Source organism: Trachurus trachurus (genome assembly GCF_905171665.1).
Source record: "Trachurus trachurus genome assembly, chromosome: 14".
Taxonomy (NCBI): domain Eukaryota; kingdom Metazoa; phylum Chordata; class Actinopteri; order Carangiformes; family Carangidae; genus Trachurus; species Trachurus trachurus.
The window spans coordinates 12,884,929-13,135,892 of record NC_139903.1 but is presented as its reverse complement, the minus strand read 5'-3'; the positions used below and the strand labels follow the sequence as shown (position 1 = coordinate 13,135,892).

Sequence of the window (250,964 nt, the reverse complement as noted above, 5' to 3'; positions counted from 1 at the left end):
TTGTGGTGCTGTATTATAATTTATTTCTCTTCACATTACAATCAGTAGAAATCTTCAAATCAAATGTAGCCTATTATTTCAGCAATGAGGGGTTTGAATTCAGGTTATCTGAGATTGGTTGGTTTTGTGGTGGGAATAGTTAATTGACGTGCATAAGAATAGTTATCAAAACACTTTGTTTCACAAATTCTTCACAGCACAGCATTGTGAGCATTTAATTGATGTTTTACAAAGCCTAATTATGTGTTGGGCAACTATATGTTTTCTATGTGTATTTTATTATAAGAAACAGACAATCTCTGAATCTCCTTGGTCTTTTGGTCAATATGGTGTAAAGAAATGTTTTTATTTGAAATACTGACTGCAATCTAGTGTATCTGTTCAATTTTATCCCTTATACAGTATATGATATGTGATTAAATTGAAACCAAAGGATTCCTCTAATGTGCTTACTACTGTACTCTGAGGCCAGAAGCATCCAACCAGCACTGAACTATAGCGTTCACTACATTTCCTTCTAATACTTTTCTCAGTCAAGGTTATTCTCAACCCTTACTCTATTTTCTGATGGTTAATGTATAAAATGTTGCTACAACAACTCTTGAGTCTTGTCTCTTGAGTTGGTCCCCTGACTGAAGCTCAGTACAGTACATTACATAGGATTTTAACATATTGCTGGATTAGCAACATCTGTATGCACATGGCTGAAGGCCAGGTCCATCTCAAGGGATCTTATCATTTTAAAAATAAATCTTGTCATAAAATGAGCCTGTCATATGAATATTTCATTTAAATGGTAGCTGTCACATGCATATATACATAGGTAGAACAAGGCTGCATACATGCAAGTCTGAGATGAGCCCTCAATATTGCAGTAAAGGGATTTTTATGTTGTGTGCTTGATTTCTCCTTAGAATTGTTAAAATTTGGTGAATTATTATAAATGAGTAAGGAAATAGTCATAAAATGTATATGTAATAAATGTATCTTAAGAAATATATATATTTTATCTTTATCTTAAACAGTTGCTCTCGCTCTACATTAAGCCTGTCTTCCATAATCACACAACTGGAGATGACAAACAAGAATCAATCCAAGAATTTAATACAGTTTGTTATATCTATACAACAGAGCCACAACCGATCTGCTCTACAGTAAAAGTCTGCATCTCTCGCCACAAGAGGGAGCAGTTGGTTCTTTTATGTCCCTTGTGGGCAACGTTGCAGTTTATCATACCTCCCCACACAGTCCAGATTTTATACAGGACTGTATGAGAGTTTCCTTTGCATCCAGTCTGATATGCCAGTTTTTGTGGTTAATACACATAAAATTATTAAATAACATGTTAATTTGGTATTCTTATTTATGGTGTATATTACTTTCCCCAAAAAATATTATTGATTACTTGCACAAGATTTAAATGTTAAATGCGCAATATAATAACTGCTCTTGCTTATTCATTCCTTTATTTTAATTTCTGAGTGAGGCTTCAAATTGCTATGTGCTCAGCAAATGTCACCCAACACTGTTTGCCACCCAAAGTGAGTTGATGCTCAAATCCCACCCAGCATCTAATAGCAAGCAACCTGTTTACCATTTGTTTGACCTGACAAACACAAGCAATTAGGCAGGGATCAAAATGTTATATAACGGGGTGATGTATCAAAGGACAGAAAATGACTCTGCCTGCTCGTCACTGAGGATAAGTGCTAAAATCTTGACACATTAGATACATTCACTGTCTATTTATGTTTTGTGATGGTGGAATACTTTCCAAGTGAGACTCTCCATGTTGTTTGGATGCAGGAGGAGGTGGATCAAGAACCCGAGGAACTTCTTGATATTGATTAACAAATGTGCACAGCAAATATTATCTATTGTACAATACAGGAATATAACTACATAAGTATGCAAAATCATCATGCATATTGTGTTATGCATACTACTTTTTAATTGCACATCCTTACTGCTGACTTTTTTCCCAACCTTAATTTTAGCACCAACGAAAAAAATCTTTTTTTTGTTCAAGATATTGTAATATACTTGGGAATGTATGACATTTTGCATTAAGTTGGTTTTCCGTTTTGGGAGTGTGGGGCTTGTCTCCCCCCTGGACCACTCAAACAAAGTGTCCACCGGCTGGAGACGTGGCAGAGCCTCCGGTCATATGATTTTTACTTCGCACATGAACCCCACCCCGTTACTGCCCAACCCCTGGATATAAGATTTCTTATTCATACAGCGTGTCCCGTTATTCCGGCTGAAATGCCCGTTTAAAAAAAACAAAAAAACAAACACTCATCTGCTCCTAAGTGTTTAAAAAAAAAAAAAAAAAAAAAGTCCTGCCTGCACAACAACATCCATTCCCTGCATGTCTCGGGTGTAAAAGACTGGACCTGGATTTAGTGGCGGTGACCACCCAAAACAGTGCCATTTTTAGACGTTTACTGCTGACGTTTACAGAGGCTTCAAATAGCTTCCGTTTTACACTGGTAGTGATTGGGCTGCTGCTCTCTACTTACCCACTGAGCTAACACAGTGGCTGAGCAAGTCCGACCGACACTCTACACTTCAATGGAGGAACAGCCCAAAGATCGGGCACAAGACAGACAATATCACCACCAACAACAACAACAACACCACCACCACCACCACGGAGAGGACAGAAACTCTATCCAACATACAACTTGTATAAAAAAAAATGATCAGAGCCACTTCCAGCGCCAGCATCAGGAAACGCAGACGAAGAAAACAGGTTGGGCCATCCGGGGGAAAAAGTTAGCTAACCACTCTGCTAGCCTTACTCAGCTAATGTCAACGAGCAGCACACCAGCTAGCTTCTTTTTTCTTTTTCTTTTTTGCTAACTAATATGAGCACAATGGTGATTTATATAGGGGAGGGGGGGTCATAGCCTGTTAATTCATTACTATGCGTTGTCTTGTTGGCCGTGATAGATTTAGAAGAAACGTTACAACTGGTTTATAATCATGATAAAGCTTAGTGGTCACTGTCGGACGAAGAGAAACCAACCGTCAAGTTAGCTTGGTTAGCTCGTCGGCTAGCTGACGTTGCGTGACAGTTGTCGCTGCTGCTCCTGCTGCTGCTGCTGCTGCTAGTGGAGGTGGTTTGACATATCGGGGATTGACCTTGTCTGTCGGTTTCACCACCACCCTTTTTTCTTTCTTTCCTTTTTTTTTTTTTGCAAACGTAACTACATCGTTTGAAAAAAAAAATCCCGCTGGGGCTCCGTGTGTGTGTGTGTGTTGTTGTAAAACGTATTACCTGTTTAATGCACATGGTGCACATTGGTCTCCAGCAGCAGCAGCAGTAGCAGTCAAAGCTTTCTCCTGGTCATTATTACAGCATTGCCTGCCTGCCTGTGTCCAGTTTAGGAAATCGAGCCGGCTCCACTGGAATGTTCCGAGCTGCCATTTCCTGTCGGCCATGTTAGAATATCACTTCTAGCTAATGCTATTATCTGCTACTGGCTTGTAAGGGTTGGTTTTTTTTAAATGTCAAACCATGGTGCTTTGATGTGCTGCTGGCATGTCATGGTTGTAGCATGTCGTCCTCGCTGGTTTCATGTCGGCTATCTCGAGTCATAACTTAGTACTGGCACTAGTAGGGCGTGATAATGCAGAGCGAGCCGAGCCGGGCCAGGCCGAGCCGCTGGGTAGTTGACATTAGCTTACCGCTAGCTATCTCTATCTCTGACAGCAGGCCTGTTGCATGTTGACCAGTAAACGTGAAGCCACGCAGCGCCTTAATTTTGACCACTTTGCACGGGCATGTTTTTTCCCTGCTGCTCAACACACGTTACATCGTTTTTGCTCGCAAGCGTTACAACATATTCGCGCTGCTAACAAGCGAGAAACTACCTCTGCTCTGTGTATTAAAACGAGGCTGCATGCAGAGGCTTGTGTGTGTGAGCTGTGGCCCACAGACATGAGGGGCAGCAACACTAAATGGGAAAATCCCACGTTGACACAGCAGTTCCCATGACTGTGTGCAATGCACAGATCTATTTATGGTTCACTGTCAGTCAAAATGTATTTATAAATGCGGCTCTGAGGTCTCTTTTTTCACACCTGGCAACAACTGGTCTTTGATGTCATATCAGGTATTCTCAAGAAAGCTAATCAACTAACCGCCCTCTTTACAGTTGGCAGTTATTATAATAAAACACAGCACATCTCCATGACTTGCTCTTCCTAACTCATACCTTCATAACTTTGAGTTACACCGGTACATTTTAAGGCAACATTTTATGCATTAGCTGACAATGGAGTATTTTATTCTCTTGTCTGACAGTGAAAATATCCTTGTCTCTCTCTCACATGTGATTGTTTCTGAACCACACTGATAACTTTTAAGTCCTCAGGGGGAAAAAAAACAAACTGTGACCAATGATTGAAATTATATCAATCTTAGACTGCATGTTTCTGGTTTGCGTAACGACTAGTTATTGTAAAAAGTGAAAAACATGTGAATAATTAACACTTACTTGATTACTTTTTTGATATGACTTGCACATGTGCTAGGCATCAAACATTCCTCAGGTCTTGTGACTCCTAGGTCCTTTACGGCTCATTATTGCATTATAACTATTTAATCAGACGGTGGGTGCAGTACAGTACAAAGTAATTTAATAAAAATCCTTCCATACATTTTAGTTAAGTGAGAAAGGGAAAATTATAGCTTTTTTTTTGGTTATTTCAAGCTGTTTTAAGTTTAAAAGAAAGGTTGCGATGTTCTGTCATGTAAGTATACACTAATTTTGTTTCCCATTGCAGGCAATAAAAAAGTAAGCATCAGTGACGAGGAGGGGGAGAAGAATACACATCTGTCTGATACTGTTGGTATGTCGCATCCCCCCAACAGCAATGGTAACCGACACACAAGCAACACAAATGTGAAGCAGAAGTCAACACAAAAGCTGTACCCGACTGTTCCAAAAGTGAGCAGCAAAGGATTGGACCATAAGAAGAATATGGACCTTAAGAATGACAAGGAAAAGGCCCTGGATTTGAATCATCATGAGGGCCAACCTATGGATAAGAAAGACTCTGTGTTGCTTCAAAATGGCGTTGTAAACTGTGGCTTAATTACAAATGGCTATTCTAGCAAGGACAATGATGGAAGCGGTTCTGAAGGTGGATATACTACTCCGAAGAAACGCAAAGCCAGATGTAACAATGCCAAGAACGCTGATAATGTGATGAGAGACAAGGAGAAAGACATGCAGCAGGGTAACACTACACAGGAGCCTGGGGCTTTTAATCTTGAGGCAACTGAAAAGGGGGTGACTTCCAGACTCGATGGCTTTAGAGCCACCCATAAAGTAGAAGCTCAGTCAGCAGCTAGACGGGCTGTTGCGTCAGAGGCTACAATGGGTGAATCTCAGAGGAAAAGCTCTGATGGCAAAACAGTTGGCACCTTTGGTAAAAAGACTGAGGAAAGGCACAAAGCCAAGCTTTCCTCACCTTCAAAAGAGGACTCCTGGACTTTATTCAAGCCCCCTCCAGTATTTCCTGTGGACAATAGCAGTGCTAAAATTGTTCCCAAGATCAGTTATGCAAGTAAAGTAAAAGAGAACCTCAACAAAGTAGCTCAAGGTGGAGGAGAGGCACTGCCTCCTCCTGTTAGACTGTCACAGGTCCCTATGTCTGCTATGAAAACTATCACCTCAGCTAGCTTTACTAATGGTCCTGTTTCTGGAAATGGAAACGGCTGCCCATCAGTGGGTACCTTCTTTGCTCCTGCTGCTAGTAATATTCCACCAGCCCCGTCTATCCCAAGTGGCGAGAATGTAGCATCTCCTTTGGAAAGTAACTGTAGCTCTACAACCAGTCCTGTAGATGGAGAAGCATATGAGCTTAGGAAGTGTACTCTCTTAATTTACCCTTTAAATATGCAACCTGTGCTCCCTAGTGCTCGTCACCTTGACCCACCGGCTGCTCAGACAAATCAGAAAGCCTTGGGAGACATCTTCCAGAATCAGTGGGGGCTTTCCTTCATCAATGAGCCCAACTTGGGGCCGGACGGAGGAAGTGGGCAGGTGCCTGCAGAGGACAAAACTACTGTGGTCACACCTCAAAGCAAGTGTCAGGATGCTGCGGCCAAGGCTGCCCAGCCCTGCTTTGATGTTAGCCCGTCGTTCTTAGAGCCTGGCACTTTGGCTCAAGACCCTGAGAAAAGGACTTGTGCCCCTTGTAATGCGTCTAATGCTTGTTCTCCTGCTTGTGTGATGAGTGAGGAGGAGAACAAGCTGCAGCCATGTGGCCAGGAAAAGACAAAAGTTGAGGCCAAGGCTGCAGGTTCTGCTTCGCCGGCCCCCAGTAAAGACAACGGTGCTAAGCCTGCACAGGGCCAGCTAACCACTTTGCTGTTTGGCTCATCTAAAGACTCGAAAGACATTGGCAGAAGGTGTAGCTGGGGGTCCTTTGACATTAAAGCTGCTGTCACTTATCACACTAAAGGTAACTTTAACTTTGTCTTACTATTAAAAGTTATAATCTCTGTGTTTCATTCAAACTGTCACATTTGTCGGTAGTAATGGCAAGAAACATGTAGTCAGAAATGCAACAGAAGAACAACCTTTTAGTGACGAGGTTAGTCAATCATTACAGCTGCAGTCTGTCAGTCATGCTGAGCAAAGCACAAGTTGGTTTGTCACATGCCAGCAGAAGACTGTGACAGGAGTTGGTTACCTTTGAGGGTGTGAAGTCTGTTACTCAAACAGTTCATTGTGACAGTCACCTTTTATTGTTGTGGTTTTTTTTGGTCATTATTCAGTATTTAGTGATTTTTCTCAAGCAGTCACAGTTCATCAACATAACACAGGAACAGCCAATCGCTCGCCTCCCCCAACCTGAACATGACCCATGAACAGTCATGCATTAGTGTTAACCTTGATGATAAATATATTACACTTTTTGTGAGTGCTCCACAATAACAGCCACCCAGTATTTCAGCAGCTGACTGCTTTTAATGTGAAACATTAGGAATGCATTAGCACGAGCTATTAGTATTTACAGCTCTGATTTGACAGTTGGACAGTAAAAAGGATTTCACCATTAATGTAAATACATTAAATATTGCAGGAAAAATGTAGCAGTATCAAAAAGGTTTATTTTTACATGGAAATCTTATGGACTATAACTTTAACCCCCTATGGCTCAGTTGATTTACAGAAAAGAGTACATTCAGAAATTACGTGAAAATACAGTGTTTCCCATTTGGGATGGATCAGTATCGGGAAATGATTGTTTGTGACCAATTAATGCAGATGTTGAAATAACGTGCCTTTTGTTTTTCTTCACAGAAATGGAATACATTTTCAACTTACAAAAACAAGGTAATAAAACTTGTTTTTACTTTTCTTTTCATCCATCTTTAGAAATGTCAACAGCTAATTTTTGTCAACAAAAACTTAATCCAGATGTGGCCTATCATTATTTAAAATTGAACACTTTTTCTAGCATTAAGGTGGTGGTCACTAACAATCACTATGTTATGCTTAGTCATAAAGGTTGTATGCAGGTCGACAGCCTGATAACCCTGTGCCTATTGCAGAATCATACTGTTTTATGTGGTTACAATTGAATTAGCATTTGTGTTTACTGTATAAATGATTGACTTAAGTTCATTAACATTGGTAACCTGTTTAAAGACAACCTGAACATCTTGTTATACACTATTAGGTACATGGACAAATTGTGTTAATGACTTTGACATGCCTCTGGAGCAGTGTGGGAAAGTGAGCCTCGCCTCAGAGAACATAAAAACAGCTGTGGACAAATTTAGGTGATAAATGGGGAACGCTGGCAGATATACCAGGTCATTCCACAGAGTGTCATGCATCTCTGTAACGTACAGGCAGAAAATGACAACAGCGTTGATCTGAGATTAGCAAAGACTATAGTGTAGAATATGGCCCTGCTTCTCTGATGCACGTATGTGGTTGATGTGAGCGTGTACTGTGGAAGAAACATAGATTGTACTTCCATTTTTTTGCTTGCCCCAGACTCTGTCTCCTTAAAATTGATCAATTTTGTCACAGTTGAGCTGGATGTTGACAGCTTTTGTTTTTCAAGTTTTATTTTTTCTGTCCCTGCTCCTCCCCTAAAGTTCTCTAGCGCTCCTTTAAAACAGCTGCTCTCGACAACAGACAGCTGTATAAGGTTCAGTAAATCCCGGAAAGGACACATTATTTTTATTATTAGGCAGAAAATTGAGGCGACCCAGTCTGTGACACTGACATGCTGCTGAGTGTGACACGCTGCTGGTGAATGGTCCTCAAAACTATCAACACGAACACGAGTTGGATGATATTTTACATTTGGTTGGCTGAAGCCAGTGTTTTGTTTTTGTGTTGAACAGTAAGTTTCTGGGATAACAAGAGAAAGCAAAAAAGTTTTCCTAAATACTAGAAAAAATGTGATGAAATTGATAAATTCACTCATTGTCACTAACCAAACCTTTTGCTTACTGTCTTTTCTTCTCCTCTAGATCCAAAAAGAGTAGTGGTTTATGATGAAACCAAGGATGGACCTGATCAGTGAGGTAGATGGTCTACAGTACTTACCTTCTTCTCTTCTGGGTGCTGCAGTTATCTACCTTGGAAATCATAAATCCTGTTGGATAGATAAAGTGACAACTGTGAAAACATTGATAGTTTAGCATGACAGATTTTCCTTGGAGTCTCAAGTGGAATAACAGACTTCTTTGGGGGCATCAGACAAACACACAACCACACATACACACCCACCCACACACACACTCTGGAGGGACGTTAAAGGAGCTGATCGGTGCCTCTCCAACATGATGAATGGACACTTTAAGCTGTTTGTCTCATGGCTCTTTGAGGATGATGTTCGGGAGTTCAACAAAGGAAGGTGTCAAGGACTGCGCCTCCCTAAGCCTTTATCCTGTTGAACTGCGGCAGCCGTCAGTCTGACTATGGGATGCCTCAGTCATCGTCGTTCTTCACGCATTCAAATGAGTTCATTGTAGATACGTTAGACGTTATACATACACATCTGTGTGCAAGCTTGAATTCATCGTGAGCGAAAAGGAGAACACACTTTGCAAAAGAATGCCTTGAAGTCGTGGAATAAAGATCTTTGGAGTCCTGTTAAACTGCAAGTTAAGCGGAAGCTCATAGGTGAGGCCCCATCCAGGAAGGGAGAACCTTGTCTTAAAATCCTTTATGGGAAATCACAGCCCAGAAATGAAATGCTTGCTTTTTCTTTTGATACTGTTTCGTCTGACCTAACATGAGTGTTATCTGCACTGCAGTGTGACCCCAGAGCACAGGTACAGAAGTGCCCAATTTGAGGGAAAGTGTTGCCCCCTTCATCATTTCATTGTCTATTGCAGGTTTTTGCTAAAGATTTCAAAATCAGGTCTCCGTTGCAAACAAAACCTTTTCATCTTTGAGCTTTTCATACATTTCATGTAGATCGTCTTCAGGTCAGTGCACACCGTTCTTGAATTCAGATTCATATACCTACTGATATATGAAGTCGGACTTTAGGGATAAACTGAGTGACAAACTGTAAAGTAAGAGACATTTCTTCCAGTAAGGTCTTCTGTGTTTTGTGCTGTTTGTTCAGCAGCAAGACTCAGGACGTCCATACAGATTATTTTGCCTGCATTTCTGTCTTGTTCTACTCCTCTTGTCAAAGGAACATGTGTTGCATTTTATGACTTAAGATTCTTTTCTTCTTTTTCTTTTTTTTTTCCCTCAGCGTTGTGTCCTTACTTTTCAATCTTATGGCATTGTATTTCTTGCATGTTTACTGGTGGAAATGAATGAGTCAGAGGTCACTGTTCATCGCCACACAAAGATTACAGTAACACAACAACCATTGCAATACTAATCTAGGTCCCCCGCCCCCCCCTGACTAGCCACTCTGTCAAACTATGTTGAAATGTGAAGATGAGTACTATTATGTTTTACTGTGGATAACCTTTTGCAAACCAGTGTGCAATAACACCATGTGATCCATACAAAGTGTGAAATGGGTTATATGGCACTACAAATCATCACCCAGATTCTGGTGTGGCCTGCAGTTTGTTTGTTTGTTTGTTCAAAATGTTTAAGGTGCATTTTCAGTTTGTTGCACGAGTGAATTTTTTTTTTTTTTTTTTTTTTTCTTTTTACAAAAGAGCTCATGTTGAAAAATCTAATTAAGTCCACGGAGCCCAAATTTGCTAACTGCTAACTGGCCAGCTGTGACATCACGTTCATCACCATCTCCAAATCAGGATTAGTTTATTCAACGTAACAAAGGAACTGTCCAGGTTTCTTTGCTCTAGAAGATATGATTTGGTTAATGTGTGGATTAATAGCACTTTATGTAAACTAATTGCTTTTATCTTTTAATTACTAGAGAGATCTATATGTACTGACAAGAAATACTCCTTGAAAGAATGGCTTTGGGCTGTTACTTTTCAGAAAAAAAAATAAGTTGATAAATACAGAATTATTAAATGTAACTCAGGTAGTGTTGATAAAGCCATGACTATGTTAAATATTGTTTTTGCCAAATGGCCCCTGTCATGTAATGTTCTTCAAAATTGGAAATGTTGAATTGGAGTCCTCTTATTATATAGAGTCTCATATGATGTTATGACAAAACACCAAATAATTACTTTTTTTGAGGAAAAAACGCTCATGCAAGGTGCTGTCATTGATCATCATGGGCTCTAAAAAAAAAAAAAAGTTTATTTCCCCTTCCCAAAAAAAAAAAAAAAGCAAAAAAACAAACATACAAAAAACACATTGCTCCATGCGCTGTTTTAAATGTATACTAGACTGTAATCTTGCAATCTTTGGTGGTTCATTTTCTTCCTCATGTGTTCATAGTGAAGCACCTCTCGATTTTATTATTGCTGAACATCAGTGGTGTTTTTATGGGGTAGCCACAATCTGGGAATAAGCTTTCAAGTACACTTCTTTCCACTGTGTCCTGATTAGGCTGCGCTCGCTGCAGCTTGTACCTGTGTGCAGAGAGAGAGGGAGTCGTCGTAACTGCGGCCGTGCGTTTTTTCTACAAGTTGACATTTAACTTCCACATCTAATCACCCTCAGCTCTCTGGTATTTAAATGCTTTGTTTTTTTGGTTCCACTGTATAACGCATGATGGATGAGTGTATTATCAGATGTTGCCCTCTGAATAAGGACAAATGTGTCAGATCTGGTTGATGAGGACGCAAGGGTATTTGAGGAGATAGTTCCCATTAGCATTTGGACTTTTATGTTTTTTCCTGTGCTTGGTGGAAATTGACATTTAATCTGGCATAAAGTTGCACAAAAGCCGCAATTTAATTTCTTCTGATTACCTATAATCCATATACAAAGTGAATATAATCAGGTTTACCATACAGTTGATGCCAAATTGTTCAGGCTAAAAGCATTATCAGTGGACTGTGATGCATCTGTAGGCTTCTAAATGTAAAACAGGGTGATCAAAATGAGTCGTATGTGATGTTACTGTAGTCTTATGATGAATACCTTTTTGATTTTTAAAATAATTTTGTTGTTTTTCAAGAGGATGGTCCTGATACAGGGAAATCAGAGAATCCCCCGTCCTCCCACCCCAAGGCTCCTCCTTTACAAGCACTTAAAACAGCAAAAAGGCTATATGAATATGCATTTGTAAAGATAGAACTATTAGCATTGTAGCCTGCAAACCAAAAACAGGTTTTTGAAGCTGAGTAGATGTTTTAATCAGCGACAGGGGGAGGGGGCTGAGTGACTGACTGTTGGTGTGTGGACAAAGAAAAGCCTGGTCATGTGGAGTTTATACTCTTCACCCCCTCAGGATGTGCAATCACCTCAAGGATGCTGAAGCAGGCTTCCATGTTGAGTGGCAAGTTTGGCCTCTTTTTCTTTTTTTCTTTTTCTTTTTTGTGGGTGTGTGCATAGTGAGTTCTTCCTATTATATGCAAGTTCCTCATATATTTTGACCCCCCTGCCCTCTGCCCCCAGCCCCAATCCTCCCCTCTCCTGTTGTTTCATGTTCAGGTGCCTGTGTGGAAAAGAAAAAAAAAAGAAAGAAAAAAAAAAAAAAACTTTTACAGCAATTTTGATTGTTTAAAATCTGCTTCCAGCATATATCCGTGCCATTTTTTTTTCTTTTTGTAACATTTGCAATGCTGTTTAAGTTTGTCTCACAGCTAATCCTAATTTCTTCTTCTAAGTGACATGGCTGAAAGCGATGAGCGTTTTGTGTTTTTTTTTTTTGTAGGTTTTGAAATTTTCATGGCTTGTGTTCAGAACTATGTGACCTAAAGCCAAAATCAGTTTGAATGGGACGGATGACAGCCGCTCGCTGGCCTATACTCATGCCAGTCCATTGTCAAGTTCATGTCTGAAGTAGCACATAATTAATTTGAATTGATTTAACAAATTAATGTTTTAACATATGTTTAAAAAAAAACGTTTTATTTTTGAGTTATAACCTAATTTATCCATAGATGCACAAGTAGGATGAGTCTAAAAGGAATAAATGATACAGAAAATCATGATGTCTCATTTTTGATGAGTTGTAGATGTTTAGTTATTGATTAAGGCTGATGTAGACCTATTTTTCCCCAATAGCACCAGTGTTAATATATTTGAAGTTACTCTTTTCCAGCAGATTTTATACAAATTACTTTAATGCATTTCTTCGGATAGTTGTGATGGAGTGATGAGCATTGAAATACACTGCATCCCAGAGTTCCTCTTAATATATTTTTTATTTGTCGTGGTGTTGTTGATCATGTTGTGAGGGGGGAGAGTGAGGTATTAACGTGCAGTTCAACAACTCTGAATCTGCTTTTCGCCAAAGGTACACTACTCAGATATTCAGCTACTGAATGGCAAACGCACAGACGGGCGGGGGTTGGGGTGGGGTGGGGGGACGTTGTTGATGATGTCATAACCAGCTTCCTGACATCGCGCTGGGTTCGGAAGAGTCTTTAGTGAAGAGAAGTCACTACTGTAGCAGCTGAATGTCACCTAGAGCGTGGTGTTATACGGTGTAAGAGAGGAGAAATCTAAAAAGATAAAAACAAATACCGAAAGTGCTGCTTCTTCATCCAGTAATCAGTCGTCTGTAATGGGAAATGCTGGACTTGGTGTTTGTGCTCGACTTAAAAAAAAAAAAAAAAAAAAAAAACCTAACTAAAAAACAAACTGTCCCTCCTTTAAACTGTCATTGCCTCTTGTGGAAAACGTTTTAATTTAGGGGGCTTTTTATTTGTTGTTGTGTTCAATGACACCCGAGAGGTACAGTGTTCGTAATTCTACACACGGGGAGAAAACTTGGGCAACATGTCTTTAGAGAGAGGAGATAATGTGCCGAGTCATCTTTTTGTTTTGTTTCTGTCATCTCAAATGGCTGTTGTGAGTTTTATTTTATTTTATTTTTTAAAGTCTGCTCCTCCTTTAATCACTTTTACACCTCTTTACCCCCCCCTAAAATAAGAGGCAATAGCATTTGTTTTCTCAGATGTCTTACAGGTTGACTTTTTAAGTGAGCAGTCTGATTATTTAATTTTTTTTGTTTTGAATTTAACAGAAGTGTCACATTACAATGTTCTTTTTTTTAAGCATGATAATAACCCTCAAATTCCAAACAATGTAATAGAGTCAATAAAAAAAAGAAGAAAACTCCAGTGTTCACAATTTTAGTTTCCATTAAAATGTCAAATTTTCATGAAGAACTTGTGTGTGTGTGTTTTCATTGTGTGTGTTACATGGAAAACTAACTTGGTTTGTTTACTATGACATAACATCTTGTTCTCTAGTAGGAATAAATCAGAGAACTTTAAAATAACTTACATTTTCATTTTTACCTGGTGTTAAATGAGAATGTGACACTTTATTAATTGAAACTGAAAATATTCATACTACACATTAGTTGCACTTAACTATATAACCCAGTATATTCCCTATAAAGCACTCTTAAACAGACTGTTATAATGCTGTACACCCGAGCCTGTGTGGACTTTTGGTGCTTTATTTAGCCGAAAAGACTCAGATCATATACTTGGACCATGATTTTTCCTTCACCACTGTGTTTAAGTTAGTTTAGTCTATAATTCAGAGTGAACCTCTTATTTACTGAAGCACACAAAAAATGCCCACCAGTGATGTAAAAATATCTCAACCATTTTTGCCCCAATGCAAATCAATTTGTTTCAAATACTTTATAAAGTTGAGTTTTATTTTGAAGTGTTGAGGGGGGCTGCAATGTCTCTTACTTCAAATGAAATAAGCACAAACCAGCTGAAACACAGAAAATGTGGGGGGCTTTCGAGGCTCCTGGATTTCACCCCGTTTCTAATGATCCATAATAAATATAAACTGTGAAATATGAAGGATGAAAAAATGAGCTTGTTACATATTGATTTCTCTGATGTCTTCATGTTTCTTTGGCTGGAAGATCAGTCTCTCTGGGGAAAATATGAGTAGGCCTACTCAGACTGGTGCAGGGATGCCATTGCTTTGTTGATTCATGATAATCTAGAGTAAAATATCTGCTGGAAAATCTCAGTGACAGTAAAATGAAATCAAAATTTCCTCTATTTACTATTATTAGTAGAAAAAAAGAAAAGAAAAAAAACGAGATTCAGTTTTTCCAGACTGGCCTGACCTCTCGTCTCCTCTTTGTTTTTGATGGCGTACGTTGAGGATACGAGAATGCTGCTGCTGCTCAGTGAGTGATGAGTTCACAGTCACTCTGCATTAGTAGAAACCATGTGGTCATGATGAGCTCAGTTTTTAACCAAAGGCCTTGAAGAGCTGCTGCATCATCAGAGAGCAGACTGTTGTCCAAAGACGCCCCCTTGTGGATGAAGCATCAGCACACATGAGCTGAGAGTTGGTTGTTAAATCACAGCACAGCTCTCTCTGCTCCACTGCTGCAGGTGAAACGTTACAAGCCCCATAGTTCACTGTCATTTCTCCTGTTGCTTTGGAAAAGAGTAGAAATCATTTAATATTCACCTTTAGCTTTGGCCTGCAATAAATACTTATTTGTAAATTATATCCAAATGAATCTTAAAATGATTTGCTTAGTATTTATCTTATTAGTATATTTTATTAAGGATTGTCTTGTGTTAATATTCACTAAACAATTCAAATATAATCACTGGTTATCTAAAATAACCCCACATATATATTTATATTTACAGATATATTTTTGAAATATTTTCTGTGACCAGAATAAATCCTATATTGATTCTGTGATGACACTGGCTGCCATTGACACTGCAGGTGGCGTATTTACCACACATGCAGACACATGTTCACACACACACACACACACACTTTTCCACTCCGTGGAATTGAACCAGTGTTTACTGCCACCCCCTCAATTTTACCTTGATTACTGTGTACTTCATGGAGGCCACATGGAGCTCGATGGTTAGTGCACTGGTGAGAGATTGTCCACTGTGATGGAAGGTCACTAAAAGGTTTGATCTTTGTATCAACAATTCATCTCTGCTGAGGTGTTTCTGAACGAGACGCCGAACTCCTTCTCACTTCGACGCAAAAGGATGAGCACTCGTTGACCCTTCTGCCAAAGACAAGACATGGTGACAAGCAAAGAAAACAAAGGAGGGGAAACATGCTGCAGGATTAAAATGGAGAAAACGTAACAGTCATTAAAATACAGGCGTGTTTCAGTTCTTGACTATAAACCTAACCCAAGGTTATTAACCTTGGGTTAGTACCCGAGGATTAGGGTTGGGGGTTAGGGTGCTTAACAATGTAGGGCATAGTTTATATTTATTTAACATAAATGATGAAAAGGTGCAAGTAATAGTTCAAGTGAGGTAAAATCTCAGTCTACTTTCGGTATGAATTAAATATTTGAAGGGCAGTTTCTCTGTGTAACAGTGCATCTGGTATCAGGCCTGGTACTCGTGCTGGGCTGCTCTCCAGTCCCTGCTCTTCTCCCTCTGTTGCTTTTGGTCTGGTTTCATAAGTTCCAGTGGCACAAACGTGATATATGACATTTCTCAGTTGTGCGGGTCAAGAACAGTTTTATGGAGCAGTTTTTCTATTGAAAGCTCTCACACATTTTGATGAGTCCTTACATGATGTTCGGTCTTGACAGAAACCCAGAGCAGTGTATCATCTGAGTGCATCTCCTGCTTTCTGGGATGAATACATCAGCTCTGACCAGACAGGCCCTGACATTTAGTGATCTGTGATGATCACCATAAACCTTAAATCATCAAATGTCAGACTGAAGCACTTGCCAGAGTTTGCAACTGATCTGATGGACCGGGGGGCTGAATAAAGTAAAGTTCATGGCTCATATATCAGCATTAATAGCGCTCTCTTTATAAATTTATATTTTAGAAACATACGTTATTCCCATGACTTTATTTTGTATGCTTGAGAGTTACATCATTTAAATGACTTAAATCACACCACCAACCATTAGGGCGACCAAATCCTCTGTGGGAGAACTACACAGATAAATGAATTTTATTTTTGAACAAAGGGTAACAGTTTCCCAGAGGTGAGCTTGATGTGCAACACAGACTTGTCCCTCAGGCTGACATGTGTACTGGTTTCAAAGGTTGACGCCAACTAGGACACCACCTAGAGTATAAACACTGCCATGACCTCTCCAGGCCACTAATTTGGTGAATAGCTACCTGGAGGTTAAATGACTTATACTGCATGTGTAATAAAAATAAAAATAATAAAAACCTAGCCTACTGCATAATCCTATTCTTCACTGGTGGTAATGTCTGTTTTCTGGTCAACAAATGGGTGGATTTCCAGGGAATTTGGTGCCGATATACAAATCACTTAAAGGACAAACCCGAAAAACTGATGATTGATTTAATTTGGTTCACCTGTTCATGTCTCATTCAGGACAAACTGTAATAATGACAAAAATTATACCCCCAAAGATGTTGTACTCACATGTAACAGTAGAAAAGGTAAAAAAAGAATCAGCAGAATTGCAGCAATATTGTGCCAAATTATTTCCTTTATTCTCTTCCTGTCGAGACAGGGTGCCTACATTGCCCATAGTGCAAATGTGACTTCTGAGTGGTGTGTAGTAAATTACAGTCATCACAGGCCTCTTATCCGAAACAGAATTTCTCCATTTTCAGACATAGTGTTCAACGCAGCGCACACTGACCCCGGTATGGTGAGTGCAGATGGTGGACTTGAATTTTAACTTTTCATCCAAGTCCATCGTATGTTAAATTCTTTTTTTTTTTAATCATTTGATTAATGTCCTAACACCAACAACAACATCAACATAGGCCTACTGATCTTCACGGACACAGTTTGCCTGTGAAGGAGCTTGAGAAGACTCCTATTGTAAGATGTAAAGCAGGAGGTTGATACATTCACATCCTTATTAGGACTGTGTTGAAATCCTTTGATAATACACTGGCTGCCATCATCCATCACAAATGCTGCCAATATATTAAAGCTCAGTTGTCTCCGCATCATACACACTATGTCTGCTCATCAGTTACCCTGGCCTCTGCATGTAATCCCACAAGACATGTGCATTTCCTGTTTACTCACCAATAAGTGAGTTATAAAAGACTAGAAATCCATATGCACAGACACAGGTCTGTCCTCAGCTCTGCACTGCACCGATCCAGATTTAAATGATTGAAATCAGACATGAGAAAATCCAGCTGCAACATCATACAGAACAGGCAGATGATAGGACAGCGGGCCCAGCGGTGCATCCGCACGATCTGAGCGACAGGGCGCCGCTGCTGCCTCAAGACTGTGGCCGGCGACTTCCTTTTGGTCATCAGTAATATTCTCTCAGCAAACTGATGCATATTGTTTGCTGCTAGGTGGAATTAAGCTTTGTGTGTGCTGGTGGGCTGTTATGGAGGGAGGGAAGGAGGGGGAGGGTGTGTGTGTGTGTGTGTGTGTGTGTGTGTGTGTGTGTGTGTGTGTGTGTGTGTGTGTGTGTGTGTGGTTGGGGGGGTGGTGGGCATTTTGTGTGATATGGGCCATTGACTGCTTTTTCCATAGCTCAGGAACAATAATGAGATTTTTTTTTTTCCAGAATATCAGTGCCGCCATTCAGTGCACTGATTGTGTTTATGAAATTGTGCATACATCTCTCAATGCTGGAGCAGGGGATGGGAAAGCTATTTTCAAAACATTAGCAAATTGTTTTCTGTTATTGTGCAGAATGATAAGAGTATGTGTTTTCTAAACACACACACACACACAAACAAACACACACAAAAACACAAAAAAATAAAAAGCATGCTGTTGTGGTTTGGAGTTGCCGACTGCTCTTACAATCCACAAAATGGGGGGAAAAACCTACTTAAAAAACTATAAACCGTATTACCTTTCCTTTCATACTGCTATTAAGATGTAACCACAGTAAATCTAATTGTGTCCTTGCACAGGTTTAGCTGTATGTCTACCACAACAATAGCTTTTGTGGATAGTACAATGTAATTTACTATTATGCAGTTTATGTGCTCTGTGATTATTAGTATCATTTATTACTTCATTTACGCATACACGTCATGCATTTGATGTATTACTGCATTACCGAGCTGCTTATCAAATCTTTCTGGTGAGATGTAGAAATGACCTTGAGCGTGACCTTGCCTGGGAAATCTGCGGTGTATCTATCATGAGCAGATATTGAGACAAATTACCTGAGATTTCACACAAATCACCTTTTATCTGACAGAGGCCTCTGTGTGGCAGCGTTAACCAATGGAAAAGCTTTCTTTTCCGCCTCCTGACGCCACATCACACCTGAATTACAGCGAGACGTGATGTGGCTCTTTGTCTGGAGAGAACCTGCAGCCAATTCGTCGTGCTTTTATTTTGAAATTGACCACAAATCCTACAAATACTGGATAAAAGCTGCTGAACTCATCTTCTCAAATAGAATTTATTTTAATTTGTGTGTTTTTCTTTTTTTTGTACAGCTAATTAATGTCGCTCAAGTGGAGGTCTGAACCATGAAGACAAGAAAATGAATGTATTGTGATGGAAAATAATCAGCATGAAGATGTTGTGTATCAGCTTTGTATTACATTAAATGTTCTGCTGTAAAATATTATGAAAAATGTCAGAATGTGTTCCACTAAAACAATATTAGATTTACCAGGCCTCTGGACCTGTCAGTAGTAAACAGTCTTTCCACCTACACATGAACTAAATCATCTCTCGTTAATTTAATTGCTGTCATAATAGTTTTGGGATGCCTCTGCACAGGAAGGTCTGGAGATGTACTGAAACCTCACCGGGCTCATGTGTTTTTCCAAAGCAGACATTACAGGCTGTAAAGTGAGCTTTAAAGAACCAGGAATTTACAGCACCCGGCCCAGTAATCATTAATCTATCGGTAATGATGCTATCAACACCAATACTTCCCCCCTTTGGCATTTGCTTTGTGTTTCTGCTCTGTCCTCCAGTGATAATTGACACTCATACCTGCGTCTACAGTCTGTTGCTCGCTAGTTTGCTCTGAGGCAGCTATCGATTGTGGAGCATCGGATCCATGAAGACAGGGAACAGACAGCTGCATCTGCCGTGATCCAGGGCAAAACTGATGGCCTTTGTAAACATGCAATGCCTCATCTGGTGGATGATATGAGAGAGAAAAGAGGGGACGCAATATGAGAAATTTCACACAGCTCACGGCCTTGGCTGCTTCTCATGCTGGTGACCTCATGCAATTCACAAATAATAGAGATTATTATCAGTTTCATTTAAGGAAGATGTTTCTCTTTTTTTTTTTTTCTTTTACACAAAAAATACAAAGTACTGTCTTTTTTTTAATTGTTTGATTGAATAATATAAAAATGTGTAGATACTGGTCACACAAATCTAAACTTTACAGCTCATTAACTTAATCTATGATGCATCAAAAGGCTGTTTCTGATTCTAATGTCATCCAGACATGACCCCAGCCGAAGGTTACGTGAACTCAAGAATACTTTCTAAAAAAAAAAAAAAAAAAGAATCTAATGAAGATTAGGATACAATAAAAGTCATTCTTGAAAGAAACTCAATAGCCTGACGCCACAGCACACTCCTGTTTGTTTCTTATCTCCACCTTCTCAAAAACAATCCAGGGACCAATTTCACATAGGAAGCTGTCTGCGTTCTTGGCTGCAGACTATTTGCCATTCCCAGAAGGTCATTTGGTTAATGCACATTTGAGTTTTCATGGACTCTTAACTAGTTTTTAATCAGCAATTATTAGTGAATTGGAAGGCTGTGCAGGCGCATGACTCTGTGCTGGCGGGAGAGTGCCCATCAATGTCACGTCAATTTCCATGCCAAGGGCTACATTAGGCCTGGAGTCTGGGAGGAAACAGCCACCTGAGTGCCTCATCTCCCCATCCACCGCAGTGTTCCCATCAACTATTGACTCTATTACACAGCTCTGTCAAAAAAATTTTCCGCTTCAAAAGAAGGGCAACCATTACATGGCTGTGCAGGGAGATAATTTAGTGATGCACATAAAATTAAGGGCATATCCATTGAACATTGCTCATTATTGCACTTGAATTCCTACAATGTCAGGCTTGTGTGAGGATCCTGGAAGCTTCCCAACCTTTCATTCCATTCCCATTTTCAAGGTATAAACACAGCTTGATTATTTAGGCTTATGAACTATATAAATAGCTGTCATTTTCATCTATATCTAACCTAACCTGTAATTGGCAATTAAACATGCCAGCATCTCAGACTAGCTCTTAATTACCGTTAATAAATGCAGAGGGGCCCTGAGGTGTCCTCGCAGCCTGATGATAGAGGATGTGAGTTTCCTGCAGCACCACATCGCAGCATGAATATGCATGGCGAGCCAGGTATTCTTCAGCTCTCTCCTCGGCTTTCTCAGGCTGACGCACACGGAGGTGGCAGGAGTCCGCCTCTTGAACTACACACTTCTTCATTACACCTCCACAGCGGCCGCAAACCAGTCGTTGCCATGCTGCATCCTCGCAGTGGCATTTCCACACACTGGGGCTTGTTTGTGTTTGCCAGGAGCTGTCACATTCAGCCTGTTAGCACCGGCCCATGGGAAATTTACACAGTGCCACTGGTATGAGGTGAAGCCGTCAAATGAGCCCGTGACATGTTGCTCTACGCACACATATCCTGTAAAGTTTAAGTGCATGTGTGTGTCAAAGTATGTGTGTGCACGTGTTGCCAGTCAAAAGTTAGCTGGGTTGGGATTGGCTTTGCTTTTGAGATTTACAGGTCAAATGTCAAGATATTATAGAAGCAAAAATTCCTGTGAGCCTGCAGGAAATATAGACAAATGTAAGAAATCAACAGGTTTAAGTGAAGTGTTGGATATTAGTTATGGAACTGAAGCAGCTCTGATGGTTATATATGAAGATCATTTACAGGTGACACATTTTCTAGCCTGGCTCCATATTATTTCTCACACTATTTCAACTTTAAAACAAACTTTCATTCCACAGATTAATAACAGCTTCCTTTTCTCTGCTGTGATCTGACATTTAACTCCCATAATGACTGCTGATTGTCTCATGGTGTTCCACCAAAGACCTGAATCCTCGTATTTAAGGGCCAGTGAGTGCCGAGCTCTCTGATCATAATGGCACTTTTAATTAGCACTTAATTAAAGGCAGGTGGACTGGAAAGGTCAGCCAGTTAGGCCTGGAAGTTCAAAACACCGACACCGGCAGGATCAGCTGTTTGATGAATTTGTCTGCTAATTACAGTGACCAGGATCTGGACAAACCCCGGTCAGTTCTGCTGGAAACGACTCAGAATATCACAGACGTGTTTCAATCCTTTTGTTATTTGTATGTTTTTATATTCAAAGCCATCTCACAATCACTTTACACAGAGTAACTGAATAGTTTATATTTTCCAATTGTTGTGCCATTTCAAAAAAAATTTAACTTAACAAAGAATACACAATAAAACCATTTAAGTGACAGTACAAACACATTAGCTGTATTTATATCACGGCCTGTATGTGTGTGTGTGTTTGTGTGTTAAGTATGCACATACCTTATCACTGGAGCTCATTACACAAACATGGAATAGGCAAAAAAAAAAAAAAAACTCCACTGTGATGTGATCTAAACTTGTAGTGTCTCAGTTGTGAAAAACAGAGCTGGGAATAGTATCGATCTCAGTCTGCGTTATAGATCACCTTGTCTGAATGAGTGATGAAGCTGCTGGACTGTTAGTCTCACCTGACAAGCACCCGCATTAGAAACCCTGATCCCTGAATGTCAGTGTAACAGTAACATTATGTTTAACAGTCATAATCTATCACAGTTAACATGCACAAAAACACTTTGACTCATTACATATGTATAAGATTACACTTAAGTTGGTCAGGGCAAGGAACAGTCCAGGTAGAAAGCGACAGTCGTAAACTGAAAATAGTAGCTTTTAGGCCAACAATCAGATCTTTGTTTTTTGGCACCTGAAATCAAATCCTCCATCTCCATCCATCAGGTAAAAGCAGAAATAATCACACTGTGACAAACACATCAAAGCCAGACCTTAATATTTTCTGATTGTGTCTCTCTACTTTTGTAATCCTGCCATGCAGCAGCCTGTTTGCTCATCTACTCATCACATCCTCAGCCGTTTACTCACTGAGCCTCAGCTAATATTGATGCTCTCCATGTGAAACTGCTGATGGAAAATAAAGCACTGGTGGGATACCGTGGCTTTTTTTTTTTTTTTTTTGCCTGAAAGCGCTGCATCTTTCTCAGGCACTGAGAGAGACCACTGAGGGGCAGCAGAATTACACGCCAGCGCTTGTTTGTTCACTGCATTCCCCGAATGCATCTTAGTAGTCAGACTCTATTAATCCTGCTGACTTAAGAGTGACCTCGAAGGATCCCGGGGCCGACATGCTGAGTGTGTGGTCGAGTGAAAATGTGCGATGAAAAAAAAAGTCTTGTTTGTACTAAACAGAAAATCCACACAACGGCCCTGCTCTGCACAGCCGAGTGTCCAGTTATGGGATGTCAGCAGAGATGCTATAAACAGTATGGGGAGTGAATGTCTCTTTGATGTGATGGTTCACTAAATAATCACACGTGTGATCTTGACATGTAGAGATAAATATATTAGAAAAAAGGAAAAATAAAAATACAGTGAAACACTGAAAACAAGTAATATAACAATTCAGTTTATTTTATTTATTTTCCAGACAGACACATCAATTTCTGGACCACAGTAGAGGATGGAAACCTTTCACAGACATTTTTTTGTCAATATTATTATTTGAAAATACAAATATAAAATTAGACTTTCCACATTTGATATGTGAGAGACCCCCATCCATTATTATTATTATCATTATTATTTTTTTTTAGTATATTTTACAACAGGGCTTAAGCAAGCCATATGATAACCTGAAAGATGCTTTCAGATGTCAGTCAAGTCTGTCTGTCTCTCGCCATAAAAAGTCGGTTAACATAAAAAAAAGGGGCAAGTGTTAGGAATGGGCAGACAGCAGTGAAGAGAGCTCTGTGCTCAGCCTGCAGAAACATGGAGGCACAGCAGAGCCTCACACTGCCGTCCATGCAGTCTGAAGAGCTTCCAGGCTCCCCTCTAGGCCATGCAGTCTGCTCCAAACTCGACAACACGCCAGGGGTGAACTCTCGTGTTGGTGAGCAAGCTAATCATGACGATTTGACTATAATGAACCTGGGTGTAGCTGTGTGAGGGATATTCTGTATACAGCTGAGGTCTCCAGTCTAATATTGTTCAAATGAGCAAAAAGAAAATTGCAAATATATATTCATCTATACACACATATATATATATTGCAATTGTATGTATATATTACGTTAATGAGCATGGATGAGATGGCAATGGTTTGGACTGAGGGGAAAATTCACCCTAAAACGCAACAGTACAGTTGAACTTGTGCTATTTCTGTCACCTGGAAGAGCTCAGTCTACATTTGCGAACATGAACATGATCTTTGTCTGAACTAGAAACAAGAGAGGCGACGCTAGAAATGGTGGAGTTAGTGGGAGTCACTTTGCGGACTGGGAGACTAACTTTGTGGTCACTGTGACAGTATCCAGTATCTCTCGGAGATAAGGGCACATTGTCTGGTTCAAAAACCATTAGCACCACTATGAATAAGCCTCTTTCGGGTATAAATACTCAGTAACATTCAATGAGCCTTCAAAGTCAGTCTAATTCATTAGAAATGGAGCAGAGCCTGAAAACAGGCCTTTTCTGATGTCCCAGCTTTTGGGAGACAGTTGTTCATATTCAAAATGATAGACAGATGTGGATCCAAGACGACAGAAATCTCAGAAGTATGTGTGTGTAAGTATGTGTGTGTGTGTGTGTAAGTGTGTGTGTGCGTGGTTTCAGGGTGGGATTCTCCCACAGCGGATGGGATCAATTGTTTGGCCATTGCCTAGCACTTGCCTCAAGATTCAAGTTTAAATGGATACGGTAGTACACTACAAATGTCAACACCTTCCAGGTTGACTTTTTTTCTTTTTTGATTATTTTTTTTTCTTAAACCAAGACCCCTCCCCTCTCCCCAAATGGATACACTAGTCTACTAAGATGTGTAACATTCATCAGCTGTAAACTGCTGTCAGTTTGAGATAAAATGAAATTACAGCAACAGAGCCATGCTACCTTAAAGTCCAAGCTACAGGATCACAAAACAAGAGAATGGTCAATTCTTTCTACTGTTTTTTAGGGAAACTGAGCCAGTTTAAGCTACATTTTGTTTCCCAGGCCAAAGGGATTCATTAAAGGTCCAATTACACCCACCAGGGACTGCAAGAGTGACAACGATATATTTGATACTTGTTGCACTGTTGTTTGTATTTCAGATGAAATGCCAATATAACGGGTCCTGGTGAGTGTCTATACTGGTCGAGATGGTTCCAGTTTATTTTCTATTACAAATTTCAGATATAAAAACTAAGGGACAATGCTGCAAATGAACAGGAGGAACACATTTTTTTGATCCTGTCAGATCAAAGGTTTACTAGTTAGTACATTTAAATGACTGATTACTATTGTATTTGTTGTTTTTATACTATTTTGATATAATTATTATAGATGTTTTACACCATTATCATTATTATTATTATATACTGTAATGTGCAATTAATAACAACAGAAAACATTCACGTTTGAAACATGGTATCTTAAATAAATTACTTTTATCTTTCCTTTGTTTTTCTATGGTTTGGGGCATATACTGTAAAAAGGTCAATATCATTTAGCTTGTGGAACATGAGGACTTTTATCATTTTAAGATGGTTCATCTTTAATAACACAGTGTCTTGTATACTTGCTGGATTCATTGGAATAATTTGTCTATTAATGTTGAAGCTAATGAAGCTGCCATTCCTGTTCTTAGTGTATGTCATTTGTCTGTATTAGATGAGAAGAGTTAATAGACACTACACTGTTATTTATTAATGTAATGTGTGTAGTATTCAATTGAAAATTTCATGCGGTGAATTAAATAACTGATATAAAACTTAAATTATGTTTAATTGAAACTGTACTCAAAAAATAACTCAACCTGCGGATGTGGAGTGTGCACACAGCTTGAGCTCCAACAAACTGAATTGGCTTTATAATTGGTTTGTTTTTGCTTGAAACACAGCGGCTTGTGTAAATCTATCAGGTCTAATTCTGAACAGAAACTTTTATATTCAAGTTTATAACTGATATTCTTCTGCTTAGTAATAAATCACAGCTTCAGGGTGCTGGTCCTGTCAGGACATGGATTTAACCACCTATTGATCAGCTTTGATAAACACCCCGTCCTTTAACACCGGCACCTTTTGAGGTTCTCTGTTTAACAGAGTCTTTTGCAGTAGGTCTTTTTCTTTTTTTAACAGTAATGCCTCTATAAAGTCAATATGTGTGAACAACATCGATAACGGATTCTAACAAAAAACTAGCTCCCAGAATCTGAGATCAAAGTAATTAGAATAGTTAATAAAGGTTTTGAGAGAAATAAGAGATCAAAAACAGTATTATCTAAAAAATAACTGTGCCAGAGGCAACTGGGATATTTCCAAAGTGTACAAACATTAAAAGATATAACAGGTCATTTAAACAGCACTATGACTGGTATCATGACTATTGTGGTAATCATTGGTATGTTTCTTAAAAAAATATGAAATATTTTTTTTTCTTTTTACATAAAATGTTTTTCCATGATTATAGCTTGTGTCCCTCTTAAAAAATAATCAAAAATAAAAGTTTTGCATATCTAGCGTTAGCATTTAAGGTAGTATGGCACACCCCTTTTAAAACATTCAAGGGTGGGGATCCAAATAATGCCTTGTGTACAATTCCATCTTACAGCAACTGTTTCTCTATTGTTCATCCATGAGAGCTTTGGTTAGCTGAAACCATGTGAGAGTGGCAAAACCAAAACCAAAAAGAAAACATACAGGGAATAAATTACAATGAACCTCTATCAAAATAACTGTCTGCAAATATCAGAATAACATGATCATTTAGAGAAAGGTCTATCTCAACTGGTCCTAAATCCACTATTCACTACAAGTATTATATTAATGAGTCCTATATAACATCTACTTTGTAATTACAGGAGATAGAAAAAGAGCGCGAGAGGGAGAGGGATAAATATGAGAGAAAGGAGAGGTAGAGCAAGGGAGAACAACAAAGAGCACTACACTGGTATCAAAGACAGCACTCTGTTTACAAGTTAACTGTGATTTCTTTACACACTAATGAAATACATGAATGATCAACAAAAGATAGTAGGATCTCTGAGGATGGGGAATGGAAAGAGAGAAAGCAATGGATGCACAGTACATTTTAATAGTATATTACAATTATTAATATATAAACCACAAAGTATCAATAAAACTCTGATTAAACTTGAAATCAGCAAAGAAGCATCTTTCATTTTTTTTTTTTTTTTTTTATAGTTTTGTATTTCTTATTTTCTTTTACATTTGAACATTACAAGGGTTTTTTTTTCTCGTTACTCTTTATATTATTACTTGATCAACACCTCCATTATCATTTACTTTAGAAGTATCCAGCATATTTCTTTACCTGGTTGTTTTGAAATAAAAGAAATGAGACAGGAAGTGGGTAAAATGAAAACAACAAATACATCTGCAGCAGGTAAAGTTTTTCAGAATACACACCATTCATTCCATCAATGACGTTAAAAACTGGACTGCACTCCGGAGCATATTATTACTAAACGTTTGTCATGAGTAAAATCATTAACCACACACACTGTGTAAAACCTGGTGCAGCGACAGATAGTGAATAATTCAGTGTCATCTTTTGACCCTGTATAAATATCTTTCGATGAGGCATGGGTCTAATATATAAAGAAATCCAAGTGTACACTGCAACACATCACTTACTATTTCCCAAGCTGTTAACTCACCACAAAACTCTGAAGTGTTTGTCGCGTCAAGAGCACATTAACCCAAAAATCCTTCATACTATCCCAAAGCACAGGGCCGTTTTTAAAAAGCCAACATATACATGTGCAAATAGGAAAATGGCCTGTACTTTACTACTCACAGTGCAATGATTACTCGCTTTATTACCTTTCAGTGTTTTCGTTTGTTTTGCCACTATAGAATAAATTAAACCTGCCAATGATTCCACAATAGAACTCACAAAGGCTGAGGTATGGTATCAAAATGTTTACTTTCCTAATTCATTCAAAAAGAACTGATTCAGAGAACAAGCATTACATAAAGGCTCGAGCACCGAGCCCAGATATTGTGTTCCAAAAAATGAATCAGGAACAAGCAGGATGAAACAAACAATAACATACATCTAACAAGTTCCTCTCAAGAGTATAAAAGTGTCAGGATGCACAGAGAACTGGAAAATGCCTGGTTCAAGTTCTAATCATCACATCTAAGTACAGTGTGCTTTGGATTAAATCGTCTTTTTTTCTTCTTCTTCTGCTTCTCTCTCTCTCTTTGAATTGATACTGATATCTTAACAGTTAGACAAAAGATACCAATCAGGCTCTTTTTCTTTTTATTTCTTAAAACTGTGTTGACTTAACTCACCGTTTGTAAATTTGCTGGTATGACACTTGTAAAATTATTCAGCTTCAGTATTTACAGAGCAAGTGTGTTCTGTTTGTCTCTGGGGTCGTTATACCGTCTTCCAGCAGAAAAAGTAGAATAATAACTGTTTACAGCTTTTTCTTCTATTCACACGCTATAACATGTTCTTTTGACACACCATCACAAAAATATGCTATTCTCTCACTGAGTTGGTTATATGCAGTGACTGGAATAATATGTACAGCTACATTTCTTTTTCTCAAGTTTGAATTCACAATGTAGTTATATGAAATTTGTTATAGCATATATATATATTTCTAAACAACAAAAACAACACTTATAAAAAAGGACCATAAAAATATTGGAGTCCTCTTTGTATTGCCCAAAAATAGGTAATTATGGTTAACAATGAGACATCACGAGAAATAAAACAGCTACTAAGATTTATTACTTAGATACCTTCTTTAAATTTTTCCTTAAAATTGATTTTTTTTTCTCCGAGTCTTTCTCTGAGCTTCTTTTTTTGCGGAAAGACCGAATGGAACATCCCATCGTTTTTCCTTTACACTAACCCATACAAAGATGAAGACATGACTTGCAGATATTCTTGGCTATGACCCCCGCACTTCAAACAAAATCCATTTACACAAATATACTAGAAGAAGATAAAATAAAATGACATAAAATTAAGGTCAAACTAAAAAGACTCTCTAAAAACTAATCAAAAACAAAAGCTAACAGAGGAAGGAGATAGGTGAATGAGATCGACGTGAAACATCATACCAAACCAGGTTGTAAAGTTATAGGAGGTTTGGATTATAGTACAGCAGTTGTTATTTTTCTGAGATGACTAACGTTTTCTTTTCTTCTTCATATGGTTCCGACTTTCTTTCTTTTTGCCTGGGTGACACTGTAGTGCTTGAAGTTGGATTAGCATCACCTGCACACAAAGCCAATTAGAAACTTCGTCCTGTCTTTCCTGGGCCACCAGATATACTCTGCTGGATAATAAAAAAAGGAACAGCAACAGCGTTAGAAACAGTTCAGTTAGTGAGTTTCATGAATACTGTGCTCTGTCAGATTTGCTGTGACATTTAATGATAGAAATCTGTGGTCATTCGTATGAATATTTTGGATGCCTACTGAGATGCATGAAACAAGTGTGAAGGAGATGTTCATAAACCACAGCAGGTCAAAACTTACTGTGGCTGCAGGCACAACACACATCCTCATAACTTTATCATATAAACAATCCTGTATGTTCACATTTTAAAAAGTCTGTACTTCTCGGTTACACCACATATTAATTTAGGAATCCTGTTCATAGATGTGCTGCAACGCTAGTCTGAAAAAGAGCTGTGATGCTAAGCTGGTTTAATTTCTGGAAATAAGCTATTATACAATAATCAAACACGTGTGCACAGGTGAATTCAACACACATCACACATCGTCCTACAAAAAGAGCTGGAAGCAGATAAAAAGCTCAAGACATCCTGAAAAGCCTCCACAGATGACAGTGCTTCTACCACACACCAGGGATAATGTTAGTGGTGAAGATGTACTGCAGAGACAACAGAAACATCACTGAGCCAAATATAGATATAACAATAATGTTGGTGAGACATTTGGAGTTTCTATGTTTTTCTACATAATTTTGATTTTATTTTTGAGTGTGATCATAGTTTTGACCTTGGGCATTAGAGCTGAGGTCAAAAATATGATCTGGTCTGCAAAATACTATGTGACATATCGTTTTTAGACCAATTTAAAATGGAAAATCTCCACATGTTAATAAGAAACAAGAAAAATTAACCGCAGAACTGGTAGGATGTGTGCGTGTGTGACGAACGTATCCTTTGGCAAGTCACAAAAACAAACTTACCAAGGGTAAAATTTTTGTAATGAACGATAATCTTCTCGCCTTTGTGTGTGTGTGTTTTTTTTTTCTTTGGTCGTTAAGACATCAAACAAACCCTCCGTCACACTCGCACTTTACTACCAGCTCCTTAATGTTGAGGGAGGTGAATACACAATGAATAATGTGATGAACATAGGAAAGGGAGGGAGAGACAGAGACTGAGAGAAAAGCACAGTAAATAAAATGCAATACCTCTGATGAGATGGCAACCGGCCACCTGTTCAATGGTATCCATTTGTAAAAGCTGTTGCAATCAACGGGCCCTAAAAGTGTACAGTTAGTGCTTGTGTCAGTATGCATTTCAAGGAGAGAAAAGTGAGTATCATATCAACTTTATTCCAGCTAGCATGAATATGAACGTTTTGATTCAGTTGGATCACGTTGAGCAACAGAGGTGGAGACTATTTGCATGTATTTATATATTCTTGTAATGGAGAACCAGAGCCTGCAGCGATATACACAGACCTTAATTTTCTGTGACTCTCGGGTTACAAAATCCTCAGCGGAAAGTGTTTAAAATAAAAAGAAGTGAAGGAGATAATAATAACAATAATATGATAATAAAAAAAACGCAATCCCCATTCATGCTAACATACACACCTGATTTAATCTGAAAGCATGCAGAGGATAGGATCATAAACACCTCTCACAGAGATCAGTGTGGTTTTTGTTATCGTTGTTACTGTGAGCTTTGCTGCAGAAATCCTTGGATTTAAAAAACATCAGAAAAAGAAGAAGCACTTTCAACAGTGATTATCTGTCTTTATCACCTCAATCAACTAATTGCTCTCTAATTGTCTGGTATAAAAAGACAGTTAAGTTCATTACTGTTTCTTCACAGTGGCTGTTTTGATATTGGCTAAAGGGATTAATAAAATCACTGGAGCGTAAGACTGAGGGACAGATCAGTGAATCAGTGAAGTCATCCATGAGGTTGTGGCGTATGATGAGCTTACATGTATTCAGTTCAACAGCATCCTCGGTAAAGAAATGAATTATTAAGCACATTTTAGTTCTGAATCATTTCCTATTTTAATGTTCTGAATTGAGAGATCATCTCGCCGAGAGCAGGAAGTCAGAGGGCTGCAGCATCACCTCTCCGCTTTGCTGCACTCTGTTTGATTCACTGGGTAAATCTGAAGTGGGATTTTAGTACACAGTGGTATCTCAGGCACATTTCCATTCTGTAAGTGAGGTACAGTCTCTGTACTTACAGATGCTATGTGTAGGCTACGTTTGCCCTGCTGCTGAATGTAGCAGCACCGGACAGGACTAGGGCTAGCTGGTTAGCATGCTAACTCCAGGAGAAGAAAGGAAGTGACAGACACAGAAGCAGCACTTGATGAATGAAAATCGAGGTTTTCTTCTACACCTGTAACTTAAAAGCTGTTAACGCTAGTGCTGGCTTTGCATTTATAGCAAAACCTTACATAGGCTATAGCACCTTTAATTATCTGGTTAAAAAACATTATGTTCCTCTGCTATCTGTTTCATTAATTAAATCTGTCTAACACTTCAAGGTAAACATAACAAAAGGTCACAATCTTCTTATGTAATTTGCTGTATTGAAAGGCTTGTTGTTACATTCCCTAACTCAGCACTAAACCTTATAAACTGGTGCAACAAATGGAAAATAATGGAAACAAATCGCCTCATTTCCATCTGTAAACTATCTGCTGGTAAATCTGCTTTGAAAATGAGCCAGACTGGTCTTTCATAACAAATATTTTGCTTCGTACACTGAGACCAACAGATTATGGCAGATAGCCAGTGGACCTAAAACAATTAATAAGAGAGGCTTTGCTTAGGAAGCAAAAAGCCAATAAAAATTTATTTTTTCTGTTAAGCTCTGTGTTTGTTTGGATATCATAAATCAATTACACACTCTTACTAAAATTAAAGTGAGCTGTTTTGCCTTTCCATGAGCTTTTTGCTCCCAGTGACAACATCCCATATCAAAAATGCATGACAATATTGACTTAATATTTGCTTAACTGTTATTTTTCCCATAAATTCAGTGCACTGCAAAAATAAAAACATTAAATCTCTTGTATCATGTCCTCTCAGAAAACTGCAAAAATGTTATGGCAACACCCACAATGACACAAAGTTATAATTTTTCACAAAAGCACAATAAACGGTAAAATACCATGCCCAGTCAAAATAATAAACATAGCTTAGGTTTCACAAAATACCACATATAACTGTAAGAATAATTTTTCTTGTATTCCTGATTATTTTAGCAGGAAACTCAAGTTAATGATGTGGACTGTAAAGTTTGGGGAGTCTTCACCCTGTTGTCTTGCAGTGCTCACTCGCAGCACTAATGGGCTTGTCGTTATTCCACCTCAGTTAAACCATGCATTAATTAGCTTCTTTCAGAAAGCAGGTGTTATTTTCATAACCTATACTGTGTCACTCAGTTCAGTCATGTAAGACATTTACAAACATGCTTCAACAAGCCTCGCAGTGAATCCAGGAGCTTAGGCCCTGCTGCTGCTTTCTAGGAGCCATAAAATTCAGATGGTAAAGTTTAGATTAATTATCATGTGAGGTCCAGGGTGGACGAACAGACAAGCAATATAGTTTGATTGTGTCTTCCTTTGGGGGAGTTTGAGCCTCGTCCCTTCATTACACACAAGCTCCTAAACAAATTTCAGTCTTTAGGTCACTTGCTAAATCAGCCAGATTGGATTTGGTCAGATTGAGATGTTTATATCTGAAAGTCTGAGCTCTCCAGCAGAAAGTCTTGGCAGCTACTGCAACTGAGCAATACTTGAACATTTCATGCTTCTTAATTAATGCTGTTGTGCTAATGCTAATGCTATCGGAATAAAGAAGGGGCCACCTGACTTCTTCACCTGCTGCAATGCTGGAAAAGCATTCTGGGCCAGCTGAGCAGCCATGTTTGATTATCCTATTGGTTTAAAAACGAATTGAATTTATTTTCTCCTCAGGACAACTTGTGGCAGATAAGACATTTTACTGGCTTTAAGATGATCTCTCAATAAAAAGCACAATACTACCTTTGGATTGAGGCCGTCAAAGTATTTTTTTTTGTGTGTGTGTGTGTGTGTGTGTCTTCTTTGTGTGTTTCATACAGTGCGAGCAGGAAGAGGGATTCTTAGCAGACTGCTGCCTCACCACAAAAAGCAACACTGTCAGACTGAGAACACCTCTGTCCTGCTGTCACCTCCACTAGCCCTGATAGCCTTACACTTATGAGTTGACATGGCAACCGGCAGCTAACTGATCAGCAGGAGGAAAAGTGCAACAGCACCTGGCTGAGCAACTAAACAAGGACAGTGGGAGAGACGAGAGCTGCTCGTATAAGCATTGTCCTAGTGACGGATCAAACTCAAGCTCTGGGACAGCTGGGTTTCTAAAAATAAAGGAAATTCGTTCTGGGAAGGTGACACAACGTCTGAGGTGAGGTGATATGTGCAACATCTGAGGGGAATGGATATTTGCATGTGACACAGATAACTTTCACAGCTAAGCCTGGGTTTAACCAGTGCTAATGGGACCTCTGAACTCACAGACAGTGAGAGAAATTAACCAAATTTAGACCTGGCTAAATGGTTGCTTTGGACTTTGGATACTTGCTAAGCAGCAGGTGGTGGTTATTTTGACAAATTCAGCGGCAGAGTGTAACGACCTGTAATTAGTAAGCTCAACTCTTTGTAATAAAAACTGGTGTTGGATTGTTTTACACAACGTCACAATGCATTGGCTTAGTGTCTAATTTTAGTGGTGGTATTCTGACACAGAGGAGGCAACTGAGCTCAAAAGCGCGGTCAGACATGACAGGAAGTTTGCATTTGAGTACTCACTGTGATGCTGGGGCCAAACCCAGAGCCAGGCTGAGGGCTAGCAGCACTGATGTAGTTGCCCACAGCTGAATCCTGGCTGCTAGGTCCATACAGGTCAGCCACAGGCCCTGGACTGTTAGCACCGGGAAAACCTCCGGGCCTTGACGGGTTGGTGCCTGCATACAAACACAGCAAGGGAGCGGAGCTGCTGAGAAACACCCAACAATGATCGGCATTATCCTTACTCGCTATGACTCAAATGGACACATTTAAATCAAAAGAACACATTACTGGATTCATGTTTCTGTCTCAAAGGACTTTGTTGTTGTTGTTTTTTTATTACAGGTTAAAGCACGTATTCAATTTCATCTGCAAATTGACTGACAAAATAGTGCAGGATTTAGGTTTAACATGACTTTAAACAAAACAAAAATTAAGGGTGAATCCAGTATGATATTCTAAATATAATCTACATGCTGAGTGTATTATGCACAGGAGTAACATTCACTTTGTATAATCATGCACAACACAAAACAAGCACATTGCTAGAAATACTGTCACCATGCTAAGAAACTAGTAAGGTTGCAGCGTAAATGTTGTCATGCATAATGTGAAGGAGTATTTGTAAAACAACATTGGCTGTTGAATAAGAAGAGTAACACAGGATTATTAAGGATTTTGGATTTTCCCTTTAGCATTTTGAACCCAGACATTTGAAATACTTTATGCTACTTTTATGCTTTCCTATATGAGCTGATTCGGAGACACCAGCCGGATCTTACTGAGATCGCCTCGATACTTTTATCTTTTCAGCCTGCCAAAGTGACACTGGCATAAAGCAAAAGAGGTGAGCAAGACAAGAGGAGGCATAAGGGAGAAATATAAAAGCTTGACCCGGGGTCATCTGCAGGCCCAAACTCAGGGGAGTGGGGGTGGGGGGATAAAAAAGAAATACTGCACATGACTTACCACCTTTGCCCTGTGAGTAAGAGAAAACTCTGCCTAATAAAATGTCTTTTGAAAATCCAGATGCCAACTAAAGGCCAATAACACAGGAAAAAAACACTCGGGGAAAAAGAAAAATGCAATGATCTCTTAACAGCAATCTCCTCCGCTGTCAGCTCCACATAACCTTCCATTTCACCCTTATTCACAGACAGACTGTGAGAAAAAAAACTGTACAGCTGCATTAAAAAGAAAAATGTTTCGACTGCAGAAAATACTCGATCTTGCATGTATGAGCTCATGAACCCTACGATGCCTGAGAGGAAGCCTTTGTTGGACATGTGAAGACAATACAGTAGAATTGCAGCACATCCACACGAGCAGTAAACGCATTATCGTTGTCACCGTGTTTAACATATCACTGCTCCATTTATCAACACTACACTGGACAGGGGGGAAGGTCTATGAGAAGCACCTGAAAAACATACTTTAAAATATCCATGTGTAGCACTCTAGCAAACAGAAGCCATCTCACTAAACACACATCAAGTGGAGTTGACACTGCTGTTTAACTGTAAGGACTTTAAACACTGAGCAGCTACTGCTCTTATCTTGCCTGCACAGCCCCCAGTAGGCCGGCTTATTATATAATTAAGGATCTTTTCAGTTGAAATGGCACTCCTCATTTCCTATGACTGGTGATTTTTATTAGAGTGTGGCTTGCTCCCTGTTCCTGTGAAACTGATGTTTTCTCCCTCATTTAAATCTTGGGGCTGCACTGGTCCTTCATTTAGCTTTGGGACCAAAACAATCCCAAATGCAAGTAAGGGTCCACTGGAACACAGGCTAATGTGTTAGTATTCATTTTTAGACATTATTTAATTATTAATTCATACATAATTTCTGTCTTTCACATGTTTAAGCTTTTTAGTACTTAGTGCAAAGGAACTCAATCGAAAATTTAAACTGCTAAAACAGACTTATATTTGTGAGAGAAAACAAAGAGAACCTGAATTAATAAATATCTTATGTCTCATTCTTTACACAATATTGTGTTCTACTACACTGCCCTGTGTCTTGCTTCACTTTAATGTGGTGCACTGTGTGCAGGAGAAGCATTAATCCATGAGATTTGCCATCACACTGCATAAGGACACTGTCCTGTTCTCCCTTTAGGGAACCATCATCTGTGGACTGAGCTTGTGTTTGTGCAGGCTCAGTTTGTGCTCACCACAGCATTTAAACAATAATGAAGTGATAAATGAAATATGGATAATCTATGACCTCCAGTTCAACATCATCATAAGACCGCTAATGTAGCCTACACCAAAATCAATTATGTGTCCTCAAAATCATTCATATTTGCTTTTATCTACTTAAAGCAAAAACAAAAAAACAACATCCAAATAAGTGGTATCATTGTCTCCGAATTTGATCTCATTAGGGTCAAGGATGGCTACAAATATAAAGTCTGTTCCACAAACAACAAGCATGTAAATTGTGTTACGATGCAATCAAGCTGTGTTGACTTTGGATTTGAACGTGTCCTCTCAGGCGAGACAAACCTGCGCTCTATCAAACAAACAAAACTTAAAAGAAAAAAGCAGCCGTGCAGCGACAGAGTCCAACAGTGTGACTTACTACTGTAGCTACCGATAAAAAAAGAAAAACAGGATAAGAAAATAAAACCACTGGGGTGATTTGACTTGCGACAGAGAATCCTTTCTACTCTTATGTCAGATATAAACTCTATAAATCACCTTGAGATTCACAGACAAAGACCTTGGTGTGTGTGTGTGTGTGTATTCGCATTCATGGTGATGTAAATAAACAAAAAATAAAAACCTTAACAGATCCACGGGAAGAAAAGAGTGCAGTGAAATACTTTATGTTTGCAGTGTGACCACACTCACACAAATGGTCCCACAAACGTAGAAAAGAAACAGGCCTGCTTCAAAGCTCCAGACAATCTGTGTATTTGTATAGTTGATGTATTTAAACAGTCTGCCTTTGTGTGTTTTACTGTTTGCTGAGCTAAAGTTCACAGAGAGTGTCTGTAGGAAATGCCAACATTTCTCCTGTGCGGCTGGCCAACACTTCGAACCATTAGGGGGGGAGAGTTGGACCTGCACTTATCCTCTTACTTTATTTGTCCAAATTTTAGTTTCATTTTTTTCTTTCCTTCAGCTTTTATTGTGAAGTGGAGATGGATAAACAAGACTAGAGGCTTAGACCCACATATTCACCTCAAACTCTCTGCTAAACTCAAGCTTTACTTAAAACTTTATAATTAACACTGGTGGAACGTCATGTCAGTCCAAATGTGGTCATGTAATATTCAAAATAATAAAGAAAAAGTATAAATTCTGTAGGATGTCACAAAAGGTTGATAATTGTGTGGCTCTCACATAAGTAGCCTGCATTTAGAACATCATATATGCACTACATGCAGTCACTGAAATGTCAGTGTAAAATATATTTTATTTGTCAGTGGAATCTCATCCTTGGCTTTTGAAAGCTATGATTACATAAGGTAGATAAGAGAACATTAGAAAAAAAAAGCACAGGAGAAGAAAATGTGCTTGTGTTGTAGAGTAATGGCTGTATTAGGCAAAAAAAAAGAAAAAAAGTTGTCTGTTAAGTGTTCAACATCGTGGAGCATTTCTACTGATTTCACACACTAGTAACGCAAGCAATCATTCTTACACTTCAAATGCTTAAAGGGCTCGACTATAAAAAGACTCTCACACTTACTCGCTGCTTTGCTGTTCAAAATCCACGTGAACCTGAGCTCTGATGGAGAGGCCAGTGTACTCTCCAGTATCATCAGTAGTTATTTTGTTCACATGCAAATGAAGGATTACATTCTGTAGTGTGTGTGTGTGTTGGCCCCCTATGTGCAAGCAGGGGCTGGAACAAAACTTCACAAAGAAACAGAAAATCTACGTTAGAAATTGAAAAAAAATGAGGAAAAACATGCAATGCTATTTTGTCAGCAAGACGTTTTTATCTTTTTTTTTTCAAAGGGGGGGATTTTTTTTCCTTAACAAAAGCAAGAGAAAATGTTAAAAAGAAAAAAAAAAGAAAAAAAGAAAAAAAATATTCTGCATGGAAAAATGTCATGAGTCAAACTGAAAAGTCCAAAACGTGGATGAGATAGATGCGCATATACAAACCTGGGTTCTTAAACTGATCCGGGCTGTGTAGGTGCTGGAGGGGGGAGTTGCAGGCGGAGGTGGCATGCTCACTGTGCAGCATCTGAGCCGCTTGGGGCCCCAGGGAGCCATAGTCAGCAAAGGAGCAGGGCCCCCCCCTCTGGTCACTGGGCGCAGAGTAAAACCCATAATCGGGGAGGCCTGGGAGATACAGTATAGGGTGGGGAGGGGGAGGGGAGGGGACTCCATCATTGTGGAAATCAACTTTTTGTCACTGTCAAAGTCAATGTCCAGATTGTTGAGCACAGCTTGGTGGTAAGTTACACCGTTTTTTTTTTTTTTTTTTAAGGTTACACCCTTGGCGTTTTGTCTGCTTTAAGTGGCCCTCCCTGCCCTCCCTCCCCAGCAGCTCCTGCCATGTGGCCAGGCCCCCCTGGCATATGGTCTGTGTTTGATATGTTCATCTGTATGTTATATACACTAGCTCTGCAGTTATGGATACATATGATCTCTCCCTGAAAGCACACAATTAAATCCTCTTCAGTACACCTTTTTTTTCTCTTGACTTGATTCAAATGGACCAAAACATCAATAGACAGTGAAATTTACATAAACATAAAAGAAAGCCACAGCTTCGATACTTTGCAGGACTGACCTGTGTGCCCCATGTTTTCTTGCCATCACTAAGGAGTGAGATAAAACTAAAGCATCATTAAAACACAGGTCAATACATTTCTCATTTCAAACGGACAATTCTCTGTCAAAATACCTGAAGGAAGCTTTTGTCATTTAAATCAAAAGAAACACAAAGCGGCACCAATCGATAATTAATTTAAAGCCTTTTTGACCAATAGCGATAGATAATAAGGTTTTTATGTGAATGAGATACAGAAACATTCATGTTTATTGATGATCGGCAGTCTGAAATCCAAGCACGTCTCAGATTGGCCTCCTCCAACGGTCCTCTCTTTGACACAGATGGTGGATTATCAACAGTTTAGAAAATGTCATTTAGCAATAAGTCGTGCTGACATTTATTGCTTGTCCTCTTAATCTGAGACAAGCTGCTCATATAAAGAGTGCAATTAAAAGAAACTGCTCCTTCTCACACCTCTTTGATAACAGAGTTAATCTACTCAGGAGGGACTGAGATTGGTGACACCGGCTTTTCCATGCTGGGTTTCCCCTGCTGTGTGTTTGTAATTTTTTTTTCTTTATTTGGGTCCTGGAGCGAATAGCCATTCAAAGCCACTTCACCTCTACCCATTCAGAGTGAGACAGTCCACTTCTGCCAAATGGAATGTAAGCACCAGCCATGTTTCTCCTCGCCAATGCTTTTTAGCACTCTGATCTCACCACTTGTGGGCTGTCTGCCCACTCATCAAATTATAGGCTCCAAATATGGCAGGCTTCCCACGTACGTCACATAATGCCTGACACATTGAACAAAGCTCAAGAAGCAATCATTCCATTTACTTCACTTAGACAAATGTCACTGAAAATTGATTGGCCTTGCTAATGAGGAAAACTGGATCAATGGAATAATTATAATGGGGGGAAAAAACATTTGACAATAGCACAAACCGTGTTATTGGGAATTCATAAGGAAGCTATTCTAAATCTGTCACAAATATAGAACGGTGTAAAACTGGAACCATTTCAGAATATTTTGACGATGCCTCACCGGTGAATTGCACTTCAACATATTTCAGCTTCGTACAACATAAAACTAACACAAAAACAACAGGAAATGAACCAGGTTGTCATCAGTATAATTTGAGTGAAAGTGCTGCAGCATTATTGAAGCGGTTAGACGACATGCATCAGGCATGCTGCAGTCTGAATTACATTATTACTGATATTATTACCATTATTAACACTAAATGTTGAGTATTATATGTATTCAATATAAATATTGGTAGCAGCAGATGATTTAAGTGGATGCAGCTTCAAAATAAGGGACAGGGGAGATTTCTTCTTTTGTGATCATGTATGTGTGAGCAACTGAACCATATTAAGCTGTGTTTATTTTTTTTATTGCACATTAAAATTGCTAAAGGGCCTTTCTTCTCAGCTCAAACCTACAGCTTTTATTCTCACACTTCAAGTGATCTGACCGGCCACAATGCCCAGCTAAACAGGAACATGGAACCGCTCTGATTGGTTTAATGTATTGCCAATTCTAATAAAGTTTGAACAAGGAAGACGACCACTCCCCAGCAATGTTTACCAAACGAGACAAAGGCAGCTTAACTTTGCAATTCTATTATGAAGGGAAAGAGAGAAGCCAAAGAAAAAAAAAGAAAAGAAAAGAAAAAGGACCTGCAGATGGTTGGAAGATGCAGACAATATGGACTGTCTGCTCTGTGGCGGAGATCAGTTTCATATCACAGCTGACTACAGTCTCAGCCACGACATGTAAAATACCAGCCCATTAATATTAAAACAAACTCACTGGAGTTTGTTTTGACAGAAGCAATATGGGGAATCGGACTGTGGAACTGCTCAGACTGCAAGACAGCCGACCAAAATTTCTGACAACCAATCTCACAGAAGCACGATTCAAAAATTAGTCAGCAGCAACCAATTTGTGGTTGAAATCGGGCTGAATCCATACGGTGCCTGCCCGGATTTATGAAAAAGTTCAAGTCTCATGAAGTGACATTCAAAACAACAACCGCAAACAAAGTACCGACCTTACTCAGTTTCCCCCCTTCAAATCTACATCAACTACCGAGCGGTCCTCGTCGATTCTATGTAACGTTTGGCCGAGTGATGAAACCCGAGACATTTCCAGACACTGCATGCCGCTGCATTGTCTGCAGGTGTGGCGGGGCTCAGGTGAGAAAGCGCCTTTGTTTACCAGAGAGAGGCAGCTGGACGGGAGCACGACTCAGACGCTCGTGCACAAACTGCAGGCACATATTCTCAAAGCCATATATTTTCATCAGTGGCTATCTGATCTGTTATGCAGGATGAGACTGGACAGAGTGTGCCCACAGCTGCATTAGTATCACCGATCATATCACTGTGCCTCAGACCGTCCCACTATTAATATTCACACAATCTATCCAGAACAATGGGCCTTTCTTGGACTCCTTTTTTTTCCACTGGCCACTAATTGGATGTAATTACTCATCTACAAAACAAATGAGCGTGGTGAGGTTGCCTTGGAGACTAGATCAGGGGACCCAGCAGTGCGGATCGTTCGCAGGGCTTCATTTATACTGATAATTATCTCCCCTACCCCCATCCTCTTTCCCTTCTGCCCTCAGTGACCAAAGCTGGCTGTGAGGCGATGGGAGAGGGGAGTGTCTTGCAATCATCTGTTACTGACATCATCGGGGTGGCTCTCTTTAAGTGGATAAATGCTCTGCTCTCGTTCTCACTTTGCCAGGTGACTGCCTTTAAGGAGGAATCACAAACCTTGAAAGCACTGCTGCTCTTCTTCTCACCAGTCAGAAAATAAAACTAATCACGCTGATGATAAAAAGTAGCGTCATGCTCCCTGAGCCTGCTGTGACTTTGGGATGTTGAAAAATATTGTCATAAGTTTGCCAGCAGTCTGCACCAAGTTTGTCGTTACCCTTATTTATATTCGCGCGCACACACACACAAAACACCTGACCTCTCTGGCACAAAAAAAAAAAAAAAATGCTTTTACACTCAAACTGATTGACACGTCTTGTAATACAAAAACAAAACCTTCACTGCTGGTCACAATTTACAGACCACCCACAGTTTTTGTTGAAATCCAAGCAGTGCAGGTCCAGGGGAATAACCTTAATGCTATAAAGCTAGGTAAACTGCCTAAATACATATAAAAAAAGAAGTTAGGTCACCAAAAACTGAAAAAAATACATGTAAATGTCATAGAAAAGATTTAAGAAATTGGATAACCTACAGTTCCCCTGCAGCAATGGCAGCAGGTAAAGCCCTGAGATAGCTACAATGTAAACAGCTGCTACAGGTTTATGACTTTCAAACTGTCTTGTCGGTACAAACTGTGTTACTGCACCCTCTGATGTATTATTGGGACAAAACTGCACAACAGGAAGCAGTTCAGTATCCTTCTATCTGAATGGTGAGAAAGCAACAAAGGAAGTCAGACTAGGGGGGGGGGGGGGACAAAGGTTCACCCTACTGCAAAATAATGGCCAGAAACATTAAAAGAAAAGAAGCAGACGGTGGCTTCACACTATGAGGAGCAGCACAGTCTCCACACTTAAACCCAATGGAGCTGCTTTGGGATGAACTGGAGAGAAAAGCAACTTCTGCAACAGTGTTGGGGAAAAAAACTATGTTTGATTTTCACTGCAGAAAGAATGAAAAAGAGTGTGTTCAGCTGCTGAATGAGTCAAAACTTTAGATTAAATTCTGTTGTTTATTTGTTTTTAATTCAACATACACTGATGTACTAGAAAAAAAGCACTGCCCTGAGACCTCTGGCCAGTGGTGTAATAGTTTTATTGCTGCTAAAATCAGTAATGTCTGAAAATGTGTCATTTAAAAAGGCCTGTGATAATCAACATGTTGGTTTTTAATCTGTACGGAAACTATTTGAATATACATGAATACACCGTGTCTTTCTACAGCCAACAAACAGGGCTTCTTGGGAATTGGGGAATATAAAAATCTATTAGCAGAAGTTATTTTCATTTCTACAAGTAGCGATTTTTCATGCAGTCACTCCTCCATTCCCTCGTGGTGCCAGCGAGATTCCTTGGTGGCCATCAAACCACATCACTCTACAGAAGATGTCAATAAACCTGACATGCTGCTTCTCAAATTAGCTTTGAATTTTAGAGCTACCATAATTAGCTTTTCCATTTTCACCAATGTCATTTAAAAATAGCGTGAAAGAAACTAACAGCTCTTTTGCTGTCTAGCCTTGCTTTCACTTTCCATTTGAAATAATCTTTTCTGAATGAATGGCTGAGTAATTAACAGCACTAGACACCCTTTTCAGAGAGCACAGACATTTCATAAATAATACATATTTAATGTCTTGTCATTTTGTGTTCAGAGAAGCTTGGCTAATGAATTTTAACAGATGATTTCTTCTTGCATTTACTCACCCATACTCAGGCCTCTGTTTTATTTCATTTTTTTTACTTTTCATTTTATGCCTGCTTTTCCCTTTTCTTGCTGTTCTTTCCAGTAATGGACAAACTTAACAGAACTACTGATTTATATTTACCTTCAGCCTTGGTTGGGAAATTATTGTGGAAAGTTAGAGAGAAAGAGAGAATTTCAACACTGGCTCGTCGTGGGTAAAGCAATATTCAACAGTGAAGTGAATGGGTTCACACTAATTTGCCGCAGGGAAGCCCACACAGACCACACTAAATGATTTTAATGCAGATTTTAACCTGTGTGGGATCTGGTCAAGTTGGGACTGAGAAAGGGCACTCAGTTATCGACAGTCGGCACAGATTATCCTATCGTGAGGAGGCTCTGAGCTGACAGCCGTGGCCTTTTGGCTCAACACATTTTTTCAGACATGTCTGGTCAGGCTTATGTGGTATAAAGAAATCTAAGACTTACTATGACTGAAAACTGAGAGTGACACTGGCTACCTCTAATGGTCATTTAAATACACAGGGAAGAGGAATTACTATTTCTAATGCAGTGCTACTAAAATATCATTATGTTAATAATAATCCTCTTACATCCTACAAATGTTATTTTGAATCACAAGACTTTAACATGTCTTTTTAGGATTTAGGTTTATAGGAAGTGATGCAATCTATTATGCAATCTGTTTGTAATTACGAATAAATAAAAAAGGAATAATGTCTCCTGATTTCACAGAATTTCCAGAAGTGAAGACAGAATACCTTACTCCCCTTAAGCCTCGAGTAAGTTTTCTTTGGAGAGTGTGTTATGTATGCAGCCCCTGGAGGGCAGAGTGGTGATGTCCCTGAAGGCCTGTGGCTGTAACCTCAGAGCATCTGCTACCCACAGCTGTGAGAGCCGCCGCTTCGTGGTGGAGGCACAAAGGGACACTTTGCCCTCCCCAATGTGTCACATCTTTCCCTGGGCCTTAGACAAAAACCCAGGGAGGACGGGCTTGGCATGCCCGCTCATGTTATTTTGCACCAAATACATGTAGAGCACTTCTGGCCTCGGAGCTGAGCGCTGCAGATTAGCATCTGGGACAAATGGACCTGAGCTCATGAGGAGCCAGATTGATAAGTCCAGTGCACACAGCCAGCCCTGGTCTCCTCCCAGGCACTGCAGAAGATCACAGAGCTTGTTGGGAGGATATTGATAATGATCTTAATCTGGAAATGTCAAATGAGTTTCCATCTTTTCATTGGTGAAAAAAAAAAGAAAAACGAGTGGGAGAAAAAGTGAGATGAGTAAAAGAGAGAACAAAACAAAGAACAACAACTAACTGTAGGGGTTGATGGGGTTTAAGAATATGAAGACCATCTTGAGTCCCAATAAACAACTCTGCAGTCCACACAGGAGTCCGGTTTCTACACAACACTGACCACAGCCAACTCTATTTCAGTTCAACACCTGAGTCAATTCAAGTATACTGTACATAGCAAGTACCCAGACCGCTAAAAGCAGCTGAATGGGGATTTGTGCACTCTCCAGGTAAAGCCGAGATCTGAGACTGACATTTGAGCTTCCCAGAAAGCTCAGAGGACTCAGGAAAACACTCAACCAGGGTAGACAGGGGCCTGTGAAGTTCCCTGGACTGTCAGAACCATCTGCATCACTTGCATTTTTCACTGTTTTTATCTGACAACGCTAGAGCACAGGAGATTTCAGATAAGTCTACTTTAAAACGGAGAAAACTGGATGATAACCAGCATTCTTTAAAAGGCCTTCTCTTTCTGTTTCCTTACCTAGACATCCATTATTTGTCATATAGAAAAATGCAGTTTGTGTATCAATAAACAAGCTGTTGGTATAAATGTTATGCATTCAGTTCACCAATAAACTACCTCAGTTAAAGTGACGACTGTGGGTTATTTGTGCACATTTATCTGTCACATCAACAGCAGAAGGGGAGCACAGTTAAACTGCTGTGGTACAATAGCACAGTGCAGAGTTGTACTTGTAGTAAAATGCAGCCCAGGTGCTGTGCACATTTGTCATCTTCAAATTAGCAATTTCCTCCTTGCTGACCCGACTGTGTATGTTCAGCCCTTTCAACTGATATTATGTGCCTGCCCTTTGCATCCTCCTGTGGCACTCGCCACGTTCAAAACTCTTGATTTCAACCTACAAAGCCGAGTATGAGTCGACACCACTTTACCTCCAGGCAAAGGTAAACTCTGTCCACTAGTCAGATCTCTCTGATCTGCTTCTTGCCTGGAGCCACAGTCTCTCAAACGTCCTCACAAACATGCATCAAGATTAGCTCTTCTTCTAGCACTGTAGAGGTGCAACAAGCTCCCTGCTTGACACCATGGAAGTGAAATACCACCTCACCGTACTTTTTATATAAGACCCACCTCTATAATATAATCTGATCCGACGTCGCCTTTGTTTCAGCTTTTACTTCATAAAACCCTGGCTGAGTAATTACCACTAACGCTTTGTTCTTCCTGTGATAATGATGCAATTTCTGCCTAAAGATAGGAATCTTATTCACTACGCTCCATTTGTTGGTATGATGAGCTCTACAGAAATAAGCCATAATCTTCTCTAGTAGCTAAAGGTAAACATTAACATATACACGCAGAATATACAGTGTCTTAGCAAACTCTGAAAGATGGTCCAGAGACTCCAACTTTTCACTATGATACAGAACTGCCGCTGCATCTGTGGTGGGGCTGTAGTTTGCCCAAAGTGCCAGGCCACAGTGAGAAGTCTAAAATACACCTTGTCATCAGCAGTGGTCTGTCATAGAGAGGGAAGTCAGCATGCTGTCATTTTGTCTGTTGAGCACTGGGAGTAGGGTGAAAGTGCCCTCTGTCAGGGCTGGAAAATGTCTTCCACATTCTCACGACACTCACTGTGTGCATCGCTGGTGATCTGCAAACAAGCGTCCCAGCTCACACAAAGGCAAAAAAAAAGGTTTCTTATAGAGAGAGACCTTATGAATGTGGCTCAAGTGCCCAATTTGAATTTTATTTTGAGTATTCATAATGATGTTTTGTTTTTGTTTATTCTAAATTGACTTCAGTGGTTTCTGAGGCGGCTCCTTGCTTCCCTATTTCCGTCCTACAGGGTCAAAGTAGACATAGTATACAGTCTGTGGTGCTCTATGGGAACTGTAGGTGGAGTCAAAGCACAAAGAATCCACACTTACATCATACATGGAGCTTTTTCTTTTTTAACAACAAAAGCCCTCATCTGCACTAAGATTTGAGAATTTAGTACGAAAAATGAAACCACTAGACTCGCTGTCCCCGCTTTGATTTTGGGCTGCGGTTGCTGCAAATTAAACTGAGATGGGCCGGAGATGCAGCAGCATCCCCAGATGATACACAGGGAGAGGGAAGGTCACGACTAAACAGTCAATGTCCTCTGTTCTATCTGTGTCTGCACAGAGACAGGAGAGACCGCTGGACGGATTAATCCACACAGCATCTTATAAGAATCACCTCAAACGCTAAATAAATCATCAATTGATTTGTCAGCCATTTTGACTCCTTTTGTCCAAAAGCCACATAAGAAGGGCTGCACTTGTTGTATCACCCACAGGCATCTGTGCAGCTTTTCTCTAGAGAACGGAGCAGTTCATAAACGGTAACAATAAAACAGAATACAGCTGATTGAGGTAACAAGCTACAGATATTTTACGACTCCAGTCAATTCTCATTTTTCACCCAGACTTTGTTGCTGTTGTTGTGATAATGTTCTTGCTCAGCAGACAGATTTGCCCCATACTGAGGACGCATAGCTATTTCTCTGAGTGATATTTCCCTTAAAGCTGCTTCATGGCTGTTTAAGCACTCGAAAACAGGCCCATGATGTCACTGTTTACCACTCTAACCCTCCATCTCCCTCCCCTCCTCCCTTCGCCCCCCACCCCCCCCCTGTTCATAATCATTCACTTGTCTCCATTCCTTTTGCAGCTGTCAGAATTAAACTGTACATAATAGTTGCCATCATGTCTCCTGCTCCCTGGCTGCTGCTAACCACAAATCAACATTCCTGCTTCTTAGTGATGTTCATTGCAATTGTTCGGGAAATTGTTTGTTTTGAAAATGCAAAATCAAACAGACCGGTGTGAAAGAAAAGAGCATCTGACTGGCTTCCAGTGTTCCCTCTGTCGATTTGAATTAAGTTCGAATGAGGACAGGTGGGTTAATTTGTTTGTCTGTATGTGTGTGCATATGCAGGTGGTCTGCATACAAGCCACACAATGTCTCTGTGCTCCTGTGCATCTTTGGGTATCGCAGCACGTGGGCAAGTCTTTGCATTTTCTGTCTTTGAGTGGCTGCACAGACCAGACAACATCTGAATCACAATTAAAACAGATTTTCTCCAACAAGCGTCTAATAGTATGTCTGATTAGGAAAGACACACTTCCCTAAAGCCCGGAGGCTGTGTGTTCAGTCAGGGGAACTATTATTGACATATATTGAATGATCTACAGTTGTAAGCGAGGAAAAAGCAGGATGTCTAAATGAAGCCCACAAGAAAATCAATGCTGTGTTTAAGTCAGACAGAAACTTGTATCCTGTTTAAGGTTAAACTCTCTGGACAGATATTTTCCTGCATTTTAATAAAGTGTGGATTATACTTTATTGGAGTGTGTGCATTTTACGCTAATCTCTACAGACACAGATGTACTGACTTATCTTTCATTTGAAATATTATGACTACTGGTGCTGCAAATGATTAGGTATATCTTTCTACTTCATATTATTGTAAACTATTGCCGGAAAATATAAAATATCAAATCAGATGACAAAAGGAAAATGAGTTATTATATGGCAAAATAAAATATAAAATTTGAAGAGAAATAGAGAGTAGATAATAATCATCCTCTATTTTTGAGCTCTTTTTGCCAAATTATTTGATGCAAGGACATTTTGAGTAAAAACTCATTCAACTGCTGTAACGTACTCGAGGATTCCTGCAGTACATAGCTATTTTAAGGTCAACAACACTTAAAAGCTTCAAGTACCGATGCTCTAGACCACAGATAATTTGATTAAAGTTTTGTTCAATGAATCATCCGTGAGAGAAATCTATCTATCAGTGGCCTAATGTTGCTTTGATGCTATGAGCCCTTGTCAAGTACGCTTTCAAAAGACCATGGTCCATTGTAAGAGAAGCACTGGCATAAGAGTGGTCGTGTTGTGGCTGAGAAACATCCTGTTTGTTTGATCCAGAGGGGCTGAGATGAGTTCATGAGTGGGCCATATGTTTGGAGCCCAAAGAGCAGATTGTACCTTTAAGCAACTTCTCTTCAAATCGGTATAAGTACCATGTATACTGTATATGTTAAAGGGTCTCTCTTGTATGTGTGTGTATGTTGCTGTAAATCTAAACCTATAGTGTTGCTGGGTGTGTGCGTGGGGGTTTGGGGGACTATGTCTATGGGGGGAAGCAGAGCAGGAGAAGTTGGAGAGAGCAGCAGCCACACAGAACATGGACAGAGCGTTTACCTGGCCCTGTGCTCTGTGGGTACGCCAAGTAGCCGCCTCTTCCACGGGCCCCCCTACCTGAGCCACGCGCTGCTGCTACCGCCGCCGCCGCCACCGGTCCGTATGCTGTCGCTGGGAAGCCTGCAGGCACATACACACACACATACACACACGTACATCACTTCCTGCACATGGATGAGTACGTCCCAGAGCTACAGGAGAATGTTGATACCTGCTCTGAGCTACGGGATAAAACTATAGCTGTCAGAGACGGGGGCTCATGTCGGAGCAACATCTATCAGCAGACTCTTACAGAACCCACTGTGATATTCAAAACCCTGCAGATCCACTGATCCACACAGAAACGGAAAAGGGAGCCATGAGCAACTCACTGAACAGCAGATAGAAAAAGATGTTTAAAATAACTAAAGTGCAGCTTGGAGGTAATGTATCTCCAGAGATGTTAAATAAAGGTTAAATTAAATGTAATAAATGGTCATGTTTGGAGTAAATGATTAACTACGCACACATACATCATTTTAAATTGTTCTGCTTTGTATACTGTATGTGTTAAAACTACTACTTAATACTGGATCATGTATTCAGGTATGAGAAACTCCTACAGTCCTTGGCCCTAAGACAAATACATATGTGTGAATATTTATCCTCTGAAAGCCTTAATAATGATCCACCTTCCCTTTTCATTGATTACTACAGCCAATGATGGATTGTTTACAAAGATACATATGTAGATTTTGCAATTACTGTCATGAGACCAATATAAAAACGATGGTAAACAACAGCAACAAGACCATACACTCATGGTTTGAAAACTTATAAATGTGATAATATTTAGTAGGACGTATACTACAAATTAATACCCCCCACCCACCTTCTTTCTCGTAGTAGATTTCTGTTGCGTGGAGAAGGAGCAAATTTGCATTTGTAAACTGACTTTGGGTGTGTTTGCAATTCACCAAGTCCCTGATTATATTAGTGTAAGAATTTGGCTCTGGGGGGTGTTTATGTCACATGCTTTGGATGAAAGATTATAGCCACTTCTGAGCAGCATAGACATGGGCATAATAGCACTACCTCTGGGGACCATCCCTGCATTTGTTCGGGAGTGCTCCCAATTACAGCGAGCTTCTATGGAATCAGAAACAGCCACTGTAATGCAAGAGGCAGAGTATTCCACTGTTTTTTTTTTTGTTCGCTATTCAGCTGGAAGATATACAGTAGAAAAAAAACATCTTCCACAATCAGATGGAGACATCTGTTGGATGATTTGTCACTCAGAAGAGATTTCAATCTGTTAGTTTATATGAAGGCTGAACAAGTCTTGTTCCTTTCTTCTTATGTAAACATTTATAGTTTTCCCAGCGCTGATGAGATTTAAAGCTTCACATTTTAAAAGTATATCCACATACACGTGTAGAAACCTCTCCACACTACCAGTTTAAGATTCACTAATAAAATAAAGACCTTAATAACATGCAAATATAAATCTACTTCTTTAGGGTCTGATTATTTCAACAAATATCAGCCTAATAATCAGTCAGTAATTAAGCCAATGCAGTATCTGTGAATTGTAATTACACTGCTGGCCTTAATGAACACACTAGTTAGAGGTGGCTGACAGAGGCTAGTCCATGCCCAGGGCCTGGGCTCTTCTCTCAGCACAGGAATGGCATGTCATTAGTGCTGGTGATGAGATTCCTCACTCTGGGCTCAACACCGTCTTTGCCTAATCAGCCTCCTAAAATTATCTCTACAGGAAATGCTTTCCTCACTAGCAAAAATGATCTCAAAATGCCCTCAACTGGAGTTTTTCTTGATTTATTCCTCTTCTTCTTCTTTTTTTTATCTGAATGTGTGTGCATGTGTGTGTTTCCTTTATGTTTGGACCATATTCTGAGAGACTGTGGTTTAGACATTACAAAATGGCACAGGACACCTTAGAGGATTATTTTTTGAATGCTGTGGAGGTGAGAGGAGCACCAGCGGGTGACCTATTTTCCGAGCCAGCCTTGTACTGCTATTCCACGAAGAGGGGCTCACACAAAAGACTGATTGGGGGGGGTGGAGTGTGTGTGTGTGTGTGTGTGTGTGTGTGTGTGTGTGTGTGTGTGTGTGTGTGTGTGTGTGTGTGTGTGTGCGCGGGGGGTTTGGGGGGGGGGGTGGGTCAGATGAGCTGCAGCCACAGAGAAAAACACATAGCTTTTCATCAGCCGGCTGAGAAGGAGGTAATTCACAACTCTGTCGACACAATATGACCATGAATGTGCGTGTTGGGTGTGAGGTGCCATCACGCTGTGACGGGCAGGCAGGTGAAGAAGAGAAAGAAATACCACTTTTCCCCCAACTATCTAACAGCTCAGGAGAGAATAAGGGACTAAGGCGGCATGGTGACGGGGGAAAAAGAATGCAAAAAAAAAAAAAAAAACGACAACAAGAAGCCAACTGAAATCAGCCGCATTTATGCCACTGCGGCCACGGTGGACCAGGATCTGATTCCAGCAGCTCAAATGATATTCCCCGCCTCTTTTCACAAAAACACAAATCAACTCTGATACTATGCTAATGATGGCCATGCACCCCTGCATTTCCACTTAGAGTGTCCCCATGGTTGCTGAGCCGAACACTGTTTCATGCGGCATCTCTCCACCTCTTTTTCCCTCTCTCCTCTCTCCTTTCCTAAGTGCTGAATCTATCTTCCCCTCGCTGCCATTGTCATGACACCCCCAATAGACCCACTGGCTTGGAAGTTAGTTGCGGGCAAAGTTGTGGTGAGAGATTAACTTTGCAGGATTAGGTGGGTTAATTAATAGATGGCTGCTGCTCATTGTTTTGTGCTCACGCTGTAAGAAGCCACCCAAGAGAAGCGCTGCAGCATTAAATCAATTTCATGGCCCTTTTATTACTGAGGAGATAAAGCCAATATTTAGCTTTCAATTCTTCACAATTATTGGGCCCCTGCTTTGCCACTTGAGTGGCTGTGCTTGGCTGGGGACAAGGACACATCTGTTTATGAGCTGTGGAGGCCTGGGGGCCTTGGTGTCCGGACTCCGGGGAACTGTCCTCAGCTTTCTCTCCTCAAGCCGCACAACACAAAAATTCTGTCGTCTTTAGGAGTGCACACGGAGAGGAAGGAAGATTAAAACCAAAGAATGATGCAGCAAGTCACAAATTTTGACGGGCATTTCTTCCTCTCTCCGAGCAAAAAAAACACTTCACACAAAAACATCATAAAATATATTAGAATCATAACAAGATTTCTACAGGAGTTTTCTCTATGTAGTAACTCTTCATACAGTACAGCCTACAAATAGCTTCAGATGACTTTATATTCTATTTCCTCACAGCTTGCTCTTGGACTGTATTTTTTTTGTTGCTAAAAATCCACTCCAGCTATTTACACTTACTGCCCACCATTCAGAAAGTGATATCTATCCTAAAATAAACTTTAAGCTGGAGTAACCTGCCAAACAGAGTGCCGTGTCCAAGTCGCAGTGTTGTGAGTTGTGAGCACAGTGTGCATCCAGAGCACATGAGGTTTGCTTCTGATGACAGTGCATGGCACACGCTGGCACTTTATGCCATTAAAGTGGAGTTTTTCTTGGGTGGACACCAGTTCTTTTCTAAGAACAGACCTGTATTTCCTGGGTCTCTGTGAGCTTGATTGTACTTTAGTCGGAGGAAAGACTTAATGTGCCATTTCGATGTCAAGGGTTCCTGGGATCTGTGCGTGCCAACGACTGGGCCTGACGCGATTTGTCAAAATATCAATGACCGCTGATGTAGGCTACTCCTGATACCAGCCTGCTTTACTCATCACTTCATGTTTTGTAGCCCCAGTTCAAGCACACATGATCTACCAACTTGCACTATATCCTGTTATTTTGTTATATCATGATCTTGTCTTCACACTATGTCTAATTTTTCTCCTAATGCATTATTTCTGATACATTCCTGCAGATCTATTTTGGCGTACTGCCTTTCTACACCACAGACTCACTTTCTGATCCTATTACTCAGAAAACCTCACAATGAAAAGTTGTTGCATTATGCATCAATAAGGTCCTATTTATGTCCTACCAGTCTGACAACAGCTTGACTGATGTTAATGTAATCTGTACTGTTCTTTGGCCCAAAACTGCCAGCAGCAGCTCCCCCGTCACTGACAAAGGAGCTCCATCAGTCACAGAGCACTCCACTTATTTCTGCTATAAGAAGACTGTCAACTATCTAATGCACAGGAGGAGCCCAGGGACAGCTGATACTTCTATGGAGGCCACATGGATCAAATATGCCCACATTTTAATATCACTATGAAATTGAAAACTAATAGAGCCTGGGACTACATTAATACTTAATTATCTGTAGTCAACTGGTGTAAAGTTAGCGATGATTTATCATGCATACAAAGCTTGGACAATGTAGATAATGTAAATAATGTGCAGCATCGACATTTCTGGTTTAGCATCATCTTCATCCAGCAGCTACAGTGGATTTTTGGGGGGCAGACGGAGGGAGTGAGACAGATGAACAATAAAGAGCGGAGATGAGTGAGACAGATGAACAGAAAATGACATTAGCCACATGAGTAGAAGAGTAAGACAAAGAGAAGGAAGGACACAGCGGATGAGAAATCGAGGGAGGAAATAAGGCCAGGACACGGGCGTCCAATTCATTCTCACCAAATTCTGTAAGGTGTTTGGGACAAGAAAAATGTGTCAGGAAACAGAGCGTCTATTACACTCAGGTAAAACATAATAGCCACACCTACAATGAAGTGTTATTTTTCTACACCACTAAATCAGTGAAAGTATTATGAGGTGTTACTATCGAAAAATCTCTTCTGTGTCAACAAGGGATGAGGTGGAAAAAAATAATGTCATGTTAGACAAATAAGAAAATCTACTCCCCTAAAACTGTTGCATTAACTAGTGAATTTCATCATTAAGTGAAAGTGAAAATTAACAGGGAAATGGTAATTAAAAACAAGTCAAAGTATTTATTTTTGAGAAATGGTCTCTCTCAGAGCATTGAATTATTGATCAGTTCTATTTTAATTTCATACAGTAGCGGGCCTGGAGGAAGTGCACTGGTTTAAATCGCGCAGATGCATCAAATCCAGTAATGTACATGTACATGTACGGTCTTACATGTCATGCAAAGTATCTAACACAGTTGTCACAGTGAAAATATGTGAAAATACTCAAGACTTGGATTTTGTTACTTGCTGACTTTGCTGCTACAATCTGACCAAAATCTGTCATACCATGACTTAATTTGAGTTAATTTCTATTTAACCTGGTTTCCATTAAAACTGGGGTAATTTTAGCAATAAGGAGATAATTGCACACAAACGGAAATAAAATAAAAACTCATTTTGCTTAAAAAAAAAAAAATCTTCTTCCATTTTGAATTTGCATTATAAGAGTGTTTATGAATTATTCATATAGATTTCACTACATGAAAGTTTTGCAAACTAGAATAGCAAACATATCAAAGCACTGATGCTCATCACCTTCAAGCTGCTCTCTCTGTGAGCTTTGAACCAGGTGGCCCCGTTCATCACATGTGGTGATTATATATAAATATTTATATATTTAAAAAAAAAAGGTTGTAACAGGGTAAATTTAATGTATACTGTATGTATAAATGTGACAGAACAGAACAAATCACAGAGGATGTGCTTGTTTTTTCCGGTCACTGACAGGGAGAAGGACAAGCCAGCGGAAATAAGTCAGTTGATAAGTCATAGCCGAGGCAGCGAAGCTCACTGCCTCCTTCTAACAGGAGGTGGGAGGCACTCTGTCAGAGACGGAAAAGTGACTCCACTTCACATTTTGCCTCATCAATAACCCTTCATAAGATATCCAGAAACGTATAGAGACAAATAAACAAAAGAAAATATATATATCAAAGTTACAAAAGACACAGCCACCTAGCAAGACATCTTTTCATCTCCAGACTGACAAGTGTCCCATTGTTGTCATCCTTCAGCACGACTTTGTTGTTGTTGAAAGCATCTCTGGGTCGTCGTTATCAAAGGCATAAATCACCGAGCTTGAGAGCGCCAGGTGGCTTTCATATGAACTGCTGCACACATGCTCATGTCTCACCTCTCCTCTGATCAGCGGAGACCTACAGTACACACAGAGACTTCCCCTCACATAAAATACACAGACTGCTGTCTGGGAATGAGCCAGAGAGAAAGAGTATTTACATGCACACCAATAATTCAATTATAACCAGACTAATGCAATACGCATATTATTGCAACTCCTGTGTAAACACCTTAACCGGGTTATCTTACTCACATTAAGGTCCTAATCAGAGTAAGCATAACTTGATTAACTGAGCTGGGTTGCTTGTCAATCACTCAAATTAATCTCACCATGTGTAGATCTGGGTTCTCTCACTGTTTGGATTCTGTACACGCATCGCAAAGGTCACACAGAGGGACCGGATGCCAACACGTACGTTTGAAACCGTGGTTTAAATGAAAACCAAACAGGTAAATGACACACAATCCTACAACAATTCAAACATTTACACAAAGACGTTGTGCAAATCCATCCACACCAACGCTTCATTCCTTTGCTCTATCGGTCTTCATTGTGCTTTTGTACATCATCTTAACTATCGCATACTACATTTAAACTTGGGATACCGGCAAAGTGTTATTGCTTCACTTAACTACCCTATTAAAAAGGGGAAAGCCACTGATTTCAGGGGTATAAGAACAGTATCAATAATTTAACTTGGCATACTGTTATTCTGCTACTGCTATATGTCACTACACAAGCCTATACTACATAATAAAGGACGATTTATCTTGTGATAATCTGACCATAGGTGCATACATGGTGAATGCTATTAGTTGTGCCTCACACAGGCTACAGCATTAGCACTTCACACACCATGACCCTCAAACCTCTGTACAGTATGATAAGACCAGTTCATTTTCTGTTGCTCTGAGGTTTCTGTATATAATGAAACCATCATCCTCTGCCATCGAGGTTTTGTGGCTTCTGATTGAGGAGAGAAAAAGTCAATTACGGAGGTGGAGTGAGCCCAGAGCTCAGAAAAGCCCGGATTTATGGTAGTAATTGCACCTGTATCTTATACTGTCCCTTTGAACAACATGATGAGGAAGGAGAAGGAGAAGGAGATTCAGCGTCGTCCAAAAGTCCGAGGCCACTCATTTCAACTGGGAAAACCTTCAGAGGGAAAAATCTACCGGAGGTTCAAGGTCCCTTTACAAGACATAATCATGGATGAAAATTAGCTTGACACATCATGTCACAACATCTTATCCACTCTAACCATTACACCTTGAAGAGGTTGGATAGATACGCGTGTATAAATTACACCGCATACACTTCCATGTGCCTACTACAGGGAGCAGTGTTCTGCAAAGCCACCAAACTGCAGATTGTAAACATACGATCTGACTCTTGTGGAGAAATCCACAAGAAGGTCAGAGGTGAGTTAAGATTGAGCTACCAGGCAGCCACGGCGGAGCTGGTACGGACTGAGTGATTTGCTCAAGGATGCTTCAGAGGGGGGGATTTTTGCTGCCGAGGGGGCTCGACCCAGAGCCCTTCAGCTGAAGAGCTCCAGTCTCCATACTTGCTACATAATCTGTGAAATGTGGCGTAACGAATTGCAGATTGCCTTACCAGTTTCTATTTTAGATGAATGTATACTTCACAACTTCAATCCTGAATAAATCAATCATAAATTACAATTCATAAAAAAATATCTCACAGGTTTTTTATTACAAGGTTACAATACCCTCAACTTTGAAATAACTCCAGCCTCTGAAAAGTGCGAACCTTGAACTGGCATCACAGAGATATTTGCTGTGTGTAAGTGACTGTGATGTTGTGATGTGGTGTGTTGAGCTCAGGAAAAGCTCAGTGTCTTTTTACTTCAGTTCTCAGTGACAAGAGCGCCAGTTCTTTGTAGCTCAAGTGCATGGCAGCATAGCATCAAAGAGGACAAACTCGACTCTTTATTGAAGTGTAGCCACACTTTTAACCTCTTCTTTGTACTCCTTCCCATGCACTTCAGTAAAAAGGAAACTACTCCCATGCCACAGCGCTGATCATATTCGGCTCCCACACACAAGCCTCAATACACCTCTCAGTCACTCACGGTCAGACAGTAGTTAAAGATAGTGAAACAGAAACAATGAGGCACAGGAATGAAAAAATATCTAGCAGATTAAATAGGAAACAAAACATTTTTAATAAATCTGGCAGTGTGTGAAACGGTAGCGCTCAGTCTGTGGATGTGGTAGGGGCTCGGTTCACAACCTTAATACCGAGGCAGTCTATGATGGTGACTTAAATAGAGACACAGACAGGGAGGACACAGATGTCTGACCTTGCAGTGGTGCTTATGTAATGGTCTGCTTCAGTGCATTTAACTGCAGTGCTCCTTTCCAACCTGGGATCAGTAAAGGCAACATGTCTCTGCAGTCCAATCTCCTCTGACATCAGTCCTGACACTCAGAGAGTATGAAAAGGTCCTGCGAGCTCTGAGTGAATCAGTTGTTATGGCCCTGCCTGTGTGGTCCCCATGGAGCCAATCATACTAATTAAAGTAGACTACTTAAGCCTCCTCTCATTAGTGTCCAAGTAAACAGCCTTAATTTTTTATGCATTTTAATGCCCATCTCCAGTTCTGAGGGTGGCAAGTGCAGCGGACAGATGAATGACGAATGGGGGTAATTTCAGGGTTCCTCAAATAAAAGTCAGTGCATTAGGCGTCATTTCACCATTCGTGTTAAATTGGATGTGTTTTGTGTATTCGCACCCATCAGTGTGGGAGTCGCAGCTGCCTTTGCAGATGATTAATTTACAGTAGAAATAAAATAAGATCTATTCATGTTTGTAATGATAATGATTACAAGAAGCAGCAGCTTTGTACACACTGTTTCCTGACTGTGTTTTTAAAGCCAAGCACTTACAGCCAGCTCCATGCACTGCAGTTACACAATCTAGCACTGCTCTAGATACCAGGGGCAAGTAGGGTAAAATGTGGCATGACCCAAAAATAGCACTGCAACACTGGCTTCCACTTGATTAGTGGGGCTGTAAACAATGTTTCCACATAGAGCGGAGGTATGCACAAGGCTGTGCGCTGCGATTATGAATGTATGCATCCGTGTTTATATATATATGTTTCCATGCGTCCCTGCACCGGGGAAAGAGGGGATGAGAGCAACTAGAGAGCTATTAGCACAGTCAGCAGGAGGGAGGGATGGAGGGATAAAGAGAAAGGAGGGGGGAGCTGGGTAAAGACGTAGCAACTACCCGACTATCTGAGCCTGGAGCTCTCGAACAGTGGGTGGCATCAAAACAACAGGCAGTAGACACAAGAGCATGGTCTCGCAGACACACATATTGAACTCCTCTGCCTGCGTCTGTGTCTGTGCTCCTGTTCTGTGCTGCTGCTGGTCTCCAGCAGTGTCCAAAGGTGGCAGACATGTACGAGGCAGGGCAGCTCAAGTTTCATTTCTCGACCAGCGGCTCAACCGTCGAGACATAATGAGCTTTAGCGTTGCCACTCTGCCTCTTACAGCAGCTCATCTTCCCCGCCACAGGAACCCAGACTGTGGGTCTCCATGGTCTCAGTGTTTGCCTGCTTCAGGCAAGACACTAAAGGTGAATGGGGTAAAAAAAAAAAAAAAAAAATCCACTAATAGAAATTAGCATACAGCTCCCCCCACTTCACTACTTACATCAAGATAATTATTTTTTTGTATTATAAGTTTTCAAAGATTTTACAAGCAAATATGCTAATTAGACATTTGCCAATGAAATGCATTCATTATCATTTTCATTTCTGGATACACTGGATAAGAATCAAACTCAGTTTCATTTTGTTGACATAAGAGTCAAAGGTTCTTACTAATGGATATCTTTTGTTTTATCACTCAGTAAATGCTGTCAACTGAATCCATTTCACCATGTTTTTAGGCAAAGGATGTTACATAATAGACATGTGAATGATATATGTACAAACCCCTCAGTAAAATGCTTCAGTATATAGACAGGAATAAATCTGGACGGTTTGGTGTATGTAAGCGCTACTGAAATGGAGATGTCTGGCTCACAGTGTGAGAAAAAACTCATTCTGAGAAAAAAACAGCCTTTAAAGGTAGAATTGTAAAATTCCATACATTTTTATAGGGAACCGGGGTTTTTAGACAAGTGTCTGTAAAGTGGAAAAGACCATGTCTGGATGGGATGGCACTGCAGGAGAGAGAGCTTTACCATGAGACGGCACAATGTCAGTGCTGCATGTTGTGTTAGACTGTTAACATTTGGTGAATTTGGTTGGAAATCTACAGATGCAAATACAAAGTAAAAGAAACACCTAAATGTGCATTCTGTCCACTTGTCTGAGAGAAGAAGACATGTTATGGAAGAAAAATAGCCCAGAACCTCAAAACTAAGCAGCAGTTTATGCTTTTGCTTGCTGTGCCTCACCTTCAGTGCAGTGTGTGTCTGCTGTCCTGGGGTGAGTTAAGACCGGGGCAAATGAGGTGAACCTTCTCTTCCACTTTCAGGGAATAGCCAGCCTTTCAGCACTGCCTGTGTCAGAATGGGTTTGCAGAAACAGGTGCACACGCATCCACTGAGGTACACGCTCATGTGCATGTGACCTGACCTGTGTTCTTGTGAGCATGTGGACAAATCTGTAAAACTGCATCCACAACAGACCACAAAACAGCAATAAAGAAAAGCACTTTCTGTAAAGTGCTGTAGAGTTCTACCACACCTGTTGAATCTATCAGGTTCTTCCACAAACACACAAAAGTGCACTGGCGCCTTATATCGTGCGCCAGTGCTTTGCCATAAAGCACGTGTACATGGAGCCAATTTGATGGTGCTTAATAGAGAACAAAACTGATCTGGGAACAGTCTAGCCCGATGACTGCACATGCAGAAGTAGACAGGGCGTGACATACTGTGGTGTCCGCTGACGTCAGAGCAGCGCACGCACTGCTGTCACCGGGAACGAAGTCATGGCCTGGGGAGGTCAGAGAGATGTGTGATGGTGCGTGCAAGTCTGTGTGATAGTGTGCGTGTGATAATGTGTGCGTGTGTGTGTGTGTGCAGTCAGCATTGCTGTGGAGACAGTGAGTCAGAGAGGCAGACAGGAAGCCGGAGAGAGGCCCCTGGTATAGTCTCCCCACCTCTTTTGCCTTCATAGGCAGCCTTGAAGAGTCTTTGATTTTGTCAGTTTTATGCCCGTGTGTGTGTGTGCGAGTGTCTGAGTGTGTGAGAGAAAGATGTGCTGTGCATGGTCATTCAAGTGTATGAAATCACAACGCTCCTCGTCAGGCCCTATTTTAAGGCCTGCGACTCATGGAGTGCCCTGGCCTCCGCAGACTCATTGGGCAAATGATCAGCCTTGGCAATTAAAGCCAATCTGTGAGTCAGTGTGGCATCAGGAGGGCCATCTGCTTCCAGCCCTGTAGCACTCATTCTGGCCTGTGGGACCACTTGCTGGGGTCACAGCTCACCCAGCTTATAGAGAGATGGTCACAGGATCTGAGGGACAATCTGCTGTGCAACTCCAGTTCAATAGAAACCTGTTCTACCCACAGCACTGCTGTGTACGTCTCACGGGGGCAGTAAAAACACAAACAGTGGGATCGTCTCGTGGAGGACAATGTTGCATGAACCGACGGCACAGGTAAGTTGCTCATCAGCCTCAGGCCAGTGGTTTTTTTCCCACCTGCTCCAGTCCTGCAGCCAAGAAGTGTACTGACACGGGAAATATTAAAGATCTGAATACTTGATAATGACTGTGCATAGTGTCCCGAAATACATTATCCTCCACACGGGAGGTAATGAACTATATCCAGCAAGAAGAGAGTTTCATTGGACAGAAAGTTTGAAAAGGCGTCTTCCACACTTTTAATTAGCGCTTGATTCAACGTTGATACAATGGATCTACATGAAGCTACAGTCTGCAGTCAATTATGTTGACATGAATGGAGCAGAGCTCTAATAGTTTGACGTAAATACAGCTTTAGTTTGTCTTTGATTTCAACGCTGTGATGAACTGTCACAGTCAAAGTCTTCTATGCCTGAGGGCTTTTACTATGACAAGGAGCGACTGGAGGCCACGAGTTACATTAACACCATGTTATAACAGTCATGCTCATTCATTCTTGTGATCGCTTTTACTTTTTATCTGAGATTCTATGCTCTTGTTGCTTATCAGAAGCTTTGTTTGCAATTGTTTAACTTGACTAAAAACCAAGAGAAAAAGAAAAGCAATCAAGACATTGCTCGGCTCGAGTACCCTGGACGTGATTTTCTCTATCAAAACATCAACATATCCTCTAACTGCATAACTGCATAACATTGCAAAATAAATTCTATTTTACAGAGCAATGTGACTTTGGATGAGAATTAAACACAAACCCCAGGGACTACACGTCAGCCCACTGTCAACCAGGACCTGATCTGTTGTATACACTGGATGCGACAGCGCAGCCACCAGAGCTTCTTTGTCCTGAGCCACCAACCCTGCAGAATCCATCTGTGTTTGAAGCTCTCTATAGTCCATGTCAACACATTTCCATCTCCCAACAGCAGACAGTTGCTAAACCCTGGAAGGCTAAACGATGGTTCAGGTCAATGCCCTGGTGTGACCTCTGGTGCATTTATCATATGCTTGGTTGGCTCTGCCCCAGTTTCTTGGGGCATGCAGCCCCCAGGAGCAGCGACTATCATACCAGTTGCACAGGTCAGCAGCTCTCTTTCTCTGCATGCCACCTGCTGAGAGGACAGCACACTTCACCTACAGTAAAAAGGGAAGGGGGTGGGGCGGCGGGGGTGTCAAAAGGTCAGCAGCCTCATTTCCACCGTTACTCACAGTTGTATAGAGCGACAGTGGTGTTTCTTTAGCCGACACAAACCGTGTTTCTGACTTTACTTTTTCAGGAACCGGCAGACCCAGACTTGTTGCTTTGCCGTGTGTGTTCCTTGTACAGTATATGCCTTTAAATTGTACATAAATATATATTATGCACTTCAGCCAGATGTGTTAGCCCCTAAGCGAGCAGATGCATCAGCTGCATGCTCTGGCAGAATGTTTTTTTATATAGACAGAGAAATGAGAATGTGCAGCTCATGCATTCCTGTGACCATGGAAGTTACTGTAGTTACAGCGAAGTGAAAACGCAAACAGGCCAGAAACTTAATATTGAATAAAAGTGGCCATGAATTTATGGCCACAAAAACAACATTTTTACTATTCACTAATTGAAGTAATTGTGTATTCATACAGTATATATTCTTTTTTTTTGCCAGTTAAGCTGGGCATAACATTTGGATTGAATATACTAAAGTAAACTGATGTGTGGTTTTGCCTCCTATTGAGAAAACCTCATTTTCACAATTCGTAAAATTGTGCTTATCAGCTTTCTTTTCTGGGTGTGATAACTTGTGGCATTTTTATGCAATTTGATGATTAAGGGAGGGTATTCATTCATTTATGGCTAATTGTGGGAGTGGAAATAAGGCCTGTGCACATGCAACCATTTTCTTAATGAGTTGGATTTATAAAGCGGAACGGTGTCTTGGCACTGCTTTATAATGGAAGTATACACATGTATATTTGTGGTTTTAGTTTTAGTCATGAATCTACACAGAGTTTCATGCATCTGGCCTCAGGAGTAAAATAACTTGAATCAAAAAACAACGTCACAAGGACAGAAACGTGAGGGGATATGGCAGCCAAACTCCTCATCCTCTGCAGATTCTCCTGCTTAGTAAGAGAAAAGAGAAATCTCCTCATGCCCGTTTAAGGCTTTGGAAATGTCACTTTGTTGTCACTTAGGTATGATGGAGTGTGCTGTTGTGTCTCGGGCATGCTTGGTTGGTGGAGTTGGAGATACAGAGGGACGGAGGCTACCATAGTGCCATCCCACACGTCATATCTTCCGGGGAAACGGATCTGACACAGATGAAGTGTGTGACAAGGAGAGGATTTGGCAACAAGACAAGACAAACAGTTGGAAAAACCAATCAAAACACCACGCAGACACACATACACAAACACCGGCTCTTTCTCACAGTGCGTTGTGAGAAAGCGACACAAGAAGCGAGATTTTCTTAGACACAGCCTGGATAGTTTATCTCTTTAGTGTTAAGATAACTGGTAACCTAAAATTACCCAGCCCTCTGTCCTCATTGCATCCTTGCTGCACTTACCGCTGCCCTCTCCCCTCCTTAATCATCCTTTTCCTCTGTTCTTTTACTACTTAAGAGTCTGACTCACTGGACCTGAACTGCTGTTTGTCTGTCATGACATCTGGAGTAGCTTGGATGACTGAGTGTTATGTCTTTCTCTCACTCAGTCTGTGTCTCTCCCCTGATGGGACCCCACTAACATCTTCATCCCTGGTTTTTCAGTGTAGCATAATGACCTCCTAGTAGCAGCCCTAATGGAGCCATAATGGTCATTTATGCCAGGGGAGGCTCTGAGGGCACGGCTGTGGAGGCTGCAAGTCGCACAAGAATACGGGAGAGTGGAGAGAAGCTCTCTACAGTCCCTTCATACACAGCTCCTGAATCTCAGTCTCTTTCTATGAATACAGCGTTTTCTGTGTGTGTTGTGTGTGTGCGCTCGACTGTGCATTCATGTGCGCGTAATGAAAGGAACTGATACAAGGCTGGTTAACAATGGAAAGTACAATATGAATGTATGAGGGGTGTATCCCTGCTTTTGATGTTCACTTCTGCAGCTTATTCACATGCATTATGCACACATGCATACACCATTTTCTTTTTTTAATTACATTTTTCTCATACGGACAAGCTTCTTATTCATGCATACATCATGCACACAATAGAATATACTACCATTCTTAAACCTATTCATATTTCGCCCCCCACATTTTCTGCCACCATTAGCAGAAACTATGCTGTACATAAACTACAGCGCATAAACTTGCACTTATTGCTAAAAACTATTTCCTTCCTCGCCATTTGCATTTTAATATCCACAGTAAACAAAGGAATCTTTCCCTGTATACAGTCTTAGCCGGAGGTTATCTAAGACAAGTGAGACAATAGTTCAGTGCACACATAGGATACTTCTTTGAATGTGGCTTTCAGTGCCTTAATCACGTTAGGTCCTCCAGACGAGACACCTCACTCTTTGAATGTAGCACATCTTGGGATGTTCCCCTGGGCGCTACAAGTTGAATAATACAATAGCGCATTTATCAGCTAGCTAATGCTAATTAGACTGCTGCATAAAAACGAGAATAATGTACAGTAATGTTCCTTGCTCCACGTTAGCTCCTGGTCCTCACAGCTTCCTCAGCTAGCCAAACTCACGGCTGCATATTTGGGTTAAAGTAAGAAGAAAACACCAGACTCTCTAATCCATTAGGTGTCTACTTATAAAAGTGTAAAGAAAAACATGTTTTTATCCCGTGGGTTTGATCTCCTTGTGTAATGATGTACTCTGTAACCTCTACTCAGATGGAATGAAAAGAAAAACAGACTAGTACAAAATGTATGGAGGAGTGAGAAGGATGCACAGCTTCTCTCTTGGTGGCTAATATTGTGGTTAATTAAATAAATGCACCAGATGCAGCACAGCGAATGTGAGTCAGCATAGAACAGGACAGATAAACCCTTCACTCCTACTACCGCATGAGAATCTTAATTTCCACCAAACGCAAAATGTCTCTCTCCTATTGAAGCTATCTGGAAATCTGTGCTGTCTGCTAACTGCTTTTAACTGAGGTACCGAGGGAATGGTGTGCTCTTTAATGTCTGATAGAGTCAAAGCGAGGTCCTTCTGTAGCTCATTTTAATTCAAAGATCATTTCAATTTTAGTTTGCTCTTTGTAGCCTGATAAATGTTAGCTCTGAAGTCTGATCGTTTAAGACCGGCTCTGTAATGCTGCATTTTCATACTTTGATTCTTGCCTCATCTGCCGTATAGAGAACACTATTATTTCCTTCATCCGTGGGCCGAGTGATAAAGTAGGCATGCATGATTATGTATGTGATTGAAGAATGAAACTTTGTCAGTTTAAATCATATAAACAACCAGTCCCTATTGAGGCGCACTTAGATTCGACACCTGGGAGTTCATAGACAGTTGGCTGTGGATTCAATACTTGAGGATAAACTGAGGCTACATGACTGACATGACAACTACCTACCTTAGCTGAGCCTAAGTGATACTGATACCTACACTCGCAGATATGCACCACCCTGACATCACTCTAAAGCCAAGTGACAGTGTTACAGAGGATACTTGCCAATGTTATGTTCTCACTATAACAGTGTATTTATTATTGCATCCAGCTGAAGGTAGTAAAAGCGGAGAAGCTGTCAAGGTTGAAACTGCGGACAAACTGCCAATAAACATTTTTTTTCTCAAGTGGTAAATGGCTAAATTCTCTAATTACAACTTTATTTTAAGTGTATGCTGTGACAGCACACATCTCAGATATTTATTATTATTTAGACCCAAATAAAACCAAAATTATCCTCATGACTAAATACCAGAAGATGTACGTTTGAAAGTGTTTCTGTGTGTCATGGTTACACAGTTGTTATTCGTAATTTGGAATCGTTTTCTATCTTGGCAGTGCAGGTGTTACCTACAATGAGCCAGCCTGGGGGCGAAAGCTGTGTGAGAGAGAGGAAGAAGAGAAGCAGAGTGGACTTCCGCAGGAAAGTGCAAGTCATTTGTTGAGACCATGAAGGAGAATAAATGATAACCCTCATGTCTGAAGTATTTTTGGTTTAGTTACTGTCTGAGTCTACTTGTTGCAATAAAATAAAAAAAATAAAAACTGAAACCAAGTGAGCTCGTGCATGGTTGTTAGCACAAGGACTGGAGCGGATATGGATGAGCAGGTTGTACACTGATGATGATAAGTGGGGAAACGGCGGGGTGCTTAGGACTGCATCCTACTGTACCTTATTTCTCCAACCAAGGTCTTAGCTGGTAAAAACGTAACTATTTAATACTGAGACCCATATTTTATCAAGTTAACCTCAAGTAGGAGGATATTACAGTCAGATCAATTAGCACCTCTTTCAGAAATAGGGGTTATTAGAGCTGCAGGCATTTATTTTTTTGTGGTAGTCGTCCTGGAGCATGTCCTTGGTGTTTGCAAAGGTAAAAAGCGTATTCTCAGCTTGAAGTGGGGTTAGTTCAGGGGCTGAAAAATAAACATGGAAATGCAGCTACAACTCCAGTTTCAAAGTGTCAGAAATATTAGCATTATTTCCCTTTGAAGTCACGTGATGACAGCAGCACAATGTCACCAGTTTGAGGGGGGCTGTTGTTATTTGAAGGTAAAGGCAGCAACAACCACCACAGCACGCGTCTGGGGCTCTTCATCTTAAACAGCTGGGATGTTTACAGTACCTCCACACAGACACGACAACATGAAAACATATCGCATGTCACATTTGCATGCGTATGTTACCGTCCTCACGACTTTCACTCGACACTGACAATACCACTGCCTGTCATCAAAGTCATGTATGTGCATTAGCAGTCTGAGAAAATGTTCTGAGGTTGTTGTTTTTTTTGTTGCCGTGGGATCAGACAGGAAAGACTGCCACATGTCAGGGTGTATCAGCGTGTTTCAAGATGACAAACAAGCTGAGGAAAATATGTTATTTAAAAGAAGTAAATAATCAAGTAGTTGTAGCTATTATCACTAAGAAAAGCCCTGATTAATAGAAACAAACAAAAAAGACTTGTTGTCTTCAGGAGGCTGCTGATCACGTGTTACACCTCCTCACTATTTGAAATTCTGAGGTAATGGTAAAAAAGGCGTCGTTTAGCTCAATGGGTTGAGCAGGCGCTATGACCCCGGTCCGATTCCCCCCGGCAGCCCTTTGCTGCATGTTGTTCCCTCCTCTCTGCCTCCCCGTTTCCTGTCCTTCTCTCCGACTGTCCTTGTCAATACAGGTGTAAAAGCTGCAAAAAATACTTGGAAAGAAACAACAACAAAAAAACGCTGTCCTCTTGATTGTCACCACATATGCAGGACACAGCATCGTCTCTGAAATTCAATTAAACTGGAGTTTAAGCATAATGCAGAAACCACGCTGCAGTGAGGTAAACAGCGTGTGATTACAGCATATTAAACACAGCTCGGGATTTCAAAACAGCAAAACTCAGAGCGGGCGTCTTTATCAAGCACATCCCTGCCACAATCCTCTTTCTGTTCAGTATCAATGCCTTCTGAAAGCCTTAAAATGACTATTTAACACATGTGCAAAGATGAATTATATGCACTGGTGATAAACCAGATTTCTGTCTTTAACATGCAGCAGAAACTTTGTAGATTTAATCATTTCATAGCTGAAATAGTGGAAATAAATCAGGGAATGAAGCCAGCGACTGTGTCACTGCTCTCTGCAGTCAGTCATCATGGGTTAGCTCCAACCACTGACATAAGCAATACAACAGACTGTATGTTCGCATATATACATCTATCTGTGCCAGAGAAACATATGTTGACAGTGTTATGTGTAGTTTTATGTGACTCAGCCATTTCTGAGCAGTTGTTCTCCTCACTGCCGCAATGATTTAACAGCAACTACTAGTTCTAATAGACAATCTGAGTTTCCTCTTTGGGGCTTAGCTGTGATGATGCTCAGTTGGACGGACAAGTTTGTGACAAATAGAGGATGATTTGATTTACATCAGTACGTGAAGGTCTCTAAGTGCATTAAATTTTAACGATACCCCGTCTCTGATGGAATAATTCTGTAAGCAACTCACGGCATTACAAATACCGACACAGAAAAATACTGCATGTGTGATCAATATCAAACACATGTTGAAATTAATTGGGAGTGCCACAAGGACCAGAGTGCTAAATTGTCAGATTCTGTTTAACAGCTGTTGAGCTGGTGTCAGCTTTGAGTCAAAGTGGCTGCACTTTTTTATTTTTTTAAACTCAGGTTCTGTGTATTTCACATCTCTCCTCAATTCTGTTTTCTACTTGAACTCTGTTTCAGCTGCGGGGATGTCAGCTCTGGTTTCTCTTTTTCTGTGTATGTCTTATTGAGTTTTTGTACTTAATTCAGTGTTTCATCACTGATCAATGCTTTATCACTGTTTTATCTTGACAATTGAGCAATTGCCTAACCACTTTTTTTCTGTTAACAGTGGACCCCTGAGGTTTACTGGGAATAAAAAAAAAAAAAGCCTTGAAATGCTGCCCACAATTTACACCTCTTGGATCCAGCCGGCCTGGTCCCAGCTCCATTTATTTATAGGAGTGTTTCGGCGAGGTTGTGTACAGTGGGAAAAAAAAGCCTTTGATCTGAAATTGAAGATGCCTTCCTCATCTTGGTAAGGAAGGACACTAGTCAATATTTGGCCTGAGGTTATTTAATTTGGACAGGGAGTTTGATTCATACATTAAAAATTCCAATTACCCTGTCAAGAGTTGAGCGAGCCCAGAGGAGACTGTTTTAATCATACAGCTTTATCAAACTCTTTAAATTGAGTTTAACATGGACAGGATCATACATTCTGCCTCGGGGAAGGTGATATCCCTTAATTTGTTGTAAATAGTAAACATTTTGAAAATCCATGTTTAACTAGAGTTACTTATACAGACAAAATACTGATAACTTCTTTTCCTCTTATCTCCTCGCTCTGTCTTTTTTTTTTTGTAGAACCAAGTTTACAAAATGTTTTCTGACACTTTGACAGAGCATGAGGAATTGATGAATACTCAATCTGGTTAATTCTGAATGTCATCTCAGATGTATTCTGCACACAAAAACAAGGCTTTACATTCCCTTTCTTCTGATTCTCATTTGTATCCATCAGTAAAACAAAAACAAAAATTCCCCCAAATTTGTATGCTTTTGATGTTCACCCACATCGATGAGGTGCTATTCCCCTTTCTTCTGTCAAATAATGTTGTAGTCAAGTATAAATCTAGCATATGTCTGATCTGCAGGTGGTCACAGCTGGACCCCCTGTCTTACCATTCCTGAATCTATTTCACAAAGATATTACAGAGATCTGAGCGGCTGTCAGATATTTCCCATTCCGTCTTATCAGTGGAAGGAATGATGTCTGGCATGGCAAACAAAGTATGTATAAAGTCCCTAAATAAAGCATGAAATTGACGGGATGCCTGTCTAAGTGAGGCCCCGTTGAAGCCACAGGCCCCCTCTCGCAGCAGACAGGTGCAGCTGCTCACCTCCAGACTGCACGCCTCCCATTTGGACTCCCATTAACGTGGCTGGCACTCTGAGTCAACACTTTTAATGCAGAAAATGACTTCATTCATTTTCCATTATAAGAACTACCATTTTAAAAATCTGCCTACACAAAGCGCTGCTTATTTTTCCGCTTCTCCACAGATGAATTTGCATACATTGGGCCACGGAAGACGGAAGAACTTTCCACATTTTAGACATGTGGTCATGGTCGTGTTCAAGTATGGGATAAAAAGGAGTAAGCAATTTACTTCCCTACGCGTCAGCTTTCAAAAGCTGGTTTAGAAATCCACACACGTAACATACTTATAACCCTGAAGATTACTTGATGACTGACGTGTATATTGATGAGCGTCTCTCTGAGTGTGTGTTGGCGGCTCGGGCATGTGTGTCTGATTGTGCTGCTTGAGGGTGCATAACAGAAATCAGCTGCAACACTGATATTTTAAGAAAGCCTTTAACTCACCAGGGAACTGGTAGCTGTAGCTTGGTGCGAATCCAGTGTATCCGCGGCCATATGTTGCCACAATATTAGGGTAACCTTTGATAGAGAAGAAAGAGATTAAAAAGAGATGAGAACGACACATTATGTATAAATAATACATACAAATGTGATATCAATATTGCATATTGCAACACAACAGAGGCAAACATTGAAATATATATAAAGTATATACAATACATACTTGGAGTAGAAACATTGAAACACTAAAGCTAGAATGCTAAAACCCCTTTTTCCTCTAAAATGAATGGGTTCTTTCAAACGTGGGTAAACCTGCTAATAAAAGCGATTGACCCCTTTCAACTGCCAGTTTGTCTTTCTGTTTGGACCGACGCACTTACAGAGACACACATGAGCTGGAGAGAGAGAGAGAGAGAGAGAGAGAGAGAGAGAGAGAGAGAGAGAGAGAGAGAGAGAGAGAGAGAGAGAGAGAGAGAGAGAGAGAGAGACCTGCTAGCTGCTGTGCAAACTGGTGAAACCGATCTCTCACATCTCATCCCATGCGTTGGTGCTCCTGTGAAAGTGTTGGGGCTCAGCTTGAGAAGCTTTGAATGGTGATTGTGTGTTTCTGAAAACTTATCCCTGCTCACTTTTTCATCCCCGTGTGCAGTGTAGCCGCAGCGTTTCTGGTTTAACGGCACCGCTGGACAGGTGACAGGCCTGTCTACCATGCCTGTGCTCTGAAAGATGTTACAGCAGGAAAAGGGTGTAAATTTGCGGGTTCGCTCGGGCATTGTGTTTACATCAATGCCGATCACAGCCAGAACCGATAAATATCCCCCCTCTACTGCAGAGTCATTTGACACGGGTGTAACTGCCAACTTAACCCTCCGCTGCCCACAAAAGCCTGATGTTAGCGAGTCTAAGAGGGGTTTTTTGACCAGCGGAGAAAAGGTTTGTAATGTGGTTACATTTTGTCATGAAAAACCTAATGGTATTTAAAAGATACAATTTCAGTAATCCAACGAAACATGAATACAGACCTTAAAATAGTTAACTAGTAACTATCACGCCCTAGATTAATACTTGCATATAAAAAGTATTGGTTGTTTTATGTGTAGTCTCAGCACGACATGTTTGAAAACCTGCAATAAGCAAGAAGAGATGTATTTTTATGCTTCAAGCCTAATAAAAAGGTGGCATGTATTTACAGCTCATAATGTTGATGGTAGATTGTCAACTGAAAATCATTTGCGGTGTGTGCAGTTTGACAACAAACAATTACACTCAATTACAGGAGCCTCTAATCTTGATCATGCTGCTCTTGCTGCTTGTTTTAAGGGTGCTGCTGTATTGTGATATATCAGCCAATTAATTTAGTGAGTAAAATGTTCTTATAACCTACGAGAGTCAAGGCCACAACTATAAAAATTGCGCCAGAATGATAAAATAATTTCCTCTCAAGACAGGCAGACGTAGTGATTTAGTATTGTGAGTCTTGCACGGCTGCCAATATTGCACACAAACTCCATTTGAAACAAGCAATTTAAGCCACATGGATCAATAAGCTGTGTCATTATATTTAAACACATTTAAAGGATGTCAACATGAGCCTAAGAGCACTTAATTGACAGGGGTTTTACCATTTCCATCTCCATGTATGGTTAAGCATCAAGATCTGGTAAATACTTGGAAACCAAAGCATTAGGCTCCTGAACAAATAGTAGGCTGCTGCTCGCAGTTCTTTACTGTCTAATTCATTCCCATTTTTTATGCAACCATAAGCTCTCAGGCATTTTTATAGCCCTGTGTAATAGCACTTTATAGCAGGTGCCTTGAAATGACGTTGGCGTCTGTTTATGTTCTGTGTGTCTTCGGCATAGCAGAAAGGTTCATGTGTTAATATGACTACATGCAGTTTGTTAAGAAGAAGCCACGGGCAAAGAAGTGAGAGCTGCTCCATATTTGCACCTCCAGCATTGCACTCACTCCCAGCTAGCTGGTTTTTTCTCACTGGCTTAACAAGGTTTGACCAGTAATTAACGTGTTATCTATAGTAGTTATCTGAAGAGTAACCAGGGCAACCGCTGCTTTGTGGGAACTAAATGTGTTTAAATAATCAGGCTGCACAAAGAGGAACCACCTCAGTCTAAGTGAGGACGGCAACATCAAGAGAGTTTTAAACACCTTGTTTCTACTAATCTCAGTTATTACTATTCCACTAATGTTTTATTTTGAATCATTTCATTATCATTCAAATTAATTTAGTCCAGTTTTTTAAAATGTAAATGAATTTATTGTGTTTTTCAAAACCCCCATTTCATTATCTTTTTTTCTTTATATCTGCATGTGCACATGTTTTAGATTTCCAACAGCAAGCAGTTTTGTTGTCTGCGTTATGTAATTATTTGTCTCTTAAAAAGCCCAAATCGGTAATATTTTATAATTTTAGATTATTTAAATGAGTGGTATATTAGCATGAAGCTTTTAATGATTTTATAAATTAGATTTTTTTTGTGTGTTTTCCATAAATGAAAATATAGTTTTGTTTTGCTGTTGTGTTTACACACTATCAGAGGTTTGGCCTTTAAAGTTGTGTGTATATATGTATACACAGACACAAAACACACACCACACATATATAAAATGAGTGTGTTTTTAAGGTGCTATATTCAGTACATAACCTTTAAGATCAGTTATATGAATATTTTAATGAGCCACCACACATTTCCTCATCCGAATCTGTAACATCTCTGATAAAACAGAAAACTGTGATCAGTTGGTAAAGCTTGCTTTTTACATTTTATATTTCAAACATGCACAAATAAGGCAAAATTAAACCACAGCCACAAAATTGTAAAACTTGCCATGGAGTGAAAATGTAATCACACTTTGTCATCTGTAAACCAAAATCAAAGTAAAAGGTTACTGCCTTGTTTAGAAAGTCTACAGTCCCCGGGAGGATGGAGAGTTGCAATGAGGCCCAGAGAGGGCCCAGTGTCATTAGAAAAATTTAAGAGTAGCAGATGTATTGTTCATCTGCTGTCATGATTCTTATTACGACCACAGACCCACCAGTTAATTAGCTGGACAGTTTTCAGACAGAAGCAGCTGTGGGCAACATATTGAGGAACGGGATGTGTGGGAGCAGGCAGATAGGAAGTGGGATACAGACAAAACAAGAAATTTGAGTAGAACGGGTGGGTGAGCGAGTGAGGCTCGGTGTAAGTCGGTGAGAATTTGAGCACCATCAGAAGGTAATATAAACATAATTAACCCTCTAATTATGGTATATGTCTCAGTCTTTATCTGTTTTCCTCAAGCTATTATCACCTTCAACCATAAGTCTGGACTAAATTACCTAATAAGAGGAAGTCCTTTAGGCCAGGAATGAATCACAGGAGCCTTGATAACTCTTTCTTCCTGGTGTGTCGAGCTACACTTCAGAAACTGACCTTGGAAACCTCTTTCAGGCTCCTGTGTCCTCGCTTCTCGTTAGCTACATACCAGCCTGATAAATTACCCCCTGAATGTCTACATTGTAAATTTGGGGCTACAAATTCCTACAGACACTGTGGACTAATAGTTTACAGCAGATGAGACATTTTATACAGAGCAACTAGAAAAATTAACAGTACAATATATATTACTGCATTGCCTTGCAGTTTTGGAGCAATTACACAGAAAGATATTATTTATACATTTTGTCCAGAGGTGCTGTATGTGCACATGTGCGCTTGTGTCTACAGAATGAAGGTGTCAAAACATATTTTGCATGCGAGCATATTTGTGAGGGTGAGAATGTGCACGAGTGTATGTAGGCTATGTGCATGTGCATGTGCGTGTGTGTGTGTGAGCATGTGTGTAGATGCTCTGTTCTGTATGCCTCAGAGCCTGTGCCAGCTGGAATCAGAAAGGTTGACCTTGGTCATAAATATCTAATCAGTGTTTGCTGTCCATGAAAAAGTTCAATTTATTCCTGACCCAATGGGAAAATGCCTCTCCCAGACCCTCTCCACTCTCGCAGACAAAAAGAAATGCAACTAAGATAGGCGGCGAGGGGTCTGGTCTGGATGAAGTAGGACAGAGGCTATACCAGAGAGAGAAAAAAAAAGAAATCCTCATTAGGTGCTGATGAGAAGTCATCACCAGGAAGCTACAGATGGATAGCTTTCACAAAAGCCCTCTCTGTTTGTTCGGTCTGAAAAGAACTGTGATATGATACAATGAAAAGCTATCACGCACCGAAAAATATTGGATATTATGTGTTTGAGACTGTCTTACTTTCAACCTGAATAAATACCAAAACCGAAATAGTTGGCTTAGACACAGCAGCTCCTTATACTGCCTTATTTCAACATCTTCTGAAATGGCAAAAACCGTTTTCCTGCTCTGATGTACTGCATTACAATTGGTTATACATGGCGACTATAAATGAGGAATTTGCAGCCAGATATGTACAGCAAGTCTGTGAGGACAGAGCCATCGAGAGGAATATAAAAGTGTTGGGAAAGTGGATTAAGGTGAGTTAAGCCACTGTTTCGTGAAATCTTAGCACATCTACAAATATTTCGAAACAGGAGCGAAGGAGAAAGTAGCAGAAAGGAGAGAGAGAGAGAGAGAGAACCTGCTGTTGTTCGGAGCATTTCACTAAATAAAGCCTGCCATTGTGTCTGGCCTGGTGGTGGCCTCTTAGTGCTCTTATTTGCCTTATTAATATGCATGCTAATGTATCTATTTTATGGCTCAACAGTTCTGATTCACTTTAAAATCAATTATCCATCTGGTACACCCATACCTCGCCCCGGCTCAAATGTGTATTAATTTCAGCAAACATACATCGGGCACAACACAATAAAGATAAATGCCTCGATTAGAGGCAGTAAACAAAGGAGCTAGGGATGGCTTTAATGAGATTTGGCACAAAAGGAGCTTACACTTTCTTAAATAATGAGCCTAGGGTCCCTTTTTCCAAATGCAAATTATAGAAAGGAATGTTTCGCCGTCCTTGTTCCAATTTCATTTAGATAAGAGTGTCTCCAAACAAGTTGGCTGTTAATATTCTCACATGAGCACATCACTGCCTTCCTGGCTGCCATCTCCCAATGGAGGGGAAGAGTGCTCTCCTCTTTGCAGACACATTAGACTGTAATAAGTTCTGAAAAGTTCACTGTGCTTGTTAAATACTTCTCTACAGATGAGATGGAACCGGGAGCGACTTAGATAGAGCCGACACAAGCACTTGGCCAGTCTTATCAACACTTTTACCACAAACAACTGCATAATCAGTCTCATGAAAAGGTCAAGCCTGCAATAACCCTGACAGTTTATAAAACTGTATATAGAGAGATGAACAGATACATATACGCACAGACAGATATATACATAAACAGCAGCTACTGATGGATCATTTGTTGTCTGCTTGTTTCAGAATAGCTCGACATCACAATAATTGTTTTAAATCCAATGGATCTAAACTTGTTTATTTTTTTTCCAAGCGAAATAACAGCACTTGATACTGACTTTCAAAGCTGCTTTAAACATTACGTTAGCCCATACAGATAAAAATGCATGACTGTGGCTCTGCCCGCACCTGCTACATGGGGAGGGGGAGGGGCCACTTGCACGGCAAAATGAGTCTCTTACAATCAGCTGCATGTCTCTTTTGCTTTTGAAGGAAAATATAAATCTTTCATGTGGGGGCAAATACATTTGGTTGGGGTCACACATATAAATTATATGCATACGAAATGCAGATAGATAGACAGATAGACAGATAGATAGATAGATAGATAGATAGATAGATAGATAGATAGATAGATAGATAGATAGATAGATAGATAGATAGATAGATAGATAGATAGATAGATAGATAGATAGATAGATAGATAGATAGAACAGAGGGCAGGTAGGGAGAGTGTGCAATATTGTTAAATAAAAAGGGCCATGGGCATGGGGCTGGATGGTAATGAAGGGGGGTGGGCCAGCAGCTGAGGTCCCTGTAGATGAGATCTCTCCCTGACATGTGTGTCCCCTTCATTACCCATTAAGGGGGGCACAGTGATGAATCCTTAATATGACATTACACCAATTTTCCTCTTCATTTAGTCTGCTAATGTGCTGGTCTGCTCCTATATGCCCAGGGGCTGCCTGTACCAGACTCAACCAGAAATAGACCACAGTGGCCACTGGTGGCACACCTTGAAGCAGCCTAATTAGGGGCAGCGCCCACCTAATGGGGTTATCTAGACGAGAGTTTGCATAAGTTGATTTTTTTAGCAGGTAGAAACTGATGACGGAATGGTGTGCGTGTCTGGCATACCCCTAAAAAAAAGCTGACAATTAATGTTTTCATTTGCCAGCTGGTAGAAAAATATGACTCGTTTAAAACAGAATTTAATCCCTGCTTTTTGTTTTATAGCCAAATTGTTGCTCAAGTGACGTTTTCAGCATCATTCCAGATTTATGTATGACATAAAGGTGTCAAAAATTAGCTCATTTGTTTGTGTGTGTGCATGAGTGTGTGAATGTATCTTGTGTGTATGACTCACTCAGCATGCCCATCCCCAGCATGAAGGCATCCATGGTGTAGGGCAGACCCCTGGCTCGCCCCCGTGTACCTGGTGGGAACATCACCTCCTTGGGCTGGGCCTTCTTACATTCTACCTATGTAGACAGACAAACACACACATATGCACATGTACACACACACACACAAAAACACACAAACACAAAAACACACACACACACACACAGAGACAAACCATTAGACTGTGTAGGTACACAACCAGACAGTTCTGACAGGCCTGTCTCAGCTCTTTAAGGTGGTTTTCTATTTGAGTTGCACAGCTAGATGTTTTCCATAGAGAAAAACAAGACTGAGTCTATCTGAGCACCTCGCATTTTAGAGGAAAGTCTCTAAGGAAAACTTACAATCATGCTCCTCCTGCATTAAAGCAAAGGTTATTGCTCCAGTGAGCATGTGTCCAAAGCCTCGGGGAAATACAAGCTAAATACTTTCCAAGAGTTTGTGAGACATCAAGGTAGGAGAAGCTCTGTTCTCCAACGCCATTATCAAAGTCCTGCTGTGTGGCAGTATGTCCAGTCTCTTTGTGAAAAGCAGTTTTATTGTTCAATCTAAACACAGAATAATCTCAAAGGCAATAATCTCTCCTGACAGAATGTCTATTTGTTCAGTCTTGTTTCTTTCATTTAACTTAAGTCGTGCCAGAGCAGAGTGTTTAAAATCTGGCACAGGCAGAAAATGTGTTTCATAACTGAATATGGCTCTTTTCTTTTTCTCTTTTTATGTGTATTGTGCATTTGTGTACGTCTGCCCGTCCTAAGTCCCATTCCACCTGCAGCATTCATCTCTCTCCTGCATTTCTTTCTCTCACTCCACTTTTCACACATGCAGGTTTGTTCATTTCCCATCTTGCAAGACTGACATCTCCTCCTCCTACATAACACATATCAAATGAGGGATGTGACAGGGGCAGATGAGGAGAAGGAGGAAGATGAGAGTCCTATTTACAACATATCTATCCTATCTCGATGAATTATAGAGAAGCACAAGCGGCTGACAAGGGTGGCATGGTCTTGCGTCTGTTGGTTGTTCTTTGCTAGGCTGAGTCTGTTCACCATGCTGCACAATCTATTTGCTCCACTGCCTGCTTGGCATCAGCCTGTCCATCTGTTTGTCTGTTTGCCTCCTGGCTCTCGCCTGCTTCTCCCTACTGCCTCCACTTAAGCAGGGTTTTCTCGGCTGCTGCGATTCACATGTCATCCTGGCCTGCTGCACAAGACAGGCTACTGCTCCAGTGCTGTGTACACCTCAACCAAGGTACAACCCTGCATCCATACAAAAAGGCTCGCAACTCTGACAGGCCAGAGGTGCGTATTACTATTCACGCACAACTCAAAACACACACAAATACATAAACAGTGGCAGACACAATGTGCTACTGCGAGTTGCCAAACTGGAATAAAACTTCACATCTGCAAGAAGTCGTTGTGCTAAATGAATAGTGTAACAAGCTCCGTGTATCCAGCAGAGAGGTGGAAATGTAAAAAGGTAACACTAATGAAAAAGGTTTCTATCACAGAGGGAAAGTTGCTGCGTTGCAGAGCTGTGATTTGTTGCTGTTAGCAGCCCTTTCATTTGAAGCAGACCAACTAAAGTACACAGTTCCCTCAGCCACTTTGTAGCTGTCACAGCTACTCTGCCCTCCTCGCTCGCCTAGCATGGTTTGACATTGTACTGAAGAGACCACAGGCACTCGCGGCATTATTGTCAGAGAATGACCCCCGGCATGGAGTCAGGAACCAGGTGGGACAAATGGGTCTGTTAGAAATCTCAGCACACTGCTGGGATCTTTGCGTTCACATAGCTGGGTGACAAATACCGCCGAGCTCTGCCCACACCACAGACATGACGACGTCTGATCGGCGTCCTCCAGCAGCCCCTGCCACATCCAGCGAGTTGAATGCTCAGGTAGCCTGCTGGGAGACAGAGCCAGGTGTGAGTCATGCCTACATGCTCTCAGATGTGGGTCTTTGATATTCAGAGAGAAGGCTCTTTGTCATGGATTTAAAACCAGCCAGGAGCCAGGATCTGTGGTGGTGTGAGTGTGTGGGTGTTCACCTGCTTCAAACAACGCAGGACTGTTTGAGGGAGGGAGGCAGGAGCTTTCAAGAGTGAACTCAGTCAAAAAACAAGAAAAAGAGAGGAGAACAGAGAGGACTGCAAGACAATTCGAAGTCAGACAATGACGCACTGCAAAGATTTTGCAGTTGCGAGTGCGGAGATTCAAAATTTCCCCATGTGGAGGGATTTCACCAACTCCACCTACTGCTGTGTGAACTGTGAGGAACAGTATATTTACAGGCTCTCGTTCAACTCCAGCTTTCTTCCTGAATTACTGCTTGTGCAACTGGTCTCGGCCTCTTGTTGCTACAAAGGCGACACAATATTGTGTTATGAAAAGTATCCTGACTCAGAATTCAGAGGTCAAGAATGGAGGGGATCGAGCACCATTGTACCTCGCTGAGAAAAGGCACACCCTATTAACCTTCCCTGCCTTCACTGCTTTGTGCAGGAATAGCAACCACTAGATCTGAGAGCGTCAAACACACACACACACACACACACACACACATACAGATCGCAAGACAGGTGTCTGTTGAAGTGAACCCCTGCCACACAGCATTGACAAGGTATGGTTACCTCATCCTGCGTGCTTTGAACATACATCGAGATGTTTTCCCCTCTGCTGCACGGATATACTTCAGTTGATAGCTTATCATTGGAAACTGTGTCACTCTGTAACCCAAGATAAAGTCAGGGTGGGCGGGAAACAGAGACAGCCTATATACGGTGTTAAATAAATCTTTTTAGTAACTTATTTGAAATACTGTTTGTGATTGCTACAAGGGCTAAATTGCCAGGCGGGAGATTTATTACAACAACTGGGGGCTCTTTGCTTGTGTTAGTCTGAGCGATCAGGGCAATCACTCAGACTCCAGCGTGCAACGTACAGCTGTTTTAAAAAAAAAGTGGGCCTTGGATCACATCCAAGCAACCTGCAGCCCAGTTTGTCAGGAGTAAACAGTAATCCAAACCAACATCAGGAAATGACCCCAAAACGCTGTGTGCTATAAGGAGACAGATGTTGACATAAAGTAGCAAGTGCTTAGAAGGTCCAGGGCGATAAGATGAAAAAAAGAAAAAAGAGAAAAGATGTGATGTTAATAGGACACAAGCCAATTCTGTCCACATAGCATTAATGGTTTAATATGTTGTTCTGCTCATGAAATCATGATTGTCTTGTTTTCTTTTTTTAACAAGCGACTAAACCTGATGTAGATGCACACAAACACATGACAACATGCACTTGTAGGAGCTCGAAAGCGCTACTTAATCAGTGTAGCCAAACAGCTCACTGATGGAGAATAAACAAACAACTGCCTCCCTCATGTACGAGCCCTATGATACAGAGCGGTGAGATGCACCAGTTATGACCTTTCCAATATGTCTCCCATACATATTAACCTTGTAGGTATAACAGGAAGATGTGGGCGGGATGGACTGGCAATGACTGTCCTTCAGGGACGAGTGTTGTGGGTGAAGTGTGTGTGTGTACGCGCGCAAATGTGTGTGTGTGTGTGTGTCGCGTGGGAGGTGTACGTCTACTATTAGCTTCACTAGTGAATGGATTCTATCCGTAGACTGACAGACTGAAGAAAAGAAACAGTGTGATTCATTTACTCCAGCTCCCACTCCCAGCTGAATAGTCAAAACACATAGACCGAAAAGTTAGGAAATGTCACGGCTCTGAATGCACAGTGTCAGGCATGGTGGGGTGGGATTATTCACTTAGGAAAAAAGGCTTCTTACCGCCATTTAACAAAGGGTTTATTAAAAGATCAGTAAAAACAAGTTAAACCAATATCTCGGAGTATTGAATAAAACCGATTCTACTATTTTCTAAACTCTATTTAAAGAAAATCTAGCTGGTAGAAAGGACAGATGGAAAAGTGGATTTTGAAACATTTTCCATTCACAGCTGTTAAATTTCATCCCTATTGAGATCTATTATAATTTCTGTGAATCCAAAACGTTCCTCTTCCCCAGTATTGGTCCACATACCTATAAATGTTGCAGGCCTCTAAAGGATCAGTGTTTGATACAAACAACATAACCTTGGTTTGGAGGATGTGAACCACTGAAAACAAAAGCTGTATGTCATGTGTTTTATAAAGTGGGTAGTTACAGCAGACTTCCCATTCAATAAGAAGTTTTGGATAAAGCAAAACGATGCCTTCAATGGCCAGCAATCTTGCAGGCGTCATTATGTCTGATGACATCTCAGCATGGTTATATAAAAGCTAAGGAATATGAGGTCATTTTAAGGACCTGGTGTTCCCTGTGGTGCAAACACTGTTTCCTCACCCTGTGTCTACGTTACGAGATGATATTGTCACCATACCACCACACTGAGGGATACATTCAGAAGTGAGGCCATGATCATCAGGTTGACATCAAATGGCTTCCATCACTTCCTCAATCAGCAGATCTGAACATCATTAAGCTTTTATGGGACATCCTGTGGTGCAGAGTGTGGAGTGGATTTCCACCTCCTTCATCCCTCAAAGCTTTCCTTCTTCAATGAAGGGTAAACATCCAATTACTTACAGTCCAGAACTTGTAAGGCAGCACTCCACAAGGGACTGAAACTCTGCTGAAGGGTGGTCCTACACCCTTATTAGGCACTTGGTGTTCAAACAGTCTTAAAGATCTCCAGTCTTTTAGAAAATATTTTCAGAGATTTTTTCAAGAACCCACAGATTGAAGCTGCTCTCTGTAGAAATACCCTTTAAATAGTAACTACACCCTTAAATTCTGCTGGAGCTCTCCCTCGCAGCATGTCCAAAAACTACAACAGAGGAGGAACAACTGTAGGAGGTGCGGCCTTGTGGCTATGTGGTGTGTGACGTGGAGGGCCAGGGAACTGACTGCCGCTCAGTGCAGCATGGACAGAGATGTAAACTAACCAGCCATGAGAAGCTTCTGTCGGTCAATGCACACAAAAGACCTCCCAGTCTTTCCTTTTATGTCACCATTAGGGATGGGCCACAGGTTTTGCTCAGATTCAAGAACACACAGACTACCTACGTTTGAACAGAAAGATCTACCTGCATCAACATCATATGCCAACAACAACAACAGCTACATAGGCAGAAATAAGTGAATTTAGGGTCAAGTTTCTCTGTAATGTTTAATGGCAGGTCAACTGAACATAGGACAGCAGAACCAGCACAGGTGGCACTAACTGACTCAGCAGGTGGGTCCAATTAAAGGTAATTACGCTTAGTTAGCCGATCACAGATTACCTGCAGCTTATCGCCATATAGCTAGCGCAGCAGCCTAAAGGCTACCACCATCATAAACCTTTACCATGGCTACATGTACGTGTTTTAGATAGGCAGGCACAGCTGCGGGGCTTTCTCAGACGATGTCGATGTTGTGATGATGACTGAGAGGAAATCTACTTTCAAAAGGCATGTCTCCTAGAAATGTCCGAGCTGCAGTCAAGTGATCTGATCAAGCTACAGTACGGTCGTAAGCAGGCCACAGAGCTATATTTTCAACTCCATTTCCTGTAATTTTAAATATTTAAATTCACAAAGTGAGTTTGACAGTTCTCTCCAAAAGAAATTAGACAATGGAACAAGAAAAACTTATTAAAATGATCATTATTAATATCATTTAATATTATCCCTTCAGAGAGAGAGATGAATTAACTGTTAAAAAGGAAATCAAAAACTACTAAATTATGTTCTGTGCCCCTTTTTAGAGTTCGAAGTTACACTCCATTAAGGAATAAAGTTAACAAAAAACGTCAAGGAAAATTGCATTTTCGTCCTGCTCCTTCATTAAGGGCATTATTAAAAACAAAATAAAACATGCCATACAAAATAAGGTTGCATGATACTGTTTAGGTTTTTATTTTCCTTTTTACCTATACAATGTGCAGAGTGCTGTAGATGAGTGTCCCAATATTAAAGGCTAATGTATAAACGCCTTCCTGTACTTGTCTCTTCCCTCAGTGACTGGAAGAGTCAGAGCCGATTCTCCTCGGCGCAGTAATTGGTTGGTCATGTCAAGAAGACACAGTGAGAAATTGACGACTAACAGAAAATTCCTCCCTCCTGTTGTGATCATTTGCTGCTGTTGAATATTAAAAATGACACATTAAAGAACGTTACCTTGAAGCACCAATGTGAGTCCATTTTAATGGCACATTGTTCACTCATCAGAGCCAGTGCTTGATAGGTATTATTATGAATTAGCTGTGCAGGCAGAACAGTGGGATGAGGAGTGATGGGCAGTATCCTGCCTTAGAAGACGGAGCTCACCACTTTTCCTTCACTGGATTAAGCTACTGGCTTGCTAGTGTATGGAATAGATCTTATATGTACATATGAGGAAACCAGAGGGTGTGATAAACTGTTGGTAGTATTTGAAAACCATCAAGCCATCTTCTGTTTATTGATTTTTACTCCACAGTATTTACTGGTTTTAATACAAGGTGCTGTGGTGAGAGGATGTTTCTGCAATCATGTGGAGTCCTGGAGAGGATAATCCATACTTTTATCACAGCCTGCGTTTGCTAAAGCAGGGCGGCCGAGAGAGGTGAAAGCTGATGTGGAAGCCAGTGCTGCTGCTGGTGGGGCAGGTTGAGAGCTTCTTGCTGAGCAGCACCCTGTTTTTAATTATATATGAGGCAGAACTCACAGTGACAGAGAGGAAGTGCTCCTGAGAGTGAGGCCTCGGTGGCACATGAACACAGGGTGACTGACCAAGTCACTAAAAGGTCCCGTCACTCACATCTGAGTGGGCACTGACCCACTACACTGCCACAGCCCTTGAGAGGACGGGCAAGGAGAAGGTGGGGTGCCCTGTACATCCACAGCCCTCCCATGTGGGGTGGAATTTCTGTCTGCATCAATTATTCAAGAACCATCTTAGATAACACTCACGGGGAGGATGGATGAGGTCTATTTCTGTATGGTACTTCATAAGGATGAAGACAGGAGGCATTTTTTATTTTGTGTGCTGGTGCTTCAGACACTGGATAACCAGTACGCTCGTCTGTGCGGAGGAGAGTAAAGGTAAAACCTGAAGTGTCTTTGAAAAATGCTCTTAACACACTCTTCATTCTTTTCTCTTTGCCGACATACTCAGATGTCAGCACTTTGTGGGAAGATCTGAGACACACTTATATCCTGCATCTTAGGAAGTTTGATAAACAGTGGGTGTTGCCAACAGGGACCCGTACAAAGGTGACAAAAGCCTCACAAAACTGGCCTTTGCTCTGTGTTTTCACACTGCGCTGCCCCCCAAATGATCCTCCTCATCTCTTTGGTTAAGGTTTCTGAGGCTCCCAGACGGGCTGCATAGTTTCCATATGTGTCATTTTCTTTTATGAGTATCTACAGCATTCCTGCAGTGGTGGTTGATGCTTTCTGTGGCCACATCCTGTGAAGAACAACATGTCACAATGCACAAGAGTGCAGCACATCACAGCGGTGTGTGGTCACAAGTCTGAGAGATTTGACACTTCCAGCACACACAGGTCTCCTCTCATTTTAAACTTCATATAACCCTGCAGTAGTGAAGGTTTACTGAATGCTGATCATAATAACTGACTGTTTGATGATGTACAGTATCAGAGAGGATTGAAAACTAAAATCTAACATTTCTTCACTTTCTCTCCCACTGTTTCTATAGTTTATCTCTCCCTAATGACAATAACTCCAGTTGCATTCACGCAGTTATGGTGATTATGGTGTTGTTCATTTACAGCCAAAAAGACTTGCTTTTTACTTCTGGTAATATTTAGGCTTCAAATATCTAAATCGCATTCATTTTGTGAAGATAATCATGCTTTGCAAAATGTGAAAGTATCATAACATTTTGTTTACTGTGGAAATGAATCCTAAAACCTAAGAATTAGTTTCCTCATGGCAGTCTTTGAGATTTGTGAGTGGCTTTTAAGGTCGGTGGTTAAACAAGACATTTTCATGTTTCATTCTACGACATAAAATGCATCACTAAACACACCAGTCATGATTTCTTTAAGTGCGTATGTCTTTTAAAAACAGCCTTCAGAAGTCGCTAATACGACTACAGAGGTTTTGGGGGATGTTAACAACATCATCACATGAAATTTGATTTACTCACCAGTCAGCTTTAACAGTTCTCCTTGTGTTATTGCTTGTTTTTTTTTGCAAACTGTCACTATTTCTGCAAGAAGAAGGTCTTTTATAAGAGAGGTAAGCACGACATCTAATTAAAGGCTGAATGTTTTGTAGTGGTGATATTGAAGTCATGTGATCATGGTGTTGTTCATTTACAGCCGATAGATAAGCTTTGTACTCGTGGTGATATTTAGATTTCAAAATGTATAATAGCTGTATTCAAGTCTAAGTATCATAAAATTGTGTTTGTCAAAGAGTTTCTTTTTGCAGTAACCCAAGAGCAAATGTAAAAATCCCTCTGACTTTCTGTTGAGGGAACCAGGGTGATGCTTATATCGGTGTTATCAACAAAAAATTGTTACCCGTACACGAAAAGGTGCAGTGCAAGTGTCTAATTCCAAATAATTCACAACCTGAATGTTTAATCTTTGTGTTATTGCTTCACCGTCCAGAATAGCTACTCTCAATTCATTTAGCTTTATAATGAGGTCTGTAAATCTGTAAAAATTAAATTTGGTGTTTTATTTTGAGCAAAAATTTTGAGAGAGATAACATTATTTTCATTTTTAATTCCCCGTTTAAACATTTGTCATTTTTATTCTCGGTAAAACGTCTTTTAAAAGATGTGCTGTGAAAACAACGGCTATATTTGTTTGGGGAAAAAAATCAGTATTAATAATTTAATAATGATTACGACAATATTAAACTATCAAGCAAATTTGCATTCATAATTAGCACCACTGTTTACAATCCAATTATTATCTAATTAGAAGTTCGTACAAACCGGCTGTGAGTTGAACTTAAATGAAGACCATTTTTCTAAATGGTAAAAACTGGGGAGGCGTACTTGATAACAGATTTGCTGGTGAACGAACGTGTTATTAACTATTTTTCTAACAGAAATTGTGCAGAAATAGGTTTGGTATCTGTTTGAAAGCATTGACAGCAATTGTTTTGCTATGTGTGCGTAAAAAAAAAAGATGCTCCGGCCTGTGCACCCATGCTTGAGGTTGATGTGTGATTTTTTTTTGTGTTCACACAGTGCTATGCCTACATGTCAAAGGATCTGAGACATTTGATTGTGACAGAATATCCTCCACACGCATACACTTATTTCTGTCACACTCTGGAGTTTTTCGGTTGCAGTCCTGAGCACCAACTGTGATGCAGCGCAGAGACACGGGGGGATGTATACTGGGGTCATATGTGACCTGGGCCGGTCCCTGGTGAACATGGTTCTACTACACTGGTCCTGTCAGTCAGACGGCCAGTCGGTCAGTCAGTTTCGGGGAAAAACCGGGGGAGAGCGGAGACACGCAGCGAGAGAAGGAGCCCCACCGCAAGGCAGCAAGACAAGTATTCCCTCCAGTCAATCACAATCCACAGAAGCGCTCAAATGATGCAGGATCTTTCAACAGGCCTGCAGGGTGGAACCAGGTGAGAGAGGACCTAATGTCACACTCCATACACTAAGGTCGGTTCCTGTCAATTATCATAGGTGACATGGTGACTTAGAAAGCTGATACTGAACTCTGCAGCGCTCGGAGATGACCATATTACTGGTGTAAGTAAAACAAGCATCACTGGGACTCTGTGGAGGGTGTTAATCCCTGACTAATGAACTCTGCCTCTGCCAGTAGCTTCCCTGTTGCATCCCTGGACATCTCCACCTGTGTTTGTGTGTGTTCTTGTGTGTGGGGGGGTGGGGGGTGTGTGTGCGTGCACAAGTGTGTGTGTGTATGTGTGTGTGTGTGTTAGGGGATTCAGAAAGAGAGGGACAGGCTCCAGTCTCCCGTCCCTCAGCCTGACAGGCAGAACTCAGCCACACAATTTCACGGTTTGTGGGCAGTACACACCACTGCCTTCCCATCCCTGAGACCCAGAGACCCACAGAGTGTGTGTGAGTGTGTGTGTGTGTACGTGTATGTGTGTGTTAGCCTGTGCATATGAACATGAACACACACACACATGCACACACACAAACCAGCTCCCCTATTAATACTAGGGGAAAGAAGAAATCAAATATTAATCCTTCAACGCCCACCTGGAATTGAAAAAAAAAATGAGTGGACTTACCATTTTGTTATTGATTTCATGAAAATGAATTTCACAGACTTTCTCTACGATGTCTTCACTCTCAAAAGTTATGAAACCAAATCCTATGCAGGGAGAAACAGAGAAGAGGGGGGGGGGGGGGGGGCAAAGGAGGGAGAGAATGAGGTACACGTTAGTGGAGAACCTTAACAAAACTTTAGTAAGTAAAAAGAAAATGCACCAGATGGAATATCATCATGAGCCAGATCCAGAAACTCAAACTACATCTGTGGGGATTGGCTTGGGCATGGAAAAGAACAAGTGAACAAGACAGACATTGTCCTCTTTAAATCAAGAATATGATGAAATCTGCCACATTATTAAGGGCACTCGAGGACCTCTTCTACAAAGAGAAGATGGAAAACAGCACAAAGCTCATTTAATGAGATTCAGGGAGCTAGGGCCCAGCATCTGAATTTCATTAAATGCATTTTGTGTTCTTTTTATTGAAATCTCACTGTATAACAAGCCCTCGTTTTTATGTTAATGCAGGCCTTAGAATGAACGTGTCGTTGACAGTGGGATTTTCATGCCATATTTATAGGATAAAAGCTTAACCCCTCTTTTAATACAAAGACAGAGAAACAAGATGGTTTCAGACTTCTGAACACAAGTGGATTGCAATGCTCTCCTCTGTGTTTTGATGGTGATGCACAAAGCAATCTAGCTTCTGTATGGCTGCGGTTGAAAGGAAAACTGATATTCTATTACTTTTGCAAAAGGGGAAACTGCACAAAAGAGAAACAGTTAGTGAATAAAGCAGCAAGTGGGACTGAAAGGAGATGAGTTTCTTTTCAAAATGGCAAACACCCGTTGATGAAATAAATTCACATCAGACCCGAGCTTAAACAGCGGTCACTCGGAGCAACAAGCCATATGACCGACACACACTCCGCGGAGAGCAACCGTCAATTTGTTTCCACGGAGCGTGAGACGATACAGTACCAACAGTCACCTGCTAAATGCGGAAAGGTACTGATGTTGTCGAATATTGTCCCATTTCTACAAGTTAAGACGAGGGAGGGGAAAAAAGCACTCATTCAGCCATCAGCTTCCAGTCATCACCCACTTCACAGGACGAATCTCAAGGTCACAGAAGCTTTTTAGAGCCTCGCCATCCTGCACATGTGCACATATTCACACACCGACACGTTCTGTGCAGCAGCTTATGGGAGAAATTTCTCAGCTCTCAGAGATTTTTCTGTGGTAATTTATCCCTTTAATATATCTGGTTGGATCGGGCAACTGCTATGTGACAAATCAATGGACAGGGCTGCTTCATGTTAGTGTTAGATTAGATTTTGTAATCAATCTGATCAAATATCTTTCTTATTTTTCATGTAAGGCATATAACTTCCAGGATAAGCCGATTCCCATCTGTTTGAATACAAACTGTGTATCATATTGATCAAATGATACTGATAAAACATTATAAAATCACACGTGTCATGTACACCTTACCATATATCTCATCCATATCATTTACCACAAACGTTATGGTGAATATTATATTATCTCCACATTCACATCCATGCAGAAGAAGCTAAATGAAGTGTATTATACATTAGTCTCTTAAGCGGCTTATTTTATTAATTCATCAGATCATCCAGAAAAATACAGATTTCTTTGTCAGTATCAGTTTGTGCTGCTTACCAGGCAGCCTGTCACAAACAGTGACATTTATACTTCTGTTATACTGTCTTTATCTCTCACTCGCATTTTTCTTCTCTGCTCCTCCTCCAGCTCCTCCACCATAAATAACAAAACACTCGCTCTCCTCAAGCCGCTGCTGCTACTGACACAAGCCAGAACATATCAAAAACCGTCTTGTCAAGGGAAGGGTTGGAAACCTAACGTGCGAGCTAATTAAACACGGGCACACATCTAATCTAATGAGATCTTATGAGACAGAATATCAATTTCCATTGAGACGTCTCAACGCTGAGTCGTGGCGCGAGCACGTCGCACATGTGTGAGGGCTGGGCGGGGAGATGAGGGACCGGCGGTGACGACATGCAGCAACGGGAGGCGGGGGGAGGATGCACCGTCTTCTCCTGCTCACCCTACCTTCATGCCAGCGCAAGGAACACTTTTGACAACCAACAAATCAACCGCCAAGAGTAATTTGTCACAGTGGAGTGTGGGTAGAGGGAGTGGAATCTGGGGGGGAATGAGGGCGTAAAAGGAAAGAGAAAAAGGTGGAGATGAAAGGAGAGGGGGGTGGAGAGAAAGACAGAAAAAGTGACAAGGAAAGAGGTTAACACACATGGCCCCTGTCGCCACACTCCTTCCTGCTGCCACAGGCAGCTCCTCCATCAACTGACAGGACATTTTCCAGTGCGCCATTATATCCACCGGGGTCAGGGCCAAGCCACACCACCGCATATACCACCAGCAGGGCCCTTCCACCCATGACTGGATCTGTTTAAATGAACAAAAAGACATTTTGTGGTAGTGTAAACTGCTGCTGGAACATGTCTGGTACACAAACACAAAACCCTCACAACAACCAGTCCTATTTTTCTGTCTCCTTGGCTCAGCTCACTCCTCCTTGGTCAGTCCCCTGTGGGCTGACTGAACCTCTGGCCCTGCCACTGCAGTCCTTTCCACTACTATCCTATTTTACAGACCTTACAGACAATTACAGGCCACAAAATAGCACCAACAGAAGCATTTCTGTCTCCCAGCCTCCTTCTGCAGGATGTCAGCGAAGCGAGATTATCCTCATGTATCCTGGCCCTTCTCCTCCAACCATCCACACATGGCAAGAGGATGACCTCCACAAGACTATTAAATACTGACAGCACTGACAGACACAAGGAGAGAGGTGTCAACATGCTCACACTGAAGAAGCTTCCCACAGCTTGAACAATACCTCGTAAATGGAAACACACGGATGTCTGATATGAAGGCTGATAATAGGTGTTGTGTGGCCAGTGGTTGAGGCCTCGTGGCTGCACTTGCTCACACTTATTAGCCAGAGCCGGGCTTGGCCTCATCTCATCGCTCCACAGAATCGGCAGGGAGCCCAGTTTCACGGCCTTTTACCAGCTTCATCATACTCGCTCTTTATTTCACACTCATTCCAGCTTCTCTGCTTCTGTTGCTCCAGAGGAAAAAAGCTGATTCTGCCAGCCACAGATAATCATAATCCTTTATTAATAAACTTGCAAAAAAAAAAAATTCTAAAAATACTAAAATTTGCCTTATGTCCTTATGATGTATTTATCATAGATTTATGAGGGACTTCAAAATATACCTATTAACATTTGTTCATTCATAACAGGTGGAGGTAGTATAGTACACCTGGTGCTGCCTTCACAGGTCAATGTTAAGCATTTTTTCTATAAAAAAAGAAAGAAAGAAAAAAGAAAAGATTTTTGTTGTTCACACCAATTGGATAAAACCACACACACACACACACACACACACACACACACACACACACACACACACACACACACACACACACACACACACACACACACACACACACACACACACACACACACACACACACACACACACACACACACACACACATCCCCCAAAATTCAACAAATAATCATAAAGATATCTTAGCATTTGGCTCAATTATGCCAGCATATGCAAAGATGAGGGAGTTTCAGTCGGTGGATGAATGTTCATTGTTATTTGAATTGCTCCAGCCTCTTAGACATACAGAAGCATAACCGTGTATTTCTAATGCTTCGACAATAACAACTGCATTGCTCCTAATTAAAACTGCATCTAATGAGAGGCGCCTGCTGCTCTACCAGCTCTGTCAATACAGGATAAGGAAGTGGGGCGACCTGGAGAAAGTGTCACTTGTGTCCTCTGGTACACAGTGTGAAGGTAATGGAGCCCCCCTGCTTTGCACTGCACAGGCAGATACACACATGTACAGACATATAATACACATATACACACACATACTGTAAACACAAACGCACAGACAAGCACTTATATTTATATGGGTTTGCGACGCGTCCTAGGCTGCAACTTATCCGCCTTTACAACTGCTCCTCCTATACTTCCCTTTGCTGAATTGGTTATCCTGCCCTAATTATGCATGATCAAACCTTCATCTGTCCAGTCAGGAATAAGTCTACAGAAAGTTCCTGCTCTGCATGTCTGTCTGTGTGCCCCCAGCTTCCAGGCACCAGCTTCTTATAATGCAGAGAAGCAGACAGAGGCAGTCCGAACACCCACGGCACAGTTAGAGGCCTTTGATCAGTATTTCCGTCAGCTATTACTAGAGATCCAGAGCCCTGGGCGTTAATCCCCTGTTGAATAAAGTTAACACCGGGAACTTTCAAACAGCACGGGGCACATACAGCACAGAGAAAAGACAATTGAGGGAGAGCCAAATTGAGGAAATAGCGAATAAGAAAAGATCAGATGGAAGAATCAGTGTTAATGTTACGAAAGGTTGACTGTTGAAATCAAGAAAAGGTTTGAAAATATCTGATGTTTGATATGAAGTGTTTGTGGATGGTTGATAATGAATGAAAGGCTCAATCAATCACTTATAGGCCCCGGCTGCCAGGGGAGCTCCCATGATGTCATGGGAGGCCATCATTATAACAAGCAGCATGATGGTGCTTTAATACAACATGATATACTCTCCTCCATTTCTCTCCTCTATCCCATTTTGTCCAAGGTTTCTTCCTCACAGGGGGACCGGCTGGGTTTCTCTCTATCGTAAGATCTTGACCTTACTTTGTAAAGTGAGAGCACAGCACATATGTTCTGATTTGGCCCCGCTTCATAAATAAAATTAAACCGAGGGCACAAGTAGGCTTGTTTTCTACATGTGCTCAACAACACTCACATCTCATGACTAAAAAGTACATATAGTGTGCACCAATGCATATTTGATCAACCTTTCCTCAGTGCAAATGCAGCCTCCCTCTGGTAACCAGATCTGACACTGAATTATCCAGAAGCAAAAACAAATACAGATTTGGTTTATTAGTGGTTAATATAGAGACAAACACAAAGAGAGAGGCAGAGAGACAGACTAGGTCCCTTAGCCATGCCCAGATTCCCTAATCACAAATCAAGACAGCAGTTGATAAAAGTCCAAAATAAATAAATGTGACTGCTGTGATGCATGTGAGTCCGAGGGGAAAAGTGAAGATGGACGACGTAAAATGAATCCCTGAAGTGTAAAGTACAGTGAGCCGTGAGCATTAAAGATAACAGACAGAAGAGTTTACTGTAGCTGCAAGTTTAAGTTCTTTCTTGAGGTATCTGTCCTTCTTGCAATGTATTGTGCTGCGAGATCCAGTTTTGAGATTTGGAGTTGCTTCCAATTGTTTTAATCAAAAAGATCATAGAATATCTCATTATTATGAGAAATGGCTTCTTCCAGGAAATGAAACCGTTTCACCCTGCTTTTTCCGACATATTTTGTTTTTGTTCCTTTTCAAATATTCTACTAAGAATCACAAACATAAAACAGATTACACCCAGAATTCGCAGAACCCAAATAAGACTCAATGATGTCAAATTACAGCCCACACTTTTTTATCAATCTGGAACATACCATTTTTGTGGAGGTGACAAGTCCAATATGAATATAACATTAAGTAATTGAAGTAGAGCCGGCCTAGACTCAAGTGTTGTTTGATCAAAAACAATTCAAGAGAAATAAACAAATATGTTTTTTTGTGGCTTATTAAAAATAATTAAGACGCAGCATGACACAAATTTCCATTTGAATAGTGCAGCACAGAATGCATTAAGGCCATATTCAATAATGCTGTTTATGTGTTGTGTATTCTATTTTATTTACCAGGTAGTAGCTTAAGTGTCTGACTCATCTACTGAGCTCAAAGCTTAATGTTAATCGAATGGGCCACCAGCCTTATAGTGCTGTGCTCTCACCACTGTGATGCCGTTGCAGCAGCCAGAGTGCTCATGATGATGATGCCGTTGATGTAACAAGGACAATTACTAATGGGAAGTACAAAGGTTTAGTCTGTTGAACCGAACATATTTGATCTGGGCTCTGAGGCTCTGTTTGCAAAATGATAATGAAAGAAAACACGTGACAAATACAAGAAAACACATGATGTAGGTATGTATACAGTATATGGTAGCCAACCTTCTGCAACATGTCAACATGAAGGTGAACATTACGTATGAGCGGTATGAGCAAGTGCCAGGTGGTTGAAGAGATGGTTTAGAATTGGTCCACAGGTACCACATATGGTGTTTTGTTTGTTGAGCAGCAGCTCTAGGGCTTTTAGATGCTGGAACTTATTGGTTTAGACGGCTTCGAAAGGACATCTCATTATTGATCACTGAGAAATGTCTCACAGGATTTTTTTCATAACACAATGAAATCAAGTATTAGGCCAGAGAACAATTAGACAGAAACAGTGATTGTAAATTGATGTAATTTGATTTCAGTGTGATTGTTGTTTTCTGCATGTTTGGCCTTTTATCATTTCATGATGCCACAGTGAGTTTGTACTTCTCACATCAGAATCACTTGACAATCTTTTCTTAAAGGGACAACGAGGAGTTTTGGAAAAGCGAAGCGTTTTCACACTACATTTATGAGCCTCCGCGCGCACCGTAAAATTCTTTTGACCAGCGCAAGACGGACTCATGTTTTCATTCATCAAGAATTAAAGTCAGAGGTTCAAAGAGGTTCACATACAGTCGCAGTTCCGACCATAAACGGCGATTCAGCTGCGTTATTCTCATGACTCGTTGCGAAACCGAAAGTAAAAAACGCTGGTCGGCTCGACCAGCATCTCCGCCACCACTAATAATAACAAAATGACGATAGAGACAGAACGATATATTTATCGAAAATGGGCCCATTAACAAGTGTGGGTAGCGGAGATTCATCCACATTAACGTGAGACTTTTTTATAACCGAATAGAAACTCCTCGTTGTCCCTTTAAATTCGAATCAACCAATATTACTTCCAAATTATAATTATTAACTATTACCAAAGATTTCTGAAAGCTGAAGATAGAAAATGGGAGCTATACAGTAACTGGAAAATACAGCTTTTCCTTTAAATTAAAAACATACCAAGGACAACATAGTGCTCCATTTGAAGTATATACGGTGTGATATATGGGTCAATATTTTCTACTATCCCAACCAATAGAGACCCGCAAATGGATGGAAGTGCTGTATATGTTTATTAAATGTTTACAGTACAACGTGCCTGCTTCCTCTGCATTTTCTGCAGAGCCACTGTGCTCAGCATGCATGCTGAGGGAACTAGTTTGTCTGTGCCTCTATGTAGGTCAGCTTTCAGAGTTGGCCATCAATTTCTACTGTCCTACTTAAAGAGACACCCCGTCTCCATACACAAACACACAAACAGGAAAACACACAATTACGGCATTTGTATTACATATGAAGACTGTAACTCGGACTCATAACCTGGACTCGCGCAGTCATTGATTGCATTCATGTTCTAATCAAAGACATTTATTTGAGCCATAACTCCGAAACACGTTGCTCGACAAAGCCGGGCTGTCAGCTCATGTCTTGCCGAGTGTGGTCAGCAGTAACAGGCATCTCAATAAAAACACAGCGCCCGTACTTGTGAAATGAATGCTGCTCTCTCCACCTCTTCGCTGCACTTTCAAACACTCTAACTCAAGAAAGACCCTCATTACTGCTAAACAATGTACCCCTAAGTGTGAATTTCTCTCCTCCTATATGATCATAAAGGCTCCTCTAGCAACAACTGAATGGAAGCAATTATCTGCAGAGAAGGTGACTAACTACCCCTTTGCTCACTAGCACCCAGCAGTAAGCCATAGAGCTAAAAAAGAGCACTTGATGATTAAGACAAAGAAACCTAGGCAATATTTGAGAATATTCTAAAATTCACAAAGACTCACTGAGACACATTTCCTCTGTGAGGAAACGGATAGCACAGTGAATGTGAAGAAGAAGTGACTGTGACTGTGAGGAGAGGAAGCCGTTCATGTTCACAAGAGCCTTTCTGTGTCAAGAGATTCAGGTTAAATCTGAGAAAGATCCTCTTTCCATTTGAGAAGCAGCTCAGGAATTCACCTGGAGAGACTGGGTGACCTCCTGAAAAGATGTCAGGATCTTTATGGAGCAGAATGAGAAATATACTGTGCCTTTATAAATATATCTTTTATAAATTCATATTATAATTACTGGAAAAGTATCAGTGCAACAAAGCGCAATAGATAGATGGTGCCACCGAACTAAAGCGGCATGTCGGCTGTGTGGAGCTTTTATAAAGTGTGTGAGACTGTCATAACTCACACCAGCCATAATGCATGCTAAAAATGATGGGTATCAGTCGTGGATCAGCCGATCTCACTCATGGATGATCTGTATCGTTGGCAGAAAAACATGATTGCTGCATCTCTATCTAACGAGCGTTGCACTCCGTGGATTTCTGGCACTTGTAACTACAATCACATTGATTCGGTGGCACTGTGTCATAATATGCACAGAGCACTGCAGAAGAAGAAAAGAGTCATAGCTTTCCTCAAGGAATTTCCTCCAGAGAGTGTCTGTTTATTTGGTTGGAGCTATACACTTGTTAAATAACAAATAAAAAAAGAGACACAAGTCAGACAAATTACACCTGGCAACCTAGACAATATGGGGCAATTTAAAACTGAGCTTCAACACTGACAATTGCTAAGTTCTAGGTCTTGAGCACATGGGCTGTGTGGACATCATGGAGCTCACCTGCTGTTTTGTTTCACATGGAGGATGTGCAGCGACGTAAAAGTGCAAAAGGGCGTTAGGGTGATGTGGAATGTAGATTGAAGAGCGAATGTGCTATACTCTCAGTCGCATCACTGATCTCATCACTGTGACACAGCTGTGCCAGTCACAGGGAAGCGTGGCAACAATAGCTCAACAAATGGAAAGATGCCTCTTCTGGAAAACACACGGACGGTGCCGAGCTGCAGACAAGACGTGGTGTTGCTTTTTACTCAATTTGTGCAATAACATTAAAATAATGATTTAAAAAAAAGTTGATGATGATTTATGTCATTACATCAGTCCCACTCTTCTTTGATTTCACATCTATTGTATCTCATCTTGCATTTGCAGCATTGTGTATTCCAATAATAAAACATGAATCACTGCTTTTGGTTATAAGTGACAATTACGTGCTGGATTAATCAGACGCTGTAAATCATTGAGTCTTGCAGAAAAACAACAGAATACTGAGATAGCACAGCCTGGCGTGTGGAGGTGTGTGGTTATTCCTTTAGCAGCCTGGTGTCATTTGCACGTGATTTAATCAAAGTAAACACGGTGGACAGCTGTGCTTAATGGCACAGTACTCTGGCACAGCACTTCTCAAATCAGACGCTGCAGATTTATCAGCATATCTGTCCTGCTGCCTTCAGACAATTGCTGCCGCAGCCATTTAATGAACTCACTGACTGCGAAGGTTTTCATATAACATCAGCTATGGATAACAGACAGTCCAAGAGTCACTCCTCTGCACTTATTGATAAATGCATGGGGACTTACACAGTCACTTCAGCTTTGCTTTTAACCTAGAAATGTTTCTTTTTAATACGGATTTTGACACATCTTCTGGTGTTTGATTAATAGTTTATTTACATTTAGAATTAAACTTCCACACGTTTGCTCTGTACCGGCCACGTTTCAATTTAAAACTGTAAAAAAAGTGAAGCTAGCACTGGTTGTTGCATGCAATGAAATTAAAGCCAAATAATGTAATGCAATTGATCATTCAAAAAAAACAAAAAAACAAAACAAAAGGTCAGCTGTAAGTAATGCACCTGAAAATGAAGCAAACAAGACAACTAAGTAATAATGAGGTCAAGTATACAGCCACGAGCTAGTAAGTTTGGGGTGAGGTTCCAATCTACATATCTGGGGTTACAAATGTATTTCAAGCCAGTTGTTCATGCACAATCATGTGAGAGCAGCAGCATCACTGGCTTATTTCAATGATTAATCACAATAGGCTATATTCTGATTCATGCTCCACTTGATCCTACTCTCCTTGCACTTTGCATTAGAGAGCCAAATGAATTGATATCTGTGTGGTTTTCACACCTATAAAAACCCACTGACGTACTGTATTCCATGTAACCAGACACATCAAGTAATAGTACCTGCGCTTCACGGTCTGAGCGGTGAGAGGGGCTCTAGAAACACATATTGGTAAAGCAGGGCTCAATGCTCGCACTTTACTGGGACAAATACAGTAACTATTTTTGTAGGCTGTGGCAATTAGGTCATGAAAATACTTGGGCAGTTTCCCAATAAGCTCAGTCCATTTGAGAAAGAGAAACTGCTCTCTTTGTGTTCTTATTTCTCTTTCTCTCACCATGCGTAATATCCTGAAACCTTCTCTTCGCAGTAAAAGTGTATGATGGCACAAAAATAACTTTTTTCAATCTGATACCCCGTAACACAGGCCATTGATATCAGTGAATGATTCAACATCATTTGAAATAATTTATAGAATCTATACCTGTTAACTGTGAGACCTGGATTTGATTCCCAACTATGAAGGTGTCACTGCATTTCTTTTTTCAAAGTTATTTTTTGGGGGCATTTCTGACATTTTTTAAAAAAAAGCGATACTGCCAGTGAGAGAAAGAGAAGCTGAGAGATATGGGGAGGCATGATCTGAAAATCAGCATTAGCTGGAGTCCAACCTGTATTGAACTTCAATGGTGTGTGCTGGACCAGGTGAGCCACTGAGGTGCTCCGCTTTGTGTCAGGATAGCAGGGGCGCATTGAAGGTGTGCTGCATGTTGGTTGAGTGCGCACAACACCAGCAGTGGCAAATAGTACTGTAAGTGCAGGTCTGTGTGTTCACGACAACAGAACATTGTTTGCACGGACAGTTCTACTATAAAAAGGGAAAGAATCGAAACCATCATAATAATCTAATATGCCCGACACTATCTGCATGGATGAATCAACCCAAGTGGACATTACAGCAAATCCACTGTTTTAATGGAACTACAATATCCCAAACAGACCAAGTTGGCAGGAACCAATCAACAATCAGCAGTGGTAAAAAAAAAGCAGCGAAACGGGTGCTTGTAGTAACAAAACAGAAACTTTTTAGACTTGATGAAATTTCAACCTGGATAGTCACAGGCCATGAGGTCTCAGTTAGCAGGCACCACGTGGTTCCTTGAAGGCATCTTGCCTACAGTAGATGCTGGAAGGGCTCTATGCTCAGACATTATTAAAAAAAATAAATAAATAAAAAAAAAGTTAATGTGAGCCACAAACATAATCGATGAAGAGACCTCTATCCATGATAAGGTGATGGAAAAATTAATGTTCTCTCTTCTGGCGTAATCCAATTCTGCTGGCTAATATCCATAGCACAAATGCACATCCCCCCCCACACACATACCGTACACACACAAATACACACTCACACACACACACACACACACACATAGAGAAACAGAGGCAATAACCAAGAGAGGTCAAAACAGACATAACCACCGAGCTCCTCTGCTTGAGCCAGAGTTATCCCTCCATCTCTTCATGGTGCCACTGTATCTTGCCTGAAGACGTATTGTATTTGTGTGCAATACTATAGAGGCTCATCTCATATGCTGACACACACACTCACACACACACACAGCGTAAGCAGCTACAGATGCAGAGGCCAAAGACAAATACAAGCAAGGTTGGGTAAACACTGCTGTGGGTGAGACGAGCCAGGCAGCGAAGACAAGTGTTTCGAATATATGACTTATAAAATTGTGCAAAACTAAACCTGAACATAATTGCTCACACTGATAGAAATTCTTTAGCACAAATGGAGTATGGGTGTAATGAGATCCAAAGGTCTGAACCACAAGGGGATTCTTCATTCAAGAATGTCAGACTCTTTTGTGCCGAGCAATAGGCTGAGCTTAATAGATGTCTCAATTTCTATCACATATAGTAACAACCGATGCAGGGAGGAGGCGGGGGGCGGGGGTGGGGGCTAGGAGTCCTTCCAAAAGCCTTTGAGTCACCGTGATGAATTTCTTTTGAGGGTTTTGAAGCAACGTGGGCCTGGGAATGAATGAAACAGATATGCACCTTTTGTGTTTGCTGACCTATTGATATAGATATCAATTTCATTCAAGTTAATTAGCATTTCTCATTCCTGATGAAAGTGGGGAATCAGGAAGGGGAATAATGTGCGGCAGGTGAACGCAGAGAGATGGAGAGGATGATCACTTGGAAGTTTGTACATGGGGGACAGCATTTGGTGTGAACAGAATAGAAAGGCAGGATGCTGTTGATGCCAACACCTCCCACCAGAGCCTCTACAAGGGGAATTCACTCACTCAGGGACTCAAAAGCATTTAATCAAAATAATCTTCTGCAAACAACAAGGCTTTACAGGACTGAATTACGTGCAAGGAGGGTGCAAAGTAAAATTGATTTAAGTGAATTAGGCCTCTCGCTGCCAGTATGGCCAGATTGTTATTAATATTTAAGCATGGGGGTATATTTAAAGGCATGACACAGTAGCAGTTCATCTGAAATGAAGAACACTGATGATGCCACTTTGCAGAGCCCCATTACCATTTAGCAGAGATTGCTTTCATTGAGTGAGCCAAATGCTTAGAGGCAGAATTGCCACTTGTGTTTACTTTACAGATGCTGTTATGGTGTTACGGTGAGGAAGAGTACTGTTCCCACAGAAAGCCTTTCTCCACATGTGCACGTTCACAAACACACACACACACACACACACACACACACACACACACACACACACACACACACACACACACACACACACACACACATGGGTTCTCCAACCATGACATCATGGTCTCATCAAGCGATGCACAATGATGTCATTCTGATACTATTGACCCTTGCAATCAAGACAGGCTTCGCTGATTCACCAACACCCCTCTTTCATCAAATGTCTCTCTCTCTTTCTCACACACACACACATTTGCACACACACACGCACACACCAGCACAATTTAAGAGCTGCTGGGTTCTCAAAGTCTCGCAGCATAGTTCAATTGCAGACAGAATCTGTTCACAACATCCAGGCTTCGCTTAATTGCTTACTTGCACTATAATTGGGTATATAATCAAAGGATAAACCGAACACAGTGCAGCGTCTTCGTAAATTCGGAATATCCTTTCATCAATGCCTTTGGGCAGTGATTAGTATAGATGAGAAAGCTCCACGGACAGCCGTAACTGCTGCTTATTTTATGTCTTTGTTGAAGTTATTCATCTCGTTTATTTGTGTTTGTCTTTAATGTTTGCTCCTGCAAAGGGACACCTGAAGAAGGATAAAGAGAGGTCAGAATCTCATACTAGCACTAACAGATGCCAACTAAAGGGCCGACCAGAAGACACTGTGGCACGTCTACTGTCCCACAAGACTCTTTGAGGTGTTCTACAGAAAAAAGTTAAGTGCTCACTGCTCAGGCCTTAAAAGAGGTTTACCACCCAGACTACAGCTGCTTCATTCTTCTACCAGATTCGGATTTAATCCTAAAAAAACAATCAATCAATGAAACAAACTGGATTTCATCACTGTAAAAACATTTTTATTCCATATGAAGTGTTTTCAAACCAAATAACTGATGAGACAACATGTGGTCAGTGATCGTCAGAAGTCCCATGAGCCTTCAGTCAGCCACCCTCATGTTAAGTCACACTCTTGCTGCACTTACAGAACTGAAAAGACTTTGCGTCTCTGTTTAGTTTCTCTTCCTCTCTCTGAATTTTAACTTTTAACTCAGCCCTATTTTGCAGAGGGGGAGCTCATTTCAATCTCAAAGCTGACATCTGTGGAGGCAATGCAAGCTCTAAATGAGTGGATTTAATCCTGTGCAACAACGCAGGAGCACAGGAAGTATTCACGCGAGAAGCTGAAAGAGAGCGAGCAAGCTGCAAAAAAAAGATGGAGAAGAGGAAGAGTGAAAAGGTGACAAAAAAAACGAGGAGATAGGATTTTTTGCAACCTCCGCTCATATCTTTCTATCTGCAGCAGCTGCACTGTTCGCTCATCCAGGAGAGGAGAGGACCTAAGAAGGAAGGGACCGACGAGCAGCTTTAACAGATATTTATTCATGCAGTGAAGCAGATGAGGTATTGGAAGGGGCTTCAAAGCAGAGGATGGCTCCACGTCCTGCATGGCCTTCTCCTCTGGCTAGGCTTTCTGTATTTGGCCTTTGAGTAAGGGGCTGATCAATCCCCCAGCATGTTGCCAGGCTCTAGACCCCCCATTACCAAGAGGCTGCTCTTTGAACAAATCCTGCCAGGGGTCACTCTCCCTACGCTTCATCATCTTAAAGGTCAGACACAACAAATGGCATGGAAGACAGTTCTGTCCCTGGCACTAAGCCCATAGCTGACCGCTAAAAGCGTCTGCAGGCAGGACAGCTTGCAAACTGGCCTGCCACTGTCAGAGCTGACTGGACGACTGGTCATTTCCACCCAAAAGTTGCATACATTTCAAACAAATTTACAAAATTTGGAAAAAGAAAATGCAAATTGGAGCATGACTCCATCAAAAAGTGTTATGCAAATATTCCCAAGAGAGCGTAAAAAGATTACCATAATACTCAAATAAAAGCTGATATTTAAATAATGTCGGCGTTTCAGATGACAGCCCGGGGTGCAGTCTGTACAAACAAATAAAGGCCAGAGGAATAAAGCACAAAAAGTCAGAAAATACTGGTATTTTTTAAAGTACTGAACAGAAATAATGGTCAGATTCATTGATCGAGTGATAAAATGTTGTATCTTGATGTTGGAAAAACTATAATTAACAAAGGTAATACTTCCTTGCTTCAGAGTAAGAGCCTTCTAGCGGAGGTACAGTAAAGGACTGTGGTCCTCCAAATGCCCGATTAAAATGGGGAAACAGTTGAATACAGCAATAATCTAACACAGCAAAGAGAGGATCAGACAACGGGGTGGCCTCTTTGAAAAATTTTGTGAAACGCACACTTATCAAGCAGCGGAAATTACAAATAAAAGCCTGTCTCCTCTAATAATAGCCTATCCTCTCTGCAGTTGAGCTAAATCAGCCACCATTTGAACATTTATGATACATAATTAAAGGAGGACCAGTCACTGCATTGGCTTTTTATTGTTGCTTCCCACCTAAAATGAAATGTTGTATAAATTAATTAGTTTCTCTGTACACACATACACACGCACACACACGTGCACACACACACACGCACAGACACACACACACGCACACACACACACGCACACACACACACACACACATGCACACACACTTTTAGCTAGTTGCCTTTTTGAAAGGAAATTTGTGTAATTTAAATGAGAAGCGGCAGATGCAAATTTCATAATGTCATTAACTATGCAAAAACAAAACAAAAACAACACACGACAGTTCAATCAGCCTTTTACAAGATTTTCTTTGTTGATACTCAAAGTTTTTAAAACATATTCCTTATATTTGTATTTCTAATTGCAGAACAAATTTAAAACCAAGAAGGAGAAAGGATTAAAATGTTATAAATGTAATGAAGGAGAGTGAATGCCAGCCAGGACAGACACAAAGACAGAGTAGCATGAGCAGTGATCGAATAACTGGACATTACTGACGTTACATTACATTTACCTCCGCGCAGCCACACACATCATGCACTAATAAAATAAAGGCAGCCATTTCTAAGGCAACACACAAAGAAGGCGAGCGAGGCAGCAGAGAAACAGGAAAAAATTACGAGACTCTTCATCTGGACTTGCACCTGCACCTTTTCAGTGAAGGCTGTTTGCTTAAAATGACAGCTTTTCAATTTGATGAAACGAGTGTGCACACCTGATATCTGCCACTTAACACAGAGATCAGGTGCGCACATGTAGATACTTAAGCCATGAAGTTGCTCCCTTGAAAAACAAGATGCACCAAATGGGACCTCAGTGTGGTAAAAAAAAAAGAAAAAGAAAAAAGAAAGAAAGCCTGAGCCATACTCCACAGTTGATCCTTTGGGGGAACAAACTGATAGATAGTCACATCAACAGCATACACTACTACTATTACCCTGCACAATATACTATTGTTTTCAATACAGGTAATACTAGAAGATACTGTATTCTAATCAACGAATAAACTTAAAATGTCACTGCAGTAAATGTTGACCTGTACTGAATTAGGAGGGGTCACATTTAGTTAACTTAATCAAAAAAAGTGTTAAATGTTTCAAACAGTCGAGGTGATGTCACTCAATCGCAGTGAATATATGTCCACATTGATCAGCGGCTCAATTAAGCAAATTAGCCGAATACGGTCCTCTCACAGGTGTTTTCAGTTCTTCTGGCTGATTAGACCTCAGATAAGAAGATACTGAAGATATGTGGAGCCGTGCTGTGAATTAAGTGAGGTCACAAACTACTTCTGCTAATTAGAAACCTAAATGTGTATGTCGCAGCAACAGGTGCAATAAAACCAGCAGGGTGGTTCAATAGCAGTCAATCACGGTCTGGTCTCGAGGTCTAATCAAGCAAAAATGCCTGAAAACCAAATGCACAGGTGGATGGTGAGTGTTTTTTTTTTTTTTTCTCGCAGCGCACGTTTCGACTTGTCGTAGTACTGTAGGAAGGGGCACAGGTGCTGCTAATAACATTAACGATACAGTCAACTAGTGTCTCTGTGAACAGTCAGTTAGTTAGTAACACACAGGTCTGGATGGGGAACAGCTAAGTGGAATGCAGCAACTATTAATCAGTGTTATTAATTACACCTGTGCATTTTCTGCCATGACTAGTCAAAACGACTGCTGTGGAAAAAAATAATAAAAGGTTCGACCAGTGCATTGACAATAAGTGAGTGGCCAAACAAACAAGCAGGTGGACAGAGCTGATAGTGAAGGAGAAGTAGTTTAGAAAAGAAAAGGCCTTTGGAGGATTTACTGAAATACCCATGTACGCTGTAGCTTTATACCAAACAAAGACTGAAGACATACAAGCACCTGGTTTCCCCCTGTACGTTGCTGTGCTGCAATGCCATTAAGTTGCAATTACACATGGTGACACCTGGGCCAGGTGAGGGGGTGGGGGTTGGGGAAGGGGGCAGAGAAAAAGAGGGAGATAAAAGTAGCTTTAACTTGCTTTTGTTACATTTTTGTTAGCTTTTGATATAGAAAAACTTCACAGTCAAACTGGCCACTGGGTATAACAGGACAAATCCCTGTTGGGTTCAGTGTGTGTGTGTGTGTGTGTGATCGAGGACAGCCCTCCATCACTTTTTCACTCCAAATGAGAAAATGAAATATTTACAGACCCAATAATGCCATTGAAATACATTTTTAAGTGCGAATCTAATGTCTATGAGAATCTAATCATCATGAAAACGTGTGTCATGTAACACGGACACTAATAATAAATGAATTTGGTCAAAGTTGTAATTCTGATAATTCAGGTGTATTGATTAATTCATAATGTCTAATGCATCGATTCACATTGCAAGAAGAGATTGAAACCGCTTCATGTAGGTTATACAGAGGCCACATGCAATCATGCATAAGGAGATCCCTGAATACCTTAGCCACTGACAGAAGAAAAAAAGAAGATGCACAATTGATGAGAATATTGCCACTTCATGCGCTATATGATATCATAAGAATACATGCTTTGTGCAGTGTAAAATACCATAAAATCCTCTGTTTTTTCAGCTGCCAAGAATGAAAATCTATTGGCAGTGTGCTGCGTGAGCTTTGACAAGTTTGGCCATCTAGAAGAGATGTGTGGTGATTATCTGGATGGGGCTACTCTGTCTGTCTCGCTGCCCCAATAAAGCCATGATGCCAGAATATTCGCCTTTGGCTCCCAGGTCTGAAATTGCCACTAAAACTGACTTCTGTAACTGCTGCTGCACAGTTGTGACATTAGACAACTTCTAGCGCGCTGACCATAAATTATTTAAACCATCCTCTAAAAAAGGAACCAGTCTCGGTTTTCCGTATTTTCAAATACGCAGGAAACTACAATCGTCTCGGTGTGGACGGCGGCGGCATGTGTTTGTGTTTCTTGGTGTCTGTGGGAGTGTGTGCCTGTGAAATGGGCATGCATACAAGCGAACGAGACATCTCGAGATATGTAATATGACATAATGTCTCCCCTGCTCGAACCCCCAGCTGCTCGCCCACATGCCACAGATCCTGCACCATGTCTAAACAGATGCTCTATCAATAATGCTTGCTCCAGTGCCACACACCTCCCTGGTGGCCAAATTGGGAAGAGGAGAGTGGATGAGAGCGCGGGAGTGGGAGAGAGAGAGGGAATGAGTGAATGAGTCAGTGTTTGGAGGGAGGACAAGAGGGAAGGAGAATGGGCAAGAAACCAGAAAGTAGAGTGACTACTGGGAGATGGATTGGCCACGCCAGGAGAAGCCAAAGGACCAGTGAACCTGGGGATGAAGTGTTCTCCTTGTCCCATCTGCTCCCAAGAAGGGCAGGAGAAAGAAAATTCTACACCATTTGAGTGCGTAGACTTATTGTGACCCATTGTGAAAAGACAAATAGATAAAAAGAAAAAAAAACATAAGCAAAGTGTGAAAGAAAAAAAAGAAGTGAGACCGTAAGTGCCACTAATTCCCATATTGTGCCCATTCCTGTGTCTCTGCCTCCAGAACTTCACAAGTTAGAGCTGTGGATTCAGATTCAGTACTTTAATACACATTCAGCCTATATACACTTAGACACACAGAACAGCAAAGACAATGTGGTGTAAGCTAAAACTGGAGACAACATGTGGTGGTCAGCAGTCTTGTGCAGCTGCTCAGTTTTCACTAAGAAAAACAAGCATTTTTTTTGTTGTTGCTTTGATATTTTCTTTGATAATATCACATGGCCTGTTTTTATATTGAGGATAAATGGAGACTGATGAAAGCCCTTTGAAAGAGTGCAATAAACCTTTTTTTTATCAATAAACTAATTAAACTTTCACTGTTCATGTTAAATAAAATTGTATGGGAAAACAAGAAAGCAATGGAAATAATTGTTTGGATTTAGATAGGTCTGCCCAACCGATAAAGATGATGTAATGGTACACATTTGGAGAATAACAACAAGAGAGAGCAAAGTCTGTTTAGGGACAAGGGAACTTTTGGGGCTTTTGACGACAGGGTCCTGAATGAATAATGCAGGTATGAAAAATTGCAACATTATTTTGAAAAACATTTTAACATACCCATCAGCCATCTCCATTTCTGTGTGTATTTGCACACCATCACCAAAACTGTCCCACATTAGGTCTGTGTATTAGTTCTTGCATGAGCAACAAAACACATCAATGCTCCTTCTGCACCACGCCTGTTGTCATCATCCATCATAATCTAGCCCTGCCTTCCACTAGCTGTCAAAACTGCTCTGGACAATTCACTTAGACAGCATCAGCTGAACTGTAATATTTTACCAGCCACCATAATGAGGACTGGCCTCCAGACTCATGGTAACAAACACATGGCTCCCTGCTCACGCCCTGGTTGTTGTATCCATGACTTTGCCACAGTCATTCCAATTTTCCTCTTGCTGGAGGCGATACTACTATCCTAGTATGGTCAGCCTTTGCCAGCTGGGAACCCAACCTGTCAGCACATGCAATATTGTTCTTTGTCTGAGCTCTAACATTATCTCCACTGTTACTGTGAGCTTTCCCAAGGAAAGAATAATCCTTCCGTGGTTATCTCTGGTAGCTTTCATCAGATAGGTTATAACATGGAGCCCAAGATGCCAAAGTTACAACCAAGTAGCTGAAAAATGAAGCCGGTAGGGAAGCACCAAAAACTGCAACTCTTCAAATGGCCACTTGAGGCTGGCTCCAAAAGGTCCAGAGACTCCATAGACGGACTTTACAGGAGAAATAAACATGTTTACTGCCTGCTACAAAACCTGTTTTGATCTCTATGGCCAGTTTTATCCTTCATGACGACTGTGCTGTGGATTTCTATATCATATAACTCACTTGTTTAAATTGTAAGGCTTAAAGTTCTGCATAATTGAGACAGAGTTTGAGTGACAGGCATATTGAGTGTATGCTTGTCACAAGCCTTTCGTTGCCCCTCCGCTGCCCATTTCTCTATAGCATCAGGTACTGGCAGAATGGCTCACTCTGAGCTTCAGCTCTGTTTCTTAGAAACCTACTGCTGACGCCATAAGCTGCGTCCATGTTTACTTACAGTTGATGGTAACAACCACAATAATGCAACAATGTTGCTTTTAGGCTGCAACTATAATGTTAGAAGATATAAAACCGGGAAACGCAACAAGACCTCACTATCAATCTATCAAGTCATGCCTAGCCCAAATATATCTAAACCTGGAATAACATTAGACTTTATAACTGCTGTATCTGCTTGGGTAGATAAGTCCTCCCATAACCGTGTATGTGGGAGTGCTGATGTGTGTGTGTGTGTGTGTGTGTGTTTGTCAGAAAATCTGTGTCCTCGGTAAGTGCCACCATCAACAACATTATCTTGGAGGACAAAGGAGGGCACAGAGACACACTGAGCCACACACGTCAAGACAGTAACAGAAAATAGATGGAGTGGCAACACACTATTTTAATTATCCTCATGTCTAACCTGCCCTCCAATTACAAATAGGGATGTATAATAATCCATCTATTGATGCATGAAAGACAGGACAATAACAGAGCTGAACATGAGCGGGATGAGAAGTGGTTTGAAAAATGAGCTCAGAACGGCTAAAAACTGAGGTTAAGCTGACTAAAATAAATACAATATCTCTGTTCCGATTCAATGAGACACACAATCATCTCATAACAGTTTACTAGCATTTTTGATACGGACTATGATATAGTTGAGAGACAGTGTTTATCACCATCAGAGACTTGAAGATAGAATACATGATTACATTTATGATAGCGCAGTTAAACAATAAAGACACTGCAGTGTGTGCTGTATTCCGCCGAGAGAGAGGCATAATGAATATACTCTGGCTAATTTATGCCGGCTAATTTGTTTAAATTTGGTAAATCTTTTCAGGATTGATTTCTTCTCTGCAAATACAAACTCAGCTCAACATTAAGTAAACAGGAGCGAGGAGCTTTGCTTTTAGATTTCGCTACTTTAAATTCAATGTTCTGCGACAGTTCCTCTCTCCGCTCATTCCAGCCAGACTTTATGTGTGAGAATTAACAGGCTGTGCTGCAGACACCTGCCATTTGTCTTCCTCCAGCTCATGAGAACGCTAATTTAACCCGAGCAGCAGATGATTTTGTGCTTTACTAGAAGTGGCTCCATGAAAGATGTCCATATGAAGAAGAAAATATGGGAAAAATGCCACATGCTAGAAACATAGCGTGATGAAGACAGAAAACTGAATAGCTGGTTTGGGAGTTTGGGGTACAGTAATCTCTGCTGGGTGTGCACAAACAAATAAACACACATCTGAGTTTTGGACCACAACACAACACTTTGTTCAGGCGCCTTGGGTATTTTTCTGTTCACATGTCATGTTGCTTACTGTATCTGTGCCAATCCTATTCTCTGTACATACAACATCATGGCCCTGACAACAGCTTACACAAAGCAAAAGTGCAGCATGAAAGCTTCCACTTAGTGCAGGAAACTGGGAGATGGAGAGCTAGCAGCATGTAATATCCACTGGTCAGCTTGGCCCCAGAGGCACTGAGGACAACTCATGTACTTCCATCCTTACACTCTTTTCTTCTCGGCTGTTAGTGGTATGTCTGCAGGTGCACCAGCTACATGTCCATATGTCCACTTAAATTATCAATAAAATCTCACTGACAGCCTCTCTGTGTGGAGACAGCTATGGATGACCCTGGGACTCTGAATATATTCTGTTCTGTTGGTCCGACGCCTGTTATACTGAGCTCACAAATGGGATCAGTATCTGCACTGATACTGACCTTATTAAGCGTATCGGGTTGCTGGCAATGACGCGACTGCCTCACATTCAATAAAGTTTCTCTGTCAATGTCATCGTAAATTTAGGGTTTCCAATATCAGGTGCATTCGCTCAGTCATGATGACAGGTTGACAACTCAGTTTTTAGTATCACAACAATCCCCGGCCTCATGTTAATAACAGTGAAGTCGACTGAATTTAATGTAGGAGACTGAAATGTGTGGCGTTGGACCTGTAACCCTATACTCACCTGCCTTCCCTCTTTAATTCTACATCAGAAATGGTATGTATCCAAACAGCTTGACTGCAGGTATGATCCACCATAAACACTGAGTGAATATTTCTAATAATCGTCTCTGAACTGTTCTCTTCCCCGTGTTGATATGCTAGGTCACACACCCACCCTTATGTGAATACAAAGAAACACAGTGAGAGGTAAATGTTTGGGACAGAAGAAGACAGCGTAGGACTTAGTGGTCATTCTCCATCCCTGCAGGCAGTAAAGCAGGCTGCATGGCAGCCCCGTCTCCCAAGACAAGTTAATAAGATGGAGCAGTCCCCGGGGGCAACAGCCGGCGAGCATTATCACTTTGAAGGCAGCCAGAAAAACTGAGACATACTAGGAGAGAACTCAGAAAAAGAAGCCATTAATTACCCCCTCTCACTAGCCACTGCTGCAGAAAAAGTTAATTTGACAATTTGGAAGACAGGGATTGTTTCGAAATAAGGGATTTTCCCTCTCACTTGGTTCAACGAATCTTCTGCAATTATTTTTTTTTGTGCTACTCTATTCATACATACTTCTCGATTTGCATTTTTCCTCACTCTGCTTCCCGTCTCTCCTTCTCACACATGTATGACGAAGCAATGTTCTCGACTGTGAAACCACAAGGAGGTGTGGGGCAACACAGCACATATCTGCACAACTGCCCAAAGACCACTTCTACAGACATGTGGCGTGATGAATAAATCATGCGGCATAAAACCAAGGGGGAAAAGAAGTTCCTCTCCTGAGGGCCCGCATTCACTTAGTGCAGCTCGACTCAAAACACAAGTATCTCCCTACCATCTAAATGAGCCACACATGGCTGTGCTAAAGCAAATAAGAGCAAAACTGTCACCTCACTGAAGAAACATTGATCATTACACAATTTGTTCCCTTTTATTACAGCCATTGTAATTAAAAATAATTGAGTAGTGGGTGGGCAGGTGGTCCTGTCAACAATTTTTTTCACCAATTAGCACTACAATAATATTGCCCTGGATATTGCAGAGGATATTATTAGCATTTTGATGGAACACAAGTGCCTGCATGCCTGCACGCCAGAGAACTGTTCTCAAGTGGAATCTTTTCGCTGAGATCCACCAGGGAAGAGTCACTTCTGGTTTGACAAAAACAGGCTGAGACACTGAAAGATGAGGCATTATATTATGGTGGTGCCTATTATCTTCTGTGGGACCATGTTTAAAATCCCCAAAAAAAAGTCCTCTGTCACCGCTTGCAGAGTAAAATTAGACTGTTTTCCAATGACCACTTATGCTAAATTCTGAATCCACATCAAGTGAATCTGTGATCAAATGTTTTTTTTTCTCATTTGGTCCCAACTCACCACATTTTAACATTTACCAAAAATCAAAACCAGAAACAGCATCATAATGAAGTTGTGAACCAAAAACAAAACCAAAACGAGGAAGGAAAAAAAAAAAAGTCAACCGAACATAAATAAATTTGGTCAACACAGATCTGACAAATGTATTTTAACATCAAGGCTAAGACCTGTGTGTTCTCATCTAGCCAAGCTCGTCTGTTGTCAGAGGCCTAACAAATTGGTTCTCCAACCACTTGGGAGCAAGAGTGCAGCATGTGATGGTTTACCCTGCACAGAAGAATCAGAATCAAATTTGAAGCATTGAATTTCTGTGATACATCTTACCAATTTTCTCCAAAGCATCCAAGCTAGATCTGAGCGTCTGTCTGTGACAAGGATTATCTTACAAATACCAGAGGGGAGAGATAACTGACAATTGTTCTGAGTCTAAATGACTTTTTTTTCTCCCTGTGTTTGCTGGCTATGTAAAGTAGATGAGGACGCAAATTAGCGGTGGTTACCAGTGATATCAAATCCTGAACTAGTTTTCAAGTGTTAGCGATACAGTGATTTTCTTTTTCATACAGACTGTTACATCACCTCACAGTCTCACTCCGACACCGAAAAACTACTTTATCCTATTTAGACTAAAACATAAATACTACCACAGCAATGTTTATCCCATATAGACACGGATTACCTGAAGAAGATTTAAAAAAGAAAAAAAATAGGTGGTTATAGGCAAATGGATCAATTGACAATACTCTCCAGTGATTATCATGCAAATTTACAGCCAAAAGTCTGATTGAACCGTAAAGATACTGTACATGGCTTGCAGACATATGCAGTATTGACAGATATTTGGACAGACAATTACTGCATTCTCCTGATTTGTCTCATTTTGTGTTCATATTAATACTATGATTTGGCAAAAATTCCTCACCTATCATCCATGCCAATATGGCATTTCAGGATTGCGATGAAATAACTGAGCGCATGTGAGCGAGGGATAGGGAGAGAAATGGAGCAGCGGAGTGTCAGAGACAAAGACAGAGAGACAGACATAGAGAGGGAGACTGAGACAGAGAGATCAGAGAGCTGGGGACAGAAGAACAGCGAACGATAAATGAATTCCCAAGAGAAAAGGAGGGACAGGGAGAAATTACAGAACAAAAGGAGAAGACAGAAATGACATTTCTTAAGGGACTGCTGTGTGGCATTTGTAGAGGGAAAAATGAAATGTGAGGACCAGAGAGAGATGGAAGGCGGGAGAGGGCATGGGGAGAATGGAATGAGTAAGAGCAAGAAACAAAAGAGAAAGTGTGTGAAAGGTAAGACTAATTTATGAGAAATGAGGCAGGAGTCGGTGAGGCTGGCTGCTGCTGTCTGATGGATTGGGTGGGGGTGGGACAGGGTGTTGCAGGTTGGTGGACGGAGGAGAACCTGTGATATGGATCCTTTGAGGCGACATTTCACAAAGAAAAAAAAAAAAAAGAGAGAGAGAGATAGAAGAAGTGAACTCTCCAGAAATAGAGGATGAATATAAAACAAAAAAACATGACTTCTCTTTGGAGGAGAATCTCCCTAGCAGGTAGGTAGAGCAGGCAGAGGTAAAGGTGAGAAAGAGACTGGGTAGGAAACAAAGGAAGGAAAGCACAAGGGAACGAGCCAAAGGGAAAAAAAAAATGTGTGAAGTGACAGAGGCGAGAAAGAGTAAGCGAGGAAAAGATGACGGAGATAAAGTGAGATGAGAGAAAGCTGCCTTTGATGCAACTGCTCCTCAAGTGTGGCAGTTGGAAAGAGGGGTGCACGTGCCGGTGTGCCTATGTGCATATGTACGTGTGTGTGTGTGTAGATGCACATGCATACACTTGTGCGACACCCAAAGTGTATGCAAGTATCTGTTATAATAAAGTTCACATAAGCGTGAAAGGTGGGATTGATGATAAGGCAGCTGCTCATTTGTAGTGCGTAAGGAGTTGGTTCCCACATGCTCCAGATACACAAACACACACACACACACAGACACAATCGCTCGCACACAGGCAGACGGAAAAGCTGCCTCTGAAGGTATCGAGAAACACTTGGGGCCTACAAAATATTCAAGGCTCTCCTCTAGACAGAATCCCCTCCCAAAGCTTGCTGACAGAGGAGCAACGTGAACCTCCTCTTTCAAACGGGGCACTGTCTTTATTCGCCCTAGTCTTACAGCATGCTCGTACTGTATCAAAGCCAGAACACACGGCGCCGTGTGAAGTGCCATCAATGTACACGGCGACGCACACCTTCTCCTCCTCCTCACACAACGCTTCATGCCTCTCTGTCGCACACGCACGCACAACTTTTGAGAGAACAGAGAGGGGAGCGGAGAGAGAGAGAGAGAGAGGGGCTGGCGGCGGCGATGAAAGGCGGTGATGAAGGTGCGGCAGTAAAATACACTGTAGATGTCATCTATCTACTGATGGAGAGAACACATCACACGGAAACACGGCCTTTTAAGTTCACTCGCTTTGAGCCCAATATAGACGTGGGCCAAAAGCACACATTTTGCGCAAACACGTGGTTCACGCATACACAAACTGACACATATAAACAAACACATAGTAAAACCCCCATCTCTCTTCAATTATATCGCCAATTCCATGGAGTTTAAACCCAAAAGAAGGCAACTGGACACAAGGCGTATTAATCATATCATCACCCCACAGCCATTCCTTTGTAACCTCATGAACTATCGATGTGCTGCCATGTCAAGGGTCCCTTACAGCTTTGCTATGGAAAGCTGCATCAGCCTGAACAGCAACAACAAAAAAAGGCCTAATGATGTCAGATGTCGTCCCTGACCCTTGTAATTTCACAAACTTAGATTTATTGCAGATCATTATTCATTGTGCCTGTGTGCATCCACTGAGATGTGGTGTTGCTTGTTTGTGTACAAAAAAAAAAAAAATCTGTGTGTGGTGTCTGGTCAAAGTCGTATAAAGAGGTTGGCTGGCTGAGGGTTTGTTATCTGTGGGACTCTACAATGGGGCACGGCACATAATACAGAGCATGAACCCCCTAGGCAGCCACCCATTTTATATGGCGTTGTACAACACACACTTACACACACACGCGCACACACCGCCTTGTATAAATAAACACACACAGCACACCTACACAGAGGCGCACAGTTAAACACACAAAGACCGACTTGGAACCTGTCAAGTGCGAACAAACTGATGACAAGACGGCGACAGATGGATTCACTGAGGAGAGACGAGCTACGCATTCAACTCAATTAGCAACGTGCTGCTGCATGACGCCGATGGGATATGGAATCTTACCATGACTGGCAACCTGTCAATCGAGCAACAGAGCCGCAAAACAAGCATCATGCACGACGCAATGAATTAAATTTAATAAACCAATAAATAAATTAATTTATGAATAAATGGTATAAACCCATGGAACGGCAGCTCTGCATCAAAAAACAGGGCATAATGTGACCAGGGAGCCTAAATATCCCCAGGCGTGCACACACAAAGAAGGAAACTGGCAGCGGGGAAAGAAGAGGAGGAGGAGGAGGAGGCAATGGAGGAGAGACAGAGAGGAGAGAAGAGAAAGAACAATGGCTGCTTCCCTCTTCCCCTCTTGCTCACACACGGTACCTGTGTGAACATTCGCAGACCCTGTTCATACATTATCCTGCCATGGTACCTAATGAGCCAGGCATCTCCACCCTGACACTTACGCTTGGCTAGGCAACCCTTATTACAGTGTGGAAGTGCACACACACACACAGACACATGCACATACACACACACACACACGCACATACACGCGCACATACACACACAATACCCTGAACTGACCACCGCAAGTCAACGTAGAGGATGTGTGAGTGGGGAGCAGAGCAGCATCTCTTTCGCTGGTTGAGATGTAAAGCAGCTCGCCATATTCAAATGCATCTTTATTGTCTGTCAGAGGAAATCCTCGCGTAATGGTTTACGTGTGTTTGTGTGTCAGTTTCACACACGTCAAGTTCTTAGTCGCTACAAATACATGAGGCAGCGTGAAGGCTGCTGGCGAATATAAGGACAGACACCATGTGCCCCCTCTGACTCGTGGGTTATTACCGATGCTTCATTGTTCATGACGGCAGACAAAATTGCTCTTTTTGCTGCTTTTTTACAACTGCGTACTTAAAGAAGAAGAAAAAAAACAAAACAAAACACAAAAGCAAGTCTATCTTGTCTGGCAACATCCCAGTCAGTGCCAGGATGTACCCTGCAGTGCTCTGATTGTTTTGGCTGCTTCAACATTAAACGCCCCTCTATTTCAAAACAGCCTCCTACAACTGTTTAAGTGGTAAACCAGCAGGATCGTGGGAGGCCAATCAGCTGCAAGGAAGACCAACATGGTAAAAGTTGGTCGAATAAACATCAAACGTCACAACAGCTTCCCAGTATGGAGTGCAGGTGGGAGAACGGCTTTGAAATAGAGGGGTGAATGGCATGTTGGTTAAACAAATGGGATACTCAGTTTGACCCTCAAAGTTCAAAGAATAAGAACAAAAAGAAAATGTAAGAGAGAAAAGAGAGATTGTTCTTTTTTTTTTTTTTTTTTTTACTTTAATCTAAGATTAGATGCCTGGACTGGAGGTGATGTAATCTAATTCAGCTTGCAATCTTTCTGTGAGAAGTGATTGCTGTGGCTCAGCAGCTGATTGTGATTTTCAGCAGTGGGGGCTGGTGTATTCTGACCATCATTACACTTAAGAGGGACAGAAAAAAACACCAACTTCAAAGCAGTTGCACTGAGCACTTGATAGCCAGTCTTCTGTTGTCCTCTTTTATTGGAACTTGGTAGTCTAAACTGAAATTATGCTGAAGCTCTTTTTTCTGAAAAAAAAGAAAGAAAAGAAGTATGAAGAGTGGGATGGTATTGTATTAAAATACCAAGATGTATCACTCAACGGAAAAAGCCACAACTCTGTTTTCATAAAAAAGGAGCAGGAAACATAATTGCATTTCAGTGAAACTACAGTAACGGGTTTTAAATATGATCTTTGCGATTTGAGATGATGAATAATAATGTGTCAGATTCTTGTATATTAGCAGTAGAAACAGGTGGCAAACATTGTAGAAGCTCTGTAAATATATATCCAGAAAGTGTCAGCTAACTCTCACTATTCACTTTTACACATCTGAAAAACTGATGTAATTCATCTTTTCAAAATAATTTGGGACAACGGCGGGGAGTGCAGATGCTCCTGCAGTACATCTGTGGGCGTGATGGCTATCACAAACACACCCATGAGATCAGCATGTTTAAAAATGTTACATAGACAAGAGGCAACATATTTTACTAACTCTGCACAGCAGACACTTAGCTAATTCCCTCATGTGCTGTGCTCAGCTGTAAGACGCCTGGGTAGGCACCAATCAGGCTGTAAATACAGGGGACAATGCAGAGGAAAGCTACCACTTCCCTTGTCTGTCTCTGTTACAGTCTCATGCACATGAGATGCAGTTATAATATTCCTGCAGTAATATGAACATCTTTCCGTGCCTTTTTTTAATGTCTTGACTTTGACATTTTGTAATAGCCACACATTATCCAGATTAAGGTGAGCTTGTAGAATTCAATTTTAAAAAAACGAAAAAAAAAACTTGTGTGTCTTCTATGTAGGGTCGGAGCGTGTGCATATTTGCCCGAGTGGATGCAAACTCAGTATTCCAGGTCACAGTCGCTGCATCTCACAGGAGGTTTAACCTTGGTAAATCCACTATTAGGTGTTCAGAGAATGATGATGTGAGCAGTAGATCCTCCCCGATGGTTTCACTTTCTATGAGCATCCAGCAGGTCACAAATAGAGGAGCTACGGGGGTATTACAAGGTCAAAGGTTGGCTAACTCTCAATATGATGACAATTCCAAGCTGGCATTTTCATTTCCTGAAGAGACTGATTCCCCCGTGGCAGCTGAGGCCAAAGATGTTTGCTTATTTTTTGTTCAAATAAGTTTGCTTTTAAGACGGAGAATTCATCCTGCAAACACACAGTGTGTGGACTCTGCTGCGCACATGAGAAACTCTTTGCATTCACATACACTGCATACAGGAAAATTCCAATAAATAAGGCTTTCCAATGCGTACAAATGCATAAAATCAGACCGGGCCTATCTTACACAAATGCGCTTTTCTGCTCTTTTTTTTTGTCCCTTTAATTTTGTCCTTCAAATGTCTTCAGAGGTGCGGCCGTGCAGCCGACCAGCGGGAGTAGCTGATGTTTTTAATGGCACATGGTTTGTCTCCTGGTGGCGAGATAAACATGGGGAAGAGATTAAAACCCCAGGCTTTCTTCCACAATCTCCAGCCTTCATCCTCCTTCCCCTTGCAGTGGTCATGCAGGGCCAGCACAGCAGACGCTAATTCAAAACCAAACCCATCCGGCTTATGGTGCATACTAGAGCCTGAAAACATACGAGTACGGAAACATTGATAGGGGGGGTCAGATGACAGACAGGTGACAAGAAGAGGAGGCTTCTGTACCGTTTAATCACCAACCTGTCAAGTGTGTCTCACCGGGCTTGTTGCAGTGGTGGTGGGGGGTGGGGGTGCGCCTACTGTAATGCTGACGGTGTTGGGTCACCGATGTCAGGACACGGACAACAACAAACACCCTGAAGAGGAGGAAGCAGGGGTCGAAGGCCAGGCTTCTCCGCTTCAACGTTATGCCTCCCTAGTGAGGCTCAGGTTGGCCACAGAGCCAGCTCACCTCGGAGCTGATGAGCTGGAGCAGTTATTAAATGTGGCTAAACACATCATTTCCTTTGTCGCTGTGATTAGGCCAAGGCGAGGGGCCCTCAGGTGGAGGTAGACCCGGAGTGTATGATTAGCTCTGCCATTTAAATGACATTCACACTAATCGCTAATATCAGGTCTGTCACGGTGAGAGAATACAATGAGGAATCTGTCAGCTCATGTTGGAAGGGCTGGAGCAGCGCGGGGGAAAAACGCGCAGGAATATCTGATTCCACTTGATGCGAAATGCTGTGTCAATCAGTTAAGTCAGGCACAGCGGCTGATTGTTTTACTCTGCATCGGTTGCTGCCATACAGTAGTCGCAGAGCGCCGAGGAGCTGCGATCTGTAAACACTACAACTCCCGTGGAACCAACAGGGATTCGGTTGTTTAAAAAGGGATTTGTGTGGAGGATATTAACCACCAAGAAGACTTGGCTCTTGAAAAAAAACAACCACAACAAACCCCCCGCCCCCAAACCAAAAAAACAAAAAACAAAACAAGTGCTGGTAAAATGACGCAGTATTTAAGTTCTCTTCAAACTGATTTTATTTTCCTGTAAAACAGCACCAGACATTTGCTTGAAGAACTATTTGGATGAGAATTTAAAGAACTGGTTAACTTTTCTTCTCCGGCTGGAAATTCTAGTCTGAAGTCAAGCCATCTTTAAAACTCAAATGACCCTGCTCTCTCTCTCTTGCCTGAACAAAAGAAGGCATTATCAAACCTCACTCTCAGCAGTGCTAGATCCATTTGGTAAACAGCCTGTGTCCTACAGTAGTAATCAGAGGGTATTTTTGAGGGATTTGCAGGCTGGCCAGGAGGCATCCGCTGGAGTGATCTCTAATTGCTAGAAGCGGAGGCCTAGACTGCCTGGCGCTCTTTTGAAGCCATCGGCAGCAGCTTCCAGCCAGAGAAGCCAGCAGGGGGAGGCTTCCTACTGAGCCACTCTCCTTTTTCTTTATTTCCCTCTCTTTCTCTCCCTCACCATGCCTTCATTCTACTTTTCCTGCTTTTCTCGGGGCCCGGTACACCTTCTTTCCATCCCCTTGTTTTCCTTCCCATTTCTTCTCTAACTGTACTAGTTCCCTTTCCCCCCCCTCCCCCGCTCCCTTTTTCCCCTCCTCTCCTACTCAGTCAATGAGCCAGCAATCACTTTGCAGACAGACATCCTCTGCTCAGTCGGCCATGTTCAATCCCCAGCACCGGTGGCTGATGAGGCATTGTGGTGACGTCAAACACCAGGGCTTTTCAGGGAGCAAGTTAACCTGTGGAGGCGCAGCACTGCTTCCCAGGTTACAGGACTCATACTGGCAGTCTTTGTATAAAATAATGAATGTAATATGCCAAAGAGATGAAAGATAATGAGGCCAATTATTTTTTTCTTCTCACCCAATGAAGTGGGAGAGGCGAATTTATGTCAAATAGTTGGTGTATAATGGCACCTAATACCACTCAGGCCTTTGTTACTGTATAAGCTTTTGTATCATGGGGCAAAGACTTTTGTTCTCTAAAGCATAGTTTTTGAAATTGTGACAAACACACAAACACGCCACAGCGACTAAATAATCATATGATATTGTTAGACAGTTGGGCAGTGTTGCATTTTTGTAGGCTTGGGCATACACTGGCAAAAAAGAAAAAAGAAAGGGAAAAAAACCTGCATCCGCGCACACACACAGCCGCACAGAGACACAACCAGTTTTTTGGTTGTTTGGAAGGCAGCTCGCTCAGTGTGACATTGACTCCTCAGTGCCAATTCCACACTGGGAGCTGCACTTGCTAGCTTTGCTGCCAATCCAGGTAAAGAGATTACAGACACACACAATGCAGCCTTCTGTTCGTCTGCCAAGAAGAAAACCAGCCCTTTAAGCCCATAGAAAAAAAGGCCTATACACAAATTCACACAGCATTGGCCCCGACCTTGCACAAAAACCAAGAATCCCCTTCTTCTCCAGGAACATGGTTTCTAATATGTGCCTCGCTCAGTGGCTCTCTTGCACAAAAGCAGCCTTGTGACTGAAACAATTCAGCCCCCATTTCTTTATCCTGGTCCCTAACACTGTTGCACATTACTATTACTTGCATCATTCAAATAAAGAAGGAATTTGGCTTACAATCAGTCACACACAGTCTTTAAAGCTACACTAATGGGCGCTGTCTGGTTACAAACTATTATAAAACAATATGAAAGAAAGTTACACTGTGATTTCATCATCTTTCTTAATGGCGTAATTAAAAAGGTGAGAGAGGACCTGTGTATCCCCCAAAAATGGAGACAGGTGCCACCTTCAATATTGTTACTCCAATTAATTTACTAAAAACTTGTCGGAAAATAAGAGCTTGATGGAAACTGCAGGACAAACACTGTGTTTTTTTTTTTTTTTAGGAAGTAAAGCTTTTTGCAGAGCATGAATCAAACAATCACTGTGGCGTGCAGTTTTGACCCAATTAATCAGCTAGTCATAATTGTAAAAGTGTAATTTAGCACTGCGATTGCAATGCACTAATTTGCATTGTATATACTTATCTTTTTTGGATTCATGTGGATTAGTCATGATGCTGAGAAGCTGCTTGTGAATAATCAAATCAGAGGAAGTGTACAGCTATACTACGTATCCCCCCCTTGAGAAAGGTCCTGTGCGGATTATATGCGTGGAATTATGCTACAGAGATGTTGTTGATGAAGAGAGTGGTGATGTGGAGAGAGAGGGAGGGAGGGGTGATTATGGCTGTGGCAAAAGTAGCATTTATTAAAGGAAGCATATCAGTAGCAAGACAACGAATTCACCCATCAGCCCCGTGTACTTTTTACCCACCAACGAGACCCTGATGCTTCGGCGGATGACGATGCATGCCACTCTTGTGCCACTCGTCAGTCTCCTTCCCTCCCTCTAAGAAATGCCATTTCCTCACCTCAGCATCACTCTCCCTGGCACTACCAATTGTGTTTGACAGTAAAATCACATTTTAGATCATAGATCATATGACAGCCTGTAGGACAGGAGTAGGCAGGGGATGACAGAATGATTTTGACTCAGGGCTATTCCAAAAGCTTTTATTTCCCAACAGTATATATCGCGCTGTCATCCGACGCTGGCACGGGAAGTCATGTTGAGGGTGTTGGGAACGACAACTGGTGGTGACTGCTGCATCCGTGGTTCTGTCCCATAACAAAGCCCCGTGTTTTGGAGCACACACATGCACACACGCTGTAATCCGGACCCCCTGCACAGCTGAACGAAGCGTCCAGAATCCGAGAAGAAGAAACGGGTGATTACAAATGTACACATACCTGATTCCCTCTTTTCTGTCACAAAATGACTGTCAGGTGAAGAAAAGAACAGTGACGGGAGGCAGAGTGGTGGGGGACACTGCAGTAGAACGTGGAACAATAGGCGCCCTCTGGCATCAACCTCTGGACAGCCCAAGCTGCTCACCAAAGACACTGAACTCACCCACAATGAACTGCTGCAGTGGGAAGGGAGGCTTTAGAGAGTTCAATTTCCAACACAATTGGCCGTATTCTACTCCTTTAAATGCCAAGGAGATGGTGTGCAGCGTGTGCCTTTGTGAGGGGCTTTGCTTACAGCGAGTGTCCTCTAGCAGGAGAGACAGAGAGAAAGACGAGAGAAACGCAGGGATGGCGAAGACAGGCAGGGTGGGGAGAATGGCGTGGGACAGAAATAGTGCAACTGTGTAAAAGAAAAGGAAGAAAGAATAAGACTGAGTGACTGGGAGAGATAGAGTAAGGAAGAAAAAAAAAAAAAGAAAAAGTAGGGAGAAAACGAGAAGGGTAGAGAATGTCTCCTCTGGCTGTCGTTTCGCCAGCCTCCCAGGGACCGTCTGAAGGACAATGCTGCTACTAGTGGAGTGTGACGTTTGTCCTCTATCCAATTCACCACAGGCCCAAAGAAAACACACTTACAATCAAGTGTTGATCATGCATCTCATACACAATAAAGAAACAAAATACAATGCATTATAGTAATACACAATACAGCCTCTATGTAAAAAAAGCTTAATGGGAAAAATAAAAAGGCGCTGAGATAACATTCAAATGAGGTGATATGAAGTCATAGTGTGAGCCACAGCAAGATCACCTTTAACTGCTGTGATCTGATAGCCCACTCCTTCTTTTCTGAAGGAGATTTGACTTTGTACACATTACACTGTTATTGCGTTGTCTCGTATCTATGTTGTGTTTAATTTGCTTATAGCAGAGGTATTATTTTTCTAACCTCACAAATGCTCAAGTAAATTTAATTGTGCTTCCTGACTGCAGGGGCACTTGCTTCCTACAGTATCTCTGTTTTTGCCAAGCAGCGACTGAGGCCTCGGTTCTTTTAGGGTTTTGAGTCAGACGGGATTCAGAATTAAGTTGTAAGCCAGATGTCACACCTGCACAGTACAGTACGTCTGGGGTGCGGGTATAAGAGCATTCGCAGGAAAACAGAAAAGGTGGCATTAATTAGAAAAATACAGTCAGCAGCAGTGACGTGCAAAGAATTAGAGTCACAAAATGAACTGTTATTCTAGCGACATCCAGTTAGAGGGAGGAGGCACGGTGGTTTGAGAGGAAATGCAGGTGTAATGTCTGAATTGTTCAATAAAGAATGTGTTATTTCTATTGCAGTGCTGCAGAAAAAAATGGGAATTATTTTTTCATGAATCAATCTGTAAGATAAAAATGAACACAGGTGGGGAATTGATTTGGACTGCAGGCTGCCAGATGCCCATCACCAGATCGGTAGGGAGTGGTAAAGTGGGGGCCAGGCACTGGTTTCGCTGATAATATATTCAGTGTCCTTTCGTTTGTGGTCACAGGGCAGCTGAGCCATTAATATTACACAATCACACCAATGGCTCTGATGAATTATTCAGATTTTCTTATGGGTCCGTAATATACTATCCAATTCATCTGGAAGTCCTGTTGTGTTTTTTTTTAGGGATGAAAGCAGCACATATCCACTGTTTCAAATTCCCATTGGGACCAAATCTGAAGATGCTAGTTAGAAGGAGCGGAAACCGCAGAAAGGACCGCTGCACCTGCCTCCTGCCTCCTGCCTCCTGCCTCAGTGTCACACTCAATATAAATACGTCCGCTGTCATCAGAAAAATTGCCACAGAGGCTGTTTCTCCATCATTGTCTTCATTTGAAGGGCATTTTGCTGCCCAAAGGCAAACGCCTAACACACTCCCTGAGCGTGGCGCCCATCCCCTTTCCACAGAGGGCTGGCAGTGCAGCAGACAGGAGAGAGAGACAAGCGAGAACTAAGAGAGAGAGAGAGAGAGAGAGAGAGAGAGACAGACAGAGAGAGAGAGAAAGCCTCCGTCTCAAAGTAGACCTCACACTGGGTTCTGTCACTACAGATCAAAATCCCCTCAAAGCCATAGATCACTTCCACTATAGTTCACATGTTCCACACTTAGAAACTGTTTACCAGACTCAAAGAGTTCTCTGCACAGCATACACACATGCAGAGTACACACACAGATACAGCAGAAAAAGGAAGAGGCAGAGAGAGTTTGCACAAAAAAAGAAAAGATACAGCTTTCAATCCAAGCCAACTGCACTTAAACATTTATGCACATTGAGAGGATGAGTTGATCGGTGCAAAAAAAAAGAAGAAGAAATGTTTACATCTATATGGCAAAACAGTGCTCCGCTCAGCTCGGCTCTGCGAGATGGTGCGATGCCAGCTCTGCCTACAAGTGAGCCGAGTGGTGTGACAAACAGAGAAGTGTCTGCTCCTTTTTCTTGTGGAAATACCTGTCAGTGCCTGTCGACTGCTCACGCACACAACGATACATGGACAGGGACACAGCCAGGGACAGTCTGTCTCCTAAAAAGTTCCTTTAACGCACCTATGTGAGGATTCACAGCCAATAATAGCCATCGCGCGGGGCTTTGGCGGTAAGTGACAGGCCCGTACATGCTTACCGGTGGGTAAAGTCGGGCCTGTAAAAGCAGAGCGCGCGTTAGCCTTAGATACACAACACCACCGCATTGTGGTGCAGGGAGGAAACCTGTCTTTGGAAAGTCCTCTGCTTGAGAGAGAAACGTCCCCTCATCTAAGATAAGGAGCCGATGAGAGAGAGAGATAAAGTCAGTGCTTCTACTGGGTCTTATCTGATGCTGTTATCTGACTGCACAGCACCCACCATCTCACAATCTTTACACCCTTTAAGCACCTCTCTGAAACACTCACACCAGCATCATCACAGGCGCACACAGACAGACAGACCCACACACAAACACACACACACACACACACGGATACACACAAACACCATCTAATGCTCAAACATTCTAAACACCGTACCAGCTTATTGATTACTTTGACACGCTCCCATTGTTGAACAGATGGTACACCTAATATCATGTGAAATGGAACTGTTCTGTGTTATCTCATGGGGAAAGGACATAAAATGACTATTTTCTCACCTTTCAGAAAGACAGAGCAAAAAAAAAAAAAAAATGGAGAGAAAGGGGAACAGAAGCTGTGCACTTACCTCTATGTCTGTTAGTAGTCTTATCAAACATAAGCATGGCATCATCAACCTGGAAGACACAAGAGAAGTTCTGACGTGAGCTTAATCTTTTCAGCAAGTACTTCATGTCACCCCCCCTCTTCTCCTCCTTGAATCACATCTCTTCTCTTCTCTTCTCTGTAATTACTCTTAGAATATATATTCTCGCTGATTTTCTTTTCCAAGCACCTCTCTCCTACATAATCACTCTGCGGTCACAGGATTATTGTCAAGTTACCATTTTCATACCTGACTGTAGTTGTAATGGTGAAGGACTCTAAGCATTGGCAGTGGTTTTTGCTCATTGTCTGGATTGGATGTGGCAAAGGTGTGGATGTAAAAATTAATAATAATAATGACAGGCAGTGCTGGGGAAAAAAAAAATAAAAAAATTGAGGAATGTGTGGACAGTATGTTTATTTTGATGAACTCTGATGTCCGGTCTCAGGGAGAGTGACGGATAGACACATACCACTAAGTGAGCATGAGAAAGAAAAAGGGATCCTTCCTCATCTCCCAGCCGCAGAGGCAGCAGCTTTCCCCATAGTATCATCCCTCATCATGTCCAATAAAGCCACACACAGACCGACAACATTTTTCCTCACACATCCCTTAAAAAAAACAAAAAACACACACACACAAAAAAAACAGATCTCTAGACGCACTCTGCTTTCTATAACTCTGAAGAAATGTTTAAAAAACAGAGCAAGGCACGCTCATTTAGCCTGTGATTCTGTCTTGGGAGAGAAATAAAAAGGACAGAGGAGTAGAGAGCATCAGCAGACAGAAACAAAGAGGGAACACTCTGCACCATTTGCTCCCTGGTTATGGTCTCTAGGTAAGTGCAACTGTGTACCAAGAAGGCTTGATACTGTGCAGGGGTTGGTGGGGAGGGGGGGGGTGTGCATGCATGCATTCGTCTGTGTTTTTCATGGGAGGGTGACAAAGCTTCGGGAGGAGATAGCAAGAGACAAGAATAGGGGGTCTCACTCAAGCCGAACTGTCTGATTGGATAAAGAGAAGTGCCTGGCAGCCAGGCAGACTAGTTCTGGCACACTGTTCATGCCACCCTCTTGCCACACATTTGGCACACAAGACACTGGCACAGCTTGTAGGACCCGGTTACTCATTGCACGGCTCACAGGCCACATGCTGCACTCAGGCACTTCATGAGCACCGCCCCAAAATATTTCCAAAGTGCCAAAAATATCTGGCAACATCCGTATGGATTTGGAGTAACCTATATAGAAAGGACACCGAGATCGAACCCATTGGAGGCACAGACTGTTATGTAAATACAGTATGTTTCACACCTCGCAAGAGCGCGCACAACGTGGTGCCCAACGTGGACGTGGGGTGGGGGGAGCGAGAGAGTCGGAGCCCTACAGGTGGATCCTGGTGTGGAGGTTAAACACTCGACCTTATATTGCATATACACAGAGTCACATGTGAGTGAGCAGTGCAAATACTGTTGTCTGGGTTAGCTGCAAGGAACTGTTCCATCGACTGTCTTCAATAAACAATGGAAGCAAAGCATCCTCTCGCTAATGTCCAGACTAGAGGGTAAAGGAAAGCAGGCAGCCTGTGTGAAGTTGCAACAGTAACAATTTGAGGGCGCAACTGAAATTAATTGTGAAATGTGAAGATATACTCACTAGCCCTGCTGCTTGCACTTTTGCAAAAGCACTAACAAAGTTGTTAATTTTCCACCAAACTGTTTCCCTCTTGACACACCAGACGAACACACACAAACACACACACACACACACACACACACACACACACACACACACACACACACACACACACACACACACACACACACACACACACACACACACACACACACACACACACACACACACACACACACACACACACACACACACACACACACACACACACACACACACACACACACACACACACACACACAAAAGTAATGAAGTTTGCTGCATCTCTGAAAAATGTCCTATCTGATGATGACAGTATGGTGGGAAAACATATAAAGTGCTGTACAAATAAACAGCTGCCAAGCAATATCACCCGCAGCAACAGTTTTATAAAGACACATTTATAATGTCAGGTAACCTCACCTCTCCCTCACGCCAGGCCATCTAATGAAAATCACATTAAAGTGACAGGAAGTAGGATAAATGGAATGTGTAGCGCAGGCGGTTGTGATTTCATCGCCTGGGTACGAAGAACAAAGAGAAACTTTTTTCATTCGGGGTTGTTTTTTTCGTGCAGTACAGTAACTCCACTGTCACATTCAGTACCGAGCCAGATAATTACACTGTCCTGGAGTTAAATGTGGGAAAACTTTGAATGCGGCTCATAACAGTTCATAATGTCTCCACGCCTGACAGTGCGAAAGCGTCACTGCGGAAGAGAAGATGGAATGGCATGTTTACCGACTATGGTAAACGTTTAATTTGACAAGTGTGGCTGACAGCTCGTGATCACTTAGACAGGAGACAGAAATATATAACATCCGACCTCTATCATCTAATATAAGTAATACTGAAACAGCCAGAAGAGTCTCCATGCAGCATGCATCAGCAGAAGTGGAGACAAGACAGCCAACTGGGAATATTTTGTTTTCTTCAAGACTCAAGCAACTGTTATGACAACTCATATTGATTAGTAATGCAGTATTGTAAAAATGATACTGTACCCAGGAGCACCTGCAGGAATAGACCGTTTATGGCCTCGCTTCGAGTATGAAAACATGTGTCTTTTGTGAGGTAGCTAACAATGATCACCTGTTTGTTGTTGCCGCCGCTATCAAAGTAAACAAATGACCTGACGTCCACATAAAAGCTGACTGGTTTGCATTATGGAAACAGCCCCGCAGTATCATTACCCATCAGCCGCCACGAGTGCTTCATGCAACGTGACATTCAAATATCTGCACTCGGTTATTGATAGCATTGCTACTGTAAAGCCATTTACAGCCTGACAGCAGAAAGACTGCTTCTTTGTAAAAAATGAAGTGAGGTCTATTAACGGAGGTGCATTATATAAATGTGTGAACCGTGTTGTTGTGACATTATTAGTGGAGGACCATCCTGTCAGCGAGACCCATACAACAAAGAACACAGATTCTCGGTAAAGCACTGATGGGCACTTTAACAAAGAATGTGCACATCATGTGAGGGTCACACTCCAGCAGGTCATACAATACAGTCTCCCCTCCTCTCTGTCACTCCCAGTCTCTCTCTCTCTCTCTCTCTCTCTCTCCCTCTCTCTCTCTCCGCCACTTGCAGAGTCTATAGAACCATCTCCCGTGCTTCAGGGCTTTTCAATGTAGTTATTCAAGCAGAACACAACTGTGTGCCTCCATCTGATAGAAGGTTAAGGACCTCTTCACTGCTCACAAAAAAGCCCACCACACAGAGGTGAAGCCAGGCTCACCTCAGGGAAGAAATCTTTCTCTGTCCTCCTCCTCCTCCTTCTTTTTCACTCTTCCTTTTCTCCTGGCTTGGTGAAAAGAAAGGTTCAAAGGATAATGGCTGTCTTATCACTATGTAAAAGGGGAATGGGAACTCCAGCGAAGTGCCTGGCCTTTTGTGACAATGAAGAAAAGAGCAAAAGTCTATTTCACTGTGGTATATGCACTGGAACAGTCCATGACCACTTAAAAAGAGAAGGCTGGTAGAAGACAGTCAGGGGGCAGGAGGCCGGGCAGCTCTTTAACTAAACCTGCAGCAAACACATCTGAACCAAATAACCTGCTCCGAAAAAAAGAGGCTGACAGAAGTGCATTATGTGGGTGAATTGTTGGCTTTCCAGAAATTTTACTTTCATTCACGATTCAGAGTGAAGTGATATGACCCTTTTTTTGTTTTAATCCCTCTATGGAAATCGCAGTTTGATCTATCTGTAGCAGGTATTAGGTATAAAACTGTCAATCCATTGAATAAATGTGTGTGAGACTATTTGAATTGTTCCACAGGATGGAAAAAAGACATTCAAAATTACAAAAAAAATGATTAGTGTTGGACATAAAACATAACAAATTATTTCATTATTTTGAGCATTTAATAAAGCAGCACTGACCCAACATAATGGTGTCAACCTCAGTAGCAGTAGTAGCATTGACAGTGGTAGTGGTGGAATACAACTTTAGAGTGAATGCTGTGGAAGAGTGGGAGTGTGTATGTGAAAGAACAAATCATTTGAGTTGAATAATTAAGTTTAAGAAACTTGAGTCTTTATTGTTTTTTGGGATCCAGGTGTTTCTCTTACTGTGTGTCTGTCATGAGATGTTAACTCTGTTTCATGCCTGGTTAAATAATGTGGCAAAAAAAGTGCAGCTGTAGCGTCCAAAAGACATATGAACACATCAGTCTTCTACAGGTACAGTAGGTGCTGTAGTGTTTCTACAGGATTAAGATGATTAAAATTATACTTATCTTGCATGGTTGTCGCTATTTTAATTTGATTCATAGAGTGCTGTATAGACGATGATCTACGGAGTGCATCCCCCAAGTGAATGAGTATAAATGAAAACTCTGTGTCCACAGCTGTGCTCATCTATAAGATGGTATAACCAAGGCTTTTAGCCCATCTTACAGACTACTTTTATGCTGTAAGTTCAATTATTTTCTGTAGAAGGTAAAGAATGACAGTCCTTCAGTCTGTGGTTCCAGTCCTGATTGTCCTCTTGTGCTGCCATGGCTGCTTGTACAATGCACTGTCTATAAGCTTCCTGCTGCACTGTGATTACTAACAGTGAGATAACATCAGTTATTGAACTGCATTTCAAGAAAATGTTGGAATTCTTTTAAAAATAACAGGCATTTTTTGATTGAAAGCAATTAAGGGGATTTATAATAGATCAACTGACATAACTGTGAGTGACTCACTGAGAACATGTAAGGATATTTGTCGTGGAACATATGACGACATTTGAGAGTAACAGTCCTGAGGGGGATATGTCACATGATTCCAGATAAACCCTGTAACACTTCATAAACACAGTCCCATGTGTGTGTGCTGCAGGCCAAATGGTACCTCATTTAGAAGTGAGAATTTGATGAAACCCATCAAAACACTTGGGGTTTACAGGTAGTGCACATTCAAGTGGGGGAAAAAAATTGCTTATGATCAGTCTATGCAGGAGGTGAAGCTTTATATCACTCTGGTCTAACACACTGGGGAAAAAAATGACTTCTGTTCCTGTCATATACCATGAGTTTAAACTCCACATCAGGTGCACACTCCTCTTCGTATTAATCCATATGTTTGAGCAACCACCGATAATACATGATAATTCAAAAAAAAAAGGGGGACTTAGAAAAAGGACTGCTCAATGATGAATTATGTATCAAAGGACAAAGGCATCAATAAAGGCTAATGTGCTCTGTTTTTGGACAGGAAAACAGCAGAGGTGCCAGGTGACAGGGAGAGATTTAAGAGCTCTGGAAATGAATTATGACAGCGATTTAGATAGGTGTCAAATGCACATTTACATTCAGCCCATGGCTGAAGGCTAGCAGAGGAGCTTTCCTGCAATTTGGGCGTGACACTGATATAGATCATATCTGATGCCAAAGAAATGGAGACGTGAGCCACAGATAGTGACCTGGCTGGGACTGGCTGTGGCCAACCTTTGGTTGAGGCTTTGGATCCTGGTTTTGAGGCGTTTGTGTTTGGTGTACAAAGATTTCCTTCTCACCTTCCTCCATTACCCTTGCTCCTTACTTCCCTTTTACCTTAGAAGACGTGTGTGTGTGTGTGTGTGTGTGTGTGTGTGTGTGTGTGTGTGTGTGTGTGTGTGTGTGTGTGTTTATTTATCCTTAAAAGAACAGATTATTTTTGAAAAGCTTGACTTCCTAGTATAGATAGCTCAAGAATAAAAAACAAACACATGTTTTTAATCCCAAATGCATTGATGTGGTATTCATTATTGTTAACATATTGTGAAACTAAGGTGACAACATCACAATGAACAGTTTCTTCATCTAGATACTGAAAAAACGGCAGCATACAGTACCTACAACATTAACTTCCATCATCGAGCCCAGAAGAGGATCACACTTGGTTAAACTAAAAATCAAGGAGCAGAATCACTCATGCCGATTAACATCTCATTAATTTCACTGTCCAGTCAATAGACTCATTAGACTTCCTCCTTCAAAATGTGTCTTCAATATGATATATAAAGGCAATAACCAGACAGATGTAAATCGTCTGGGACCGAGCCAGCAGCTGGTGCTCGGGGAAGCCTGCCAAGTGTGTCAATGGACGACGTATAGAAAACATGCAGTAGGAGGACCTCCTGTAATTTTACCCTATTTTTCAAAAAGGCAGATTACTTGTGAGATCCCACATCATTTAGAAGAGCTCTTTGCCTGTAAATAATAATAATAAAGAACCACCTCAATATTGGCAGTTGCAAAAGATGAATATTATTGTCTGTAGGCACAGCCCAAACCTCAAGAGTCACAATAAATACAGGTCCTATGAACCACTTCAATCCCAATGCACTACAAAAAAAACAATCACATCTCGAGTCGAGAGACCACTGTTTAACTGGAGGATCCAGTTTTAAGCCTCCTTGTTGGCAAGCAACAGTTTTCTTTAAGTGTCTCGGAGCAAGAGACTGAATCCCTGTCTCTCCTGGGGCAGCAGTCTGGAGCTGAACCTGCACCACAGCCTCACTGTAGAGGGGGGCAAAGAGGGTAAAAAAAATAATAATATATATATATATATTAAAAAAATACAAATAAATACATAAAATCCCTACAGGCCTCAATGAAAGTATCACATTATTATTATCATTACTATTATGACAGATAAGGGTCACAGTCAAGGAGAAAACTCAGCTGGCACTGCCCCTTCATCAACACTCCCTTCGCAGTGTAGAGCATCTAATATTCTATTACAATGATGGCAATTAACAGAGAAATGATAGCGACCCAGTGACAATGGACAAATTTGTGACAACCCTTTCAATTGTTCTTTTGTAGAGGAAATCTATATCATTGTCTGGGAACGTTGAGCTGCAATGTGCTGCATCCACGCTTGAGCGCTTTTACAAGTGGTGCTTTAACGAGGAGCAGAGGGCAAAATTTTAGCTCCCTATAAGCTCTTGCAATTACACAAGGTGGCGGAAAGGGACACTGTTCTTAGGCGTGAGCGTAGATGGACGAGTTGTTTCCTCAGCACCACGGCAGAAGGCCCAGCCAGCTACGTTTAATCTGGAACACAACCTCTTTTCTTTCCCAAAAGGAATATTCCTTATTATAATGGATGAGTGGCAACCCTCAGCAGAACTGATAAAAATGCACGGCTGTAGTGCAAATTTAACACACACACACGCACACACACATATAGACGCATCTGAGAAAAACAGCAAAGTGATGTAGGGTGAAGAGGCGTTTGTCTGCCGTCTCCTCTGTCAACCTCATTTCTTCTTATTTTCCTTACAGTAAACGTGTCTGACTTATGGTTTCTTCAAGCACAACTCAATTCTTTATCTCATCTATAACTATTATTCTCTACTAATGACGATTTGCATACAGATTTGAAAAGCAATGTGACATTTTCTATGCTATTTTTGACAGGATGATTCAAACTGAGAGGCAGGAACAATGGGAGTTTCTAAGGCAGCTCTGGCATATGTAAAATCTCAATTAATAATAGACAATCCCATATTTGAGGAAGAATCTTATCATACGGTATACTGTATATGATCGTGAATGAAGCCCACTGTACGGTAACAAAGGATATGAGCTGAGAGGGTTCATGTACACAGTTCATCTATTTTTCATACCTAATTATCAAAAACTGATAGCGACAGAAAAATGTGTTTTTCAAGTATTTTCCAGCAGTCATCTGACAGAAATTATTGTGTATGTAATTATTAATGATATACACCATGGGCTGAATGTCAACACTTATTCCAGTAACTTTCCTTCATGTTGACATTAACAAAATGGCTTGAGAGGAACACTTGAGGAAGACAATTCCTCATATCTGTCAGGATTACATATTTATGAGGTCCCCAGCTCAGCATCCAAGGAGGTCGCTATGGTGATACAAACTGATGTATATTCTAACAATGAACTTTGTGTGTCAAAGAATGCCTCAGAGCATTGTTGAAATGGTTAGTACTGATCCCACCACAGAGCTCCGTGCAGCTCTCAGATCAGCAAATACACAATTAAAAAGGCAGTCATGCTGAGGCCACTCTAATCAATGTACTGTTACAAAGAAATGTAATGAAAGGATGATGGAGTGATGCCTTCAGGAGGCTGCAGCATTGTTAGGGCAGAGCGTAACACTGTTGTGGCAAAACAATATTTTATTAGCTCATCTCTAGTGCTGGCCAAGTCAGCCTCAAAAACAAACAAACAAAAAAAAGCTGTAAAAAATGAATAACATTTTCTTGTAAACAAACCATATTTCTCATAAATACGATTTTATGTCTGCTGCACTCTTAAGTAATGCCAATTATGCTTTATACAAATGTAATACTGTCACTGTCTGAGTCTTGTTTACCTTAATATTTTCTTACTTCTCAGTAAGATGACAATTAAGGTAGATTCTGTCTGGTTCCGTCTCTCAAATCAACCATTGTTATTAGACAGCATATTGTATAATTTGAGAAAAAGCTTGAACCTTTCATATAGCATAAAATCCAGCTCCCGGCAGCCTCGCGACTAGGCTCAGAAGTGATATATTGCTCATTTAAAACTGCCACTTTGACCCTTTTATGTAAAACAGAAAATCATCTGTAAGCTTCTTCCTTCCTATACGAATAGGACTTCAGTATGTTGTGATGTCAGGGCTTGTGTTTGGCCTCACCGAGGCATGTCCACACAGTTGAGCTCAGTATGCTTGGGGAAGTAGGCCTTGGTCTCGTCCATCAATCCGCCTGTCTTCCTTTGCCAAGCTGCAGGGAACTACCCATTATGGAGTCATTTTATTAATAGGGCCCCTTTCCTCTCCGCCACACTCTTGCAGAGTGCCTCCTCATTCTGTCAGAATGGAGTATGCCTGCAAGCTACCTCCATGAAACTGCTGCACCAGGGCCCTCCCTCATTCTCCCATGTGAAAGCACAGGCTGGGAAATATTGTGCTTTCAAGCTAAAATAGTATTTGGAGAGGTGAGCAATCCCTAAGCCCTAGAGCAAACAGTTTAACATTGAGGACTTATTTAAAATGATGTCCTTCCTCCTGGAAAGCCAATCAGATTTCTCTTTTCGTAGACACACACAGACACACATGCACACAGGCATGCACACACACACAGACAAATACACATAAAACACATTCTACACAACTGCCCCTTCTTCCTTCCTTGTTAATGTAAATATAGCTGCAAGCAGAGATGACTGGAGGCCAGAGAGAGGTCAGAGGACACGATGAACTGTTTGGGGAGACTGTGTGAAAACACGACACAGAGGGTGTGAGGCAGGGCCGGGAAGAGGTTTGTTTAAATGGGCATATGGGTTAGACATGTGATGAGGCTGCAGAGGACTAAAAGGATTACACAGGAATAGTCCACATGGGGTTAGACATACAGTATGTAATCTATTAGACACTTTGGCCTTTTAATATAGAATGAGTTCATTAACGTCTAATAATTCCTATACTGTATATTGTGTTGTGCTAATTCAGTACTAAAATATTCCCACAGTCAATAACTAATTTCAGCTGAGTGACACATTAAGGTGTTGCCATCATCTTCAGGAAACGCCTTACATGTCCCAATCACTCTGAAGCATAAAGCAGCCCCATTAGATTCTTTTATAAACTGTTTCTACACAGAATCAATTCTTAGTTTAATTATTCCTGCCCGTTCGCTCACTCTGAGTATAGGCCGACTCAGTATTTATAAGCTTTCCAAATTTTAACTCTAGTCAAAATCAACACGCAGAAAATAAGCGTTGTGGGTGAGTCAGTGATATGCCTCAGTGATTCACTGAAAAACTGTCTAAGAAAGTTTTCCGCTCTCTCACAGACTCACATCCACACACCTATCCATCTTTTAGTCTTCATTTAATTGTCTGCATAGCGCGAGGTGAAAGGAATACTAATAACAATGTAACACAAGAGTGACAATGCTAAATCCACTATGTATTATTATTAATTCCTAATACAGTATGTGCAATTATATATTGCTTTGGAAATATAGGTGTCACACTGTTGTTATAGGGTTTTAAATGCATTATATTAAATAACACACTTTGATGATATGGTTTTTGGAACCGATAGCTCCATCACGTCCCGTCATTTTGAGGAGACACCTGCTAATAATGCTGCGTGTACCGAGGCACCGGGGAAACTCATGCGGCTTCAGCAAACATGGAGCATTTCAGTCGCACAATCGGAGGAACGAGCAAACATGTTCAGATTCAATCAGCTTATTAATGGAACGAGAAGCCTCCGCACTGCATAGTAAAATATACACACGCATGCCGTTGTGAAATACTGGCTTAACTGAGCTTTCTCCATTTCAGAGTCAAGAAGCAACTAAGTAGAAATTAACCTAGTCTGAAAGAGCTGTGTGGAGCCATTCTCGGAGAAAAAAAAAAAGTCTTTGCTCTTTTCCACATGTGAATCTAAGCGATGGCCTTGATTCAGCGAGGTCAGTATCAGCTCCTTTGTTGGTGAGGAGAATACTCAGGAATGCAAAGGGCTCCTTACTTGCACCTTTTGCGGCTGCCTGAGCTTTAACTAAATGACACAGCTAGTAATGCCTTTGAATAACCATCCAGAAAATAAAATTTAATAACAGACTTTCTGTATTCATGAATCAGTGGAAGTGCTCAATGACAGTGCGCTCTAATGTTCACAGGTTCGATGAACATAAATCTCTCTCAGGAGACAAGGTGTGTATTATGTACTTTGATATCAATAGGTGAACAAGGGGGATAAAATGAGCTGCTAGCTTGAGCTGAATAACATTCATTTCACTCACAATGGCCACCATCCCTAATACCTGCAGTGTTTTACTTAGATTAGGCTTAAGCTTTTTTAAAAGGCCATTTCAGTAATTTGACATTTCTCCCCAGAATGGGAGAGAATGAGCACCGATAAAAACTTTTTTTTTCTCCCCCTTTTCATGCAAAACACTTTCATCTGTCATTTCGTGATAGCCCGTCTCTCTTTGTCAGCATAAATACGGGAGCCCCTATTTGAATATGGTTACACATCCCTCTATTTATTAAAGCTTGGATTAACATGACAGGAAGTTTTGTCTGGGGGCTCTTTAAGATGGCTCAGAGAGGCAATCTGGTGACAGTAATAGGATCCAGCTAATATACTTGACTGATGCTCCTTTCCCAGTGTTATAAAGCAGAACAATGGGAGTGAGGTACTGGGAGTGAATACATTGTGTTTTGTAATAGTGTGTGTGTGTGTGTGTGTGAGAGAGAGAGTGAGTGAGTGAGTGCATGTGCGTGTGTGTGCGTGTGTGTGTCTGGGGGGACGAGGGTACGCTAATCAGCCAGAATACCATCACTTAGCAAATATAAGGGCTGGAGAAATAAAAATACTAAAGGTCACAGAGCAATTCCATCAGGACAACTATGCTACAATTAACTGAATAGACAAAGGCTCTGACATTACTGAGAGCTATAATCATGTTTTATTCCAGTCTCTGTGAGTTTGTAGAGATTTGTTAAAGGTTGGCTTTAAAAAAAATAAACACTAATTCTTTTCATTACTGCTCTTCTTTCACCAGTAAAGATCCTTCTCGGGGTGTTATCCCGTAGCTCTGATTGCAGGTATTAAGGGAATACTGATCTACTCAAACAGAGGCTCTCTTTTTGTTCAGGACATTTTTATATTGTCATATTTTTTTTATATTTTTATAAACAAAACTTATAAACTACTTTTTTTCCCCAATTTTCATACAAAAAATGTATATCGGGAAATGAAATTAAAGCTGCAATAATGAATTGATTAACTGATTACTTAGGTGACAGGAAATGTATTGAGTCTCAGTTTTAAAGCCAAATGTTAAACATTTTGGTCACAGTATCTTAAATGTGTTTTACTTTGTCTGAACATTAGACTCATTTCAAAAGCTCTAGTATGATTTGTACTAAAATAATAATTTAAAAAAAATCTGATGTGAGTGAGAGCTGCAGGATCATTAATGACAATGATGATAATGATAATTATTCCAGATTTTGTAATGTTTCATAGAGCAAGCTATTTAACTCATTGAGTGCCAGACCTTTTATAAAATGGTCAGTGCCAGGTGCCAGCGTTTTGGGGCATTTTGAGTAATATGTCAAGACCCAGAGAGTATTTTGTACTATGACTCTGAAAACACCAAACAGCTCAAAGGAAAGAGGAGACTCTCTATTTAACTAGGGAAAAACCATTTGTTTGTACCTTGTTCCATTCTTGATTTATCTTAAATTGAATAGAGCCTGGTTGCACCAAAAAGACCACTTTTTTTCTAGAAAGCTGAGAAAAATGCATTTTTGTGAAAGAGAGTCTCTCAAGAAAAATAGTGATTTATCCGTTTTAATTTTGGCTTCAAAAATATGTAAGACATCTGAAAATTTCATTTCATATGTTTTTTTCACCCCCCCCCCCCCCCCCCCCCCCCCAAAAAAAAAAGACTAAACAAAAAACAAAACAACAACAACAACAACAACAACTAAAATACAACAAGTACGAGCAGTTGCTGGCTCTCCTACGCCCCCCTCCCCCTCCCCTCTCCCCCCCTCCTTCTCCTCCTGCTGCTTCCCCTCGTCTCTGAAGGAGGGAGGGAGACGTCGTGGCGTCTTCAGCCTCTGTGCTGGACGCGGCCGCGGCAGCGACGCACCGCGCTGATCTCTCGGTTCGTCGTCACGTCGGTTAGACAGCAACTGGTGAAACTGACTCCGCGATCCGCTTTCGCTTCGGCATTTCGGTGCTGATCATCTATCAGTTTACTTTTCCTGCCTCCTCTGATCACTTCATGCTGGAGCTATGCTAATAGCATCCGTGGCTAAGCTTCCTGCAGCTCCACGTTACACTTGTTCCAGGCTCTGCCCGTCGTTTTTCTCTAGAAATAGAAACTTTTTCCGACTTTTTTTTATCTCCGTACGGATCGCACTCGTCTTCTCCTTCTTCTTCACTTCTTGCTCTGATCTACAGTCTTCTTCGTTCTACACATCCCAGAAGCCCCAAAATTACTCACAGTGTGCGCGAGAGCGTCCCCATTTACCAGCCGCAGAAAACTGCATTTGACGTCTATGGACGTCAATGGCACTCAAGCGTTGGATTTTGATTGACGTCCATAGACGTCAATGGCACTCAATGAGTTAATCAATGATCAAAAAAGATAAATTGATGATGAAAATAACTTCTTTTTCACATTTTATGCTACAAGGATAAATATATATCTTACAATCACGGCTAGTTTTGAGTTAAAATTTGAATTGATCCATATTTTTTGTTTTCCTGCAGTTAAATCTATCGCTGTCAATATCAGCATGTTGTGAGACACTTGCTCGTGGATGTTTCCATATGTCAGATAGTTGCTCTGGATGGACAGTGAATGTGTGTATGTGTGTGTGCGTGTGTGTAACCTGGGTTAGCAGATCAAACACACATCTGTTTGAGAGATAGAGAGGAATCTGTGTTTCTCCCCCAAACCTCTCCATACTAATTAACGATCCACTGATAGTGGCCAAATGCCAACTGTCATTAGCACCCAAAACAACACAAGCACACAGATGTAGATGCGCACACACTCAAACACAGATGCTATGCGGTCACCCACACCGGACCACCAGCAGCCATCTGTGGATTAGATACATAAACACAATGTTCTCTATTTCCACTCACCGCTCCCCAAGAACCCAGAGCAGAGGGAAAAAAAAGCGGAGGTAAAAATTAACTGGTGTGAAGTAATGTGAGAAAAAAAGATTAATCATAACATACCGTCAACTAAATGGCAATCTGATCGCCACTGTATACGATCTGATAGCGAGCTTTGCCTGTTAAACAGACAGTTTGCACTTATATGCTTTGAGACATGAATGACAACCTCAATTCTCGAGTAGCTGTGGACCTTTGACTTCTTCACTGATAGTGCCATTTGCGTGCTCTCGAGCAGTATGCGGCGGTAAAAGCATCTGACAGCTATCTTTGATTTTATTTAGCGGGGATTTCAGCTATGCTTGTATCTAAAAGAGTATGCCACCCACTCCTTTCTGTCTCTTCCCGCGGTTTCCCTCTGCCTGTATCTGTCACTCTTTTCCTGGTGACAGGGTCAGATAGAAGGAGCAAAGTGGTGAGAGGTGTGACACTGTGAGCAGATGAGGGTCTCCCTGTATGGAGGCCCCCCCAGCATGACACCCATCACAGCTACACAGACAGACACCAGTTGGTCCGGATAATGCCACCCACGATGACTCCGGCGGGGGAGGCCAGAAGCCAATGGACCGCTGGGAAAAGATTGATATTTGAGTCCCACTATTGGCAATCAAACGGAGCTATCGCTAACATCCATTAAGATGCCAGAACAAAATATCCAAGGATCATATAGAGAGCATACCAGACTGGCAAGCACATCTGCTTTGTGTGATATTTTTCTGTATGTTAAAGTGTGTTTAATAGCTACCTGTCCTTATAAATGACAACAGCTAAGGGGAAAACATCAAGCTAAAATTCTTCCTTGAAAACCAGAGTGCCTCATCTCTTTTCCTCTCTCTCTCTCTCTCTCTCTCTCTTCCTGTGCAGTCTGCCTGCCGCCATCTCACGACAGCATCTCTCCATCTCTCACAGCCCTCTGATCTCTGTGTCAACAGGCGACACCAGCAGCTCACACTAACTCAGCATGCATCAGCCCATCTGCAAGGCATAGCGTCTGCAAATGCATTTAGCATAGACTTTGGCTACGATTAATGGCACAGTTAGCGAATACTGTAAGTGCTGATGTCTTAACAGCTGACAAGGTACCACTTGAAGGGTGCCTTCCCCCCCGGCAATAAAGGCAGCACGTGAACGCCCCCTTCTCCGCAGACGTTCTCCGTGAGGCTGGGAATTTATGAGCAGCAGGTAAGGAGATCAAAGCCGTCGCTCTGCAAACACAAAGATTTATTCAACTCATCAAGAATTGTCGCAATGTTTTCGCAGCGGCCTCCTATCTCGGTGTGTGGCTGAACTGATGGGGGTTTATTAGTTGTCAGTGGGCCAGGTGGGAGGCGGCGCGGTTGTCCAGCTCAGGTCCAAACTCATACAGAGGTTGTGATGACAGGATCCGAAGCACTCTGTGGTAACTCAGTGGAATTCAAATGCCAATCCCCCTGCCCAGCACCGTCTCCCCTCTCCCTCTCTCTCCCTCCCTCTCCCTCTCTCTCCCGCTCTCGTTTGTCACATTTCCCTCTCTCTTCCCTCCCCTCTCCCCCAGTGTTTGTCAGGGTTGGTGATTAGCTGTCACCCTCTGCAGAAGCAGATAACACCCCACACAGCCTGTTTCCCCTCTGGGAGCATGCACACACGTAAAACAGAGAAGCACACAAACAAATACACAAGTGTGTGCACATGCATGCAAACTAAAGACACTTAAAAATTCTGTCGAATGCAATGAAAAAGGTAGAGTTTATCGTGTTTTTGCATGCATTTACAAAGACTTCAGTCATATTCATCTGTACCAGCGCTGGAGCAACTTTGGGCATCATTTAGATTTTATCGAATCTGATGTCGACAAATATTATACATTAATTAATATTATACATAATTCCACTTCTTATCTATTTCTGGTTCCAATTCCTTCATTTTCAGCAGATAATCAACAGTTATTTGTCACGACTTGTGATGCAATTGTCATGGCTGTCTCTCTAGTGAAAAGGCAAAATAGAAACATTATCTGTCTTGCCATGCGCAAGTTGAATGTTGTCTGTTTCAGGCTTGTTTTTACTTGAGTTTTAAACTGTATTAGTTGATTTTGATGCAAAATAACCAGCTACTGTAATAGTTTCAGTTTTTTTTTTTCTTTTTTTCTCAGCACTGTTCACTGTATTTGTTTGGAAGGTGCAGCCTCTAATGTGTTATTTCCACATCCTCGTGGCTGTTTGGCACAAATCACAGTTTCACAAACTGCGTGTGAAACTGTACATGATTTTCTTTTTTTCTTTTTCTTTTTGGACCGTCCAGTGTCGGCCCCTTTTAACCGCTCTGTTAAGCTTTTGCGCTTCCCCACAATATCGTAACCACTACAGTACACACTACACACTCATATCAACAGGTCCAAATGTCCCTTATTAAGTCACTGCTACCTATTTAAGGGGGGACTTGGGGATCATCAGGGTTCTTGGAGGGACCCAGCAAAAAGGAGAATATCAATTTTCACTATAATTCCATTCATAAGTAAGACAACAACAGACTCTATGACTATTTCAGTTGTGGTTTTCAAACACCAGATCAGTGTTTTCTGACAAATGTCCACTTTCTTTAACTGAACCAGTTCCAATTGAGAACGTTTTGATACCCCACCCTACTGTAGTTTATAGTTTTACACGTCTACTGTATGTCAGTTATGCTGTGTCCAAAAAATTCTACAAAAAACCCCCCCCCCAAAAAAAACCCATTGTGTCAGGGAGTAAAGCTTCAAAGACAAAGTAAAACATGCCCCTCAGTGTATCCCCCTTTCATGATTGTATGCTATTTTCATTACACTCTGATCTACTTGTGTCAGAGTGTACTTTGACTAAAAGCTAAAAGCCAAGTGGCTCATTAGCAGCTCTCATGAATCCATCCAGCTAGCGGGCGATCTCTCTGTGATTTCAGACTACTTTCACAACTTCAACTCTAGACAGGTTTATCTGGATCTTCTCTACTCTTCTCTACTTATGTTATAAGTCAGTTCAGGCTTGCAGCATAAACGTCCTCTGGTGTACACCATTACCTGAAAATGCCCCATCGCTGCTCGCGTCTAATGACGAAACAACCTAGCCAGGTAATGAGGAGCTTTTCAGAGCATAAAAGGGCAACGAGCTGCATATTTGATATTAACAAGAAAGTGAAGTAAATAAAAAATAAAAAAAAACAGAAGAAAGAAGCCCGTCTTTGAATGCTTGGAGAGAATTTTTATGAACACAGCACAACCTGCCTCCTCATTCATCTCATTCCCACACATATACACACCCAAGTCATTCCAATTTTTGGAGGAATCACCAAAAGAGACAGCATAACCAGGACACACAAGAGGTGCCAAAAAAAAGAGTGCTGAGTGTGACGGAGTCTTATGCATGTAGTTTACAAACGGATAGAGCTCAAATGACTAAGAGTTGCTATTTTTGAACCAAATGTGCAGACCCAGACAGTCCTCCTCCAGGTGACTTGTGCCCTTTCCATCTTGGCGACAGGTGCTGCATTAGTTGGACAGGGGTGTGCAGCGCTGTTGTGAGTATTAAAGGCCTGTGAATCTGGCTATTTCCCATGGTACAGTAATTGTAACAAATGTGTACAGTGACATTTAAAGACGTGCTACTACAAATGGTTGTTAAACTTCCTGCCAGCTGCTAACGTACATGTACTCATAACAATAGTTAAGGGTTTACTACACCTAAAACCAACAAGTTTGCACAACCTGTTATCCAACAACATCTAAAGCGCAGTGATGTTTGGAGCATGCTGAGGCATATGGCCATCTTCAAACTGATTTAAGCTCTGTGTGAAAAGTCCCCGATGCCCCTGAACCTCGGTGGTAGTTCAGTAGAGATCTCCAGGACCATATTTTACCATGATGACACACACACACACACACACACACACATACAGACTCACAAGGTGAAAACAACCACAGCCACACTGTCACGGCTGGTGACAATCTCCTGTATTCTGGTTATGTTAATGCTCTGGAGCTTCAAGCTGATGCAAGCACAACTAGCAGCCAGATCCATTCAAATCCCTCCCTATGACACCTCTAGTGAACCCAGCAGTGTGCTTTTCATTATTTAATAGAAAACACCAGGACCCTGATTTAACACCAAAGCACATAGTATAATTCAACATTAGTCGTATAATATTTTGTTTGATCAAGAGGTTGGGCAGATAGTGCCTCTGCCCAGTTCACAGTAGAGCTCTCCATTACCATCCAACAAACAATACAGCAGGTTTAACTTTAAATTAATATAACAGGATAGGATCACCTTGCCTTCTTCTCCTCATAACTCTGCTGCCACAATACAAAGAAGGATTGAAATGTAGCAGATAAATATACAGCCTGGCTTTATCTGCTGCCCCTAAGCAGCTTTACTCAAAGGAAAGCTCAAACAATGTTGGCTAATCATAGTATTTCAAGAGTCAATGTGTCATCTTGAAATTGTCAAGAACAAGAGGTGATTTCCTAGGAGATGACAACCCTGTTATGGATGCACAATACAAAAAGTAGGGTACGGGGGAGCAAAGGGGAGAAGCAGCCACGAAACAGAGAGAGGACAGGAAAGAGAGAGACAGAAAGAGAGAGAGAGAGCATGGAGCACAGAGAGCACAATGAAGACAGCAAGACAAATACAGACAAAGAAAGACATATGAGATCGTGCCCCTGCCTCTGTGTACATATGGCGAAACGTGCTGGAGCAGAGAAAGACCAACACATTGAGATAAGCCCCTTTGCTCAGGCTTCCTTTTAAGGGTGATTTGGCAGCTCGGCCTCATGTCTGTTGGCAGGCGGCGACGTATGCCCCCAATCATCTGCTGATCGCTGAATTACCGCACGCCTTTTTCTTTTCTTTTTTCTTTTTTCTATTTCCATTTAACTCCATTGGACGATTTGCCGAGGTACTTGGAACACACGCGACAGGAACAAACAACTTTACATTCATCACTGGCATAAAGCTGGCTGGCTTCGCAGAGCAGGTATTCAGCTTTATTGGCACAGCTAATCAAACTCAACTGAAACGAGCTCGACAATACGCTTCTTTTCTCATCATACAGTAGTTGTATTATGCATCGTTTTCATAGCGCGCATAGCTGTGATCAGCTCGGGCTCATCCACAAATACTGTATGCCCTGAAGAGACTCGTGGGTTTGTTGCATCCCCTGGCCGTGCGGTCGGGGCGCTGCCTCCTCTCGGCATATGCAGGAGGTGATGCATTTCCCATATTAGGTAACTACGTCAATGAAATTACTTTACAGTCAGCAGGCTATATTTATAGTAGATGCACTGTATGGCAGAAGCAGCTCCGCAGGAGTGTTTCCAACAGTCTGCCAGAACAAAACAACATGTATTTTTCGGTGCCAGCTCATTTCAATTTTTAGATACACCACATAAGAGGCAGCAGAAATTAATTTTTATTATATATGTTGTATATAAATGCCTCTAAGCATGAAAGTGGCTTCATGCTTCCTGGCCATTATATACTGACAATAACTTCTGGTCTCATGCCAACTAAGGCCACCTACTATCAACGCATGTAACTAAGGAATACAGACTCCAGGGATAGGAATGAAGTGTGACTGTGACCAGACAGGAAAATAATCTACGTAATCCAGATCGAAGCCCTAAAGGCTTTTATAGATCGACGGCATAGATTTTCTCTCTGTCCCCATTTCTACCTGGCTTAGGTTTAATTCAACTCAATTAAATCAACCCATGAGCCCAGGAGTTCGCAGAGAAAGCAATCATTCATCTTTGTGGCGAGCCACTTCATCTGGGAAAAAAAAAAAAAAAAAAGTCCCCTACTCTGCTCCATAGACACCATTAGGCCACTCAATATGGTTACAGCCATTCCAGCTCTGTTATAATTACTCCAGTTGACATCTAACAAACAGCTCTTTATGGATGTGCTGTCCTCACTATTACTTAAACAAATCTGGTCATTTGGTTGTAGCTGGCTGTTGTCATCATGAATTAGGTGGTTATGTGGCTTTTCCATTTGGGAATAAAAGTTATCTTCCAACATGCTATGTGTGGATGGGAGAAGAAAAAAAAAACAGTTATCCCTGATACAGAAAACAGAGCCTGAGGTAAATCTGTTATCTACACTACACACCACAGCTTTAATGTAAGACAATCAACACAACAATCAACAGCACCATAACAGCTATAAGGGATTGTCCTTGAGTGACTGCCACAGAAATCTCTCCCTCATCATGACTACATCAGGCAGCTGCTCACACACACACACATACGCACACACGCACACACTCAACAGATACATATTTCATGAGCTATGGTAAACACACTTCTCTCACCAATGCCAATCTAGCATTGAATAATACATTCATAGTGGATCGGCTAATGAATTGAGAGCTTGCCCGAGTGAAAAGAAGAAAGCAAATAACCAATACTCAAAGTAGAAATAGAATTAATGAGCGGTTGTGAATGCACAAATACATGGTTTGTGGATGCTGCTCAAAAAGCTGGGCCATTTCTGTCCTCCACCTAACCTTTGTCTCTGGTCAAAGTTGTACATTAATGAATGCAGGAGAGGTTTCATGGTCTCCTCTATGGTGGTGGATTTCACAGATGTGTAAATGACGCTACGTGAGACGCTGTGAGTGAAGCTTTGATCTGCTATTCCACAAGCCAGGTTCTACAACAAAAGGCGAGGAAATCCTGAGCTCAGACAAGCCTTGTGTAATCTAGTAGAACCTCTCTCTATGTCTGATCCTCCTCCGCTCTGCTGGCTGTCTCGGCAATCAATCTAGCTGCCCACACTTAGATGTGCCCCATTGGCAAGAACATAGACCACAACTGGAACCTCCTCTTCCTGAACACACGGTTGTATGCAAAAGGTTTTGGGCACCTGTGGGCAAATTACATATTTTGTTGATTTTTTTGAAGTGAAAAGAGGTAATTACAACCCCTGCGCCAACCAGACATTAAAATTGAGCCTTCCTTCAAATGTTAATGCACTGTTACTTTTTTTGAAAATTAAAAAAATATAAAAAACGGGGAAATTAAACAGCAATTTGGGCGTGTGCAAAAGTCTGTGCAGAAAGGGGAAAGGGGTGGGGGGCTTATAAAACATAGCCCAGTGACTGTGGAAGTTAGGACAACAATGCACGTCTCCTGGTTGGAAAGGGAAAGCAAAAGGCTACCCAAACTTTTACACGTACCACAATTACTTCCATGCTCTAGATAGAAATAAAAGGTAACAGTGGTGCATTAACATTTGAAGAACAGCTCGTTTTAAAGGCTATTTGCTACAGGGGTTGTATTTACTTCTTTTCCCTCTCTGAGATAACTGAGTGAAGTGAAAATGTCTGGAAACCCACACATTCAAACAACCTCAAATATATATATATATAACTCCATTGTCATACTCGGTAGTATAAAAACACATTTTCACTCTCTGGACACCTGTGCTTTGTGGTGCAGCTTGAGGGAAAATGAGCGAAGCAGAAAAAAGAGAAAAAAAAGACAAATAGTGACAAAGGTGAAATAGAGCGTCTGTACTCGCAAAATAAAAATATAACAAACCCATTGATTCCCAAACTCTATTAAATAGGCCATTATGCAAATAAAGTGTCAGAACAACAGGAAAGAACGATCAATAGGGCAAACTCTGTGTTTATGGTGTTATTCAATTATTCCTCTGACTGAACCTGATGTACCTACAGTATAGGCTGTTCCATCCAACCAAATACACCAGGATGAAATTTAATGGATCCCATGGAAGAACTCCTTTTCACAAGGTACAAACAAAGTTCAAGTACCAAAAGCACATCCTCCAGTCAACCCCTGAGTCAGACTCCTACTTTATTTTAAGTTTTGACTCAGTGCTTGGCACGTGTTTTAAACATGGGACCGCTGATGCCTGATCCCTGGGAAGTTGTCTACAACTTACACTGACAGATGTTTTGCTTTCATGGTTTCAACTTGTAGTAGAAGTTCCTTCATTTTTTATATGTCTGCCTTTGTTTGATGAAATACAGTAGAGGCAGACAAGGACTGTGTAGAGAATGATGAAAAGGATGACGTACAACAAAGGCCCAGATTCAGAGAGTGACATTGTAGTTAAGTGGTGCACATCTGAGATAACCAGGCCACTGTGCTGCCCTAATAAAGTCTGTTCTCTAACTAATATGCATGAAACCAATGTAGCTTTGGACCCACTGTCCTAACACAAAACACTTTCCTGAAGAGAAGTATGCTATACACTAGAAAAATGGCATCTGACATCATACTCAGCTTTGTGGGCTTAGACCGTCCTCCTAATATTTTTTAAAGTTGGAAAGTTTACCCACTTAAAAGCTCCACTGCCTTTCTCTATCTGCCACACACTGTGTGCTTTCACAGAGGCATGAAAGGGACCCAGAGTTTCTGCTGCAAATGCATCTCACCTCACCTAACCACTCTGCCAGATCTTCCACACCACAGTGAGTGAGAGGGCCAAGAGAAGTATTTTGGGAAATGAACAATTTCACAGGTCTACACCTACCCTCATCAAGACTCTGTAACCCCACGGAGAGGTGCATACAGTAGAGGTGAGAGGTGGAGGCTGCATGTCCATCAGCGGCACAAACACCTTCATTAAGGTGGGAGGAAATGACACCCTACAGGTGTACACTATGTTTCCCTTGGAGAAGCCGGGGCAGCCGAGACAAAGGAAAAGAGCTCTGGTCAGTGAGCAGACCGACGGTGTCGCAAGTCTCTGTAGGTGTCTGACAAAATTAATTAGGAGAGTGAAAGGAAAATGTCTGTCAGATCACAGATCACGCTGTGAAAAATACCTCCCCCTGCTGTGATCTATTGATTGCCATTAAATGTTCCAGCTGTCACTCTATAAATATTAATATTTTAAATCCAGCAACTATATGGTGAATCTACATTTTTTTTCCCAACCTAAATACCAGTTTACTTAAAGGGCATCATCACTAAACACATAACTCAAACACGTTTACAGTAAGAAAAACACAGTGCTTCATGTCGTGGCCACACTCTTTCTCTTTCCATGTCTCTGCTGAAGCTCCTTCATTTTGACTCACGTTGTAGCTACCAGCGTCTGTGAGGGCTATTTCTATCACTCCAGTTCGAGAGGACACACACTCATCCCAATAGGCTTGAGGGAGAACATGAGAGAGGGGGCTGGGGTGGAGGGGGGAGTGGTGGGACTTCAGAAATCATTCACTGGTCACTAAGCATATAGTAGTATTTAGACAGCTTTAGCATAATGCCACAGCTTAATGCGTGTTGGCTAATTTGCCAACAGGCTTGATGCGAACAATCTCTCTGCATGTTCTGGTTGGGCGCATGGCCTGATGGGATGGCACACCATTAGCCCAGTCAGACTGCAGGGCCCCGCTGTTAACATTACAATGCGTATTGGAGCATAACAAAGTGAAGGAGGGCTTCATCTTGCCATATTTGTGTGCTTTCCCAGCACGTTGTGGTCAATGTGATAACACACAGATACAAGGCAATCAATATTTGCAAAAAAAAAAAAAAAAAAGCCTTGCAATTAGAACTATGGTGTATTAGTATTTTCATAAAACCCTTATTATATATTCACATTCTCTATCAGGGTTGGTAATCACTTGTCTCAAACAGTTTAATTACAGCTTGACAATGACTACTTAACGTGATTAGATGTTATACCTTATTGTTGCGTGTGGCATATTACATCAATTATATTAAGAGTTATTATTTTCATGAGGGTGCAGTGCTTGCATGTGATACAGGATGCAGTGAGAGCTGAGTGACAGGGACTTCTTAAAGACTTAATTTTACAAATAAAGTAATCAATATAAGCTACTGCACATCACGTCTCACCACACAGTGAGCTGTAGGGTCTTTTGCATAATTGCAATAAAAAAGTGTATTGGCCTGACTGATTGAATTCAGTCTTGGTAATTGCAGCATAAACAATGTAGTTGACTGTCACAGCTACTGTGCCACTATGCTGTCAGCAATCCAGATATTTTTCTAGTGTCTACTAGCATATCATGCAGATCCACAGCCTGCCGTGTAATGAGTATAATTACATGGTGCGCATGTGTTACCTGTGGGGTAACACATACACACATACGCTCTCACACACATGTGGAACACAACACATATTTTTCCATCCCTATGACCTGTCACTCAAAATTATCCCCAATGGAAAAGACACCCGGCTTCTCTCTGCCTCCCTGTCTCCTCCATCCAGTCGAATATTCTTCTCTCTTCCTCCTCCAAAAATGAAAATAGAAAATAGAGAGGTGGGGGGAACAGATGCCAACATTAAACCTGCATCATTTCTAATAGCAAACTAAATCCCTGCTGATGCTGCCGTCCATCAATATGACCACCCATATTCTCAGCCCAACCCCCACCCTTTGATCGACATTGACTCCACAGCTGCCCGCCAAACACCTCCCTCCATTCGCAATCTTTCTTTCTCGCCCCAGTTACTCTTCCTCTCTACACAGGAGAAGCTCCGCACGCTTCCAGGCAAAGTCGGCGTCTATCTCCTCTCTCCCTCGTCCTATCCATATCCAGTACACCGCTCCCGTTCCTCGCTGTTGTGTCTCGTACACATCTAAGGCATATCCGAGTTGTAAATAGAGTGGAGCTTAAATGACAACAGCCGTGCTTTTGTAGGGATTTGGGGAGGAAAAAAGGAGCTGATTTGTGTGAAAGACTGCTGGCGAAGATAAAATGTTAGGCTTTGGATCTAAATTCCACATGAATGCTTTTCCCTTTAGTGTGCATTATGATGGCAATGGACCATATCATAGTATTTGTTTTGCTTTAGAGCTGTCCCCTGTGATTTATGTTCCCCGAGTGCAAATATTTCATGTCACTATACAAGCAATGTTTCTGTCATGGAGAATGCAGGGGGTATTTCGGAGACTGAATATTAGAGATTTGTGTACATGTGCGCCTGTGTGTGTATGTGTGGGTTGATGGTGAGGCACTTGTGGCAGTGCCAGTGTGTGACCGCAGGCCCCCCTGGCTAGGGAGCAGCGCCTGGAAAGGTTACCCAGCAGAGTGGCTTTTGTATGGTAATGTGACCTCCAGCTCCCTAAGGAGTCCCAACACCTGCCCAGCACCCCCTGCCATCTTCACATCCCCAACATGTTAACTGTTTTCACTGATAGGAACATAACTGCTGCTCTGTTGCTGCTTTGTAATGTTATTTATTAGACAATTATCAAGATAAACATGTTTAGCAGGAATAAAATAGTTTTTATTCAGAAAAAAAGTGTTGTGCAAATCTTTTTCTTGCTTGCAATACATGAATCTAGATGTGCATCTAAAAGTATAACAAGGGATTAGTTGAATACTTGCCACAGTTTATGTTCACAGATGCATTCATTATCATTTGGATGTATTAATTTACTGTACAAGAGCTACATCATTAATATTAACAGAGTAGTTACCAGGAATTTGAGGCTTTGTGGTGGAAAACCGTGCAGTAATGCGCTCGCAGACAGGCCGACACCCCCTCAAACCTACACACAACTGGCTGAGCATAGAGAGAGGGGCTCTAAAGCAATTATAACAAATTAAATGAATGCCCCCAAGTTAAATAGTGTTAATAGTGTTCAGGGAGACAAATTTGAGATGCAACTCACAGTGTGATGGCAAGATCCACTTGGATTCCTGAGTAGCAAACAGTAGCGTTAATTATATTCAAAGCCTTTTAACGGAGAATCAATTCATAGCGTGCTGTGACAGGTTGTTCACTTTGGAAACGGACTGAAAAAGCCATGTGCATCAGACTCATTTTTAGGTGACACTGAAGTTTGCTCGTCTAACGTTATAGCGAATAAACCTGGAGACAAATAAGTAATACCTGGGAACTGTTTTGTGTGCCAGATATAATGGAAAACAATGAAATAACTGGCAACTACAGTGACACCTTAAGAGAGCTGCTCCGTGATTCAAGATGACATTGATGAAAATGAAGAATAACATAAGCTGTCAGGCATGAGATGATAAAAAGACACCACTCTGAACATGAAACCCGGCGCACAGGCTCTGTGTCTATATATCTTTAAATGCATTCACTGAAAACTTTTGCCATATTTTGCTTCGCTGCCCACCACAGTGTTTTAAATACAAATCAGACATGCATTCAGAACACTGACTGTACCGCTCCGCACACTCGAGACACCCACTGTGGTTCATGTCCTCTCTCTAAGACCAGCAGATCCTAACAAAAGTCCACTCTATCCCTCCATCCAAGGTCTCGGAGCCTCTACCCACAGGCTGCTGCATACACTTGCCTAAGTTGCCCAACCACCAACCTCTATGCCTGGGGCGGCCCACCTACTGAACTCATTTCTCCATCTTACTCCTGCTGAGCAGCATCGCTAACCCACCCCTGTCATTCTACTCACACTAGACCTACTGTATGCATTATCTTTGCACTGGCTGTGGTGCTTCCCCCTTTAAATGCATATTGTGCTTTTGTCATTAAATATGACTTGAATCCACATCTATAAGTGCCGTGTAAAAGCCCATTGCCCTGCTACACTTTTGTCTATTTATTTATCCATTAAAGAAGTTAATTATGAATGAATGTCACCCTGAATAATGCATGTGCACCCCTGTGCGGCGAATAAATAGCTCGTACACCTTTGCTTCCTCCCCTTCAGTGTTCTGTCAACCCTTTTAGTAGCACCATGCACTACTGTAGGTTATTGGTCTTTCTCCCTCTCTGGAGGGTTCCTTGCACACTTAGTCCTTATTAAAATCCCTATGGCATATAAACACACACACAATGACACATGCACGCACGCACACATACATAGACGCGTGCTCAGGCCAAGGACCGTCTGCTGGTACAAACCATTTATTAAAGCTCCTGTGAAGGTCCTGGCAGTCAGCCAGAGGGAGACATGACTTTGGATCCCATTCATGTCCACATCAGCAGAGTAAAATGTTTCTAGGTGTTGATCCATGACAGCCATTATTGCTGCAATCCAGTTTTATCACTGTCAAATTCCACAAAAGGGAAAATAAGCCCTTTTTCTGCACTTTAACAGATTGTCAATACAGTTCAACCAATCCAAACAGCTGCTGAGGGGAGTTTATTTGCTTGTGAAGACATGTTTTGAATAGGGAGGAGAGAAACTGTCCCACTGTCATCTTATCTATATGGGGACACAAACTCCCTCCCTGAAATTGTATTATATGATGGGAAAAAGTAACTGTCAAATACTTCTGATCCAAAACACATTCAATAATTACTACCGAATCCAGAATACTTGATTTTTTTTTTTTTAAGAGGCAAAGTTTTATTATCACACATTATCATTTATGTATCTAATGATGAGAGTTAAGTCATGGCTAAAACGGAAGGACTTGCTTTAGCTCAAATCTTAAGCGGATAAAGTGTTGATTTAATAGACAAAGGCAGAGAAAGAGAAAGCCAAGACAAAGTGAGAAGACAGAATATGATTTACTGATGATTTAATGTTGAAAGGAAAATTCAATTTACCACGAAATAAGTCTGTGCAATTATTAGTATTAACACTTTATCCAATATTTATTGCTATTCATCTTACAATGGCACGGTGTTGCGCCACACTATAGCATCATTTCCAAACAAATACAGTGACCTCGTTGCTATCTCATGTCATACGCAACTAAGCTATATATATATATATATTGCAATATTTAGATAATCTTCTCATAGAGTTAATATTTATTAACTCTTGAGTCAGTCAGTTATTTAATTGAATTATTCATTTGAATTTAATTGAAATTGTGAAATTAACACAATAATCGTAGAGACAGGTTTATCTGATCTGAGAATCAGAGCAGATTGTAATAGACATAATGATCTGTATGTTACATAATGTTATATCCCTAACGTATCTATGGAACTACACCTTATCATTAGACCATACCACTCAGTGAAAGCATGTCATCATAATATGACATGATAATGCCTCAACAAAACGTAAGCACGTATGGGATACAGTAATGCCAGAGTAAGGGAACATTAACGCCATGGGCAAAGTTTCTTTTTCTTTTTACTTTTAATCACTTTCAAAAAGATGAAAAAAAAAATAATACTAAATGCCAGTTCAGCACATCACATCCAAACACCAAAATAACCTCAATGGGAAGTCAGCTGCCCCAAAGAGTTAAACAGCACTTAGAACCGGTCCAATCAAACTAACTACTCCAGTTCATTCAGCTCTCTGCACTCTGAAAAAAGCTGCAACCTTGCTCATTGCCCACATGCCATGCAGAAAAAGTGCAAAGTGGTCTAAAGTCTGCTGTGTCATCACCATACATTATTACCACGGGTGACATCAGGTAATACCACAATTTATTCTTCATTCACTGACAGGCATATATCGTATTTAATTCAAAATTGCAGAGAGGGAGCGATTGTGCAGCCCAGGGGTGCAGTAATCATTAAGGGGCATGAAACTATACAATCCTAATTTACAACTTCTTCTTCACCTCCATTCTGTGTAGTGGGAATGATCTACAACAAGGTGGTCTGTTTCAGCGGTCAGAGGAGGTCTAATGCATTTGGTAGAGGCTGATAACAGTGCTTCACTTTCACACCGAGCACTCAGAGGGAATTACAGGGCTGCAGAGAGGAGAATGTTTGAGTGCTTTAGTTAAAACCAGGGGTAAATGCTATCTCGTGCTTACATACTCCCTGATCCATGCACACTGAGGCGGCCTGATCGTTTCGGGAGCTCGGTCCATTTACATTTTCACTTGACACGGTCACTCATACTGTATGTTCTGCTTTACAGAAATCGATTGCGCAGCCAAAGGCCTCTCCGTTTCTACAGAGTACTGGTAACCAGCCAAGCCTTACCTGGATTGAGAGATATGAGGATGAAAGGATCGGGTGCACAGAGACCATAGCCGTGGGGGAGAGATTTTTAGTGCAGGGTTGAAGGTGTTCACGTAATGCTTTACAGAGGATGGGCTTGGACCCTCTCCGGGGAGGAGCGAGGCAGCAAATGTGTGAGTATCAATTAGCTTTTTGGTAACTGCTGCCTGTTATCTGAGAGCCCGTATGAGCCCTCAGTGACTAATCTATCGGTCCAACACGAGGGGTCTGCCACACAGCTCTTACTCGCTTGCTCTCTATTGCCCCAGCTGACACGTGTCCGATTTCTCCTCATTACGAGCACTGTCCTTTTAACATGCCTACCCAGCAAGTCCAACACCAGACGACATTTTGACCAGTCACCCTGTCACTGTCTCGCCCGGTAACCACTTCTACACGAGGAGCGGAGAAGCCCAGCCAGCAGCTTCCCTCCGTCAGTGTGGCACAGCCTCGGCCAATGCTGTTCATCACCCTCACAGTGAAGGCTAAATATGAACACACATATGAATATATGAATAACTGAACAAGTGGTTATTGTTATTCACCTGCACGCGCTCTGCCGAGCCTGCAAAGTCTTTTGTTTGGAGCCTGTAGTTCTGCTGAGCATGGGCTTTCTGACAGAACGTCTGAAGTGGGGCAGAGGGGAGTGGGAGCACAGGTGTTACTGAGTGGATCTTTTACCGAGGAAGAATGACCTGTGTCTGCAAATGCCCCCTCTGTCCATCTTCGGAGCCGCCTGACTATGCCCCTGTGCCCTCTTTCTTCAGTGGCTACCATGCTGGCATAAAGACCTGCCATTTGGGCAGATGGCGGACAGCAGGGGTCCCCCCCCACACACACACGCGCGTACACACACACTTCCTATGTCAGTGAAGTGCTGCCCCCCTGAGTGTGTCTAAGATGCAGCTTTGGCCCGTATGCCCAACTGGAAAAAATGAGTAGAGCAGAGAGATGGGCATCTGTACGGCCCAAAAACAACGTCTTACTTTGTTGCAGCCTTCTTACTGTGGCCTTGTTATTTTATCTCTAAACTAATATCATCTCCATCAACAGTAACAGCTGATCAAAGGAACCAGGCAGCTGGTTCATCCTCAGACCATGAAAGTCTCCATTTTGCCCTATTAGCCACATCCCTCTTCACAAGCCAACCCCTCTCCACCTCCTCCTCCTTCCAGATTTGCCCATGCTGTTGCCACCGCTGCTTAACCTTGGCCTACAACACCTGTCTGTTTGGGAGGGTAGATTCATGGATTAGTGAATCTACATATGGCAACAGGTGGACTCACATTCCCATTAAATTCTTAGCACATGGTTGGGAAAGAAACTCACTGCATGAGAGTCTGATTATCTTAGCTTTGCCGCTGACTCAGCATTAAAAATACGATCATATTCGAGCAGGTTTGTACTCTTATGTCTTCTCTCCGTTATCAGTAAGGTTATGCAGCAATAACATCTAGATGTCTATGACTCTATGAGACTGGAACTCAACATTTTTGCAAATTGGCCTATTGCCATAATCTCCAATAGTCTTAGAGGTAGGTTCATTACCTTTAATTGTTGGTGCAAGCTGTTTTTAGATAGGCAGGGCAGAGACACAAGCTGCTCAGCTAACGCAATGGAGGCACACCGTACTTTCGCCTTTCCCTCATAAAACTCGTCAAATACACAATCCAACAACTCCAAAACGCTCTCGTGGACAAGTTGTGACCTGCACATTCCCCACGCTATGAAATAATAATGTGACATTACCAGACAGAGTTGTTTTCGAGGCAAATGCGTAGCCGGAACTACATTCCAGACATGGCTGCTGGGTGATTTCAAAAGCACAAGTAGTTCAGAGTATTTGCTCCATGTGTCGTAATGTTACATAATTATACGTTATTATTTCATAGCGTGGTGAATGTGGAGGTCATATCTTGTCCACGAGAGCGTTTGAGTTGTTGGATTGTGTATTTGATGAGTTTGATGAGGGAAAGGCGAAAATACCGTGTGCCTCCGTTGTGTTAGCTGAGCAGCTCGTGTCTCTTCCCCGCCGATCTAAAAATAGCTTGCACTGACAATTATAGGTAATGAACCTACCCCTAAAACTATAGGAATTATGGCAATAGGCCAGTTTGCCAAAATGTTGAACTATCCCTTTAACAGAAAGTCAAAATAATTCAATCGTCTTATTTTTAGAAATGTATTGATTTAAGCGTAACACAGAACCCGATGTTCACATGCTTTAGACTACATGCCATCATCGTTTTCTTTCTATAAACATTGGGCTCAGACAGTGGTGTCTACTGAGTATGTGATGAAAGCTAGGAAAAGTGGCTTTGTGCCTACTGCTACACATCAGGCTCTTCAAGTTCATAATGTCATACTGACACCAGGAGACAGGCAGTGCCAGGGGTGATGCCCAGGAGTGAAGGGAAGGTCAGCGAAGCTTCACAACCGAACTGGTGCTGATGCCACAGCATGTATGGCTCAAGTGCTTGGCAGTGCATCTTAACAACAAAATGTGACATTTTTAGAAGCTGTCAAATTGCAGTCTAAAAAGCGGTCTTGACTGGGGACTGAGCCAGAGCACTGCTGCAGGGCTTTCAATCTGCCCGTAATGGGAAAGATGGAAGAAGATAAGATTCCAATTCAGCCATTTCTGCACGGCCCAATGTGATCACATTGCAATCCGACAGGGCATTTGGGGAGTTGAGAGAATTCTTAAAAAGACAGAATATCTTCAAGTATGGCTTGATACTCACACAAATCCCATCACTGCTCCTAATTGTTCGGCTCCCTGAAAGTAAGTGATATAATCTGGTAGCATTACCAACTCTGCCCTGCGTCATAAATGATACAGCCTGGATGGCAATGGGTCTGCATGAGGAAACGCTACAGAGATGTATAGACACCAAGAGAACTAATTATATGTCGGTGAGTTGTGTTGTGATTGTGGGATGTTTTTGGTTTCTTATGCTGCTTTAATGCACCAGGATCCATATGCATTTATTCCCAATATTCAGACCTCCTTGTTATTATCCTGCGACCACACCAGTCCAATATCGATGATGTACTGTATTCACATCAATGTTGTTTCTAGAAATGGGCACTCCTGTGAAGAAACACATGAAACTAGATGAACTCTATGTGACCAAGCAAGCAACAAACTGTGGCTCAATTTTAAACAAACAATTATTTATCCAGTGAGACCACTGAACATTGTAATGCTAATCCTATGAACACAAGCAAAGCTCTGAAGGAGCTCCAGGGTTTAGGACGCAGCCTGTGTAGCTGTAGCCTCTGCTGTGACACTGCACACACATGGTATGGAAATTCTACTCTTTCTCCGCCTGAAAGAGGTGCATATAAATAAACATGTACGTCGACGGTGGTTGGGTAAGGTAGTTCATGTGCACTTAAGAGGAAAAGGCAAAAAGATGAATTTCTAGTTACCCTGTGCAGATGTAGAAACAAAAGCTTGGCGTGACTTGAAGCACCACTGCTGAACACAAAGAACGCAAAGATATGAGAGCAATTTCAGATTTTTAATTAGCCACTCAAAGAATAAGTAATTATGTATATTTGTTGTCTTTGTACTCTTATTAACAAAAAAAACTTTCATTGGCACTCTGCCAAACCACACCAACAGGGTATCATACTTCCCAACTCCCCACACACAAATACATGCTGTTGAAACCCTCATAAACTATTTTTAATTAATCTTCAGGTTTCTTTTTTCTCGCCCTGGTTTGTCTTTTTTAAAACGGACACCTACAATGGGCCTCAAATACAAAGAAAGAAAAAGAGAAGGAAGAAAAAGATTTTTTTGTTACTTTCAGCCAATCTAAATTCTCACATTTTTCTAACAAAAAGCTCACGAGCTGCTGAAACAATACCTTCTTATCTGCAGGAATTGGGTGAAATTTCCGCTCTGTCTCTCTTTTTATTAGACCATATTTAACCTGTCGCAATTCAGAAAGCAGCCTGGAAAGCTGCTTTGTGCTGCGGGGACATTCTGCTCCCAATCATTGGTAGTTTGGGATAAATTTCTTTACCTTTATCCGTCAAGTCCAATTTAGAAACAGCAACAAACAAACCATTGTTTCATCACTCACTGTGGCATACCTGCGGTGCTGCTGGATAGCATTAGCTCACGATATCCTGTGGTTTACTGTTGCTTAAACAAAGTAAGACGGACGTTTATGAGTCAGTCATCCAGTCACCTGGCAAGTACAATACATATCTGATAGCACTGCCTAAACATTCAGCCAGGGGAGGGGAGGGGAGGGAAGAGGGAGAGGAAAGGAGAGGAGAGAGGATAAATAGCTATTTGTATGTCGTAGAAGCCTTTTGTTGACAGTCGGCATCAAAGGATTAGTGTCCATGTCCTCTTAGCCTCTGTCAAGTTCTCATCAAACCTTCTTGAAAATCAAAGAAACCTTCCATACACTTGCTGTGACATCAACTCACTCTCTTTGTCTCTCTTTCAATAGCACAGGCGCACATACACATTTCATCTTAAAAAAAAAAATACACCTGTCTTTGGGGGGCTCTCCAAAGACATACCACTGAACAAACTGCACTGCACTCTCTTCTCTAACAGACTTTATTCTGTGTTGATGCTGTTGGGAACAGTAGCGAGGTAGCATGCTGGAAAAGAAAAAGCAGCATGACAGGAAGATGATTGTAAGAAATGATCCCAGTGATCCCATTACTGAGCTATTTAGCTTTTTTAATTTGAGGTCCTTGCATAAACCAGGACCAAGATGTCCAAGCTGACTGGGAGTAGATTATTATTTTCCTTTTTTTTTTTTTTTTTTTTTTTATCTCTAATGACTGCTCCACAAGTAATGACGAGGAGGCAGAGTTTGAAATGTGAGCTCAAAGAAGGAAATGCATGTTCCTCTAATCTCTTTCAGATAGGACTGGAAAAAGCCTGCTCAATGTTGCATTTGGCTGCTTTGTGTTTTGAGTGAAGGATCAGACTAGAACTTCTGATGGCAGAAATATGCTGCCTTTTGAAGTGAAGAGTGTTTTGGAGAAAAAAAAGAAAAAGAAAAGATCAACAAGCTTAATTTTTATCTGCAAACAGATTTGTGTCTGAAAGGTTACATACCCTTATTTTGGTAAACTACTACTCCTTTTCTAACTTTTTTTTATCCAACTTTTTTTAAAAACCAGGGGGAGACTAGTACACCCACTGGAAATACTGGGATCTTCAAACAGTGGTGAGGCTGTGTTTGATATTTTAGCGACCAGAGGTTTAAACTTCTGTGGTCAAACTGGAAACTGTTTCGGATTAAGATGAATATTGCATCAGTGGTTAACGGCACCAGCAACTCATAAAAGTCTTTGTTTACAAGTCAGAGGTATTTATTCAAATACCTTGAGAGGATTACAGAAATTGATTTTTTCTTTGCTAAGTAACTTTCCCCCTGTCCTGCTGCTATCAAATTTAATCACAACAATTACAGCCTTGACTCTGCCCTAGCACATTATACTGTATATTGTTTGTTGCAGCCACGGGCCTTTTCTCTGTTTCAATTAAAACTGCAGCAGAAGCAGGGCCTTCACACACACACGGAAAAAATAAAATTGTTTATAAAAAATGAGCTGCCTCAGGTGCAATCTTTGGGAAAGAAACACTGAAAAGAACAAGATGCAAGAAACGGTTGCACCTTTGGCATCTTTGTGCGGTGGATATTGAGAGAGGAGAAGCAAGAGAGAGAAAGAACTTTTAAATGCCCTCTCGGAGCTGTGTGTGTTCGATACATCCACAATGTCCATGTCCGTGCGCGGGTGCCCCTGATTTGATTGTTTAAACTTGTTACCAAGTTGTAGCCCACTGTGGAGAACAAACAATTACACAGCAAATAAGTGTGTGCTGCAAGTAACCTGGTGCTGGCTGCTGGAGAAATAACTAACCAAGCCAAAGGCAGTCTTCATATTTGCAGAGGAATTTGAAAGTGTACATTAAAAAACAGATGCAGCACCTTAAAATGACCATAAACATTACTTGTACAACATACTTGACCTTGATCCTGTTAAGTACTTCTGTTTTTAACTGTTAAATCTGCTTTCCATCCTCCTGCATGCACCTATGGCTCATATTTATATATCTATACCAGGACAACGAGTCTTTTAAGTGTGACTTCTGTATACCTATGGGGCATTTTAATGTGATAAATCAAAAAGAACAAATCTAATTTTAATGAAATATTCAACCATGCTTCAAACTGCTCAAATGCCATACAGTGTGATACTGAGGAGAAAAAGAGCAACGGTGCATTCTGAGCTTAAACTCAGCAAAGTCCAGCGTTTGCTGCGCTTCATGCCTCAGCAAAGACATTTAACGCACAGGAACTATAAGCAGGACCTTTAACTTAAAGCCGTCACAAGCTTCATAGACCGTCTTCGGCGACGTCGCTTCGGCACGCTAAAGATGCCCATGTGCAGCCTGACCTTTGATGCATCCCTGTCACATTTTGTGTGTCTGTGCGCGTTTGTGAGAGCAGCTCTAACAACCGTGGATGAAATCTGATATTTTCATCCAGGAGATGGGATGACTCGGACACTAGAAAGCATAAGTCAGGTATTCTGGGAGAGCTGTTACTGAGGTCATCAAATGTGATACACTAGCTTAAGGCAACTGCACCCACTCTTTAAAGTGAGGATGGAGAGGAGACAACATACAGTGGCTGTCTTCCAGTCTGGCAATATCTGACAGTCTTACTTTCGCAGTCTGCTTTTTTCCTCTTACGCCCTCGTACACAAGCATATAAATATACAATGGAAACTGCTACGAAACCCACACAGACGCAAACATCAGTGCACGCACTCGCTCTGTCAGTCTGTTTCAGAAGTGAAATTATTCCATCTCTCAGGGGTCCTGTTAAGCTCTTACAAAGCCTCAGTGCGTACAGCAGGTAGATTGATTGTGACTTATTAACTGTGAGTGAGCCTAACAGAGTGCATTAAAACAAAAGGAAATGTGATATCCCCAACCATCAAGTGCTTGTTAGAGCTTTAATCAAAGCCCTTCCAAATCTGCATACAGAGTCCTGGTCATGAATTCCAAATGGCGTCTTTAAAAACAAGAGGAGACCACACCACAGAGCCTTGTTACACAAGAGGACCCAGAAGATATTTTACAAAGATCTGGCTCACCAGCGGTAGAATAAGAAATTGTTCTCGATAATTATGGCTCTGGCTTTCATTGTCATTGCCATCTAAATCATATTTCTCGAAGGACCATGGCACACGAAGAATCACTCAATTTCTTAACTCTCCTCCTAAATGAGCCTAACGATTATCATTATCACAAACAAAAATACCTATAACTAATTCATACTCGAGTGGCACAAAACAGCACCTGACCTCATTTGATCTTGGATACGTGCTGCTTTTCACCATTTGCTGTTAAATAGCGAGCTGCCAGCCACTGATGAGCGGCAGTATTGATGGCGCTACTTCTATTTCACCCGTGTGAATATGAGTGAGAAGTGTAAAATGCTGCCATCGTATCATATCTGCTCTGTACAGGCACTAAGGTTTCACATGTTGGCCCTGGTGAGAAGCAGAAGAGCACAAAGTTTGAAGTGACAGTGAACAGGATGGGTTATTTCTGAGCTGAGCTGCAGATTTAATTCAGAAAAATCTTTTTGATCACAAATTTTAACATCCAGAATGTATTAAGTACTTAGTTTTGGTATCAAATCAAGCCATCTCTATTTATGGCTTTATTAAACCGACAGGTGTTTGTTCAAGGGCACAACAACCAAATGCTCCATGTGGTGCTAACTGCATTTTCTCTAAAGAGATAAATTATTTTTTATTTCCTTGATTGCGAATGGGCTGCATTATCATTCTAAACACACGGTGAACGGTTTCCACGGGGACTATATATTTTCTAGGTGGTAGACCAGTGAAGACTGTTCACAGCGAGGTCTGTGGATTACCTGCGAGCAGCTGGGACATTCTTTCAGGTATGAGATGTTGCTGTTGAATTTTTTAAATGTAATTTTTCAGTGCTGTGAGCATCACAAAAACAATTCCATTTACCCCTATTGTACTGAGGGGGGGAATCAGACATCTTAGAGACAGATATTTCAAAACATGGGCGTATATAGAAGCAAAACTATCCGCATGGCTAGACATCACAGAGGGTGAAAATGATTTTTGTAACCTGGGTGCACAGACCCTTTACTTCCATCCAATTTTGTTGTATTATATTTATGTTATATCAAGATTTGTATAGTGAAATTACAGCAAGTGTAATATCTTGGTATCTAATGTACAGTGTGCCAGTTTCGGTCAATGTGAAATGTTCTAGCTGAATAGATAAATAGAGATAATCCTGATTATGCAAACAATTGTGATGATTCTGAGGCAAAATTTGACTTAAAGCATGTTAAAGAGTAGATGGAAGAGGCTGATAATTTCAACGCAAGAAAGGGGGAAAAAATAACAGAAACAAGCACAGCTACTCACAACAAAGTTAATCAGGCTTGCCCGAAAACAACTGAAGCTTCAGTGGATGTCTAATTGGATTAAACCAAAACAGAGGATGTGTTTTGTGTGCTGTTGTTGTGATGGCTTGACCTCTAATGGCAGTCCCTTTTTTAATTTCTTCAGATCCCCAATCAGACTAAGACTAATGAGTAGTGGCACATCTGACACGCGGTGGCAGACGGTTTTCTCGAGAGCGACTTCTAAGTTATAACTGAGGGAGGAGAATTGGTCAAGGTCACTCGGAGAGGGCGAAGCAGCTCCAGCAGCGTAAAACTCACACAAATCACAGACAGTCTGGCGTGCCGCTCTCTCCTCCGGGGGACATTTAACCCACTCCTGCGATGACCTTTGCAGGCAAGAAGTGCCGTCAGTCACTTCAGAGGTTTATGTGGCGACGTACCTGCCAGGACAGTTGATGACACATTTCAAACAGAACGTGCGAGCACCTTGGTGCTGTTGAGGAGAGTTATAAGTAGAGAGAGGGGAGGACGGCTTACAGCTCCCTGAGGCTGATGCTAATCTCATCCCTACCGCTACAGAGGCCATCGCTACTGTAACCTCCTGTACTTTTCAAGACCTACTATACCGCAATCAACTGCCACACTCCATTTCACATAATAACTATTAGAGCAGTTCAACTAAAACATAAATGTACTGTACTCGTTTCAAAGCAGCTATTTGGACATCCCCTCTTGTCGGGAGCAGGTGGTGGTGATTGCCGCTTGACAGGACAGTTGGCCATTATTGTGTTTACAAGAAAAGAGATAATAATACACACTCTGAGAAGCATTACTTCAGGGTACATTGGAGACTGATCGTGATGATGAGATGGGCCGAGGTTAGCGATTCTGGTTAACAGTGAGTTAACACAGGTGTTTGGTACCACATCTGGACACAGCTCTTAGACGGAAAGAAGTTTGATGCTGAACCTGCAACGTTTCCTCCAGATCAATAACTGTCTGCACACTCTTAATACTTTTTTTTTTTTTTTAACAGAGTAACATCTTATATATATATTTTTTTTTTCCTTTGGAGGGGGCTCTTGCCTTTAATTGATAGGACAGCTGAGAGAGACAGGAAATGGGGAGGCAGAGAGAGGGGGAATGACCCACTCAACTCAACCCACTGCGCCACACAACTCCCCACTAATGCTTGGAGGCTACTGTACATCGAGTCGCTATCAGAAGGCAAGGCAAGGCAAGGCATCTTTTTTTATATAGCGCATTTCATACCAAGGCAACTCAATGTGCTTTACATAAAGACAAAACATAAAAAAAAGAAGCATAAGACAGAATAAAAACAAACAAAACACTGAAAACAGAGTTAAAAGCAAGAGCAAATAAAAGTAAAATAAAATAAAATAGATAAAGTTTTAAGTTCTCAGCTATAAGCACATGAAAAGAGAAATGTTTTTAACCTGGATTTAAAAGTGCTGACAGTTGGGGTTGATCTCAGGTGAAGGTGATGAGACAAGGCAGGGTTAGCATGCTATGTTCAGTAGAAGAAAAGTGTTGAGTCAGCTATTGGTGAGTAACGGAAAGAAGTTTGATGCAGAACCTGCAACGTTTCCTCCAGACCAGTGAGTAAACAGTCATTGATGCTAACGCTGGCTATGCAGCACTGGAAAAAAAACAACTTACAGACAGCTCCTTTAAAGCTGAGCTGCACCAGCTGGATCATGAGCTTGTTTCTATTCAAGGTTTCTATCTGTTAAAAGGGAGTTGCTCTCTGCCACTGTCACCAGCTGCCTGCTCATATGAGTGCTGGGTCTCTGGTAAATAAATTACAAAGAGTGTGGTCTAGACCTGCTCCATATGAAGTGTGCACTGAGTTAACTTCTGTTATGATCCGCTGCTACAGTATATAAGTAAAACTGAATTAAATTGAAAACACTGAATCCTTGTAAACAAACGCTAAGGAAATATGCTGCTTCTGCGGAGTGAGGAAGACCCCCTCCTGACCCAATCAGGGACAAGCGTCTTGTTTTGTCTGAATGCCAGTCATGGTGCAGCATCGGGGCAATCACTGAATATCTTTGAAATGGTTGTGGTAAAAAAAAAAAACCCAAAAAAACAAAAACACAACGTCTCTGTGCTGCATGAAATTAACTGAGCAAATGGACAGAGAACAATCCATAGTCCTGGGAACATGGCGTCATAACTAGTGAGGCCATGATTACTCTCTTCAAACTACTGCGTCTCTTATTTCACTATTTTTACAAACACATTACTGCCAAATTGACTGAGCTGGTTCGACCTCAGTAGAAATGCCTCTATATTTACTGTGAGTATGGCTGAGTGTTTCAGGATCAATTAAGTGTGTGTGTGTGTGTGTTTGTGTGTGTGTGTGTGTATCCTTCTCTCTTATGTGTGTGTCTGTGTATGTGTGTGTTTGTAGGTCAGCGTTTTCAGCAATGCCTATAATCTGAGAGGCTGTGAGCCATCAATGACTAATGTGTCAGTCTGTCACAGTCAAGGACCTACCATATGGCGCCAGTGCCCCCCTATTTAAACTAATGGGTGGGCTGGGAGAAACAGCACAGCTAACTAACCACACTTACTTAGCTGAAGTGTCCGTCGTAGGGACACAAATGCTGTGCACTTCAATCATTGGCCGTATTAGCAATTAATAATTCATTAACCAGGAGAGATTATGAGATGTACGAAATGTGTGTTTTTCCTTGATTCAAATTGTAAACTGACGTGAGATTTTTTTGCTGCACGACTGGAGTAAATGTGGTATATGACTCATCAGCTGTATGAGCATGATACATTTATAATATATTCCTGATTGATCAGAATTAATAACTCAATACTAGTGCATACTATGTCATATGTGGCTTGCGGTGCCAATTAGAGCAGTATCTGTGGAGGGTGGCCCTGAGGTAAAGTGGAGCTGTGGCCACCTCTCTCCCAGGAAGCCCTCCAATTACCACCCAGCAGTGCAGTGTCTGGTTGACTCATGAGGACACATGATGCACACGAGGAGGCTCTCAGATTTGAGGCTCTCTATCTGTCTCTCTGGCATCGCTTTGTGTCTCTCCCCCTCCTCTCTCTCTGCCTTTCTGACTTTTAATTTAATATTTTTCCATCACCTGTTTTTATCTCCCTTCCTCAATTTGTTTCTTCTAAATTGAAAGTAATTTCAAAGATATCGACTGAGAAACATTGAGGTAAAGGAGTTTTTCTTTTTTTTTTTTTACTGTATTGCCTTTCACCTCAGCATCTTCTTTATATGACTCAGAGGAGGCTGATGTGACCTAACCTTGCCACCACATGGTGACTACTGTGCCAACCCTACTTGCATTCCTGCTGATGACACGCCGGCCATGACAGTCCATCAGCATCTCTCCCTGGTAGGAGGCACTCCAGTGCTCTTTTGTTTTCCCCACTTAAAAATCCCCAAAGTCACTTTCAAAGTATGTATTTAATAATCAGCTGGCAAAGAAATGTGTCACAGGTCATGCTGGCTAATGTAATGCAACTATCAGTGGCTGATTAGGTCATAATTGCCTCAAAACACATTGGCATTATATCATTATCATTGTCTATGGAGCACACGCTAGGAGAGAAAACAGCCTATTGTCACTCAATTATAGCACAGATGAAATAGAAATGTAATCGAGTCTGAAACTATTTTTGCTAAACTGTACTACTGCACTGTGTAAGAACCTTAGGACCAAGATATAGAGTAATTATGTTGTTTGTTTATGAACGTATTTGAAAAGTCACACATGCATTGATGCTGAATGTATATGTAAAATGTTCACAGACTTTTTTTCTTTTTTTGTGTAAGAAAATATCCAGTATTGCAACAAAATATCACTTTGTAGTGAAAGTATTATGTAACACTTTTACCATTATGTTCAAGCACTCGCAGCCTGCAATTTCTGTTTGGCAGGAAAATAATAATAAAACTAAACAGTAAATGGGGATGAATGTCAAATCCATGACCACCACAAAAACAAATGCAAAATGAATTTCTATGTATTACATTGCTCCACTGCAACAGGTATACATTTTAGGTTGGTTACTTGTTTTGTTTTTACGTTAAAATGTCAAATAGAGAAGACAATAGAGACTATTTTAATTGACTTTAAAGATCTGCTGTTATATAATTTCCCTTAAGATGGACATGTCAAAATTGGATGATCCCGGCATTGCAGCGACACATTAGGGCATGAGTTATACTGTTTCAATAAATTACATCACTGTTTGGTTGTTTTGCTGCTGTGTTTTGTGGTGACACACTATTCAGCACACTAGATCCAGTAGGCGGACTAATAAATGTATAACAGACAATGCAGAGAGAAGTGCAGTAAAGGCTCACATGTTGCATTCAGGGAACAATAAACAAAATGGAAAAGACAGTTCTTAACAAATCCCCAGATGTTTTTTGTTTGGAACCGAGCCCTGCCACTGAGTCTGTCATTAGAATTTACATCAACATTTTTTCCTTTTTACCACAGTGAATTACCGCGCCCCATCTGCCTGACCTACGGTGTCTAAAAGGCGAGCAGCGACGGCAGGAGCCACGTCCAACCCACTCACCGGGGCTTCCCTCGGCCAACGGAACCTACGACTCACGAAGCTGTTCCACTGACAGAGCCTTGGCCCCGTTCAAACCTCGCAGAAGCGAGCGTGGCAGCCATGCACAATGGAGAACAGATGTGGTATATGGATAGAGTAATATAGTCTTAGGCTGCCTCTGCTGCACCTGATGATATGGAGCCAATAGAGGCATTTGTCAAATGCGATCAGGTGTGATGGAGGGAAGAGATAGAGTGGGGGTAGATGAAGGGGGAGGGAGTGGGGAAGAGAAGGGCGGGGGGGGGGGGGGGGACTGAACAGCTTGAGCCCTGCCAAACTCTCTTTGGAGCATCAGCTGTGCAGGGACAAAGACCAAAACATGAGCCCACCCCTACACGAGGACAGCTCTTTTCTGAAAGGAGAGTATCGCTTACAACAAATCCTAATCACGGAGGAAAGAATCTCAAAATCACTTCGCTCTGCATTTCCAGGAGAAAGGTAAAACCGGGGACCGTTCACTGTGCCCACTGTGAAACGTTTGGCTCACAAAAAAAAGGTGCAACTGAAATGCACAAATTTTCTAAAATGCCATAAGGTCAGATTTTAATCAAAGGTAAGAACCACTCAGTTCTTCATTTCTGTGTGAACTATGGAGCTATCTCCTTTCCGCTGCTCTTTTCTAAGCCTATGAAAAGGTCCACAAGGTCAGAATAAAGGCCAGTCCAGTCCCCTGAGTGGGGCACTTGAATGGAAAGTCTGAATCTGATTTACAGTTTGGCCACATGTGCAAGCTGCCAATGACTGGGCAGTCAGCCAGCCAGAGTGGGAGAGTAGAGTAGTGAGTCAGTGAGGCTGCAGGTGGCGATGAATGCTGTGCCTATCTCAGTATTCTGAGTACAAAAATTGCGTGTTTTTTGTTTTTTTTTGTTTTTATGTGCTCTCACAATTACACAGAACATTAATACATGCCACATGTCAGTGTGAGGAAATTCATTGTTAAGAAATCAGATTTATGTTCATCTAACAACCCTCAATGAAAGCTTTTTTGTTTGGTTTGGGCAAAATCAGCTTCATCTCAGTGGAATTTTCTATGTCCGTGACATGTGTTACATTTCTAAAACTCCATTCATAATGACGAGTTTATCTCCTTTACGTAAATGGAAGATTGCATCTCTTTTGCATGTGTTTTTTCCTCATACCAGATGGCAATGTGGTAATTTAGTTAAATGATTCCTAATTAAAAGAGGAACACCACTGGTGGAGAATTTGTAACATGCCTTTTTTTTTTCTTTACCAAAGTAAAACATTAAACCGATACACAAAAATAATTCTGATGTATGTGGCATTTGGCCCATTCAAAGCTGCGGAACCATTTAAATACCATTCACTTTGTAAAAAAAAGTGTCTTTATGTGTTTGTATTCTTCTTTAAGGGCAAATTGCCCAAAAGAAGAAAGAACATTAGCAAAGATTGAATCAAACGGTGTGGATGGTCATAAGCCACATGTCGGAACAGACATGAATTTACGTAAACTGGCTTCATGAATTCAAGGTTAAACTACTGGTGCTGAAATCTAAATGTGATGTTTGATAGAGCCTCAAATGCTAAAAAAAAATGTGTTTGTGCAGCAGATCCTGACCAGGTAATCACAAAGTCAATATAGTGTCAGCCTATCATAGACATAGACATACATACTGGTGGTAAATTAAAGGGAAACTGAGTGTCGTAATAAGTGGCTGGGAATCCATGTGCCACCAGAACAGCTTCAATGGGCCTCAGCATTGATTCTAGTCTTGATCCTAGTCTGAACTATGGATCACTATGGCAACACTGTTTACTAGTAATCAAGGAGGTCAAATGGAATCAATATGCCAACATTAAGTGACAGCTGTATCAGAACTCAGTGTCATGTGTCCCTACATCCGTTTCTTGGTTCACCCCATTTACATCAGTGAACACAGGCTAAATAGCACAAACACCTCTGAATAATGTAATACAGCTGCACACACTACATCCTCCAAAATAATCATACGGTTGAATCAACAACCCTCTAAAACAATTTTAATAGAAATTGAACATTATAACCATCATGGAGGCGGACTTGCTGTAGTACTGTTGTATTGGACAGCATCCGTTTTAGCTAAACGAACTAGATATCTCATGCATCTGGTTCACCTGGCAGCCTAAAAATCCTCTTTAATTGAATAGTTTTATTATATATTATTATTACCACCATATAAGATGTTTTATCCCTCCTCTCCACCCTTTTAAAGATGGAACTCAGTAATACATTTAATCAGAGACATTTTAACTGACTTACATTGTTCTTTATCTGAGAACATTTTTACACTGTAATTTTACTTCTACTTTAGTAAAATGTCTAATCTCTTTGCTCCTTCTAGCAGCTCTCACCTGTTCAGTTGTTTACATTGAGTTCAGATTAGCCAGTCTCTCTCTCTCACACACACACACTCTCAGATAGGCAGCTGTATTAGAAAGTAGTGCATTTTTAAAATGTCATTATAATGTTTACACAAATTATAATACAAGATGATATATTGTCATCTGATAATTAAAATCTGTCAAATATAATATCAAGTATCAATATCACCTCAACCTTCAGTTCTGGGCTCTGCTGTATCGAGTAACACCTGTACACAGACACACTGTGTTAATCTACAGACAGACATTTGTCACAAGACTCTGCAAAACTGGTCACAAAGTGGGAGCATGTAAATAACACCGTAGCCTGTGTGGGTGCAGGTAATGTGGTCATCTCCAGTGTAGCGTGTTCGGGCATGTCTGCTCAAACATGGGCATTTTAGGTGAGTGCAAACACTCACTGGCATCACCACAACCTAGACTGGCACGCAGCTGGGGCTTGGTTGGCTGGATGGAGGCTGGGGCACATCAGGGCAAGCAGGGCACACTGCCACATCTGGACTATACATGGGGGCCAGCTATTCATCTTGAAAAAATAAAAACAAATTGCTGCACGCTTTAAATGAAAAAATAAAAACCTATGGCAGTGAAGATATTGGATAAAAGCACTACATACCTACAGGAACAAATAGTGACTGCAAAATTACAACATTGCATTCACATTGTGATCATGGCCGTAGCAGGTGGCTAATTTTTCTTCCTGGAATAAATAATGAAAATAGTCGAAATGTCTTTGTTTGGTGTGTGTGTTCAGAGCTTCCGCACTTCCATGCGCCTATTAAGATGTATCATGGTTTTCTGAATGTCACTTCTATTTACACACCGTTTCCACATTAAACAAGGTTTGAGCCAAGGTACACACGGCACCAACAGATGGTCAAAATGACAATGAGTCTGTTTTGTCTAGAAGCGGTATACACCCAAATCAAATGCATGCACACACAAATACTCCTAAAAAAAAAAAATCTCTGTGCCAACTTAAAGGACCCCGTCTAATGATTCTGCTCACAACAGAGTTTCATATATATATGTTTTTTTTCTTTTTCTTTTATGATTAAATTGATTATACTAATTATAGCATGTGGTCACAAAGCAAAAATATTGAGGGCAGGCTTAATAAAAAGAATACAAGAAAAACAGCTGTAAAGACAGAGCAAACAAGCAGCTTACATTTCTTATAGGCTCAGTTTTTCTCATTGAAAGAAACTTCCGTTTGCATTCGACACTGAGTTGGCAGCTGAAAAACTCACTGGCAGATGATTTAATACAATCAACCCATCACTTGAGCATGATACTGCCTGTCCGTTTTGTGTAAACCTCATATCACATTCAAATAAATTTCTAATCAAATCAAACTCAAAGCTGTTTCTGATGTAAAGAATTCCCTTTTTACTCTCCCAACAACACAGTACCACAACTAACACACACACAAACACACACACACTAAGGTTTTTACGGATGTTCTTCCAAGTTAAACAAATCGTCTCCAATTCTCTTTTGTGCTACTACGAGATGAAAAAACAAAAAAAGACAACCATGGACATCTTGCAGAAAATGTTAAGCGACACTAATTTGGTCACGCCAATTCAATGAATTCAATGAAATACAATTTATGCTGGGACAGTTGGTCCAACTGTCAGTGAGAGGGGGACATTAACATATCCCTGTCTGTAATACAACACAACACAACAGATGCCTTGACCTGAACCACTAGAGGGAGAAATAAGCTGATTTACCGCAAAAAACAGAGCCAGGGATGTGATACGTATGGAGAGGTCAGTTTTATTATCAGATCTGACATGTATATTCACTCGTATACTGACACACATCTTTTCGGCCTACGTCATTTTATTTTAGTGGGTAATTCATCTTTAAAATGGATGACTGCTCCTTGGTGGCTTTAACAATGTGTGTTCAGCTGGAGAGGCTGATGCTGGGCTGGCAGTGGGCTTATCAAAAACAAGTTGAGGCAACCCTCCAGGAGGCAAGATGGAGAGAAGGATAAAATCCATGCTTCTGCTCAACTAACCATCAAACCTAATTACATGTGGATAGGACTTATGGGCCACATGTTGGGTTCAAAGTTTCCTGATCAGGAAGTGGCTTGGGAGGGAGCTTTGGTGCACGTATATGTGTGTGTGTATGTGTGTGTGTGAGTGTGAGAGACAGATAGAGGGGAAAAAGAGAGAGAGCCTGGTCAATGTGTCCGTGACCGAAAGATTAGGCTGAGAGACAAGACTTGGTGCCAGATCTTGGCTCTGTGCCATTAGTTCAATCAAGCAGACTTATTTAGCTTTTAGACAATTCGACCAGAACCCTGAGATACCACTTCAGAAAATAAGCTAAAGATTATTCATGGCATGGCAGCTAAGATAGGGATCTGTTGTCACTCTCCAGCATCCTCTGCACGTCCACCAGCTCACTGCATTATTCCTTTCTAAAGGAGAGAGTGCACTGTTTAGAAAAGGCACACAGGCACAAACACAAGACACTATAGAAATCATAGTATCTCTAACGTAGAGGTCAGCAGAGCAGAGGAGAACACAATGACGACCAGAGCAAAAATGAGCTTCACAACTCAACCTTCAACTGCTGTTTAAAACTTATCGGCTGATATAGGGTGAAATAGAAATATCAAAGATCCTTTATAGAGAGGATTTCCTATTTTATTCAATATAGCTCTTATCAGGGACTTAAGGTTTAACATGGCTTAGTATTGCTTAAAAAACAGCATTATCATTATTATGATCACAATCACCATTATTCCACGGTTATTTCATTTCTTATAACCACATATGTATTTGTCACCAGTGTAGACACACAAAAGCGTTAAAAATGTTCTTATTGTGGAAGGAAGATGGACTGATTATTTCACCTCAAATGTAGATGACAAGTAACATAAATCTTGTCATTACATTGTCAAACTTTTTTTTCCCCCTGCACTAGGGCGGTCCATGAAAGCAACCCAGGAAGTTGCTGAGTCAGGAAGAAACCCAGCTTTTGTTAATATCAGAGTAACTGTGCTTCTTTTTTTCCCTCCAACCACCACAAAAGGCCTTCAGAAATAAACTGCCAGGGAGAGATAGCGCTTCTCCAATTTACTCATTCAAATCTGGCTGTTTATGATTTGAACAGTTAATGATCCAGAATGACCACATTTCGGCTTCATCTACTGCCTCCAGTACAGATTTTGAAAATGGTCCTGAGACTGATATATTATTTTAACAAATGTATTGCCTGATATAAATGACCACCTGCAAGTTTGAAAAAAAAAAAATAACGGCATGAAATTATTTCCTAAACAGATCATTATACAATTGGAAAATGCCTCCAACCACAATAGGACTTTGAGTTAGAAATCTTAATTGCATTGCGAGATGTTCGAGCCGCCGTCTGTCTCTGCTTGTTTCCAGCGCCTGAGAATCAAATGAGTACTTTTATTAGCTCTATTAACTAAACACACATTCAAATAGGTGGATAAGTGGACTCATTTTAAACTCTAACCAATAATGTGAGACACATAATCAGTGGTCAATTTACATCTGTAAATGTTCTTCCCAACAGAGTGCGTGTGTGTGTGTCCTCTCTATGCCTTCCCCTCAATGAGAGCTACAAGAGATGATGATGACGAGTGAAACATGTCAACAACTACTGTACAGTGTTCATGGTCACCAGAGGACGAATCTCAATAACACATGATCGCCAGAGGTTGAATCCTCTCATAACTTTTGTTGTCTATTGACTGATAATCCAAAACCACAATGTCATTGTTTTCAGTCTGGTTTAACAAAAGGCTTATAAAAATGTTACAACAAAAAATACCAATATTAACCAATGTGCCTTTGGTGTAACAGCCTGGATCTGAATCATGGTTCCTGTACTTAATACACCTCTAACACTGGCCAGTGACTGTTGCCATTAATAAATGTGACGTTTCATTCATTCAAAAATAACACTGCCTCTCAGCACAATCCAGCCAGAGATGACGTTACCAACAACAACATACTCACTGCACATAACTATACAGGCTCACAGAGCTGTGCTGTGGTAGACGGCTCATTGGTTCAGTAACAGTTCAAAAACAAATTCTGACAAAATCGTTAAACTTTTTATGAAAAAACCCCCCAAAAAACTAGACTAAAAGGTGATAAAAAATAAAGAATGAACGCACTCAACATATTTGAAAAAGAGCTGTATAAGACATAAGACGCTACAACAGCATGGAAATAAAACTGGAACCTCTGTCTTCACATATTTTCGCTGAAACTACTTTTTTTTGTTGCAATTACCCCATTTTGTTTGGCCTACTTCTGCTCCAACTAAATATTACTGGATGTAATGAGTCTGTCACTACCAATGTTGGATTTTGCAGCTGTATCAAAATGAAACCTAACAAGCAATTTCTAACAAGTGTAGTTAAGATAGTGGATGACTTTAGGCCTTAAATATCGGGATAATCTAACATTTTAAACAGACCTGAGGATACCTAGACACACACGCAGACGTGCAGGAGTAAGCAGTAAGTGTTCCGGATAAGTGAAACCTTTGAGACTTCATTAGCCCTTCACATCAAACTGCAGAACATTGTGTACATTTCCATGAAAGAACATTTACCCGGTGATTTCAAGAAGTCTATGCGAATGTGTGGGAGGCACTCATGGCATGAGCTGTAGCTGCCTGTGGACCTGGTCACACTGCAGTAGGTGGCTGAAGAAGCACAGGCAGTGGGTTACATCAAGTCATTTTTTCAACACCTATACTGTAGTCACTTGTGCTATATGCATAAAAAGAAAAGACACACTGTCAGTATTGTGGGATAACAGCCAATCATAACAAACACTCACAGCATACAGTAGTGTGCGTTCTGCTGTTTCTTTTAATGTGACTGCTTTTGGTGTCTCATTTCACAAAAGTCAGGTATATCAAGAGGATATTATTAAATCTGATTGCTGCTGCACGGGAGGCCACAGAAGAAACTTATTCTGACACTGACATACCTCTATGTTTTGCTTATACAGGCTGTAAATTGGCAGTTAGGAGAAAAACTCATGTGTCTATTTATTTATTTATTTTTGACAGCTTTTTCTAGATAAGTGTATGGATTTTTTTTTTTTTTTCCATTTTGAAAGATCCACTGCTAGAGATGGCAAAGACTGCCAAAATGCCCCATCTACCAGCACATTACACCATTTTTCTTGTCGGTTCACTATAAACCTCTAATATGTGACTAAAGCATCAGAGTTGCAGCTAAAACTCAAGCATTTCTATTGTCGCCACCTTGCTGTTTAGGCATTTGGGATAAATCCACACAGAGAGCCGTGCAAATACCTTGAGCAAATGTCTCAAGATCTTTCAAGGCTCTGCGTGCATTCGCTATGAGAGCTGTGCATCGTCATCATTCGAGTCGCACCGTGTCAACTGCCTGTTCTGCCAGGTGTTTGCTGAATCATGTTTCACTATCACTGGTTTCCTGGAGCTCGACATTCGTGGGATGAGGACCGCTGACAACCCACTGTTAAGGGAAATGTCTGATGAGCATGAAAGGGGTTATTTAGGTTGAAAAGCAGTTTTGCATCCACTTTAAAAGCCTATCAGATGAGAGCTGAAATTTGACACGGTCATCTTGTTTCTCATTTGGCTGTGGCATGCAAAGACACAAGGTCTGTCACTCAGAGGCCGTCACTGGATTCTGTGGCCCTCAACTCAAATATGCTCATCTCTGCTGGTCTTTAAACATGCACTCAAAATCAAAGCTGGAAACTCACTGCCTGAATCCATCTATCCAATTGAGACAAGATATAATAACAGACAAATGATTGTATTGCTCTTGTCCATATGCTGAGTCTAATGGCATTAACAAAAACTAATTGGAGTCAGGAGTTATCAAAAAGTCCAATCAGTAAAACCAGGATAGAGCTACTTTGACTTAACCACTTAAATGTTCTGAGTTTGCTTTTCAAAAGAAACATCTGCTGATGTGAAGCAGGCCTCTCAACAAAAAAAAGAGAGAGAGGGATCTCAGACTGCTTACGATCCCAAATTGTTGATGTGCATAAAGCTGGAAAGAGTTTATTTATTTTCATGTTCTCACAGAATTTCAGAACTTGCAACGTAATTGGAGCCAATTTCAAGTCAAAATCCCACAGACCCATTTAACACGTGGTTTTCCACCAGCACTAAACATGACAAACGTAATTTTCTCAAAGTATTCCCTTGGATCTCTCGTTGCATTAATGCTCTAGCAGGCTGCCGCCCCTTCAAACCCTTTTCTCCATGCCAATCCCCAGAACACATGCAGCATATATCAATACATATTCCCCGTGCATCTGGGAAATAAAATATTCTTTGACTCTTGGAAGTGCTCTCCCACATACGATTCCCTACAGATCTGGCTGCAGTTTGTGAGGCTGAGGTGGAGACACTGAGGTGGAGGCGCCCACCTCCACACCAGTCTGATGGTGAGACTGCTGCAAATTACTCATGACACTTCCTCTGATGACATTTTTCAACTGCCTCCCCGCTGAATGGCATCTTCGCTCCTCCCTCCCCGACCATCCACCAACACCCCACCTCAACACACACATTAATTCCCCCCTTTATTCATGTCACAATAGCGCGGCAGAGATTGCCGCCTCCTGCCTTCACCTGATTGACCCCTTTGAGCAGGTGCTGGATCTGATCCAATCACAGTCAATCTTCTTTAAACATTTCATTCTTTAAGCAGAACAGGGGCTCAAAATTCCATCATTCAATGACCTGATCAGTTGCCGATAACACAATCAAGCCAATCCCGGCTTATCCCTGGGGAGCCATTTCAGGAGGACAGCTGGGAGATGAGACTACAGACCTACAGAAAGGTGTCAATCTCCGCTGATCCACGGATCTCTTTGTGAGCCGACTATACTGAGTAGCACCCAGTTGTTGGAGGAGGCCGTTTCGTAGGTATTTTTTAAGGATCAGCAACAGTCAGGGATCAATTGGATTTTTTTGTTAAAGGTCTAATCCTTTAAGTAAAAATTCAGTAACCTGCAGTAAACACAAACATTCACTCTGGCACAAAGACACACACACACACAAAAAAAGAAAAATGATGTGAATACCATAGCTCAATTCTTCAGCGGCCATTTAAAAGGTACTCTATTGGATATGTTGCTGGGCCACTGGGCAAATAAAGGTCAAGGGGGATATGAAATAGTTTGTCTAACTGGCCCTTTCCCCCGTGTGTCCCTGCAGCACCACAGCCGTATCCACATTCATAGCCAATTCATTTATATTGCTCTGCCCTTCTCGCTGCTGGTCTCAGTCACTAACTACAAGTGACTGCAATGAGATTGAAGCCTCTGGCTAAATCTCCACTGTGAGGCACATGCTCCATCAGTGCTGCTCTGATCACTCCTTATAATCACTGGAACCAGACTATATCCTCAACTGATTGGCTAAGTCACAGCAGAGAGGAAACAATCACAGAATGTCAGCAGATGATGGACACCCAGACGTTGGAGTAGTAGTGGTCACTGTGAGCTACCATGTAAATGGCATGCAAATGTGCACCTGCACTAGCGGAAGGAGTGGAATGAAGGACTGCAGCCTTTTGATTAGGTTCTTTTCGCTCATATGAAGTTTATTTTTTTCCCCTCCGCTGTAATCATCCATGTTTTCCATTTCAGCCAATGAGCACATCACAAAGGCCTATTTGACTTTTGATTTTCTCAAACCTCCTATCACTTTTAATACAAGTCCAGAGTGCATTTGATGTCCAACTTCGCAGATCCCAGTTAGGGCTGTGTGTGTATGTGTTGTAAAAGCTTAATTGCGCTGTCACCCGAGGTGAAATTTCTATTCTGCAATCAAACAGATAACACAAGGACAATGATATGAATGTCACATCAGCGATAGTCGGTGATTTGTCCTCTCTGCAGTGATTCAGTTGCGCTTTTTAAAGAGATACTAAAAGCAGCTCTAAATAATACTAAAAGTTTCTAATGAGACAATGCAGCTTCATTACGTTAGAATAAAGAAAGATACTACATCACATCACAGATACCTGATGACAGAGTTTATTCTGCTCTCATTTTACAACAGTATATGCTACTTAATTTGCTAATCAGTCTCACCAGGGTTGCTTTATTTAATTGAAATACCTGTAAAGCTCCGGTGCCGTTAAAGGCCTAAGTACTCCAGCAAGTGTGCAAAATTAATTCACACAGTCTTTTAAGATGGTCACACACTGTTATTTTTATGCCATTTATAAAATCTAAGGGCATGCAAAATGTCAGCTGTGGTATTCGATTATCAAAGCCCCAGAACAAATTTCCTGCAATGACAAAGGAATCTTTTTCTGATGCTTTTTATAATTTCTTTTCTTCCCCTCATCTGCTTCCTCTCAGTCAAAGTATGAGAGAAGTATGCAGACGTTTCCCTGGCCAGAGGTGAAACGCTGCAGAAGCAGCACACAGCTCCTGGAGGCTCAGACAAGACGCTCTCACTCATCTTTTCAGTGTCCTCCAACAGGTGTCATCACTCACTCAGTCACATCCTACAACTGCTTTTTTTTTTTTTTGCACTGTAGGACCATTGTCACATCTTAGGATTCAGTAGTGACCTTTGTGAGTCTACCTTTATCCCTCCTGAGCCCCGTGGCAGTGAACTGGTTAAGCTCCACCTCCTCCTTCCATTCAGCTCCACCTACAGGATCTGGCTCTAGACCAGTGGAGCATGAGAACCAGGACAGCCTGGACATAAAGGGACGATTGTGGCGACCCAGCGACATGGAAGCAAGTAGCTGTGATGAAAACTAAAAGTCAGCGTCAAGCTTGCACATGCAGCACCACCCAGCCAGTGGACATGAGTGCAGAAATGGAGTCAGTGAGCAGGAGATGGTTCAGCTTAGCCAAATAAGGGCACTATGAGGTGCACTCAAAGCTGATTACAATAAACCAATGAGGAAGCATTAACCACCCCAGCTAATGATGCCTTTAATTGTGGGGGGAGAGCTCTCCTCATGCCTGGGCAGGGCTCTGCTGGTTCGTCACATCCAGCTTTAGAAAAGGTGTTATCACACATACTCCATCTTTAATCAAGTCCTGGCCTCAGTGGGACAGTTTGGGGTGGTAGGGTCTTTTGTTAACAGGTGTTTGATTTATTGGGAAATAAGAGGGTGTTCTAGTCTAACATATAAGAAAGAAAGTGGAAAAAAATGGTGAAAAGCTGAAAAGTGGACCACTGAAATTTCTGCAATGAACTATTTTGCAGGTTTGTAGATCCAATAAACACATCTGCTTCTTTGACCTTTACCCAAGCACGCAGTATATAAACATCACTGCAGCTATTAGTCAGTTCATTTATTAGTAAATTGTTTTGACTTATCTAATAATCATTGTTTTCATTTTTAAGAATAAATCATACCAAAAGTAGAAATCAATATTTGCATTTTCTAGCCTCTCAAATACACAGACTTGATGTGTCCTTCACAGATGATAGTAAATGTTTAGTAGTAAATGTTTGGACTGTTGGTCAAATAGTATGAGACATTTGACATCACTGTCACCTGTTTAAAATTATAACAAGCATTTTCCAACATTTTATAAACAAAATGATGAATTGATTGAATTATAATCAGCAGATTAATCAATCATGATTAGAAGCATAATAATATAAACATTTTCTCAGTGCAGTCACCTCTGCTCTGAAGGCTGATATTTGGGAGTGTTTCTGCTTGTTGTGCAAACCACAAAGGCAAAGGCAAGGAGGTAAATGCATTAACATGCTTATAAATGACTGCGCATATTGCAAACCTAACGTCATTATCAGATAAAAATAGCAACACCATGTAAAACGAGTGGGGGCTGCATATGAGGAAAAAAAAAAAAGGGATCTCTATAGTCCAACATTGTCTTTTCTTACAATTTATAAGTCTGCACAATAGCACATAATAGCACAAACAGTGCACTGATTAATTTGACTTTATTGCAAGACAGAAATAGCAGCAGCCTCCAGTGAAGAGTCCTTGAATATAAAGGGAGGCCAGGCAGTGCTGATAAGATTGTCTCATCTGGCTTGCAGGGCTTAGGTGCAGTGTGCTGCCTGAGAGAGAAAAAAAAAAAAATAAAAAAAAGGGAAGGCGGGATGTGGCTACTATTAGGCAGGTAATGGGATCCATCTGAGGTGCATTTGAATCAGTCAAACACAACCACACTTCAGTTCCATTCAAATGACTGTCACAATCACTTCAAATGCACACCTTAAGCGTGTACTGTAGGCGACAAAAAAAAAAAAAAAAAAAAAAAAAAAAAAGTGGCTCAGACTGTGGAGCAGCTCCTCTGAAGTTGTGCCAAGCTCGGGCATGTGCTCTGTCCTAATGGTGATGGCTGGGAGAGTGGCAGTGAGACTGATGTGCATGAGAGCTGTCAGCCTCTCCCCATAACAAATGCCACCTCTCTTCCCCTGACAGAATGGAGGCAGAGGGGGAGGGGCTGAGGCGGGAGAACGGGGAGGTGTGGAGGTTACAGACAGAACCTGTGACCCAATTGTGGCCACACCAGCTGTTTCCCCTCCACTGCCTCCCAACCATCGCCATCTCTGCAGACCACATCCTGCTAATTGGCCTATGCTGCCTCATACGCACACGAGCACACACACACGCATACATACACACATACACACAGAGAGAAGAACAGAAGAACATTTACAGGTGCCTTAAGCTGTAGTTGTGTGATGATTGATAAGTGCTTCAAAACACTACACACCACTTCCCTGAAATACACACCACTAGCTGCCCTGCCACTGTGCTGGCTAATGTCCCCCTTGACATGCACATAGGCAGACAGACGGAGAGAAATAAAGAAAGACAGACTGATGACTGACACACATACTGCCACCAAGATTCTATGGAGGGGAAACTGAATTAATTGGTTTTCCCTTCTGTGGATAAGTCCTCTGAGTGGTGTGTATGTGGCGATAATGGTAGGTTGCCCTGACAGGCAGGTTATTTAATAAATCCTGGAATGTGTAAGGCAGAAAGGAAGGACACACATGAAACAGAGAGAATGATACCTTCCTTTTTTTTCTTCTTTGCTCTGTATCTTGTCTGCTGTAGGCCACAGTATCTGCTCTTATTCCTACTCTGATTTCTGATTTTGCTGAAGACACTCAAACCTGCTCACTCACTCTCTCTCTGACACACACATACACACACATACACCCCTAATCATGCACCCACATAAATACACTTAATCGCTGACACACTCACGCATGGCGAGAGCAGTACGGCAGACACATCCAAGCATGCACAAGTAGGCTATAAAAGCACACACAGAAACATGCACAAGATCTTGCTCAATCAGTCTGATTTGTTTGTTTCCTCCTAAGCATTTGAGGATTCCTCAAGGAGGAAAAAAACTTTGTATAATCAAGTCAATTATGTCATTCAATCAAGTCGAAAATCATTTCGAGCCCTTTCTCAGATCAACTGATTGCAAAGTCGTGCTAAATATTTGCTTGCTGCGTTCTATTGTGCAAATAAGGCGTCTTCATTTGGTGTGGCAGGCCAGGCCATGGTGGGGTCTTCAAAGCCACTTCCACAGAGAAAGAGCAAAACAAAGTCCTTCACCTTGTAGGCTTGTCAAGAAAATATCACTGGATATTATAAGGGAGAGCTGGTTGCATATCGTCTCTGACCAAAAAAAAAAACCAAAACAGTTTCTATTAATTTATAACAGCTCTTTTGTCTCCTTCAGGACATGGAACATTATGTGCCGATGAAAAATCCATCCTCAGTGAAATTGTTTAAACTCAAGGTCAAGTGCTGATGTTACAGGAACTGTATCAGCTGAAGGTGACCTTGACTGATGTGGAATATGACATGAGGGAAATGGATCTCGGCTCAGTATGGGGAAATTATCTGTGAAATGCTGCCACTGTATCAAAGCCTGTTTGTGGTGAGCACATGCCTGAGACTCAGTGTGTGTGTGTGTGTGTGTGTGTGTGTGTGTGTTTGTGTGTGTGTGTGTGTGTGTGTGTGTGTCTGTGTGTGTGTGAATGTGTGTGGTATGCATGTCATTGTACAGCGGGGGTGTGCATGTATGCCTCACTCATCTGGGTGTGCTGGTCATGACAACAGCAGGCAGAAACTGCTGCAGCAGACAGGAACAAACAGCTGAATATGAATGAGATGGGCGTGTTTTTCTTTCAGAACGCATTAGAATAATGTTGTCACAACATCAGAACCCCAACTTTGATTTCGACACCAACTTAGGTTTGATTTTAATGTCACACCACCACCGATAAGAGAAATCATTACTTGGTTTTCAGTCCTTTTTTTTTTCTTTCTTTTTTTTTTTGCAGATTTGTTCATGGCAGCCGGTTGTCATTGCTTGTTTGCTCTGTAAGCAAAATGCATGTTGTTGACTATGCATGGTGGGCTGTGTGAAGCCATTGCTTGTCGCAATTGAAATTTATTTGTCTTGCTGTCAGGAGAGGAGCCAAGCTGGAGCTGCTGGCTTCTTTTAAGGCTGGGGTTTTGTGAGGGCTACAGCTGGAGTGCTGGCCATGTGGGCTAGACCGCAGTGAAACTGCTGGAGTGACAGGGGGTGCTGTACAGACTGTACACTCAGACTTTTAATTAATCAAATTATCATCTTCTGTGTTCACCTTAATGATTATATGAATTTCATTTATTGAAATTATCTAAGAGCACAGCACCCTATGGGATCAAAGAGCACAGAAATTCTGGTTGTTGCGACAACACTATGCAGGGGAGTAACAACAATAATAGAGACAGACTTACCTTCCCAAACTGTTCAAAATACTGCTTCACATCTTCCACTACTGTATTGGCTGACAAGCCACCCACAAATATTTTCTTTGTTCTTGTGACCATCTGGGAAGAAAAGGGCGAGAGGAGAGGATTAGTGACTAGGCTTCAAATGCATTGCACAACACCTTTAATGAGGCTTCAAACACAGAGTGAGCAGCACCTGTGTGCACCTGTGGCGAGGAAGAGGAGAAAGGAGTGAATATGAATTGTCACTAAACCGTAATAAAGAGATTCGCTCCGTAAAGTTTCAAAAACACATCAGTCTTACAGTATTAGAGTAAAAAGCAAGGTCACAAATGCTGGGGGAAAAAAAATACTTGTGTGCGTTTATTCTGAGATTTTAAATCAAAGCGGGCTGTCGCTGCATTAAAGACTGCCATTTCATCTGTGAAAGTTTTTCGGTTATCTTTAAGAAACTTCAACAAAAAAAAAAAACAACAAAAATAATTTATGGACTTTGAAAGGACAATTAATGAGAGCTGTAAGATGGAATCAGAGTGCATTAAAGCCTCATTTAGTTTCAAACAGCAATAATATTAAGGATTATTACCCACAGCATCAAAAAGGGCACGAACATCTGCTGCTGAGAGTACATGCTAAATTTAGAAGGACAATTTCTCAGGGAACTACAGTAACAATCCAACACCACTGAGTGTCAGATCTGTGCGGGACTATTTCTTTTCCACGTACAAGGCTGCAGCGATTACAAACTAACCAGTGAACCTATTGAATGGTTTATTCGCACAGACACTTAACACACTACACGCAACATGTAAATCCAACTTTATATAACCATGACATTTAATCTGACTCATTTATAGATACAAACAGGCAGGGAAAACATGTGAAGGAACACAGAGCAATACTGAGGCTCCATGTCTCACTGACATCTGTGTGTTACTGTGTGACCTCGTCTGACTCCACATTGAGAAGCTGCTCCAACACTGTGGAGAGACGGACGCTGACCTCAGCCTGTTTCAGCTGACCTGTCCTTATCTACATACAAAGACGACGGGACTGCAAATGACTTAGCGTGTTTGATATAGACTGAATGTTTCTGTCTTGTTTAGTTATTGTTAAGAAATAAGGGTCAAGATATAGGAGACTGAATGACAAAAGCTCCTAACTAGTACAATGACAGTATCAACAAATGGTCCAACAGATGATGTGGTTGACTTGTTTCCCTTGCACTTCGTGGCAGATAGAGAAGAGTAAGGCAGGTTACAGAAAAACAATTTCCCTGTATGTAATCTTTAGTACCGAAGCCACACCAGAGCTTGACAATTCACTGATATGATGTGGAATATAATGATTTTAGATGCACTGCTCTGCAAACAACAACAAAAAAGAAAGAGGGGCAAAAGAAAGAGGAGGCTGAGAAAGTCACAGCTCTGATCTCCCTTGGCTCGCCAGAATTTAACAAAAAGAAATGATGGGAGCAGGAGGAACACACTCTGGAGATGCAGAGCAAACAATCAAGAAGGTTCAAAGAGTCTACCTTGATCAAAATGCTGACCGTAACACTTTCGATCTATGAAAGAAGCTTAACACTAAGGAAAAAACAGCAACATTCAGCTAGAGCTGAAGTAACCATCTGTCAAGTGCTTTCCAGGTGCACGCAGTCTCACAGGCACATAGCCCGCACATATGTACACAGCCTCCCACACATGGGCCCTCTCTTATTACAGTTCTTTTTTTTTGGCTATACTGTGATTTTCATGTTTCGTCTTACAACCAAATTCAATTAAGCCAATATTTGTTAAAATATGAAAAGAGAGTAGAGATACATTTATCCAAATGTGCTTCTATGAATAAAACAAAAACTGTAATACATTTCAGGGGTCCACATTCATCCTCCTTTATAGCTCCAATTTAAAACTGAAAAAGAGGATGGAGCTGTGTGCACAGCATGGACTCCAGGGCTGGAGCTGCTGGTAGCTACAGGAGGAAAATGTAAGAGTTTAGCCCAGAGACCACGCACTCAACCAGTCCAAATATAATCATGGATGTTTTATTACACTCACAAGAGCAACGCATTTTATGCAGCGCATCATCAGGTTCATGATGGAATATACAAACACAGTTTGCGTGGTAATTACCAATGGCATACAGGTAAGCATAATGGGTTTGACCATCTCAGACAACCAATATAGGTACAAGAGTCATTACAGATAATGTGCAGCCATACCACAGAGCCATACACACTAGAGATAATTGAAAGGTGTTTAATATACATTTCAGTTTTGAGCCTTACAAATATAATTTGACACGCTATGTGGCTCTTAGGGCTCATCCAAATACTTAAAGCGAACCTATTATGCCTCACCTCCAGCTCTATATTTGTATTCTTTTCCACTACAGTAGCTTTGCATGATTCACAGTTTAAAAAAAAAAAAAGAAAAGGAAAGAAAAACTACCGTACTCATTTATCTCTAACTGCTAGTTATGCAACCCCACGTGCCTCTGACTGAAACGGGCAATATTAGCCTTGGGCCTCCTTAAGAGGCGGCCTTTCTGATTGGTCCGATGTCTGTCACCACCTCCTCCTCTCATCAGTATGGAGGTTCTGATTTGTAATTATCCTACAGGGCATTACAGCTGTAAATCAATGACCAGATACCCATCATAATGCTACAGTAACACGCTAGCATGTACTTGTAGCACTGGTAAATTTGCTATATCATGCTAATAACCAGTGTTGGGCATGTTACTTTAAAAAAGCAAATAGTTATAGTTACTAGTTACTTTCCCCAAAAAGTAACAGAGTTAGTAAGCAAATTACTATATTATAAATGTAACTAATTACCAGGAAAAGTAACTATTGGGTTACTTTTTTTTTTATATAAAAGGCTCAAATATGTCAAATTACTTGGACTTGCCCCCCCTAACCCTCTAACTATAGCCCTAACCTCCTGTTTATCTAGAACTAACCAGCTCCTCCGCACAAGTAGTCTCCACGACACGCTGTACAGCTAGTTAGCAGGTTAGTTCCAGATTTCCGACTATTTGATAGACTGAAATATAACTTGCACTTAAACAGGTGTATTATTTTGTGACGGGACTTCTTGAGTCACGTAACGGCGCATTTTATTGTTTGTAACAGTAACGGCGTTATAACGGGAGCAACAGAAACTTTTTTGTTTAGTCGTTACTCATTACTAAAAAAAAAAGTAGCGACGTTAGTAACACCGTTTTTTTATAACGCCATTACTCCCCTCACTGCTAATAATGCTAAGCATGTTAGGATGGTAATATACACAATAAAATCCTGACCAAGTAATATTATGTTACACGCTAATTGTTGTCCAAATGCAAACTCCAGGAGCTGACATGCAGCGTTACCATGGTAAATAATGATTGCCTCAAAGCACCTCAGACTGAGCCAAGTCTGACAACAAACTGACTGTGAGGTGAGTGTATGGAGAACAAACTCTGGTTTTTCCTCAGGCGTCACCCTGTTTGTTTCTGCCCAGTTGTTGGAGGAGTCGGGGGGTGGAGGGGGGTATAAGAATAGCAAAGTTGTGTCATCCATCCAGCAGTTTAATTTCCTGCTGTGTAATGAGCATCACAGGTTGACAGGGAAGCCTATGGCAAAAGTGTTTTTAATTTTACTGTGCATTGTTTGACTACTTGTGAACATGCAAAATATCAACTGGCGGGTTTCAGGTTATACACTGGCCAAGGCCCAGCAGCTGAACCATCCTCCAATAACCCCCCCCCCCACCCCCTCCTCCTCCTCCTCCTCCCAACATCATGCCTCAGGCCTCAGAGGTTATCAGGCTTGGATGCTGCCGCCGGCAACCCCAAGCCAGACAGCTGCTGATAAACTGGCTGTGCAAGTATTTATCAACATCACTCACTTTTATCATTGCCAATCTAGGTAAAAAAAAAAAAAAAAAACCAAGTCAATGTTCATCTCTGCTTGCCTCTCTACATCAGCTGTTTGCCCCACTTCCCTTCTGGGCCACCCATTCCCCGGTCATTGTACGGCCTTGTTCCATCAGGCTGCAACCAGTCAAGTTTTCACCAAAGTCTTTATTCTTTGACATGTCAACCCCAAAGCTGATGGGATTGCTTGAGTCCTGCTACAACACAATTACTTTCTCTATTTCTCCCTCCATGGTGACAACCAACATTATAAGCCTTATAGCTTTATATTGTGTCCCTTATGGCTGTACCATTTGGTGGTGCCATTGTTTAAGATACTAGAAAGCCTATAAATGATTGTAACATCTTTTCAAGTGTTTTTATGCATTTTAAATAACACATTATTTATCAGTTATTTAAAGACCACTTAAAGAAGTGCCATTATTTTTTACATGTAAATCACCAGCAAGTGCAATAACAGCAAAATAACTGGATGAAATGACTACGAAATTGCATTTGATTTGACATGGCTCATTTTACATTATAATAAATGCATTTTTAAAGCAAATCACAAACTACACAATAACAACCACTGGGGAACAGAAAATTCACTACACTGCAACATTAGTTCTGATCATCTGCATGTGGCTGTATTATTTTAAAAGTGTTTTTCAACATGTCAGTTCAAGCTGACAGATTTAAAAATGGACCACTCTTCAACCCAGTTTTTCCTTTAACCCAATTTTTCAAACATTCAGTTATTTTTGCACATCCCAAAGAGACAGTAAGGAGAGTTATGAGTGTGCATGAGCGGGTGCATGTGTGCTTGCACATGAATGTGTTTCTAATTTCTTGAGTGCATGAGGCCGTGAGTGTGAGACGCTGCAACAATTACTGCCCTAGTGCATTACCATGGTAATAAAAGGCATGCCATAGACACATAAAGACAGGGAGGGGAAAAAATGTAGAAAGCTTCTGGTGCACTCTTCTTTACACCTGTTAGCAGTTTTTAACAGCGACAGACAGAACAAAATGACAAACGCTATTCCTCTAAGAATAGCATGACCTTTAATACGAGGGCATCAGGAAAAATCTCCTGACTCACAATGGCTGTCACTTTGGCTCTAAACCATTTTAATTTTTCCAAAAGTTAGGAAGACACAAGTTTAATTTCGTGACTTGTACATTCTGTGACTCATAAAAGCCGTAACAACATCTGCACCATCTTGATTGTAATAAAAACACAACTCAAACTGACAGCAACCATCTTTTTCATAACTTCAACTCTGCATTAAAATTGTAATTGTCAATGCATCACGTTCTTTTTTGCCAGCTAATTGAACATTCAGGCCAAAAATAGCTATTCCCCCGGCTCCGAAATCACTGCCAAACACTGTTAGTGGTCTCCGTTGTAGAGTTGGTGCTGGTAATTTAATGCTGTTGTCAGTCCACATAAAAACACCCGATTCAGGTCACATGAACACTATCCAGAGAGTGCTTAAAACTGGCTGCTTTGTCCATACACCTCAACAACAGTGTCCTCTTCCTACCCCGCAGCACACACACCAAAACACTCCTGGTTGTTGAGTAGCCAGGAAGTGGTTGTAGAGGCTAGCACATAAACATCATACAAATCACATCACATAAACATTTAGAACGCATAAATAAATCATCTCCATTTGTTGGACAAGAGTAAGTTTGGTCTATTCTTACACTGGCTGTGCTTTGTGGCGTGGGGAGAGCTTGTCTTTCTGTGTGCATGAGCGGGACACCACAGTGCACGTCGCAGCCTCATTAAGATGTTTAACTGGACGTATGTAAAGTTTAAGGTCTAAAGTTTGTGCTGAACGTTCAGATTTCTCTTTCTTGCGGTAATCTGCCTAATCATTTTAGTACAGTGAGGAGGGGGAGGTGGTGGGGAGGGAGGGGGGCTCCAAGACACAGGCCAGTCAGCCAGGCTAGTGAAAAGTGCTGATAAAAGCCAAATTACTTGAACTTGTCAATAACATGAATCACGCAGGTTCAAGTGATGCTTATCTTTTGTCAGCCATAAACATGAATCTTAAACGTTTTAGAGGTGACTTTTTGGGCAAACTTAGACAATTACACAGTTGCATGGGAACAATATCTATGCAAAACACAAAGCTGCAGTTTGGCTCCTTTGACACATCCCTATGACACACAAAGCAACAGAACAAACTTATTTTTGGGCTACATGAGGCTAATAATTACATATAACCCCTGCATTAATTGTGTTACTTGAGACCAAACATTTTAACTGTGATTTGCATGCGTGTGTGTATTTTTCCTTACTAACTAGAGCAATGCACCTCATTGCAAGCCCCTCACAATACCGTGCTTCAGCTTTAAGTATGTGCTACAAACGTTGGGGCTGCTGTGAGCGGCGAGGAAGCTGAAGAAGCTGAGCCTGTAGCGGTACTGCAGCGCACAATATTATTGTTATTTGTGGAAATTTTAGGACTTTTACCTGTTGTAGCAAACTCTTTGAAATTAAATTCAAAGAGCCTCTGCGTTTCACCTACAAAAAAGCTATTAGTGTTTTAACCATGCATACAGAACTGAGACCGCAAAGACAAGCCGTGAATGTCATTAACTCCCCAAGTAGGAGCATTTATTTCCTCACATGAATACGGTGTGAAACAATATGAAGCAAGTAGGAGAGAACCAGGCGGAGTGGAAGAAGAAATGTGTCACGTATTTATGCAAATGTTGAGATTTTACACAGACACTCTCTGGTGCTGATGCTCTAACTATGTTTTCTTTTAAATTCCATTCAGAGTAAGCGTGGCTGTGATAGATAATGACAAAGACATCTAGTAGTTTTACTAGGAAAACTGTAAGCCCACACTATTTATAGTGGGAGGGGGTGAAGATGGAAATGTGTACTCTCAAATTACAGATCAATGTCTTCACTTTTCCCCATCCTTCTAATATGACATTTTTATATCATTCAAGGAGGGATTCTCACCCTGCAAAGTTGGCTTAGATTTAACGAAACAAATCTGGCTGAACTGGCCATTATTCAGTCCACAAATACCCAAACATCCCAGCTGAAAACATAAACTTGAGAATTGCAGCAGTTTCTCTAATTGACCAGGATATTTACTATCACTACAGACTGTCTACTGCAAATGAGAACAGCTGCTCTCAAAAAAAATTGTGCTGCTGAACTTGAATTATTGGTTGAAAAGAAGGCAATTTTTGAGCTGAAAGCATTTGTGATTTCACAAAAAGGTGGTTTTATGTGAGGAAATATCACCAAACCAAAAAGTATCCGTTCTGAAAAATGGGAGATTTCTGGTTAAACTTTTAAACTCCTAAAAACTTTAATAAGTAGCTATTTCCGGCTGCAGTCATACCACACTGGACTGGTGTTGATGTGAGCCATTAAAAGTCAGGGGAAACACATTCAATTAGGAAGCCACAGGGAGAAACAGAGGTAAAGTCATTTGAAAAATAATAGCAGCCAGTTGCATTGCTGTTCTGTCTCTGCTGTGGAAGTGAAAGGAGAGCTCCTGTAAAGTAACTTCATAATGCATCTTTTAATTTGGATCTGGCTCTCTGGCCATCTCTCTCGCTCACTCAACTAGTCCCCTTATGTCCGCCACAGAGGATCTGCTTTTCAGACATTCAATTTAAGATGCAATCTCCTCTGTGATGGTCAGTGAATTAATTATTTTCCCCCCTTCCATATTTTGAATCTTTCTTATTAATACTTAATGCTGAGAATTCAACAAACACTAGTTAGGCCTTAAATGGAAAGTCTCACCTGAGAGCTTAGCTCCAGTGAATCCTGGCCTGAACACTGCTGATGAGATGGACTAGATGGATGGACCCAAATCTCAGAAAATGACCGCTTTCAGCAGAATAACATATACGTACATTGTGGAAACTACACCACACATGGTAAACTTTAATACTTGTTGAAACTCCTGTCAAAGCTTTCCAGCTTGTTGATGCCATCATGTTCAGGATTAACTGGCTGCTCCTTATTGCAAATGAGTTTATAGGGGCTCCTTCAGGCACCACCCATCATCCCCCCACTTACACACACACACACACTACATTCACGCCATTCTCTGAGCCAGTTCTCCGGCAGGTCGCTGAGATCACACATCCAGCTATGATTACAAGGTGTAAGCCTTTATCATGGCCCTCACCTCTCACACATACAGGCTCACAAACAGCTGTAAACACAGAGCCCCAGACAGGGAGGAAGCAGACAGGGGATTTCGATGTCATTTCTCATACCTAAAAATAATGGGACAGGTAGAAAAAAGCCATCACACTTTGTTGTATAAGCCACAATTGTTATCGTTCTAGCAAGGGGATATAATTACTGGCATTCAGATCCTGTCTGTGGCTTCGTTCATAAGCAACCAGAAAGCACCAGAGAGCATCTGTCAATGCAATGTAGTATGATCAAAGGCCTAGACGTCGAGCAGGCGCTGTGTGTGCGCACACTCACGTTTGTGCACAAAGAAACACACAACAATACACACACAACAATACACACACACACACACACACACACACACACACAGGGAAAGCACGGCCAGTCCAGGTAAACACTGCCTTTGCTCATTTGCATCACTAGAGCTGACTCACAAAGAGAAAACACAGCCAATAAACAACAAACAACAGTACAATCACTTTTACTTTGGGGGGCGTGCTGCACAGGATGGAAAACAGAAGCGGAGCACAGGCTAGTAAAGCAGGATTAGATCATCAGTGAGAGAAAGACAGAGAGCTGAGCGATTAACAGCAGTGGTGTCTTTGTCCAGCTACAAGTTGAGGATGAGGGGGCCCTGCCTGGTCCGGTTCCACTCCCCTACACGCCCTTTCAAAAAGTGGTCCAATCTCAGCTCTAGTGTGCATAAATAGATCTGTAATTGCTTATTACAATACAATTAGGGCAAAGGAGATGAGAGAGGGAAAGATGCTTAGTGCAAATGTGTAGTGACAGGCCCAAGCACCCAGACCCAGGATTACAGTAGCCATTTGCACACAGACAGAAAATGAGAGCGATAAGAGAGAGACAAAGAAGGAGAAAGAGAGAGAGAGAGAGAGAGAGAGAGAGAGAGACAGGAAGAAGGAGCTGGGGGTGGGGAAGGCCTGTCAAGCACAGGGCAGAAGCTAATGACAACCCTGGCTTCAACTTGCACAGACGTCTTTGAAGCCCGGCTCTGATCAGAGCTGTGATTGCCACCGCTGCAGGGCCACCACTCCTATATTAACCTACACTAACAGCTATTCGGTGAAAGTCACGGGCCTTTTCAAAACCCTGACCGCTGCTACAACTGGCCATCTGTGGAGCGGCCCTGCGAGACATTCAACATGTGAGTAAGGGACGTACATGTAAGGGACACTGTTTGCATATGGCCTTGCCATAGCAGTGACAGTCAGGCTGAACATGGGGCCAGTTAGAACTGATTAGCTCCACTTCCCTCCTCAACCCACTACAGTTATGAAGATTGATAGAAGCAGCTTAGAGCTGATTATAGGGCCCTGGAGATGCATGGGCCCATACCCAAACAGCACATTCACACTGCATTCACAATGAGCACAGCATGCGATCACTAGGCACAGGCCAGGCATTAAGCAAACGTTACAGCAATAAGAGGCAAATAAGAGAAATGGACAATGCTAGAAGTGCTCTTAAGAGCTTTTCTGGAATATGAATATTATGCTAATTAGATGCTTGCTTGTGGCCAAATCTGGGACATTTGAGCAAGCATGTTATGAACATTTAACAAATTTCCTAGACAATATATTGAGAACATGACTGGATGCCTAAAACTCACTCCGGGGTTATGAGACACAGCATGTGGAGGCCTATTTATCATGCAGAACACAGAAATTAATCTTGTTTTGACATGAACCACTCATGCAAAACAAAAATAGTGAAAATCCATATAATGGTCTTTAATAACAAAGATATCTAGGTCCTGCTCGTGTCCAACAAAAGCAGAACATTTGAAGGGTGCTGCTGCTGGGAGAAGGACAGAAAATTGACCGTGTTCGAGTTTGAATGTCACGTGCAGGTGGCGCAGTGTACACTCCCGCTGCTGCCTTCATGCTGTTTCTCTTATCAACCGTGCAAACACATGGAGCAACGTCACCAAAGACAGAAAAAGAAAGCTACAGTAGCAAGTCAACATGGATGTAAACAGTGTTGGATATGAGAGCCTTTCCAAAGGGTGTATGAGGAGGGAAACACAGCAATACAGTCATTCTGCCAGAAGTATAGACACAATGTGTGTGTATGAGAAAAACTGAGTAACATAGAAGAAAAACGCAACAGTTACTGTTTGTAAATCTCTATATTCACTTTAATTTCTTATTTTTCAAATGTGTTATCATATTGATCAAACACAGGGAATAGATGAGGATCTATGATGTCATTTTTTTTTTTTTTTTTACACCATTGTGCCTCCTGGTCTACTTTGGGTCTCTGCTGCCCCCTCCCTGTCTCTGAACTGACTCTGAACTTAAGTTCAATTTATTTAATTTGTATAGCCCAGTGCCACATACCGTGTATCAGTAGTCTTTGTCAGTGGTCTATATAGGTATAGCTTTCAAATAACAAGGTCAGTGTCAGTGCTTTTGTATATGCTTTAATAAAAGTGAAGCTGGAACAAGGGTTCGTTTTGAGGTGAAGCAAATGTAAAGAAGATTAGTATTGTCCGCTGCATTAGGGAAGCACAGTTAGCTCAACACAGAAACACTGAATTTGGGCTGGCCTTTTAAACAAGACTTGGTTGAAACCGTGTGTATCACTGGACCCTGTCGTATGGCTGTTTGCCTTCTTTCTAACGTCAGCTGGTTTCAGCCCCCAGTTTGCCTCTCTCCTGCTCTCTGTGCGCGCATAAACAGTGTTTTAATAAAAACCCAATAAAGCTGTTCTCATTTACTTCAGACAAAGAAGTCATCAGAGAGTTGTGTCTGCAGAGGTAAAGTCTGACCTCTCATGGTTGGGGGGGGGGGGGGCAACACTGGTGACCTCTACAGAAAGTGGCAAAAATTTGTTAGGGAAACCAATAGGGAAACTCCAAATCTATAATGGAATATCTTGATCACTCAGTCAGTCAGCAACAGATCCAAGGCCCTTCTGTTGTATTTTGGGTGAGAGAAGAAAAAAAAATCTGGAGTGTCAGCCAATGTTGACATTGGAACCAAATGTGAAAAGCTACAGTGCATTCAGAGAGTAATCAGGAGAATACTATATGAAGCCACTGTGTCCTCCTGGGATCTGCAGCTCAACACAGTCCTGTCTCTGAGCTCTGAAGGTGCTTCCTTCCTCCTCGCGGCTCTGATCTGCATTGTCAGCTGTGAGACCTTATAAAGAGGTGTGTGTCTTTCCAAATCATGTCCAGTGACTTGACTTTACCAGCGGTACAGACTTCAGGATGCAGGATGCAAAGATTCATTTTTCATAAATTTGCAAAAAAAAAAAAAAAGCAATTGAGTGGCATTTTTGCAAAACTGAACTGTTATTATTTACCTGCTTCTAATGCTGAACAACCAAGAGCAGCAGAAAACACTACAAGTCTAAAACAGTTAGGGAGAAACATTTTCTGTACAGTGAATAGTCTGTCCTGCCTCTGCTGTTTGAGTAGCAGCTCTTTTGGGTGACCCTTGACACCGATACCAAATGTTAATTTCTGTAACAAGGCCCCCGTCTTAGTGGTGACAGTAAGCACTAGAGGGGAAAACAAATGGGATTTAAACTTCCAATTACAATAATGGCTTTTTGTGACAGGCCCTCCAACTACACACCTTACCCCCACCCCTGCCCGCCTTTCTCATACACACACGCATAAACACACAAACACACACACTGTGGGAAAACAATGCAGCTAATCACCTTGGAACCTTCATCTCTCTCTGTAAATGTGGTCATGTGACTGACGTGATAACAAAAGGAGGAGGAGATAAGCAGAAGGAGGGAAGGCTGCATGCACGGTTGGCGGTTTATTCAGTGCACCCAGTTATATCAGTCAGGTTGAGGCTGAATGACACAACCACCTCTGCATAACGAGGCAAAGGTCAACAGCACCATAAAATGCACCATCCAAAATGATCAAACAGTTGAACTACAGTACCACCTCTCTTAATAGTTTCAACAGAGACTGGGCATTAAAACCTTTGTGGCGGTGGGATTTGTTGCAGCACAGTCGTATTTGTTTTAGCGCCGTGTACTACAAGCAGCAATATCCCTGTTGTTCTCAGATAAAACTCTAGTTTCTCCTGTAACACACTCCTGTAGCTGTGGGTAGCGTTCATCCTCTCTGTGGTCTCACTTCCTTTTCCTTCTTTAACCCTCTCACTATCATGAAAGCAGATTGTTTCACATGAAATATATTGTTAGTTAATTTGCCAAAAACTTCAGATCACTTTTTTTTTTTTAAATCAAGATTATTTGTTGAACTACACCTTAACTCTATGTCTAAATCTCTCTCGATGGCTGAGACTATCTCTGATAAATATATAAATAATGAATGAATGAATGAATGAATAAATACAGTATTTGACATGTTGGAATTAGGGATATTTTTTATCCATAAATACTTGTGCGATGACTTGAGTCCTCCCTTTCCTTTAAATCTTACTGCTTTATATTAGACGTGTAGAACAGTATGCGCTTTCCATCTGCAGTCAATAATAACAATAATAATAATTTGTGGGACCTTGTGTGCAGTTTTAAGCCATGTTCTGGCCCTACCTCTAACGTACAACTTGGGAGGTCATGCAACAGTGGAAGAGTATCACTGGGTACGCAGAGCAAATCCTCAGAGAGACGAGAGCAGAAACAGTGACATGTGGAGGATGTATTAGGAAAGTAAAACACACAACTCGACAAAAATCTTGCTAACTTTTCTCTCAACTATCAGTGGATTCCCTCAGGGGCTCCCTGCTTTCAGCAGCTCCACTCTGTACGCTCATCCAAAAAAAAAAACACCCGGTTGCCATGGGAGCAATAAACCCAACCCTCAACTCTCTAAATAATCAAAATAAATCAGTCAGTCTTGAACACAGGATTATTTCTGGGGCCATTTAATTAATGTTATAGATGAAAGGATTACTCCATTAATCTTGTAGTTGACTGACAGAAAATTAATCTGGAACTTTTTTGATAATTGTTTAATCATTTGAGTCACTTTCCATGTTAAAGTCCAACATCTGCTGGTAGCAGCATCTTAAGTGTGAGTATTTTCTGCACATCTCTGTTTAATAGCCTCGTACACTGAATACATTTGGTCGGACAAACTAAGTGATGTTATTATGTCACCTTGAGCTCTGGGAAACCGTGAAGGACATTTCTCACAACTGTCAATCATTTCAGAGCTAAAATGATTGATCGCTTAAATAACTGGCAGATTATCTAATGATGATGACAATAATCATTACTTTCAGCACTAATTAATTATTGTAACCACATAAATGGTTTAAAGATACTTTTACTCACATTGGCGCTGGCAGCTTTGTTGTCTAAATATAAATGCAGCCACATATGACTAACTGAATGCAACCTTGTTAATCATTTATAAGTAAAACAAACTCCAGGCAACTGCCAAGATGATGGAAACACAATTCATTGTACTACAAAGTTAATTATGTGGATCATTGTGTTCCAAAAATAAACTATAAGTGTGCATCATTATGCACGGCACCAAGGTCATCAGGCATTCAGTAACTTCAGAAACATGAATTCAACTTGCCGCCAGTGGCATCATGGGTGTTATACATTTATGACTTCAACTGTTCACCTCCAGGACAAGAATGTCGGCTTTTCCCAAAGGAGGAAGCCAGTCAGGACTCTCCCTCCTATTAAAAAAGCCAGTGCACCATGGTGTGGTCTGCTCTTTGTGTCATACGCAATGCAGTGAGCTGCTGAGGCTGAGGTGACTTCATTCTGTCACGTTTTATGGGAGCTCGCTGTTAGCTTATCCTTATTTCACACATCTACTGGCCATTACAGCCATTTGTTTATATTAACCAACGGGGGAAAAAGCATGCAGTTCATTAAAATAACTTTTGATTTATTGTGTATCTTTAACAATCTGATCAATTCTCTTCCTTTTATTATTTATTTTCCAATTTAAATGGTTAAATTATCTACAAGACCGAGAACATATGCATTTAAGGAACATAAACACATTGGTAGACATACAGCATACTGTTGATATGTCAGAAAATAGAGCCAAACATAATTCTCTGAACCTCTGTTTGGGTGTTTGACTCAACTTCATTAACCTCATAAAATATGAGCTCATCTATTATAACTTAAAAAATAAAAATTGCTTCGTTGTCAGTCTGGTCATTTGGCAGCTTTCTTAACCTGACTGCACCATTTCCATGACTGTATTCCACAGTGGTGCTACGTCAATGCATTGTGTTTTCAGTCACCCCCGACAATGGTTGTGGTCCACTTAATTGATGTAATTAATGTTCATCATGGTGAGTGTTTGCTGAATGACTTCTAAACCAAGAGCCTGTCGGCTCCTCTCAGGAAGGGAATTGGGCGAGCATGAACCACTCGAGTTTTTTGTCATGCTTCACAGGAACCTAGAAATGAGTAGAATAATTCCCAGCTCTTAAGCATACTCAGAAGAGCTCAGCAGCAGGGCTCCACTAAGTTATTCTCCATAGTGTGGAGAGCTCCCAGGCAAGCCTGACCATCCAGCGTCCAGCTACGTGGACACACATCCACTCAGCCCACAATACACAGTCATTTAGTGGCAGGTGATGCATGGTAGAGCAAGCACAATGATCCTGACTAGATGTCATGTAAAAGGGGGACTGTTTACACTCTGTTGCACTGTGGCTGTCTGTGTGTGGCAATGCTGCAATGTCTTCTTGTACTGTCCTTGATGCACCTAGGTGTCTGTCTGGAGGTGACTCGAGTAAAGCAGAGCAGGAGGAGATGTAGAGACGCTGCGAGGAGGAGAGAAGGGAGTAAAAATCTGACTTTGTGCGATAGGAGATATTTTGTTCTCTCGTCTCTGGAATTATAGAAAGTGCTTGTGGCTAGGGGGAGGCCTCAGCTGCGGTGAAAATAGGCCCCAACTGCCTCTCTCTCCCTACGCCACATCTCCAAATCTTCCATCTCTGCCCCTGAGCAGTGGCAGAAACAAACACAAACCTCCTGCTCTCCACTCTTTGTCTGCATTTCATTTCCTCTGAGGAAGAGGACTCTTTTAAAATATTCAGCCACTTTGAAGTGGCATGTCACACTGACCAGGCTATTTTCTTTGATGAGCTCTAGTCCTAATCCTTCAATGATACATCTTCTCCCAACTCCATCACTCAAGTGAGGTACCCTACAGAATAGTTATTGGTTGAAGAATCTGTGCACAAAAAAAAGAAATGGTAGGTTTCCAAGTAGCTCTTACACATCAGGCGTTTAAGGGGAGCTGCGTGACACTATGGTCAAATGGATTTCTGCACGCAGTCCACACACACCCTTAACATGCTGCTGGGCAACAATCTCAGCCCCCCAGCCTTGGCTCAGCCCACCTGCACCACCTACAGTGTAATTCACTCTCCAGCCAGAGCTGGGTAGTGGGCCTGACCCCCACAGCTCTGGCCGTCAGTTACTGCTGACCTCCAGCAAGGTGCCAATGAAACATGTCCATTGAGTGGTGAGCAGAACAAACTGCCTCACCTGACTCCTGCTGACAGCTCAGCATTTTAAAGGAGTGGTAACGGACCAACACAGGTTCATAGCCGCACAGTCAGGCCATCTTTGCCTCTGGCCTGAGCAATGCACTGCAGCAACACTTTGCACTAAGAGAAGGAAGGGGCGAGGGGGGTTAATTTACTGTAGATACCTGAAAGATATAAACCAGCCAAAATACTGATTAACCCACAAATTCTGACCCAATTCCTTTTGAGATAACACTTTATATATAAGTGATATTTCAGCAAACTATATTAATGCAAAATAATTTAACTGGAACCCTCAGGTGGTCATGAATACTCAACTTGGAGCTGCAAATTATGCATAATCTTAATTCTAATGCATTACCATTGTTTGATTAAGCCATCTTCCAGCAAGAAAATGTAATAGGGCGCATGCATGTTTTGCTGAAGACAAGCAAACTCAACAGTCCAATGATCCTTCAGCCTTTCTATTTGTTCTGACTGGTATATTAGCTTACTGTCTCCTCGAACATCCAGCGGACACGCAGCAGCACTCACATCCCTTTGGCCTCTTTTTTCTCTATCCATCTGATGAGTTTAATACTAGTTCTCTCCAGCTGGCTAAACGTTTGATTTTTCTTACCAACCGCTCTCCTTTTTTTTAGTGCTATGCCCTTTTCACACCAGGCAGGCATGTACCATTGTTTTGGTGTTGTCAGTCTGGAAAACCAAGTCAATGAGCTATGAAACAAGCGAAAAGCTGCATACAGCTGCTGGGATCATCTGTATTAACAGCTCTTTCACATAATACTGCAAAACAGAGCTTTAAATAGACAAAGGTGACAATTGACTGTGATAAATCATTCAAGATAAATATATCACCCAGTTCCCAAAAAATGCTGAGAGAACTGGTTGATTTATTCGTTAGGAGACATACCACCTTCCTGTGTGTGTGAATTACAAATGTTTGCGTCGACATTTGCGATAAAACGAAGCAAAGATTACAGGCTGCAGTGTTCAACATAGTTCAAAGTAATTATACTTAAAAAAATAAAAATAAAAATCACACTTGTGGAGGTGAAAACGGCATCTACTTTTGTTGAGTCACTTCTTAAGTGTGGTTTTTAATTTTTGAAAGTAAGCACGCTAAAAGAACATGAAAACAAATATTAACAAAGTGTACATTTTAGTTCTCGCAAGAACAAGACATTTCCTCTCCTTTGAGTCTCAGTCATTAAAACAACAGCAGCCTCGGTGCGTTTTTTTTTCTTCTTTTTTTCTACAGAGCTGAGATCCAAAAATATTTAAATATATGAGAATAAAGCCCCAATTTTACAGGGTCATAAAAGCTTATTAGAGCGTTAGCACAGCGTCCCTCTGATCTTTCATTCTTCCTCCGTTTACTTCTGAAATTCAGTGAGAAAAATTAGCCTTTTTGTCCTGCAAATGTTTTGACCTTTATAAAATGGAGCCTGTTCAACTTCAATTCTTCCAAATATTCAACCATTCTATTTTTTTTCCTGCACGCACCAATTCTTTGTCACCTCTCTCTCTCTCTCTCTCTCTCTCTCTCTCTCTGTGTCCGTGTCTGTGCTCCCTCTGCTGTGCAGTGCGACGTCATTTACATAAACGCATGTGACTGAACAACACACAGCGCGCTGAAGGACCCCAGCAGACTAATCACAGTCCAGCCTGTATCTGACAGCTCACCCTCTGTCAGGTGAAGCTCTTGCCTGTAGACTAGTGTCTGTATCCACAAAGCAGCAACACCGACGTCAACAATTCAGAGTGTGAGAAATAGGAGGTGCGGGGAGAGTGTGTCAGATTAGAGTCCATTGCATGAGTCTCACGCTCACTGCGGGAGATTTGGCCTAGGGCCATGTTCCAGATTTGGGGGAGTTCCAGGTGTTACTCAGCACAGTTATCCAGCTTATCAATCCTGCTTCATGACTCAGGCCTCTCTACTCTTGCTTCCCTCACAGCCAGAAAAACAAATTTAAATACACGGTTAAAAGACACCCGAGCTCACGAGCTAAAAATGGAAACTGGCTGGTAAACTGTAATATATTAGCTTCCCAGCAGGTAGCGGGGATGGACAACACTATTCACCCACCGCTGTGGGTTTTTTTTTTTTTTACCCTTTCAAATGAGTTCATGTCTCTTCCACAACTTCAAACTGGCTCATTTAGAGCATTTCATTTCCAAAGGGGTATATTTAATGAATTTAATTTCCTTGTGCATAAGAAATGTGATAATTCATTACAGATTATTACATTACTGTCAGGTAATGGTGGCAGGAGATGTATGCTACTGTGAACTCATTCATTTAGAAATTGTTTTTCCTGGTATAATTAAGACATATAATGTACCTACATTGTCCAAGGCACCTGCACTGGCTACATCATTGTCTGACCTGGTCCTCCATCAAGCAGGCTGAGGGGAGAACACTTTAATTACACTGTCTCTCAGAAATCTTTAAAACATGCATACTGTGACTTGGAGAGTAAGCAGGCTTTTCTGATCTGAAGAGACGTAAAGGGGGCTTCATGCTAATGGTTAGGCTGGGCCAAAATTAAGCCTAACTAACAGGCAGTCGACCCGTGGTTACAGTACTTGTCAGTCACTTTGCTTTGCGCCAAAGCAGTCAATTCTGCCCTGAGCATGCATGTGGAAATTTGAAGAGCTTATCGTGTCAAAAGCATGTCTCAGAGCCACAACACAGTGCTCAAACCCCTATCTTCACATGTGCCTGAGCTTGAGCCTCTGTCATTTCCACTCACAGTGCTGAGTCATGACTTTGCTAGGTTGTAATTACAGAAGAGTTTAAAGCTTTACAAATTTGAAGTAGCATATGTGAAATATCTGGTAAGCTTCCAACATAACCGCCACTACCCCCCCCCCCCCACCCCCCAACCTTGTCGCATGGCACGTGCCAGCTCATCATGCACTAATACAACACATCACGCATGTGTATGGTACAAACACACACATACAAACAGACCCACACAACAGTCATTTCTTGTCTGTCTGCACAGTAGCCAACCGTAGGCAGCACAGAGCCGCAGAAAACAGGCTTAGACACACAGTTCTACATGAAAACCCTTCTTTTCCATGAGCTGATCCTTCTTTGTTCTGCATAAATGCCAATTACATAATTCTCTCTGGCATGCAAATCAGATTAGATGAGGCCATGGCAGATCACCTATACCGCTTGGTCTTGTGCTGCCTCCAAATCCACAAGAATAGAACATTTTGGGACATCCCATTTTCTTTATGCGTTAAGCAATTTAATCAGCATTTTCTTGAAGATGCAATAGATGAAATAACATCCTTCAATGTTAAAAAATATATCTATCATTATTATTACATCAGTAATGATGTCATGGATGGTACTAGGATTAATGCGGAGGGACACATTTGACATACACATGATGGTATTTGATTAAAGAAAATGCAACTTGAAATTCTGATAGTGAAATATCAAGGGTATTATCAAATGTTAGAGATGTCCAGGAGTAAACATGACATACTATATCAGGGGGATATTTGTATGCTAAGAAGAGACACTGACATTCAGCTTGTGGGCACTGATACCCAGAATCATGCTGGGAGAGGGAACCAATGCAAATTAGCAAATCGAAGGAAAGTGACACTTTGCTGTTGGCTGTGGGAAGTCATCAGTAAAATGTTGCAGCGGTGCACAGTGCAGTCAAGAAAAGTACGAAAGGGCTCTCACTCTGCTTCTCTGTGTGCATGTGTGCAAGGGCACATGTGTGCACTTCCCTCTGTGTGTGTGTATGTGTGTGTGTGTGTGTGTGTGTGTGTGTGTGTGTGTGTGTGTGTGTGTGTGTGTGTGTGTGTGTGTGTGTGTGTGTGTGTGTGTGTGTGTGTGTGTGTGTGTGTGTGTCTCAGCCCAGGGAACTAAAGAGCAGAACAAACCAGAAGTTGCCTGACAGCACAAGACCCTACCCAATGTGAACTTTGGGGACACAGGGACAGCTGGTGGAGAGGAAAAAAAGAAAGAAAAAAAGAAAACGCAAACGGAAAGCAGAAAAAAGGAGGCTATGACTGCAATGCATTACTCCTTCCTCCATTACTGATTCTGGAAAGAGCTTGTGTTAAAAAAAACCTCTACTGTATCACACACACAAGACTTTATGACATGTATTCATGTCTGTATGTACGTGCTTTTGGTATTTGTGTCAAGCTGAGAGTGGACAGACAAAATAAAGGCTAAAAAAGATGTGTGAGAGACAACACACTTAAAAGACCTGCTAAAGAACAAGCATTGACATAAATAATGTGCTACAGGCTCTGCTGAGAATGAAAATGTTACCTTCTTTGAAAATATAATATGTTGGTACATTTTTACATATAACACATATTACAGCATGCAGCACAGTTAGGCTTCGGGCACATTGCGCTCTGTCTCTATCCTATAATACATGCACTCTAAGTGCACAGGGTAGGCAGCTATATACAGTTATATACGTTACATTCTGCATTAATAGATGCAATCCCGGCCCCGTATTCCTCCGGGCTCTCTTTTGTTAATGATATTATGAAGCACACAAGGGCAGTGACATTTACTTGATATTCTGTTTCCATCTTAGCGCATATAAATACTAAAAATATATAGCGGAGAGAAATGATTGTCAGTGGCTTTCTGTTGTAGATAAAGAGAAAGAAATTGCTTTCTTAATTACGAAATTAAGAGAGCAGTTTCATCATTATCTGTGTCACTTTTGTATTTAAACCACTTGATACCATTTGTATAGAAAAGCTGTTTCCTTTTAGACAATACGATTTTGTATTTGGAGCATCCTTAGGTTTCCCTTTGTGTTGGCCCTGGGCTGAAAAATGCACCCTGTTTTTGTGAGTGTTTAAAGTGTCCTTGTAAATCATGAAGCTACAGTGCAAAGTCTAAAGGAAACCGTTTTTCTCCTCAGGAGATGGACTACAAGTAATGAATGTACAATCCTCCCACCGCTTGCTAACAAAAATGAAATTTTGTCTCTTGTCTTGTTACCTTACACATCCAGAGCAACACAGCTCCATGCTGACAGCTCCTGCCAGTTGTGAGCACATCTGGGTTGTACACATAAGGTAAACATCTTTTACGCAGTAGTAGCCAGCGGACATACAGAAAAAAAACACACACACAATAATAGGTTTGATGTGTCTGTCCCCATGTGCTAAGCTATCAAACAGAGCAATGTGTTTCTGCTGTAGGCCTGGCCGCAGGGTCCTGGGGACAGATATAGAAAGATACAGATCTATAACCTGCAGTATCAGGACCTAATTGATGCAGGTCTAGCATGCAGGGGAGATCGACATGACAGGCTTCAGCCACATGTGACAAGCTTTATCGGTTTGTCTGGGTCTGGCTAGGAGGAGTTACACAGAGAGTCATGTCAACACACGTGCATCACACGAAGCTCATTTATACTCTCTTTTGTCATTTCCTGGCTTAACAGTGTATGAAATTGTCGAGGACTTTCAGCTGTTCGTGGAGCCAGACGAAGGTGGAGCTTATGGAAAACAACAGTACAGATCGTGGCAGCAAAATCCCGCTTCTGAATAGCAAATGCTTCTGCGGTGTGAATTTGAACTGTCTGCTTGGAATACCCCTACAGATCAGTGATGAAATGTGCTAAAATTTGCGAGAAACATCTGAAACACAGATGTCTAACGGATGTTCCCTATAACACTTCCTCCTCCTCTGACATACTGAGCTGTCCCTCTCCTATTCATATGCTAATGCTCAATCAGGCTGCCCAATCCGCAAGCGTTTCCAACCACTTTTTTTTTCTTTTTTTCCAAGCAATCAATTTACCTTGGAGAGAGATAAAAGCTTAAAGAGTCACATAAGAGGCGAGCTGGAGCAAATGGTGATATGAACTGAAAAAAAAAAAAAAAAAAAACGGGAAAGAGGCAGTTGGGGAATAGCTGGATAATGTAGGTATAAACACACAAGTCTGTGCCTAGGAAGGCTCGACTGAAGCTCATTCTCATCTAAGCTGAGTTTCCCCCCACTGCAGGAGGGACTTCCAACACCTTCAGCTGCAATATAAATGTTAATAGAGTTCAGGGAAAGAAAACGAGGCGTAAACAAACAAATGTGGTATTCCATGCTTTGGGGCAGCGGGAGGGCCCTGCCATTGAGCAGTATGTCTGCGCGTGTCTGGATGTGCGCGCATGTGTGTGTTTGCCTACGCATGTGCTACGGGAGTGAAGAGAGAAGAGGGAATAAAGATGGGGCTTCTCACATACTCAGTATGAGCTACGCTGTAGTGGACCTCCAGCAGTGGAGCCCCCCCCCCCCCCTCCCTCCTCAACCAAACCCCTCCTAAAAACTCCAGTGAGACTCAGTCAGATCATTTTCTACATCCTAAAAAAAAAAGAGAGAGAGAAACACAGCTTTGAGGGTGAGAGCCGCTCCAAATGGAAATCCACTGTCACTGCTGCCACCAGGAACTACACACACTGAGCATTCACTACCAAAACAAAAGTAGGTCTCATTCTAAATTGAGTGCTTTCTAAAATATCAAAGTATATCAAAGTATTTGTCTGTTTCATACGAGGCTCTCTCTCTCTGCACTGCTAACTTTCTGAGGTTCACCAGGCATTGTACAGTACACAAAAGCAGTGAAAAGGAGAGATGAAGGGTAGGTGGGTGGTAAACACTCGCATCCTCATTCTAAGCACACAGGCAGCCACAACTCTCCGTCCAGACTTGTTCAAAGGGTTGGCAACCTTCAGACCAATTAGACATCACAGGGTAGCCTGCACAGCACCCAGCTTTCATATAAACGGCTCTCCATGAATTTTTAATCAGCTATAATTTAAGGATTTAAATAAAGATCAAATTCTTCCGGCTGCACTGCGAAAGAGGTGTCTGGCAGTGTATGTCTGTGTGTGAGAGAGTGTGTGCGAGTATGAATGTGTGTGTGTCTGCATTTTTATGCAATCAAACGGAAGTGAGTTTGCATGAATGTGTTCATCTGTTCCAGTCTCTGTCGTTCTCCCATCCTTAATGTCTCCTCTTCTTTCTCTCTCTCTCTCTCTCTCTCCCCCACTCCACTCCACCCCAGTCCCACCTGCTAGTGTTATGAGCAGAAGCCCGGCAGGTTGTCTAACCCACAGCAGAAAATTTCCTGACTGACTGGTTGACTGGTTGGCTGGCTGAGTGGCAGCATGTGAAGAGCAGGAGACAGATCTGCAGGGAATCACTGACAGATGTAATTAATGAGGTCATACTTGGAGTTGGCAGTCCCCTTCATATCCAATTCCTGAAGATCACAACTGAACACACCTGCAGCTCCAACAGCAAAAAAAAAAGGAAAGAAAAAAAGATGATACCCCTTTTTACCAGACAAAAAGAAAAGATAGATATACACTGAACCAGTATTTTTTTAGGACACAGTGCTGCTTCTCGACCTCAGATAAGACCTTACATAACACAAACATTATCTAAACTGTAGTGTCACAGAGTAAAATGTATGAGCAGCTAAACTTAGATTAGATGTTATATGAACAACAACAAAGAAATATACTGTATATATATAGAGAGATTTTTTTAAAGGGGGGGGGGGGGGTTTAAATGTGTGCGTTTTCTTTTTATATTACATTATAATGTTGTTGTTTTTAAATCAGCAGTTGTAAGTAAGCTAATTGTTAGCTACTCCTCCTGAGACACCTATAAACAGACTTTTTTACCTTATAACTGGAAATGCCAAAAGCTGGTCCTCTGCATCCCATTTTTCTTAATTTTCGACTATTATATTTTTTTCCCTTTCATACTCTGAATCTGTAACGCTCAGGGGTGCTCAAGGGGCAGGCCAGGTAATTGGACAGCCTGGAGCTGTGATCTTTCTTGTGGTAATGTAATATGTTGCCCATAATTTTTTATTAAGAGGAGGCTGTATTTTTTTTTTCTATGTCTAATTTCCTGTTTTTGCTTTTGGAAGAATGTCTATTCATAACATGAAATAACTCTGTTGTGTGTAACGTGTCAAGAAATATCCCATGAGTTAATGAAGACAGATCCAGGAAAAATAGGAATCCGTCAAGTGCAGGTGCTACTGTCTACCATGGTGCCACAGTGGTACACATAGACAACACTAGCCACAAAGTTAATTATGCTGAATGTCAATGAGTATTCCTTCATTTCCACCTAGACCATGTTATAGCATCCCCTGGCCTGGTTTCTAACTTCATGGTGGAGAGTATTTATTACCTGTAAACAAGCTGGAAAACAGGCCTTGTCACATTTCACTGGGGCTCTCTCACTCATCACTAATATGTGAAAATATGTATTCAGGTCAAAGATTTCAGGCCTTCCCTTGAGACCCTGTCAGTCCTCAGTCTTCCTCAGTGCAAACATGCAAACAAACACATGTACTAAAGGGCACACGTCGCCTGGCAAATACTGTATACTCAGAGGAGTGCACGGAAATACACGAGCACGCAGGAGTCGGACATGACGCACAGGAACGGTCACGGTTTGCATGAGCATGCGTGCGCATTGACACGCACACTTAGATTTTCCCCTCTTTCAGCACACGAGGCTGACCAACCAACACAGCGTCAATGGAACACTTACTAACCCTGAAAACAAAGGAGAGCCTTGGCAATGCTCTTGTTATCCATCACCTCTTCAGTCTTGCATAAATAACTGTTAATAAATAGCATCATCTTGTCAGAGAGCTTTCAGCTGCATGCTCCCCCTCCCCACCTCCCCCCACCCCATCTCCTCTTCCCTCCCTCTTTTGCAGCTCCAACCAGTTTTCTCTTCGCTCTGCACTTTTATCCTTAGTTGTTTTACATTTTTGCCTCGCTAAGCATTATGGGATATGAAAGAATTTCAGGGGGGAAAAAAACAGGGTTCTAGTGGCTTTTCAAGGATGCAAGATTCAATTTCCCAGGTCGGTTTAGGCACAATCTACACCCTACTACGACAAGCTGCAGACAATTCCAAACCATTCTGACTGACCGCGTTTGCCCTATAGGGAGGCATTACAGACCTGATTAGAGTGGTTTATTTTAGGAAGGCGACAGCCTCATCTACAAGGCACAGTCAATCACTGGAGGATTCGAAATGCATGAAAACAACGTAAAGCCTTTTTCATGTCTCATTGCAAGTGAATTTTTCCCATGTATTTTTGGCTGATCTCTTAAGTTATTGCCTATAGAAAATCTTCATTATATGTCATTTAATTTCATAAATATTTTACATGGGTTTTACAATTCTGTGCATGTGTGTGTCTGCATGGCTGCATAAGAAGTGAGGTTGAATCTGATGATGAGGTGGTCAGAGCAGGACAGTTCACATGTAATTGGACTTTGCTTAAATATTTCTGAGAGCTGTTTAATGTGATGGCATGGGAATAGGAGAAAAAGCGAAGTCATCATCGAAATCACAGCAGTGACTCTTAAATTAACTACCTTAACCTTGTTACATTCTCTGCTCCTCATTTCTGTCTGAATTTATTATTCTGCTTCAGTTAATGTGAATGTGTTCCGAAGTGTTAATGTATCAAAAGGCCTCAGGTGTTGAAGCTTGTTTGGGCCCTTCCTGTGTGTGGCAGAGTGCAGCGTTACAAACAAACTGGAAGCACTACATAAAGCTCTTTAGTGGAGTAATTAAGAAATAGCATTTGAATACAATTACTAATAGTTGCTAAAGGTACTGGAATTATCCTCTAAAGGCACTAAGGATGAGTGCAAGGCAGGCTGACCCATTTCAATATCTCTCACTTTGCCTCTGCTCCTTACATTTCCCTCCTTTTTTTTTTTTTTGTCTTTTTGATGATGACACACTCCCCGGGACAGCAACACATTTCAGGTGTTATCATTGTTTTAACAAAGCTTTGGCCTGCCATTCATGTCTCCTGCTTTTTTTTATTTTCCTTTTTCACACTCCACCTCAAAGAGCAGTGACATGTTTTATCTGACCATCTCACACAGAGCCTGGACAGCCTATCTCTTTTATCTGACCACCTCTATCTACCTCTCTTTCTCTCTGTCTTTTTTTCCCCCTTCTGCAACCAAACACAGACAAAACCCCAGCGGTGGGGTGGTGGGTTGGTGGGTTGGTGGGCAGAGGGGTATGTATGCATCAATGGTTGTTTATGTTACAGTTATTCTTTTAGTAAAAAAAAGAAAATGAGTCAAAAAGTCAAAGGCCAAGGTGCCCTTCAAAGAAAGGGTTGCCTTCAGATGTCATGGCAACAGCCTTTGGAGGAGGAAAAAAAAATCAATCAGCACTTAGAGTAAATGAAATAGAATTAGATCAGAAAAGATTATACAAATGTGTTTAAATACCGACATGTGGCTGAAAAGGTGGAAACAACCTCGAGCAGGCTACACCTGCGTGAGCACTCAGCTCTCACCCCCTTCAAGTTTTCCCCTTTTCTCCTTCTACCCTTATATAGAGCCATTTCTTTCACTGTGAAAGACACCGGTTAAGCCCTCTTGACTATACCCAAGTTATTTATAGAGAGAGAGGTTCCACAACAGATAGCCGTTGTCCAAAGTAGGAAGCGGAAGGATGATAACTGGTCATTTAAACCCAAAGTGGCAGCACAACTTAGACTAGAATAAAACAGACTGACTTCTTGCCCCCTTGTTCATAACACCCTTTAACGTTGCAGAGTAGACAATGGGACTATATTAACAGCTCAACAATGGGTTTTCTAAAGCAAGATGAGCCCCACAGGGTGTAGTGGAGTTAAAGGCTGTTAAGGATTCTGTCCATTGGTCTGTGATGAATGATGTGGTACCGGGCGTACTTTCGCAATGATAGCTTATAGCTCCATTAGCCTGTAACTACCAAGAAAGGGTCAAAGAAAACGGTGAACTCCCTGGCTACATACGGAGCACGGGCTTACTGCAGTGGCCAGAAAGATTCATTAATCTAAGATGATGAGTCTTGGTAGGTATAATTAGGCCTCCTGACACCGAGAGCCTCACTAGAGTTGTGATTAAACCCTTTATGGCAAAAAAGAAACTTCCCTACTGTGCTGCCAGTGGCTAGCTTTGAAACAAATAGAGCAATGAATCTGTGATATCATTGTTTACAAGCATGTGTCTGTATTTTCCTTTGGTGCTGCACTGGGTCTGTGGGAGTTAATCATTCATAGGTGGCGGGTGGCTTTAAGACACAAATGCAGCTCTTGCTGGCACCAGAGCTACCAGCATCACCCACACTTTCTATATATAACTCTTTTTCCATGGCTAGGCCATTTGTGGAGCAGAGTTCACAAGGGCACTTGCCTGAGGAGATCTCTACTCTAATATTGTTCGCTAGACCTAAGAAAACATTACAGTCAACACCCTCTTTCATAAAAATAATACTGTCATCACCACTTTATACACTTCAGTGCCCAAATGACCACAGTGAGAGGAATTTGTCATAGGAACAAACAGTAAGCTCACCAATGGCTGTTTGCTAATCTAAAGCAACATGTTGTGGATTATCAGCAAGAGTCTGAGGGGAAGTTAAATCTACCAAGAAACCATGGACAGCAAATAAATTATCAAAGTGATATTTGACCACCAGGAGGCAAAATTACCCCAACAGAGGCCTAATGCATAACAGACATCCGAGTTCATGAGGCTAAGATCAAACAACTGCCCACTTAAACAGCTGTAGCAGAGAAAAATCATTCTGCCATTTTCACTAACTATTCTAGGCACTGTGTAAGTACAAGGGACGGCCCATTCTTTTTGAATTGAAATACCAGACTAGAGTCAGTGTGTTTAAGTGTGCATGTTCAGAGGCTATATGAAGGGGATGGGCTTCCTATACTGCTCTGCTGGACAAGCAGGAGGGCAATTGCTTATAATTATACCTTAAGTCCCACCGGCTGGCCCACAGTGTGATGCCCTTCATGTCAAAAGTTCACAAAAATAATGAACAAATAGCTTTTAGGGTATAATTTTAATTCACGTTCATAAGCAGGGCTGGCCAATATGCCAAAAAATAAATGTTGTGATTCTAGTAGGAATGGTTATTACTGCATTTTCCTTTCACTGGAAGAAATTAAATAGAAAAATGATGATTATGATTTTTGCTGGAGTCTGTACCAAACATGCCTGTTCCCTTACATCTGGAGTATTATGGAGCACCACAATGTTTCATTCATGTATACTGTAAAATAATGCGTCTTCAAAACGGCAGTGGACTTGGCCATATTGTGATTCCAATATTCCCATTAATTGTTAAGTCTTTAAAAATGAACCACATTTACTGGTGTGAATCCTCTTTAGTGGGGATGGCTGATTAAATTGAAAGCATCAGTAAATACAGAACCTTGCTGATGACACTTATGTGAGAGCTGCTCTTACAGCCCTCTTAATAACCACTGCCAGCCGTGCCCTGGGTATAGCACAACAAGCCACAGCCGAGTGCACCAATCGGGGACCCATTCCTTAAAGAACAATTAACACGACCATTTAAAAAAATCATCCAGCCCACACACTCAATTAACACAACCCACTTTTGCACTTTCCCCTCCATTGTGTCCTAGAATAGCCCAGCTGAATTGGCACGATTAAGCTGTGTTGGTGATGACTGCATCACGGTGGGCCCTTGTGCTATTCCCCCAGCACCCACTCTGTTTGTCTGTAGCTTTAAAGAATACTTAACAGCTTTGGGGATCAACTATCAAATATGTGTCTTTCAGGGGTCTGAACGAGATGTAATTACTCTCTGCATCTTTTTTTTCTTCTTCCAGGACAAGACAGGCTAAATACATCTGTTTTACAAATGAAGTTGAACAGAACAGAAAGACTAGAGCTGGAAGATGAGAGAGCAGCTCTTGTGCAAATATGTATTTGAAACAGAGGAAGAAAGAACAGACTGGTTTTGTGGTGGCTTCCTCTGCCCTTGATGCCTGGTGACTGAAAAAGCTTTGAGTCAATATTTATGGTCATCAAAAAATCATCTAAAACGTCTGTGCTGACTAAGAAAATGTCGGCTGCCCTCGATATTGTTAAACATTGTGTCAGAATTGAGTGTACAGTGAGTCTACAACAGAAATGCCTCCCCAGTACTCTGTAAAATGCAAACACCACGTCCTAAAAATAACTCTTATCTTGCAGCTGTCATTATCATTGGGAACACTTCAGAAAACAGCAGCCCCAGTTGTGTGTAAATAAACAGCGAGAAGCAGAGGAAGAGGAAAAAGATAACATACAGCAAAAAATTCTATCAAGAGGCAGGGTGGGATGACTCATGAAAATAAGTGACTTTGAGTTTATGTGGGGAAGGACAATAAGGAGCTTTGAAGCTCTGAGATTACAGAGAGGTAGCTAATGGAGCAGACTAGGGAGGCTGGGTGTTACGGCAGCAATGTAGCATACACTGTGCAGCAGCTCTGGTACTCACTCTTCTGGAAATACATGTAGGGCATGGCTTCATCAACCCCCTGGAGGGATGCAGCCATTACATTAACACAGCTCACCTAGCGGGCAGAGGGACAGGCCAGTGTCTTTGTAGCAGTGCGAGTTCATCCAGGTCCCAGGCCAATACGCTCCAATCATTGGCCATTTGTCATCACAAAATGAACGGATACACTCCTCCTTCCATTACATCATCAGACAAAATGAAGCCACTCTAATTGTCCTAACTTAAAATAAAATAAAAAAACGTGTGGGATGCAATTAAGCACACTTCAAAAGGACATATACTTGAATTTCAAAGTGCTCATTAACCATTTACTTATATGGATACGGATGCTCAAAAGAACAGCGGAGATCACCGCATGATCTGATTATTAGTTGAGGGTTTGTAGTAGATGTATCTCATCTGCATCAAGCTGCTAATCCTCAGGAGGAAAGCGTCTGATTTACACGTACAGACCACTGTGAATGAGATTCTCTAAAAACCCTGGAGAGCACCAACAGCTGCACAACTGCTTAAAGTCTCCTTGTGGCTTACGCGATCAAGCATATACATTAAATGAAAATAATTCAGGCCAATTCTGGTAAAGATATATACATATGGGTCATTCATATTCATTTGAGCATGGTTTTTGCAAACGTGATACCACTTGCTGTGTGTCGTGTCGTTCGGCTTTGGTTTTAACCCTGTGAGCCTGTACAGGACAAAGTTGGATTGTTACATATTGGGTGCTAGAACAGGAAGTATGGTTGCACATTGTAATCCTAGTTCTGTGACAATAGGAGAAGCCTTCAGATGTGACTCCCTGCTGTTGCACTAGTTGTATAATGAATGAATGGCTTAAGCGCATAGATGCAAATTTTTTTACGAAACACAACAATGAGTGGATAAGCCTCCATAAAGCCTATGGAGCCATGTTGTCAGAGCATGCATGTGATCACAGAACCATGGTTACATACTGTCCCTTAGTCCCTTTGATGCTTTTTATAGTCGTGCCCAATTGGCTATTTTCTCCTACTGCTGATACATCGTGAGTGGCATTTCGCCCTGTGTCTGCATTGTATACAAATGACCACTGGCCAGTTAGAATAATTACTATACAAACTACTTAAGGAACCACAAGTATGTAAACTTCTTTTCAATGTCAAGAAATGGCAATCATTCATAAGTAATCTGTAACACAACCCACCGACCTCTAATTAGGGCACTTCAAGTCCTGTTTTAGCTACGCAATAGGAATTTCAAAGTTCACTGCAGTCAGGAACCTTTCGAAATGATCATGCGGGAGGATTGTATGTTTGCTGTAGCCTGCAAGAAGTCAACATCAATCTTATTTATATCCCACCAGCCATCAACTACAAAAACAATGTCCATACATGATTGCAATCTTTTCTGTTCGTTGGGTTTTTTTTTAAATGGCAATCAGTAGTGAAGTGTTGCACCTTAAAATGACCCCTGCGATTCTGATTCTTTTGTGGGCATAGCACCCAATAAACAAGCTATGCTTTTCCTAATTCTCTGTCAAATATATAATCTTTAAAATGTTGGTGTCCTTCTTAAACATGGCTGAAATTTCATACAATGAGGTAAACATAATTATGTCAAGATGAATCCCTGTGAGACAAAAACTCAGGCATCTGTCTGCTATGAACACTAGGGGTCCTATCTTACACACAGCACAACTTAAGTTGCTACTTTCAGACCAACACAGTTATCATTTTCCATTCTGGCACCAATGTTTAGGGCATATATATAGATAGACATGGTTATATTCAGATTTTGACTCGTAGCTTAATCCACTGTTGTGCCATACAACAAGCAGTTAATGGACACGATGTTTACAGAGTACAGATGCCTCCCTGTAATCTTTGTTGCTGCAGATTTTCGTACCGTCTACTTTCATATTTCGGATCAGATTTTAAACTTGTACAGTTGCATATGACAAGCAGCCTTTTTCAAAATCATATATGTCGCTTAGCTTTAGTTACTTTAGTTTTGCATTTTGCAGAACCTCCACAACGGTAAGAGGATGAAGCAGTGCTCACAAACAAGGCGTCCGGATGTTCAGCTAATCAGGAGAAAGTGGGCTTTTAAGGCAGCATCTTAAGGAGGCCCCAGCTAATGTTGCCTGTTCAGTCAGAGGCTCAACTGAGGGGCTGCATAACCGGCAGTTTGAGATAAAGAAGGACTTTTTAAAACCATGAATCATGCAAAGCTTCTCTAGTGGAGTCCTAGAATAAAAATATAGTGCTGGAAGTCAGTATAATAGGTCCCTTTTGAGTATGGCCAATGACTCAGATAACAGTTAACATTCACACGCAGGTCCACATGCAATCACATCCGAACACATATTTAGATGAAAAAGAGGAGTCACATGTGAGATTTCGAGTGGATTCTCAAATTTAACTGTACTGAACCCCAGTGTGAGGACTGCACCAGTCAGGGTGAGCAATGAGTGCTCATGAGAAGGGCAGAAAGGGAACTCTAGATCATGGGTTCAAATAACAAACTCACACTGCAGGTGGTGTTCAGCTGCAGTGCACCCCTAGGCTCTCTACAGCATGCATGAGGGCATCTGTCATGTAAATGAATCAACTAATGAAACGGAAAGAGACTCTCGTACAGAAAAGACCAGATTGAGACGGCAGGTTGAGACCTGCTCTGTGAGAAGAGATGAGTTTAAACATCGGACGTGGGTGGAAATATCAAACAACATATCTCCATACAGACTAACAATTTTGAAGCGTTAGGTCACAAAATTATTATTGCTTAGCTGATGTTGTCTGTGTCAATAAAAATAAGTCTGAAGCAGCGAAGCAAGAAACCGAGCCATGGAGTCTGTTCTTTTTGTGGTATTACCGGGTATCATATCAACATCTGACATCACTTGGATGCTGAGATTTTACTCCATTGAACAGGAAAAGAGGGGTATCTTGGGAGCTCAATAAATCAAACTTGAAAAATATAGTGCTGTGATGGCTTTTAAGCGACGGAGAGGCCGAGTCAAAGTAATGAGTTCTCCAATGATGGCACTGAAATAACGTGGTTATTTTGACACTTTAGAAACCGAATTTCACAAACAAAAAAGGAGTGTGCTGTTGCTATAGTCAAAGAAATCTGGGCAAACTGTTAACATTTATCGTGGCTAATAAGAAGAGAGGCAACTACAACTTCTATGCAAGTACAAGACAATTTTATTATCCCTTCAGGGAAATTCTGCCCCACCATGTGTGATAAAAAAAAACAGGACACTGCAGATAATATAATGAAAAAGCAATTTACATTCACCCTCACTCGTAGTCAAATGTCACCCAAACACTCATCACTGAATGTCCTCAGCACATATTTTGACATGCATGCAGACGAGATATGCACATACTCCTCCGTGTTGGATCCAGTAGGATACAAATTGTCACAAAGTCTTCATATATAACTATAATGAGATTGCATGAAGTAACAACACAATGAAACTAAAAACCTCCAACAGGGCAGGTGACTGTCTTCATTATAACTGACCTGATAATTGATAATGACCTGTACAAGCACAAGGGCCTAGCCAGGGGTAGAAGTGTTGGACCCTGGAGATTCTCACTACAGTGCCAATTTTTATGTGAGATTTAAATGATAGGAATCAGATTGAAAATCGGTACAATGGCTCTTTAAGTACTGTTGGGACATTCACTTCCTCATTCTACCTCCAAATTATGGTGTTAAACAGGGTTGGGACAAAAAAAATCAATATGGTGTTATATTACAAGATTACAATATTTCCTCTTCCCTAATGACATCGATGCCCTTGCACCAAGTATCAATATTTTTATTAAACTAAGAGTAGCTGTAAATGGGTTTTTTCTAACATAGAGTCTGCTTCTGTTTTGGCTTAGAGCGTCACCACCTCATGATTCCCTCTTGTGGTGCTTGCTCATCAGATTGATGATGGAAGGGTGAAATGAAGTGTCCGGCTTGGACTAGAAACTGGGAAAATGACAAATAATAGGATAAGATAAAATAAAATAAAAAACAGTAACCAGAACATTAATCTGAATTACCCTAAAATTCATATCTCTGCATCTCTTTGAGTGTCAGTATTGGACTAGACTTGCCTTGGCCAGTCCAATATATTAACCATATAGGTATGCACAGGCAAAAACTAAATAAAGACGCTAAGTCTAACAGTCTTAAACCTGCAAGCTAAACTTTAAGCCAGGATTTTAGGCCTTGTTGTGCCATACTGATTAGATTTCAAGATCTGACTTAGGATTTGCTGGCTCAGCAGATGTGAGGGTCAGTGCCAAAAGCTGGCATTTCTTAGCGCGCAGTCTTTTGCCTCACAATTAAGTTGCAGACCAGCCAAGTCTGGAAATCTAATTTTTTGACCATTATCTATAGCTCATCTCTGGTGTGTATACAATGGAGAAAAGGGGAAATCTGTTAACGTCTGTCATACGCTATGAAAGGCTTCTCATTTTCAAAGTCTATTAAATCTAATAAACCAATAAATAAATAATAAATAAATAAAATAGCAATTTCCTGGAGAAACAGAATGTGGCTATATATTAAAAGAAAACTGATACAATCTTGACAGCCAAATTTCCTCTCCAGTAAGTCAACTGCATTCAAATTGAGGCAACTCCATGCAAAAACAAGTTGCAAAATTATTAAAGACTTTCAATCCTAGGTCGCCCCGTTTCCTTTATATATATATATTAGATGGCTGGCTCAATGCTTAATCTTGCCAGTGTAGTCTGTCTAGTGAGATGTCGCTCAATTTGTGGTTTTTATGTGTATGAGAGATCAATATGGAGAGAAAACCAATCATGCAAGTTTGACTTCAAACTGTCATCAAACACATTTGGTTTCAACCTCAAATACATTTATCCTCCATAACCACAGTCCCCAACAATGTTTGACGTACATTACGAGTGGGCTTTATTACTATTGACAATCAACACAATAAAAAAAAGAAGCAAGCATTAGCTTCATTACCTCAGACTTTGCATGAGATGGATCATCTAGATTTTGGCATTCCACTTCTCAGTGATTACTGCAATAACCATTTGAGCATATTTTCTGGAAATCAAATGCAATGCACCAACTATATGTATACTAGACACGGCGTTCTGGGTCGCCCTAACACACTGTATGCTCATGTAACTTAGCGGAAACACTCCAAGTGAGCTAATAATTTTGCTCCTGTTTATATTCAAACAATGTGAAGAGCTGCAGCCAGACAGACTGGCTCAGTAAACAAAGACAACAGCACATTTTCTCATTACCAGGATGCGTGAGGGAGGCCAAGGCATAGAAATTAGCGAGGCAAAACTGCAAGAAAAGCAAACCCACCCAGGTCATCTGCGGTGTTTGGCACCCACCGATTTTTAATTTCAATATTACCGTACAAACACCAAGAGAGGAGTGGATTATACGATAAACACACTCTTCATCCTCCCCACGAGTCACAGATAGCGTTGTATGTGTAAGTGACAGGCCAGCTTACCTTTGAAAACAATTCTTTACTCTATTCTAGGTACAGTATTATTACTGGCAGAAAAATAAATCCGGAGCCTATTGTTTGCCCATTGTTAGAGGCAGGACTATACGGCGTGAGGGGCAAGGCCTCGGAAAAGAAAAACGGCAATCCCCATAGTCACACCTGCTTATCCTCACATCCCCCCCAAGGGAAAACCACAAGCCCTTCCCTACATATTGTCAATACACTATTCAAAACCACAGTTTCAATATCTCTTTCTGTGTGGATGTGCACACGCTCCGCACACTTGTTTCTTTTCTCTAGGTTGCATTGTGTCAGCTGCAATAACCTCCCAGAGCACGGCAGCTTACGTCAGACGTTTCCAACAGTTTACACTCGACTCGACACACCGGGGCTGGCTTTCAAGTTGAACCTGTTGCGGTGTATTGCAGACATAGGTCCTCTCGTGTCGGCCCTCTGATCAACCCATCTACCATTTCACGGTGGTGCCATCTGTTTTCACTCAAAACTGTGGCTAACATGCTGCCAAGGATCCCAGCACAGCAGTGTTGTATATACACCGAGGCTACACCTGCCTGAGGATAACCGCTAAGCACAGCAGAAGGAGTACGGGGATAATATGCATTCTTTTAAGACAACTCCACCTCCCCACCCCCCACTATCTCAATATTGCCTCATAGATGCAGCAGTAAATAAGCCTGGCTCACTTTCCTCCATGGTGGGTAGATTTTTTTTTTTTTAATATGACCAAACTGAGTGAAAAGATAATACAGCAACTTTCAAACAATAATTGCTTTAACTGTTGAACAATGCAGAGCAGCAGCCTCTGGTAGTGGCTGGTTTCATTTTTCACCCCAACTCATCTGTGCGATTGTATGAATATCAAAGAAATAAATCTTGCTTCAGTGAATTTGCTTGGCATTACAAAAATAACTAAGAACAGTCTTTCACCCTGCTGAGAGACGAGAGAAACCCTAATGGCGAGTTAAAAGTAGCACATGATGAAACCTTGTTGTGCAGTTATGTACTTGTTATGAACAACATGGACAATTTTCATAATCCCCGTTTCCATTTTGTCAATGTGCCATTAACAGTTTCCCTTTGAACACATGTCAAGGAGTTTGAGAGGAGCCAGTAAAAAGTCATATCAGATCTTCTTAGATAAGCCAAGCTGACATTTATCCCCATCACACATCACACTATAAACTACAGCTGAGTGAAAGTGCGGTGTGCAGAGCACAGTGCTATTACACAGGCAGACACCCACCGCATCATTTATCCTGCCCATAAATCAGCCCTCTGCTCTACTGCACTACCTGCTTCTCTTGTCCCAGCAGATCTCACTGGCGTATCATTATATCTCATATACATCCACTAAAATAACCTCTACTGAGCCTAAGAGCCTCAGATGTGTGAAAAGGAGAGCCCGTACCTTCTCTCCATCTGTCTGCTCGGATGATGCTTTGCATTAGGGCGTCAATTAGGCCTGTGATCTACGCTTGTTGTTTTACTGCCTACTATTTTGTCTTTGTCGTATGGTTGGGATGAGTAATGTTTGGGGTTGTATAACACACAATCTCTTCATGGCAAGTCTAATCTTGGGTCTGTGATATATCACTGCAGGTGAACGTGTCTGCAAAATGAGGACATACTGTAATAATGAGGATAATTGAAGGGCTGAGCTGACACTGGGTCCTGCATCAAGCTCCAGATTGTCTTTGCTGCTTACCTTATGTGGCACTCATCCCTGAATTTGAATTACATGCTCCCACAACCCACTTAAGTCACCACTCCTCACATATATTTAAAGCCGGACACCCTCCTCCTCTGATCCCAACCTGACTGCAATAAGTAGATTTCATCTGAAGCCCTGGAACACACATCAGGGGCAAGCCCACACAGTAAGTGTGCAGAATGTGGCATTAATGAACATCTTGGCAGTTTAAGTAGCTACACATCTCAAAGTATAATCACAAAAAAATATATCAAGATCATTTTATCTCTATAAAATATATCAAGACATGCTGTGGTTTCTATGCAACCTGTCATACAGTTTACACTCCCAAAGTATATTTGTACATTTCAGCTGAACATCTGGTGTTTGACAGGTATTTCTGAGCTTTGTGACATTTTCCTTTGCTGCCTTGTAATGTTGCAGACGTGAACAACAGAGAGGAAGAGCAACAATTTACTGCGACAAATGTAAAAGATAAGTTGAGTTTCGAGGTTTTTATGGCAGAGGAGCTGGAAAGCAAGAAAAACAAGACATCATTAAATTGGACAAAGACGAGTGAGTGCTTTATCTGCTGAATGGAGATGATAGTAAAGAACAGAAGCCTCAAGGGTTAACATCTGTAGGGATTAGAGATGCTGCTCATCAGGCAGGCAGGGTGGGGGCTGAGCAAAGCCTGGGTCCCCTATCAGCAGGGGCTGAATCAAGGCTCTGTGGAGAAAGGCAGCAAAGCAGTGCAGCACCACTCAGGCCTGCCTAGAGCAGACACACTGTGTACCCCTTCACTTAGCCAGCACTCAACTTCTGATTCAAGTGACAGTGTCACAGAGGGAGAGAGAGAGGAGAGAGAGAGGAGAGAGTAGAAAGTGTGATGAAGCAGTGGAGAAGGTAAGAGGCTGTCAGCACCAGAGTGAAAGAGACAGAAAACAGACATTTTTAGTCGAGGTGAGAGAAAAAAAAAAACAAGGACCAATTTATTTTCCAACTTGTGAAAGCTAAAATGAAGAAATAAAGGGCTGACGCCTACAAATATGAGGGAAAGTTTAAGAAAAACTTCACAGATTTGACTTAAATTCTGCATAAGACTAACATTTTCATTTGACTCGACTCCCGTCCGCTCCACGTATTCACTTCTCTCCCCCTTGATTGCCCATGCCTCCCCCATTATTTCTTCACTCTCCCTCGCCCGCCGTCTCTTCCTGTCTCCACTTTGAAGAGCAGCCGTGTGTTTGTTTGGCTCTTGCATCACACCTGTTTGTTTAAGCTGCAAATGACGCTAGAGACAAAGCGTGCCTGTCTCTGCAGACTGCCCAGATATAGCCTGTGGTTGCCAACAACACAGGACTCCCTCTACCTCTCGCCCTTTTTCTTCATTCTCACTCGCCCTTCTCTCCGCCGGTCCCTCTCTTGCTGTCTAACAAGGGGAAACACACAACACTGAGCCTCGGTAATAATTCCTACAAGTACAGCCGAGCTACTAAATACTCCCACAGCTCCACGGTTAAGTTCCATGGATAATATGAGGGTGAAAACACTAAATGCAGATGCACTCTGCCTCGTTTCACTCCGACTTATCACCCCAATAATACCAGCAGCCTATCACGAGCAGTAACAGACCAGTAGCAAATCAAGGCAATCACCTCTAAGCAGTGTATTATCATCTATAAATAAAGTATAGGCTAAAAGCCAAGGAAATCTGGATCACAGTGTATAGCAATAATCCACTGTGAAAAATCTTTACCTAGAGCCATTTACAATCACCTGCTTTCCAGTCTCTTAGTCAGCACCTTTAGATCCATACTACATACAATACGATAACCAACTGAGATGTGGAATTTATTTACCACTGCATTATCAAAGAAAATGCCGAGCACTTCTGATTTTACACTTAGAATAGGTTACGGATCAAAGCCCTGCTATCAGCAGTCGACATTATTCTCTCAAATAGGCCTGAGAGGAATCACTCCATAACCTCTGCTGTGCATGTAATTTCTTTTTTTTTTCTCCCCCTTTCCAGACGCATCATACATAAGCAAAAATTCAGAGTCAGGCAAACACATCACGCACTCATAACCAAAGCCGCAGCACATGGACACGCAGAGGGCAAAGGCTGTTTTTTTTTTTATTTGCCCTGCGGAACAACAGTGTGGGCAAAATGAAAGGTCAGAGGTTAAGGACATGACTGAACTGTACAAGGTTAATTCTGCTGCTTGTTTTGGCACCTAAAAAGGGGGCGGAACAGGCCGTTCATTTGTTAGAAAGCAGCAGCGGTGCCAGACAGGTATTTGCTAAGACACAGAAGTCCTGCATAACTCTGTATGACCGACACATTTAGAGTCATTGTCGTAAATATTAAAGTAGGCTTCACTGCAGTTATCTCGCCCTGTTTTCATTAGGTTTTAAAAGCTGGTGCTTTGTGAGACGATTTGTTTACAGCTGGCTCAGGTTTGAAGAAATGGAAAGTAATTATTTGCAGAAAACCACCAAATTAAATATCTTTTCCTTCTCTCTTTTTTGTTTGATTTCTTTCTTATTCTCCTCCTTTCACTTTTTTTTTTTACCTGTTTCTTTTTCTGTGCTTCTGTACGTGCCCCTCAGCTTTGTGTCTACCTGACAAGAGTGGAATTGAAGTCAGATGTGCAGCCCTGGGGGGGCTCTCTTTCTTCATCGCTTGGGTGAAATTTTCTCCAAATATTTTGTCATTTGCAGCCACTGATGGACAAAAATCACAGCGGAAACAAAAGCAGGTCTCTCTAGTTCTGATGTCGGTCCTCGAGTGACCTACGCTTTGTAGCGTTTTCACTTAATAATTAAAGCAGTTCAGTTTCGTTCAAATTCAGATTTGTTTTCAGCGAGGAGTTGGAAATGTGTGTGTGTGCCCATTATTTAAGGGTGCGGTATTTGCTCAGCTCACATTAATATTCAGCTACAACATTTGCTCTTATAGTTGTAGCCAGCCCAAGTGTAAATAAATCATTTACAGCTTAAACATTTTTAACATGCAACTGCTCCCATGCTGCTTGACATTTAGTGACTCGGCAGGTCGATAGATGTAAACAGCACGTTGGGAGATCTATGTCACCTCTGGAAAAGGCACCAGCAACCAAACCGAGTTTAATACCACACATACAAATAGTGGAAGCCATTCTTGTTGTATTGGACATTTGAGTTTTAGTAACTAGTTCTGAGGTTAAAAAGTATTCTGACAGTATATATCTCAATGCACACGAATCTCTTCTCCACCATCCTTGTCGCCATTTCCACATTTGCCTTCATAAATCAGTCAAGAACTAGTCCCGGCTGCCTTCTCACTCTGCTCACGCACAGCTCTCCCATGACTTCCAGATGTGAGTCACTCCTTTCAGAAATCAACCTCCATTATCAAAGCTTGCTTTAAGTTGAGAGAAAAAAACAAACAAACCAAAAAAAAAAAGAAGAAATAACCTTCTGCGTTTTCTTTTCCCACCCAACGACTCGACCTTATGAACATTACTAAATCTGGTTAATGTAAATATGACACTGATAGATTCAACCCCCTCCCCCAAAATGCTACGTGCCTTCAAGCAGGAAAAGCCACTCCAGGGAGAGTGTTGTACGTGGTTTCAATTGCTCTAACCTTGTTATCACTTCAGGCACAGGATGAAAAGACAGGTAGACGGGCAGCAGCTCTGAGCGCCACCTGCCATCCACCAGACCAGACGCCCTGACTCCCTCCCCACCTCTCTCGTCCTTCCTCTCCTCCTCATGTCACGAGTGCTCCCCCCCTCGCCCCCCCCCCCCGCCCACCTTGGAGCCTGAGGGAGAGGATACCTGCGACCAAAGGCCGGTAACATGGCAACCGAGTCAAAAGGCCTTCATGCCTGTTGCACGGCAGGGTGCTGGCATTTACTTCCCCGCCATCCGCCCCCTGTTTCATCCTCAAGGCCCCTCGCCCCACCCAGGAGTCTAAAAGAAATCCACTGTCCTTGCTTTCTCAGCTGCCTCCTCTTCCCGAGTTGGGAAAACAATATTCCACAAAAGAGAAAAAAAAGGGGACTTCCTGTCCTTTTTTGTGTCGCAGGCCAAAGGTGCTGTTTATTGCTGCGTGATTCCTGCCTCCACACACACACCCACACACACACACACACACACACACTCGCCTTTGATGGAGAAAAAGTAAAACTGTGGAACTGAATAAGCTGTTGCCTACATTCCTCTTATTTCTCACATATGGGGTCGCAAAACTATTCATGAGGGCACGTTTTAGATTTAGGTCATTGGAAATTTTCGTTTTCTCAAGGCTGTATTTTCACCAAGCACCCCGAGCAGAATCCACTGTGTCACAGCCAGTCTGCGTACAGCTGCTTGTTGCTTCACAGTATGTGGGCAAGATTTCCTCCAAGGTTTTAAATGGGTCACATTCTGACTAAAGATGTTAGAGGTTACGCTTACACAATTGGATAATCCTGACTGCTTTGTTCAATATTGTGATTATGATTTTATCTTATTTCCAGGAAACTAAATTGGTGCATCATGTTTTTGCACCTGACTCTACTGTGCTACATATCCATGCACACATTCTCCGAGCACTTTCACAGTGGAAAACTCCACGGGATGAATAAATAATACCCCAAAACAATAAGGCAAAAAAAACGAGTGCTGGTGTACATAATGCTGAATGCAATAATGTCATTCACAACTTTCTCGGTTTCCCTGCGGCGTAATCTGTCAATATTTTTGAGATTTTATCTGTACGTAGTTCAATTCATCAACCTATCTGAGTTCCGATTAACTGGGACTGTGGACTATGCAAGTGTGTCACTGAAGACATTTTCTGAATAATGAAGTAAATGAGCTAAGTGTTGTGAATTATAATTATATTGCTGTATGAAGCTGCATTTGACACAAAGACGACTGCTGCTACATAATGGTGTGCACCCTTGCAATTACTCAGCTAAATCACCCCCTCCCCTTCCTACATAACAAATCCCAATTTAACCCAGAGATTAAGACTAAATTACCTCAAAATGAAAGATAATCACAATGATTCACTGTAAGGAAGCGAAACAACTTACAATAAGACCGGGAAAAAGTCAGCACCAGGAGTTTTACACGGAGATGCCTGCAGCTTTTTTTTTTTTGCATTGTGCGAGTTTGAAGGGGACAGCATTAACAGCATGTCAAAATCTGCATGGTTATTAAGTGAGGAGAAGACTGTGATATATCCATGTCTGTCTGTGGTTCATTACAGCTACAACAGGACGGCAAGAATGCAAATCAAAGACAACAGCAATCTTGATGCCATTAAAGAGAAACTTGGGCTTGTTGCACTAAAATCATGCATCTCTTCTAAATTTACATATTCAATGTAATCAGTGGTGGTGGTGGTGACGCATTAGAGTCTTAGTCTGAGCACTGGTGCAGTTGTACAGAATTGTGATATAAAGTATTCCAGTGTGCACTTATTTTCACTTGGTGATGAATTTAACTTCATACCCCAGACCTAATGTCCATTCTCCCACCACGTGACACGGTGTCTTCAGAGAAGGAGGGGTGTCGTGTTTATAATCTTGCTTAAGGAGGTGCCAACCTCGCCATCCTGTGGAGTTCTCCCTGACAGAGAGAGAAGGACCTGCCTGGAGTGAAGGAGCCAGTGGCAAGCTCATCGATCAGAGACTGGGAAATGTCAGACTGCAAGTCCAAGGTAGAGTTTTTAACGTAAGCCTCACATCTGCCGGAGCCGCACCTCACACGGGCAATTAAAACAGTTAGAGAGCAAGTCTAGCCAGGGACTGTTGGTTACTAAACCGTGCCAACCATCATGATGCTACCAGAAATAACTTAATCTATCACTTTGAAAGAAACCGAACTTGATGTTCAGCCAGGGAGCCTCTTGGTAACGCAGCGCAGACTGGATTCAGATGTTAGCACCACTAGAAATCGACTGTCATAAAACTTAACACACATTTAACAAGTTGCCACATTATTTGCAACAACCTCAAACATTTACTTCAAATGATGTTCTTTTTTATGACACTGACTTTCTTTATCTTGTGATCTCAAGGGCTGTGACATAGACCTGGAACTATTAGTTGATTTATCAGTTAGCTAAGGAGAGGTTTAATTAGTAGTATTAGATTAATTAGTGCGTGTTTTGATGAACAATAAATCATGCTTCAAACTTCAAATATTTTTGAGATTTCAAGATTATTTTACCATCTTAGTTTGTTTCTCTTGTTATGGAATAGTGTCAGTACAACACCTTTTATTTACTATTGATTCAAGGAGCTGCCTCCGAGTGTCCAAGCTGAAATTCCAACATCAGGGAGCGTTTCTGATGATGCAGCCGAGTGGGAACTCAGAAAATCAGATTTCCCAGTTACAATGGAATGCATCAAACCAATAAACCATCGCAAAAAAATAAATAAATCAGCAGTAGGTTTTACCTTTTTTTTTTACCATCAACAGCTCAACAAGTACAGTAGAAAGTTTTGCAAAATTCAACAACTTGATAAAATGAATCCATAAAAGATTGCTGATAATAAATATAGTTACATTGTAATCAGTAAAGCTATTTAATGTAATCTGCTCATTTTTTTTAAATGGCCTTTCCTTCTTAGGGACTGGCACTGTTTACTTAAAGGCACCTGAAATGTCCCAGAATTCAGCAGATAATTACATTGTGCACAAAAATGGCAAACTAATTCCTCTCCCCCACCTCTGAAAAATGTACAGACCAAGTAATGGAGGGCCACTACAGGATACTGCACACGGAGGAAATATTCCACCCTTCAGATTCAACATAAACAAGAGGCAAAGATGTGCTATAGAGGACAGGATGAAAGAGAAGTATTTCTGGCAACAGGCAGATAAGCAAGTTATAAAAGCGGCGAGGAAGAGCGAGAAAAGACAGAGGAAAATGAGAATGAGAGAGAAACAGACAGTGGGGGTAGTCTTCTGTCCAAGCTGTTACCTTGCTTCTTAAGACACTACAGTGGGAAATGTGTGTATTGTTCAGTAACTTGATCCATTCAGTATATTGTATTGTACACGGTGCAGGAACTGCATTCTAATTACTTCGGGTTTTTGCCGCACAGTCTACACTAATACAACTACAGGGAGGCTCCTGCATATTCCTCTGATAAATGTCCATCATTCTGTGCAAGCATCACACTTTTCCCAGCATTCACCATCGGAAATAAGTACATTAAAAAGTATATATTGCAGATGAGAGCAAAAACATGAGTTTAAGAAATTCAGGAGATTGCCACATAACAGAGGGACAGTGTTTTCTGTTTAATTAATCTAAAAGCTTGCCATGAGTAGTTAAGCTGCACTGTTTAATACTTTCATCCCTATTAAATATGCAATATAAGAGCTGTTTAAAGATCTGACAGCTTATGGTCTCATATTTGGATTTCCATTCAAATGCACTTCTGGTTACAAGACAAACATCTACGGCAAAAGAAATAACAATAACTTGCTACAAGGATGTGCTGAACTCCATGTTTAACATGAATTAGAGAAGATGCAGGCCGGGCTTAATAAACACAAATATGAGAAGTTGGGCCAAATCCTCTGTTGTTGCACAGCACCTCCTCTTGCGTCCTGTCACTTCTCCTGCTCATCCCCTCGACTAAAGAAAAAAGGCTGCAGCTGCTGCTCAGTTCGGTTACACACTGTAGAACATCTGCAGAGCTCACAATGTTCTTTTAAAAGAACAATAAATAAACGTGTCTTACAGTGTGCGCGATGCCGCGTCTGTGCTCGAGTGCTTTATTGCCTCTATTTTGCTCGTGCGGCTAACAAGTCTCTCCACTACAGTGGAGGAGCTCGTGAGGTGCAGCTGAAGCTACTCCAGGGTGGACGCACATATTTTCTGTCTTCAGCGGGCGTCTGCCATATTGTAATCAAACAATGTTAGCTCTAACAAAGAATTTGAGAAATAAGGGGAGCGTAATGGAAGGCCGAACTCAATTACAGCACATTTGCAACTGTAATTTAAATGGCAAAGATATTCTATTAGAACCTCAGCAAGCCCTAATTTTATGAAGCACAACCCCACTGAGCTCAGCTGACTGATGTAATTTAAATATGCTGTCAGTTTAAATGTGGCCTTATGAGACGAGAATGTGGCCACTGACATTTGACTGGAGGACAGAGGGAGAGAGAGAAAGGAAGTTATGGCGGCAACAAAAGAGACAAAAGAGAGAGAGAGAAAGAGAGAGGGGGGATTTCTGTGAGGACCTCGCATTTTTCAAAGAGATAAATAAAAGATGATAAACATGGATTAGAGAGGCCATTTTGTCTGTGGTCCTCTCTCTTTCTAGTCCTGGTGACTTTGAGAAATATGTCTCTAAATTTAGCATACGATTTATCAAGCCCAGGCAATCCGGGGGAAAGAGGGACTTGGGAATAGAGAGAGCAAAAGAAAGAGACAAGGTTGAAAGGTATCTAAAAGACAGGTGCAGCAGACAAAAAGATTGAGGGTGGTGGAGGGGAGGGGTAGTGGTGATGTGGGGGGGGGGGGGGGGGGCATTGTCTGTGAGATCCTGTCCATCACTTGCCACTTTTCGAATGAAAATACATCTCCACTAATATCCCCTCCTCCACACACACACACACACACACGGGGAGACTGAGCAAGACGCGCAAGGAGAAAGAGATGTGAATTTCAATTAAGCAGGTAAGGAAATTAAACTAGTGTTACAGTTATAAAGTCAACCAAGCAGATAAAGACTCCAATACTGCAAAGAAGGTGGATAGATGAGACAGATGAAGAGAAAGACAAACCCATTCGCTCACACACGTGCAGACAAACACAAATACGAGGAAGTCTCATATATGAGAAAAAGAATGGAGGTCAAAAGAGGTCAGGGGGAAACGCTTTCTCTACTGTCTGTCTACTAACAGCTCCTGCCTCATTATGTTGTGCTGCAATATATAATCACCAATAATGTTAATGAACTCTTTGCCACTGTTTACTTTTAATGCATTCATAGTGATTTTTTACTGTCTGCTTTATGCAAATAAAAGCGCTTCAAATCGCAGTATTCTTACAAACCAACTTTTATTCTTATAATGACTGAGCCCCAGTATTAGCTCTGCTGCTTGTCTCAGGACAAGACACCATGTTTGTGTGATTTAAAAAAAAAAAAAGACATGGGCCAACACTATTTGGTTTACTGACTAGCTGCTGTCACTCAAATGTTAACAACAGGTCAGCTTTAGCAGCGGAGAATTGCATCAAACATAAAGTGTTTTTACTGCTCTAGGTAGTCACCCCAGACTGCTCCTCATTGCTACTCCTCTATTTGCAGTGAATAGAGTCTTGTCATTTAACTCTGTTTTACTAGTGGAGGTAAACGCCTCTCCTCTCCTCTCCTCTCCTTCTCCTCTCTTCTCTTCTCCTCTCCTCTCCTCTCCTGGTGTCAAATTATCTCACTTAAATTGTGCCTGTTTGAACTGAAGATTTACATGGGATGCAAATTCTCCAAGGAGTAAAGCACTCCACATTAGCCCTGTAAACACCTGACTGCCAAGTCTCTGTGGCGTTCACCCACTGAATGCTCTGCTACACTGAGTCGGTGTAAATGACTCAATGTCGCGAGAATACCTGTGGACTTTAATGTTTCCAGAGTGACATTTTCTGGGTGGCGATAACTACACGTGATAGTTGTTGACGGGCATGTTCATACAAATTCAATATTCATTCAAGTGGATGAAGTCCAAATGAATACTAAACATGTGCTCAATTGAGATTCATTTGAGGTTGGTGTTTATTCATTTACCAATACACACATCTGCTCAGTATTACATGGGAGATTAACTAGTTCCATACGAAGGATTTATCTGAGTGGAGAGTCATCATGCACCTGTATTCCCTAATGACGTATGTAAGGGCTTCCCCTCTTAGTCAATTAGACAGCTAAGTGGTTGTTACAGCCTCATTCCACCAAGGTATTTTTATTTACTTTATTTTATGTTATATTTCTCTACGGTGTTTAAGTCCTTTACTCAAAAAAAATCTCTCCGGGGTCAAGAGCAAATAAAAAGATATTCATTTCACAGATTGTTTAATTGCATTTAATCAATCAAACAATTAATGTGACAGAGCGTTATCAATTCACTTGAGCCGCACCATATTTCATACAGTGAATGTATGGTTTACAATGTTGTAAATGCCCATACTCATTTGACAAAAGTTAATGAAGAAAGAAGGTGAAAATAATTTGGAGCAATATAAATGCAAAGCGAACAGAAGGTCAAAGTTGGTCTAATTAAAAGCGCTATAAAATTGTCTCGTGCTATAAAATTGCTGCATGTAGCTATCAATTAGAAATCACAAAATGGTCTTAGGTGATAGCAGCAAGGAAATGAATCTGTCAACACTTTTCATTATTGTACGATAACACAGGAGAAAATTAAGTCACAAAATAACTGTTACAAGCTGGACTTGACCTCCTTTATGCAGTACCTCTGTTTGATTATTTCACCTTCTCCACCACTTTCCAGTGGCAACAGAGGGAAATGAGGGTTTTTCTCCCTTTTTTTTCTTTGAGAGGTTGTTTTTGCATTTTCCGACCGAGTGTCACAAGGGGTCTTCTTTTAATGAATCCAGGCGAAAGCACAGGCTGTGATGCAAATTCATGCCAGTACCACATGTAGAGCGTCTAAGGTGCAGGGACACGTTTTTTGGTAATTTTTGCGACCAAAGACCGCGGCCCAGCGGGGGCATACCTGTGGTGCAGTCGCAAAAAAAGGGGTTGGATTTGGAGGAATACATTACCAGTAGATATGGTTAGAGGCCGGTCACAATCACAGTCAATTAAATTAGGTCTTCTCATTCCCTTTAAAAGCGCTGACCTCCCTACCATGTGGCAAAGACAGTTTGACCATAATTGAAACAGCAAAGTGGCTCAACTAGAAAACCTTGTGGGGAAAAAAAGGAAAACTGTTGTGAGTGGCAAATACTGTAAATGTGCTGCCAAGATGCATTATATCCCATTTTAAGTCGAATTAATTGTAAATATTGAAATCTCACAATCGGCACAATAAATCAAATCTGTGAAAAGCCAAGCTCGACACTGATAATAACACTGAATATTTTCTAAGAATAGATAATGTGCAGTAATTACTTCAGATGTGTGTTTCCTTCAATTAAAATAAATAGAGAGCCTTTAGGTCCTACCTGAAACAGCAGTTAACATTTCCTTTTATTAAAAAAACAGCACTCACAATTAGTGGAGGGAGTGTGGTCAAATTGAAAAAGAAAAAAACACTGCATGACAAGGTCACCGACTGAAAAACACCGACAACTGTGTCAACAGTTGATGTAATTGTGGAGGTTATGGATTATGATGTTATTGTTTGGTATTCAGAGGGGATAATTAGCACTGCCATACATTCAGTGCAAACAGCCAGGAGGTTACTTCTATTGTTACGAAAATGTAAAGACATGTTGTCTGTCTATAATAATCACTGTCATTACATTAATTGAACAACCAATACACTAACTTTTTTTTTCTTTAACCACGGTGGCACTAAGTAGCTCGATGCTGTTTAACTTTTAACATAAAAAAACTGCCACAAAAATGACAAAAAAAAAGCTTTTGCTACAAGGTTGAAGCCAAAGCACTCAAATATAAATAGTTGTATTTGTGACTTCTAAGCAGGGAGCCAGGAATATACTGTGCAAGGTGCATTTAGAAACAACATCACTCAGGAGACAGTTTCATTAAGCATGAAAAGCATTAATTTGGACTATAAAATCTGACTGTAAAAAAATGAATATTTGAAAATTGTTCATCCATATGCAATAACATCTCAAAATGCATCAAATAATCATACATAAAATTAGCGTTTTCATTATTCGGCCCTTCTCTCATTCTTTTCCCATTTGGTGAGCGATCATCACTCACATTCACTGCATACTCACATCTCACACGTTTCTACATGCGTGCACTTTATTTATTCATGTTACATATCACTCATTTAGCAGCTAACTAAACTAAACTAAGTATTTTCCCCTCTGATGCCAGACTGTGTTTACACCTGAATTATTTTCCGAGTTAAATTAAATGCAAAATCTAATCTCTAGGACAGGCACATAAACAGACAAATACAAATTATGGAGAGCCCACATGAAAACACAACACAAATTTATCCAGATGATAAAATATGATGTGGCTGACATTGCCTCCTATGAAAAATTATTGGCATAAGCCAACATGTCAGCAGTATAATCATGAATGATGTGCGGAAGAGAAAGGTCACAGCTGAGGACCGCGGCATTATGTAGAGGAACAGCTAAGCTCTTTAGCGCCCTGACTTAGATGCAGTAATTCAGTATTGAAGACTTGGTGTCTTACACATACATGCTATATTATTTTAGTCACACAATGTGACAAAGTGCAACAGATGCAACATGTCTCTATAACTGTATACACATGTACAAAATAACACCAAATTGCTACTCTAGAGCAGGTGTTAACAAAAAAAACCCAGTTTTGTTCACTCTCCATTTAGGTTGAGGAATTTCATATTATCATGGAAGTGAATGACAGACCACCTACCAGAGAACGAGCAGGTGAGGGTCCCCACAATAAATGTGGAGCAGCATGCCTGGCTGACTGTACTGCTGCACATCCTTCCTGTCATGCTTTGTTATAGCTCGACCCTCAGATTCTATCTGGCTCTTTCCTACTACCGACAATAGCATGCAGATTTTCTGCCACGGTGGCCGTTGGGATCTATTAAGCAGTGGCCAGGCGAAGTACAAGCAACAACAGCGGCCATTCAGTGGCTCCCGCATCAGGTGGAAATCGCAGAAGTATAGCATGACAATCAGAAAGAGCTGAATGGTGGGCGTACGAGTCTTATCACGAGCAATTTCATCTCCTGCCTCAGAACTTTGCATCTGTTGCATAGTTTTATGTTAATACTCTTGAAACCGTTATATCCTGTTGACCGCTTTATCTTTCATCAAGGCTCGTCTGCTCAAGTGACACAAATAGCCGATAATTAAGGCATATTGCAATTAAACAACAAAGAATCAATGTTCTGAATGCTTTCAGCTAATTACACAATATTTATACATCAGAGTGACAACAGACACACCACACTCACCTTCTAGTGAAGATATTTTGAGGTTAAACACAAAACACACACACACATCACGTAGCTGCTGAGGATGACAAGTAAAATAACAGTGCAAGTTCTGAAATATGTAATTACAGCATAGAATATATTTCTGTTTGCTGCTTGTTATTTCTTGCCTATCCAGTCATGTTTGGTTATTATTAGAGTGTTGCTGTATTGACTGTGGCAGAACTGTGACAAAACCAAACATTAGGTTGATTTTAAGAATAGTAAACCATGAACCTCGATATTTAGTGGGGCTAAAAGTGACACCACCACGACCACGTAAAAGGAAGTAGTGGTATGATCCAAGCACGGGCCCAATGTATTTTTCCAATTAATTAGAGGATATAACATTGCAGCTTCTTCAAAGCCAGAGTGTGGATGCAGTGACATGTTGCAAACAAGCAGTCCAACCAAAAAGAAGGCAACAAAAGCCACTGGCCATCACTATTAATCACACCACCAACAATGGCACGACTAATAACCTGACAGGCTTGTCTTGCTGAAAGAATATCATTCTTAATCTGAGAGGCTGGTGCCCCTGGAAAAAAAAGAAAGGAAAAGAAAAGAAAGAAAACAAATAAATAAATAAATAAACCAGGGCAGGACATGAAAACTACAGAGCATGAACTGTCACACAAGTGAGAAAGAGCAATCTGGCCTGTGAGATTCCAATATCTTACTCTACAATGACAACTGGATCCAATCATGGCAGAACACTTCAGTGAGCCGGGCAGGCAATCCTCCAATCAGACCGACACGTCCAACACAAAATGACTTCAGCTTTACTTCCACAATTACAAATAAACTGAGAGGCACTGTATGTATCGTATGTTTAAAACCTCGACGCTGGAGTTGGCTGAGCAAAAGAATCCTAATAAACAAGAGGGCGATCTACAAAATACAACACATTTCACCAAAGTCATTCAAATGAACCAGGTGAACATATTATTTTGCGATATGCTGGTTTGGCATATCTGTCTAAAAGTATGAAGTATTAACATATCATGCAGCTGTAAAGTTGCATTTTACACACAAAAGACACAAACTGGATTTTCTAAACATGTGGTATAATACTTCAAATCAGAGATGCGTGTACAGTATTTATACAGTAGCTCTGTTTGCAATAAGTACACACACCCTGACACACCTGCACCTCTCACTTTTTGTTGGACAAATCCCAGACAGGATGTTTGAAGGCAGAAACACGAGTCGGGTGGGTGAAGGTGCTGAGAAGTAATGAGAATTCAACACTGGACAGCAAGGTGATGTGTCTGACAACACAATGGAACTCATCATCCTGATTAAGCTGGCCGTCCCCTTTTAATTATTTCCAGTATTTCATTCAAATGCAATCTCAAAAAGGTCACTGTTAAAAAATTAGAAACGCATTCCTCATCTGCCTCTCGAGCTGCCACAGGCACTCCCTCAAGTGATGACTTTCAGAGTTAAGTGCCTCTCTGCTTCATTCAAAATCTTAGTTTTTCACATTGGAATGGGTGGAGTCTGTGTTCATATAATGTAAAACCAGAACAAGGCTGTCACGTAATCAAAGGTCAGACTCACTGTTGGTTTGTGCTGACCCAAGCCACTTACTTTGTCAGCGACAGAACTAAACATTTTTTAAATGTTACCAGTTTTTTTATTTATTTTAAACAGTAACTATGGTAACACAGACAAAATATATTGAAACATAGGCTACAATGTACTTTTACATATTTGAGGAAAAACAGAAACATATTCATTTGTGTGTGTATATATGCACATACGTATATATATACTGGTTTTTCTTTTTTTTTTTTTCTTTTTTTACAGTTTTTGGCTTCCTGTTTTTCCACCAGTGGAGCTGCAGCTGCTGCTATAACATACCATATTTCATTTTTGATCCTTTCTATAAGGTTCATGAGTAAAGCCAAACAAGGCTGATATAACACAGCCCAGTGATGCATTTGCTCTGATGTACCAAGCACACATTAAACGTGTGTGTGCTTGTGTTGCTGTTGTTTCCCGCCCCCCCCCTCTCCCTGTGTGTGTACACGCGTGTGCGTACACAGAGCAGCTTTGATAAGAGGTCTTGAGAGGTATAGTGGAGGTCCATGCCCTCCTCTCCTCTGCTCTCTTCTCCTCTCTATCCTGGCTAGCAGGCTCTCCTCATTACTGTCAGTCAGCATCAGGTTTAGCAGTGCCAGGCTCCTGCACAGCCCTCTGTCCTCTCTGCCCTGCCAGCGCTAGCCTGCCTGACTGCTGCCATTGGTAAGCATTGAAAACCCCTCAATCCCCTAGAAAACCTAATTACTCTCCACCGGCAACCAAGGAGACCGGAGCAGAAAAGAGGGAGGTCAGGGAAAGAAGGAATCACACACACTGTATGTAAACTCCATTTATAAGCATTATGGCAATTATTCAAACAAAAGAAACGTGTGTTCATGTTATTTGCAGTGGGGGGAAAAAAGAAATACCCTTGCATCTCATCTACATTTACAGATCATTTATCTTTCCATTGGAGACTAACTATTGAAGGAAAGCTTTCAAAAAAGAGAGAAAGTGTGAAAAAAAATAACATGCAAGAATCAAACTGAGCATCGCTTTGACTAGCCGTTAACTGGGTCACTCAGTTGGTGATTGTGTCTGACCACCAAACAAACAGTCATTCATATGTCTGTGCTCTGGCCCCATTTTCATCTGGAGCAGTTCCACTGAGGCCACTGAAAGCAAAGGAGCTGACGGGTCAGGGATTTAAACCCATCTCCAGCTTCAGCACAGCAGCCATTACCACAGGGGGAAAACAACTCCTTGCGACATCCTCCTTTCTAAAGAAGGCTTTACTTATGTTGGCTGCACATCTGGTTTTTTTCCCCCAGAGGTGAGAGGACAGTGACAGCGAAGAATTCCCATCAACTTGCTTGTCACTTTTCCGTCATCCTGGTCCAAGTTTTCTTTGCTCACTATCAGGCCGGCTTGGTCTCAGTGAAATGTCAGTGTGTTAAGTGTCAGTTGTAAAAACCTATTTCAAAACCGCGTTTATTTTGAGAAATACAGCAAATATCTTTTTTGGACATCATGGTCACTCACCGGGATAAGTCCTGTGCCATATGCCCCGAAATGTGACATTGGGTTTTAGATAATAGCTTTTACAAAGTTCATCTCATTCCTCCTCTTTCCCCACTCCGTGTTTCTATCTGCCTGGCGGAAATTCCTTTAAATAAGGAAACATATAATAAGAAATAATCTTCTTTCACATTATAAATAAATACTTGGAAGGACTCAGGGTTGCAAACGGTGAAGCTGAACAAACGATATTGATATGACATTCTGCTCTACATTAAGGACTTTTGTCCTTGAATATTCTTTCAGACTCGTGCAGCTGTGCAGATCTGAGTTGGAATGGAGGGAAGCTGGTGCTTTTAATAAATTCACAGGGACATTCAAAGGGGCTGGCAGCTACGGAGGTTTCATTTTCCCAGCAGTGAGCTGTGTCATTTAAAATAAGGATCATTTTGAGAAGGGGAATATCATAATGCTAAATCTAGATCAAATAACTGAGCAAGGTGTAAGACTGGATTTACAAGGCCTTGTAATCCTGAAAGACTAAAAAAGAAGCAGAGGAAAGAGCACAGAGAGAGAAAGGGAGGACGTGGGAGAACATGTACAAGTTTGTTTTGAATTTGTATATTAAACTACACAACTGTGCCTCTTTAATACGGTTTGTGAGTGAGTGCAATATCATGTCATACACAACAAAGGCGCAGGGGATGAGAATGTGTATTTTTTCATGCAGCTTTATTATTAGACTTCATTAAAACTTAAGACTTGAAATCTCAAGAACCACAATACACCTGAGAGTCTTTTCTGCAGGTAAGAACATTAAGTACACACACAGGGGCCCTGAGAGACACGTGTGGGATGCAGACAAGTGGAGGAGGTGGGGGAACCGGTCAATTTGCCATTCACATAAAGTGTGTGTGTGAGTGTGTGCGTGTGAGTGAAAAGAGAATGCAAAAGGAGAAAAACGTGACGTGGAGAGACAAAGCGTTAGACAAAAAAGAGGCCAAAAGGAAGAGAGTGCACAACACTAACAGTAGGCCACGAACAGGGAAGCCACACAGTCACAGCTGTCACAGGCTGGAGTAAAATTTGGGACAACGCTTTGATGGTATTTTTGACTGATAGCCCAGAATTACCTCAGCCAGTGTACTATCTCAGTTAGCCGTGCTCCTCGCTGACATTGATGCAAGCGGTTTAATACTAGAGAGAAGTTGCAGGAAAGAAAACTGTCATTACAAACAAAAAACTGTCATCACAAATGAATAGATGTGCGCAACACAAATCTATTGGTGCACAAATCCACTCTTCTTTCTGGAGCCAGAATCCTGCCAGAATCACAGTGACAACCTGTTTCGGGATGGTTTACGAGGCAAATCCCTTTATGAGGTGCAAGGAAAAGGGTTATGCCCATTGCTCTGTAAATGGCAACCATTCGCATGGCTCTGTAAATGCTCCTTCTTTTCATTTCCATAACAAGCTATCAGAACTCATCTCCCACTGAAGTGGCCACAGTCCCGCTGGCAATTAAAATCATGCTGGGACATGCCATGGTTGTGTGTGACTCCACTGTGGGAAACAAAAGCAGCGGCAGCAGCGGTAATGACGCCAACAGTTGAGTGGTAAATCTCGAGCAATGTCGGCAGAAACCGGTGCTTTGATTCCTCAAGGAAACTGAGAGAAGGCCTCGTTTACATTTTTCACTATGAGCCTTACTGAGAAATATCAAACAAGGAAGACGGCAAGGAGCAGCATCATCTCATCTTCATCTTCTTTACCACTTCCTATACAGTACGCAGCCACAACACTAAAAAGACATGTAGGTTTTTTCAGTACAGTAATACAAGAAATTTAGATGAGGAAAAGGAGGGTTTGGATAAATGTGATGTACATTAAAATAGTTTTCAGTCAGTATATGAACCTGTGTTGAATGTCATGTATCAAAAATACATAAAAACAAAGAATTTTCCAAACTATAGAAAATATGCTACAGCAACAGTCTCTTAAAAGCTCTTTAGACACTTGGGCTTCCCAAAGGGTTTTATCAAAAGAAATGATTATGAAATTTAGTATCAGGCTTGTGAAGCTAAACTTGAAATGAGCTGTAGTGAACCATCAGGCCATGGCCTCATATTTAAAGAGCGAGGTGGTTGTTTGAAGCTGCATCGAAACACACGCTCATAATAAGATGAGAACGCATCAGGTTCTGTCTGATTCAGCTCAAAAGGTGATTGACTGATCGATCACAACTTGTGTTGGCTTTGCAGTTATTAATATGAGCTGCACATTGCAATGTCAGGAAAAACACGTTTTTTACACTTAAAGGCAGATTCCTCCCAAATTCCTTCGGGTAACACTGCCGATGTCTTGTTAAGACATAATATCAAATGGTGTTAATAATATCTGTAGTCATATCCATATTTTAGAAATAACCTCCAATAATATCAATATTCTGCATCTATCACAAGGAATGGCACCAAATAAGAGCATGTTTGTCACCAAGACAGGGAACTGAGAACTGATGTTTGTTGTGAAACTAAACGTTGAGACACCAGCACATTTAAAATCCTGGCATTTTAAAGCTACTTTTAGATGCCTATCTAATAAAGCCATGGCTAACCCCAGCCCGGCTGAATAGGCTCGAAGAAGGCAAGGCATAAATGAATGTGCATAAAGCACTTTGCATCACATCATCATTGTTTAATCCTTTTCATTCTCATCTGTCAATCATCCACAGATGCAACCTAATCCCTGAATATTTGCAGCCTAGTCTGCATTGATACCTCCAACACGACTTGTAAGCACAGCTTCTTTTTCTAATACAAAATGTTTTTTTTTATGTCCTAAGATAAGCTTTATCTGTTTGTTATGTGTGTGCCAGTTTGCATCTCTGTGGCATGTTTGTGTTTTTGTTTTTTTAAACAACAGATCCTATAGTTACCTGACCTTCTTTCCAAATTTCTAGTATAGAGTCACGGACAAAGAAAACACATTATCTAAATTAAACATTATCAAGATTTTCAAAGGCAGTAGGTAGAGCTGATGCTATCAGCAGCCAGTGACTGAAAAGTCATTCAAGAACATATCCATGTGTCATTATGACAGGAACCTGCAATCCAGGCACAACGCTGGCCTTCCTAAACACAAATGTTTCACACTAAAAATCCTTCAGCATTGTTGGAACCTATACAAATCTTCTTAGCAAGTCGACTTTGTCATAGATGCCACATCAGATTTAAATTATATGTTCTCCAGGCTGTCTACTTTAGTACAGCCTAATGATTAGTTGTTGCCAAACTCCGGTCTGTCTGTCTCTGACCGCCTCTTTACAGTGGAACTGCCTGTGGTTTTGGGGCAGTGTCAGTTATTGCTGCTGATACAAGTTGTTTTTCCTGTGATCCTGTCATCCCGGTGCAAACACCTTCAGTTGTTTACAGTGAAATGTCCTCTGTGTTCACCTTCACTTCCTGTCTGTTTTCAGCATTGCTCTACGTGCTGTACATACTGTATAGTTTTACCATACTGCAGCATTCAGCAGTGGTAGGTCATTGGCAGGGTTACTTGTGAGGTCATTGTTAGCCGTGAGAAAATAAACGCTGATTGGTCTCGTCACGATTTGCTCCCCGAAGCCCGTGCTACTGAGGCACCTGCCAAGCCGAGATTCTTTAAACAAGAACGAAGCCTATTCAACAGCTGCATAAGCAGCCAGGCAGACAGTGAAGGGGGAAAGAGGGACAAAAGAAAGCAAATGCAAGACAGAAAGGACTTTCTAAATGGGAACCTCAGAGTGGGACCTCTTTTAAAGGTCTTAAATCAATTGAACATAAAGTACAAACCCATGCAATGTTAATCTATCTGGCTTAATCCCATTGCTTTAAGATCCTTTATAATCCACATTCAATACAACCATTTTTCTTCTCTAACAAGCATGCCCTATAGCCATTTTATAAATCATTCGTACAAGGCTTTTGCAGTGCCACAAATTCTGTTATGGTGTCATTATTCCACTGAGTTATGAATCACGCAAGGTAGAATGATAAATATGTTTTAGACCTGTTGAACAGCTCAAAATATTGTATTTCTCTCTCTGAGTCACTCCTGAAATAAGAGTATAACGCTGTTAAAAAAAAAAAATTAACAATAACCATGACAGCAAGAAGAGTTCCTGGTTCACTTAAGAAACTGGAAGCATCATCAAACAACTTTTATGAGCAAGCCTCAGAAGAGAAGAAGTTAAAGTGATATACTCGCCATGTAAGAAAACACTGGTAGTTTCTCAACCATATGCCGATATCCTTAAGTCATGTGCTGTGGCTTTGAAAGCCTGCACTGCCAATTCCTCATTTGAAACCTGAACAACTCTTTAACAATGGCTCTCTCTGATCTGGTGGGAAGGAGAAAATCTATTATCGATTTCCACCTGGTGTAGGTGGAGAAAGCCCTGATCGCAACGCTGAATAGTGCTACACTGTACTGTGCAATAGTCTGCACATTAAATGCTGGGGGATGGTGTGAGAGGGCATGTCAACAAAGCCCTTGACTACACCACAGCACCATCTGCGCACGCTGAATATTTAATTGTCATTAGAACTGCTCAAGACCAGTAATCAAGAAAGGAAAAGATAATATGCATCATGAGGAGGTCATGCGACAGTTCCTGTGTGATTGGAGTTTGGCTCATTTTTTAAATCATCTATTGTTTTGGCGCTAATTGGGACAATCTCCGCATGCATGCGCTACAATTCGAGATATTTCGAAAATCACTTATGTCATTCAGTCCCATTCAACTGCAAATGCTACAGAAAACAACTCAACAGACTTATAATTCAGCCAGCAAATGTAATTCATCACTGTCAAGTGAGAAAAGAAGTCAGCAATCATTTCTTGCCAGTTCAGTCAAGCTAATATAGGGCTAATCACATACAAAAAGAAACCTTGCCATTTCACATTAATGTGCACCCTCAAAAATGTTGCAATAGGGTGTAAATTCTCCCGACAGTCGACACCAAACTTAACCAAAGTCTAACCAAAGGCCACCACTTCACCACTCGCTGTGTATTCTGCAGCATTTGACAGATAATAAAGCTTGATTTGATTTAATAGCAGACTGAAAGTGGGATCCACTGCTACAATGGAGATATACTGTGGCAATAAGACGGTTCATTTCAAGCTATTTGCCATTAAAAACAACTGTGATGAGGGATGAAGTACAAATGTAAGCATAGCAAAAACTGAAAAAATGAAGTAGATATGAAAAACTGAGGTAATACAAAAAAAACTGTAACTTCAATCATGCTGAAAATTCCCTTTAAGTGTAATATGTCCAACTTTAATTGCTTTGGCGAGGCAGCATAGACAAGGTGAGAAAGTTGGAGCCAGACGAGGTATTTCTCTACAATAACAAACAGACAACCGCTGCCTATTTGTATCTGCTGTGTGAGCACACAAAATTAGGTAAGCTAGTGACATGAGACATAATCATTTTCTTTGAGCAGGGTTAGTGACCAATTTATTCTTACCTTAGGCTGGGCGCGACGGGGAAAGGCAACCTTAGGATCAATCTGAGAATGAGAAGAGAATAGCAAAAATGTTGTTAAAGGAGAAACTGTGATATTTCAAGGGTGAAAAGCAATGAACAGGTGTTGAAAATATTTCTAAAACTCAGAAAAGAAAAAGGGGAGCCCCGAGAGTATTGTGAGCTGTTTTATTGAGCTGAGCACAAGAGACCATTCACATGGTTACATTTTAAATCCATTGTGGTCAAGAACAAAATAGTATTTCCATGAAAGAAACGCATATTTGTAATTTCATGTATTAAAATGTGATACTTTTAGCTCGCCCTGATGATAATTTATCTGAGCCATTAAGATTTACAAAAGCTGCATAATCAGCCTGTGGCGATTCACACAGTCTGCCTTTGAATTTTAGAAGCTGCATTCAAGAGCTGTCGAAAATTATTGCAATTGCATATTAAGTGCACATGAATGACCCAACAAAGTGGCAATAAGTAGAGAAGGAAAAAAAGAACTGTTTGTTACACCGTGGTCTGCAACATCAGATGTGAGCTTTGAGATTTGAAATATTTTTTCAACCTTTGTCCCACAATCTGATCAGGGTTATGTTATTTTTAGAAGTTATTTATAAAGAGAGACGGGATCATGATTACAGGTAGTGTCACGTCCCAACAATTCAGACCAAACAAAGAGCAAACAGCACTGAAATGTTCGAGTTAATACTTTTTCTAATATTAAATCAATTCACAATGACTAGTTCATTTGTAAAATACCATTAAATGCACTATGCAATAACAGACCCTCATTAGTCACTACATTAATCCCTGCTCTAAAACAGCCAATCACTCATATTTACTGCTGGCCAATTAGCTGGCTGCTTATTAATTATGATGGTGCAGATATTTGGCCCAATAACTGGTTTGACTTCAAGTTAAGTGAGTCAGGATTGTCGGCGGGAAGACCTTTAGGTTAAAAACAAAACAGCATTCATTTCAATAATTTAAATCGCAATGGCACCACAAAATTTGTTATAATGATGATTTGAAGGAAGTCGGCCAATATCACTGACCTCATTACTTACTGTAGCAAATTATCTACAATTGATGGAGCTCAATGACACATTCTAGGCACTGCATTCATTGTATCGGGCAATGCAGTGTTAGAAACCACATATCAATTACTAGTAATTACTGCCTGTGTCTCCAGACCAAAATATTGATACTACCAAATGATGTGCCGATGCTATACTGATATATATTAAGAAAGAACCAGTGCTGTTACAAAAATACTTGTTGTGCTGGGGCTGGCCTGGCCGTCGCTCTGCTGGTCATGGTTGCGGCAGAGAATCACTTTTATTTTAGGCATGAATCCCTGATTGAATATGACAGGGAGAAAATGAGAGTCTGAGGCCGGTGATGCCTCCAGATATTGCCAAATAACCAAGAGGATGCGTCAGATCAGCCTGTTTCTCCATCTTGTGCTTGTTATTTCATTAGCTTCATTTTCCTCGTTAATTTCACTTGGATGAAGGTATGCGGTGGGGGTGTCTCATCAACCTTGCACTTAGAATGAAGAGGAACTATCACAAACAGCAATGTCATCCCCAAATTGTCCTTGCCTGGATACCTATGCATTCCAAAAAGAGAGCTTCCAAAAAAAGAAACGGATCAAATTCCCCTTTTGGCAGAGTATTACTCATTTGTATTTAACAAAGAATCCTTTTCATGTGGTTCCATATTTATTTGCAGCGTGTTATACTGAAATATGTACAATCAGTATACCATTACTATTGGTTAAAGTTGCTCCTTGAGCACAGATGGATTTATTTAAGAAAATATATACATCTCTGTCTGCTGAGGAAAACAACAGAGAGAAAATGAATCAAGGAACAGGAGAAGAAAAGACACCATCTGCACAGATCAATTAAACCATTGAGCCTGACTACATTTTAATGTGTTTGAAGGGAAACCATGATGTGCAATGTCATTGTCATCTTTTCTGTCAGTCTCAGTTATTACTGTTATCGTTCTAAATCAGGTCAAAATGAGAAATGAATTCAATAACACCTGGGTATGGCAACCCTGCTTGTAATGAATTTCATTTAAAGATTTGTTTTAGCACTTAGCCCCAGGCATAACCAATTCAAACTCAATTATTTTGTGCACCCTATTTGAGCAAACACAACACGTTATGCTTTGAATACCAAAATCCTATACTTGGTAATGTATCTTACTTTTTAAGCCAATACAAAACATATCAAATCACACTTCATTACACTGCTTAAACTAATAGATTTTTTCCGTCCTGCTGAGGGGTTTCTGCTCACTGTGAAGACCCATGTTTGCACAAGAGTGCACTTTAACACAGCAACAATGGAGCTCATATAGTTTTCTGTCGGTCTGGTTTTTATAATATTAGAATTACTGCATGGGGAGAATTGCAGCCACAGAACTGTATTAAAATGAGGCTGATACCGAAGATTGTTTAAATCACACTCAGAGCAATGCAAGCAAATTAGGCAATGAGGACTTACTAACCAATCCTTCTGAGAAATGCTGTAGCTGTACCTTTTTAGGTCACAACTTATGATGAATGACTCCTTTGAGAAATTTAATTTATGAGGAGGGGAGATGTTGCAATTGTTTTTTTTCCTCTCACTTTACATATTCATGTGATTTCTATGTTGAAAGTGCCCTAATACTTAAGGCCATAAGTTAAAATAAGCATTACGCTTTGCACTGTGTAGCACTGAACCACGCATCATGTCGTCTCGGCTTCACCTGATACTTCCTTTCTGAAACCTTTTTGTTATGTAACACATACACCATCGGCTTTAGGATCACTCAATCAGACGTGGGCATTGCTCTTGTTTAAGTAATTCCACATACAGTACTTGCACATCTTATTTCACTCAAGTCTATATTCATCCATCAATGCCTTCAAAAATTTTAACACTATTTAAAAAACCATTAAGAAAAGTACTTTTGTTAATGGGCTTGAGGGGGAAAAGCACTCTCTTGTTCTTGCTGTGTGCTATTGCTTTCCCAGCAGCTGAACGCAACAAGTTTAGGCGTATTCTCTATGGCTTGTTGAAATGAATTCTGGGAACAAATCACAGGCTGATGTCGAAGTAGAGGAGGCAATTTTAGGGAACATGTGTACCAAGAAGCATATTAGAGCGCTTCAGCACAAAATAATTCCCATAACGTATTAAGTGTCATAAACTGACGACACATAACCGTAGTGTAAAATGTGAGACCTCCCATCCAGCTGTAGCCGTATCACTATCATCTAGTAGCAGTAAAAGTACTTTATTAATCTGCCTCTAGGAATTTTTTATCATGGAAGCATCACCAGCAGTGCACACAAACTAAACAGCGCATAGATATTTGGAAACCTGACTTGGAGCTGAATGAACAATCTGCTCTGAATTTGAATGTGCTCCACCTTTGAACATTAAGGTTTTACTGGTTGCGAGATTAGCTGCTCAGAGCAGAGCTATTAAGCAGGTAAACACCCAGAATTTACCTTTTGTTTATTGTTTTCATACTGTGGAAAATGTGAAGGTCATAGTGATCTCAACAGGCATTCAGGGTTGATTTGACCACTGAACAACAACATAGAAAATCTACTAAATCTATGACGACGATGTCCTTTACTATGAGAAGGGTTTTTACAGCATGCAAATCAGATTTTCACACACATCTGCATGTTCAAAGACAACAAAGGTTGCCAGACATGGACATAATAACATATAAAAGCTGGTTAATGGTAGTCCTGTAATCAACTAGCTGATTCACAGAAAATTCATTTGCTACCATCTTGACAGTCAATTGTTTTGTTATATGTTGAGTATGACCTTGTCCAATATCAACAACGTCCTGCCTTAACATTACAGAATATCAGATAATTTGGGGTTTGAACAACTGGTCAAACAAGATATTTGATGGCATCACCTTGGCTATAGGAAATTGATATAGCATTGTACTGTTTTTTTTTGTATTATATAGGTCAAAGCTAAATGGCAATACAATTGACACTTGCAACAAAATTTTAAATCAACATGTTTTTTGTGAGAAAATCTTATTCTAACAGGTCGGATTAGGTTACAACACCATCATCTTTTATCTACAGCCATCTGTAGGATGTATGAGCTCCTGTCTCCCATTGATTCAATTAATGCAGCCAGTGCCTGTTATGTACATTTGTCTGGCACATCTCTGATGTGATGTCATCATCACAGGCCTCTGCAATTACTTTTGCAAAATGGCCATCTCAGGTGAATCTTTGGTGAATCTAACCACGTTCACGAGGAGCACGAGAGAACGAGGGTGACATGTTAAAGAAGTGTCTCTCACATTTGTTATACGTTTGATGATGCAACATGATCTCACACAGAACAAAAGTGTATTTCCTCAAGACATCACACAACATGATATGTCAGCGTAATAAATGAGAGCCGACCAAGAGGAATCCCTGCAACCCCTACCCCCCCAATCTTTTATCTTCCACAGCCTTTTACTACAGGGTCTCAGAGGGCTGCTTTTGCATGCGACTGTGAGAGATCAGGGCAGGGGGAACAGCATATATCTTAAGTTCACATCTTACAAAAGGATTTCATATATTAATGCGGCTCCTGGGTAAACTCTCTTCCTCTCTCTTAAGACATATCTACGTGGGCCTGATGATGTGGTGTTTAAGCTAAAAGGAAAAGCCTTATCAAAGCCCGCAGCTTCCCCCAATTTAAGTGTGTGAGCAGGTCCACAGGTGCGCGCGTGCGATACCAACGGAATAGACAAGAAATTACAACATAAATGTTTCATATCTGTGCTGTCAATCTCCACTGATTTTTGCCTTGGAATAACACCAGGAAAAAGGCAAATTTGTCCATCCGTTTTTTTCCCTCTCCCTTAAAAATAAGCAACATTATTATGAGTATGATCCAGATTCACTGATATCTACACTGTATGTACTGACAAGAGACAGATACAGCATGAACTAATAACGCCTTCAGCTATAATTAACTGCGGAAAACGGAGCACCTGCTATACTTAAACAAGAGCGAGTCAGAGTTTAGCTCAATAATTTGACTTCACCACCAAAATCCTGTCTGATGAACAGGCTTTAGATTTGTCCAGAACAGCTGTTTGTCCAAGCCTTTTCTCCTCCTTTCCTCTTGGGTTGTTTCCTGTCTCACCTACAACATCAAAACAGCGAGCACAGGCTGACCTGGGAGTCATTCAATAAAGGCTGGAATTACGCCAGCACCACATAGAATATGTTTATCTTACAAGAAACATAGATGTCTCCGGGTCTTACAGGTTGCAGTGAATTAAGACTGAGGCCACAGTTTCGCAGTTTAAACTGCAATGAATGGTGTGATTCATGACATGAACAAATTTATATTTTACGTTTAGTTGTCATAACCTTTGGTAGGCCCAACAAGCCTATTTTATCAAGTCTTATTCCAAAAAATTGGGTTCTAACTGCTTCACATTAAAAAATGAAAACAACAACCTGGATTCAATCGACCTGCCTTGTAAAGCCCTGAACTGTTACTTCTTAAATGCAAAATCATGTAATATGATCTCTCCTGTTCATACCGGCCTGCCTTGAAAACATCTTCAGGAACAGATGCCATGAGTTGCATATTTCTAAACTGAACAAAGCATCATGAAAAATGGTAAATATGTTCTGAATTACCAGCATGTGTGTTTTGAAGCCCCAGGCTGTTCTTCCCCATATGTCTCATTCACATTCATCCTAGTCTAAGTGTTTTCATAACCGGACCGAGAGCACAGCACACGATGAAAAAAAAAAAAAAATGCAAAGCCAAACTGCTGATCCACACTGAAATCCATTCGAGGCATCAGTACAAGTAATAAACTAATATTTCCTAATAATAGGAGCTATAGTGTGCCTGATTAAACTCACACGTTTGACTATAACTGTGAAATAAAAATGAGCTCAACTTTGAAAAAACAAGGGCAAAAATGTAAATGAAGTATGATTTTCACTTTCCCTGTACGAACACTCATAATACCGCATGAGTCAACTTGTTCACAGTCACAGCACCTCCAGCCACTCGCTCCGTTCAAGGTTAGGAGGGACAAAAACACTGGTAAGGATTCATTCAAGCACTGCAAAAAAAAGTAGGAGGCTAATATCAAACCAACATCTGCAAGCGCATCAAGAACCATCCACATCTTGCTGGACCAGTTCATCCTTTTCATTATTGCTGAGCAACTTCATAAAGAGATATGATAGATCCCAATGCAATGCAATCTTGATAGTGTGAATGTTAAAGATATACAACAGCTCATCAGATACAGCCCAGTGACTAATGGTTAGGAGGGCAACAAAGACAGCTGCCTTGGGTTTGTAATCTTCTACTGCATACTGACAAATAAACAACAACACATTAGCAGATAGAAAATATCCATTTCTGCATGCATTTGAGTCAACTGGATCTTTGGTCTGTCAGAAATGTCCTGCAAAAAAAAAATGGTTTCACTCTGTTGTTAATTCAGCCATAGCCATGACTTATCTCTATTATTACAGGTCTATCAGTATTAATCCATGTTTAGGGGTATACACGCCCTTGGAAACAAAGCAAATAAATTGCACAGAAAAAAAATTGTTTCATTAACACCAGACAGGAATGGAAGTCTAATTGGGCTTCATATCTTTTTAAATATAGACTGTATAAAAGTCAACATCCAAAATGATTCTGTTAATAGTCATTAAAAACAATTTATTCAGGGTAGCCTGGTGGCCTAAGGGTTTAAGACACTGACCATGTAATCACAACATCCCCTGATCAAGTCTGGCCTCTCTCTCTCTCTCTCTCTCTCTCTCTCTCTCTCTCTCTCTCTCTCTCTCTCCCTCTCCTAATTTCCTGTCAGCTCTCTACAGTAAGCAGTCTTCAATAGGGGGAGGAAAAAAGGCCATGAACATTTTTGAATAAAACTCCACCGCCAAAACACTTGATTTTCTTTTTTTAGGGGAAAAGAAATACCTGAGAGGTCATGTTAAAAATCATTTTTAATGTAAAGGAAATGTTTCACGACAAGCTTTGCGTGACTTCGCCTTTTTCCGTTAGCGAAGCATGTGCAACAACTTTAGAGAACTTTGCTATGGCTGAGCACTGACGTCACTGTTCAGAGACAAAGATGAGTGCATGTCAGACATTGAAATGTCAGTGCTCAGGTCATGGGGTGTGGTAACCTCAAGAATATGACATAAGTCGAATAAGCCAAATGAGACCACCAGCCTATAGTTAGTGTGATACTGTCATGTTATTGTTAATGTGCCCATCTACTGCTTTGCTTGTATCTTTTTATATGAATATAAAACAGAATTAGCTCACAATTGCAAAATGGTAATTTTGCATTACTGACTTTGCATGCCATTTATTATGCTACAGAGGGGTGAGATAAACCTTTATTTCCAACATTCACTATAATGCCTATGTGAAAATAAATAGGCCAACAATGCTCTACACTTGATTATGACATTACAGCTGCAAGCAAAAACTATTATGCAATCAATAAATCAGCCACATCATGGAGGTAGCAGTGTTTTAAGACTGTGATATGAGCAGGGGGGTCAGTAAGTTAAAATCCAATGAATATCTTAATAGAATAGTTAAAAATGCACAAGGAATTTAACTATTTCCTGCTGCCTTCGGGCAAGGCATTGCTCCATTTATCTGGAATAAGCACAAAACTGGGCTTTGTAGGCCAACGCCCAGGTGTTCAGAATATTTTTTATGTGCAAACCTTCTCTCATGCACACCCCCCCTCCCTCCGACCTTTGCTGTAAATATATATGCTGTCAAGCTGTCACAAAATTGTTCATTCAAAATGTCAAGCTTGAAGTTATCAAACTGCTCCAGATTCTGCATCAAAGTACGTTTGCATTGTTATCCCTTCAAGCAGCCCCTTAACCTGCCTCTACATATGCCCCTCTACAGATGTTCTGCGAGGTCTGCAATGCCATTAGTCTTACTTATTGGTCACTTCAATGCCAAGAACCATGTCTTCTCTCCATATTCACTCATTCAAAACTGAAGCACCATTGTATGTTTTTATCACCCCCATTACCATAATACAGCTGAAAGGGCCTGTCATTATACTTAAAATGCACACACATAGAAAGACTCAAGAACAAAGTTTGAGTGTAATGAAGAATAGCAAAGTCTGGTATGGATTTCATGGGTGAGGGAGATGAGGCCAGCTATCTTGCAACCCGAAAGTCCGCAATATATTTTGATTTAGCCCTGTCAATAATTTTGTAAAGGTGTCTGTGTCTTTTTTATAATGGTAAATAATTCATTTTTAGACCAGTAGAAATACTAAACCCATAAGCCCTTTTGGAGAAGTAAAGCTTCCATCACTGAGCTGCTCTGAAAACTGGCCAGAGAGCTCAGAGCCCCCTAATATAAAAAATAAAATTAAAAAAAAAGAAGAGCAGTGACATTACTACAGACTTTATAGTTGAAAGAACTGGAAGGAATTAAAGTTAGGTCCACTGCTTGACAAACAGCAAGTTGTTTCAGCTCTGTGCTAATCACACTGCAACTCAAGAATATGAATAAATGAACAACAAATGTTAAATTTACATTACTGGTCATATCCTGTAGGGATCTGGGGAGCATCCATATTATATGCTGCTACTTTAGAAAAATAACCCTCCATCTAGGATTGTCCCCAGTAGTGGTAGCACACACAGCAAGTTTCCTCAACATGCACTGTTATTCCATTTCCAAAATTATGCTGCCGTTTCTGGATAGTGACACTTACTGAGTGGAAATCGCAGACAAATATTGAGCTGAACCCTATCTAATCCATCACCACAGATATCTCTCAAAAACGACTGGCATGCTTAATTATTTATGTACTGATAATTTCAAGAGCCAAGTAAAATCCGAGTTTTTCAAAAATGAGAGTTTGGGAGTATGAGTGAGAAGCAATTGTCATTTTTAGGCAAGTAAATTCACATGGTCCTTTCAAACTTAATACACATTCACAATGTGAAATATATTGGCATATTCCCAATGGATTGCTTTTTATGGTCAAATAATTATTCCACATATCAGTAATCAGTTATTTAGATTCATGTATTTTTGCTGTTTCAAATAAAAGCTGATTAATGGTCTTTAGTTTAGTGCACTCACAAATATGAGCTCTGTTTTATGACATAAGGGAAATGTTGTTTATTTTTATGGGAAGTGTTTTAAACCTTGTTTTCACACTTAAAGTATCAGTGCAGTAGGCGTGATCCAATATAATATCTGCTGGGTCAAACAGTAGCGAGGCAGCAATTCTGGACAGGACGCCCTTCAGTGGAACATGAGATATGTGCTCACTGCACATGTGGCTACAGAGAAGAAGGGGGCGTGTCAGCCCCATTCATCCACAGAAGTGAAAGTGAACACATAATATTCACCCTGGAGTTGTGTTTTATTGCTAGGCTTAGTGTTGATGGGACTATCATACATTTAGCCCTTATACGTGACCTTGATCCACACAGGCTGTCAACCTAAGAGGTGTTTTCCCACAAGGCCTTAGGCAGTCACACAGTCAGGACTGAAGGTCTTTGCAGTGCCAGCGCAAAACAAGAAATAAACATTTATGTAAGTGTAGATAAAAATCAACTCACCGTCTTTGAGTCTAATTCATGGTGTTGTTGAGCTAAGACTTTATCTACACTGGCAGCATCTGTAAACGTAACAAACCCAAATCCTCTGCAAAACAAAAGACACAAAGATGAAAACAACAATGTTAAAATGCATATACACACAAAAGCCAAACATTACTATGCATTTTGCTTCCTGCAAATAGATACTGAATACCGAAAAACATTTCCACTTGCCACAATAAGCTGCACAACAATAGGCATAATATTCATATGACCTTATTATTGTTAGAATATTTCTTGGTAATGTGATTATAATCCACATTATGGACGTCCTGTAGCAGATCTGAACCTCAAACTGAGGACACTGCTGATCATTATTTGGTATGTTACAATATGAGACGACACTACACCAACATTGTGGTGCAGTCACAAAGTCAATGTCAAATTGCATTCGGCCGCAGCTTTACAGCAGTGAGCATTTAAGCTTATCTGGCTTGCTGTGAAACCACACGCAGGCGCGCGCACACAGGGACACACACACACGACCACATGCGCGCGCGGACACAGAAACACACATACTCGCTGGATTAATACTAAACAGGGACAAAGTAAGCGATATCGCTGCATGCACTGGAGAGGAGAAGTAGAAAAAAGCTCGTGTATTTACCTTGAGCGTTTTGTCGTGGGGTCTCTCATCACCATACATTCTCTTATTTCTCCGAATTTACTAAAATAGTCTCTAAGGCTGTCTGTGGATAGAGGGAAAATATGTCGGGTCATTTGACAGAAACATATGGGCATGCATGTTGTCATTGTATTTCAAAAAAACACCCCGCGATGCGCATAGGGGTCGAATAGAGGACTTCAGATGGACGGAGATCAAAAATAACATCGTGCGCACACACTAGTGAGATATCCCATACAGTACACTACTGCACGGTCCACATTCGCACATACACCGCCAGCAGCTCCGCCGACCGAGCACTCAGTCACAGCGACAAAACAACAAGAAATACTGGATACGGTGTAAAAGAGAATAACAGTCTCACCTGGTGAGGTTTGCCAGCTGAGGCCACCGATAAACATTTTACTGTAAGGGGAAAACACAACAGAAGTGAGTCCAGATGTCAGTTCGGCCATTTTGACGACTAACTACTTCTAAAAGCGACCTTAAAGGATAAAGGAAGACTATGAAAACACATTCGCGCTTTGTAATTGTAGACTATCTACATAAAAGGGGGAGGCCACTCTTGATACAAAGCTGAGGTCTTTAAAACTGCATCTGGAAACAGACCCGTGCACGGTTTAAGTGCGTACTGGGGGACGAATCCAGCACGGCAGTCGAAGTCCTCTCCAAGATGTTGTAACATGAAAAAAAATCGTACCTAAGGATTAAATTTAGAAAGATTCTTACCCCGGGTCATGTTGTGAATCATTTAGGCTTCCGGATGTGGCTTGACTCCCGTCTCCTTCCATATCTATTCCAAACTATAGGCTGGGACTACAGTAACAGTGACAGACACACACAGATACGGCAGGAGATATGCAAAGCCCCGCTATGAGAATATTACTGAGCCGGGAATGAAAGCGTCACACGTGGGATCAGCTCAGCCCCCTTCTCCCTCCTCCCTCTCTCAGCATGCTCTACCTTGGCCCACAGGGGGCGGAGCCTGGCTCTGTCACCTAACCAATCCAATTGACGTCAATTCAGGCAATCTGCAAACCAATCCTCCGATTTGTCATTTAATTAAGCAATAAGCCACTAGAGGTGAAAGTGGCTTATTGCTCTTCTAAATCAGTGGACACATACCGCCATAGAAATAAATAAATAAGTAAACACTGTCCAATAAATGTTATTCTTAATTAGTCATGTTTACGTGTTATCATTCAAATGAAATCCTTTTGAAAGCACCGACGAGATATTTCCTAATTACAATTGTTTGTTATTCTTCCGCCATGCAATATAGTCCCTTAGAAAGCAGCAGAAGAAAAGTGGGGCAATCCCTTTTTACATGTTAATATTTAAATTATCTTGTTTGTTATGGCCCACAAGTGCCTGGTGAGCATGCTCAAGTTAAGAATAAAGATAGTTTAGATGTTTTTATTACTTTATATATTATATGTATATATTACACACATTACCTGCATGTTCAAATTAACTCATACATATCAAACAAATAACTTTGTGAAATATGTATGAGTCACCCAAAAGAAACTGAATATACAGTGAAGAACTACAAATACAATCCGTTCCTTTAAAAACTAACTTTAGCCATCTGTATTTTGATATCATAGACAACAACAACTTTGCAAGGTGCAAGGTGCAAGTTAGTGTATGTACATTTGTTATGTTTTGGATTAGGCTATATTTTGAGTGCATATTTAATGCACTTCCAGCTTTAAATGTTCATACAAACAGGCCGTACTACCAACAATGTGTGTCCTATTAATTAATCATGCTGTACATAATGAATTAAAAGATGACAAATTTCAAAAACAGACCAGAACACACAGAGGATCAGATTTTAAAATGCACCAAGAGGCAGCGTGGGTTGATTATTGTGGAGAGTCTCCTGAGTCATAAAACTGTGTTCAAGCAGGTTGAGAGGCTGCAGAAGGGCCCTGAGAATCTCTGTAGTTGACCCTGAGGTCAGACCTTTAACTGCTGTATTCATTATGAAGGTAAACAAAGAATTTTCCTGTGGGGATCAATAAGATACGGTATCCATGCATACAGTGAAGTAATTATGGATCTCTTCATGTAGATGACCTATAATAAGCTGCCAGCCCTGCTCTCTGCACAATGTAGCTACAGTATCTGAAGATAAGGTGGCTCTGCCCTCTCGTGACCCTGGAGAAGAAGAAGCAGGGTAAGATATTAAGAATAATGCGCAACATTCACAGAGGAAATTAAAAGAAATCGTACGCATACATTACATGTTACTTGGTATATAAAACATTTAGTTGTATCCATGCCAGATAGCTGTTCACAGATGTCAGAATATATGAAAACAGTTTTCATACATCTTAGCCGGAGAATGCAAGACACCCCAAACTCTGTATGAAACGTGACTGGTAATCCTATTTCATTATTCACACTCACAAGTTTTTTGAATAGGCCTGTCTGTGCTGACTGTTCATGGTGCTACCAATGGGAATTCCTTATCTGGCCAGGTATTGTGTTTTTGAAACAATGACTTAGATAAAACCCCAAACAGCAACATTTTTGACAGTTAACAGCTAAAAGTCTGTCATTAGTTAGGAGGCACTCCACGTTGCAGTCGTCTGTATCCCTGAAACAAGAGTATAGAAGCAATTGGTGGCAATTCTTTGTGGCACAGAAGTGTCAAAGAAAATGGAAATATGACACCTTGTGCGAAAGACTATTACTTATTCCACCTTCGTTGTGCTATTGTTCTGTCCCATGCCATTTGGTGATACATTTGCAATTACATTACTGTTGCATTTTCTGTGAGTTGTCAAATGTGTGGCAGCATCCTACAGCATATGCCTAAAATCACATCCACTTATCATAAAGTGATGTGGAATCTGGGCTCTGAGGAACAACAGGCTTTAAAGCTGATCACAAGGCAACTTCTGTGGGAAAAAAAAAACAAAAAAAACACCGAGGGCAGAAAAAGTACAGTAGGTG

The 250,964-nt window shown here is 41.2% G+C and overlaps 2 protein-coding genes across 9 annotated transcripts; one reads left to right on the top strand and one right to left on the bottom strand.

Annotated features, from left to right (window-relative positions):
• Positions 1-2,535: 2,535 nt before the first annotated feature.
• nufip2 (nuclear FMR1 interacting protein 2) lies at positions 2,536-13,720 on the top strand. Its single transcript, XM_083987216.1, has 4 exons — positions 2,536-2,755; positions 4,795-6,480; positions 7,326-7,358; positions 8,513-13,720. The coding sequence occupies exons 1-4, from the start codon at positions 2,575-2,577 to the stop codon at positions 8,563-8,565; spliced, it is 1,953 nt and encodes a 650-aa protein (XP_083843342.1). The 5' UTR covers positions 2,536-2,574; the 3' UTR covers positions 8,566-13,720.
• An 11,598-nt stretch (positions 13,721-25,318) lies between these two features.
• On the bottom strand, positions 25,319-248,898 carry LOC310997167 (RNA-binding protein Musashi homolog 2). 8 transcript variants are annotated; one of them, XM_083986820.1, is made up of 15 exons: positions 248,727-248,898; positions 248,362-248,402; positions 247,980-248,061; positions 247,334-247,418; positions 237,677-237,718; positions 179,799-179,891; positions 122,824-122,872; positions 86,022-86,104; positions 75,734-75,848; positions 69,207-69,281; positions 48,483-48,602; positions 37,918-38,097; positions 33,818-33,972; positions 30,177-30,247; positions 25,319-29,067 (listed from the first exon to the last, which is right to left on the bottom strand). In XM_083986820.1, the coding sequence occupies exons 1-14, from the start codon at positions 248,786-248,788 to the stop codon at positions 30,206-30,208; spliced, it is 1,224 nt and encodes a 407-aa protein (XP_083842946.1). In that variant the 5' UTR covers positions 248,789-248,898; the 3' UTR covers positions 25,319-29,067; positions 30,177-30,205. The 8 variants fall into 8 exon arrangements, with proteins under 8 accessions (XP_083842946.1, XP_083842947.1, XP_083842949.1 ...); XM_083986821.1 differs by having other exon boundaries at positions 25,319-29,064; XM_083986823.1 differs by having other exon boundaries at positions 48,540-48,602.
• Between the last annotated feature and the right edge of the window lie 2,066 nt (positions 248,899-250,964).

What these genes read in the sequence shown, in the direction of transcription:
- nufip2 (XM_083987216.1), top strand. Translation starts at nt 2,575, where the DNA reads ATGGAGGAACAGCCCAAAGATCGGGCACAAGACAGACAATATCACCAC. An exon ending in AACGCAGACGAAGAAAACAG is followed by an intron (nt 2,756 to 4,794) that starts GTTGGGCCATCC and finishes TTCCCATTGCAG; the next exon opens with GCAATAAAAAAGTAAGCATC. An exon ending in TGTCACTTATCACACTAAAG is followed by an intron (nt 6,481 to 7,325) that starts GTAACTTTAACT and finishes TTTTCTTCACAG; the next exon opens with AAATGGAATACATTTTCAAC.
- LOC310997167 (XM_083986819.1), bottom strand. Translation starts at nt 248,788, where the DNA reads ATGGAAGGAGACGGGAGTCAAGCCACATCCGGAAGCCTAAATGATTCA. An exon ending in CCCGTCGCGCCCAGCCTAAG is followed by an intron (nt 179,892 to 237,676) that starts GTAAGAATAAAT and finishes TTTTCTTCCCAG; the next exon opens with ATGGTCACAAGAACAAAGAA. An exon ending in ATGAAATCAATAACAAAATG is followed by an intron (nt 75,849 to 86,021) that starts GTAAGTCCACTC and finishes CTGTCTACATAG; the next exon opens with GTAGAATGTAAGAAGGCCCA.